This window comes from Lagenorhynchus albirostris, chromosome 15 (genome assembly GCF_949774975.1).
Source record: "Lagenorhynchus albirostris chromosome 15, mLagAlb1.1, whole genome shotgun sequence".
Taxonomy (NCBI): Eukaryota; Metazoa; Chordata; class Mammalia; order Artiodactyla; family Delphinidae; genus Lagenorhynchus; species Lagenorhynchus albirostris.
Window position 1 is genome coordinate 51,200,933 of NC_083109.1, and position 275,845 is coordinate 51,476,777.

General features: G+C 51.5%; 15 protein-coding genes and 1 long non-coding RNA gene across 64 annotated transcripts; 10 read left to right on the top strand and 6 right to left on the bottom strand.

Annotated features, from left to right (window-relative positions):
* The first annotated feature begins 4,825 nt into the window (after positions 1–4,825).
* Positions 4,826–8,897, top strand: MLST8 (MTOR associated protein, LST8 homolog). 3 transcript variants are annotated; one of them, XM_060125125.1, is made up of 9 exons: positions 4,826–4,875; positions 5,350–5,599; positions 5,725–5,776; positions 5,861–6,023; positions 6,470–6,545; positions 6,628–6,780; positions 7,704–7,828; positions 7,997–8,160; positions 8,254–8,897. In XM_060125125.1, the coding sequence occupies exons 2-9, from the start codon at positions 5,471–5,473 to the stop codon at positions 8,370–8,372; spliced, it is 981 nt and encodes a 326-aa protein (XP_059981108.1). In that variant the 5' UTR covers positions 4,826–4,875; positions 5,350–5,470; the 3' UTR covers positions 8,373–8,897. The 3 variants fall into 3 exon arrangements, with proteins under 3 accessions (XP_059981108.1, XP_059981109.1, XP_059981107.1); XM_060125126.1 differs by having other exon boundaries at positions 4,843–4,875; positions 5,526–5,599; XM_060125124.1 differs by lacking the exon at positions 4,826–4,875 and having other exon boundaries at positions 4,884–5,599.
* On the bottom strand, positions 8,762–10,822 carry BRICD5 (BRICHOS domain containing 5). Of its 4 annotated transcripts, XM_060125133.1 has the most exons (7): positions 10,448–10,822; positions 10,265–10,365; positions 9,972–10,121; positions 9,607–9,762; positions 9,429–9,530; positions 9,061–9,214; positions 8,762–8,956 (listed from the first exon to the last, which is right to left on the bottom strand). In XM_060125133.1, exons 2-7 carry the CDS (start codon positions 10,313–10,315, stop codon positions 8,862–8,864), a joined length of 708 nt encoding a protein of 235 aa, XP_059981116.1. In that variant the 5' UTR covers positions 10,316–10,365; positions 10,448–10,822; the 3' UTR covers positions 8,762–8,861. The 4 variants fall into 4 exon arrangements, with proteins under 4 accessions (XP_059981116.1, XP_059981115.1, XP_059981113.1 ...); XM_060125132.1 differs by having other exon boundaries at positions 8,762–9,214; positions 10,265–10,324; XM_060125130.1 differs by having other exon boundaries at positions 8,762–9,214.
* Positions 10,823–11,367: 545 nt separating this feature from the next.
* PGP (phosphoglycolate phosphatase) lies at positions 11,368–14,191 on the bottom strand. Its single transcript, XM_060125127.1, has 2 exons — positions 13,519–14,191; positions 11,368–13,419 (listed from the first exon to the last, which is right to left on the bottom strand). The coding sequence occupies exons 1-2, from the start codon at positions 14,156–14,158 to the stop codon at positions 13,094–13,096; spliced, it is 966 nt and encodes a 321-aa protein (XP_059981110.1). The 5' UTR covers positions 14,159–14,191; the 3' UTR covers positions 11,368–13,093.
* Positions 14,192–19,727: 5,536 nt separating this feature from the next.
* E4F1 (E4F transcription factor 1) lies at positions 19,728–29,720 on the top strand. Of its 22 annotated transcripts, none has more exons than XM_060125101.1 (14): positions 19,728–19,925; positions 22,351–22,991; positions 23,466–23,571; positions 26,039–26,232; positions 26,330–26,450; positions 26,624–26,776; positions 26,877–27,046; positions 27,396–27,605; positions 27,884–27,992; positions 28,152–28,369; positions 28,551–28,749; positions 28,823–28,965; positions 29,037–29,099; positions 29,181–29,720. In XM_060125101.1, the coding sequence occupies exons 1-14, from the start codon at positions 19,766–19,768 to the stop codon at positions 29,535–29,537; spliced, it is 2,844 nt and encodes a 947-aa protein (XP_059981084.1). In that variant the 5' UTR covers positions 19,728–19,765; the 3' UTR covers positions 29,538–29,720. The 22 variants fall into 22 exon arrangements, with proteins under 22 accessions (XP_059981084.1, XP_059981085.1, XP_059981099.1 ...); XM_060125102.1 differs by having other exon boundaries at positions 27,887–27,992; XM_060125116.1 differs by having other exon boundaries at positions 22,351–22,499.
* A 139-nt stretch (positions 29,721–29,859) lies between these two features.
* DNASE1L2 (deoxyribonuclease 1 like 2) lies at positions 29,860–34,517 on the top strand. The gene is given in 9 exon segments (XM_060125128.1): positions 29,860–30,582; positions 30,871–31,031; positions 31,126–31,214; positions 31,293–31,376; positions 31,458–31,572; positions 31,574–31,711; positions 31,714–31,749; positions 31,893–32,144; positions 32,512–34,517. Coding segments are annotated over 8 exon segments (912 nt in total). The 5' UTR covers positions 29,860–30,582; positions 30,871–30,887; the 3' UTR covers positions 32,566–34,517.
* ECI1 (enoyl-CoA delta isomerase 1) lies at positions 34,103–43,762 on the bottom strand. The gene is made up of 7 exons (XM_060125129.1): positions 43,639–43,762; positions 43,431–43,544; positions 40,611–40,738; positions 36,934–37,080; positions 36,024–36,145; positions 35,725–35,903; positions 34,103–34,363 (listed from the first exon to the last, which is right to left on the bottom strand). Exons 1-7 carry the CDS (start codon positions 43,688–43,690, stop codon positions 34,197–34,199), a joined length of 909 nt encoding a protein of 302 aa, XP_059981112.1. The 5' UTR covers positions 43,691–43,762; the 3' UTR covers positions 34,103–34,196.
* A 1,516-nt stretch (positions 43,763–45,278) lies between these two features.
* RNPS1 (RNA binding protein with serine rich domain 1) lies at positions 45,279–54,457 on the bottom strand. 5 transcript variants are annotated; one of them, XM_060125119.1, is made up of 9 exons: positions 54,321–54,457; positions 51,146–51,333; positions 50,761–50,916; positions 49,909–50,100; positions 49,617–49,719; positions 49,160–49,313; positions 47,139–47,258; positions 46,537–46,678; positions 45,279–45,939 (listed from the first exon to the last, which is right to left on the bottom strand). In XM_060125119.1, the coding sequence occupies exons 2-9, from the start codon at positions 51,214–51,216 to the stop codon at positions 45,840–45,842; spliced, it is 1,038 nt and encodes a 345-aa protein (XP_059981102.1). In that variant the 5' UTR covers positions 51,217–51,333; positions 54,321–54,457; the 3' UTR covers positions 45,279–45,839. The 5 variants fall into 5 exon arrangements, with proteins under 5 accessions (XP_059981102.1, XP_059981103.1, XP_059981104.1 ...); XM_060125120.1 differs by lacking the exon at positions 54,321–54,457 and adding an exon at positions 53,929–54,152; XM_060125121.1 differs by lacking the exon at positions 54,321–54,457 and adding an exon at positions 53,483–53,877.
* A 7,630-nt stretch (positions 54,458–62,087) lies between these two features.
* ABCA3 (ATP binding cassette subfamily A member 3) lies at positions 62,088–106,854 on the bottom strand. 3 transcript variants are annotated; one of them, XM_060122362.1, is made up of 31 exons: positions 106,685–106,810; positions 97,665–97,735; positions 97,247–97,511; positions 96,224–96,351; positions 95,361–95,526; positions 92,493–92,752; positions 90,444–90,560; positions 90,046–90,166; positions 85,751–85,924; positions 83,205–83,386; positions 81,334–81,477; positions 80,708–80,837; positions 80,103–80,257; positions 79,680–79,835; positions 79,383–79,593; positions 78,228–78,378; positions 75,877–75,975; positions 74,546–74,729; positions 73,470–73,773; positions 70,902–71,175; positions 69,009–69,213; positions 68,433–68,652; positions 68,004–68,162; positions 67,554–67,726; positions 66,819–66,947; positions 66,527–66,721; positions 64,597–64,784; positions 63,953–64,123; positions 63,513–63,703; positions 63,296–63,369; positions 62,088–62,921 (listed from the first exon to the last, which is right to left on the bottom strand). In XM_060122362.1, exons 2-31 carry the CDS (start codon positions 97,716–97,718, stop codon positions 62,790–62,792), a joined length of 5,112 nt encoding a protein of 1,703 aa, XP_059978345.1. In that variant the 5' UTR covers positions 97,719–97,735; positions 106,685–106,810; the 3' UTR covers positions 62,088–62,789. The 3 variants fall into 3 exon arrangements, with proteins under 3 accessions (XP_059978345.1, XP_059978346.1, XP_059978347.1); XM_060122363.1 differs by lacking the exons at positions 96,224–96,351; positions 97,665–97,735; positions 106,685–106,810 and having other exon boundaries at positions 97,247–97,373; XM_060122364.1 differs by lacking the exons at positions 62,088–62,921; positions 63,296–63,369; positions 64,597–64,784 and having other exon boundaries at positions 63,556–63,703; positions 106,685–106,854.
* Positions 106,855–107,002: 148 nt separating this feature from the next.
* Positions 107,003–126,404, top strand: LOC132505026 (uncharacterized). Its single transcript, XR_009535215.1, has 3 exons — positions 107,003–107,040; positions 124,740–124,821; positions 126,345–126,404. It is a non-coding gene; the product is annotated as an uncharacterized LOC132505026 (long non-coding RNA).
* A 64,228-nt stretch (positions 126,405–190,632) lies between these two features.
* CCNF (cyclin F) lies at positions 190,633–210,420 on the top strand. The gene is made up of 17 exons (XM_060124787.1): positions 190,633–190,781; positions 191,881–192,022; positions 193,067–193,173; positions 194,116–194,183; positions 195,531–195,724; positions 196,150–196,203; positions 196,860–196,964; positions 197,259–197,336; positions 199,707–199,858; positions 201,819–201,983; positions 203,884–204,007; positions 204,289–204,469; positions 204,824–204,911; positions 207,017–207,116; positions 207,199–207,326; positions 207,955–208,124; positions 208,780–210,420. Exons 1-17 carry the CDS (start codon positions 190,633–190,635, stop codon positions 209,253–209,255), a joined length of 2,481 nt encoding a protein of 826 aa, XP_059980770.1. The 3' UTR covers positions 209,256–210,420.
* Positions 210,421–210,624: 204 nt separating this feature from the next.
* Positions 210,625–213,266, bottom strand: LOC132505194 (coatomer subunit zeta-1-like). The gene has a single exon (XM_060123131.1). The coding sequence runs from the start codon at positions 212,692–212,694 to the stop codon at positions 212,161–212,163; it is 534 nt and encodes a 177-aa protein (XP_059979114.1). The 5' UTR covers positions 212,695–213,266; the 3' UTR covers positions 210,625–212,160.
* Positions 213,267–214,337: 1,071 nt separating this feature from the next.
* Positions 214,338–218,612, top strand: TEDC2 (tubulin epsilon and delta complex 2). 5 transcript variants are annotated; one of them, XM_060124040.1, is made up of 10 exons: positions 214,338–214,388; positions 214,474–214,572; positions 214,800–214,870; positions 214,968–215,376; positions 215,843–215,896; positions 216,536–216,629; positions 216,802–216,913; positions 217,005–217,106; positions 217,543–217,730; positions 218,037–218,612. In XM_060124040.1, exons 1-10 carry the CDS (start codon positions 214,348–214,350, stop codon positions 218,184–218,186), a joined length of 1,320 nt encoding a protein of 439 aa, XP_059980023.1. In that variant the 5' UTR covers positions 214,338–214,347; the 3' UTR covers positions 218,187–218,612. The 5 variants fall into 5 exon arrangements, with proteins under 5 accessions (XP_059980023.1, XP_059980027.1, XP_059980025.1 ...); XM_060124044.1 differs by having other exon boundaries at positions 217,655–217,730; positions 218,037–218,169; XM_060124042.1 differs by lacking the exon at positions 217,543–217,730.
* A 4,993-nt stretch (positions 218,613–223,605) lies between these two features.
* On the top strand, positions 223,606–226,413 carry NTN3 (netrin 3). Its single transcript, XM_060123304.1, has 6 exons — positions 223,606–224,845; positions 224,917–225,105; positions 225,196–225,345; positions 225,514–225,564; positions 225,693–225,767; positions 226,064–226,413. Exons 1-6 carry the CDS (start codon positions 223,918–223,920, stop codon positions 226,411–226,413), a joined length of 1,743 nt encoding a protein of 580 aa, XP_059979287.1. The 5' UTR covers positions 223,606–223,917.
* A 1,272-nt stretch (positions 226,414–227,685) lies between these two features.
* Positions 227,686–254,005, top strand: TBC1D24 (TBC1 domain family member 24). Of its 12 annotated transcripts, none has more exons than XM_060123643.1 (8): positions 227,686–227,739; positions 243,929–245,008; positions 246,070–246,228; positions 247,411–247,474; positions 248,531–248,626; positions 248,923–249,145; positions 249,593–249,763; positions 251,997–252,127. In XM_060123643.1, the coding sequence occupies exons 2-7, from the start codon at positions 244,044–244,046 to the stop codon at positions 249,745–249,747; spliced, it is 1,662 nt and encodes a 553-aa protein (XP_059979626.1). In that variant the 5' UTR covers positions 227,686–227,739; positions 243,929–244,043; the 3' UTR covers positions 249,748–249,763; positions 251,997–252,127. The 12 variants fall into 12 exon arrangements, with proteins under 12 accessions (XP_059979626.1, XP_059979625.1, XP_059979627.1 ...); XM_060123642.1 differs by lacking the exon at positions 251,997–252,127 and adding an exon at positions 250,478–251,430; XM_060123644.1 differs by lacking the exon at positions 251,997–252,127 and adding an exon at positions 250,478–251,430 and having other exon boundaries at positions 248,929–249,145.
* Positions 254,006–260,812: 6,807 nt separating this feature from the next.
* ATP6V0C (ATPase H+ transporting V0 subunit c) lies at positions 260,813–266,491 on the top strand. Its single transcript, XM_060122156.1, has 3 exons — positions 260,813–261,027; positions 265,396–265,579; positions 265,729–266,491. The coding sequence occupies exons 1-3, from the start codon at positions 260,949–260,951 to the stop codon at positions 265,931–265,933; spliced, it is 468 nt and encodes a 155-aa protein (XP_059978139.1). The 5' UTR covers positions 260,813–260,948; the 3' UTR covers positions 265,934–266,491.
* A 158-nt stretch (positions 266,492–266,649) lies between these two features.
* Positions 266,650–273,802, top strand: AMDHD2 (amidohydrolase domain containing 2). 2 transcript variants are annotated; one of them, XM_060122154.1, is made up of 12 exons: positions 266,650–266,826; positions 266,913–267,049; positions 267,130–267,269; positions 270,843–270,897; positions 271,073–271,285; positions 271,369–271,457; positions 271,537–271,681; positions 271,756–271,863; positions 272,029–272,097; positions 272,284–272,410; positions 273,100–273,201; positions 273,576–273,802. In XM_060122154.1, the coding sequence occupies exons 1-12, from the start codon at positions 266,744–266,746 to the stop codon at positions 273,592–273,594; spliced, it is 1,287 nt and encodes a 428-aa protein (XP_059978137.1). In that variant the 5' UTR covers positions 266,650–266,743; the 3' UTR covers positions 273,595–273,802. The 2 variants fall into 2 exon arrangements, with proteins under 2 accessions (XP_059978137.1, XP_059978138.1); XM_060122155.1 differs by lacking the exon at positions 272,284–272,410 and having other exon boundaries at positions 266,656–266,826.
* Positions 273,803–275,845: the final 2,043 nt, after the last annotated feature.

The following is a 275,845-nucleotide window of genomic DNA, read 5'->3' on the forward strand; positions in this document are numbered from 1 at the left end:
CCCCCAATCTCCCTATGGCCCAGGCCATCAAGCTGGTCCAGGAAGAAGGTGGCCAGAGTGTGGAGGAGGGCAAGCAGCAGGCACTGGGAGTCCCTGATCTGGACAACTGGTCAGTCCCCTCCGTGGACTCTTCTGTGAAATTTAGGGAGCAAGCCTATGCCTCCCACTGTGCTGGGCTCCCACAGGGGTCCCTAAACACAAGGGCCCTTCCCCCCACCCTTTATGGTGACCAATTCCTGGGCACCTGCTGGGTCAGGCACCATGCTGGTCACTTCATAGATGAGCTTGGACTTACTGTGCCCTTTTTACAAATGAAGAAAGTGAGGCTCAGAAAAGCCAAGTGACTCACCTGAGGTCCCAGAGTCTCCAGGTCATGAGTCTGAGATTTGAACCCACATCGGCCTCTTCATTTGTCCCAGATCTGCCTCTTACCAGGTTTGTTTTTCCAGTCACTTTGTCTTTCTGAGTCTCAGTTCCCCCTCCATAAAATGGGGGAATGATACCTCTCAGTAGATTATTTGAGGATTAACTGTGATGCTATTCATAAAGCACCTCACAGAACTTAGTAAGTTCTCAGCAAATAGCTTCTGTGGATATTGTAATATTCTTGGGCCTTCCTACCTGGGCCATCTGGGTAGCAGTTGCATTTTATTCATCTTCATGTTTGCAGAGCCAAGCAGTGTGCCTAGCACACAGGAAACACTACAAAAGAAAAAAAAAAGATAGTTATTATCCTTACCATTATTTTCATGTTTTGGCTAGCTAAGGCAAACCACTCTGGCCTGAGCCTAACATTTTCAGGGCTGGGGCAAGAGTACAAACAGAGGCCCACACACCAAATGTCTAAGTATTCAAATGTTATAAATCATGCTAATGACGTATTAAATAAAATATATTCTGTCATCCTACCTTGACAAATACACCTTCATCATGAACTGAAAGGCCAAGTTCTAGTTGCGAATTATCGCATAGCTCTGGGAAATGAATTGGCCCCTGCCTCCAGCTGCCTCACCTCCGTTCTCTGCCCACTTCCAGCTCCAGCTCCAACTCTACCCAACAAACAGGTAGCCCTTAGTCACTCCTCAGACCTAGGCTTGGGCAACTTGCTGTGTGGTCCACCTTCTGGAGGACAGACCTGGGAAGAAAGCTGTACAGAGTCTACTAGATTCATCCTGGTAAGTGAGGCTAACGCCCTAGGAGGAGTCAGGAATTCTAGATCCGCTACCCACCAGCCCAGTGAACCTGGGACAAGCTCCCTAAGCTCAGCTGCCTCATCTGGAAAATGGGTCAGCAGCTCTGCCTGCAGTCCAAGGCTGATGGGAGGGTCCATCTGGAAACAGAGATGTGAATCTTCCTGGGGTCCCCCCAGCCTGGGGACGGGGGCAGCACAGCAGGCCATCTACTCTGGCTGGGGGTATGAGGATGCAGAGGCGTGGGACTTGGGCAGCCCTCCAGGAAGTCAGACCTCCGAGGACGATCCCAGGAGGAGGGGCCGCTGAGCCAGCAGAATTGCTGAGGCTCAGCCTGGAGTAGAGCTGGCTGCTGCTTCACTGCAGCCTGGGCTGGCCCCCTTCCCAGCTGCACGGCAACCTCCCCCTTCCCCTGGCAGCAGCGCAACCCCTGCTCCTGTCCACCAGCTGTGCGCCCGCTCAGGGACTCCCTGGTACCCCTCCCAGCCCCCCAGAGCCCTGATGCCCAGCCCCTTAAGTATAAACTGGGGATGACGAATGTACCCTCCTCACGGGCTGCTGGGAGCATGAAGCATGATAGCTGCCAAGGTTTCCATCTTCTCAAAGATGTCACCTCTGTAAAGTGCTCAGCTGATGCTTGGTACATAAGAAGGGATCAACAACCATGGGTCCTATCTCCCCTTCCTGCCCAGCAGAGATGCTGGGGCTGCTCAGGCTGGGCATGGAGCCTGGCCTGGTCTCTCAGTTACCCATAGGCATGGGACATGTGCAGCCCTCCACCCAGAGTCCCCACAAAAAGGCAGACAGCTCAGGACTTGCCCCCCTGGGCCACAGATACCCCACAGACATCTGGCTGAGTCTTCCAGACCTCCTTTGCTCTCACCTCTCTCTCCCGCTCTCAGGCTCTCAGGGTTTATCCTGCTCCGGACATCCTTCAGGTGCTAGGGTTCACAGGGCTCTTCCTCTCCCAGGCTTCCAAGCCCACATATCCATCTGCCACTCCCCAGAGCTGCCTCTGAGCCTGGTGGAGCTGCCCTGGGGAGCTCCTCTACGTAGAGAGGAAGATGAAGAGGATGTATGAGGTGCGGAGGTTGCCTGGGAAGTAGTCACCTCAGCCAGAAGGGGGGAGATCAGGGGAGGGATGAGCCCAGCAGGATGGGTTCTGCCATGTTCTAGCCACGTGCCCTTGGATACATGACTCTACTTCTCTGAGCCTCAGTTTTCTCGCCTCCAAAATAGGGGGTGGTTCCTCCTTGGCAGGGTTATTGTGAGGACCCAATGCAGAATGTGAGTAAAACGCTCAGCATAGTTTGGCGGTTCCTCGAAAAGTTAAACATGGAATTACCACACGATGCAGCAATTCCACTCCTAGTATATACCCAAGAAAAATTAAAACGTGTACTCAAAGAGATACTTGTACAGAAAATTTCATTTGTAATAGCTAAGAAGTGGAAACAACTCAAGTTTCCATCAATGAACAGATGAATGGATAAATAAATGGATAAATAAAATGGGGTCCATCCACAAAATGGAATATTATTCAGCCATAAAAAGGAATGAAGTACTGACACAGGCTACAACCTGGATGAACCTTGTTATGCCCAGTGAAAAAAGCCAGACACAAAAGGTCTGTTGTAGGATTTCATTTATATGAAATGTCCAGAAGAGGTAAATCCATAGAGACAGAAAGCAGATTACTGGTTGCCAGGGGCTGAGGGGAGGTGGGGTGGGGGGATGGCGAGTGAGTGCTTAACTGGCGGTGGGGGAGCTGGGGTTCTTTGGGGATGATGGAAATGTTCTGAAACTAGATAGAAGTGGTGTTTGCACAACTGTGAAGGTACCAAGTGCCACTGAATTGTTCAGTTAAAAATGGTTACTTTCATGTAATGTGAATTTCACCTCAATTAAAACAAAACACCCAGTATAGCCCCCCACACAGAATAAGCTCTCAAAATGCTATGAGAAGTCCTGAAAAAAACAGTTCAGCAGTTGAAGAGGTAGAGGTGAAGCATCCTAGGTGTGGGCAAGCATTCAAAGAGAGGGTGTAGTGAATTCTGAGACTGTTGTTCACTCATGGCTTGTGTAGTGGAGAGAAGGAGAAGCCGCAGGGTTGGCAGGGGCTGGGCCCAGGAGTCTGGAGGGTAACGGGGGACCCCTGCAGGCTTCTAACAGGGGTCAGACTTAGGTTTTTAGAAGACCACTCTGTAATGTGAAGGACAGCCTGGAGGGGGCAGGAGTGGGTGTGGGGAGGCTGTTCCAGGAGAGGGAGTGGTGGCCCATCTTGCCTCACTGTCATACATGGGTGGGCACTGCACACAGAAGGGGAAGCCTTTGGGGGCAGGTCGATCATGAACTGTCTTGGCCGTGGAAAGTGGTGTCCATGGGGCCTTCAATGGAAAATGTCAAACAGGGAGCCGATGTGAGCTGGAGACAGGGTGGAAAGGCCCCGGACCAGGGATGGTACTGAAAGCCCTGAAGAGTGGGCAAGAGCCCCCAGGGATAGTGTGGAGACAGGAACTCTGGAGGCCACCAGCCTTTAGGGGAAGGCAGAGTAAGAGACTGAGTGCAGGGCAAGAAGCTGGGTGGCGGTCACGGGAGTTTTCTAGGAGCAGTGCTGTCAGCCACTGTGCAGACAGATGTGGCGAGATGCAGAAGGAAAAGTATCCACTGGGTCTGGCAATGTGAGATGGCCAGGGACCTCGTGAAATTTTCACTGGAGAGCTGGGAGTAAAAGACATGACAGGGTCAAGCAGTGAGTGAGAAGTGAGAACAGATCTTTGAAAGAGAGCAGGCTGGAAAGAGTTTTGAGTTGTTTTATGGTGTTGAAATGCTGAGGGGAAGGAAAGAGGGGAGGTGGGGAAGGTACAGGAAAGAAGGTTCCCGGGACCCAGGGCCTGGGTGGATAGGCAGGGGACATGGCCTTGATCAAGGGGCCTGAGGAAGGAAGGGGGGGTGGAGCTGCATTTTTAAGCATGGTGGGAAGAAACCATGGGAGAGCCTGTCTCAAGGACTCTTTCGAGGATGAGGCCACGTGTGTAGAGTGTGGGAAGGCTGGATGGAAAAAGCAGCAAGAGGGACCCCAGTTTTTGAGGGGTCACTGGGATTAGTGAGGGGACCCGAGGGTCAGACCCTGGCTGGACAGTCCTGAAAGGGACCAGAGTAGGGTTGCCTGATCTAGCAAATAAAACCACAGGACAACTAGCTACACTTGAATTTCACCTAGGCGACGAAGAACTTTTTAGTATAAGTATATCCCATGAAACATTTGGGATATACTTATACTTAGCAAAACAAAACATGTTGTTTATCCGAATTCAAATGCAACTGGATGTCCTGTAATTTACCTAGGAATCCTAGCCCCGCGTGGGAATCAGGGGATGGATGGGAGGGAGTCGATGGTGCAACCCGGCCTGGAGAATGGGTCTCAGAAGGGTGAGGTGCCCGAGTGGGGAGAAGGCTGGGGTCGCTGCTTCGTCCACCGGCGCCGCCCGATACCGCAGAGGCCCGTATTGAGGAGCCCCTGCCCCAGAACTCTAGTCTCGTCCCCCGTGCCTGCTCCCCTTACGCCCCTTGGTGTCGCCCTAATGGCCCATCGATAACTCTACGCTCAGCCTCGGCCTCTATCGACTTGCTCCGGCTCCGCTAGGCGTCCTGGACCGCGGCGGAACGCAGAGCAGCAAGTAAGGTACGGAGGCCGCGGGGCGAGGGCTGGAAAGCGGCTTTCAGTGGCCGGGAGAGCGCGCCCGGGGGAAGCTGGCTCAGCGGGACGGAGTCAGGGTGGTCGACGGAGCACCGGGAAGCTCGAGGGTCCAGCCAGAAAGCGCCCCCGCCCATCAGGTCCAGCCACCGGCCTGCTACGCATGCGCAGCCGTAGCATTCAGGCTTTTCCCTTCGGCCTGCCCGCTTCGCTGCGCATGCGCGGCCCGGCCCTGCGGCGGAGTGGCGCCCCGGACGTGACTGTCCCCTGCCGGCCGCGGGTAGGGTGGCATTCCGGCAGGGTTCTTGGGACGGGGAACGGAGCATGCGCCTTGGAGCTCGGCGCTGTCCTTCGCCGGGTGTCACGCGTATCCCTGAACCTCTCTGAGCCTCAGTTTCCCCACATCTAAAATGGGGATGATTTTATTTTTTAGCACCGAGTAATCTGTTGTAATCTGTTTAGGACATAGAGAGTATTCCCTAAACACTGCACTCCTCTCTCTTCTCCGGATGCTCTGATCTCTGACTCCTGCCGGTCAGAACTAGGGCCCTGTGTAGATCCGAGTCTTTCAAGCAGCCACACCATGAACACGTCTCCAGGTACGGTGGGCAGTGACCCCGTCATCTTGGCCACTGCAGGCTATGACCACACGGTGCGGTTCTGGCAGGCCCACAGCGGGATCTGTACGCGAACGGTGCAGCACCAGGACTCCGTATCCTCCACTGTGGAATTGGGGCAGGTGGTGCTGGGCAGGATGCCTGGTAGGGATAACAGTCTGGGCAAAGGCCTCCGGTGGGAAGGATGGGCTCTGTTTGTCATCTTCCTTAACAGACCTAGCAGGTGAACGCGCTGGAGATCACACCTGACCGCAGCATGATTGCTGCTGCAGGTACCTGTACTCTCGACCCCAACCCCTGATTTCTCATAGGTCCATCTAGGCGCAGCCACACTTCAGTTTGGCCTGTGCCCCTAGGTTACCAGCACATTCGCATGTATGATCTCAACTCCAATAACCCCAACCCCATCATCAGCTATGATGGGGTCAACAAGAACATCGCGTCTGTGGGCTTCCACGAGGACGGCCGCTGGATGTACACTGGTGGGGAGGACTGCACTGCCCGGATCTGGGACCTCAGGTGTGGGGTACTGGGCAGGAGGGGTCTGCTGCCTGGGTGTGTGGGGGTGAGGGCCAGGCTGGGAGACTGTCTTAGGTCAGGTCCCCTCCAAGCAGAGGCTGAGACGGGGTTTTCTGTGCAGGTGACTTACTGAGGGCCAAGTGAGGAAAGATAGGGCAGGGATGAAGACCCACAGAGACAAGCAGAGCCTCAGCTTGATCCAATAGGCAGCTCTGGAATGAACTGCATCAAACAATGAGCCCCGCCTTGAGGCAAGGGGCCACCCTTTATGCCCCTCTGAGTCAGTTATTGGCTTCAAGCTGCCCCTGGGGAGGGCCAAACCGCCCAAGTATTTCCTATGGGATAGCTCCCATCGTAGAGAGACAAGATAAGTAGCCAGGGAAAGGGCCTTTCGGTGGAGTACCAATGGCATCCACTATAGACAGAGTGTGTCCCCCACCTCGAAGGTCCCGGAACCTGCAGTGTCAGCGGATCTTCCAGGTGAATGCGCCCATTAACTGTGTGTGCCTGCACCCCAACCAGGTGAGGGGGAAGCACAGGGCTGGGCACCCTGGGGCTTTGGAGGGCAGGGGTCCTGCCCCACCTCACATCCCCTGCGCCTCAGGCAGAACTCATTGTGGGTGACCAGAGTGGCGCCATCCACATCTGGGACTTGAAAACTGACCACAACGAGCAGCTGATCCCGGAGCCTGAGGTCTCTATCACATCGGCCCACATCGACCCGGATGCTAGCTACATGGCCGCGGTCAATAGCACTGTGAGTCCCAGGGACGGGTGTGCAGCTCAGCTCCCAGCCCCTTACCTCCCTTATTCCCTGAAGGTGGGCTTATTCCCCAGATGTCCCTCTGGCCCCTCCCCTCCCCCCACAGTCCTGCTTCCCCGTCCTGGGCTTCAGCTCTGACCCAGCCACCAAAGCCAGAAACCTGGGTGTCACTCCTGATGCTACCTCTCGCTACCTGCCATAGCCCACCCAGCAGTCCAGTCACCTCCATCTCCAGAGTCTTTCCAGTTGTCCGTTTCTTTCTCCTCCCTGTCTCCTCCTGATCCAAGTTTCCCTCGTCTCTCCCGACAGTGATTGCAGCCTCTCTGACCTCCTTCCTTCCTCTGTGACCTCCCCCTGCCCCTAACCCATTTTCCCTCGACTGCCAGAGCATCCTTCAGCAGTACCAGCCTGACTGCATCCTTCCCTGGGTGAACTGCAAGATGCCCTAGGCTCCTTACCAGGGCCTCAGGACACTGTGATTTGACCCCTGGACGCCTATCCAGCCTCATTTTCTTCCTTTAACGTCCATTCAGTCTCAGCAAATCAGTTGTTCCCGACATCCCCAGACCGCCCACTTCCAAGCCTTTGCCCTGCTGTTCCCTCTATCTGGGTGCTCTCCTCTCATCTTGTTCTTCACATTCTTGTTGGCCAGCGGCATCCTTCAGGAAGGCCAGGCATGGCCTCCTGCCCTCAGCTCATCAGGTATGGATGGCCCTTGGTTGGGGCCAGGTCACCCAGGTGCTCCTTGCAGGCAGGGCCAGATGTGCCTGTCACATGTCCCCTGGCCCCCAGATCCTTGTGCACAGCCACAATGTTGGATGGCAGCCCCTGGATCTAGGTCTTGCTGCCAGGGCATCCTTCCCCACCTGTCAGACCGGAGGCTCCGGGCCTCCCGTGACTTCCCTCCTACACCACAGGGGAACTGCTATGTCTGGAACCTGACTGGGGGCATTGGTGACGAGGTGACACAGCTCATCCCCAAGACCAAGATCCCAGCACACACCCGCTACGCCCTGCAGTGCCGCTTCAGCCCAGACTCCACGTGTGTGCAGGGCCTGGGGGGCCGGGAGCCCTTGCATGGCTGCGGGGAGGAGGCAGTGTGCCTGGGGCTGAGGGCCTAATGCGTTGGGCCTGCTTGGAGGACGGCAAGGGGGTACAGGATGGGAGTGGCCGTTGATGACACCCCTGCCACGCTCACACCCACCCCCAGGCTCCTCGCCACCTGCTCGGCCGACCAGACATGCAAGATTTGGAGGACGTCCAACTTCTCCCTGATGACGGAGCTGAGCATCAAGAGCAGCAACCCTGGAGAGTCATCCCGAGGCTGGATGTGGGGCTGCGCCTTCTCGGGGGACTCCCAGTACATAGTCACCGGTGAGCCCCGCCTGCCTGCCTTGCCTCCCCGCGCCCGTTGGCCCGGCCTGGGGCTGCACTCTGAGCCGCCACCCACGCTCTCCCTCCCTGCAGCTTCCTCTGACAACCTGGCCCGGCTCTGGTGCGTGGAGACGGGAGAGATCAAGAGAGAGTACGGCGGCCACCAGAAAGCTGTTGTCTGCTTGGCCTTCAACGACAGTGTGCTGGGCTAACCTGTGTCCCCTCAGGATTGCAGGCAGCTGTCCAGGCGGCACCAGCTGGATGTGTCTGTCCAGCTGCCCAGATCAGAGTGACACCCCATGGCTGGTCTCTACCATCCTAGGCTCGCTGGACCTGACTGACCTACCCTGGTCCCTGGCCAGACTAGACTGGCCAGGCTGGTCCATCCTGGGACTCTCTCAGCCCCGGCTGCTTACATGGATGTGAGGAGGCTCAGGAGGCCCACCCTAGGCAGCTTGCATTCCCTTCAGAAATTCTGGACCCACAGGGCCTAGAGCCGCTGAGGGGGATCCGAGGCTGGTGCCCATCCCCAAGCCAGTGCCTCCTCCTTCCCCTCCCTGCCACTGTTTCGTGTCCCGAGGCCACAGAGGACACCGTCATGGCCAGGTGGAGTTGTTTATTAGCCCCGCCAGCGGCTACCCTCCATGGACTGGTGATCGCGCCAGCCAGCTGGCTGGCCTGAGGGGCTGTGCTGCAAGGGCTTAGTCCGGGAGGTAATAAAAGCAGACGGACATGCAGATGTTGCTTGGGAAGCAGATGTCGATGCATAGGTAGATCAGCCGCTGCCTCTGGGGCCCTGGGGGGAGGGGCCTCCATGATCCCTAAAGGACTCCTTCCCCACCCCGCCACCGACTGTCCTGCGGGAGCCCAGGCCCCTCCGCACAGCCTGCCCCAACTCACTCTCTGCTCGTCGGGCCCAGTAAATGGGGGTCTTTGCACAAAGGTTCCGCACAGAAGCCCCCACCTGGGCAGGGTCCACCTCACGGCTCCCAAGCACTGCCAGCAGCTCCTGGGCATAGTGGGTGTCCTGGCTGGGGCTGCGAGTCCCTTGGGGCTGCAGAGAAGGACACTCACACTGCCCCTGGCTGGGTTGGGCCCACATGTCCCTGGACATGCTGGCATTGTGCCAGCCCTGCCCTGGCTCTTGTCAGCAGCCTCAACCAAAGGAAGATAGAGCTTCTGTTCCCCTGAAACTGGAGCCCCATCCTGCCCCGGGCCCAGACCACACACAGGGCCCTTTGTCTGGCCCCTGGCTGGAGGCTCCTTACCCAAGAGGTGTTCACCAGCAGCTGCAGGGTCTCGCGGTCTCGGGGTTCCATCAGGCGGAGGAAGCAGGCCTGGTGCTCTGAGGGGCGGTAACAGACACAACCCTGGGAAGGCAGGCAGGTGAGGCAGGGCCACCTGAACATCCACCCCCGCCCCCACCCCCCTCCCCAGGCCACTCACGCTCTGCCCGTCGAACAGCACTGCCCAGCTGCGGTTGCTCTGAGCTGGAGTCACCCTGATGGTTGCCACGTTCTGGGCCACGTCCACCTGTTCGGTTTGGTTGGACCAGGGTACCCTGGGGCTCGGGAGGGTCAGACGGAGCGTCTGCAGCAGTGGCTAAGAGTGGGAAGCAGGAGCTCAGCTGGCCAGGCTGGAGCAGACCCCAACACTCCCCCAGCCCTGCTGCGAGGCTTCTAACCCCGCCACCCCTCTGGTCCTCCTGCTGTCTGCTCCGAGCCCTGGCTCCACTGGAAGTGTGGGCTATGCTGGTCTCTCCTCCTCCTCCCCACTGTCTGTGCCCTGCCCGGGTCCTGAGGGGGCCTCACCTTGAGAGGGCTGTGAGCGAAGCCAAGAAGCCCTCCAGCCACAGCCCCAGCGGTGGCCAGTGCCAGCAGCAGCAGTAGGAGGCCAGGAGCTCTCCAGCCCCCGTGGCAGGGCTTGGTCTTCATGTGGAAGCACATTGCAGTCAGTGGGGCCTGGAGTAGAGACCAGGCAACAGGCTGGCTCAGGGAAGGAAGGGGCTGAGGAGGTATGGGAGGTGGACGCTTCTCCTGCCCCTGCAGGACAGGCCCTGGGTCTTTGTCCAAGGAGAGGGCACCGAGTGGTGGGAGGCACTCACCCCGACAGGTCCAGACCCGGGTCTCTCGGCCCGGCAGCTCCCCTGCTCCATGATGCAGCCCTGGTGACAATGTGCTGATTGTCTGCTGCAGCCCGGGAAACCTCAGGACACCTCCGATGAGTCAAACAATCGACCTGGCCCCTTCCCCTCCTGACCCCCCTGCCTCCTCCCCAGCCCAGCTACCTGATATCCGGGTCAGAGACAGGTCACCTGGGGAGGCTGCTCGTCACTGTGCCTGGCTCTCCCAACACCTGGCCTGTGCAGACCAGAGCACACATGGTCACGGGAGGTCATGAGAGCGTGGCCACTGTGGAAGTCAGGACCCAGCGGCTGGCACAGAGAGCAGCTGAGGCCTGGCCGACTTTATATAGGGAGTCTAGTTGGGGGCAGATTTAATTTTTCCTAAAGAAGCCTGTTTCTAGTCTCTCGGGTTACCTCTACACTCCCAGGACTGGGTACAGGGCCTGGCACGCAGCAGACCATTAACAAGTGCCTGTTTCATGAATGACAGGCATGGGACTCTGTGCCACTTCCCTTTCCTCCCCATGCACCCCAGCTGCTCCCAGCTGCTTCCCAACCCCCACCAACACAGGGCACCCCCCCAGGTAGGTGCCTGCCTGAGACCAGGATGGCTTCCAGGAGGCTCCACTGCGGTGAGGACAGCTTCCTGAAATCTCCTGCACGGCCCAGGATGGTTAGGTCAGCCTCATGTCCACTGACCCCTGCCCTGCCCAGCGTGGCTTTCTCTGACTGGTGCCGCGCATTTCTAGCTGCTTGATGCTGTGGATCCCAACAGTTACTGGCCCTCAGCACTGGCAGCTTTCAGGAAGTGCATTCCTTAACCGGCTTCACCCCATGGCCCTTTCATACTTTCTTTGTCCCTTGTTTTTCCTGATTCTTCAGAACCTGACTCCCTGCAGTGGGCCTGAAATGGGGTGGAGTTGCTGTGGTCAGTGTCCCAACTCTGGAATTGGAATCCCAGAATGGCCTTGTACTGAATGTACCCGGCCCTGCTGCCCTTTCCACTGCCCAGCTGTGGTGAGACAGCTGCACCCTGTGTGAAGGCTGCTGTCTAGGCGAGAGCGAGGAACACCAGAGTCAGCTGGGGTTTGAGAGTTTAATATACCTTTGGGTTCACACAGTGCAATGGGGTGTAGACATGATGCACAGGGCTCCCGGGCCGCCGCCCAGCAGAAAAGGGAGGTGTTGCTGGCTGCTGCACCTGCCGCGTGTTCCTGGTGTGGGTGACAACGCCCTGACAGGCCTGCTCAATATCCTGACCCACCTTGAGCCGACCTCGCAGAGCCAACGTCAGCACCACCAACCTCACAGGCGCCCGCTGCCCTCGTGTTGCCCACGGCAGAGTCCGAACCCCAGACACCCAGGTCTGGGGGGAGCTGGAGGCTCAGGACACCCTTTATTGCTCTGAGCACTCTTACGAGAGTTAATGAAGGAGCACTGTGACCCTGGGGCTAGGAGAAAAGTCACAGGATCTGGGCAGATGCCACTGGGTGCAGGGCGAGGCGCCAGGAAGGAGTCGGCCAAAAGGAACAGCTTCCCAGGCCCTACCCTACAAGTGCGGCCAGAGAGTCTGCTTATCAGGCCTATTCTCAACGGTCAGCAACTTAGGGAACAGGCAGAAAAAGCACGGCCCCCTGCCAAAAACCCTTGGCTAGCCAGTGGACCCTTCCAGTCCTCCAGATGGCAACTGACAAGGGACTCCAGGGTCAAAATAGGTGGCCTCATGGACCATTGACATATGACACCCATCCCAACCAAGACAGGAAAAGACTGGATGCTCTGTAAAACGACTTCCTGTTTTGAGGGACACCTCTTTCCTCCTCTACCCAGAGGGAGCCTTGGGTGACAAGCATTCCTTAGCCAGCACATGCCTTTGGCCATACTGCTGGCTGCGGGGCACGGAGACTTCTTCAGTGGGATTTTCCCTACAAGACAGAGCACAGCTATTAATCGACACGCTTACGGTTCAATTCCACCACCTGACAAAGTTGTTCAAAAGTTAAAAAAACTTTTGGTACCAATGCTGCTCTGAGCTCCCTGCACGGCAGCCCAGAGTTCAACGAAGGCATTCATACCCTCCTGGCGCTCAGCAAACAATATGCTCAGTCCAAGTCACCTGGGTTTATATGCACATTTGGAAAAGATGAGGTTTAGCCAGGCTGAGTTTACAGAACTGCACAATCGTGCATGAGGAGTTGCAGCCCTGGGTATCTAAAACGGAACATACACTCAATTGTGACATCAGAGTGGTTTTTAAGGAAGTGTGGGGTGGTGGTGAGGGCAGCACCCACACCCCATGGACAGGGAGACACCACCTGAGACCAGCCCTTTCCTCCACTCCCAACCTGCAGGTGAGGGGCTGAGGCAGCAGTAGCCTCCTCTGCTGATGACCACACAGACGGGGCCCTGGGTTTCTCACAACAGTCAAAATAATCAGCCCCTCCTCCCCAAGATCCCTGAAATTTTCAATAAAATACATGACACCCCTAGACCCACCTCAGTCCCATTAGCAGGCCCCAAGGTTACCTGAATCCTAGACATATGCTGAACCCAACTGCAAGACCAATTGGCACCTAAGGCCCAGGACCCCCACAATGCCCTCCAAGCTTAAAAGTGCATCTTAAAATATAAGCATTTGTAAAAATCCAACCCCCCAAACATTTACTTACAAGGTTAACAACTAGTACCTTTGCTTAACTCCAAGTAAGCAAACTTGAAGCCACCTAGCTGAGTGATGCTTAAGCCCCACCTATTAATTTGGGTGATTTTCAATTTTTTTTTATTCTGGAGATTAAAGACACTAAATCTTTAACCTTGAAGGGCAGGCAAAAGGTCGGCTATGCTGTCAACATAGAAGTCAGGGACCATTTTCTTCTTAGACAGGCAGTCACTTTCCTGATTACTCTTCACATCCCGCAGAGTGGAGACCCCAGTGAGGGTCAGGATGGTCTTCAGACCACAAGTGACGCCCAGGAGGATGTCTGTGTCCAGGCGATCACCCACCATGATGGTGCGCTCCGGGTTGATGCCATATTCCTGGGACACGCAGTCGAAGATGAAGCGGCTGGGCTTCCCTATGACGTCGGCTTGGCGCTGCGCGGCCATCTCCACGGCTCGGACCAGACAGCCGGTACCTGCGGGGCGGAGAAGGAAAGGAGGAGAGTGCCGGGGGTCAGAGGCCGGGAGGGACCCGTCGCTCGCCCTCCAGCCTCCCTCCCCCGGGGCGCACGGACCCGCGATGAAGCGGCCGTTCTCGAGTGGGAGCCGGTTGTCCATGTTGGTGCCCACGAGCAGGCAGCCGGGCTGCTGCAGGTAGCGCACAGCCTTCGTGAGCTTCATGTAGCTGAAGTGTGGGTCGAAGCCCACCACGACGGCGCGCACATCAGGCTCCAGGGGCTCATCCAGCCAGGCGCTGGGGCCGTCGCCGTGCAGCGGCTCGGGCCCCACGCCCACGCAGGAGACGCCCACGGCCTCCAGCTCGGTGGCCAGGGCCACGCTGCCCAGCACGTAGGCCTTGGGGGTCGGTAGACCGGTCAGGCGCTGGCGCAGGTAGAGCGCGGTACAGTAGGCCGTGCCGAAGACCTCGCTGCCGGCGCCGGGCCCCGTCGGGCCGCCGAAGCCCAGGCGCCGCAGCTTCTCGGCGTAGGCCTCGCGGGTCTTGCTGCTGTTGTTGGTGATGAAGCCGAGGCGCTTGCCGCGGGCCCGCAGCGCCGTCAGGGTCTCGGGCGCGCCGGAGACCGCCGTCTCACCGCGCCACAGCACGCCGTCGCAGTCGAACAGCACCGTGTCCACGTCGGCCAGCAGCTCCTGGGCCCGCTTGGCATTCAGCCGCACGCAGCGGCCCCCGTCGCCGCCGGCCTCCACCTCCGCCATGGCCCGCCGCCGCCGCCGCCGCCGCCTCCACCGCCACCGACCGCCAGCTCTTCCTCGCAGCCGCCCGCCACCGCCCCCGCCCCGCCCCCGGCTCACTCATTGGCCACGCGCCTCGCACTTGCCGCCCATTGGACACCGCCTGCGCCAATCCGCCCCCGCCTCCCGCGGGCTGCAGGAGCGCAGCGCCAACCTTCACGGTCCGGCGCGGGCAGGCAGGCAGCCATTGGCTGCCAGGCCCTAGGCGCCCCGGTGACTGGCTGGCAGGGAGCCAACCGGCATTCTGCGTGGGACGCTCACTGCGGAAATTCAGCGGAGGAGCTGGAGAGTCGGCGCAGGACGTAAGCCTGCCGTTCATTGGCTGCCGCGGGGCAGCTCGCCCATTGGAGGCTCTTGGTCAGCTTAGGTGACGGAGGCCCTTAATCCAGTGACCCCCCCCCAACCGGCCGAGCCGGCTGCTGATTGGCTGGTTTATCTCCGATCTTGCCGGCGGGGCTCACCGTAGCACCGCGGCAGAAGGCGGGGCCGCGGTCCCCTTTTAGGCCGGAGTCACGTCCGCACCTTTGCCAGGGCGGGGCTGGGCTGTGCCCTCCGCCGTGGACACAGTCCGGACAGTGTCTGCGCGTGGGCCGACTACGGCCATTCCTGAGAGCCAGCCGCAGGCTCCTTCCCAACAAGCGTCACGTTCTCATTTCCAGTCGTTCGCAAAAACGCTTTCCTTGTGCCTTGGTGGTCATGTGGACGAGTAATTACAAGACAGTGGCTTTAGGGTCTAAGAGAAGGGCAGTAGTGCCTAGAACAAGCACTCAACAATTGGTCGCTATTATCATCATTATTAGGTATTATTAACTTTTATGGAGGCGTAACATACAGTAAATTGCATAAATTTTAAGTGTGCAGCTTGATGGAATTTTTACATCCCTGTTATGCATGTGTAAACATAGCCCAGGACTTCCCTGGTGGCTCAGCGGTTAAGAATCCACCTGCCAATGCAGGGGACACGGGTTCGAGCCCTAGTCCGGGAAGATCCCACATGCCGCAGAGCAACTAAGCCCGTGCGCCACAACTACTGAGCCTGCGCTCTACAGCCTGTGTGCCACAGCTACTGGAGCCTGCGTGCCTAGAGCCTGTGCTCTGCAACAAGAGAAGCCACCGCAATGAGAAGCCCACGCACCGCAATGAAGAGTAGCCCCTGCTCGACACAACTAGAGAAAGCCCCCACGCAGTAACCAAGACCCAACGCAGCCAACAATAAATAAATTTATATATGTATATAAAAACATACCCTAGATCAAGGTATAGAATATTTCCATCACTCCAGAAAGTTCCCTCAAGTCACAATCCAGTCCATAGCGGTACCCCTCCCCGAACTGCTTTTCTGACTTCTGTCACCATAGAGTGAGTCATAGCCTCCTTTGCCTGTTCTAGACCGTCTTACAGGAGCTTACCCTGTGTACTCCTCTGAGTCTTGCTTCTTTTGGATCAACATAATATCTGTGAAATCCATTCTTCTGTTGTTTTTTTTTTAATTGCCACATGGGTCATTGTAAGAATATACTCCCCTGATTTTTCTCCAGGTGATGGACATTTGGGTCGTTTCCAGTTTGGAGCTATTGTAAATAATGTCCCTATGAAGGTTCTTGTTCCTATACACTCATTTGTTGATGTGGGCCCTCATTTCTCTTGGGTATATACCTAGGAGTGGAATTCCCAGTTCATAGAGTAGGTGTATGTTTCTCCTTATTACTTTCACTAGGGCCACGTGACAGAATAGCAGGCCCCAGCTTCCTGAGCGCTTACCCTGTGACAGGCGATCCAGGCCTCCAACTCCTAGCGTGTCAAATCCCTGCTCCTCTCTTGGGCCCCAAATCTCCATAATGTCTACTCTGGACACCCCTCACCCCCAAACCCATGAGGTAAAGCCAGTAACCTCAGTAACCTTAAGGCCCTGATTGTTTACCTTCAGCCTGTTCTTTGGTCTTGGCTGGCCTGGGAACACCTGGAGGGCAGGGGCCATGGCCCACGAGGGCAGGATATGCAGTGTTCCTGCCTGGCGCACCCACTAGCCAGGAGGGGAGCAGCACCTTCCTCCCTGTGTCTTCCCACTCAGTTTTGTTGGTGGAGCCGACTGACACTGGGAAGAACTGGATTTCACAGAAGATCACAAATCCTGCTTTACCACCCGGAAACATTCAGTGTATGTGGTTCACTGGCCAGAATGAGAAAACACTGCTCTGTTCAGCCGTAGGCTGCCTGGTGCAATACTTGCCCGGTTGCCTTGGTTTACTGGGCACTCAGTAAGCATCTAGGCACTGAGTGCTGCTTCTTACCTGCATTACCTTGTCAGAATCACAGGACAACCCTGAGAGGCAGAGACAATTAGTGTCCCCATTTACAGATGAGGAAACTGAGCCACAGAGAGTCACCAGCTGAACAATGCAGAGTTGGGATTAAACTCAGCTGACCCCAAAGCTGAGCTCTGTTTGGTTTAACATCCCCTGTAGGTTGTAGAGTCTGAGCTGGCATAGTGGGAGAGATGGAACGGCCAGTATCAAGAGAGGGGATGGCTGTGGACAAGGTCCTGAAGGAGGTTGGAAAGGACGGTGCCCTTTATTGGGGAGGACTGTCCTTGGACAAGGTGCCATGCATCTGGATGGGAGAGGAGCACAGCATGATCAATCGCTTTGTGTCCCTGACACACAGTAGGTGCTCATTATATACCTGCGAATGGACGGCACCAGGGTCCTCCCAAGTGAGGAAGCTGGACCACAGGTGGAGTGGGGTGTGGACTTAGGTGGTACAAGGACACTAATCTTCATAGCACTGCATGGATTTGAATTGTATTAGAAAATACCAATAGCCACTGAAAATGTTTTCACAGATGTTATCACTTCCAATGAGCTAAGCAAAAAAGGGTGTCATTGAAAAAGGACTGAAGGGAATTCCCTGGCAGTCCAGTGGTTAGGACTCCGAGGTTTCACTGCCGAAGGTGTGGGTTCGATCCCTGGTTGGGGAACCAAGATCCCGCAAGCCGCACGGCGCAGCCAAAACAAAACAAAACAACAACAACAAACCCTTAAAAAAAAAAGAAAGGAAAAAGGACTGAAGTGGCAAAAAAAAAAATTGGAAGCAACCTAAATAATCTTCAACATGGGATTGGTTGAATAGATTTAAGTACATCCAAGGAAGGGAGATTGAGTAGCCATCATAAAGGATAATGGAGTTCCTGTCAGGCTCTGACCACAGAGAAGCCATTATTGACTATCAAACACACAGTGTGCAGGTGGAGCCCACGCCGAGGGCAGGGTGGGAAAGGAGGCCATCTGGAGGAAGGAGGACTTTGGGGAAGGGAGAAGGCCTGCCCCTGGCCACTCCGCCTTCCAGTGACCTCAGGCCCACTCCTGTTGCCGCTGGTCTGCCTGGGCTTCAGCTGAGGTGGGGCCTAGAGCTCACTGGGTCAGGATTCCCTTTTCTGACCCCCAGGGAATAACCAGGCAGGAGCCCTGGCCCGTCCCTGACAACTCTGTCCTACAGGCTCTGGAGCATGGAGCAGGGCAGGTTGTCTGTCTCCCCGGGGCCAGCTCCTCCTCATGTCCATCCACAGCCAGGCTGTGCTCTGTCTTTGAAATCCACCCCCACTCCATTCCTCTAGTGGTCTTCCTCTTCCTCTCTGATGCTGGCTTTCCCATCACTCCCCCACACATCCTCAAGTGAGGTGTCCTCCTGGTCCTCTCTTCCCAGGTGCCCCCTAGATCCCTCCTGCTCCATAAGTACCCACCTGCTCCTCCGCCTGTTTGTCCCTCTCAGAGACTGTCCATCCTAGATCTTCCTTTCCTGCACCACAGTCAGGAGGATCCTTCTGAAACACTGTCACTCTCTGTTTAAATGCCTGCAATGGTGAGCAAGCCCCCTGCAGAAAGCAGCCCCATTTTTACCCCAGCCTGACTTCTGGTGATCCAATCTGTGCCTCACACATCCCAGCTCCTGACAGGCTAAGGGTCCTCAGTTCCTTAGCTGGGCAGCCCCAGCATGCAGACAATCTCTGCTGGTGTCCTTCCCAGGGCAGAGCTGCCCACTCTCTGTCTGGGCCCTTGTGTCCGTGCTTGGTCTTTCCCGGAGATTGGCCTTCCTGGAGGGAACTGGGTCTGATTCACCTGAGTCTTTGGAATCTAGCACTGGGCTGAGCCACAGAGAATAACCAAGCTGGGAGAGCACGACCTGTGGGTTTCTAGCCCATGACTCTGGACAGACCTGGGTTAGATCTTTGGTCTGCCCTTGGGCAAGTGTTCCATCAGTTCTGTGCCTCAGTTTCTTCTTCAAAATGGGGATGATTGGTATCTTCAATGAGAAAATCCTAGAACACACTTAGCTTCAAAGAACTAATGCTACCTTAAAAAGAATAAAAAGAATCTGTATGCACATGTTCATAGCAGCACTATTTACAATTGTAGATTAGGTGGAAACAACCCAGACGTGAAAAATGAAAATCAGTCTATTCATATAATGGAATATTATTCAGCCAGAAAAAGGAATGAAGTACTGCTGCATGCTACAACCTGGATAAACCTCAAAAACATCATACTAAAGTGAAAAAAACCAGATGAAAAAGACCACGCGTGTAATTCTGTTTATATGAAATGTCCAAAAAAAGCAAATCCACAGAGAAAGAAAGTGGTTTGCTAGGGGCTGGGGGGAGGGGAGAATGGGGAGTGACTGCTAATGCGTACAGGTTTCCTTTTGGAATGATGACAACGTTCTCTAACTACATGTTGGTGATAGTTGCACAACATTGTGAATGTACTGTTACTAACGGTAATTTTTATGTGTACTTACCTGCTATCTAGAGCTCGTGTGCCACAACTACTGAAGCCGGCACGCCTAGAGCCCGCGCTCCACAACAAGAGAAGCCACTGCAGTGAGAAGCCCGCGCACCGCAATGAAGAGCAGCCCCTGCCCACCGCAACCAGAGAAAGCCCGCACACAGCAACGAAGACCCAACGCAGCCAAAAATAAAAATAAAAAATAAATAAAATAAAAAATAAATAAAGAATGAAAGGGTTAGTGAAGCTACCCGTGAGCCATCCCCAACTCGGGTTTTCCCCTGTGGCTGGGTCAACCATCAAGGGAGGTTCTGCCACCCGAGGGGGTCGGGGGCGGGCAGCGAGCACCACTCTACTGGTCCGAGCTGGGGCGGCGTCTCGGCAGCCGCCCACTCGAGCTCGGATCGCGGCTGGGCACCTGCGGCGGCAGCACCGGCTCAGGGCCGGTCAGTTGGCGCCGCCGGTTCGCTAGAGCCTTGAAGGAGCTGCCGGAACCCAGCACCAGCCACGCCCAGCGGGCCCTCCCAGGCCCCGATCCTCCTCCTGTCAGTCCGCTCCACCGTAACTACACCACTCCCAGTAGTCCCGCCCCGTCTCTTCTCTCCCTGAGCTTGGCCCCGCCTCTGCGGTTCCAGGCCACACCCTTCGGACTCCGCCCCGCCTCCTGCCAATCAAACCCATCCTGGCTCCGCCCCATCGCCCTCCTCCCGTCTTCTCGCTAGCCTTGGCGCGGCCCGTTGTTATGACGACACGGTCGTAAATCCGCCATCTTCCTGCGGCGCGTTGCGACATGGAGGGCGCGATGGCAGTGCGGGTAACAGCCGCGCATACGGCAGAAGCCCGGGCCGAAGCCGGGCAGGAAGCGGGCGAGGGCGGGGTCGCGGCGGCGGCGGCGGCGGCCTTGGCCCCCGGTGGCTTCCTTGGCCTCCCGGCGCCCTTTAGCGAGGAAGGTAACAGGGCCGGACGGGGCCGGGAGCGGCCAGGGTGGGGACGGCTCAGCTTGGCTGGTGGAGGCCCCGAGGGCCTGAGCTGATGGCGCGACAGACCCTCCCAGGCCCGGTTCCTTGCAGACCTCACAGGTCCCCACGGCACCCCTCATAGCCTTCCACGAGCCCCCTGGTTTCCTCAGATCCTCAGGCCTAACCCTGGAGGGGCGCCCATCACCCCCGTGGGCTCCAGTGCCCACCCGCGGATACTCACCTGTGTCCAAGCCACCGGGGCTGTCAGTGTAGACCTCGGCGATCGCCTCCACTGCCTGCCCCGCCCTCAGGCCAGCGGCCCGGCCCCCCTCTGCCTCCCAGTCTTGACAGGGCCCTGCCCTCCTCCGCGCCCCCTCCCACTTCACCTGATGGGCCACTTGGCCCTGGCCGGGGTGTGACTGGAGGCTCCGGGAGGGCGGGGCCTCGGGTCTTTCCAGCACCCGGGGGGAGGCAGCAGAGCCCAGTGCTGGAAAGCTGCAGCCAGCTCTGTCCCAGACCTGCCACTTTCTAGCTGTTTGATCCTGGGCAGGTAACCACATACCTCTCTGAGCCTCCATTACCCCTTACAGAATAGGGATGCTACTGTTGAGGATAATGTATCGAGTACTTTCCATGCATCAGCATTTTTCATTCTCAAGCCAGCCCTAGATGCCATTATTATTATTACTATTATTATTCCCATTTTGTGGATGAGGAAAATTGAGGTTCAAAGATGTGAAAGTGACCAGGTCACCCAGCTAGTAAGTACCAAGGAGTTGTTGGATACCAGGATTGTGTGACTCCTCAACCCACTCCCTTAACTTCTGGGTTCTGCTGCCTCATAGGATGGTGGTGAGAATCAAAATAGAGGATGTATGTGAATCTCTGAGAACAGGTCTGGGGACACACAGGGGCACTGATAGCTTTTGGAGACAGAATTCTGGTCTCTACCCTCTGAGCTTGTCCCAGGAAGCTTTAGACTGGGCCAGGCAGGAGGGGGTTGGTGGTGATATCGGAGTGGTGGTCTTTGTCCCCACAGGATTTGTAATTCTCAGTACATCATTTCTTGCTCCTTATTCCAGCTTGGGTAGGTAGCTTGGCATGGGGGGCAGTGCTACCCGCAGAGGGGTCTCTTTGGAGGTTGCTGTGCCCTGCTGGGCTTACCCAGGGCCTTATCTCACTCAGTGTTACAGGGGCCGGGTGTGTCCCCTTCTGTGGTGGGGATTCCTTCAATGGCAACACGCTGGTGCTGAGTCAGACTTGGGGAGTGGGGTGGGAGGGTTAGGAGGGTACAGTCACCTCAGTGCTTGGCTTGTGACTGTGAACCATCTGGAGGGGACCGTCCTCTGTCAGGTGGCCTTCTGTGAGTCTTGGCTGTGGTTTGGCCCTTTGCTCATTAATCCAGTAGACATCAACTGGGCTCCTTCTGTCCTCCAGGCCTGGGTTTGACCTTGATGTGGGACTGCAGTGAGGTGGTGGGAACTGGCAGACGTTTATGAAAGCAGAAGGAGCATCCCCCTATCCCTTGGGGTAAACAGCAGAGTGTCTGGGGTAGATCCTCAAGTTCAGGTTCTGGCCCCAACACGCACCAGCTGGGTGGCCTTGAATCTCAAGTTGTTTTTCTAGAGAGGGAATAGTCACTTCTGTTTCCTCAGGGTGCTGGCCGGATTTGCTGTTGGCCCCAGTAAGATGCCCAGCACATAGTAGGGGACTCAGTGAGCCGGAAGTCTCTCCTGCAGGACCTGGGGCAGGCACTGGCTGGTCAGCCCAGATGGTGAGGGGCTCAGGTGCGGTGGCCCATGGCCCTGGGGTGTGGAACCCCTCTGGGAAGTCCCACCCTGCGCGTCTTCACCAGAGTACGGAGGTGCCGCCTGTTTGGAACCAGTGAAGCAGAAGTCAGAGTGAGAAAAGAGTGGTCATGGGTTGAGGGTGCCCTACCTCTCCCATGTTTGCTGAGGACTGGCCTCTCAGCTAGAACCTGTACACACACACTGAGTCAGCCCATTTTACAGATGAAGAAACAGACCCAGACCTGGTCACTGAGGTGCCCAAGGGCACATGCAAACCCCAACCAGTCTTAAACCCTGGTCCTCCACTGTCCCCAAACCAGCTTGGCTGAATCCCTCTGCCTCCCAGCTGCTCCCTGGGCCTCTCTCCCCTTATCTGTGAAGTAGGGGCTTTGGATCCCTACAGCCTAAGTGCATGGTCAGGGTTATCCCCTGCTGGATGCTGCTCTTCCTAGGGTGGGCACTGCTGTAGACCCCCGGAGAAGGCCTGGCACCCTGGGCTCCCAAGAGTGTTCTCAGCCCCTTTGGGAGGGCTGGGGAAGGCGTCTCTGGTTCTGATGCCACCCTTGGGTGCATCTGCCTGGGGCTGGAATCCCTCCCAAGCCCCACTGACCGCAGGCTCGTTGCAGATGAGGATGACGTGCACCGATGTGGCCGCTGCCAGGCGGAGTTCACCGCCTTGGAGGACTTTGTTCAGCACAAGCTCCAGAAGGTCTGCCAGCGGGTGCCCCAGGAGGCCCTGCCTGCCACCAATGCTACTGCGCTGCTGGGTCAGGAGGTAGCATCCCCCTACTGCCATTGCACACGTGCGTGCCCTCCACCCTGCCCCTCGGCGGACAGCAGGATGAGGAGGTGGAGGCATGTCGAGACGGACCTGTGCCACCGGGGTGGGCAGAGGGCAGGCATCCGGCTGTGGGTGGGTGACTCCCGGCGGTGCTCTGGGCTTTCCCGGATGGCCTGGGATGTGGGCCCTCTCAGCAGCCTCTGGTTGAAGCCTGCACAGTTGGGGCCTGGGGTCCCTCCTTTTTTGAAGCCTGAGGGCCTGCCCTGGCTTAGGGATATCATGGTGGCTTTTGTCCTTTTGTCTCCTGTCCTGTACATATGGTTCCTGGGGATCCCACAGCTCTGTCATAAAAATGGCCAACTTTGTTGCACTCGGTGTGTACTCGGGCTGTATACGCACAGTCTACTGAGGCCCATGGCACCCCTGTGGGCGCTCTTGTCATCCTCATCCTATGGAAGTGGGAAAGGAGACTCCAAGAGAAGTCAGGTGCCTCTGGTCACCCCGGGAATGGCCCAGAGGAGTGGGCCCAGAATTGTCTCACTCTGACTCTGTGCTCTTTTCCTGCCCCTCCCAGAGGTGTCCTCTCCTCCAGAAGGCCCCCGGCCCCACATCCCTGGGGGGCCTTTGCCCCGATCACCTGTCTGGGCTGTAGGTGGAGGTGCTCACCTTCATCTCTGCAGAGCCAGCTGAGCCTCAAGCTGGAGCTTCTAGTCACTTCATCCTGGAGTCCTCCCTGAGGGTGCTCAGGGCTCCCCATGGGGCCCTTGGTGGCTGGAGGCATTAGAGTGATGGGGCCGACCCCTGGGCCTGGGGTGGAGGGTTCAGGCTGGGAGTCAGGCTCAGAGCAGTGGTCCGTTGGGGGAGATGAGAGGCCCCACCCCAGCCATCCTGCATGGACATAAACCTGAGCTCTGGAGCCCTGGAGACGAGTCTCCTCTGTCCCCTGTCACCCAATGGCAGGTGGAGCCAGCAGCAGCAGGCTCAGAGGAGCCCATCACCGTGGCCCACATCGTGGTGGAGGCAGCCACTCTTACGGCAGACATCAGCCACACTCCTGACATTGTCGGTAAGCTGGTTTGGCCCCACCATGGCTGTTCACGTGTGGCTTTCTCAGTGCTGAGGCATTGCTGACCTGTTAGTCATCCACGGTCAAGGCTGGAAGCTGGGGACCTCTGCTGCCTGTGCCCCTCTGCTGTCCCGAGAGCAAAGCCTGGCTGAGGAGGGGCTGAGACCTTGTGTGCACCTTCCCCAGGGCAGGGCCTGCAGCAAGAGCAGGCATTGGCCACCAGGCCCTGCCCTGCCCAGAAAGCGGAAGCCCAGAACCTGGGCAGCCCTGGGGGACACCTGGGCCTCGGGGAGTCTTCACTTTGTGCATAAATCATCAGCTGGCTGCTCTCTCCTGCTGCTGCCCCGGACTGTCTCTGCCCTGGTTCTTCTGGAATCTTCCCTACTTTTTTGCCACCCTCCAACCCCAACCCTGGTTCCTACTTCCCACCCCACAGTTGGCTCTGGAGGGTCAGGCTGGGGTGTGCGTGGGGTGCACCTGCTGCTCCAGCTCTGCCCTGACCTGCTGCCCGACCTTGGCCTTCACCTCCCCAGTGCTCACTCCCTCCGGCGTGGGGGTGGCGATTCCTATCCTGATTCTCACATGGCCTTTAAGAGCATACAACGCCAAGTCAGGCTCTTTGATGGCTTTTTTAAAGTGCAGTAGGGCAGGGAGTGTTGGGGTGTTGAGCGGTCTGGATTGGGTCACGTGCTGCTTAATAGGAGGCAGGTGAGCGTGCAGCTGGGACATTCAAAGGGCAGCCCGAGGGAGCCGGGGGCTGGGTGTGAGTGTGGCAATGCAGGGAGGCTGGACTGGGCCTGATGGCACGGGAGGTTGGGAAGGGAATGGGCAGGGGCCTTGGCAGGGACGTGAGTAGGTGACTGGACAGGAAACAGGTTTGGGCAACAGGTAGAACTTGGCCTTGGGAAGCCCTTGGGACCAGCTGGAGTAGGAAGAGGTGGGGAGGCGACCTGGGGGAGGGGAACCTCAGAGCAGGCCGTTCTGCCAAGGTCCCATCCCAGGGAAGCTACAGGACCTGTCCCTGTCTCCACACTGTCTTTCCCCCGACATTCCTGTGGACGAGGACGGTTGCCTGTTGCTCCTCTGGGATAAGAGGGCTGACGTGGGAGGTGGGGCCATGCCCAGCCCTGGTGTGGAGTTTGGCTTCTTGGGTGGTGGTGTCATATGGGAAAACAGGTTCCCTGGGTTCAGGCAGCATCTCCAGGCTCTGGCCCCCTGGCTAGCCAGGCCCTGCCTACCATCCAGCCTCCAGCTGGCCCAAGCCCGCGGCTGGGCAGCTCCTTGTGCTCCAGGGGCTCCTCTCTGGGCACCCGCAGCCTCTCTTGCACCCTTGGGAGTTTCCCCTTTGGGAATTTCCCCTTTGCAGGCATCCTGGGTACCCCAAATGTCCCTTTGGCGTCAGCTGCTCAGCGATCTGGAGCCCAGGCCAGAGTCCTAAACCACCAGCTGCTGGCATCACAGGGCTGGGGGTTCTCAGTCCTTGCTGGGCTGGGGGGTGCAGTTCCCAGGGACTGCACAGGGGGCTGGATACCCACTGCAGGCTCTCCTGCCTCTTCCCTGGAAACAAATATGCATTCTGTCTCTGGACTCGGGGCAGCCACGTTCCCCCCTTCTCTGATCCCTCTGTCTGCTGTGCCACACTCAAACTCAAGTCCTAGCCTGGCAGAAATCCCTGTTCTTTTGGAAATTCACTCCTGAGGGGGAGGAAAAATAAAGCTTCAAGCATGTCAGCTAGGGCAGGAGGGAGAGGTGCCCTTAATTGTTTGAGTCACGGCACTTCTGTTTTGGGAAAATGGCTTGTCAAAACACGACGCCAGCCTGATTGAGATGGTTTCTAAGAAGCGGCTTCACAACCGATTGCCACGTGTTGTTTTCATGAGCAGAAATTGTGAAGTGTGTTTACAGCTTAGCTTTGCACAGTGTCAGATTTCTTCAACCCCCATGAGAGCTGCAAAAGCACAGCCTTCCTTCCTCAGACTGTCCTAGGCGTGTCGAGCGCTCCCTCTCCCAAGCTGGGTCTCTTGCCTGCCTGTCTTGAAACCGATGCTGGTGGGTGATCCCCAGAGGCATTTCCTCCTCACGTTAGCCGGAGCTGGAGCAGCGAGGAGGCCGATGGTGGCGAGTTGGCCTGTCCGCTGCCTCTGTGCCGGAACTCTGCTGCCCTTGGACACGGCGGGACCCCTGTGCACATCTAGTCGTGCATGCCTCTTGGCTGAGGGAAGGGGGCATCCGTGCTCGTGGGTTTCCCTGCTGAACACATTCTGGAGGCCTGGAACTCCTCTAGGCAGCTCCATGGAGTCAGAGCACAGTACCTCCCACCCTTTCAGGCTGAGCAGGCGCCATGTGCTGGGGCTGGGGGTTGGTCAAGACAACTCCACTGTGCCACAGCAGTGTCCTCAGGCTGGGATCCGAGGAAGCAGCAGGGCCCATGGCATCCCAAGGCTCAGGCTCATCTGCCTCTCCTCAGGTGGTGGACACATCAAAGAGGTCATCGTGGCCTCTGAGGCGGAGCCGGGGGACAGCGGGATGGCAGAGGCCCAGGGCAGCCCCAACTGTCAGGGGCCTGGGCTCTCTGGGGAGGGTGAGCAGGCCCAGGTCAAGCTGCTGGTGAACAAGGACGGCCGCTACGTGTGCATGCTGTGCCACAAGACCTTCAAGACGGTGAGGCCCTGGGGCCGCGGGCGCACTGGCTGTGGGAGCCAGGCCTTCCCGCTCCTGACCAGGGAGGTGCCTGAGCCTCGCCGCCCCTCCCCCACAGGGCAGCATCCTTAAGGCCCACATGGTCACCCACAGTAGCCGAAAGGACCACGAGTGCAAACTGTGTGGGGCCTCCTTTCGCACCAAAGGCTCACTCATCCGGCACCACCGGCGGCACACAGGTGAGCCGGCCTCGGGCCTGGGGCCGGGAGCTGCACAGCACGCTGCCGCTGGCCCTGGGGGTGCCCCGGCTCCTAGGCTTCGTGGCCCCTTCCTCCTGGTGGTACTCCAGGCCTGCCTTCCCCTCAGAACCAAGTCAGCGTCCCGCCCGAGGCTGACGCCATTCTCTCTGCAGATGAGCGTCCCTATAAGTGTGCCAAGTGTGGAAAGAGCTTCCGCGAGTCGGGTGCGCTGACCCGGCACCTCAAGTCTCTCACCCCGTGCACAGAAAAAATCCGCTTCAGCATGAGCAAAGATGTGGTTGTTGGCAAAGAGGACACTCCCACAGGTCAGTGTGGTCAGGGGCTCCCTGCCCCGGCCCTGCCTGCTCTCTGAGTGCCACCCTGGTTGGGTGTTTCTTCATGGATTCTCTTGGTTCTGCCTTAAAGGGCCTGGTGCCTCCACTGTGGGGACTGTTACATCATCGGCAATGACAGGTGGGCCCATGGAAACTTCACCTGTGATTCACCTGGTGACAGATGCCAAGGGCACTGTCATCCACGAAGTCCACGTCCAGATGCAAGAGCTTCCCCTGGGCATGAAAGCCCTCACCCCAGAGGTGGGGATAGGTCAGGGGAGGCCTTTGTCTGCTCAGCACCAGGCTCTGTTCTGGACACTGGCTCCATTGGGAACAGGACTGACATGGGCCTGCCTTCCTGCTGCTCAGTCTGGTTGCTGGGTGGGGAAATGGGAGACCCAGGTCATGGCAGGGAGGGGCAACGGAGAGTGAGCTGGGGATGAGGTGGGGCAGGGGAAGGCAGGTGGAGTGGGCTGTGGGGCTCCCAGGGGCATTCCTGAGTGAAGATGCCAGGTATGCACGGGGGCCCCTGGGGCTGCCCTGTGCGGTGGTGGGGGGTGGGTGCTGCGTGCCGGGCTGCCTGGCCAGCCTCCCTTTGCCTCCCCTGCAGCCCCCCGGCCCTGAGGAGCTTCCCTGTTCCAGCGAGGGCAGCCGTGAGAACCTGCTGCACCAGGCCATGCAGAACTCCGGCATTGTCCTTGAGCGGGTCCCTGGGGAGGAGGGAGCCCTGGAGCCAGCCCCTCCCACTGTGTCCAGTCCCCAGCCCCTGGGAGATGGTCCCCCAGAACTGCCGCTGCTGGAGGTGGAACAGGTGGAGACAGTAGGTGCCTGCGCTGCCAGCGTGCCCCTTCTGGGGGGCTGGACCTTGGGTACAAAGTCACCATGCTATCCTGGCCGCCACCAGCCTCCTTGCTGTGCTTGCTCCCTGAGGTGGAAAGTTGCATCACTGTCTGCAGTGACTTTGTCCCCTGATCTGTTTATCGCCTTCCTTGGGCCCATTATGGAGCCTCCCAGGGTCAGGGTGCCTCGGTCTGGCCTCCACGGTGCTGCTTGGGCCCAGCCCGCAATGGGTACTAGAGGTGTGCTGTGGTCCCCCAGCAGGTGGCCAGTGAGGCCTCAGCTGTGCCCAGGACCCACCCGTGCCCTCAGTGCAGTGAGACCTTCCCAACGGCGGCCACCCTGGAGGCCCACAAAAGAGGCCACGCAGGTGGGTGGCAGGATGGTGGGGGTACTGGGCAGTGGACGGCCGTGGGTAGCCAGGAGGGGCTCTCGGGTGTGCCGTGGATGGTCAGGGTTGCCTGTGGGCAGGTGGCTAGGGTGGCGCCCTCGGGTGGTGGTCCCGGCCTGACACGGAGTGTGGCCCCAGGGCCGAGGCCATTCACATGCCCGCAGTGTGGCAAGGCCTTCCCCAAGGCCTACCTGCTCAAGAAGCACCAGGAGGTGCACGTGCACGAGCGCCGTTTCCGCTGTGGGGACTGCGGGAAGCTCTACAAGACCATCGCCCACGTCCGCGGCCACCGGCGTGTCCATTCAGATGAGAGGCCCTACCCCTGTCCCGAGTGTGGCAAGTGCTACAAGACCAAGGTGGGCCCCTGATCCCCCATCTGTGGGCTCCCTGCTCCCTAAGCCAGATTTGTCCCTTGTTCCGTGCCCCCAGACCTCCCTCCTCACCCCTCACCTGACAGCCTGCTCAGTCCTAACCGGGGCCCTCAGAGGGGGCTGGGAGAGCCAAGGCCAGGCTGGCCCTGATGGTGGGTCTCCACAGAATGCCCAGCAGGTGCACTTCCGGACACACCTGGAGGAGAAGCCGCACGTGTGCCCGTTCTGCAGCCGAGGCTTCCGGGAGAAGGGCTCGCTGGTGCGGCACGTGCGGCACCACACGGGCGAGAAGCCCTTCAAGTGCTACAAGTGTGGCCGCGGCTTTGCCGAGCATGGCACACTCAACCGGCACCTGCGCACCAAAGGTAGGGCCGGGAGGTGGCAGGGACGGGGTGGGGGGCCGCGGCCGTCCAGCACTGACCGAGCTCCCTGCCACAGGGGGCTGCCTGCTGGAGGTAGAGGAGTTGCTGGTGTCCGAGGAGAGCCCTGCAGCAGCCGCCGCCGTCCTCGCCGACGACCCGCACACCGTGTTGGTCGAGTTCTCATCCGTGGTAGCCGACACCCAGGAGTACATCATCGAGGTGGGTATGGGGCCACCAGAGTTCGGATGGGGCCTGGGGCGGGCAAGGCTGACTTCTGATCCTCCGTCCAGGCCACTGCGGATGATGCAGAGACCAGCGAAGCCACGGAGATCATCGAGGGCACCCAGACAGAGGTGAGGGGCTGGGGGATGGGCGGGGTGGGGTGGCCTGGCACCCTCAGCAGACTCATGGGCTGAGCCTTGAGCCACCCACAGGTGGACAGTCACATCATGAAGGTAGTGCAGCAGATCGTGCACCAGGCCAGCGCCGGGCACCAGATCATCGTGCAGAATGTGACCATGGACCAGGAGGCAGGGCTGGGCACAGAGGCAGCTGCTGCTGACACCATCACTATCGCCACCCCCGAGAGCCTGACGGAGCAGGTGGCCATGACGCTGGCCTCGGCCATCAGCGAGGGCACTGTGCTCACAGCCCGCTCGGGTACAAATGGCGCCGAGCAAGCCACTGTGACCATGGTTTCATCAGAGGACATTGAGATCCTGGAGCATGCGGGAGAGCTGGTCATCGCCTCGCCGGAGGGCCAGCTTGAGGTGCAGACAGTCATCGTCTAACACGGGCGCCTGCAGGGTCCCAGGGGGCTGGGCTGGGGCAGGGGGTGAGGACCCCGAGTGCCCTGCCCTTGCCTGCCTGGCCGAGTACAGAGAAGATGGGCATAGAACTCAGGCGTTCAGAGGAGATGTGGAAGTGTAAATACACAGAGTTTTTGGTTGCTTTACAATAAAACATGAAAACCCGCCGCTTGTGATGTTGCGGCAGTGGCAGCCTCAGGGGCTGGTGCCACTGCCCTGGCAGGTTCCTCTGTGGCAGCCCCTGCCCGCCCAGGGATCCCAACAGGGCTGGCGGCACCTTGGCAGTGTGTGGGTGTCATTGGTATGTGGACAGGCAGCCTCCTGCTGCTGCCTTGCCCAGCTGGAGCTGTGACCCCAGCTTCCTGAGGCCCATAGAGGTGGGTGGGAGGGGATGCTGCTTCCTAGCCTCCAACCCTGGGGCCTCCCTGAGGCCGGGGAATGAGACTGGGAGACCCAGGAGTCTCGGCTTTTTACCTTGAGGTGACAGCACGTGGAGAAGCAGCAGGAGATGCTGGGCCACAAATGGGGCCGGTCTTTCCTGATTGTGTTGACTTAGTTTCCCTGAAGAGATGCAGCTTGAGGGAGATTCTGGGTGACCGAGTTTCTCGGGGGCAGGGACAGGAGCAAGACCTGGACCGTGGGCATGTCTGGTCCTCTTTCCCAGTCCTGATGTAGCTCTTGGGCTGGCAGGGCCTTCTGAGTCCCTGTTCTAACAGGCTTGGGGGCACCACAGCAGTCTCAAGGTGGATCCCCTGCCGCCTTGCCCTGCGGGGGTGGGGGTGGTCTCTGTGGGAATGGGAGCTAGGAGTTACAGTGTCCAATTCGTGGAGGGGGCGGGACCCAGTGCAGTCCCGGCCCCTCCCTGGAGCAGAGTTTCAAATACTCACGGAGCTGGGGCGCCAGAGCTGCTGCTAGACCAAGCCCTTGCAGTCTGTCCTGTGCTGCAGACACACCCCCAGCTGGGACCTCTGACTTCTACTGGGACCCAGATCCTAAGCCTCTGACACAGCCAATCCACATCCCTCAGGTGAGTCTGGGGGGGGGCGGGGTACTGAGCCGGGGGCTGGATGTGAATGGAGTCTCAATATTTGGGCCTCCGTTTCCCCACGGAGGAGAACGGCCACGGCCGTAAGCCCAGCCCACCACTTTGGGGAGACCTGGAGAGTGGCAGGGGGAGGATATGCCTTCCTGCCAGCCACCAAAGGGTGGCAGAACCTGCCCAGCCCCCGCGTCCCAGCAGCCGGGACTGAGAAGGGTGGCCTGGTGTGTCCGATTCCACGTCCGCGCTCACGCGGGCTGTGTCTGTCCCTCTAAGCCCGCCAGCTTTGCGCCATGGGCAGGCCCCTGGCCTTATTGGCTGCGCTCTGGGCGCTAGGGGCTGCAGGAGACGCGGCGCTGCGCATCGGAGCTTTCAACATCCGGAGCTTCGGCGACAGCAAAGTGTCAGACCCGGCCTGCAGCGGCATCATCGCGCAAGTGAGGCTGGGGACCCTGGGCGGGGTTGTAGCTGGGCTCCGCGGGCTAATTTGCCGCGCACACGTGACCCCGCACCTGCCGGCCCCTCCCCCAGATCCTGGCTGGCTATGACATCACGCTGGTGCAGGAGGTGCGGGACTCCGACCTGAGCGCCGTATCCGCGCTCATGGAGCTGATCAACAGGTATGGCGGGCAGGGCCCAACGTGGGCCCAGGTCTCCGAGCGATGCCTTGACCCCGGGCTTGGCCGGTGTCTCCGCAGCGTGTCCAGGCACGAGTACAGCTTCGTGAGCAGTAAGCCCCTGGGTCGGGACCAGTATAAGGAAACGTACCTGTTCGTCTACAGGTGAGGGGCGGGGATGCGGGGGAGGGGTGCGCAGGGCAGGAGGGGGCCCACTTGGGGCGCCCACCCACCCTCTACACCCAGGAAGGACACGGTGTCGGTCGTGGACACGTACCAGTACCTGGACCCGGAGGACGCCTTCAGTCGTGAACCTTTCGTGGTCAAGTTCTCGGCACCCGGGTCAGGTGAGGCCCCGCCCGTCCCGCAGGCCCCGCCCGTCCCGCAGGCCCCGTCCCAGCCCCTGACATCTACCTCCTGCAGCTGCCGAGGAGTTAGTGTTGATTCCGCTGCACGCGGCACCGCACCAAGCTGTAGCCGAGATCGACGCGCTCTACGATGTGTGTACCTGGACGTGATAGACAAGTGGGGCACCTACGTAAGCCCCTATGTCCGTGCGGCCCCGCCCTGCCCCACGGCCCAGGGTCCCGGAGGTGCGCCCTGGGGGTCGGCCACAGGCGTGAGGCTCTGCGCGCGCGGCCCCTCCCGCAGCCTCAGACCCAGTTCCGCGGTGCCCCACAGGACATGCTGTTTCTGGGCGACTTCAACGCCGACTGCAGCTACGTGCAGGCTCAGGACTGGCCGGCCATCCGCCTGCGCAGCAGCGAGGTCTTCAAGTGGCTCATCCCGGACAGCGCCGACACCACGGTGGGCAAGTCAGACTGTGCTTACGACCGCATCGTGGTCTGTGGTGCCCGCCTGCTCAGCAGTCTGAAGCCCCAGTCGGCCGCCGTATACGACTTCCAGGAGGAATTTGGCCTGTACCAGGCTCAGGCGAGTGCTGGGCCCAGTAGGAGCAAGGCCCAACCTCAGTACACCTGGCGCTCCCCTCCCTGCACTGTTTCTAGAAAAGGCCCTTAGAGGTTCAGTTCTGGCTGAATGGAACAAATCTGGGATGGCAGTACAGGAAGCTCTTTACCTCCCCAGAGTGGGGTCCCGAGGCCATGCTCCCACCGAACCCGCACAGCTGGGATGGATAGCCCAGGCCTCGCTGGTCTGTTCCCCCACCCCCAGATGCAGTGGTTTGTGGACACCCAGTGGGCCCCTTCCTGAGGGGAGATGGGGCAGTTTTCTGGGGGTGGAGCCTGAGGGAGGACTGGCTGCTCAGCAGGGCCTCAGAGTTGGCCCCTTCTCCCTTCAGGCCCTGGCCATCAGTGACCATTTTCCTGTGGAGGTGACCCTCAAGTCCTACTGACAGCCCTGAACCCTGGCCAGAGCAGGCTGCCTGCAGACTCTGGCCACAAGGAGGAAGCCCCACAGGGCTGCAGGGTAGGGTCAGCTGGGCCTGGACAAGTGATGGGACTACTCCGAGCCTGTTTCCCCATCGTGAAATGGGCCGCCACCACTATCTCATAAAGTTGTGAGAAGCACCTCGTAGAGCACTGGGCATACAGCTGAGCTCAATAAACAGCGAACCCTCAGCCAGGACCACACACACGTGTTGGCTCCGAAGCCTTCATGTCCTTTCTTAGGACTCAGCTCTTCTGGGGCACAAACCTTCGTCTTGCAGCCAAGCAGGTCCCCAGTCCCAACCCATTTAGGGGACAGGGACAGCCTGGCCTGCCCATTCCACATCCTGCTGGGAACTGACCACCTCCAGACCAGGCTGGCTCCAGAAGGCAGCTCCTGTGCTCACTGGCTAAAGCTCCCTGCTCGCTCTTTGTGCAAACTAAATGCTTTGAAGCACCTGTACTGAGTGCAGCTGGGGTAAGTGCTCACACAGGGTGTAGGGTGGATGTGCGAGGCCAACCTCCCAGTCTTCAGTGTTCCTCCTATGGCCCCGGTTCCCAGGCCTGCAGGCCACTCACAGGCACTTGTGTATGAGGGTCCTTTCCTACCCAGCACTGCAGTTGGCGGGGGGGAGGTCAAGAAGGCTGGCCCCCTGCAACCAGCCGGCTGGCGGCGCTGGGACATGTGGAGAGCCTCCTCAGTGGTGAGCAGGCAGGTTGGGTTAAGGTCCTGTCCACAGAACCTGAACAGCTCACAGTGGTTACAGCCCCTTCAAAGGTGCCTTCCTGGTAGCTTCTTCCTCAGGAGCCCTGGGCTGGGCAAGGACTCAGCAGGGAGGACAGTGGCCTGCACCCTGAGTAAACCCATCACCTGAGGATTGGGAACAAGTAGAACTGGGGTACACAGTGTAAATGACAGGGGCCTGATGAGGTTTCTGGTTTTCGAAGCGTCTCACCTTCGGCAGGATTTAACTGGCCTGAATTGTATGGGAGAGAAAAACCTTTGTTTCAAGAATCTGAACAAGCTTTTCTTGTTAGATCTTTCTAAAGTCAGATTTAGGACACCTGTGATGTAAAATGCCTCCCTCCTCCCTCTCCAAGTCACCCAATTTCTCTGAAATTTATACAGGCTTTCCATCCAAACAAAAAACCATGGCAGCCCAAGGGCTTTTCCCTTTTCCTTTTCTTGTGTGGCTTGCCAGGGCCCACAACTACCTGGCCTTATGCCTCCAGCAGTCAGGCATCCCACCAGCCAGGGATGGGAAACTCAAGGGCTTTATTCTGCTCTGGGAGAGGAGACACTCAACAGTGACATCGCTGAGGTCCAGAAGGGTGCCATCTACCACTTTATGATTCCCAAATCAAGACACTGCTTGCCAGCTGTGCCCATCTGCCCACCCGCCAGGCACAAAGGGTACTCGTGAGTGGTAACAGGCCTTAGGACTATGGCTACAAGGAACAGGCCTTTTAGGGAGATGAGCAAAACAAAGAGCTAAAAGTACGTTTAAATTGGAAAACACCTTCTTTAAATCCCTTGGAACCATAGGGCCCCCAGAAAGGTGCAAACGGCTAAAAACCCTGCATGGCAGCCCAGCCCTTAGCCTTTCTTTTGTTTGAGCTTTTCTAAGTACATCTGCAGGGACTTCTGGATGGAGTCTCTGGAGATGAAACTGACAAAGTTCTGGATGTCCGCGTCGCGCTGCTTCACCAGGCGATCTACCGTGGTCTTTCGCATCATGTTCTTGGTCAGCTGTCGAGCGTGATCTAAAGAAGATGGGTCCCACCTGTGAAAACCCATGCTCTTCTCTGGGACAGTGGTATTCCCAAGCTTTCCAAGGGAGTTCCAACTGAAACTCCGGTAGAAAACTTAGAAAATTCAATGAGCAAAGAGAAGAAAATGAAAGCCACCTGTTCCCTACTGTCCATGGATTTCCTTTAAAATCATACAGGATGATATTGTGAAAGTTGCCTTTTTAACCTGTTATTTTCCCTCAACTATATTGTCGGCAATATTTTCCATGTCACTACATACTCTTTTACAACATAATTAATGGCTGCACGGTATTCAGGCATTTGTCTGTGTCAGGCATCGGCAAACCTGGCCCCCCAGAGCTCAAGAGCCAAGAATGGTATTTACATTTTTATATAGATGGAAAAAATTTTAAAAGGGTAATATTTTGTGATACGTGAAAATTACATGAAATTCAGAATTCGGTGGCCTGGTTTTATTGGAACACAGACACGCTTGTTAGTTCACGTGCTCTAAGTCCGCCCTCCTGCTCTGGCGTTATGGCAGAGACCATGTGACCAACAAAGCCGAAAATCTCCCTGGCTCTTTACAGACAGCCTGCTGATCCCTGGTTTCTACCATAGTTGATATAAGCAGCCCTATTTCTTTTTTGGCCACATTGCATGTGGGATCTTAGTTCCCTGACCAGGGATCGAACCTGCACCCCCTGCAGTGGAAGCAGGCAGTCTTAACCACTGGACCACCAGAGAAGTCCCAAGCAGCCCTATTTCTATACACAGACACACAAGCTGTTTCCAGTTGTCTGTGTAGTGGGTTGAACAGTGGACCCCAAAAAAGTATCTGCAAGAGACCTTACTTGGAAAAAGGTCTTTGCAGGTGTAACTGAGATCATCTTGGATTCAGGGTGGGCCCTAAATCCAGGGACAGGTGTCCGTAAAAGGAGAGGGAGCTCTGAGATATAGAGACACACTGTGGGAGAAGGTCATGTGAAGACACAGCAGGGATGGGAGTGACGCAGCCACAGCCAAGGACACCTGGAGCCCCCAAAACTGAAAGAGGCAGGAAGGAGCCTCCCCCAGAGCCTCTGGCAGGAGCGAGGGCCTGCCCACACCGATTTTAGACTTCTGGCCTCCAGACTGAGAGAGAATGCATTTCCCTTGTTTTAAGCACCCCCCTGCCCCGCAACTCCCCCTCTTGTGGTAATTTGTTACATCAGCCTCAGGACACTAGGTCAGTCTGCTATTGTGAATGGCTCATTTGTGAATTGCTTGAGAACCTCCTGTATCACCAGAAGCTCCAGGCTGGGGAGGGGACGGGGCTCTCTACTTGCCCACTGGTACCCACAGCTGTTGCCCCCCCCCGCCACGCCCCTCACCTGGAATGGCCATCCACCGGGCCATCACCGAGAGCGCTGTGCTCAGCACCTGGTCCTCAGGCACCACCTGGTCCACCAGGCCCACCTGGAGGGCCTCTGCTGGCAGAAAGAGCAACCCCAGCTGCAGGGCCTGCTCTGAGGCACGATGCCCAATGGTGTTCACAAGGGTGTCTTTGAACCTGGAAGCAGACACCCACTCACGGTGGGCTCAGGGCTCCCGGGGAATGGGGGTCGGGGCGGGGGCGGTGGTGGGCTCAGCCCCGGGTCTGGTGGAGTGTGGGTGCAGCCCCCGGTCTTACCAGAAGGGGGCGACGATGCCCAGCAGGGTCTCGTTCAGCCCAATGAGGTACTTGGGGTTGTCAGCCAGGATCCGGTAGTCGCAGGTGAGGGAGATAAGGCAGCCTCCGGCCGGGCAGGCTCCCTACAGGGGAAGCAGGACCAACGGGCTCTGGGTGCTGCTGTGGCTGGTTCCGGTCATCTTCCAGAGACCCAGGGTCCCAAGGAAGGGCCTCAGGTGGCCGTGAGCTCTTGGGTGCTTCCAGCCCCCAGGATGCTGTACCAACACTGGGGGTGTGCGCACAAGGGGCTCCGGCTTGCCCATCAGCCTGAGGCCGCGGGCACTGGCAAGGTGGCCAGCGCTCAGGCCCAGAACACCCCCTCTTTTCTCACGCACATGTCAGGGCAGCAAGCGGCCTCTCCTCTCCTCCAGCAGGAGGTCCTCCGAGGTCCGACCTCACCCTGCCCTCATCTCATACATCCACTGCCCCAAACAGAGGCTGTCAGCGGCCACCACACCCCATGGAGTCTTCCTGACTCTGGCCATCCTTCCTCTCCACCCAGCTCAGGCCCTCCTGGCACCTCTCTGGCCTTAGCCCCACCCCTGCCTTCCCTAGGTTAGGCCAAAGTGATATTCCCAAAATGTACATCTGATCCCACTTGCCCCCACCCTCATAACCCTCCTGCTGGACCACGTTGACCATGGGCCCTGGTTCCTGCCCCCACACTCACCCCCACCTCAGTGAGCAAGTCCCCCCCAGCCCCACCCCTTCACCTGGTCTGTAATGGCAAGCTGACCTGTGCACCTCTGAGGGTCTCCCGACTGCCCCCTGCCTCTCTGAGGGCTTTTTGAGGGCAGGGCCACATCCACACCCACCCTAAGGGCTGGCCCGCAGCGAGCCATGGAGGCCCCTCGGGAGCGGGGACACTCACATTGATGGCGGCGATCAGCACCAGGTTGGATAGGTACAGCCGCAGCCACAGCTCCTGCACCGCCTTCCAATACTCGGCGTAGTGGGCCGGGTTCTTCCCGCACATCTCTGTCAGGTCCAGGCCTGCGGAGAAGACCCTGGGGCAGTCCTGGGGAGGTGGGGGTGGGTGGGCAGGGGCCCCGTCAGAGTCTGCCCCACAGTGCCAACACAGCCCCAGGGCCCAGGGAGCCCACAGGTGCTCAAGAGACAAGGGAACTGAGGTCATGCTTGGGCAGCAGGATGCTGCCTCCAGGAGCCCAGAGCTGGGGGCTCCAGGGAGGCAGCCTGGACCTCCCTTGGACTCTGTTCCTTCTGCATCCTGGGATATTCTTCCCTTTCCAGCTTCAAACTGGAAGAAAAGGCAGCAGGGCCAGGTGCTCCCCCAGGGACATAAACACACCGGACTCTGTGCATACCTCTGTACTCATCCTGGGCAGAGGAACTCAGGGGCGGGGGAGGACTCCTGACAGTCGGAGGGGACACACGTTCTGATGTACCCCAAAAGCAAACTGCAGACTCCGGTGCAGGCCAGAAGGAGCTGTCAGGACCCGGCCAGGGAAGGAGGGAGTGGTGAGCAGTCAAGAAGACAGACCTCGGGACTCCCCTGGTGGTCCAGTGGTTAAGAATCTGCCTTCCAGTGCAGGGGATGTGGGTTCGATCCCTGTCGGGGAACTAAGATCCCACAGGCCGCAGGCAACTAAGCCCGTGAACCACAATGAAAGATCCCGCGTGCTGCAACTAAGACTCGACACAGCCAAAAGTAAATAAATAAAATAAAATGGTTTCTGTTTAAAAAAAAAAAAAAAAAGATGGACCAACTTATGTCATGGCTGCAGTCTGGTCATCATGCAGTTAGCTTTTTTTTAAAAAAAAGAAGACACACCTCTGCCCTGGGCTGTCACACGTGAGACATAAGCCTGGGGAAGGATCTGTAAGGCACGTGTGTCCTGTGTGGATGCCCCAGGCCCCAACACAGCCGCTGAAGTGGGGGTGGGGAGCGCAGACCAAGGCAGAAGGTGCTTCTGGGCATGGGCACCAGGTTCTGGGTGCTCTGTCAAGAATGCAGGCCAGGGGAGGGGCAGCTCCCCCGCCCTCACCCGAGAACACCGCACCTGGGGTTGCTGATCACTAACCAGCACTGGCCGCGGTCACCATGTGCTGCTGCAGCAACGACCGAACCCCCTCCCCTGCCTGCAGTGTCTGTGAGGAGGGGCAGCCACACTCGAAGTCCTCTACATCCTTATATTAAGCGACAAAAGCAAGTTGCAGTGCAGGGCATAGATGCAGCCCCGTGTTTCTCATATACACACGTGCCTGTGTGTGCACTGATACCAGCAGGCTGGCCTTTTGTTTACGTGGAACGTGTTCCACTCCTGTCACTAAAAAGGCCCCACAGGGATGGAAAGACTGGCGGTCGGTACACCACGTCCTGCTGTCTCACAGGTCGAGCAGGGACCCGTGAGCCAGCGCCTGTTGGGGGTGGGACAGCAGGGGGATGGAGCTGCTCCTGCTCTGAAGATGTGGCAGGACTGATGTTCAGCTTTTCAGCCTTCCTCCTTAATCTCTTCCCACCATGAGCTCCTGGCTCCCCCCTCCTCACTGCCTCCCCAATTCATTTTCTCAGCACAGAAGCTGGAGGGGCTGACAGCACTTGCCCACAGTCCTGGCGCTGGAGGGAAGCAAAGGCAAAGAACTCTATTCTGGATGCGAGAGAAGCGAACACATTAATCCCAGCTGGGGATGGCCTCTGCCAGACAGATGAAAATGGATGTGGGTTGGCCTATTTCCGTGATTTCTGTGATTCAGCAACGTATCTGTAGTGGGCCGAACTGTGTCACCGAAGAAGACAAGGTCAAGTCCTCACCCCAGTACCTGAGAATGTGACCTTATTCAGAAATAGCATCTTTGCAGATGAGATCAAGTTAAGATGAGGCCGTACCGGAGTATGGGGGTCCTAAATCCTTTGACTGGTGTCCTTCTGAGGAGGATTCAGACACAGAGATAGGGCAGACAGCCACGTGGAGACAAGTACAGGAACCCAGGGGCCCCCCGAAGCTGGCAGAAGCAAAGGATTCTCCCCCATGGCCTCTAGATGTGATTGGCCCTGTTGACACCTTGATTTTGAACCTGTGGCCTCCAGACCGTGAGGGAATACATTTCTGTTGTTCTGCCCCACTGCTACCCGTTGGTGGTCCTTCGTTAAGGTGGCCCCAACTAACACAAGTCCTTCCAAAACATTTGCTGAGGACCCACTTTGGGCCAGGCCTTGTGCTACGTACACAGGAGGAACTTGATACAGAACACGAGGCGCAGACACATTGCTGGAGGGGAGGACACTGTCACAAGGAGAACGCAGGCTCCGGAGGGACAAATGCTGGCTCCCTGTCCCCAGAGCACAGGGGCTGGGGGCCTGGACAAGCGACAGGTCTTCCCCTCTTTCGTTCTAAAGGTCCTATCTCTGGTGACACGCAATTCTCTCATTTTCAGAGCATAATAAAGAAAACGTCAGGCTATGAAATGACACCTTAAATGGAGTATTTTCAGGAATTATCCAGGGTGAAAAGTTCCTAGGCAATTTCAGCATCTCTAGGCAGGTTAGAAAGTTCCCTCAAATGATCTACACCCAGTATAAGTCCTACCCTTGGAGCAATAAGGTCATCTCACTCCCATGGGATGGGGCAAGGCTTGGCTCTGCAAACCCCAGCTTCACGGGACGCACTGGGTGCGTGCATCAGGCCAGCCCCTGAGGGTTCCCTGCTGGTCCGTGCCTCCAGCACAGTGATGGGTCCCCTCGTCAGAGGCAGCCAGGCTCTCCAGAGCTGCAACTCCAGGCCACCCCAGGACAACCTGAGGGTTTAAGGAAGCAGGTGCGAGCCCACAGTGGACCTTCCAAACCTTGGCCTAAAAGGTGCAGGAAGCAGGCTGTGACCGTCTGCTTCCTGCACCTTTAATGACGGCAGGGCCAAGGTGTTCCCATTGGTCTCTAGTATCGTGGCACTTAGCTTTGGGGGACGCTTATGCTGTCTGTGGCTCCTTCTAACTTGAAAGGTGACCCCAGTGCTCTTCCTGACCCAACAAAGTCCTGTTGTTACCAGCATTTGCTGGCTTGTAGGGGAAATGCTGCCGTTCCCATTCCCCTCGAGAATTCAGAAGGGAAAAGCCTGCCCTCTGAGACCTCAACTCTAGGACCTGCCCAGATGGAAATGGAGGGCACAGCTTTTGGGATGAGCACCGTCACTGGGGCTGGCCTGGGTAGGTCCCCAGGAAGCTGTTGCCAAGTTTGCACAGGGTCCACCCTTCGTGAGGTCGAATGGCCTCAAGGGTATCCTGCAGAAATGTCACCTGCCCTCACCTACATCCTGGCCCTGGGTGTGGAGGGCCGAGGCTTGCCCCAGGTCTGGCTCCACAACCGCATGACCTGGGAACTAAGGATCAGCCTCCTGCGGGAGAACCAGCTGCCCATGGCACGGCCCCCTCGAGCCCCCACACCCAGGACTACAACCCCTGGAAGCCCTTTGTGGTGGCACCCACACCTGGGCCGCCTGGGTTTTCTCCACCATGTGAAGTGTGTAGGAGGGCTCCTGAGTCTGGACTTCGACCTGAGAACTTGGGGCCTTGGGGGAGCTAAGGAGCACCCACCGAAGTCAGGATGACGCCTCGGAAGGTCTTGTCATTCTCCAGCTTCTCCAGGCTGATAATGAACTCTGTCAGCAGCTCTAGGCTGAGGCTGTTCACTGGGGGGTTCTTGAACTTCATCACGGCGACCCCTAGTTTGAAAATGAAAAGGACAAAACTCATACCCAACATGGGAAAGGTACCCCCAACTACCCTGCACCCTCAACCAGGCCATGGGAAGCTACACAGATTTTGGGTTTTTTAAATTGAGGTGAGATTCATATACCTTATAAGAAAGGGAACCCTGTACCCATCAGCAGTTACCATTCTTCCTGTTCCAGCCCCTGGCAATCAGTAATCTCTTTCCTGTTCCTATGGATTTGCCAGTTGTGGACATTTCATATAAGTGGAATCATATGTGACCTTTTGTGTCTGTCTTCACTGTTTTCAAGGTTTATTTATGTAGTAGCATGTGTCAGTGCTTCATTCCTTCTTAAGATCAAATAACGTTCCATTAACTGTGTACAGCATGTTTTGCTTATCCAGTCACCTGCTGATGGACACTTGGGTTAGTTCCACCTTTTGGCCATTGTAATACTGCTGTGAACATTCATGTACAAATTTTTGTTGATCTTTTTCTCCCAGATGTAAGTCCTACATCCTCAGGGGAGTAAGAAATGGCCTTAGTTTCTTGAGTAAGTGAGCAAACACTAAACCAGATGTGCAAGGAGGAACGCCAGTGGGGGCCTCTGGTTCATGCTTGTTTAAGGATTGAGAGTAAGAATATCAGGGGTCAGATGTTCTTAAACACTCCATCTATTCATTTATACTGCCAGCAGCAGGGAAAGCAGGAGTGGTAGGGCCTGCCCTTGTGGACAGTGCAGCTGCTGGCCTGGGCCGGCTGGGGCCATCTGTTCTCACTGCCTGGCCCAAGAGCAGACCCCAAGGGCTTTAGAAATGCCACCGTTCACTTAGGGTACATCTCCCTGGTCAAGGCCTTGGAAATCTCTGGATAGTCAACACAAACCATTCTCTAGGAATGAGAATTAAGTCCTGAAGGCAAGGAGACTCTTTTGAGACCTATGATTTATGAGGAAAGGTAATTATTAACTGGCTACAGGTATGTACATGTAAAAATAAGAAGCAATCAAAACTTTCAGAAGTGAGCTCCCCAAACTTGGTTCGGAGGTAAGTTTCTTTTTTCTTTTTTTAAAATTTATTTATTTATTTTATTTTTGGCAGCATTGGGTCTTTGTTGCTGTGCGCAAGCTCTTCTCTAGTTGTGGCGAGCAGGGGCTACTCTTTGTTGCGGTGTGTCGGCTTCTCACTGCGGTGGCTTCTCTTGTTGCGGAGCATGGGCTCTAGACACATGGGCTTCAGTAGTTGTGGCACGTGGGCTCTAGAGCACAGGCTCAGAGTAGTTGTGGCACACAGGTTTAGTTGCTCCACAGCATGTGGGATCTTCCCAGACCAGGGATTGAACCCGTGTCCCCAGCATTGGCAGGCAAATGCTTAACCACTGAGTCACCAGGGAAGTCTCAAATGAAAACATTTAAAAAAGTACTTTTATTCCATTAATTCCTCCAAGCCTCAAGATGCCTGAAGGTTACCCAGGTCTGGCAGTGAGGACAGAACCAAGCCTGGCTTTCTGACCTCAAACTCAACCTTCTACCACGATAAGCCGGTGAAGCTAGCGAGTTCTTCCATGGTGGGGTGGGAAAGCACTTTGGTAAAAAATTGTCTCACTGATAATTTTTTTCTTACTTGTTTACATAAAAGAAAGTCTACCATTCAAACCATTTTTAAGTGTACAACTAAGTGGTATTAAGTATATTCACAATCTTGTGCAACCACCACCACGTACTTCAATACTTTAAAAATGTGTTTTACTCAAGTTCTGATATATATTCAAATCTGTCACAGAAACAATCCTTTCAGAAACTCAGGTTTTTGTTGGACTCGTAGTTGGGCCCCTCATCACCTGGCTCGGGCAGCCCCCAACCCAGAGAGGAGCTAAACTAGAGAACTGAACCAAGGAACACGGTGGGTGCCCTGACAGCAGTCCAGGCACAGGCAGCGATGCACAACCTGTGCGTGTCTGGGGGGCTCTGGGGGGCTGAAACTGTAGCCCCTTTTGGGGAGGAGCTTGGCTCCCTGCCAAGCCAGAGTGGACTGGGGATGGGAGGCATCTTGAAAGGCTGAGGCCAGGAGCTGGGAGGTCATGAGACAGCTTGTCCTAAAATCTGACACTGCACGTCTCCGATGTCAAGCCTGCTCAGGACCCAGCTCTGAAGTGCCCTCTGGTAGAGAAAGCACTGGTTTCTCTTTCAAAAGTGCTTTTTCTATCTTTTTAAAATCCTCCTTGGAGACTTTTAGGAGGTGTTCTGATGGGAGTGGGTAGGAGTGACTTCACTTGTGGCTCCTGGCTTTAATTAAAAAAATATCTGCTGGGTTCTGTGCCACTTGGGAGTATTAAGAAAAATTAAAATATTTTATTCTGAAATACTTCCAATTATTTTAGTTCCCAATTTAACAGCTAAGGAGCACATGCCCCAAACTTTAAAAACTGAAATATTTTTATCTTCATAATGAACTGGGGGGAGAAAACACCTAGACTGATGACCCTTAAGCTTTGAACTCAACAGAAACTGCCTTTAAAATTGGGCTTTATCCCGTGGCCTTTAGAAATTCGAGCGTTCTCCCGAGTCTGGATTCCAGGTCTGGGCCTGGAGCTGGGGGAGATCAAACGCACTGCCCAGTGAAGCCCGCTCTGCTGCCAGCGCCCCCCTCTTTCCCCACAGCCGGGCGGCCGGGCGCTCGGGCGACCGCGCTCCGGGCGCTTACCTGCGGCTGCGTCCGGCTCCACCAGCACCCGCTGGGTCCCGAAACGCCGCGCGCTGTCCCCGCTGCCGGCCGTCGGCTCCGTCCGCCTGATGGTCGCGCCCCGGAGCAAGGCCCCTGCGGAGGGCAGCGCGAGGCCCGTTAGCCTGCCGCGCCCCTGCCCCCCTCCCCAGGCCCTTGCCCAACCCGGCCGCCGCCCCCAGTCACACACACGGGCAGAGCAGGGCACGCGACAAGACGCGCGCTCCAGCCGCCAGCGCCATCTTGACCGCACGGGGTCGGGGTCGCGGCGCCGGGGTGTGGCCTTGCCGCCCGCCCCGCCCCCAGGGCCTAGGCCTCTCCTCCGGGAGGCGGGGGCTACTGCACCCGGCCAAGGCCGCGGTCGGAGGCCCGAGCGGGCGGAGCCTCGGGCTTAGCTGAGCAGGACGCTGGGGCTGTGGGGTGAAGGGTCGCCGATAGGGAAAACCGGACAGGCCAGACGCCGCACTCCCCACGACCTCCCCACGACTCGCAGCTGCGCCACCACGCAAAGATCGAGCCGCCCAGGCCCGGGACCACACGTAAGTCACGGAGTGTGCGAGTCCCGGAGAGGGTTGTGAACCGAGTGGTAGTCAGGGACTGTGGGGACCCCGGCAGCTTGCGGCCCCGCAGAGCCGTCAGCAGAGCTGTGGGCACTGGAAAGGATGCTAGAGGGGATGCTGATGGGGGCCAGTGTGAACTCCGCCTCCTGCCTGTGGGGGGGACCAGGAATCTCAGCTGGTGGTTTAGCCACAGGCGTGGGGCAGCATAGCCTGGTGACTAAGAACTGACCCTTCACTTTCCCCAAGGGGTGAGGTGCTCTCACACCACTGTGGGACTGCAGTGCTCCCCACAAGGAAGGGGAAGGAGACATCTCGTGTTTGTATTTACTTGATCCTGCCTGAACACTGTTCTGACCATTCAGTTTGAACACTGGACACAGTAAGGGCCAAGGGTCAAGTACGGGGGGGGGGGGAACTGAGACTTGTTTTTGTAACATCTTAAGTGTTTTCAATTGTTCCTTGTGAAACAAACCAGTTTTTGAGGTGGAAAATAGCTTTTCCATGGCCACCTAAAATAGCAGCAGCAAATGAAATCCACATTTCTGGTCAGGCAGAATTCAAAGCTCCTGTAATATAAAGGTGATAAAACACCTCTTTCTGGGACTTCCCTGGTGGTCCAGTGGTTAAAGACTCAGCACTCCCAGTGCAGGGGGCGGAGGTTTGATCCCTGATTAGGGAACTAAGATTCTGCATGCTGCATGGTGTGGCCAATGAAGAAAAACAAAAAACACCTCTTTCTAAAATGTGTCTAGCCAAGGAGCAGCCCAACACTCATAAACACTTCCAGTGTTTTTCTGGTTGAGAGGTTTTGGAGCTGTGACTTTGGGAATGAAACCAAAACATTTTTTAGACAATCATGTTTAATTACCTCACAACTGAAGCTGCCTTTGGGGCCAAGGGACAGGAAGGAGGCAGCGAACCCAACACTCGAGCTGCACTCTAATCCTAGGTTTATTCAACACAATTCTTTTCTCTACACGACAAAGTACAAACACAATATTATCTAAAATGCTACAAAGTTACAAAACTCAAAACAGAAAATGTATAGTACTGACTGTACAATAAAAGCCAAAAAAGCAATGTACACGTTGCCAAAGTAACCTGCACGACCACCATGAATACCAACACAACGGGGGGTTCTGTGATGACCGGACAGAGCTGGCTCTCAACTTACAAGTTTCAGAGAGAAAGGGAGACATGGGTTTGTCTGTGTGTGTGTGTGTGTGTGTGTGTGTGTGTGTGTGTGTGTGTGTGTGTGTGTGTGTGTGTGTGTGTGTGTGTGTGTGTGTGTGTGTGTACGCACATGAGTACACGTGAAAAGAACCATTTTGGGTATTTGGCCCTAGAGGTCAGAAGAGGACTCAAGCAGGGGAGCAGGGCCAGGCTAACAGGAATGGCAGCTGCGTAAAAGCACACCCTTTCCTGTGGGACCCTGCAGGCCAACAGGTTAGGGCACGACCAGCCCACCAGATGGACCCCACGTCATCTGTGGAATGGGAAAACATGCTCCCAGGCTGGGGCTGTACCACCGCCTGGAGCCCCCTGCTCATCCCTGCTGGCTTTGCCACTAAACTGACTCTCAGGAACTAGAAATGTGGAAGCTTTCTAGCCAGAAAACTGGAGGGCATCATTATAAGCACGACCCCAAACCAACAACACTCCTGCAGCCGGAACTCTGCCGCCAGGGGAAATGTAGCAATTACTGCCTTCACCTTTGAAGCCTGCCCCTGAGTGAGGGATTTCTTTCCTACCGATCCTCCTTCTGCTAGAAAAGTGACAAAAGTGAGTTGGATGGTATACAAGTCACAGGGCAGAGCTTCGGTGGCCCTGCTTATCGGGAGGAGTTGGAGCTGGAGCGGCTCCTGTGGCGGCGGCGGCCAGGGGAGCGGGATCGCCGGCGCACGGGGGACCTGCGCCGAGGGGAACGTGACCTGCGGGAAGAGGAGAAACCACATCAGACACGAAACCCACGCCCCGGGAGCAGCTCCGCATCTGGAATCACAGGGGTAAAGCTGCCTTCTTTCGGGAACAATTCTACACAGCTTCACACTCCAACACTCCAGTCAGGACAGCTCCCTTTGGATGTCCCTGACGCAGAACCCTTGGGAGACACACAAATGTTCTGGAGACCAAGGGCATGACCCCAGGCACTCTCTTCTTCGAGGGCTGTGCAAAGTGCACCTTGACACCGCTAGCAGAGGACAGCCTGACACTGGCCTCTGCCAAGGGTGTTGTTAGCCTCTCCCCTACTCCTCTGACCCTTCCGGTTTTCTCATGGAGGGAGGGGAGGGGTCACACCTCCCGAGGGTCCCTCAATCAGGCAGCTCTTCCTTTCCCCAGCTGGAAAGAACACGATGAGCTCTGAAGACTGCCTATGCCAATGCTGCTTTCCCACCCCCATCATGAGGCACAGAGGACAGGCAGGGCTGGACAAAGTCCCAAAGTCATCATCCTAACTTTATGTTTGTAAATAAGATAAACGGAAACTGGCCCTAACCAGTCCCCTGTGAGACCCCGAAGTGATTCACCTTCTCCTCATCCGTGGGGGTGACCTGCGCCACATGGGAGGTGGTGGCAGCATTCTCCTGGGAGGGCTGAATCGCCTGGGGGGTGGCCGAGGCCAGGGGGCCAGCACAGCAGTGGCAGTGATCTCCTGGCCATCGATTTGTCCTGTTGAAAAAAGGATAAAGTCACAAAATATCTAACAAGCACCTACCCTGGGCCAGGCCCAATGCCAGCTATGGGCATACCATGGTGAGTGAGACAGAGAGGAGCCTGGGGGGACAAGGACAAACTACTCTGGTCACAGAAAGAACCTCATAATTACTGTTATTGGAGGTTTCATAAAGAAAACTACCAGGAAGCAGGGAACCTAATCTTAGTGCATTGGGATAGCCTTCCACGGGAAGCACCATCCAAGTCAACACCTAAAGAACAGCCTGGAATTTGCTAAGTGAGGGGAAGAGCTATGCTCCCGCCCTGAGCTGGAAGGTGGTGTTGCACTTGAACTTCCTTCTTAAGAGCAATGTGAAGGGGGCACTGCAGTGAGGAGACCTGGCAGGGGGCTTTGGCAGGACTGAGATGGGGGTGAAACATAAGAACTCAAGGGATAACGGGGAGGTATAATCACCGGAGCTTGGTGATGGATCAGGTGAGCAAGCCCAGGGGTGGGGTGAAGGATGATCAGCACCAGGGTTTTGGATGATCTGTGATCTCCTGAGAGGTGGGGCCCGAGAGGAAGAAGGGACTTCTGGGGTGGGGAACAAAATAAAAGGATGTTCAGGAGTTGTCAAGTCTGTCTAAAGAGTTTGAAAAAAGTGCTTCAGGGAGGTGAGTCCACGTGCAGCAAGTACTAAAACCACGTGTGAATGAAATCGTAGAACGGCAAGGGGAGGCAGCTCAGAATGGAGGCACAAGGAAACTGCAGGACCTCAGGGAAAGAAAGAGCAAAGGACACTGAGGCACAGACCCAAGAATCCCAGGGGATAAGGCACCCGGATCCAGTCCAGGGACTGCTCAGGGGACCAAGCACAGCCCGTGTACCCCCAAAGAGTGGAGGGTCTTCTATCTTCTCAGCTCCTACTTTCAAGGGAACTTCTGAGGTATTAAGGTGACTCAGGAATTTGGTTCTATGTTCGCAACATACTTGAAAGGCTCAATTTAAGTAAACACGGCTTAAGGTGGCCCTGGCCTATGGCCAAAAGCCAGTCCAAGTCAGGGATTTCACAGGCACTGACTATGTAACAACAGAGGCAAAGTCATCCTCTGGCTAGCTACCAGTAAAGGCAAAGCCCCCCCCCCCGCTTTCTTTCTGGAGACAGTGTGGAGCTGTTCCATTCAGTGGTGCACAGCACAATACACACAGGAAAGTCCTACCAGAATCTTAAGAAAACGTGGAATATTTATAATCACACACATCCTGAACGTGCCCAAGTCTCCCAAATTTTTAGTAAGTGCTCAGACTCTATCAAATACACAAGATCAAAACAAAGGTGTGACTCAACAAAGCCAAGAGCTGAAGTGTGCAGAGGGATGGATCATAGTTTATGCTTAACTCATAAAACACTCCAGAGGGATTTAAGTAGATTGAAAGAGTTGTACCTCAGTACCAAGGAAAATTTTGTAGTATACAAACTCTACCAGAGCTCAAGGGCCAAAGACCTGTGAGGCTATTTATCAAATGTGTAAGAGGGCCTCCAAGGATGTCAAGATTGTAAGGGGTTCAGAATCTCCTTCCCACTTGGCCTGGCAGCCCACACAGTGCTGTGGGCAGTCCCGGCTCAGCTCCAGCTGCCTAGAGTACAGCAGCAGTGAACTGGGGCACAGACAAATCCCATATTCCTTCAAATGCAGACTATTCGAAATTTGAAGCTATTCACAAGCGTTCAAAGGTTGACAAATCATTCTACCGAATAAAAAGTGGCTATGGGAAATGGGTAAAATTTGTGAATTCAGCGAAGTTATCCTAAAAATGCTGAAATGTTAGCAAAAGACAAAATGATTCAGGACTTCCCTAGCAGCGCAGTGGTTAAGAATCCGCCTGCCAATGCAGGGGACATGGGTTTGAGCCTTGGTCCAGGAAGATCCCACATGCCGCAGAGCAACTAAGCCCATGTGCCACAACTACTGAGCCTGCGAGTCACCACTACTGAGCCCGTGCTCCGCAACAAGAGAAGCCAACGCAATGAGAAGCCCGTGCACAGCAACGAAGACCCAATGCAGCCAAATAAAAAGAGAGAGAGAGAGAGAGGGAGAGAGAGGGAGAGAGAGGGAGAGAGAGGGAGAGAGAGAGGGAGAGAGAGAGAGAATGACTCAGAGAGGATTAAAGAAAACATTTCCATATAAAAATGATGCTTCGTTATATTCATAATATACTCCTTGGGGGGGGAAAACCGTTCATTTGATCCTTAAACTTTGATTGATATTCATATTTGATGAATTTTTTTCAAGAACCATGCTCCACGAAACATGTTTTTGGTAAACACCCACCCACTGAGTAAGAACTGGAATCTTGAAAGAGCTCCAGGGAGATTCTTACATGCAGCCAGGTTGAAAGTCGGTTTTAAACACACTATGCGTGGTGGGTAGCTGGTCGTGGACAGGGGACAAAGAAACAGGGGTTCAGAGGGGAGCTGGCAGGGCTTAACTCACCTCCGTCCATGTGCTTCAGCGCCTTCTCGGCCTCATCTGGATTCTCAAACTCCACATATGCATAGCCTTTAGACAGATGGGGGTGCATCCTTTCTACAGGCATGTCAATCATTTTAATTTTCCCATAGGTGGAGAATATCTCCATGATATGATCCTAGGGAGAAAGAAGAGTCACTAATGCTCACCCACTAATCACTTGTGTAAGAGTCAGAGAACCCACTACACAATGACTACAACCTTGGCACCTGGGGGTAAATCTAAACACATACATATAATATATTCCATTAAAATGAATTAACCAGTGCTCTACTTGGTCATGCACCACCAAGTCAGCCCTCCGAAATGCTACATTCTAAGTTCACCTTCTGGCAGAGGCTTGCTTCTCCAGCTTTCCACTTTGAAAATTTGCAAAACAGACACACCCCACTGTCCACTGGACAGAAACAGGATTCCTCACCTTGGTCACATTCCTGGTGAGCCTTCCAATGTGCACTTTGGTGGGTTTAGGGGAAGGGCTCCGCCTTTTCCTTTCCTTTTCATCTCTTTTGGGTGGTTTGGATCTGATTGAAAAAACAAAAAATCCTATTAAGACAGTAAAACTCCTTTTTTGGTCTACTTTTATAATAACTACGGTGACTTTACAGCCCCCCGTTTGTTAATTTAGGTCCCCAGGTAATTCACAGGTTTTGGGGGAGAGCCCTCAAGCCAATTACTCCCGGGTGGAGAAGGGGTGCTGGAAGGGAGCTCACTTCGAGCGGGAACGCCGCCTGTTGTCATGTCTGCGCCGAGAAGGACTCGGTGAGCCAGAGGAGCTGCTGGAGCTGGAGCTGCGGGATGTGCTGGAACTTCCTGAGCGGCTTGATGCTGAAGATGAGCTGGATCCGCTGCTGGAGCCTGTGCTGGTGCTGGAGCCTGAGCTGGAGGTAGAGCTGGACCGAGACCTGAGGGGCAAGAGGGAGGGGGTCACAGACAAGTGGTGGGAGCAGCATTTCTTCACTGAACAGGCAAGCCTGCACATGTTCCCAAGATGAACCGCTGGCCTCGTATTTTCAAAACCCACTGCTTTCCCCAGCGGGGCAAACACTGACATCCTCCGATCCCTGCCCTAAGCCAAAGCCCTTGGTAGGGACAGAAAACAGCATACATATTGTGCAGTGATAGGGAAGGAAGAATGAGCTGCTTCCAACCTACACAGAAGCCTTGCCTACTGGGAGGTAAAGGAGGAGCCTGGCAAGTCAGAGCCACTAACTCAGCTTGGAAGGCAGCTACTGACTAACACAGGCTGGTTTTCAACAGAAGGAAAAGGAAGCTCCAGGCTAGGGCAATCCAAGCACAACTCCAAATCAAAAGCACTTGACAGAAAAGCATACCCCAAGATGTCCCATTCCTTAACATCTCCAGAAAAGAAAGAATCCCAACACCATCCTCTGTATATAATGAGAGCAAACCCCAAACCAGTTTGCCATAAATTAGAGTCTCTATTAAAAATCTGAGTGTGTTCCTTTATAAGAAGACAGAGCACTCTGCAGCCTCTTGGGGAAGGAAGAGGGACACGGCTGTGGACGCGAGGCCCTGGCAATGCTCTAACCCGTCAGCCCCACCTGGTGCTGCTGCTACCACTGGAAGCGCTGCGTCTCTTTCGAGTTTTATCCCTGCCACGATCCTTCTCGCTTGACTCCTTGGTGGCGCCCTTATCTTTAGAGCGATCCTTGGACTTCTCATCAGAGCGGTCTTTGCGTTTGGTAGGAGAAGGAGCCCTGGATAGTGAGGAAGAGTATGAGATTACATGCCCCTTTGAATGAACCCTGAAACAACAGCACAACCCCAAAGGGCTACACAAATCCCAGGCAATCACAGGGCAAAATATCTGTGGCTTAGGACACTTTCACTGTAAAATTCAAGACATTTCCAATTTTCCCCTTTCTGAGGGTCCCTAGCAATGAGCACCCCCAAAGTAGCACTAGAAAAATCTAACAGAAGGATTACCTAGTGCTGGACTTTTTATTATTTTCTTTGACTCCTAGCAAGCTCTTCTTTTTCACTCCTGATAAATCCATTCTCCCCTTCTGAGGTGTTCAAAGCAGCAATGGCGGCCTCACTTATCTGAACTCTCACTTCTAACTTGAGTCTGAGAAACGATCCCTAATCGATTGCAATTTACGCCAAAGTGCAGCCTAATAACAAGATAAAAGGATTTACAGAGTAAATTGGCAAGGCAACATATCTACTTTGCAATCAAAAGCTGAGCACAGGAGAAGGCAGCAAGGAACACAGTAAGCAGCAAGCATCCACAAAGCCAGGAACACACGGGGGATGAGCACTGTTTCCTCAGGGGGGGAATCCCGCCCCCACAGGAGGCACAGGTAGAACCATCACCTCAGCTTGTCTTTTTCTTAAGGAACGGTGTGGATGGTGGTGTCCTGTTATTTTACAGGCGGTACAATACCCGTTTTTCATTCTTAAGTTTGATGATGAGCCCTCCACAGTCCTTTAGAAATACTACAGCACCACATTTGCATGCAGAACAGAGAAAAACCCAACTGATAGGATTAGATTTCTTGTTTCATTGCTGTAATCTTTGTAGGATACATTGAATATATGATATGACTGGAAGCAAAAACCATTTCAAAAGTGACTGGTACCGGCATCAAAACATTTAATACCCAAACACAAACAAATGAAACGTTCCCCATGAACACTTAAAAAGCAGTAAAATAAGCCGTTGAAGAATAGTCATTGTAAACACTGACTAATGTTAATGATATGCATATGAGTTAGGGGGGGAAGTATACCAAAGTCTGCAACTTACTTTGAAATGCAAGAAAAAATAAGATTGATGGGTGGCTAGATATAAATAAAGCAAAAGTTAACAGAAATGTATCATGTAGAATCTAGGTGGTGGTGACGTGTCTATTCACTGCACAAAATTTTTTCAGCTTTTCTGTATGTTCACATTTTTTCAAAAATAAAATGTTGGAGGGAAAAAAGTAGACATTGGAATTGGATGAGGTACCACATGTAAGGGTTTAGCCAAGTGCCTGGACTGCCATGTACTCAGTGAACTAGCAATAGTAAATATTACTCAAGAACAAACAATTAATTATGTGCCCTGTTTCCTCAGGACTGTTGTCTTTAGTATTTCCACTGAGGTTTTGTACAATCTGCTTGAGTTGCAAGCAAAGATCTCGGGATGTCAGCCTCAACTACCTCTAGCTCACCTTCCTGTAAGTAACTTGGACACGGCACACCAATCGGGATCCTGTCTCCACGTGAATAGTGCTGCCAAAATGCTGGATAAACATTCTGACTGAAGAAAAGAGTACCCAGCTTTGGACATGCAAGTGAAGTACAAAAGAGAATGTCACTTTTGCTGCTCTTTTCCAGGACTATAAAATTTTTAAAGATGTTTTGTTTTAAAATAATAAGGTACTATAGACACCCAGCAGGCAACATTGGATAAGGTTAGTGTCCTTGGACAATCAGTGAGTATAATTCAATGGTTAAGAGTCTGGAGTCAGCCTGCCTGGGTTTGATTCAAAGCTCTGTTGTGTGACCTTGGACAAATCACTTAACCTTTCTGAGCCTCAAGTTCTCATCAGCAGTACAGTGACACAGACAGTTCCTACACCTCATAGTTATCAGGGACATAAACCAAATTAACCCATAAAGGAGTTAATTTGGCACCTAGTTAAGGCTCAATAAACGGTAGCTAATGTTAGAAGAGAGGCTCTGGAGGCTCTTCTCCCACATAAATTCTTGACTCTAAAGTCACACACAGTCTCTGAATGCTCAACAGGGGTCCCTGGATTGCCCCTATTAGGGTCACCAAGAGCAGCACTGTCCAATAGAAGGAGTGCCAGCTACAAGAGTACTCTAAAATTTTCTAGTAGCTGCATTACAAAAAATCTTGGTTAACAGATAAAGTTAACTATTAGTAATATATTTATTTGACATGCTACACACCAAGTATTATCTTTTCACCAATCAGTATACAAATTCATTAATAAAACATCTACACCTCCCCATACTAAGTCTTTGAAACACCTCAATTTGAACTAGGTATATTTCAAGTACTCAATAGCCACGTGTGGCCAATGGCTACCTTATTGTTTAACTGTCCCAGAATGCAGATTCCTGGACCCCACCGCCGTCCTAAAGATCTGCCCTAATGTACTTTGTGAAAACAAGCACCACCGGTTATTCTTAAAACACTAAAAATTAAGAACCACAGGGTAAGTGAACGCTTTGCTGGGCGTGGCCTGAGTACTAGAAAGCAAAGGTTGAGGTTCTCTGTTTACACAAGTTCAGGTAACAGCACAGGACCTTGATTACCTCCCCCATCCTCCGGAAAGGTGCGCGTCCAACAGCCAGAGAGAGGAGAGAACAATTAGTTAAATCTCGAGTAGATGGCGTTTCAGCTCACATCTTCAGAGCACCTTCCCCATTTAAAAGTACATTTTAGGCACAATTCATGCGAAATAACAAAGAGAAAAAGCCATGCCTCTCCTCCATCGATTTTAACCTTCCCGTATCCTCCCTCCTGGGGTTACCCGTCAAACTGAGCTCCAAGACGTTAGGGGCCTATCCCCAAGGACTAGCACCGAGAACGGCACACAGGAACCCGGCAGACGTTCGTGGAGTCGATGTTTGAATTAACGGCTTCGAAGGGAGGGTCAGTCGGTCACCCAGGGCATCCCACAAAGCAACTCCGCACCCACCGGCACCGGCCCCACACGCGATCTCGCCGCCCACCGTCCGCGTTCACTCACAACTCCCCAGTCCAGGCGCCGGGCCGCGAGCACTTCCAGGGTAGGGCCCGGCGTTGAGGGCCTGGGTCTCCAGCCCGGCGAGAAGGCCCCGAGGGCGGAGGCCGAGCTCCCGGCTGCTCCGAATTCCGGGGGCCTCACTGGGCCCGCCGCAGAGCGGACGAAGCGAGGTCGCCCTTCCGCCCGCCGCGGCCCCGACCACTTCCGGGCCGCGGCCTCGGCGCCTCCCACTCAGCCCGCCCCGGGCCACACTCTTTATTCTCAAACACTGTACCGCGCCGCTAGGCCGCCGTTGTCACCGCGTGGCCGGGGAGCAGGCCGGCTCCACGATGCGCCCCGCCGAGCCTGGCGGGCGGCCCCTGAAGCTTGGATGGGGTCGGATTCCCCCTACTTACATCTTCCCGCCGCCACGACCTCCGCTCGCTCTCCTCAGCCTCTGACGCGGGCGCCGCTCTGGCGTCAGGATTAGGGAGCGGGAAGGCACCCTCGTCCGGCGCGCAGCGATGACGTAGACCGCCTCAGCCAATGAGTGCGAGCGAGGAGAGGGTTAAAGGGCCAAGGCCTTTTTGGGGAGAGAGGAGTCGGGGCGCTTATACTCTGTCTCCCTCTCTGGAGGGGCGACTGGGGCTGTCCCGGGCTAGCTGCACCCCTCATGGGGTCGGCAAGCTGGCAGCTCTCTGGGGCTGGGAGGACTGCGCTGTGTGGGTAGCTCGCGGGCCGGCGCGGAGCGGGTTAAGGGGGCCGTGGCCCCGCCCCTATCCGTGCGCGTGCGCACCGGGCTCGCGGAGTGCCTCCCGGCTTGCCTAGGCGCTTGTCTCCAGATCCCGCAGCTTCGCGCTGGGAGAGGCCGGGCGGCGGGGTTAGGGGAGGGGTGTGCAGGTGCTGCGGCCTTTGGCGGCAGGCCGTGGGGACCCGCATGGCAGAGGCGGCTCAGCGGGCCGGGCCCATTGCGGGGATGGGTTCTTGCGATTACCACTAGTGGTGTGAGGGGTTACCGTGTAGACTCAGCTTCTGCGCCGGCGGAATTCGGCCTGGTGGGCAAGACGGGGTTGTGCAGCCAGAACACACGGGCGGCAAACTGCAGGGTAGAAGATAATGTGCAGAAAGGGAGGCGCTTCCGAGGAGGTGTCACTGCAGCTGAGACCCGAGTGGAAGGGCGCGCCCGGCAGAGGGAACAGCTGGTGCGAATGCGCGGAGGCTCGCTGGAAGAAGCCGCGGCTAGGAAGGTGGAGTTTAGCGTTGGACAGAACGGGGAAGATGTGCAATATACGGCGCCATGGCGTCATCCCCTGGCCGGTGGACGGTGCAGGCGGGGAGGCACTGTCAGAGCCTTCTGGCGAAGGCAGGAGGGTGAGGGTTAGAGGCCCAGGACCAGGCAGGAGGCTGTCGGAGTAAAACCGGCGCTGAGTGCATCAGGGCTTGCAGGTTTGTTTACCGCTATGTCCCTCTTCCTCCCGCGCTGTGCCTGGTAAGCAGTCAAAACTGCGTGACTGTTAGTTGGGGGCAGGGAAGGTGCATCCCCGTCCCAGACGCCGTGTGAACAGGTGGGTGTCCCAAGGAAGAGAGGGGAACAGATCCAAGGTGCTGATTTGGGGGGGGGGGAGGAACCAGTGAGGCTTGGAGATGGATGAAATGTCAGGGGAAAGGACAGGAGAGTCCAGGATGAGCCTTAGTGGCCCCGATGGATGGGTATACCTATGTTTGTAGTCTGCAGGTCATTGCTTTCTGCTCCATGTGGTTTTCCCAGCCAGTGGATAGTGACTCCTTTCCTTCATCCAGTTCCTCTGGCCCTGTCCAGTGTGTCAAGTGTGCCCCTAACACCTCACCCTGGGCCGAGGAGTGTCTGAGAAGTTGGGGACAAAAGAGAGTCCTGGAGGAGCAGCCTGCCTTTTGAATCCTCTCTGCCTAGGCACCAACACACTCCTGGGGGTGGGGGTTGGCAGGCAGAGTCAGTGTGGGTCTGGTTCTCCCTTTGCATTTAGATTTGGGGAGGAGGGGGCCTTTATCTCTGCATCACTGTCACATCTGCCATGGCCACTAATGGAGGCATAAGTGGAACAGAAGGGTATCCCTGGCCGTGCATCAGTGAAGAGACCCAGAGGGTCGGTGTTGGGGATGGTGTGGCCTTGATGAGCCAGGCCTGCAGCACACAGAAGTCTGTGAGGAGGCCACGGCAGCACATTGGAGACCCACATATTCAGGGCCACGTCAATGTGTGCCCGAAAGGCCCCAAATCCAGAGCCTTTGCCCAGGGACACAGTGACACCCTAGGTGGGGGTGGGGCAAGCCCATGATCCCCACTGTGGCAAAAGGAGGATGGGGACACAGCCAGCTGGGCGGATAGCCCCTTCTGGTTTTGGTTTTTTGGCTGCTGCCACACAGCATGCAGGATCCTTAGTTCCCTGACCAGGAATCGAACCCGTGCCCCCTGCAGTGGAAGCATGGAGTCTTAAACACTGGACCACCAGGGAAGTCCCCCCTTCAGTTTTTTTGTTGTTGTTAACGCTCTAAAGTAGTAGAATTTGGCACGCATATAAATTTTAACACATTTCGTATTAAATTTAAAAGCATGATTTATTCATTTATGAATTTAATCAAATTTGTTTCTAAATATTATTGATTTTATTATCGTGTGTTATCAGCTGTTGAGCTTTAATATTTGAGCATCTTGGCTTTTGCCATTTTGAGAATCAGCAGAATGTGTTTGGAAGGAACATGAGAAAATAAAACTCTGGAGGGCCCCCGACCCCAGCCTTCCAGGAGTCCTGGGTTTCTCCCCTCCCAACCCCCAGTGCTAACCTGCTGAGGCCATGGGAATTGAGGGCCAGGGAGCTGTGGTCTTCGGGGACCTCAGGAGGTCTTTGGCCCAGGTTTGATGGAGGGGGTGGGGCAGGGCTCCTTGGGACAGGGCACTGGGCAAACAAGCCCCAGGCCTGGAGCTTTACACCACAAGCATCCTGTGGGCTCTGGCCAGTGTCTTGAGCCCCCCTCCCTTTCCTCCAGGGCCAAGGGCCACCTGCTGACGATGTGGGGCTGCACTCAGTTTGAGAATATACCCACATCAAGGCAGAATATCCCCCTGCCTTTATTCTCTATGGGCCTGGAGGCCTCCGCAGTGCCTGCCCTTGGAGGCTAGTAACCTGGCACACTGAAAGGGCCAGGGATGGCCTGGGTTGTGTTGGAGGTCACAGTGGGCCACACAGGAGCTTTGAGCAGGCATTGCATCTACTTGCAAACCATGTCAAGGAAGCACTTCTACCCATTGCTGACAGGCTCTGTGCCAAGGGCAGGCATGGTCTGGCCAAGTGGAAGAAAGGGGTTTGGGTGGGGTCAAGGCAGTTGTGATGTCTAGGTGACCCTGGAGGAGGCATCAGAAGAGGGGCGGGTCAAGAGGCCTGGCTTCTGTCTGTGGGGGTGAATGCCTGCAGCCCCTGAAGGAGCCCAGAAGGAGGCACCCAGGAGGAGGCACTGGCCTGTCCTTCTGGGTGGTCAGGCTGGATATGAAAGGGCCAGCCAGCCAATGAGGGTCTGGAGTTGTGGTGAGGCCTCCCTGGCTCTGCGTCTCCAAGGTGTGGGGGCGTCAGATCCTGGGGCCCCATGGGCGGAACAGGCTGCCCGCTGGAGGGGCTACAGGGCCTAGGGCTGCTGAGCGGTGGGCTTGGGAGCTTGTGCTGGTTTTCATGCCCTAAACCCCATGTCCATTTCTGCCCTAAGGAGGTCAAGGATAGTGATATCTGAGCTGCCCACCTTGGGGCTGTCACAGGGGACAGGGAGGGGCCCGGCCAGAGAAGGGGAGCAGGTGTGCTGGGTTCTGGGTGAGCTGCTCAGGCCTGGCCCATGCCTACTCTGGCCTCCACAGCCAGTGGATTTGGGGCTTCTCCGACCTTGGAGGCATCTAATGCTGGCATCTTTGGCGTGTGGGCCGGGCCCCAGGAGCGGGGCCTGGGCGGCCCTGTGTGTTGAAGAAGGAAGGCAGGGCCCCCGCTCCCTGGGCCCGACCCCCAGCTTCAGCCCCTCTTCCAGCCTGCTTGAAGCCCAGGCCACGTGTGCCCATCATGTGTGCATGAGACTCCAGGGCCCAGTGCTGTGCTGCCTCCTGGCTGTCTCTCCTGGGGGGCCTGTGGGGACCTGGACTGCCGTCTTGGTGCCCTTTCTCAAGCAGTCTCCAGGCCCACCTTTACCCTGAAACCCCCTTAGGGTGCCCTGCCCTCCAGTGGGGATGGGAGAGGGGCTGCAGGAGCTTGCACATTCCAGGGTTTGGGGTCAGACCTGAGCTAAGGTTCAGGGAATGGGGCCTTGTGTCTGGAGGGGTGATGTTGCACACTCGGCCTGCTGGCCTCAGCTGTGGGCTTGGGTGAGCAGCCTAACCCTGACTTTGGTGTTGGAGGTACCTCATGGAACCCCTGTGGGTCTTTTCCTTGATGGAGTGGGTGTTTAGCCCCTCTGGACCCAGGTGGGCCCAGGCTGTCTACCCAGGAGTGTCCCTGTCTGCAGGTATGGCTCTGGCCCTTAGCACAGCCAGCAGGGTCTGGATGAGCATGGGTGGTGCTCACCTTCACACTGACAGATCTGTGTGGGAGTGAGGGTCCTACAGGGCCTTGCTAGCTTATGCCATGAGCATTGCACTGGTACCCGGAGGTGAGCTGAACAGCAGCTGGCGCAGGTGTCACTCAGATGGAGCAGCAGGAATCGGCTGCCCTGGCTGGCAGTCTAGCCCCGGGCTAGCCTTTTGGAAACCTTTCCCCCTCATTCCCAGGCTCTGGCCCCACAGGTGTCAATTTGACTCCCCTGGGGCATGGGCCGTCATCGCCTCTGTGTTCAAGGAATGGCCTGAGTTCAAGCCGGGCTGGGGGTGTGTGAGTCCAGGCCAGGCAGACAGGGCCAGCTCCTCCTCCACCTGGTGGGTGTGGTCATCCCCAGACGGTTTGTGGCCACCCCCGGACCTTCCTTCCAGCCTGCCCTCCAGGTGCTGGCCTTGGCTCACTCCTCCATTTTGCTGGGCTCTCTGCCTCACTCTTGCCTGCTGCTTTGTGAGACTGGGTCAGGGGTCCCAGGGACTTGGGTGACCTTGGCTTCCCCTCAAGTTCTAGGCTAAAGATCTGGGATTGGAATTTTCCCAGAAAGAAACTGTCCAGTTTGTTTTGCTTTTCTGAGCCCCTGCAGCCAAAGGGCTAGGGCACTCTGTTGGCAGGGTGGTGGATGGGGAAATGGACCCTGGGGTAGGGCCACAGAGCGGCCATACCCAGGTCTTCCTGGCTGAAGTGGGGTCTCACTAGCTAAGGTGGACAAGGAAGGCATGCATGGGGGGACCAATTTCTTGAGGAAGCCAGCCTGCCTTCTACAATCACGGTTGAGACTGCAGTTGTGTCCTGGTATTGGGGTTTTTCTTGCGGGGGGGGGGTGCCCGGGTAAATATAAGACTGCATGTCCTAGCGCCCTCGTCTGGTGCAGCCATGTGTCTGCATTCTGGACGATGACAAAGACGCAAAACCACGTTGACGGCCAGCTGTGCCCTCCCGCTCCTCACCCTGTTTCCTGCTCACTCCATCTGGAAGTCTCGCTGGCACCTTGGCCCTGAAAGGTGACCTTGAGGAGGGAGGCCTGCACCTGGATGGAGCAGGCAGATGGAGTCTGGCTCCCTGAGACCTTGACCACTGGTAATGGAATGCCTAGATTGCCTTCTCTGGAATTCGTACTTGGCAGAGAAATAAACTCTTGTCTTTTGTAAACCACCGCGGTGTAGTTTTCTGATGTGTGCAGTAAGGCCACTGCAGAGTCTTTGTTCCACAGGAGCTGTTCCTGTAACCTGCTGCCCGGCAGCCCTTTCCCATGGTGAAGGCAGAGGAGGTGCTCCCCTCCTCCCCGCAAGGCTGCCCTCCTCCTTCCTCAGGGCCCTCGGTTCTGGGTGCAGCTGTCAGGCTGTAGGACAGCCCATGTGTCCACTGACTGTCTCAGCTGAGCCACCGTGGGGCCCGGCAGGACTTTTCCACAGGCCTCGCTCTCAGCCCTGATGTGGTCTCTAGACCTCCGGAGCCCCGGACCAGACTGTGCAGGGCAGGGAAGGCAGGACCTTGGCCCTGGCAGATGTGGCAGCTGTTTGGGGCCAGCATCTCTAGGGACCATCTGGGCCTGGAGATCTGAGTAAAGTGGAATAGGCATGGAGCAGGAGGTGGCGGGGTGTGGGTAGGCCGACTCTCCTGTTAGGGAGCTGGTGGGTCCTGCCCTGCCCCTGGGCTTGGAGGTGCCACAGCTCAAACCAAACCACCAGGGCTGCGGGCATCTAAGGCCCCAATCCTGGCTCTTTGAGGACACTTGGGCCCAATGGTGGGTTCCAGCAGACCTGCAGATGACCTGGGGGTGCTGCGTGGACCCTAACAGCGGCACCTGTCTGCTGCTCCTGGGGTCCTTCCTAACTGTCTCTCCTGCAACTGCCCAAGCTCCACGCGTGGATACAGTCATGGGCTCCTCTCCCCTGACTGCCGTATGCCTCTCATTTTGTCCCCACTGCTGCAGCCTTGGCTGTGACTCCATCATCCTCTCCACAGCTGCTGACTTGTCTTCCAAAAGGGGTTTCCGATCACGACAGCCCCTGCTTCCATCCTGCCAGTCTCTCCACCTCATCTCCCGTCAACAAACCCACCTCTCCCTGGACCCTTGCAATCTGATCTCATGCGTGTGCCTCAGATATGCTGTTCCTTCAGTCCTGAGCACCTTTCCTCACACCCTGTTTTGTGACATTGAAGGGAAAAATGTCAAATTTCTAAATCTTTAACACATAGGCTGAAAAACAAGGCCAGGATGCCCTGCAGGAGGACACGTGGCCAGGCCATGCTGGCCTCTGCCCTCCTCCATTGACCAGCAAACCTACAGCTGCCACACACCTGCAGACAAGTCACAGCCCACCTCTCAGAAGATGCTTGCTGCTGGGCAACGATTAGGACCACAACCACCCCTAAGTTGTTGTTGTTGTTATTTTTTAATAATATGGAACTAAATGATGATGGTTGGAAGAATCTTAAAGGGAATAAAAGAGCTACAAGAAACTATTTGCAACGTTCATAAACTTTGAGAGAATGATAAAAATGCAAATTTGAAACTACCAAATGAACCAGAGTGATGAAAACAAGTCTTTTCTAAACCTATGAATTCTAAGGTAATGTAAAAGGCACAGAGATTCAAATCACGGAAATTTAGAAAGCCATAAGAGGACTTCCCTGGTGGCACAGTGGTTAAGAATCCTCCTGCCAATGCAGGGGGCATGGGTTCGATCCCTAGTCCGGGAAGATCCAACATGCCACAGAGCAACTAAGCCCCTGAGCCATAACTACTGAGCCTGCTCTCTAGAGCTCACAAACCACAACTACTGAAGCCCGTGCGCCTAGAGCCCGTGCTCCGCAACAAGAGAAGCCACCGCAATGAGCAGCTCGCGTACTGCAATGAAAAGAAGCTCGTGCTCGCCACAACTACAGAAAGCCCGTGCACAGCAATGAAGACCCAATACAGCTAAATAAATAAATAAATAAACAAACAAATAAAAATTGCCGTCTCTCAAACCACTAAAAAAAAGGTTAAAAAGAAAGCCATTGGGCTTCCCTGGTGGTGCAGTGAGTCCGCCTGCCGATGCAGGGGACACGGGTTCGTGCCCCGGGCCGGGAAGATCCCACATGCCACGGAGCGGCTGGGCCCGTAAGCCATGGCCACTGAGCCTCTGCGTCCGAAGCCTATGCTCCGCAACGGGAGAGGCCACAACAGTGAGGGACCTGCGTACCGCAAAAAAAAAAAAAAAAAAAAGCCATAAGAAATGAGTGCGTCTTATTAATAAAAGGGAGCTGATGCTGAAGAAAACTCTCCTGGAAAATGGTGTAAAGCCAAGTGGCCCTGGAGCCAAAGGCCTCCTGCCTACCCAGCTCCACACCCTCCTCTGCCAACCCTACATGCCTCTTTCCTCACCCTGGATGAAGGGTCTTCCAGGTGGCCATTTAGCTACCCTGATTGTGCACTTGCATTTTTGGCTTATTCCACAGCAGCAAGTTCTGTAAATTGACTACGTATTGGGAAAAACGAGCACTTGTTTTTGTCTGGAACTTGATACAGGAGGCTCGTGCTGGGACTGCGCTGGGTGACGGGGCCCACAGGCCCACCTCGTGACTCACAGACCACGGTTATGTTCCCTCCCAGCCTTTATTTTGCGGACAGTCACCACACACTAGGTGTGCCCTCCATGGGTGGCCGCTCAGCCCCATGGTGGTCCCCAACTGGCCTCCCGGCCTGTGGCTCACCCCTCCCCTCACTGGTCACTCTGGAAGATGCTGGTGGGATGACACCGGGCTCAAGGCCGGCTCTGTCTGGTGCAGTGTCCACCCTCTCAGGAGAGGGACTCCAGGACACCCAGCTGCACTGGAAACCAAGACCTCAGTGCCTAATTCAGCTGCATCTCCCCTGAGGACAGCGACAGGCATCTTTCTGTCCATCCTGGGCAGCCTGGTGAGCCCAATGCCCACTGTCCTGCAGGCCTCCCCTGGGAAGCTCCGTGCCAAGTGTGAATGCAGGGATATGGCTGGGTACTCTTGACCCCTGGGTCAGTGAGGCCCCTTCCGGGACAGCTCTCCGCCCAGACCCCGCAGCCTGCCCGCACAGACTGCCCAACACGCTCTTGGTGGGGATCTTGAGTTTTGGACAGCGGGCTTCAGAATGCCTGAGACGTGGACATTCCCATGCTGCTTCCCGGCATGAGGGCGCGACACACCCGGTCCATACTGTGCCTTGATTCTTGAATCCATTGTAGAAAACAGTGATCAGAAATAAAGGTGCAGGATGAGGTGAACTCGGAGCGAGAGAGGATGCCCATCTGTGAGCCCGGCTCCTCACGGCCCCTCGTCCTCAACAGGTGGCTGCAGGTGGGCGAAGCTTAGGAAGACCTGCTCCAGCGAGATCTGGCTCACAGAGTAGTCATCCATGCCATACTTCTCCTTGGCCTTCTCCAGAACACCAAACACCTTTGGAAGCAGAAAAGCCACTGTTAACAAGGCAGGGCCTGGCTCCTCAGCTGGTCTGGGACTCCTCTGGCCATAGGGGATGGTAAGGTCACCAGAGATCCTACCCCTGCACGGGGTGAGCAGGCCCCAGCACCAGGCTTCCTCCTGACTCTTCCCAGCTCAGAGTATGACCTTTGGGCAAGATGTGTTACCTCTCTGGGCCAGTCTCCTTTTTTGCACCATTTTTTTTCCAACTCAGATATCTGAGGTATAAACCCCCAAACCTAGCAAATATTAGGGTGAGTGTTAGAGGAGAAACTGGAAGTGATTCCTCCTTGGAAACAGCTGGCTGGAGAAGGAGCAACTGCTGGAGGTCCAGTGGGGCCCAAGCTCACCTTCGCCCAGCTGAGGTCATTGCCAGGCAGGTGGTAATGGACCATCCCTTGGTGCTCATCTTCCAGGACGCTGCCTGCACAAAGGAGAGACCATGTCCCCCTGAGGGCTGGGCTGGATGGCCAGGGGAGGGCGGCCCAGGCCCTTGGAATTGTAGCCCTTGTCCCAGGGGTCAGGGATGGACAGACGCACAGATGACCTCTGCACAGCAGCACATACCTGGGAAGGTCAGGTCCACGAATGCCTTGAACTCTTCCAGGGCCTCCTGCTGCCTGTCACTCCGGATCTTGGCCCGTAGGGAGTAGCCACTGCCAAACTTGCTCTTGAGGTGCTGTGGGCTGCCCAGGCACTTGAACTGACCCTGCACCATGATGGCCAGCCGGGTGCACAAGGCCTCACACTCCTCCATGCTGGGGAGAGGGAGTGGAGGCCTGATATAGCACTGGGGAATGCTGATGCCCACCCTCCACATCAAAAGCTGTGCACATGGGAAAGTACTGATGCCCAGATCAGGCTGTTCCTGATTCCCATACTCAGGATGTGGCCCACATGGTAGAGCCTAGGGATTCTCCTCAGACTCTTCACCAGATGCTGACAGGTCTTCTGTCCATCCAGCCCCTCCCGGCCCACCCCTCCTACAGCCCCGGTCCTGGCTTTACCTGTGGGAGGTGATGACGATGGCCTTTCCAGACTCGCGGGCCCTTGCCACGGTGTCCCAGAGCAGGCGCCGGGCCACGGGGTCCATGCCAGTGGACGGCTCGTCCAGGAAGATGACTGCTGGCTCTCCAAGAAGGGCAATGCCGGTGCTGAGCTTCCGCTTGTTGCCGCCGCTAGGGCAGAGAGGGTGCAGAGGAAGGCAAGGCGGATGATTAGCGTGGGCTCCCCGGGTCCCAGCAAAGGACCGGGCCCAGTGATGGCAGAGTGTCTCAGGTGAAGAAGAATGAGGTGAGCATGCCTGGAAAGCCCACTTCATAGAGTAGGAAGCCCTAGAGAGAGCTGTGCCCAGGGGGTCGGTCCACAGCCCCACACAGAGCAGTAACACCACCTGTCTGCATCTAAGGGGGCCTGACAGGGGGTCCTGGCTGTGCCTCCAGGTAGCAGGAACCTGAGGGGCAGCCCCTCTCATCTGGACCTGCCTGGGCCATGCTGCCAAATCCTCACTGATCCTGGAATGATGGGTGGGAGCTCCAGCCCCTGACCCGAGTGCCCCTGGCTCTATGGTAATGGAGAGCCTGACTCCACCCTGGGAAGGCCTGAGGTCACTGAGGCGGGGGGCAGGGCAGGGGCTGGGACGCAGGCGCACCTATACGTCCTGACCAGCTTGTTGGCATGCGGCTCCAGGAGCAAGCCCCGCAGCGTGTTCTCCACGCAGGCACCGATGTAGCACTCGGGGACACCCCGGAGCCGGGCGTACATGACCAGTGTCTCCCGGCCCGTCATGTGGTCCAGCAGGGCATCAAACTGGGGGCAGTAGCCAATCCGCTGCCGCATCTGGGGTTGGAGCACAGCCAGGAGACAGCAGGTCAGAGGGTTTCTCTCAGGCGATCTGTCTAGGGTGGTCCCTCAGTTGGTGCACAGGCCCTGGCGGCCTCCCACTGCCAAAGTTTGCCGAGCAGCACTTTGTTGGGGTTGCTGGAGGGGCTCGGCTGGCTCAGTGGCCGGGTAGGCACCGGGACCCAGACTGCCCCCCACCCAGGGGTCAGAGACAGGCCAGAGACCAGTCTACCCCGGGCAGCACAGGGGCAGACGGGTGCAAGAATGCATTGATTATACAAAGTGACCGTATCCATGCAATGCTTTACAGCTGACAGATACCCGTTCATTAGACGCTTGACAAACATCTAATGTGTGCTGGGACCTTTCTTTTTCCTCCTCTGTTAAGAGATGTTTGCTGGCAACACCTTTGGGGTGGGGTGTCACCTGGGCAGATGGCATGGTAGCTGGTCTTGGAGCAAGTGGCTACGTTCAGCACAGCCAGGATGCTGCGTGGCAGGCCTCCACCTCCAGCCACATTCGGCAGCTGGTGGGGACAGGCAAGCCTGGTTTCTGTGGATTCCAGAGATGTGGTTTCTTTTTTTTTAACCTCTTTGGGGTTCTTAGACTTCCGGAATCTGTTCTTAATTGGTCTGGGAAAGTTCTTGGCCATGACCATGGCAGTTACTACCTTTCCCCCCATTCTCTCCTTTCTTGCGGGAACCAGATTAAACGTATTTCAGGCTTCTCACCTTGCCTCCATTTCCTAGATCACATTTACCATTTCCTCTTCCTTGCATATAATTTCAATCTTGTCTGTTTCTTTGAACATAGTAACACAGTTGTTTTATAATCTGGGTCTGGTAATGGCAAATCCAAAGTGGTGGGCTTGTCCTGCTGTGGAGCCCTTGTGTCTGTGGCTCCAGCCACAGCACCCTGTCTGCTTTGTTTGCTTTGCTTGTGCACTGCTCACAGGCCTTAAAGCACTATGTGAGGGGCTCTTGGAGGCCTAGGATGAAAGCCTTCCTGCAGAGAGGGTGTGAGCTGCAGTGTGGGGGCAGAGCCACCTGGAAGCCCCTGCTGCCAGTTCAGGAGATGCAGTCATTCCCAGGCACAGGCATCTTTGTTCCTTCCCCTGCCCTGCTCAGCACACGGGAAACCGTCCATGCAATCCCCGGGGGGTAGGGAGAGCAGGAGGGTAGCCTGCTTCATCCTAACCTACAGGGGTGGCCCTTTGTTTCTGCCCCATACACTCGATAAGGTCCCTAAACCAAGTCACTGGGACCACAGCGCCCTCTGTGCAGGGGCGCTCCGGTGGAGCCTCTTGGGGCTTGCAGATTGTGGAGGTTTTCACCATGCCTCGGGCTCTTAGATGCTCTTAACCATGTGGTTTGTCATTAACATTTTATCCTGCTTTTGGTTCTCGGTGGAACGCCTAGTTTGAATAGCCCAGAACACCATTATTATAAATCTACGCGCACAGACTAGAGTTCTTTCCAGCGGGCAGAGTTCTGTGGGTGCCACTCTGTGCCCAGGTCCAGAGAAGCCGCTTCTCTGGGAGGGACCCGGTCTCGGCCCGCCTGCCAGGCCTGGTCCCTTCTGGCCGAGGGGGCTGTAATCTCCTCAGTCTTCTCCTCATCACTTGCTTACCTTTGGCCGTGGTCACTGCCTTGTCCTGCTGTCCATGAACCATGAGCCAGAGACAAGCCCCATCCCTACCTCCCGGGTGCCCTTCCTCTTGCCTCCCTGGCTGTACCCACCTTCCCGATGTCAGAGCTAATGCTGTAGCCCCCAACAAAGGCGTCCCCAGAAGTAATGGTCTCCTCCCCGGTCAGCATTTTGAAAGTCGTGGTTTTGCCGGCTCCATTGAAACCCAGCAGGCCGAAGCACTCCCCTTTCTGGACTGCGAGGGAGACCTTGTCCACGGCGAGGAGGGGTGCTCGCTGCTCATACACCTGCACAGTGCCCGGGAGAAAACACAGCTGTGGGGAGGCCTGAGGACAGCCGGGAGCCGGCTGGGGGGTAGACCCGCGGAGGGAGGGCCTGCCTCACCTTGGAGAGCTCCTTGATAATCAGAGGCGTGTCCAGCAGGGAGTCCAGGCTGGGGGCCAGGATGCGGTTCCTCTCATCCACCACATCCTGGTCTTCAGGAAGCGCCGACGTCCGGGTGTACACTTCTGTCTGTTCCAGAGAAAGACCACCAGGGTGAGCTCCCACCAGAGCGGTCCTTCCCCATGGGAGGAAGGGCTAAACTACTCACCCCAGCTCAGCCCCACGTGTGCCAACTCAGACCTCCCACAAGGAGAGCTGGGCAGCTGTAAGGGCTAACATTTGCCTTGAGGAGACACAAACTACCTGAGGGACAAGGACGGTGCAGGACTCATGGAGAAAACCACGAAACCCCTTTTCTTAGAAAAGTCATAATACCTTAGCCCCAATTAGCCCTGTCCATCCAATGTTGTTTCAACAGGTTTTGTTTGTTTAGGGAGAGAATGTATGTGACAAACATGAGAGCACCCCAGTCCACACGTCTCCACTGAGACCGTGGTCCCTGAGGCCCCAGGCTCCCTCGACTCCATGGCTTCAGGGTCTTGGGACAGAGAGCCCCTGGGGACGGTGAGGCCGCAGCCCCTCCCAGGCTGTGAGCGCTGCCGGTGGACGCGCAGCCAGGCTGTGGCCAGTGCTGAGGCCCTCCCTGTGTGGTGGCCTCAAGGAAGCCCAACCTCGGTTGGAGGGCGCCCAATGCAGAGCAGCCAGAGGCCAGACGGGGGCCCCAGAACCACTCACCAGCGCCCGCCTCCTCTGGAAGGCACACAGGCAGGCCTTCAGCCTCCACAGCAGATCGGTCTCAATGAGGAAGAGCAGGGTGAGGTAGGCAAACCCTGAGGTAGCCATGGAGGTCACGAACCTGCCAACCCCCGGAGTGCTCCATGCATAGAAGTTCTCCTGGTACTGGATGTCTATGCAAGCAAGGGACAGGGTGCTGTGCCCATGCCCTGAGCACCCCTCCCCTCCGGGGTCCCAGCCCACGACCCTCTCTCTGGGACCGTGAGGTGCCTGCGCTCAGCCCCCAGGGTGGAGGATGCGCTGGCGCGGGGCCCACTGGGCTTCCGAGGGTGTGTCACTGCCACACGGGGGCCCCAAGCATCTCCTGCGTTTTGGTGGCTTCACCATGCGAGGTGGCCCTTGTGCCTGTAATGGGGGACAGGCTGTCCCAAGAGAGGCCTGGACACTCACTGTGTTTCTGGCAGTAGTGGGCTGCCACTTCAGAGGAGGTGCAGTACCTCCTTGTCTCGTAGTTCTCGTAGAAGCTGCTGACCGCCATCCCCAAACAGTGGTTGGGCAGCACCAGGAACACGCGGTCCAGGGTTCTGGAAAGTTCTTCTAACTTGACCGCTGTGGGGAGGAGGCACAGACAAGTCAGCGCTGGAGGACACACCACACCTGCCTCCAAGAACAGAGCAATCGGGAAGGGCAGGTTTCCGGATTCCCTGCATAGCCAGCTGTGCCTCCCCCAGGGATCAGGCACCAGACCTCCGGGGCAGCACCTCTGGCAGGCGGCCCCACCAGCCTGCCCGGTGCCCCCATCTGGGCCTCCCCCATCGGGCTGAGCGGCTCTGTGGGTGCAGGGATGGGAGTGCAGGGAGGTGGTCTCCTGGCTCCCACCTGGGATGCGCATGATGGTGACCACGAGGAAAGTGGCGATGCCCGACAAGATGTTGAATATGGTCAGCCTCGTGTAGGCAGTGGCCGCCCCCGAGAAAAAGAAGCTCATCAGGTACATGAGGGGGATGATGGCCCAGCCATAGAGCATGAGCAGCAGCAGGGCGTCGGCCACGTGGCCGTCCTGCGTGAAGGCGTGCACGTCGAAGGCTTTGAACACCACCTGCAGCAGCACAGACAGGTGGCCGGCGTGCCCTCAGGGGGCGCATGAGCCCAGGCCCATCAGCCCCTCTGGCCTTGTCTGCCCCCCACCCACCTCCAAGGCTCTCCTGGCATCCTCCCTGAGGAAATAGGGAGCTGTCCACCAGGGCACCTGCTCCAGGGACCTACCTACCGAAGTGGGGCAGAGGCTGGGGGTGTGCAGACAGGCGAGGGGGGCTGCCAGGGCATTCCCAATCTCCTCCCACAACGGGGGCTGAGCTGCCAGCATGGACCCCAGGCTGGTTTCAGTCCACGCAGGGTCCCCAAGGCAAGCCCCCTGGACACGTGGGTGAAGGGCCCCAGCACCATGCAGCTCACCAGCAGCAGCAGACTGGGGACGAGGAAGGACATGAGGTCCCACAGCAGAGCCGAGAGCCAGAAAGTAGCCACGTGGACTCCGCTCACAAACTGCATGTGCTTGGCCTGGACGGCCCTCTCGCTGACCGCCAGGATGGAGAACGTGCTGGACAAGAACGCCATGGCGAAGAGCAAGTTGAGGGCGATGTCGAATCCCTTCCGGCCCCTGTGGGGGTGAGGAGGGGGCGCACCGACAGGTCAGGGACAGAGCACAGCATGTCCGGGAAGGTGGGGGTATCAAGTGCTGGGTCACTACTGTCCAAAGCAGGTGATGCAGTGGCCCAGCCACTAAAGGGTTTAAGGGAGAACATGAGAGCCTCAGGGTCTCTGCACCAGGAAAATTCCATCCCCCTGAGAACAGCTCCTCCTCTAGACATCCTATCCCCAATGATGGCAGTGCCACTCTCCCAGTTGCCTTCAATCTGTCCCCGTGCCACCCACTCCCACAGACCCTCAGGTATGGATCTGAGACCTCCACCTCGCTCTCTCTGGCTGCCCCAGTCAGACCCGCTGTCGGGCACAGCATCAGGGTGGTGGCCGTCTCCCCGCTCTTGAGTGGGCAGGACCCTCAGGTGCCAGCAACATGTTCCAGAAACCAGCGCTGACAGCATTATTCTTCTGTAGCTTAAAACATCCCACACCATGAAAGGTTCAACAAATGGTGCTGGGACAAATGGATGCTAGGTACTGAGTGAAGTGCTAACACAACGTGGATGAGGCTCGAGAGTGAAAGAAGCCAGTCATGAAAGGCCACACACGTGGTATCTGATTCCATCTACATGAAATGTCCAGGACAGGCAAATCCATGGAGACAGAAAGCAGACTCCTGGCTGCTTAGAGTTGGAGGAAAGAGGAATGGGGAGTGACTACCAGTGGTCCCGGGGTTTCTTTCAGGGATAATGAAAACGTTCAATAAAATTATATTGTGGTGATGTCTCCACGACTCTGAATACACTAGAAACTATTCAGTTGTACACCGTGAACAGGTGAATTGTATGGCAGGTGGATTATATCTCCTAGAGCTGTTGCAACAAAACAAAAACTCCTGTTCCTTGTCCACTGTCACCCTACTAAGCCCAACTCAGCCTGATCCCCAGCATGGCGAGAACAGAGGACCGCCGCTGTGTCTCTGCTTCCGTGGTGGGGACGGGAGGGAGCAGAGGGGAAGGGAGACACTAGAGGGCCAGGGCACAGTCTAAAATGGGAAGTGGGGATGAAGCCGCCCCCCACTGATTAACTGCCCTGAGGTGGGATGATTGTTCTGAAATTCATTGATTTTTCCGGCTTCCTCTGGACGGTCCCCAGAGGTCTGGGGACTCTGCAACGAGGAAGAGGGAGAGTCCCACACACATGATGGTGTGACAGGCCTAAGGACAGAGATGCCCAATGGGCTCCCTGACTCGAGGCCACCGAGGGGCAGCAACACACACAACAGCTGCGTGCTGCAGCTTGGACAGGAGCAGACACTCGGATCCCCCAGGGGCAGTGGCCAGCAAGAGCTGGGTGCAGATTTGGGAAGAGGGCACGGCCCTCCAAATCCTCAGGAGTCTCCCGTGGGGCCTGGGTGTATGGGGGCTGTGGTCTCACCAGCTTATCTGCTGTCCAAGGGAAGGCTGAGTGTGGAAGGCCGAGAAGGATGTGGGGCAGGAGTCCCCAGCCAAGAACTGGGAGATTCCTGAGGGCAGAAACAATGTTGTTTTTACCGCCATGGCCCTTGGGGGTCCCTGGCAGTGCCCGAGGTGGTCAGGCCTGGTGCGGGGTCCCGACCTGATGGGAGCAGGGTCCTGACTGGGCTAGGCCAGGTCCTGACCATGCGGGGATGGGGTCCTGAGGGGGGGGGGACAGTGCACATACTCGTTGAACTGATCCTTGGCGGCCTGCAGGGCACTCCGGGGCTGAGGGTAGTTGGAGACCATGATGGAGGCCTGAGGGCCGCACAGCAGCTTGAACAGAAGGTTGTCCACGATGGCCAGTGCGGTGGCCGGTGAGTGGTACGCCTGGTTGTTGAACAGGGCAGTGACCACCGTGCGCTTGCCCACGTCTCTGAAGGATGCCGCCACCAGGCACCGCTCGTTAAAGCCGCCCCCCTCCACCGAGGCCCTGAAAATCAGGAACTCCTCCAGGTCACCTGGGGGTGGGCAATGGCAGAGTCAGCAGCGTCCTGCGTCCCCCTCTGAGGCCCTGCTCTGTGGGGCTCTGAAGGGCTGGAGGAACAGCAGAAAGGATGCATCACCTTCCACCCGCACACTGTCCACGGACCATGGGGCCACGTGGTGGGAGCAGCAGGACCTAGGGCTGCAGGCCTCGGGGGGGACACCCCCATAGCCACAGGAGCTGAGTGGCAGGGCAGGCTCTTCCTTCTCCCCCACAAACCCCCTGTTCACACACATACACACACTAAAGGGCCTCTCAGAGATACAGGCCCGGACCTGGGCCAGGGTCAACGTGGCAGGAAGAGGCTGGATCAGGAGGAGGTGAGGATCCAGAAGTCAGAGCTGTGGAAACCTCTGAGCGGCCTGAAGGGCGAAGCTCCCAGTCAGGTGCAGGGAGGGGTGGCCCTAGGTGGGCTTGGACCAGCCCTCAGGACCACGGGGGTGGGTGAGGGGCTACCTCCAAGGGTGCAATTACACTGGACTGTCCCTCTATGTCTCTGTTTTTCCAGTTTTCATAGAAGGAATAAGTACCCTTTTTTTTTTTTTTTTTTTCCCTTTTTTTGCTGTACGCAGGCCTCTCACTGTCGTGGCCTCTCCAGTTGCGGAGCACAGGCTCCGGACGCGCAGGCTCAGCGGCCATGGCTCACGGGCCCAGCCGCTCCACGGCATGTGGGATCTTCCCGGACCAGGGCACGAACCTGTGTCCCCTGCATCGGCAGGCGGACTCTCAACCACTGCGCCACCAGGGAAGCCCGTAAGTACCCTTTTATAATCATAAAAAAAAAAAAAAAAGAGTTTTTAAAAAGAGTGGCCTGAGGGAGAAGGCCCTGGGAGAAGGAGCTGTTCTCTTGGCACACGAATGAGCTCCAGCGAATCTCCACTTCACATCAGATTCTCTAGGCAGTTGGGTTCTGGGCAGCCCATATGCCTGGCATTCTCCTGCAACCCAAGGGCAGCAACAGAATCCTAATCATGCCAGGCCCGTCACTTTGCTCCTTAGCTGTGGCACAGAGCAAGTGGGGGTTCTGATGGGGGTGAGGTCAGCTGCCCACCCACGAGTGACCTTGGGGGCATTCAGTTCCACTAGCTCACGAGCACACACTGCCCAGCCCAGAGCTGGCCGCGCGGCTGCAGGGAACCAGCATCTCACACATACTCATTGTTCCCACCTTGCCTCTCACTCAGCTGTCGCCTGGGGACAGCAATGACACCCACACTGTGGGACCCCAGTGTCAGCAAGGGGACAGGGACCCGTTGGTGAATCCTAATGGAGACAGTTATAGAGGCTCCTGGCAAGGTTTGCTGTGGCTCTTGGCACACAAGGAAAAGGGTCAGATGCGTTAGGTGCAGCGTAATTCACCCACAGTAAGGTGCTCAGGACTGAAAGTCCCCACGCTCCATGAGGGAGCAGGCAGTCTGGCCTTCCACACCCTCTCAGGCCCGGGCATCTACGGTACTGTTCTAAATCCCTGGAGCCACCACGCACCATGACAGCCCTGAAATCTTCACACCAGGCTGAGTGACAGCCAGAAAACAAGATGGGATGGAATGGGGGTGACAAACAAGGTGCCCACCACTGTCAGTAGGGCTACTCAGGGCCCTGATCGCTGGCAGGCCAAGCAGGGACTCCGGCTGCAACAGCTCCTTCTGGCAGCGGTGCCCCTGGCAGTGCCGGCCTGCTCTAGGCCGTTGATACGGTCGACATTTTCCTAAAAAGGAACCTGACTCCTGCCAAGATTTTGGAACCATCAGCGTGCTGAACCTCAAAGCTGCTGGCCAGGAAGTGGGAGGGGAGCAGAAAAACGTGAAAAACTTCAAGCATATTCCATTTAACTAGAGTGCGATGCCTGCTCTAAAGCCAGGGCAGTGTCCAACTGCCACTGCCAGGGACACGAGATAGTTTCAGTTTTAGGATGTGGTAAGAAAACACCATGTCACATAAGGCATATCGTGACCGTCCTCTCAAACAAAAAAAGGTAACGTAAACATTGCTGAGGTTTTACATTTCATTTGTAAATGGTCCTGAAGAATCTGACTTCTGTAAATGACTGCCTGGACATAGTTTAGCCCTAGAGACGTGGACTTTTGTCTTCCTTTGACTCAGGGCAAAGATTTTCTCCCCCAGGGGACACCTGGCAATGTCTGGAGTGGGGTGATGCCAGGAATGCTGCTAAGCAAAGAACCACCCCAAATGTCCACAATGCCTTGGTTGAGAGGCAGGCTCTGACAGCACAACTTGGGCCCCAAGCCGCCTGGGGACACCCCTTACCCAGCACCTCTCGAGGTTCCTGGTCCTCAGCCTGCAGCATGTCTTTCAAATGCTCTGACAGCTGCTGATCCAGCCGAGAGGTCCCGGGAACCGAGAAGGGCACGATGGTTCTGCCATACTCGGCCAAGGTCAGCTTCAGGAGGGGGTCATCGAAGATCTCGGAGGAGTAGTTGATGGCCAGGAGGGCCAGGGTGATGCATGTCAGAGGGACCAAGACCTGGGCCGTTACCATCTTCCACTCCCGCCAGCTGTATGCGGCCTTCTTCAGGAACATGGCCCAGAACTGCTGGCAGTGGAGGGCCAACTGCGACAGAGGGGATGAGGGTGATACAACCGCCACCACAGAGCCAGTGCCTGACCCCGCCCTCCAGCAGCAGGCACGGTCTGCACATGAGCCAGGGCTTCTCCTGGGGCCCAGTCGATGACATGGAAGACCCACAAGAACACATCCCCATAGGTCCCAAATGGGCCCTGGGGGTCTCACACCAGCTGTGGCGGCAAGGCAGGCACTATTCCACCATGGAAGGAGGTTAAGGGACCCTCTGCTATCCCAGAGGGGAGCTGAGGCCTCTGCTTTCCCCATGCTCCTGGTCAGAGGACTCTGGCCAACCTCACAGCAGAGGAAATGGACAAACCTCCCCCCACTGCCTATATTCCCCACGCTCAGCCCTTCACTGTCCTCTAAGTGCAGGTCAGGCCGGCAGGGACCAGAGCCCAGCTCCGCCATGTGCTGCCCATTCGACCTTGGCCCAGGCCTCAGCTTCCTGTCTGTAAAATGGGACCGGTGCTGCCCTCTGTCTCACTGGGTGCCGGGCACATAGCAAGCTCTAAGCTCTCGGTACACGGGGTACTGTTAGCCTTATAAGCAGTGTTCACTCTTATTTGTGAGTGGTCAGGTTAGAACAACGAGAAACGACAGGTACTCGACTAAAATGTTCCAGGTTTTCCTTCTGCCTGCCAGCCCATGGGAGCACGAGCTGTAATCTGCCCTCTTCCCAGAGTGCTGACCCTCCCTATGCTCACATCTGCCCCCGCGGCCTCTAACTCATGCAGTGCTCGAGGTCGCGCAGTCTCACCCCGGTGTTGAGCCTGACGGCAGTGTTCTCCTCAATCAGGGTGCCGACGCCGTCAGTCGGGTCCATCATCCCGCACAGGTGGCTGTCCACGGCCCAGTCACTCGCCCGCCTCTCGTGCTGGTACTGCAGGGCAGGGAGCTGGATGGCTTGGATGTCCATGCTGGTGTCCACCAGCTTACCGACCCTGGTCGAGACATGGAGGCCCAGTCACAACTCAGCTCCTCGGGGAGGGAGAGGGGCAGCAAAGGCGGGCGACTGTCAGGGGCACTAAAGCAGAGCGCCATCTGCTCCATCAGCTGGGACTTCATTTGTTCATTCACTCATTCATCGATAAGTATCTCCAGGACACCAGCTATGGCAGCCAAGCAAAGTCCAGGAGAGAGACAACTAGACAGGGCCCTGCCCATGAGGGCCTCCTGGTCTGCCAGGGAGACTGATCCAAGTCAGCATTTATAACCTGGGCTTTCCAGAGGGACAGGATGGGGCTTGAGGCACGATGGCAGCACAAGGAGGGCTTGTCACAATACAGGACACCGTGGCTCGGGGTGCTCACTGTCACTTTGAGACCAGGGAGCAGAAGAGTGTGTTCCAGAAGGGGCAACACTGGGACAGGTGCGACAGAGACGGGTGCATGGAGGGCGGGTGGGTGGTAAGGCTGCCAGGCCTTGTGGCGGAGCCTGGTGTTGGCGCCGCACCGAAGCCAGGGAGCCACCCGACTCAAACGGCACTGTACTTATATTCACTTATCCTGTTGCCTCCTGTAGGGTATGCGATCCTAAAGGAAAAACATCTATCTCACAGTTTTTGTATTTCTTGTTCTTAGCACTATATCTGCTAAATAAAGCATTCAAGCAATGTTTGACCAATGTATTAACCGTCTGGAGCTCACCCCGTAGTTCTGAGGGGTGAAGGCTAAATTTCACATCTTCATCAAAGATGGAAACACACTCCGGGATCATTACCTAGACCTGAGAGGAGCTTGGCCAGCCTGATGCTGCTGAGGTGCTCCCGGGAGGGGCCCCAGGGAAGATGCCAACACACTCACAACGTGGGAGTGGAGTTTCCAGTGATCAGAGCTCGGCTGCTCTGCTGTCTGAGTCACTGCGCGTGTCAGGAACCTGGCTGAGTCTGTGCAAGTGTTAATATATAGGGCTGTGATGTGAACTCGGGTCCTGACAGCCGGCCCACTGCCCTGCTGCCCACCCCCCCGGGCTGTAGGTCCACCTCAGATGGGTGTTCCAGATGACTATCAAGGGGATTGCTTTATTATCACACTTCAGAAAAATCATCAAGGCTGAGCCCTAGACAGATGCAGACGCACGTTTACTTACCGCAGGAAGACTTCCTCCATGGTGGTGACAGAGGCCCCAAAGCTGGCGATGCCCAGCTCCTTCTGCTTCTTCTCCAGTTTAGCAAAAAGACTTTCAAACCTGAAGAAAAAGACCGAGTGATGAGTCACTTCTCAGTGACTTTCTAGATAATTTGTTTCTAAATAATCACCTCTGTGCTGTACGGGGGAGGAGCAAAGGAAGGTTAGCTCCTTGAGATGCCTTCTCAAAAAAAAAAAAAGAAGTTAGGCTTTGTTCTTCCCCTGCACACCCTTTCTCCCCCCATGTAACATTTCTTTTTTAATAATCTTTTTTTTTTTTGGCCATGCCGCACAGCTAGCAGGATCTCAGTTCCCCGACCAGGGATTGAACCCAGGCCACAGCAGGGAAAGTGATGAATCCTAACCACGAGACCACCAAGGAATTCCCACACATAACATTTTTGGAGTATGTTGGCCTATAAGGCACTCTTCGATACCTATACACCTACATGAAATCACAAAGCAAACCAAAAGAAATTGATGAATATTCTTTTACTTATTGGGTAGGGAAGTACTTTCTAAGAAGAAATAACAAAGGAAAAGATATAACCCATTAATCCCATCTGCAGGGGGAAAAAAATCCCACAAAATTAAAAGGCAGCAACAAATCAGAAAATGTTGCGACACAAATGGTTGATGTTAATACATAAGCCGTGAACATGCAACACGCAGAAGAAGCGACGCTTATAGCCCAATAAGCATGGGAAGCGGTCAACCTCCCGCCAGCAGGAATGGAAGAAATACAAAATGCCAATTACGTGTGTGTGTGCCACTTTCACCCATTAGATACACAAATATTAATAAGAAATTTTACTCAAAGTTGGCAACTGTGGAGTAAATGGACACTCCCCTATGCTGCTGCTGGGGAAGTCAAACACATCACCTTTCCAGAAGTGAATCTGGTAAAATTTACCCCACTATTGGGAATCTATTCTAAGGGGTCATTGGAGATGTTGACAAAGATTTTTCTAAAAGGATGTGCATTAGCACATTTGTGTGTGTGTGATAACAGAGTAGGTGTAAAACAAATGATACTATATCTAAGTCAGAGAGGACTCCCCTGGTGGAGCAGTGGTTAAGAATCCGTCTGCTGGGCTTCCCTCGTGGCTCAGTGGTTAAGAATCTGCCTGCCAATGCAGGAGACACGGGTTCGAGCCCTGGTCTGGGAAGATCCCACATGCCGCGGAGCAACTAAGCCCGTGCACCGTAACTACTGAGCCTGTGCTCTAGAGCCCGCAAGCTACAACTATTGAAGCCCATGCGCCTAGAGCCCATGCTCCACAAGAAGAGAAGTCACCGCAATGAGAAGCCCATGCACCGCAATGAAGAGTAGCCCCAGCTCACCGCAACTAGAGAAAGCCCGCACATAGGAACGAAGACCCAACGCAGCCAAAAAAAAAAAAAAAAAATCTGCCTGCCAATGCAGGGGACTGGGTTCGAGCCCTGGTCCAGGAGGATCCCACATGCCACAGAGCAACTAAGCTTGTGCACCACAACTACTGAGCCTGCTCTCTAGAGCCCGCGAACCACAAATACTGAGCCTGCAAGCCACAACTACTGAAGCCCGCATGCCTAGAGCCCATGCCCCGCAAGAAGAGAAGCCGCTGCAATGAGAAGCCCGTGCACCGCAACTAAGAATATCCCTTGCTAGCTGCAACTAGAGAAAGCCCGTGCACAACAAAGACCCAACACAGCCAAAAATAAATAAATTAATTAATTAAAAAAAAATGAGTCAGAGAACACTGTCGTGATTAAAACAACATTTCTCAATCCAGATTGCAGCAAGATTAATGTACTTTTAAGTCTTCTATTCCGAAGTTTCTGAATGTGACTTAAAGAGTTTGTTTTTCACCTCCCCACACCGGGAGTCTGCTCTGTTTATGAGGCCTGTGTTCATGACTCAGATTCTGAGACCAAGAAGACACACGAGTTCACAGCTGCACACTAACCCTGAGTGGCTGCAGTGTGAGGAGTGAGCCTCGTGCCGAGTGTGGATGGCACCAGGGCACTGAGTACCCTGTGATGAGCCACTCTTCTCCCTCTCGGGTACAGCCCTGATGCACAGGGAGGCCTGGCACCCTGGGCCCAGCAAGCAGATTCACTGGATACCGACCATCACAGGCCCAGGAACTAAGAGGTGCCCCTGGCCAAGCCACACAGGTGCAGGGCGGGTGACTCTACACACGGAGCCCTTAAGGCCCCCTGAACCTCCTTCTCAGATCTGTACCTGTGAGTGCTCTGGGACACACACATGCCTGTGCTTGGTCTCTCTAGGATGTGTACCTGTCCGTGCTCTCTGGGACATGTATGTACCTGTGTGTGCTCTCCTTGGGAAGAATGAACGACAGCTCTGCTCCGGCACTGCTCTCCAGGGTGGCGTTGGGGACATGGTGGTGGACCAGCCGGGAGATGCCCTCGGGGTTGCAGTGAGGCTCCTTCACCAGCGTCATGTGGTAGCCTGCGCCTGGTACACCCAGGAGCCCAGTGAGGCTGCATCCCACTCTCCTCCTGGCCCACCCAGGGCCCCGGGCTCCTGCAGGTCAGGCTCCTGGGAAAGGGGCTGCAGAGCTGGGGCAAGTGAACTGGAATTGATGCATCTCAGGGCACCTCAATACTGCCCTGAGGGTCTCACCACCCCACCTCCACCCGCTGGGGAGAGATGCTGGAGGACCTGGGTTGCTGAGCATGATAAGGAGGTGAAACCAGAGCTGGACTTCAGATGTCAAGTCTCAGATACTGGGGTACAAATTGTCCCCAAAACCCCTTCTCCCTGCTTTCTCAGTAGCAGAACCTAAGGGCAAAGGCCACTCTCTTACAGCCTCCCCCCAGCCTGATGGTGACCATACTAGGTCACCTTCTGCTTTCAGGGCTGTGTGCTGGTCAGAGGAAGCTGCAGATATGAGGGGTGCAAATCCTGGGGTGTCCTGGGGGTGGGGTGCTGGTCTTCTGTATTGGCTCCTTCTGCTGGCGGGACATGGATGTGACCTGGCATGCCAGGACCATGTTAGACCATGAGTTGTCCTCGAGATGGGAAGCCATGCTCATACAGCAAAGATGGGGCTGACTCCACGCGCTGCCCACCAGCCCTAGACAGTGCCGTGGGCCCCTCACTTGTTTGGGAGCTGCAAGGCTGGAGAGCGGGCTTGGTCTCTGCAATGGCACCCCTGCTCTTGGTGGCCCTGGCACTTGACTGCTAGTCCACTGCTCAAAGCTGAATGATGCTCCAAATCAAGACTACCTGCTTTATTCCTTCTTCATTCTCCCAGGCCCCTCTGCCTGGGGCCTCAGGTCTCTACCCACAGGTAGCAGAACAGGATGTCTAGAGAAGGCCTCTCTCTGCTTGATCTCAGGGGTCCTTCGGGAACGTTACCAGTGGATACTTTCTCCAGCACACTGGGCCAGCAACGCTGACCCCACACAGAATGGAGTTTCGGCTGCCTGCCCCATTGCTTGCCTGTGGCCGCTCACCATATTTCTGCTTCAGGAACAGAGATGACCCGCAGCACTGCAGCTCCCCCTTGGCCATGATGGCGATGCGGTCCCCCAGCAGGTCGGCCTCATCCATGAAGTGGGTGGTCAGCAGGATGGTGTGGTCACTTTTGTGCTGCTGAAGAAGGTCCCAGATGGCCCTCCTGGAGATGGCGTCCATGCCTGAGGTGGGCTCGTCCAGCATCAGCACCTGGAGGGCAGAGGAAAGGGCTTGTGATGACGGCAGAGCCACGTCCTAGGCCCAGGCTGCTGTGCTGCAGGCCCCGCCGCCCCTACCTTGGAGCCTGCGATAAGGGCAATGCCGATGGAGAGCTTGCGCCTCATCCCCCCGCTCAGGAACCTGCTCCGGGAGTCCCCCTTGTCCTCCAGACTGAGGATGTGCAGCATGCGTTTGACTTCTTCAGGGCACTTCTGGCGCGACAAGCCTTTCAGCTGACACAGGAGGGGACAGAGATCTGGCAGCGGCTTCTGATGGGAGGCCAGCCCGTCCAGCTGGCACTGGAATGGTGCTGTCTCCGTCCCTCCCCAGGCTGGATCTCGTGTCCTGACACCCACCCACCCCACAATTCACGAACGCCTCCTCGGAGCAGGTTCAGTTTGCTGGGAGGCTAAGGGCTCACATGGCTGCCCTGGGGACCCGAGCATGTAGGTGATGGAATAACCACGACGACCCATGAATCCTGTCACCTGCCAGCTCACCTGAGCATAGAAATACAGGTGTTCTGCGACAGTCAGGTTGTCAAACAAGACGTCATGCTGCGGGCACAGGCCCAAGCTCTTCCGGATCTGAGCCATATCTTGGGAGATTTCATACCCACTGATATATGCCCGTCCACTGGTCGGGGGAAAGAGACCTAGGGCCGAGCAGAAGACCCCGGGGCTCAAGTTCAGCGCGAACATCCTCCAGTAGCACGAGGAGTGCTGAGCTTCCCTGGTTCACACGGTGTGCACCCTGCCGTGTGGGTCTCCGGAGACAGAGGAGGGTGGGGGATGCCCACTGCCAGGATGTGTGGCTTGTAAGGAATGAGAGAGGCGCATCCCCCACGCTCTCCGAGCCCAGGCTGGCTCATTCAGGACGACTTTCTAGGAGAGTGGGCTCGGGACTAAATCAGCGTGGGTGGGGCCGCCTCTGTGTGGCCTGAGAGGCTCCCACCCTGTTCCCAGAGCCCCTGGGGCTCCACTAGCTATCAGCACAGCAGGGGGAGGACAAGAGCCACCTGAGGGCACAAGGCCGGGGCAGCTTGAGGTGGCCTTGAAGGAAGGGCCTGGAGGTCAGGGTAGGGCATGAAGGCTGGGCCCCTCACCAGTGAGCATGGAGAGGGTGGTAGTCTTCCCCGCGCCGTTGTGGCCCAGCAGAACAGTGATCTGGCCTTCATACAGGTTCAGGTTCAGGTCTCTGACAGCTGCCTTGCCCTTGTTCCCCACTCTGAACACCTGCAGGAAAGGCAGAGGGTGGCCCCAGACTTCAGGAGCCCCTCACTGCAAAGGGCCCCTTCTACTCCCCTCTGGAATGCCCATCCAAGCGTCTGGGGAGGAGACCACGCCCAGTACCACCAACCAGCGCACAGAGGCAGGAAGAGGACTGAGAGGAGGCCCCGCTGCTTCCTGCTGCTCTCCGCCCCACCCCAGGTCCACAGCACCCAGGTGTTTTGGTGTCTCGGCAGGACTAGAAGGCCCATGACGCCCAGGCATCATATACGGCGAGCTCAGAGAGCGTCCACTGCAAAGCTGGTCAGAGGTTAAGTGGGGCAGCACAGGTTGCTGACTTGACCCTGAGCCTCCACACTGGGCCCTGGGGACACAGCCTGAGGGATGGCTGGTGCCCAGGAGAGCCGGTCAGAGGGCAGCCACAGGAATCCAGGAGAAACAAGGCCCAGAGGATGGTCTCCGCCCCATGACCCTGCGGTCCCCATCCCCATAGGTATGGCACCTTGGACACATGCTTGATCTTGATCCCGGCTACCAGGTCCTCTGGCTCAGCTTCAAAGTACTCAGTCCTAAGCACTTTCTCAGGATCATCGTCTTCCTCCTCTTTCCCTAGAACTGTCCTCGGGTGTCCGCACCAATATGAGGGCTAGGATGGAAATCAGAAGCTCTCAAACAGCCAATTCACGTCAGTTCATTTTGTTTGCGACAACCAACTGACAAGCTAGAGCAGACAGTAGCCGCCCTTAGACTCCCCTGCAGGGAAGACGCTGCTTAGAGTTCAGAGTTGGGGTGAGACCCAGCGCAGTTCTGCACCCAGCTGCCCTGGGAAGCTCTGAGACTGTTTCCTATTCCGCTGAAGGGGCTTACTATGCACGTCAACTCAGAGGTGATACAGGGAAAGTTAACAATGGAATTTAATACAAAAACAGGTCATTAAGTCCAGCCCAGAGCCATGTGGGGCGAGCCCCCAGCTGCATCCTCACTCAGCCACGCAGGCGCTCGTGAAATAAGCAGGAGAAGCCCAAGGGCCAGCCTCCCTCTGCTGGGAGGAGGCCTCCCCTTCTACAGTCTGGCCCCAGCAGTGCAGGTGTCACTTGAGGGTGGCACACTGATGGCACAGTGGCTGGGCAGGGTCACAAGAGCAGTGAGCACAGGGCCCTGGAAAAATGCCCACACCCCGGAGGGAAGCCCTGCGGGGGGAGAACATCTCACCCACAGCTCTAGCCCCCACGTACCCCACAGCCTGGGGTGGTTCCTCATATCACAGTCTGTTGGTTTTAGGGGACACATGTCTCAAGTTTTAAGTGACTGAAATCAGAATGTGTCTTACAAATCACAGAAATGCCATAGTTTTAACTGTCAGTATCTTTCTTTCTTAGTGATGAAGTAACGGTGCCTCTAAGAATCAGGGTCATCTTAGATTTTTTTTAAATGTATTTATAGCTTTATTTTATTTTTATTTATTTGGCTGCACCACACGGCTTGTGGGATCTTAGTTACCTGATCAGGGATCTGAACCCTACCCTGGCAGTGAAAGCCCAAGTCCTAACATAACCACTGGACCGCCACAGAATTCCCCAAGGGCCATCTTAGATTTGATGAAATACAGTAAATGGATGCTTGATAAATATTTGTTGAATCAAAGAACGAACAATGAAGTGGCACCTGGCTAACCTAGCTCACCAATAGGGAATTAAGTTAACGATACAGTGGTACATCCATGGAATACTGTGTAGTCATTAAAAAGTGAAGTTGGTTGATAAAATCACATATGTTTAAATAGAAATATATTTATACATAAAATTTAAAAATTTATAAACATATGTAGATAAAAATCTAAAAACATATTTGTAAATAGACCACATGTATATGTACTTAAGATATCTAAGCTGTACTGTTACGTTAAAAAAAAAAAAGCAAGTTTCAAGCATTTTTACAATATAATCCCCCCATCTAAAAACAAGCGTATATATGTTATAGCTGCACATGCATAGAAAATCATCTGAAGAGCTACACCTCAAAGTGTCAGCGATGTTCATCTCTGGGTGGTGGGAGTGTGCTGTGCACTCCAGCACGTGATCGTTCTTACACAAAGCTCTATTACTTTGTAGGCAGAAAACCCAACAAGATGTTTTTTGAGAAAGACGGCTGGGAGGGGGCCTTGTACTGGCCCTGTGGCAGGCCAGCCAGCGCCAGCTCCTCCTCTCAGACCTTGGAGCGCAGGGATAACCTCGGGCGTGGGTGTCTCGGGGTCCCTAGGACACATGGCTCATGACAGCGCACAGGGCATGCATTGCATGTCAGGGACTAGAGGTGCCTGGGGTGGGTGCTGGGCCCACCTCTACCCCCACAGAGGTGGCTGTCAGAACTTACCAGGATGAAGAAATACCAGGGCTGGGGCACACCGAACTGGCCTGGGAAGATGGCCTCCACATACCAGGTCACCAGGCTGTAGAGGACGGAGTCCAGCAATAGCATGCCGAGCACTTGCCCAAAGGAGAAGTCGTCGTCCACGTTGACAGGACTCAGGAGGTCTCGCCACTGGACACCTGTGCCTGGAAGACATGCCAGGAAACAGGCCTGAAGCGGACCCGTGGTCACCAATGTACACGTGTGCGCAGCAGTGCAAAGTCAGTGTGACGCTTCCCTGCCTACAGCAAACCTGACAACTTTCTTCAGGCCTTTAGACAAGAGCAAGTCACCAAATCGGTGTCATAGAACTAACAAAAGCTTGTGAACTGACGAGAGGGGCTCATGTTTGATTTATGACATATACACACATAAACACATATCCATCTACATAACATACCTGTACATATACACGGATGCACATACACGTGTACATACACATACACACGTACACGTATGTGATCTGGGTAAGGCCAACACTGGAAGAGGCTGCATTTAATATAAGTCTTTTCAAAAAAAAAGGAAACACTCCCGGCATAAATAAAGCTCTGTTTAGTGGTGCTCGTGGTGTTCTGTCCTCTCTCTGGTTTGCAACATCACAGTCCAAATGATGCTTGGGGATTCTGTGCGGCTGGACCACCTGGGTTGGCTCGAGAGCCCGTGATGGAAATGGCTGCTCTCCAGCCTTGGTCACTGTTCACTTTCAAACAACTAGAAGTTTGTCTATTTTAAGAAAATTCAGGGACTTCCCTGGTGGTGCAATGGTTAAGAATCTGCTTGCCAATGCAGGGAACACGGGTTTGATCCCTGGTCCGGGAAGATCTCACACACCGTGGAGCAACGAAGCCCATGTGCCACAACTACTAAGCCTGCACTCTAGAGCCTGCATGCCACTACTGAAGCCCACAGGCCTAGAGCCTGTGCTCCGCAACAAAGAGTAGGCCCTGCTTGCCACAACTAAAGAAAGCCCGCGTGCAGCAACAAAGACCCAACACAGCCAAAAGATAAAAAATAAAAAACAGGAGAAAATTTTAAAAAAAAAGAAGAAAATTCAGTATAGAATTTTGAAAACCAAGAGGTGCCATGTAGTTAGACTCCTCTTTATAAATGGCTTTTTAAAAAGCATTTGAACCCTGGAAGGGACTATGCCTTTAAAAAATCTACATTTTATCACACACTACTGAACATGGAGAACCACGTATATTTAAAAGCACCAATGTCATAGGACTTTTGCCAACTGAAGAAAAAAATTCTAATTAAGGATAAAGCCACACTAAAGGTTCCCGTGGCCACCCACCTCCCTCCCTCCTTAGACCCACAACTAGGAAGCTACAACTAGGCATTGCATGACTGGAAGAAACCAGAGCATTCAGCCTGATAGAGAACATCTGGGTGGGGCGGGGTGAAACCATCTCAAAATGCACTCAGGTCAGTCACTCAGAAGCGAGGTTGTATTTCACCTCCTGCTAGCAGAGCCAGAGCAACACCAGGAGCTCCCGGGAGACGGACACCGACACAACACCAGCCACGCATAAACTCATCCTGTCCCTTCTGTCTCCGCTTGGAACCAAGGCAAGTGAGACAGAGGCAGGGCCAGGTCTGGGTCCACTTGCCTCTTCAAGGCCCTTCTGTGAGGTGGTCTGAGTGATCCAGAAATGAATGGGGCCTTCTCCTAAGAGGTGAGCACTCCATCTCTGGAGATTTCCCACTAGATGTGGGGTTAAGGGTTAAACTAGGCGTCCTCTCAACCCTTTAGAGGAGCAGCCTTGACTCTACCATGTGAAATCTGAGCATCTCCTGCAGGGTTTGCAAAATGGGAGCCCACAGGCCAACGTCAGCCCTAGAGGTGTTTATTTGACACCCATGACATTTTAAAAATCAGGAAATTTCACAAAACTCAAGAAAGCAATGTCCTGGTCTGTGACTTGTTCCTCTCTCAGGCCTTCCTGCCGTCATCACCAATTACTGCAGGAGGTATCAGGGAAACAGGAGGAGGGGAGATGCTAGTTCTACAAGTTCACCAAGAGCTGGGAACCCTTCGAACCCTGCAGACTGAGACCTCTGGCCTAGGAATCCTAAAGCCTCGAGAGGCAGGCAGAGACTCAGAGGCGACCAACTTGAATCCCACCATTGGCAGATGCAGACGCTCACGGCCAGCGTTTTCCTGAAGTAACGGCCAGTTCCAGGCAGGGCTTCGAGGGGAGCTCAGAGCCGGGACCGCAATGGCCAGGTGGTGGCCAACATTGCATTGGACACCTCAACTCTCTGTCCTGTTAACCACGTGTCTCTGACCTACCTCTCCTGTGGCTCTGGTCACTCCTCCCCGTCTGCCCTGGGCGTGAGCCTCCCCCTCGCCGAGGACCTGCCTTCCAAATGCACTGTTCGTTTAGCTGTGCTGATGTGTCTGATTATCGTTGGAGCGAGAGTCTTGAGTCTGGAGGCCCCTCTGCTTAGACCCTCTGGGGGTAACTGAATCAGCAAGGACAGCCCATGTAAAGGAAAATACTCACCTTTTGCTTCAAATTTTCCTATGAGCTGGGCTCCCATTGCCATGGCAACATTGGACAGGAGGCAGGAGAACAGCTTCTGGCTAAGCGTCATCCAGTTGTATCGAGGGGCAACGAAGAAGTAAGGGATGTACGTGAAGAAGTAGAGGAAGCCCCCGATGGCTGCTGCCACATTGGCTATGGGCGGAGAGAGGAAGACAAGTGTGCCAGAACCAGGCGAGGGCATCTGCACTGATGGGCTCCATCCGTGGCACAAAGGACGCCTCTCTTGGGCGAGCTGCCCAACCCCAGCCTGGCAGGAGCCGGGGACACGGGGACACAAGCCTCAGTGCTGGGGGGGGGGGCGCTCCATGCTCGGCTCTCAGCCTCTGCCCTTGTTGGCGTGCCTGTGCCCACCCCAGGAACCCCAAGGGGATTTCTCCACCCTCTCCTGCAGACCTACCTCCAGCTATCTGGGCATCGCACACCTGACACGACTAACACGGAGCATGTGATCCCCCGCCTGGTCCTGCCCCATCTTGTTCACTCGTGCATCCCACAGATACTCGCTGGGCACCTGCTCTGTGCCAGGCCCTGTTCCAGGCACCAGGAAACAGAACAGACAAAGCCCTCCACTCGGGGAGCTTAGGATCCAGTGTGGACACAGCCAGTAGACAAGAAGGTAAGTAAAGCAGATGGTGCTGGGTGGGTACAGCCCTGTGAAGAGCAACAAGCCACAGACCTGGGACAAGACACTCCCTAGGCTGAGGGTTGCAACTATAACCAGGCGGCCAAGGAAGGCTTTGATGAGGAGGTGAATGTGGAAAAGACCTGAAAGAGGTAAGGATGGGGTGGTGGAGGTGTGGGGAGACAGCGTGGCTTCAGTCGACGCAGTGCCCTTACACCCTTTGGTCTTAAGACTCCTTTAGCTGTAAACAGTTGTTGAGGATGTCAAAGAACTTTGTTTATGTGGGATACAAACATTATATATATGTCAACATTCCACTGTGTCAGAGATGAATACTAAGAAAATGTTAAGATATTTAAGAATAACAATAATAAACCCATTACAAGTTAACATAAGTATTTTTATGAACAACACCTGTATTTTCCACAATTTAGTGGGAAGAGTAGCCTTGTGAAACATTCTTGCAAACCTCTGTAAAGATTTAACCAATTACAGCTGGATTCTCATATCTGCTTCTGCATTCACTCTGATGTATTGCCTTGTTTTAGGTGAAGTGAATGAAGAAAATGAGCTTCACAGAGATCAGCAGTTGGAAAAGGGACAGGAATTTTAATAGCCTTTTTAGGTATTTTGGATATTCTTTGCTACCACACCACCACTTAACAAGGGGTGGTTTCTTAAAGGTGAGGTGCCACGTGGAATCAACCTGAACAATGAACTTTTTATACTCTGTTATGTGAAAATCTATTGGTCCATCTTGTACCTGGAATGGGTTATTTACTATTCTTGCATGATTTTTTAACATGATGCATGGCCATTTGGAAAATATTGCTCGTTGGGCAAAGAACATCTTCCAAATGTTGACACATTTTATTACACCACATAAAAAAAATCACACTGGGTAATATTATCACTAATTTCATAAAAAAGTAAGTAAGTACTGGGAGGCTGTAAAGCTCATGGTGGTAGATTAAAGTTTGCAAAATTCTATTTTTGTTGCCTGAAAGCCTGAATTTTGTAATTGACATCAGATATTGTCAGTTGTTTTCCTCAAAAAGGCAGCTCACACTTGAGAAAATGCTTACCAAATACCAGCAAGTGAATGACAGTGTGATGGTCATTGCTTCAAGCAAAAATGGTGTTCCGTGAAAAAAGTGGCTAGTTCAGCTGACAACTCGAACACCTGTACACATGCTGTTCCTCAAGAGAATCATTATACTACAATACTCAGGAAGCACTTTCTGTGGACATCTCATTCAGTCATGCAGAATATTAGAAAAGTATACTTGAGAGTCAAAGGTTAACAAAATTAACATTTTTTACTGTTCCGTCAAGGACATTTTTGAGTGAAACTGGCATTTTTGTTTGTTTGTTTACGAGAGTGTGTGGTGTGAAGAACACGCCACTGTCAAGTGCAGTTTGGAGCCTGTCTTGATCGTGCACAGGGCCGGCAGTTTTACCACTTTTGCTTCTGCACCATCAGTGCACATGTCAACATGGTAGAAAAGGCAAATGACATTCTGATATTATCACAAAAAGTTCTGATTTTGTGAACCTCTAAAGGTCCCAGGAGCCCGTGGACCACACTGGAGAACCTCTGACCTGGGCAGAAACTGAAGAGGGGCAGGGGCAGAACCAGGAAGGCCAGTTATGGGGCTACCGCTGTCAACCAGGCTGGAGATGACAGTGGCTTGGGCCAGGGCAGGGCTGTGGGGGAGGTGGGAGATGGCTGGAGTTCAGGGGTACCTTGTGGTACAGTGGACAGGATTTGACTGGACTGGGGCAGGATGCTAGAGGAAGAGGAGTCGAGGGCATTCCCAGGTTTTTAGTGTGAGCACATGGCAGAGATGGGGAAATGGGGTTTTGAGGACACCATCAGTAGTTCAGGACACGTCTGACTGAGACACATGTTAAACATCTAATGGGAGTTGCTGGGCATGAGTCTGAATCTGGGAATTATCCCCATGTTTAAAGCTCTCCAAAGGAGTAAGTTTGAGTAGGAAAGAGATAGACTTCAAAACAAGAATATCAAGGACTTAAGGAGGAAATGAAGAAATGCTTCCATTGATAAAAGGAGGATTTTTCCCCACAAAAATGGATGAAGAAACAAGAATAAGTGGATATGTACAACAATCAACTGGATAGTTGGTAAAGGATAAATATAGTCATAGAAATAAAATCTCAAAGATGAGACACAGTCTAGAACATACACAGTCAAAGAGAGAATTAGGGAATTAGAAGACAACTCTAAGGAATTCATATAGAGCTCAGCACAAAGAGATTTTTTTAAGCTATGAAAAAGCAGTTAAGAGACATAAAGAACAGACTGAGAGATATACTTACACCCAAGAGGGGTCTACTATAAAAAAAAGCAAATATAACAAGTATTGGTGAGGATGTGGAGAGATTGAAACACTTTTGCACTGTTGGTGGGAATATAAAACGGTTCAGCTGCTGTAGAAACAGTATGGCAGTTCCTCAAAAAATTAAAAATAGAATTACTAAAATAGTAAATTCTAAAAATAGAATCCAGTGGTTCTGCCTCTGGGTATACACTCAAATGAACTGAAAGCAGGGTCTCAAAGAGATCTTTGTACACCCATGTGCATAGCACCATTATTCACAATAGCCACAAACGTGGAAGCAACCCAAATATCCATTGATGAATGAATGGATATGCAAAATGTGGTCTATACATATGATGAAATATTACTCAGCCTTACAAAGGAAGGGAGCTCTGACACAAGCTGCAACAGGGATAAACCTTGAAGACATTATGCTAAATGAAGTAAGCCAGTCACAGAAAGACAAACGCTCCATGATTTCCACTTACGCGAGGTCCCGAGTAGTCAAATTCATAGAGACAGAAAGTGTAATGGTGGTTTCCAGGGTTGTGGGAACGGGGTAGGGAGTTAGTGTTTAACGGGGGCAGAGATTCAGTTTTGCAAGATGAAAAGATTTCTGGGGATGGATGTTGGTGACAGTTGCATGACAATGTGAATGTACTTAATGTCACTGAACTTTACACTTAAATGGTTAAGGTGGTAAATTTATGTCATATGTATTTTACCACATTAATAAAAAAAAAGTTACGAGACATGAAGGACAGACTGAGAGGCTTCAACTTAGGTCTAATAGAAGAGAAGGGGGATTAACAGGGAGCAAAGTCTGATTGATGACAAACGGAAATGCAGAACTGAAAAGACTTGAGTCCTCAGATCCAAACATCCATACAGAAAAATCAGACCTAGACTGTCAGCTGACTTCTTCCCAGCAATAATGGAAATCCGGTGGCAATAAGGTAATGTTATCAAAGCGCCAAGGAGAATTTTATACGCAGCTAAGACAGTATTCAGGAGTGAGGGCAAAACAGAGACATCTTCAGATACACAAAGTCAATGAGAATTAACCACTCGCTGAGCTTCACTGAAAGGACTGTTCAGGGATGTACTCTGACACCCAAAAAACTGAATCCAAAGGAAGGCACAGAGTAAAGAAAACCTCAGTCTCCGGGTTATTTCTGCTCAGGTGCCCTTGGACCCCTTGACCTTACTCATCCCAAGAGAAACTGCCGGTCTTCTGAGCTGTGCATCACCCACAGACCTCCACTCTCAGGGGCAGGACAACTCACCTTTGCTGAAGAAAGTGCTGACCATGAAGCTGAAGGAGATGGAGGAGATAGCAAAGCAGGCCAGAAAGACTAGCACCAGCGAGGGGTCACTGTGCGCGAGCACTGCCACATTCTTCTTCACCTGTGCAGCCATCCCGTTGGCAGGTGGGGGCAGGTCGGGGCAGGGTAGGGGAGACAAAACCAGGAAGAGTCTCAAACTTTCCCAGCCCCAAATGGAGCTGGTAAGGGTGGGAGAAGGGCTACACCAGTCCTCTCTACCAAAAGGGCAGACTCCCCAACCAAAGCCGTAAATGCGGAGTCTTGGGGTCTCCCTGGTGGTGCCACAGCTGTCTCTGGCCCTCCCACCAACTCCAACGCCTTGCTTTTCATGTGAGACCCCCTTCTGAAGCCACACTCACCTTGATGCAGAAGAGCAGGGTCATGAAGGAGACGGTGACGAGGAGGAAGATGAAGAACAGGAGGAACCATGCGGTCCAGTGCAGCCAGCTGCTGAGCCCCATCATGCGCATGTATTCCTGGGGGAGGGGCACATGTGCTGCTCCACACGCCCCACCGCCTGCCACCCCTGCCACACCAGACCCCAGGAGCCTCCCTCACACTAAACCTGCACCATCCAATACAGCGGCCTGAGGCCACACGTAGCTATTTTGGCTGAAATTACTTAAGATTAAAAAGCCAGCTCCTCAGCCGCGCCAGGCACAAGTGCCCAGTGGGGCCGTAGAGGACAGCAGACCCAGGCCTGTCTGTTACCATGGACAACACTGGTCTGGGGGAGGGGACCAGGGCTGATTAAGTGTCTCTTGTGTACCAGGCACTAAGGTAGGCTGATTTTCCAACTTCTTCTCATGGACAATTTCAAACCACCAGAAAAATAGGAAGATTGGAACGGTGGCCACTCACATACCACTTGGGCTCAGTGATCATTCAACATCCCGCCACACTGTTTTCATCTATGTACCTGGAGGCGCGTGCACGCACAAACATTTTTTCCTGAACCATTTCCTTGTCCACTGCTAACCACCTCAGTGTCGCACCATTTTATTAAAGTTATTTAGGCACCGAAGTGGACAGGACCCACCTCATTAGTTCTCCCAGCCCCTCATTTACAACAATTTAAAAGCGCCAACAGGGACTTCCCTGGTGGTCCAGTGGTTAAGACTTCGAGCTTCCAATGTAAGGGGCACGGGTTCAATCCCTCGTCGGGGAACTAGTAAGATGCCACATGCCACACGGTGTGGCAAAAAAAAAAAAAAAATCTCCAATAATCACAGAGTTGGCACCACTGAGAATACTCTAAACGTCCTTCCACTGGCACTGCAGACATTGCCAAAGGAAGAACTTCACATAAATTCTGGGTAATTCTGGCAGCGTCAGAGGTGAGAGCTTACAGAGGACACTATTCATCCAGATGTACATGGTTATGTCAGTGAGATGCCTGTGGAGCACACCTCACACACTTCCACACACTTCTCCATCCCCCACGACACTGCCTGACAGCTGGGCACCACAGCTGTCCTTGATCACATGCAAAGTTCGCTTCCTGCTCTCCATGTATGTGAACATTTGTCTTGTGTTGACCTACTGTTTCAACAGAAACAGAATTCAACCCGCATACGTAATTCAGAATTTCAGTAGCCACATCAAAAAAATTTAAAGGGGGACTTCCCTGGCGGTCCAGTGGTTAGGATTCCGCGCTTTCACTGCCGAGGGCGCGAGTTCCATCCCTGGTCGGGGAGCGAAGATCCTGCAAGTCGTGTGGCGTGGCCAAAAAAAAAAAGTTTAGGGACTACCCTGGTGGCACAGTGGTTAAGAATCCGCCTGCCAATGCAGGGGACACGGGTTCGAGCCCTGGTCTGGGAAGATACCACATGCCACGGAACAACTAAGCCTGTGCGCCACAGCTACTGAGCCTGTGCTCTACAGCCCGCGAGCCACAACTACTGAGCCTGCAAGCCACAACTACTGAAGCCCACATGCCTAGAGCCCATGCTCCGCAATAAGAGAAGCTACTGCAAAGAGAAGCCCACGCACCACAACGAAGAGTAGCCCCTGCTCACCACAACTAGAGAAAGCCCGCGCACAGCAACAAAGACCCACCCAATGCAGCCAAAAGAGTTTAAAGGAACAAATGAAATTAGTTTCAACAATGTATTTTACTTTACCTAATGTATCCAAAACACTGTCTTTTCAATGTTCAGTCCTTAACATACAGCACATGAACTACAGCGCTTTATCAGGGTTTTAAAAATCTGGACAGAACAGGCTTGATTTCAAAGAAGCCTGAGATGGGCTGAGCCATGTGGGCACTAGCCCCACGCCCAGCTGCCCTGGTGCCCCCAGTGCCCAGGAGCTGCCCCCACCTGATGACAGGACTCAGGACACGACAGCCCATGGCCACACTGTGCCCGGACTCAGGATCTCTCAAAGCCAAACGCAAACAGGGTTACCTTCAGTTTCCTCTCTTTCTCTTGCACGACAGCCCGGATGATGCTGAGTGAGGTGTAAGTGAAGCTCAGCATGAGCAGCAGGGGAAGCTGGTACTGGATGGCGACGAGGAAGGGGTCCGAGATAAAAGGCGGGTAAGGGAACCTCTTGGCGATCACGGTGAGCTTCTCAAACAGCTGGTGCGTGGAGGCGTTGGCGTGGTACTGCATGACAGCCCTGTCCACGGCATGCTGCACGGCCAGGAAGCCCTCACGGATATACCCTGAGTGCAGGAGCAGAGGACGTTCCGGCATGTGGGGTCGATACATGTGGGAGAAGCCAGGTCCTGGGTGCTGGTGCTCAGAGCGCTGAGGGCACTGAGCTGGTGAAGTGGCCTGGGGTTTCCTGCAGGCCTCCAGTTTGCAGGGGCCACCCTCGCTCTTTGGCTCGAGGCCCCTCCTTCCACCTTCCAAACCATCCAGGCAACATCTCTCTGACTGGCTTCCGTGTCATCACATCTTTCTCTGACTCTCTCTTCTGCCTCCCTTGCCCACTTTTAAGGACCTACTGGGATAATCGACAAGTCTTGTTCCCTTGAGACCAGCTGATCAGCAACTTTCATTCCATCCACCCTTAAGTTACCATCTCAAAGGGAGGCAGGAACCACAGACCAAAGGCCACCACTACACGACCTTTGTGTGCTTTGTGGTCCCTCCCTGCTGGCCCTTTCTGACTCCCCACATTTTTAAAGTGATAAGGGCCAGGGGGATACGATATTCCAGTCCACAGTGAGGCTTGTGAGAGGCTGAGCCTATGGAAGGAGTGGGGCATAGCCTCAGGAGAGAGAAAGGCAGCCTGGATTCCTGATGTCTGAGCCCAGGGGACAGAGAGGGGACATGGGGTGCAGGTCTGGGTGGCGTGGGCACCCTCATTCCTAAAACAGTGACATTTAGAACACCTAACATCCTCCAACACAGAACTGTCAGCTGCCTGAGTTCAAGCTTCTAGAAAAAAGAAAAGCAATTTTATGCCCACCCCACCCCCAGCACGAGGTCACCACATCTGTGCACTTCTACCACCTCCCTTGAGTAAGTAGTTTTATATGGCTGCAGAAATAGCAGGTGCTCAGTGAAATCTTACCGCTCGTTGTGCTGGGTGGGGGTTTAGTTCTCATCTTCACTGTGACCCTGCAGAGTAGTGAACGACATCTTCATTGGACAAACGGGGCCACTGAGGCCCAGGGCGTTGAGCCACACAAAGGGGGAGGGGACAAAGCTGAGACGGGACCCCGGTCTCTTAGCTTCAAAGCCAGTGTCTTTCTCACGTCACAACGCCTCCCCCAGGAAACGTCCTGCCGGCCTCCTGCTCCCTAGTTGTTCTTCCATGAGGTTCTGCATGCTGCCATGGGGTCTTCACCACCACAACCTCTGCAGCTGCTCAGCACTGAGGCAAAGCCACCCTCTGTGATCAATCATGTCCCACTACTGAAGTTTTTATGATCATAAACAATGCTGTGGGGAACATCTTTTGTGCCTCTGCATTTTCTCCTTCTTTCAGACTATTCCAGGGGCTCAATTTTTATCAGGGGTCTAAGGTATGGACATTCGGGGGTGGGCTTGGGGGGAACACTGGCCTAATTCTTGGAGGGCCTGCTGTGTGCCAGGTTCACATCCTTTCCACATCTCTTGGGGTCTTTGTGTTTTTTTTAAACTGATTTGGACTAAGGAATCATTTATAAAACAGAAGGTATTTACCCTTTGTCATCTGCTGGAATGTTTTCCCCAATCTCTTATTTGCTTTCAAAATTGGTGTTATGTCTTTTTCTCTTTTAGCAAATTTCAAGTTTGTACGTAGTGAAATCTGTCAGTCTTTTCCTTGGAGAACTTTTGCCTCTATCGCTTCCAAGCTTAGGAAATTGTCCCCACAAACAGGACGGACAGCCCCGCCCCAGGTCACACAGCCAGTGTCTCCTGCTGCTGGCCACAGGCAGTGGGCGTGGCAGCTGATGTGGCTTCTCCTCCTCTCCAGTTGGTGACCTGTCCAGGGCTTCATTCTGGGGCCTTGCACACTTCACCTTGCCTTGCTCGTCGTCTTAGCTCCTCTTTTGGATTTAAAATCTTTTCCTGGAACATTAGCCTGGTGATAGGGTCCTGGCACCAGAAATAAATCTAAATGCTGGCTGCCTCCTGCCTTCCTGGTGCTCTATTTAGGGCATTCCTGGGTCTTTTCATCAAAATCTCTAACAAGTTCTGCCTCTTGCAGACCTGGGAATTAATTCTGTGTTCTTTGCAACACCCAGGATGCCTCCTGGAGCCTGTAGCTGGGCCTCAGCTTGAGGGCATAGTCTAGTCCTGGGCCCCAGTTACTTGGTTCTAAGATGGAACCTTGGTCAGAGAAGACAAACAAGCCAACTACCTTCCAGAGTAACAGCGAACAGACCGCCACACCCTCTGGCAATACAGTGAGCTGAGATCCGACTTCTGCAAACATTCCACTGACTCAATGAAACCACGGACAATTACACAAGGACAACAGAGCGTACAATGCCTATACAACTGTACAGAGAGAGGGGCAAGGAGAGAAGGGAAATGGAAAACCAAGCCCAAAAGACCCAATGCAAACTGAAGCTCCTTAAAAACTGAAATATAAATGTTTCATTCAACAGCACGTTTGCTGGGAAATAGGGAGACAGCCTTTGCTGTTTTCAAAGATTATTTTGCTTTTCAGAAGCCAGTTTTACTGGATGTTTTCTTCCTTCTCCTACAAAGAAGAAGGTCAAATAATCATAAAAAATCTTCCTCCAGAGAAATGCAAGATGGGTTCCCCCGACGTGATGATCATGAGCCAGCACCCCGGGGGAGGGAAGGAGACCCCCTAAAAGTGTTCCTCACCAGGTTCTCCGCCATCAGGGGATGTGGGTTCCCTTGGTCCTGGGCTGGGGAAGAGTGGAAAAAGGGAAGTGGTGTGCCAGCCTTCTGTCTCTCTCAGGAAAAAGGAGCCTGTCTGGGTCCACATGTAATTTCTTCGCGTGTAACTGAACCGTAAGTGATATTTCACCTACGGAAACAAAGAGAAAACCAAGTGCTCTAAGGGATCCAGCCAGAGGAGCAAATGTCTGCATCCAGTGGGAGGGCTGGGGGACCCTCATTACCGTGACCTCACCACTGCCCCAGCCCCCGCCAGTGTCTGGATCTCAGGAGGTCAGAGTGAGCGGTCCTGCCAGGGCACAGAGAGCCCAGGGGCACCTCTGCAGTGCTCTTCACCACCCTCTTCTGCCATTACCAATGGGAACTCCATGCATGACTCGTCACTGCTAACCAGTGCAGGGCCACCAGCGTGATGCTGAGGGACCTGACGGTTTCCCAGTCTTATTGCCACTGGGGCAACCAAAAAACCTTTCTTTTTGTTTGTTTGTTTAAATATGTAACAGAAATTCTAATGCCATATGGCGCTATGTCCCGAGTATCTGCTACTTTCCTACTTGTCCTGTTTGACTCTGTCAAAGGAGACCTGTAATGCCTTTCACAAAACGAGAGGACAAAGAGGGGCCACAGCAATGGTCTAAGGCCACTTTCTTCAGACACGTGAGGTTTCTAAACCGCTCTGGCCTGATGGGTCAAACTCCATCAGGGCCCCTCAGTGGGCTGAGAGGTGATTCTGGACCCAAGGGGAAAGTCGCATTTGCTCCCAGGCAGGCAGAGCGTCTCTGGCTCCTGGGGGAGGAAGCTTGGCTCCGTGGGGCTGGGGTCCTCACCGCCAGTGGCAGGGGATCCCTGCTGTGGTTGAAGGCATGCTCGAACACCACGGCGGCCAGCACGTTGGCAGAGCGGTTGTCGTACCTGACGTAGTCCTCAAAGTCCTTTTCGGAGGGGAAGCCGCGAGCTGTGGGGAGGAGGGGGGCCCAGAGTTGCCCAATCGTCCACTCTGCTTGAGAAAGCTGGACCTTCAGATAAAGGACTAAAGCTTACAAGTTTCTCTAGGGCTTTGTAAACCTTTCCTAAGACTCGAGGAGGCTTTTGTTTTGGGCAGAGACGGGCTACGGTGAAGACTGGCAGAACCTCACCATCGAAGCCGGCCCTGGGCATCTAGAAGCTGAGAGCTGGAGCAGGGCCCCTCCATGTGGGCAGCTGCCCTGCCCTGAGCTCTGCAGCCAGCATCAGTTTCTCTCATAACCATAATGGTGGGCTTTAAAAATTCAAGTGGACACTAATGTATAGTCTGTTCAACGACCTCTCTCACCCAGACCCCATTTCACATAAAGGGTTTGACTATAATCACATAGTGAGGGACCAGGGATCTTCCCCTAAGTGTTTGCTACACTGAATTAAACAGGCCACAGTGCCAAAATCAAGAGGGAGAGGAAAAGGGATAATACTTTCTATTCTGAAAGCAAAGACCTAGCGAGGGTGACTGGCACATTTCCTGGGAATGGCCCTCAGCAGGCTTCTTGATGACCTTTATCAGAGCTGTCCTCCCAAAACCATATCCCAGAAGAGATTCCTGGCACCGGGGCCTTGCCCTCATAATTAAACAGCTTTGTGGGGTATGTGGACGCCATCCCCACTCTGAATAGCCAGGGGCTGTAAACTGTCACACACACTGCTTCCCACAGCCGTCATAACCCTGGTCCCTGTTGCAATGAGACATGACACAGGGATTTGCGGGCCGTGCGGCCACTACAGGGCAGACTGCATTGCCTGCTGCCCGGCTCCCCGCCTGGCCAGTCCCTGCCCCAAAGCCCAAGTCCCGCAGCACTACTGAGTCCCCGACAACTCACCTCTCATGTTGATCACCAGCATCCTCCTCACTGTCTCCACAACGGTCCTCACGGCGTCACTCTGGGATGGGATGTAGGCGAGCTCCCAGGCGGCTCCCGGTGGCGGGAAGCTGAAGAACAGTGGCAGCTCTCGGATGGACTGGCCGGGGTAGAGGGTGGCATTGGGCACGTTCTCTGACTGGATCTTCAGGCGAAGCCAAATCAGGATCCCAGAAAACAGCAAGGGCAGGAAGAGCTCCAAGATGGTCACCAGGACCTTCCGCTTCTAAAGAGCAATGGAAACCGAGGGCTGAGGAGTGCGAGGTGGAGGCGAGGGGCTCCTGGAGCCCCTCCCACTGATGCCCCCTCTTGCTGACACCCCCTCTGCCAGGCCCCTCTCGCCCTTCCCCCTGCAGCATGCCCCCAGGGCCGGACCCACCTGCAAAGTGTAGTTCTTCCAGAGCAGGAGCGCCAGCTGCCTGAGCACCGCCATCCTTGCCAGAAGGGCCGCTAGTTGTGGACCAAAGACAAAAAGGGTGTTGGTTCAGGTTTGCGAATTGTGTTTGGGGAAGGCAGGGAGAGTGGGGGAGAGTCAGTCCTGAGACACAGACCCTCCACTTCTCCTCACCTTCTTTTGTCCCAGCCTAACTCAGAACAGCTCCCCAGAGGGAGAGGCCAGTTCTACTCTGTTCAAGGAACACACGCCCTTTTAGGAAGCTGACTTTGTTTCTTCTGGAAACAGGAGATGAACGGCAGGGCTGGTAGATGCAACGTGGCCAATGGAATGGCAATCATTCGATGAATGCTATTCAGATGTTCTCTGTGGTTCGTATGAATGTGCTATTTCTTAGCAAAAACTCAGGCTGATGGAATTCCCCTCCCTGACTGCTTTATTCTCCACCATCACAGAACAGTAAAAGGAAACTCAGCCCAGTATCCTGGCTGCGGGCTGATTTCTAAGACCTGGAGAGGGCTGTGGGGGAGCAGGGGAGGAGCCTGGGGTGAGGGCCCTCAGTGGCCTTAACCCAGGGGCAGACACAGCAGGCGAGGCGGACGCGTGGGCGGCAGGATGGCATGTACTCTCCCACCTTGAACCCTAAGAACCAGTTTTTCCTGCTTTAACTGTGAGCAGTGGTCTGTGAGCCTCCACACGACACTGGTCATTTTCCTCCAGAGAAAATCTACTCTATGTCAGGTATGAATGTTATATTTAAATCTGGCACGTATGGCTGGGAAAATCTGCTGAGACTAATTATCAAACACAGTGACAGCAGAAACAAGAACAGAGCTTTATAAAGGTCTTCCTCAATTTAGGGAAATCTATGTCATGAGACTGCAGTGTGAGAAGCAGAGACACGGAGCCACACTAACCTCTAGAGAAGGAGGGAGTTGGAGTTAGCTCAGGAAGACCCCAGGACGCTCATGACTAGAAGCACCTAGTTCTGTAAGCTGCGGGCATGAATGCCGAGGCTGGACCTGAGGTGGGCAGCGAGGGCGGCAGAGGAGGGGAGGCCCTGGAGAGCTCCTGGTCACCGTCTGCGCCAAGTATGCAGATGGAGCGGAGAGGGGCCCTCCACAGCTCACGGTCCTTCAGGTGGGGAGAAGCATCTGTGACTCACAGGGAAGAGTCCTGAGTGCAGTGAGCCGGCTCCACACTCAGGTCGATACTAACCCAACACCATCCATTAGGCGCGTCAGGACGGCACGGACAAATGGCTGGTAAATCCTTCATTAGTTAACCTGCTCTAACACTATGGCCCAAAGAACCCATCTCGAGGCCCAGTGCGCATGGAGCGAGAGATTGTTTTTTTTTTTTGAAACAGCCAGTTTTGCTTTTGACTTCAGTTAGCTGAAAAATCATTTCCATTAAAGCTCATTTTTAAATTAAACTCTCGCTTTTAAAAAAAAGATGTAGCTGTCCGTATCTGCCTAAAAGTAGTTCCTCAAAATTTAAGCTTTAAAGGGCACTCAATAAATATTAGTAGAAAACACAACTGCAAGAAGTTATTCACAAATTAACTTAAAATATGGCTTTTATTTAACCATATGGTTAAAATATGGAGAGATTAAAGCTAAAATAGTAATGAAGGGCTATTAAGTGGCAACTTAATAAATTATCCAAATTCTTTTAAAATTAATAAGGTGGAAAAACCTGTCTTAAAATCAGTCGTAGACAGTTAATAAAAGAGCAGTAGTGTAATGTTACCCACGAAGGCCTACGGCCTATGAACAGTTTCAAGAAGTGGTTTAGGCTAAGAGGGGAAAGCAGTGCCTCCAACGGAGCTGATCATCCCCACAGCAGGCTGATGGGTGCCTGTCTTGGCAGAGATGAAGGTTCTTTCTCTACCAAGAGGGGAATGTGAAAAGGTCACAGTTCAAAGAAGTCTTCTGGTCAGAGAAGTCGATGACTTCCTTTTCCGGAAAAGTCTGGTCAAGAAAGGACACGTCCCCACGCTTAATCCCACCTCTCTAGGCCCAGAGGGGTGGGCAGGGCAGGGAGACAGACCGTCCGCCTTCCCACTAGGACAACACCAGACAGCAACACCGGGGAACTGACCTGAGTCCTGACAGAGGCTTCTGGCTGAGGCTTTCCTCTGGGGCTATGGGAGGTCTGGCTGGGAGAAAGCGGCCCTGCACAGAGGGCTCTGGGGTGGGGCCGGTAGGCCTCTGGAGTGCGGTGGGCTGACCTTGGAGCTCGGGAGCACTGACGCCTCACAGGATATCAGGAAGGGCCTGGGGCTCGTTGGCATGACGCTCCGGCCACCTTTGGGCAAATGGAGGGTGCCAGAGCATAATTTAAAAAATAATCATAGGGCTTCCCTGGTGGCGCAGTGGTTAAGAGTCCGCCTGCCGATGCAGGGGACACGGGTTCGTGCCCCGGTCCGGGAAGATCCCACGTGCCGGGGAACGGCTGGGCCCGTGAGCCATGGCCGCTGAGCCTGCGCGTCCAAAGCCTGTGCTCCACAACGGGAGAGGCCACAACAGTGTGAGGCCCGCGTACCGCAAAAAAAAAAAAAAAAATCATAAAACGCCTCTCACCGAGGTAGGAAATCGAAGTGCAAAATACACTGCAAGCATGTTACTTAAGCAAAGCCAAGTCCAATATCAAAGAAAAATGGATTTCGGGAATCAGAGAACTCTGGGGTGGCTTTTGTTCTCTCCTGGTACAATAAACTGTAAGAAGCTTTTATTTTATATACTTTTATATTTATAGAGCCTCCTAATCCAGCCCTAACTTCTGGTACCATCACCCTTTCAAAACTAAGAAACTAGGAGGAAGTGCCTGACCCAGGATCACACAGGAAGCAAGGCACACACCCAGGATCTGAGCTTCCTAGTTTGTGTTTTTAACCACTGCACCCCTACAGTCTGTGTATCCTAAAAGCAGCAAACATCTTTATAAAGTCTTTATGTATTTCTCCCAGAACCTAACATTAGAAATCAAAAAGAAAAAATATCCCTTGAGCCCCACCGCCTTAACAGACATCATACGTGTTTCTGTCTCCCCAAGGCACCCAGCTCTTTGCTCTGTGCCTGCCATGCTCTATCTGAAGTCTCACTAAATGCCATACTCGTGTCTGTTCAGTTTGAGCAGAAAAGGAATTTAAAGGAGGAGATTCCCAGAATTACAAAATCTGGGAAGCTTTCTGGTTGCGACAGCAAATGTACACGAGGAAAGGAAGTTAAAGTTCCTCAAAACACTTAAGACCGCGGCACTCAGAGTCCCTCAGAAGTGGCGGGGGTTGCGATCCAGAACCAGCCCAGGCGGGTCCACTCCAAAGCAACCGCTCGCAAAGCCCCACAAGAACGTCTGAGGACTTCTCCCAAGGCTCACTTCACTCCTCCCAGGACAGAGCCGGGAAGGGAAGGGAAAGCTCTTTTTACCACGGAAAGGCGTGTTTGCTTACCGTTAAAATATTAAACATTACACAAATCATTGAGTATTTCAATGTTTGGTTTTCAGGTGAGCAGTGGAGCTGGTCCAGAGTGAGTGCCTATTGTGGGCTGCTAACTTCTGAGAACTCTTTTTTTTTAAAATATTTATTTTTTTGGCCACACCAGGTCTTAGTCGTGGCATGTGGGATCTAGCTCCCTGACCAGGGATCGAACCTGGGCCCCCTGCATTGGGAGCATGGAGTCTTAACCACTGGACTAGCAAGGAAGTCCCTAAGAACTCTCTTGATGTCACACGGGATTCCTCTGAAAATGGCTGTCCCGGTTTGGGAAATGGTTGTCCTAGTTTGGGAGCACTGTGCTGGGTGCTTGCCACTGCGTGTTGAGTCCCGACAGCTCTGCTTCCTGATTTGGGTTTTTTTTTTCATTATGGGCTTGAATATGTCCTCCAGTTTCTATGTGCCCAAGCAAAAGAAGCTTTTATTTCTGCATATACAGAACAGAATGGTGGTAACGCTTCTGGAAAGATCACTACTGAGTGGGCCTCAAGGCCAGCAAGCAGAAGTGGACGGAGCCCCGAGGCCAGGCACATGCTGTTATGTCACGTGTCCTGTCGTATCCCGAGCTCGGTGCCTTTCCTTCCACGGAAGCCGTCAGCACAGGCCTGGGGGAAGTCATGGCTGGGAGGGAGGGGGTCTCAGTAAGGTCAAGGCAGACATCTTGCTGTCACACAGACAGCAGACAACCAGGGCTCTGCCCTCTTGACCACACATGTGGAACAGAGAGATGCCCTTGTTGGTGGTGCTCGCTGGGACTCGGCACTTTTCCTGAAGACTGAGGTGGGTGAGGACCCATTTCAGCTAGGAAAGCATTTCCTTCTCACACGGGGAGCCCACAACAGTCAGCGGTGTTAAGTCTACGTGTGTACACGCTGCAGAAGGCATGATAGGTACTTCACGTTTGCTGGTAGAATCTGTGGTTTTTTAGGATACACAAAACAAAAAAGCATCTACTCATCCAACTAACATTTGCCAAGTACTTACTGTGTGATAGGCACTTATACCAGGCACTAAAGATCTGGAAATGAAAATCACAGTGTTCTTAATCCAAGGAGTTCACAGTCTGCACATGCTTGCATGTACTGTAATCACTATAACTGAAGCCAAATGAAGCATCATGAGATTCTGGAGATCAGGATTCTGTGTGTATGTGTAAGACAGGGTGAGCTCTGGGAAGGCTCCCAGAAACAGGTGACAAAGGAGACCAGTCTCGGGTTTCTTGTTAGTTGAGGTAGGGAGGGCATTATAGGATCATGAAGAAATGAAAGAGTGTGTGGGGGGAACAGCAAGTAATTCTGAGTGGCTGGGGAGGAGCACCAGGGACGGAGCCAGAAGGGGAAGCCGACCAAGGCCTTGGATGCCGTGCCAAGAAGGGAGCAGGGGTAGGGGTGGGATGGGGGCTGGGGAGGGGATCCAAAAGTGCAGTAATTCTGCTCGAGGGTGTTCTGTTTTGCTTATAATCTTTTACCCAGTACATGATCTTTTAAATTGTGAAAATATCTAATTCAGTGGATTCTGCAGGTGAATGTCCAAATACCAATAAGCACTGTAAAAAACAGGCTGAAAATAGCAGGCACATTTATAGAGGGTGGTTCCCACCAGTGAACCCCACTATTGGTCTTCAAGTGGGATGAGCAAGACAATCTGCTAGAGTAAAGGAATAGCAAGAAATTCTACTTTAAAAATGAGGAAAAATTGGTTTTACTAATATTTAACACATGAATGCACCCTGGCACTCTTGCTGGCCTGTGTGTCAGCAGCCACAGCATCCTGACAGAGGAGGGGCTCTGTGACACGTGGGTGATGACTGGCCCTCGCCCGCTAGTTTACTTTAAGTCTCTCAGGTGTGTTGGAGTTTACATGCTTTGGGATATCATGGTTGTGGTCAATTAAAAAAAAAAAAGACTCAAATAGCTAAAGCTTTACAATACTTTGCAGTGATCTGGGGAGTTGTGAATACCTGGTTATCTTGTGACTTAGAACTTAAGGAGGAAATACATATTTTCTTTCATGAGAAGTGTCAAACCTGGAAACCTTTTTCTTTTTTTATTCAATGACAAATGAGCGCAGCAGCGTGTGAGCTAGCTTACTGGTTTTAAGCCAATGCACTCAAATCTGTCCCTTCCAGGAAAAGGTGACAATGCATGAGTTACAGCTTTTCAAAATAATCTGTGCCAAGAACAGAGCATTTATGAAAACAGACGTTTGGCGATGTTTCCACAGGTGTGTGACTGTATTGCCAAGGATGTGGCAAGTGCGCCATCCACATGAACACTGACACCTGCACAGCAAAAGCTTTGGGAACCAGGACTTTCACCTCCCCTGATAGCCCCTGAACACTTAGCAGCCCAGATTCATCAAGAGCCCTCAAATGACTGGCAGGTGGGATTGAAAAACAAGTACCAGACGCACAGCAAGTCTGCATGCCTCCCTGAGGTTCACTGTGCTTACCTGTGAACCCCTCAAGAACCAGGAACTGAAATAAACAGAACTCAGAACCACACCTTCAAATGCTGGACTCAGGTTTCACCGAGTTTACAAATAGGATGTAGACTTGATCACATGGCTTTCTTTTAAAAACAGCACACATTTGTATAATAGATTATGTACTATTGATACACTGAAAAATTTAATCGTGTTCACTTCGCCTCTCATCCACTTAATAGGTCTTTATTTGTATGTGTTTCTATGTCCATGATATTCAAGACAGTAGTATATGGCTTTCTTTTATAATAAATAAATAAAACGTATGGTGGTGCATGCTCAAATTCTTTTACATATAGCAGTGAACAGGAAAAAAGCTTGTGGACAACTTATTTACAGAAATGACCCTTGTGTGGTTAAGGTGGGAACAAATGCCACAAGCCGCAGTCATTGTCCAAGAGCCCCATGAGGCCAGGTTCAAGGCCATGGTCATTTGCATTGGGAGGCCCAGATGGAGACCTAGTTTACAGGTCTCACACTCAATGCCACCACCTGTGCTGTCCTGGGTCAGGGCGGCGGGCTCCTCAGAATCATGTGGCTCTGAGTTTACACTGGAGCTCCTGGCAGGGAGTGGTGGGGTATATTTTTGAGCCAAAGGTGTGGCCCAGAGGAGGCTATCAGGAGAGAGTTCTACAAAATCTGTGCCACTGCCTGCTCTCCTAACCCCTGCTGCAGCCTCGGGCCCATTCCCCGTCCTGCTAGCCTTCTGCCTCTCTAGGTGTAGGAAAGGAGGTAAGGAGGCAATTGAGAATCCCCAGAGAGAGGTAACCATGGATCTTCTGCAACAAGCAAGGCAGCAAGCTCATTACTCAGCTCCTGCAACCACACTTATCTGCCCGTTGACTCTAAATCTCTCCAAATGTGGCGAACGACTCAGCCAGTCGGAGCGACAGGCACTGTCCAAGTCTCCCAGGACAGGGACTGCCACACCTTACACTTTCCCGGGAGTGTGTGGGCCTTCTGTGGTTTTGTCGGCTTGGAGTATCACCCACCATTCCCATCTCTACTTTCTGAAATCCTTCCTATCATTTCCCAGTCCAGGTCTGGCTCCTCTGTGAAGCCGCCACCGACAACCCTGACTGGTTCAGGGGTTCTTTGTCTTGGCTTCACAATGGAATCTTCTGGGATAATTTAAGACAGAAACTGATGCTGGAGGCCCACCCCTGGAGATTCTGGGCTGTGGCCTGGGCATGGGACTCTTTCCCGGGTGATTCTAACATGCAGTCAGGGTTGAAACCTTCTGCTCTTGTCGAAAGCCATCCCTCCACCTTTGCATACTTGAGGCAGCTTTTCTGGATGTCTCATGTAGCACTTATCTCTTTCTGTCTTAGGTCAGTTACTTGTGAATAAATCATCTCTTTAGCTCCATCCTAAGGTCCCCGATCGTGCACAGAGCCTTGCCCATCATTCTCCCCAGAGTTCTAGAATGCTCCCCGCCCCGTAACAGACTCAATAGCAGAGGAGTCTACTGCTGTTTCAGGAAGCAGGGCTGGAAAAGAAACTGTCAACTAGGGAGTCTTACCTGGGCTTTCCCAGTTGAGACTAAGTTAAAACAGGTTCCCATGGACTGCCTGGCATATGCACTGTGGAAAGCTAGTAACTCAGAAAAAAAAAAAAAACCAACAGCTTTAGCTCCCTCTCTTGTTCCAAAAGGCTGTTTCAACAGAATGATGATAGATCACCTTAAAGAAGGAAAGATGTCATCCTGTTTGTCAAATATAGTAAGCAAGTGTTCAATTAAAAAAACCAAACAAACCTCTGAGAAGTTAAAAAGGTGTGGGGATTCCCATGGCATCCATTTTTACCTGTTTTCCCTTTCTTTTACTTTTCCAATGATGTTAACTTTCTAAAGGAAAACATCCTTAACCTTTTCACATTTACAAAAGGCAGCATCAAAATGTTCTGAATCAAATGATATAGCTGCTCAGGAGAAAAGAGCATAACTCTTCCACTTGCGCCTTGCCTGGATTTCCACACTGCTACAGGGTGTCATCCACTTCTTCAGCAAGCGTTCCTTCAGTGCCTCTCATGTGCCAGGTGCTGGCTATGTGCTAGAAGTGCAAGCCCCACAAGAGACAATCTGTGCCTTCAGGGAGCTCACAGATCAGGAGGCAAAGGGGCAAACAGAAACAACCCTATCAGGTAACAGGCTTTAATTAGGCAACGTCCAAGGAAGTGAGGAGGGGCATTCATGCATGCGACAAATATGCACTAAGCATGTGTCCTAAGCACTCATTTAGGAGATAGTCCCTGCCCTCATGAAGCTTATAGTCTAGTTCAGGAAGGAGCCAACACCTATGCAAACACAAATTCATACCAAGTACAGACTGACCATGGGCACCAGGGCTGTTGCAGGCCCTTCTGCCTAGACCAGGAGGTCCCTTTCCTTCTGTCCCCCACACAACTCCCACCACTAACAGTGGACCACTGGACCCCCATTCTGAGGCTCATGAGAAGGCGGGTTTGGGAGCAGGGCGGACTCCGTTACGGGGATGCATTCCCACCCACACTGGGAATCTCTGCACCGAGAGATGAGCCAGCAGCATCCTTGGCGGGCCTGCCTCAGCTCCCCAGCCTGTGATGCCGCCTGGCTTTAGCAGGCAAGTGCTCAAACTGTCTGCCGGGTGAAGGCCAGCGGGTCTTAGCGTGGTAAATGTCTGTCCACCCTCCTCGCCTCGGCACAAAGGATTCCACAACGATTCTAGCTCCGGGAAGGTAACGTTTCCCCAAGGGGGGGCCGGCTTTGGGGAAATGCCTGAGGGGATGAGGACACGCCCAGAGGCTCGCGCCGAGGGGAAGCCTGAGTCAGGGCGGCCTTGCACTGATGGGAGATGCACCTGCTGCGCCGCCGGAGGAGACCGCGGGCAGGGCGGGGGCCGGGCAGGGCCGCGGGAGGGGCCGGGTGCCCGGCCGGGGAGGGCGGCAGCCCGCGGTGGGGAGGGGGCCCCGGGCGGGGAAGCGGCCCCCGAATCTCGAGCCTTGGGAGCCAGCGCGCGCGAGCGGCGGGTTCTGGGACACTCACCGACCCTTAGCGCCCGGGCGGCAGCGGCCGGGGCGCTGCCCTCTCGCGGGGTCCCCTCCCTCGGCTCCCGGCTCTGTTCTGGCCTCGCGGCGGCGGCGACCGCTGCTGACAACTGCTAGGCCGCCACGGCGGGGAGGGGGCGCCTGAGACCCGCGACTGGCAGAGGACCGGGCCGCTCGGGGTCCTGCAGGAGACGCCCCTCGGCCGGCCCGCGCATGCGCAGTGTGCCGCCCTGCGGGTGCCAGCCCCGCCCCGGGACGCCCCGCCCCTGATCGCGCGTGCATAGGGCTCAGCGCGCCCGCTACAAGGCCGGCAGGAGGGGCGACACGCGGGAGTCTGGGCGAGGGCTGGATCCGGTAGGAGAATCGCGTGGTCCGTAGGGACTTACAGGCGGCTGAAGTAGTCTTCGCCCGAACCTCTGCCTTCCCTGGCCATCCTCCATTTGCCCTCCAGCACTGTCTTTCTGTTGGGCGCCGTACACCTCACGGAGGGAGGGCGCTTTGCTGCCTCAGGCCTGGCACGAACGCTGCTGGGCGGAAGAGGCCCTGGGGGTGGACCTTCCTAGGAAATTTCTAGAAAACGACCCTGGGGTGGGCAGGACGGCCCAGCGTCCCTGAGTGTGGCCGCGGTCCTGGGGCGCAGTTCAGAGGGGCAGGGAGGCCTCGGGGTCACCTCAGGCAGGAGGGTCGAGAGTCAGGGTCAGGGTTACCTCAGGAGGGTCACGGGTCGGGTCGGGTCGGGGTCCCCTGAAGCAGGGAGAGTTGTGAGGCTGGGTTGGGGGTCACCTTGGACGGGAGGGTCCCGAGGCCCGACAGGGATCACCGGGGGCGGAGGGTCTCGAGGCGTGGGCGGCGCGTGGCTAACAGTCCACGCGGGCTGGCCCCTCGGCTCCCGACTGCCCAGGTCGTGAGCGCCGCCAGCGGCCCATCATTTCCGAGGATCCTCCCGCGGCCCGACGTGCACCTGCCGGCTGGCTGCCCAACTGCCCTGCTTCCCTCTGCCCAGCCTCTGGCGGCTCCTGGTTGAGGTGGCGGCTCCTGGTTGAGGTCGCCGTCCCAGGACACCGCCTGCTGACCAGCCAGGCCCCGCCCCCGCTCCAAGCGCGCCTCTGGAATGAGGACAAGACTGACTGAATCGTAAAGTAATGACCCAATTCGGGAGGCAGACCTCTGCCCCCCAAGACTGTTTATGGATTAGTGATAAGAGTGTCTCAGTGCTCCATTTGTTTACTTAACATCTTTTATTATCTGAAGTAGTGTTATTTACTTGTTTGTTTATTTTTTTCTGTCTCTCACCAGAAGATGGGCTCCATGAGTAAAGGGACTTTGTCTAGTTCATGGCTACATCCCAGGGTCCTAGCATGTCTGGCACAGAGGAGGCATTTGATAGATATTTGTTGAATGAAAGGGTCACAAAGACCTGGCTTCAAATCTTGACCCTATCCCCTAACTAGTGCAGGCATGGCATTTAAACTTCCTGAACCTCAATTTCCTATCCCTGAAATTAAAATAATACCAAACTCAAAGGTAATTAGTATTTCAAAGTGAAATGAGAAAAAAACATAAGTGCTTATCGCAATACCTGGCACATAAATGCCAAATAAATGGTAGTATAATGGAAATATAACTAGAGACTTATATAGTCTGGTCTCTGTAATGAGGATTCAGAAAAAAAAATTGAAGGCAATTACTGGATAGGTAGAAGAGTGGATTATTAGTATGTGACAAACATCTTAAAAACCGTCTCTCCCCATTATTCCTCACAGACTGCACCCCTTCCCTCCCAACAAAAGTGCTGGGAAAAACTCTGTGAACCTGGCTGACTCGTCCTTCTCTTCACCCTGCTTCTCTTAATCTTTTTTAATTTCAGGAACCCATCCTTTCCATTTCTAACTTACATTGGTTACACCTTGCAATTTTTTTTCAAACCCCTTCTAAACCTGATCCCAGTTTTGCATAACCAAATCCAGAAACAGAACTGGCTGACTCAGAATTTCCCTTATATGGAAAGTGAGGGTAGGGGCACAGGAAAAAGAATGACCATGCAGATCAAGACAGACATCTGGGGACTTCCCTGGTGGCGCAATGGTTAAGAATCCGCCTGCCAATGCAGGGGACACGGGTTCGAGCCCTGGTCCAGGAAGATCCCACATGCTGCGGAGCAACTAAGCCCGTGTGCCACAACTACTGAGCCTGTGCTCTAGAGCCTGGGAGGCACAACTACTGAGCCCACGTGCCACAACTGTTGAAGCTTGAGCGCCTAGAGCCCATGCTCTGCAGCAAGAGAAGCCACCACAATGAGAAGCCTGCGCACTGTAACAGAGTGGGCCCCGCTCGCCGCAACTAGAGAAAGCCCGTGTGCAGCAACAAAGACCCAACACAGCCAAAAATAAATAAATAAATAAATTTATTAAGAAAAAAAAAACAACTGCAAAGAATTCTATATCTTTGTTCTTAATCATGTTAGGGTGCCTGCTATTGTAATTATTATCAATTATCATAATCATGAACGGGAGGGTGTGAAGGTCACTGGCAAAGGCAGATGGTCACATGCAAAGATTCCAGGCTCTAGACTCCTGTTCAAAAACAACTGCCCACAGTGGGCTGGATGCTTTTCAACAATCAACTGAAAAATCTTCTTCTGATGCTTTTCAACAATCACTGAAAAATCCACCAATGTTCTGCTCAAGGCCCACTACTGAAAAAAACAGAACAAACCTAGATGCTCCATCTAGTCTTCTCCTTCCATCGGGAGGCCCACATAATGGTCATAATTTTGTTCAAAGTACACAGTAGAGATGAGACCGGAACCCAGGTGTTCAGGTTTGTGAGCTCTTTAATGTTCTCTGGTACGTGAATTACTCACATTTATATACCATGAATATATGCATAGAAATTACATGGTATACTTATTGGGATTCACATGGCTCAGACATTTCTCAAAGATTGATGGCAAATGTTAAAGTCGATGGTGTCACTCATAAACAAATGTTATGGCTTTACAAAAGGCAGTAAACTTAGTCATTATAATAGTTGGCCGACATACATAATAATATACCTATATATACTATATGCATTTTTAAAATGAAACCAATATTTTAGCACCTGTTTCTTTTGAGAGGCACAAATACTATCTAGCTATACCTACATATGCTTATATATGTATTTTTTTTGTATGGTAGTTACTGATATTCAATGCAGAATTAATTTAATTTAATTTAATTACTTGGTTGCTCTGGATCTTAGTTGTGGCAGGCGGCCTCCTTAGTTGCAGCATGCAAACTCTGAGTTGTTTCATGCGTGTGGGATCTAGTTCCCCTACCAGGGATCGAACCCGGGCCTCCTGCATTGGGAGCACAGAGTCTTACCCACTGCACCACCAGGGAAGTCCCCAATGCAGAATTTTAGAATGGGGCTTTTCCAGTTGCTTCCATAGGACTATGTTATAATTGGGGGATGCCTTCTAAACTAAGGGCTGTACACATACTCCTTCATTCAGTGATTAAGAGGCATTATATTGCAGTGGTTAAAACTGGTTATGGACTCTGGCCACACAGCCTCAAATTGAATCCCAGATCTTAATGTCTTAACTTTCTGTGCCTTGGTTTCCTTGTGTAAAATGGGGATTGTATAGTACCCACTTCATAGGATTGTTGTGAGTATTCGATGTATCAAAACATATAAATCCATGGTATATTTCTCCATCTGTTTGTATCATCTTTAATTTCTTTCATCAGTGTCTTATAGTTTTCTGCATACAGGTCTTTTGTCTCCTTGGGTAGGTTTATGCCTAGGTATTTTATTCTTTTTGTTGCAGTGGTAAATGGGAGTGTTTCCTTAATTTCTCTTTCAGATTTTTCACCATTAGTGTATAGGAATGCAAGAGATTTCTATGCATTAATTTTGTATCCTGCTACTCTACCAAATTCATTGATTAGCTCTAGTAGTTTTCTGGTAGCATCTTTAGGATTCTCTATGTATAATGTCATGTCATCTGCAAACAGTGACAGTTTTACTTCTTTCCTGATTTGGATTCCTTTTACTTCTTTTTCTTCTCTGATTTCTGTGGCTAAAACTTCCAAAACTATGTTGAATAAGAGTGGTGAGAGTGGGCAACCTTGTCTTGTTCCTGATCATAGTGGAAATTGTTTCAGTTTTTCACCATTAAGAACAATGTTGGCTGTGGGTTTGTCATATATGGCCTTTATTATGTTGAGGTAGGTTCCCTCTATGCCCACTTTCTGGAGAGTTTTTTATCATAAATGGGAGTTGAATTTTGTCAAAAGCTTTTTCTGCATCTATTGAGATGATCATATGGTTTTTATCCTTCAATTTGTTAATATGGTGTATCACATTGATTAATTTGTGTATATTGAAGAATCCTTGCATTCCTGGAATAAACCCCACTTGATCATGGTGTATGATCCTTTTAATGTGCTGTTGGATTCTGTTTCCTAGTATTTTGTTGAGGATTTTTACATCTATGTTTATCAGAGATATTGGGCTGTAGTTTTCTTTTTTTGTGACATCTTCATCTGGTTTTAGTATCAGGGTGATGGTGGCCTTTTAGAATGAGTTTGGGAGTGTTCCTCCCTCTGCTATATTTTGGAAGAGTTTGAGAAGGATAGGTGTTAGCTCTTCTCTAAATGTTTGATAGAATTCGCCTGTGAAGCCATCTGGTCCTGGGCTTTTGTTTGTTGGAAGATTTTTTTTTTTTTTTTTTTTTTTTTGGTGGTACGCGGGCCTCTCACTGTTGTGGCCTCTCCCGTTGCGGAGCACAGGCTCCGGATGCACAGACCCAGTGGCCATGGCTCACAGGCCTAGTTGCTCCGCGGCATGTGGGATCTTCCCGGACCAGGGCACGAACCCGTGTCCCCTGCATCAGCAGGGGGACTCAACCACTGCGCCACCAGGGAAGCCCTGTTGGAAGAGTTTTAATCACAGTTTCAGTGCTTGTGATTGGTCTGTTTATATTTTCTATTGCTTCCTGGTTCAGTCTCAGAAGGTTGTGCTTTTCTAAGAATTTGTCCATTTCTTCCAGATTGTTCGTTTTATTGGCATATAGTTGCTTGTAGTAATCTGTCATGATCCTTTGTATTTCTGCAGTGTCAGTTGTGACGTTTCCTTTTTCATTTCTAATTCTGTTGATTTGAGTCTTCTCCCTTTTTTTCTTGATGAGTCTGGCTAATGGTTTATCAATTTTGTTTATCTTCTCAAAGAACCAGCTTTTAGTTTTATTGATCTTTGCTATTGTTTCCTTCATTTCTTTTTCATTGATTTCTGATCTGATCTTTATGATTTCTTTCCTTATGCTAACTTTGGGGATTTTTTTGTTCTTCTTTCTCTAATTGCTTTAGGTGTAAGGTTAGGTTGTTTATTTGAGATGTTTCTTGTTTCTTGAGGTAGGATTGTATTGCTATAAACTTCCCTCTTAGAACTGCTTTTGCTGCATCCCATAGGTTTTGGGTCATCGTGTTTTCATTGTGATTTGTTTCTAGGTATTTTTTGATTTCCTCTTTGATTTCTTCAGTGATCTCTTGGTTATCTACTAGTGTATTGTTTAGCCTCCATGTGTTTGTATTTTTTACAGCTTTTTTCCTGTAATTCATATCTAGTCTCATAGCATTGTGGTCAGAAAAGATACTTGATACGATTTCAATTTTCTTAAATTTACCAAGGCTTGATTTATGACCCAAGATACACTCTATCCTGGAGAATGTTCCTTGAGTACTTGAGAAGAATGTGTATTCTGTTGTTTTTGGATGGAATGCCCTATAAATATCAATTAAGTCCATCTCGTTTAATGTGTCATTTAAAGGTTGTGTTTCCTTATTTATTTTCATTTTGGATGATCTGTCCATTGGTGAAAGTGGGATGTTAAAGTCCCCTACTATTATTGTGTTACTATCGATTTCCCCTTTTATGGCTGTTAGCATTTGCCTTATGTATTGAGATGCTCCTATGTTGGGCGCATAAATATTTACAATTGTTATATCTTCTTTGAATTGATCCCTTGATCATTATGTAGTGTCCTTCTTTGTCTCTTGTAATAGTCTTTATTTTAAAGTCCATTTTGTCTGGTATGAGAATTGCTACTCCAGCTTTCTTTTGATTTCCATTTGCATGGAATATCTTTTTCCACCCCCTCACTTTCCGTCTGTATGTGTCCCTAGGTCTGAAGTGGGTCTCTTGTAGACAGCATAGGTATGGGTCTTGTTTTTGTATCCATTCAGCCAGTCTGTGTCTTTTGGTGGGAGCATTTAATCCATTTACATTGAAGGTAGTTATCGATATGTATGTTCCTATTACCATTTTCTTAATTGTTTTGAGCTTGTTATTGTAGGTCTTTTCCTTCTCTTGTGTTTCCTGCCTAGAGAAGTTCCTTTAGCATTTGTTGTAAAGCTGGTTTGGTGGTGCTGAATTCTCTTAACTTTTGCTTATCTGTAAAGGTTTTAATTTCTCCATTGAATCTGAATGAGATCCTTGCTCCGTAGAGTAATCTTGGTTGTAGGTTTTTCCCTTTCATCACTTTAAATATGTCCTGCCACCCCCTTCTGGCTTGCAGAGTTTCTGCTGAAGATCAGCTGTTAACCTTATGGAGATTCCCTTGTATGTTATTTGTTGCTTTTCCCTTGCTGCTTTTAATATTTTTTCTTTGTATTTAATTTTTGATAGTTTGATTAATATGTGTCTCGGCGTGTTTCTCTTTGGGTTTATCCTGTATGGTACTCTCTGTGCTTCCTGGACTTGATTAAGTATTTCCTTTCCCATGTTAGGGAAGTTTTCAACTATAATCTCTTCAAATATTTTCTCAGACCCTTTCTTTTTCCCTTCTTCTTCTGGGACTCCTATAATTCAAATGATGTTGGGCTTCCCTGGTGGCGCAGTGGTTGAGAGTCCGCCTGCCGATGCGGGGGGGGGACGTGGGTTTGTGCCTGGTCCGGGAGGATCCAACGTGCTGTGGAGTGGCTGGGCCCGTGAGCCATGGCCACTGAGCTTGCACGTCTGGAGCCTGTGCTCCGCAATGGGAGAGGCCACAACGGTGAGAGGCCTGCATAACGCAAAAAAAAAAAAAAAAAAAAAAGGTGTTGTGTTTAATGTTGTCCCAGAGGTCTCTGAGACTGTCCTCAATTCTTTTCATTCTTTTTTCTTTATTCTGCTCCCTGGCAGTTATTCCCACCGTTTTATCTTCCAGCTCACTTATCCGTTCTTCTGCCTCAGTTATTCTGCTATTGATTCCTTCTAGAGTATTTTTAATTTCAGTAATTGTGTTGTTCATCACTGTTTGTTTGCTCTTTAGTTCTTCTAGATCCTTGTTAAATGATTCTTGTATTTTCTCCATTCTGTTTCCGAGATTTTGGATCATCTTTACTATCATTACTCTGAATTCTTTTTCAGGTAGTTTGCCTATTTCGTCTTCCTTTCCAATTTGGATTCCTTTCATTTCTTTTTCTTGTCTGATTGCTATGGCTAGGACTTTCAATACTACGTTGAATGAAAGTGGCAAGAGTGGACATCCTTGTCTTATTCCTGATCTTAGAGGAAATGCTTTCAGCTTTTCACTGTTGAGTATTATGTTAGCTGTGGGCTTATCATATATGGCCCTATTAGGTTGTGGAATGGTCCCTCTATACCCACTTTGTGGAGAGTTTTTATCATAAATTGATGTTAAATTTTGTTAAAAGCTTTTTTTTGCATCTATTGAGAAATCATATGGTTTTTATTCTTCAGTATGTTAATGTGGTATATCATATGGATTGATATGTGGATATTGAGCCACCTTTGCATCCTTGGGATATATCCCACCTGATCATGGTGTATGATCCTTTTAATGTGTTGTTGAATTTGGTTTGCTAATATTTTGTTGAGAATTTTTGCATCTATGTTCACCAGTGATATTGGCCTGTAATTTACTTTTTTTGTGTGATATTTTTGTCTGGTTTTGTTATCAGGGTGATGCTGGCCTCATAGAATGAGTTTGGAAGCATTCCTTCCTTTGCAACTTTTTGGAATAGTTTAGAAGGATAAATCTTAACTCCCTTTTTTATTCTTAATTAATATGTCAGTGTGTTGGCTCCCTTTTTGTGTTGACTTGGTGTGCTAGTGGATTATTTATTTTAGGGGTTTTATTTCCCAACTGTCAATCCTTCTTTTCTCTTTTTAAATTTAAACTCTCTGCTATGAAACAATATCTTGTGTTTCTAAGAAATTTAGAATTAAGAAAACACATTACATAAACAATTCTTTCAATTGGAAAGGGTTGTTATACACTAGAGATAGTCATACGTACTATAACAGTGATCCTCTTCTTGCCAGAATCTCAACTATCATATTTTAAAAATACCTTTCAAGTTATAACTACATAAACGGAACATTTGATTACATCTATATTTTGTTTAAGAAGGACTGCCTTTCTTTCCTCTCATCAACAACACTTTCATTAAGCTAAAGCATCATACACATCCTTAGTATCCCTAACAGTGGGTGATAAAGATGTTAATGACCTATAAGAAGCTCTTGCAGCTGTGTAACTGCACAGACCTAGTTCCTTGAATCAGTTTAAGGAACTGTATGGTCCGTGTAATAAAAAATTACACACATTCCCAATTAATTGATTTTTAATTTAATTTGTATGACTTTTAAAATTTTCTAATTTAATAGTGAAGGGGTTTAGGATTATGAATTTTCCTGTTGATACAATTTTGCATCGGTATAGTTTTTTAAATAGAGTTTATTTTTTAGAGCAGTTTTAGGTTCACAGCAAGATTTAGAGGAAGATACAGAGATTTTCCATATACTCCTTGTCCCCTTACAGACACAGCCTCTTCCATTATAAACATCATTATTCCCCAAAGTCCATAGTTTACAGTAGGGTTCACTCTTGGTGTTGTACATTCTATGGGTCTTGACAAATGTATAATGACATGTATCCACCATTATAGTATCATACACAATAATTTCACTGCCCTAAAAATCCTCTGTGGGTCACCAATTCATCCCTCCCTCCCCAACAACCCCAGGCAACCACTGATCCTTTCACTGTCTCCATAGTTTTGCCTTTTCCAGAATGTCATATCATTGAAATCTTACAGTGTGTAGGCTTTTCAGATTGGCTTCTCTCACTTAGTAATATGCATTTAAGTTTTCTCCATGTCTTTCATGGTTGATAGTTCATTTTTTTTAGCACTGAATAATATTTCATTGTCTATGTGTACCACAGGTTGTTTTCCATTCACCTACTGAAGAACATCTTGGTTGTTTCCAAGTTTGGGCAATTGTGAGTAAAATTGCTATAAACATCTGTGTGCCGATTTTTGTATGGACATAGTTTTTCATCTCATTTGGGTAAATGCCAAGGAGCACATTTGCTGAATTGTATGGTAAGAATATGTGTACTTTTGTAGGAAACTGCAAAACTGTCTTCCAAAGTGGCTGTTCCATCTTGTATTCCTACCATTAATGAATGAGACTTCCTGTTGTTCCATGTCCTAGCCAGCATTTGATATTGTCAGTATTTTGGATTTTGGCCCTTCTAATAGGTGTGTAGTGGTATCTCATTGTTGTTTTAATTTGCAATTCACTATGATGAATGATGTTGAGCCTCTTTTTATGTACTTATTTGTCATTTCCTTAGTTCAGGTCTTTTGCTCATTAAATTTTTTTTCATTTTTTAAATCTGATTGTTCATTTTCTTACTATTGAGTTATATGAGTTCTTTTTATATTTTGGATAACAATCCTTTATGACATATGTCTTCTGTAAATGTTTTCTGCCAGTCTATGGCCTATAGAGTCTCATTTTCCTGGTCTATGTAGTGTTTTGTGGTTTAGGAGAGAGTTTTTAATTTTCAAAGGTTTGCAGTGTTTTTTTTTTTGTTTTTTTGTTTGTTTTTCCTGTGCTTAGTACTTTTATTTTATTAATATTTACTTTCAGTGCATTTTGGTCTAGGAATATGGTCAGCATTATTCAACTTTTTAGAATCTGACATTTTCTTTATGGTTGACACAACTCTGTCTTCATGAATAGTCCATGGATGTGTATGAACTTTTCTGACCCACTTATATTGACCCCTTTTTCATATGGTGGACGTTTTGACCCCAAAGATGATTTGAATGCCCACTTTAAGTCAGAATTACACCAGCAATGATGAATTTTCATTTAGAAAGTATTTTCAACAAGAACTCCACTAAGCTAATTTCAGTGAACCACATCAATATCTCAGTCCTTTTGGAGTCAGGGGTCAAGTCTTCTAGAAGTAGTAAACTGAGAACCTGAGAGACCTTATCTGTAGAAAGAGACAGAACTCCATGGCTGCCATCCAAACTCAAGTCCTGTGGTTGGACAGAGTATCTGGTTTTAGTTCCTAGCTTAAGGAGCCAACATAATGTAAATTGACTGGCAACTGACTGATATTTTACTGGAGTTTTATTTCTGGGGCATGGGGGGAATGTTTAATAAGCAAAATTCTGTGATTGTTCAACCCCTAAGTTAGTCTCTAGGTGTTTCTCAAAATCACACCAGTAAGAAGTGGGCTACTAAGGTTCTGCAGCTGCTCAGAAGGGAAATTGCCTCCTATTCCCTACTTACGAAAGGCCATGAAGTATGGCAAATACAACCAGTTTTCCCTCTTTCAGTGTATGTTGGATGACTTGGGTCTTTTAGCCCAAACTACCATAGCCCAGGGAGTCACATGTAGACCAGGACCAGAGAAATGCGCATTGCCCAGACAGCCTAGCCTTGATCTTGGATACAGAAACTGCACAAAACCTAGCAGATCTTTTGAAGAGGGAGCAAGTGTGTTTTATGTTGCACATAGTTGGTTTATTATATTAGGCTGAGAAGTTTGGAAATTTTGTATGTAGGAAGGATTTCTGTTTTGTGGAGAGCAAAGGAGGTATGCTTTGTGCACACACACCCCATTTCTGCTGGTAATAGAAACCTTCTTTGGTGTGTGTATGTGTGTGTGGGGTAACTATTCCATATAGTTCAGGAGGTGCTGACCTCTTCTCCCCCATTTTCCATACCCTCCTTCCACCTGCCACTCTGCTGGGACCCAAGCTAACCCAATAAGCGTCCTCCTAGGAACTACCAGGAAGGAGACACTCTTCTCTCTGGGATTTTGATATAAGCCTAGAGCTCCTGGGGGCCATCTCCGCCCCCCACCCCACCATGTATTTAGAGACTGCCTGACAAGAAGATACACAAAGGAAAGTAGAATGAAGAGAGAGAGAGAGACAAACTTTGATTACATTATTTGAATACTTGGATTCAGCTGTGTTCTGTAGTTTATTCCACTTTGGACTGGAAAGTAATGTGAGTAATGAATCCTTTTCGGGGGGAGGGCGGGTGCTTAAGCTAGGTTGAATTGGACTTCTGATACTTGTAACTGAAACAAGAAAAGAAGTGGATGACATTGAGATATCTTTCAGAGACAGAACCATCAGGACTTACTGATGGATTTGATATGAGAGGTGAGGGAAAGAGATTAAGGTTAAAACCTAAATTTTTGGCTTAAGCAGCTGGTATAGACTTACCATTTACTGAGGTGGATAGTAGAAAAGGCAGAGAGGATAAAATCAAGAGTACCTTTGTGGACACTTCAAGTTTGAGATGCGCATTAAATTCAGTGCCCACTACAAGTACTTTCTTGTGAAAGCTGCCCCATTTCTGAGTTATTTGGAATCATTTGAGCACTGATTGCATTTCATCCTCAATTTTTTTCAAGGGTGTTTATGGGTCCATCGATGTTTGCGAGCTTGAAAATGTCTGCCTGTTAACTTAGTTGATTATAACATCTTAGAATTGTACTCTTTTAATTTTTATTTATTTATATTTTTTGCGGTACGCGGGCCTCTCACTGCTGTGTCCTTTCCCATTGCGGAGCACAGGCTCCGGACGCACAGGCTCAGCGGCCATGGCTCACGGGCCCAGCCGCTCGGCGGCATGTGGGATCCTCCTGGACCGGGGCACGAACCCGCGTCCCCTGCATCGGCAGGCGGACTCTCAACCACTGCACCACCAGGGAAGCCCCAGAATTGTACTCTTTTGCCTCCATCCTCTGAGGATATTCCTGTACTGTCTGCTGACAGTCTCTGGGGAGAGGACTGAGAGAGGGTGGACTGATTTTCTCCCTTCTGGTCAGTGATTTGAGTTGGTATTTTGGGGGTTTTTTTTTGCCTGGATGCTTGTAGGAGTCTTTCTTTATCCTTGAAGTTCAGTGATTCACCAGGATGGTCTCTATTTTTACAGTTCTATTTAGGTTTTTATTGGAACATGAGGATCTTTAAAACACTTTTTTTTTTCTGATTTAGCTATTCCTTCATTTGACACATTTTCTCCTAATACACACGTATTTAAATATATATATATATTTCTGTTCTAATTATGCCATTTGCCATGGATTGAATTGTATTCCCCTAAAATTCATATGTTGAAGCCCGAACTCCCAATGGGACTCATCTGGAGATAGAGTTTTTAGGTAATTGAGGTTAAATGAGGCCATAAGAGTAGGGCCCTAATCTGATAGGACTGGTCCTATAAGAAGAGGAAAAGAGAGGGAAGTCTTTCTCCATCATGGGTGGACACGGTGAGAAGGTGGCCATCTGTAAGCCAAGAAGTAAGCTCTCACTGGGACCTGATTATGCTGGCACCCTGATCTCAGTCTTCTAGCCCCCAGAACTGTAAGAAAATAAATTTCTGTTGTTTAAGCCATCGAGTCTATGGTATTTGTTATGGCAGCCCAAGAAGACCAACACAGCATTCTCTATTTCAGGAATATTAATTATCTGCATCTTGCATATCTTTTAATCTTTTCTATCTATAATCTTATTTCTATTTTTTTGTGTCTATTCTTTTTCTCATATATTTTCTCACATTTATTATAAATAAGAAAATATATTTTCTCACATATATCTTGCAGATCCCAGATTTCTGCTAGTACATAGAGCTCTTCCTTTTTTTTCAAGATTGCACATTACTTCATTGTTAGATAAATAATAGTTTTTATAACTAATCCCCTATTGATGAATACTGGGCTGTTTACAATTCTTTGCTGTCATGAACACTGCTGCAATGAATAACCTTGTACATATGTCATTTCATACTTGTGCAAGTATGTCTGTAGAGTAGATTCCTAGAAGTGGGATTGGTGGGTCAAAGGGTAGTAATATGTTCTTGTAGAAATTCTGAATAGTTGCTGTGTTGCTTATTTTAAGCCCATTTTTTCTTTTTCTATCTCAGTCATCTGTTTTCCCAAATATAGCATAAATGGACTTTCCTTAATCCCCTTCCTACTTATCTGGGGCCTGTTTGAATCCTGTCCTCATAATTGAGCTTGAGGCTGATAATTCATCATAGTTTGTGTTTGGTTGTGATGTTGTGATCCTGCAGAAATGACTGAGGCCTTTATTCTGACTGCATTGCAGCCTGGCTTCTCTCTGCCCAGGCCTGCTTCCTTTACTCTCCAAAGCACTGATTTTGAGAGTGCTCTCCAGTAAACTTCCTGTGCAGAAATCTCCATCTCAGTGTCAGCTCTTGGTTTTAAAATGCATTTCCCTGATGACCAGATAGGTTGAACACTTTTTCATGTTTATTAGCCATTTGGTATTCTATTTTGGAAGTCATCTGTTCAAATCTCTTGCCTATTTTTCTACTGGGATGTCTGTCTTTTTCTTAGTGACTTATAGGAGCTCTTTAAATATTCTGTATACCAGTTGTTTGTCAGATGTATGTATTATAGATGTTGTAGATGTCTTTCATGGAACAAAGATACTTAACTTTGATATAATTCCATTTAGCGTTTTTTCTTTATATTTAGTGGTTTGCAGCTAACCCAATGAAGTAGGTTTACCTACTTCAAGGTCATGAATATGTTCTATTTTTTTTTCCTTAAAAACTTCATTGTTTTACCTTTCACATTGCGATCTCTATTTCCCCTGAAGTGCTGTTCTGTGTGCGGTGGAGGCAGGAGTCAATATACATTGTTTTCCATGTGGACAGCCAATTGACTCTGAGCCATTTGTTGAAGACTGTTTCCCTGTGTTCTGCAGTGTCAGCTTTGTTATAAATCAAGTGACCTTATACCTGTGAGGTCTTGCTAGACTTTTATTCTGTTTCATTTGTCCTTAAGTTTGCTTATCCTTAAGTGCATCTCTTTTGATTCTCACTTTACTTGTGCTATAATGTTTTCCTTTGTATATATTATTTTCCTTTACTAGGCTTATTTTCCACTGCTGGGTTCCATGAAAATGAGCTCCATTACTGGTCTTTTTATGATATCATTTTGCTCAGACACAGTGCCTTCAAAACATAATTGCTTTAATGCATAATTGCCAGTTATTGTACATTACAAGCATCTAAATAAACTTTTAAAAAAAATTAATTTATTTATGGCTGTGTTGGGTCTTCGTTGCTGCGTGCAGGCTTTCTCTAGTTGCATCTAGTTGCAGCGAGCGAGGGCTACTCTTCGTGGCAGTGTGCGGGCTTCTCATTGCGGTGACTTCTGTTTGTTGCGGAGCATGGGCTCTAGGTGTGCGGGCTTCAGTAGTTGTGGCACATGGGCTCTAGAGCACAGGCTCAGTAGTTGTGGCGCACAGGCTTAGTTGCTCCGTGGCATGTGGGATCTTCCTGGACCAGGGCTCGAACCTGTGTCCCCTGAATTGACAGGTGGATTCTTAACCACTGCGCCACCAGGGAAGCCCAATAAACGTTCTTTTAAAAGAAACAGTCTACCTGTATTATCACAAACTTTAAAAAGATATGAAAACCTCTACCTGCTCTTATTTTTTTCCTGTCCATTGAACTGTAAATGTGGTTGGAGAAAACCGTGTATTCTCATTGTCCCTGGCTGTTACTTTTTATTTGTGTTGCACCAGTAATGAGCCAAAATACTTCCTCATCTACATGGTGAGGGTTAGGGTTGGCAAATTCTAACACCGACTTTTAAAGAATTAAATGCTGAATGTTTTGGGATTCTTTTTTTTTTTTTTTTTTTTGCGGTACGCGGGCCTCTCACTGTTGTGGCCTCTCCCGTTGCGGAGCACAGGCTCCAAACGCACAGGCTCAGCAGCCATGGCTCACGGGCCTAGCCTCTCCGCGGCATGTGGGATCTTCCCGGACCGGGGCATGAACCTGTGTCCCCTGCATCGGCAGGCAGACTCTCAACCACTGCGCCACCAGGGAAGCCCTGAATGTTTTGGTAGGTGGATATTGTTCCTGGTTCTTCACTCTTTCCTTGTATGAAATTTTACATCTGTGCCCTTTACCATGTGATGCTGCAGTGCCCCCCACTAGAGTAGTCAGAGTTTCTTTCCCTGTTGTGCTAATACCGGGCTTGGCTCTGGGGTTTGCTCTGGCCAGTGGAATGCTTAGCAAGTGTTGTATGAGCAGAAGCTTTCAGCATATCTGTGTGGTTTGGCTTGGCCTCTTGCTATTAGAACAACATGCTCCAGCTGGAAGCTGGTCTGAGGAGACACATAGAGCAAATCTGTATTAGTTTGCTAGGGCTGCTATAACACAATACCACAGATAAGGTGACTTAAAGAACAGAAATTTATTTTCTCACAGTTTTGGAGCCTAGAAGTCCAAGATCTAGGTGTCAGCAGGTTTGCGCTCTTCTGAGACTTTTTTCTTCGACTTGCAGGTGGCTGTCTTCTTGCTGTGTCCTCACATGGTCTTTCCTCTGTGCCCATGCATCCCTGGCTCCTCTTTGTGCATCCAGATTTCCTCCTCTTCTAAGAACACCAGTCAGATTGGATTAGGGCCCACCCTAACAACCTCATTTAAACTGAATCACCTCTTTAAAGGCCCTAACTCCAAATGCAGTCACATTCTGAGGTACTGAGGGTTAGGACTTCAACATGTGAATTTGGTGGGGGAGAAACAATTGAGCCCATGACAGGCCTGAAGATAAGACCAGGCAATCCCAGGAGGCCAGTACAGCCACAACTTTCCAGCAGACCCATAAGCAGGAAATAAATGCCTGTTGTTGTAGGCCACTGAGTTCTGGTGTGGTGTTTGCCATATACGTTTATGGCAGCAATAGCTGACTAAATAAGTGTATCACTACATTCACTACTTTTGTTCATCGAGGGGAAATTCACATAACACATAATTAGCCATTTTAAATTGTACAATTCAGTGATATTTCATGTACTATTCATAATGCTGTTTCTTTAATTTCTTTCTTTTTTTTTTTTTGGCCGCGTGGTGCGGCGTGCGAGATCTTAGTTCCACAACCAGAGATCGAACCTGTGCCCCCTGCATTGGGAGCATGGATTCATAACCACTGGACTTCCAGGGAAGTCCCAGTTTCTTTAATTTCTAATGCACAATGTCAGAGATACTTTAACTGGAGGAAAAGTATGCATATTTCCTCAATGGAAAAATGTTTTTCTGAAAAAGAAAAGCTCATTGTGGTAGTATCTAAAAATTAAAGCATATGTTACACTTGGGAAACAAAGACTGAAAAGGGAAGTAACTTGGTGCTATCCAAAGTGTTTTTCTTTCCTCACAATCACGTCTGTTCCAACCACATGCCTACAAAAATTGCCTACCCTTTAATTAATTAATTCATTCATTCAGTATTGCTGAATGACTACCACATACTGGCCCTACTCTTGTGTCTGTGGATTCAATGGTGAAGAAAAAAAAAAAGACAAAAAAATTCCCTGCCTTCATGGAGCATGTGAATTCTAGTAGGGAAATCATATTAAATCGATAAATATGTTAAATAAATACCACGTTAAATAGTTTAAAAGTGCTAAGAAGCAAAAATAACAGGGAAGATTGATACAAAATGTTTAGTGGTTTTGAAATTTTATATAGGATGATCAGGAAAGGCCTCATTGAGAAAGTGACTTTTAAATAAAGATCTGAAAGAAGTAGGAGAGCTAGCTATGTCAACACATGAGGGAAGTGTGTGCTGGGCAGAGGAAATAGCAAATGCAAAGGTTTGAGGCAGAACTGTGGTTTCTCTGTTCTAGGTCTGTGATACAGGAGCGGGAGAAGGAGGGAAAGTAGACCAGGAAATGAAGTGAGAAGAGATGAGCGAGGTAACGGGGTGTATCCCCTAGAGCTTTGTAGCTCATCATAAAGGCTAGGCTCTTTCTTGGAGCGAAATGCAAGCCATTAGAGAGTTTTGAGCAAAGGAGTGGGTGTGACCTGACTTGAACAGGATCACTCTTGCTACTGCAGGGAGAATGGATCACAGGGTGGCAGGAGCAGACACATTGATACCACTGAGGAGGCTCTTGCAGAAATCCAGGCAAGAGATGAGGTGGTGTTGGACCAGGGTGATAAGAGAAGGGGTGGTGAAAAGAGATTGAATTCTGGGTATATTTTTTAAGTACAGTCAGTAACCCTGTGTAACTCAAAGAGTGGAACTGACATTCATTGAGATGAGGAAGACTGTAGGATGATCTGTTTTAGAAGAAATATGAGTAGCCCCGTTTTGACGGGTTAAGTGGAGATGGCAAGCAGGCAGTTGGGCATTTGGGTCTAGAGTTAGAGGCAAGGTCAAGGCTGGAAATATAAATTTAAAAGTCATCATGTAGGGCTTCCCTGGTGGTGCAGTGGTTGAGAGTTCGCCTGCCGATGCAGGGGACACGGGTTCGTGCCCCGGTCCGGGAAGATCCCACATGCTGCGGAGCGGCTGGGCCCGTGAGCCATGGCCGCTGAGCCTGCGCGTCCAGAGCCTGTGCTCCGCAACGGGAGAGGCCACAACAGTGAGAGGCCCACGTACCACAAAAAAAAAAAGTATAAAAGTCATCATGTAGATGGATTTAAACCCAAAATAGTGAGTGAGAGCACCTTCAGAGTGAGTGCCGCTGGAAAAGAGATGAGTCCACAGATGGAGCCCTGGAGCACATTAATATTTAGAGGGTGGGGAAGGGAGGAGGAGTCACCAAAAAAGAGAAGGAACTGCTAGAAAGGAAGGAGGAAAAGTAGTCCAGAACGATGTTCTGAAAGCCTAAGAGAAGAAAGCTTTTCAAGGATGAAAGAGTAATTCAACATTTTTATGTTACGCATAATATTTGCCCCATTTGTTTCCCAACTAGTGATGATCCCTCCTCTTCAGCTAGAAAAATGACGATGTTCAGGAACTTAAAACTTCTTCTCTGGAAGAATTTCATTTTAAAGGTAGGTATGGTTATCTGTAGGGAAAATGTGAGTCTCCTTGGGAGGAACTGAAAGATTTAGTTAAATTCGTTTCTAATAATGGAGTAAAGAAAAAATTAAGAACTTTACTTGTAAAGGGGCCCTTTTCTGCAAATGAGCCATGTTTTCACAGTAGTTCTGTTAGCCCTAATTATTGAAGGTAGCATCATTGTTACTGATTTCTAGCCATTGTTATAGAAAAAATAAAAGGAGATGTTTCTAGCTAATTCTCATTGTTTTTTTCTTTGTCATGTGTTGTACAGGGAGGCTGGAAGAAATGAACGCATTCTTTTATTTATATATATAATATATATTTTAGTGAAGTAAAGTTGATTGAAAACATTCTTAATGGAAGAACATTTGCCACGTAGCCATTTAATGCTTGTGTTCTATTTTGGATTAACATACGGCTTTTGTTTTTATTTTAGAAACCAAAGACTCTGGTAACAGTCCTTGAAATCTTGATGCCATTACTATTTTCTGCAATTGTAATGTGTCTTCATTTTGGTAGTTTGCCAGGAAATAGACCTCCTGTCAACTACTGTGCAATTGATATCACTTCACTGCCAGAATTCTTCATTCAATATCCTCTGAAAAATAGATTTCAACTAGTTTATATCCCTTCCAAAAGTGAAACTTTGAAGAGTATCACTGAAAGTGTGGAAAAAACCTTTGGTGTTGAGTTTGAAGGTTAGACATAAAGATGCGGGAAGGATAGAGAGGACATTTTTATAAAGTATAGTTTGAAGTTTTTTCCTGTGAGTTCTTACAATACTGATTCCAAATCTGGGGTCTCCGAATTCTGAACAGTCTGCAAAGGTGGTAGTTGGGGGAAACCAGTTCACAAAGTATAGTTACTATTTCACACAATGCACAAGAGACTTGTATATTTATGTCACAAGGCTTCAAGGCTAGTTAAAATGTTAAGTATTTGTTTTTAATTTACTGTAGCGACACTGGTTATCTCATATTAATCCTGGTTTGCAGTCATAATATGTCTCTGACTAATAAAAGACAGGAAACATTCAGAGTTTCTGAATTAGCCTTTTAACTGGTCTCTTCCCTCGTCTTCTTGTCCCATTCTCATCCAGTCTCTACGTGGAGCCAAAAAGATCTTTAAAAGATCTGTGGGATCTGGCCAGTCTCCCGATTCAGCCCCTTCAGTGACTTCCGTTGCACTGGCAGTCAACCAGACCCTTCCCCAGTCTTGCTGGCTTCCTCTCTTCCTTGGGCTCCCATACTGGTGGTGTTGCCACCTTTCAATTCCCGGAATCTGTGAGTCTTTCCTTCCTTCTGACAAAATGTTTTGCTCTTCCTGTGGGTTGCTCCTTTTTATCATTAAGGTTTCAGCTAAAATGGCACTTAGGAATGTAGGTTTTAGGTTTCCCATCTCTGCCTTTTTCTCTCTCACAGAATCCCATTGGATATGTTCATAGCATTTTGATAAATGTTTAATTACATTGCCACTCACTGCTTCTTGTGCACTGTCTGCCTTTCCTTGCTAGGTTCCACCTCCGTGAAGGCAGAAGACTATGTGTGTTTTGTTCATACACTGTGCCTGGCACACAGTAGGTACTCAATACATATTTATTGAATGAATGCAGTTAGGTAGATAAAATTTTTCAAAATATGGAGTAACTTTTCAAAGTTCCTATAATTGTAATATATGTTTTTATAAGGTATTCTAATAATATATAAGGTAGAACATGGAAAGAAAGAGCTCTCCTCTCTCAGCATTGAGTGCCACTCAATGAAGACAATTCTTTTAAAGGACCTCAGTGGTATAATGTGTGGGAACTACTGTTTTGAAAGTTGTGCTTTATGTTTGCCTAGTATTCTAAAATATTATTCTAATTCAGTTACCTTTTATAAGTATGAGATTACAAAATTAAAAGAAAAAAAACCCAGAATTCCTCCGTGGTGAGGTGATAAGTTAGATAAAACATGATGATAAAGAACAAGCCATAGGAAATAGGAGGGTGGTGTGTTTCAGGAGTCAGGGGCTATCCAGGCAGGGGCACAGCGAGTAGCCAGGCCCTGAGGTGTTTGAGGATCTGAAAGTCATCAAGGGAAGCTGAAGTAAGTTGAGAGAGTTAGATGAGGTTTGAAATGTCTGTAGGAGCCACATAATGCAGAGCTTTGCAGACCTTGTTAGAGTGTTAGGGTTTTCTTCTACATGCAGAAGGAGCCATTGAAGGGGTTTTAAGAAGACAGGTTATGCTGCAATGTAATTTGTCTTAAAAAGGTTTATCTGGTTATTCTCTGGAAGAGTGATTGGAAGGGACTAGAATTTGCAGACATCAGGAAGGGAAAGATGCCTTGCTAATTGCCAAATCCAGTGCTTTCTTTCCCATCTTCTTTTCTTTGTCCTCATTGTGACAGGGATGCTTTCATCCATCTCTTTGGAATTCTCTACTGCTTTGAATGCTGTGATACTGTAATCTTCATCTATTTTTACCTCCCTGCCATTTCCATTGGAGTCTTCCTTGCTCACTTTTTGTCCTCAAACAGTTTAATGCCTTCTTTTCCTCCCTCTCTCCTTATTACAGAATGATACATGACACAATGCAGTGTTTAATGTAAAAAGTTAAAGTTCCCATCCCTAATCCCACTTCCCAGAATTCTTTGTTAACTGTTAGGGATGTATTTTTCTGGAATTAAAAAAATTTTTTAAAGCATCTTAAAATTTACAATAAATACAAGAACTCCTTGCACTGAAAATTTCAAACAGTATAAAAAGATAATAAAAGTTAAACTCCCCTCTTCATGCCATTCCCCTAAGCAAATCCTCCACCCTAGAAGTAAGGACAAACAATAGTTTGACGATCCCTTCCAAACTGTGGTAGACTTCTGGGTTTTTTTCTTCACAGCATCTATCGACCCTTTTGATATATGCACAGCCTATTTCTCCCTGGAGGCCTGATCCCTCTCCCACTCTGAGCCCATGATGACTCCACCCTGGGCTCAGGATGAGTCATGTAACCTCTGTCTACACCAGTCTGCACTTGGCAGTCCCCTTGCTATAGGGATTCGTCCAGGGAAGACACATAACTCAGTAAGACTCAAGGAAACACTTAGATTTTTTCCTGGGAATTTCTGGGAAAAAGATTATTGCTGTTCTGCTTCTGGTAACACAGCAGACTAGGTTATTTGGACCAACCCTCTTTCTGAAAAACAGATGCTGGATAAATATTTAAATATGTTCTTAAAAGTATTAAAGAACTAAATAGACAGTAAGGAACCATCAAGACAAACAGCATTGGGTAAAAATATTTTATTTCTTGATCCAAGGGGTAATTACTTAGATTTTAATTTTATAATTGTTCATTAAACTGAACATTTGTGTTTCATATGCCTTCCTGTATGTATGCTATTTTGTGCAATTTAACCAAATATGTGTGTATGTATATGTGTGTGTTTAAAAAGAAACCTAAATAAGGCTAAGGAAACAAAAGAACAACAACAACAACAAAAACCATATATAGGATAAAAGGAAAATTTACTCATAATTCTATCACCCAGATACAAGTGCTGTTTAAAACCTCACATACACCCTTCCTGCCCTTTTTCTAACAAAAATAGGATCATTTTGTATGAACTCTTTGTAACCTACTTTTTATTTACTGTATTGTTAAAATATTTCCATATTCTTAGATATTTTTCTTAAGAAGGAAAGAACCCAGAGAGGTCAGTGGAGTCCTCAAACTGCTTCTTATGAAAACTGCATCATATGAGGGGGAACTGAGATGTAGTTTCAAGCCTTGTAAGGCACAGAGGGAAAGAAGAAAAAGTCAAGGCTCATTCAGGAGGGACGTCTCACAGGAGACCATCTCCCCATAGAGCTGGGATCCCAAATGCCTGTACTCTTAGTGTAAGGTTGAGCCAGAAGAAAACACACCTCATTCCCACTCCACTTAAAATAGCATCCAAAATAAAATACCTAGGAATACATCTGACCACTAAGATGAAATACTTGTACACTGAAAACTACAAAGCATTGCTAAAATAAATCAAAGAAGTCTTAAATCGATGAAAAGACATCCTATGTTCATCGATTGGAAGACAATATTAAGATAGCAATACTCCCCAAATTGATCTACAGATTCAATTCAATCTCTATTAAAATCCCAACTGCCTTTTTCTCAGAAATAGACAAATTTCATATGAAATTGCAAGGGGCCTCAAAATGCCAAAACAATTTTGGAAAGAGTTAGAGGACTCACACTTCATGATTTCAAACTTACTACCAAGCTATAGAGATCAAAACAGTGTGGTACCTGCATAAAGATAGACATACAGACCAATGGAATAGAATTGAGAGTCTAGAAACCCATACATCTCATTACCAAATGATTTTTGACAAGGATGCCAAGACCATTCTATGAAGAAAGAATAGTCTCTTCAACAAATGGCACCAGGACAATGGGATAGCCACTTGGACTTCTTCCTCACTTCATTCTTTATGATGGCTGAGTAATACTCCCCACATTTTGTTTATCTATTCATCTGTTGATGAACATTGGGTTGTTTCTACCTTTTGACTGTTGTGAATAATTCTGTTATGAACATTCATGTACAAGTATCTGTTTGAGTCCCTGTTTTCAGTTCCTTTGGGTATACACCAAGGAGTGTAATTGCTGAGTCATATGGTCATTCTATTTAACTTTTTGAGGCATCATCCAACTGTTGTTTTCCACAGAAGCTGCACCATTTTACATTCCCGTCAGCAATACACAAGGGTTCCAATTTCTTTGTAGAAATATCTATTCAAGTCCTTTGCTCATGTTTTACTTGCATTGTTTGTTTTTTTGACATTGAGTTGTAGGAATTCTTTATGTATTTTGGATATCAATTCCTTAATAGGTATATGGCTTGCAAATATTTTGTTCCATTCTGTGAGTAGTCTTTTTACTCTCTTGATAGTATCTTTTTTTTTTTTTTTTTTTTTTTTGCGGTACGCAGACCTCTCACTGTTGTGGCCTCTCCCGTTGCGGAGCACAGGCTCCGGATGCGCAGGCTCAGCGGCCATGGCTCATGGGCCTAGCCGCTCTGCGGCATGTGGGATCTTCCCAGACTGGGGCACGAACCCGTGTCCCCTGCATCAGCAGGCGGACTCTCAACCACTGTGCCACCAGGGAAGCCCTGATAGTGTCTTTTGATGCATAAAACCTTTTAAATTGTTGAAGTTCAATTTATCTATTTTTTTCTTTTGTTGTCTGTGTTTTTGGTGTCATACGTAAGAAACTATTGCCAAATCCAAGGTTATGAAGATTTTCCACTAAGTTTTCTTCTAAGAGTTTTATGGTTTTTAGCTTTATGTTTAGATCTTTGATCCATTTTGAATTAATTTTTGCATATGGTGTAAGGTAAGGGTTCCACTTCATTCTTCTGAATGGCGATATCCAGTTTTCCCAGCACCATTTTTTGAAAGACTGTCCATTGAATAGTCTTGGCACCCAAGTTAATTATATTTGTGAGGGTTTATTTCTGGGCTCTCTAATGTATTCCATTGGTCTTTATATCTAGAGTTTGAGAAAGATTGGTGTTAACTCATCTTTAAATGTTTGATAGAATTCACCAGAGAAGGCATCTAGTCCTGGGCTTTTCTTTGTTAGAACAGAACCTGAGAGACCTGTGGGACACCATCAAACACCAGCATACACATCATAGGAGTCCCAGAATGACAAGAGAGAGAGAAAAGAAGCAGAAAAAATATTTGAAGAAATAATGGCTGAAAACTCCTCCTAATTTGATGAAATACATGAATCTACAAACCCAAGAAGCTCAATTAACTCCAAGCAAGATAAACTCAAAGAGATCCCCAGTAAAAGTCTAAAATTCCAGTTGTCAAAACTCAAAGACAAAGAGAGCATTTTGAAAGCAGCAAGAGAGAAGAGACTCCCTACATACTCAATAAGATTAACAGCTGATTTCTCTAGAGAAACCATGGAGTCTAGAAGGTAGTGAGATGACATTCTAAATCTTGAAAGGAAAAAAAAACTTTTAACCAAGAATTTTCTATCTGGCAAAACTATCCCTCAAGAATGATGGAGAAATTAAGACATTTTTGGATAAACAAAAGCTGAGAGAGTTTATTACCAATAGTCCTTCCTTTCCCTGCTAAAGGGAGTTCTTCAGGCTGAAATGAAAAGTTACTAGACAATAACTCGAAGCCATAAGAAGAAATAAAGACCCCTGGTAAAGGTAACTAAAGCCAATGGCTAATGGGCATATGAAAAGATGCTCAACATTGCTAATTATTAGAGAAATGCAAATCAAAACTGCAATGAGGTATCACCTCACATTGGTCAGAATGGCCATTATCAAAAAGTCTAGAAATAATAAATGCTGGAGAGGGTATGGGGAAAAGGGAACCCCTGTTGGTGGGAATGTAAATTAGTGCAACCACCTTGGAAAACAGTCTGGAGGCTCCTTAAAAAACTAAAAATAGAATTACCATATGATCCAGCAATCCCACTCCTGGGCATATATCTGGAAAAGGCAAAAACTATAATTCGAAAAGATACATGCACCCCCAATGTCCATAGCAGCATTATTTGCAATGGCCAAGACATGGAAGCACCATGTGTCCATCAACAGATGAATGGATAAAGACGATGCAGTGTATATATAATGGAATATCACTCAGACATAAAAAAGAATGAAATAATGCCATTTGCAGCAACATGGATAGACCTAGAGATAATCATACAAAGCGAAGTAAGTCAGACAGAGAAAGACAAATATCATATAGTATCACTTACATGTGGAATCTAAAAAAAATGATACAAATGAACTTATTTACAAAATGGAAACAGACTCACAGACATAGAAAACAAATTTATGGTTACCAAAGGGAAAGGGGAGAGAATAAATTTGGACTATGGAATTGAGAGATACACACTACTGTATATCAAGTAGATAAACAAGAAGGATTTACTTGTTACAACAAGGTCAGAAGCTCTTGCTCCAGCCTCAGAGTGCTGTATTTATATCTCGGTGTGGATCCTGACCTTGAGCAGGTCAATAGATTCTGTATCCATTTCCCCTTATGTGAAACTGGAAAATGATAGCACTTATCTCATAACTTAGTTATGAGGATTAAATGGGATGTAAAATGCTGAGAATAATACTTGGTATATAGTAAGAACTTAGTACATGTTAGCAATTATTATCACGTTTTACAAAAGAAGAAGCAAAGTCAGAGAAGTTATAGAAGACCCAGGGTCAGCCATAGTTCATGTAGTCAGGGTCAGTGAAGGGCTGCCTGATGCCTTAACTGTGGCTCTTTCTGTTATATATGCAATCCTTACATTTTCGATCTGTATTCTCTTAACTTCCTGGAAGGCAAATGTTTGCATTTATTTTGCGTTTTTCTCCCAGACTTCAGTTTGATTGGTTTATCTCCAAATCTGGAGCCACTATACTTAGAGCCTGGGAAACCTTGAATCCTTGACCCATCATTTACTAGTTCCATGACATTGAGCAAATTTATTTAATGTGGCTAAGCCTCAGTTTCTTCATCTGAAAAACAGAGAGGTTATGAAGATTAAATAAGATACTGTATATAAAGTGCTTACCCAGTGCCAGGCAATGCTCCATAGATGCTATGTAATCTACCGCTTATCTTTGAAGAAGATGGTTTTTATTGTAGGAGATATTATTAATGCAGTATTAGGGGAAGTTTTAGGCAATTAAATGTTTGTGCTTTTTTGTAAGGATTGATTAATTTCTTAAGTGCAACAAATCCTCTTAGTCTTTTGATGGTGAAAGTGCAAGTATAAAAGGTTTCTATCAAAATTTCTTAAAAGACTGCTTCCCTTCTGAAATGCTGAGACAAATGCAGAGATGCTTTCCTTACCATGGCAGGGAAAAGAGACTTGCATTATACTTCTTTGTGCATTATTTTTTTAAAAAATTATTTTATTGAAATATAGTTGATTTACAATGTTGTATTAATTTATGCTGTACAGCAAAGTGATTCAGTTATACGTATATATACATTCTTTTTTTAATATTTTCATTTTATTGGAGTATAGTTGATTTACAATGTTGTGTTAGTTTCAGGTGTACAGCAAAGTGATGCAGTTATACATATACATATATTCATTCTCTCTTAGATTGTTTTCTCATATAGGTTCTTTGTGCATTTTAAAAAATTTATTTATTTATTTATTTATTTTTGGCTGTGTTGAGTCTTTGTTGCTGCATGCAGGCTTTCTCTAGTTGCGGCGAGCGGGGGCTACTCTTCGTTGTGGTGTGCGGGCTTCTCATTGTTGTGGCTTCTCTTGTTGCAGAGCACGGGCTCTAGGCACGTGGGCTTCAGTAGTTGTGGCACGTGGGCTCAGTAGTTGTGGCTCACGGGCTGTAGAGCACAGGCTCAGTAGTTGTGGTGCATAGTCTTAGTTGCTCTGCGGCATGTGGGATCCTCCCAAACCAGGGCTTGAACCCGTGTCCCCTGCATTGGCAGGTGGACTCTTAACCACTGCGCCACCAGGGAAGTCCCTCTTGGTGCATTATTGATGAAACTCTTCATTTTTCCCCTCTGAATTTGCAGCTCATGTTGCAACTGCCTCCAGAGGCATCATCTTCTTCTTCACCTACCTCCCATACCTGTACCTCGCTTTCAGCTACAACCAAAGGAGTCACTTCCAAAAGATTGCCTTTTGTCTCCTCTCCAGTGTTGCCATGGCACTGGGAGTCCGATTAATCTCCACATATAAGACAAAAGGTGAACCTTACCTTTCTCAAGGTAAACTGCCTTGATGTTTTGCCATTTGCTGACAGGCAGAGTTGACCTTCATTGCCAAATAAACATAACTGGCTCATTTTATTCAGTGTTCTGAGCATTTACAGTATACTTACATCTATGGTAGGTACTGTAAGAAACACTTAAGAAATGTAGAATGATGTTTACACCATGCAGCTTACAATGTAGTTTGGGAGAAAAACTAAAGCATGTAAATGATTATACACCTATATAGTTGTATAGATCTAAAATGTATAGATTTATGATTAGAAGTTCAAATAACACTTTAGAACTTTACAGATAATGTAGTGCTATTACAGATACCATATTTTATTCTCATAGGCTTCAGAGTTAGTCTTCTTTCACAAGTTGGTCTAGGGGGCCTTCCATCAGAGATGTTACAACTTCCACACTTTGGAGTTGAAAGTACAATGTGAAGTTTTCATTTGTCTCATGTTTCTGGAGTTTGAAGAATTCCCCACAACATCTACAGTCATTGCAGAAGATTGCAGCCAACATGTCAATCAAAATGTAGGATGCTGGGACTTCCCTGGTGGCACAGTGGTTAAGAATCCACCACCAAGGCAGGGGACACAGGATCAAGCCCTGGTCTGGGAAGATCCCACATGCCACGGAGCAACTAAGCCCCTGCACCACAACTACTGAGCCCGTGAGCCACAACTACTGAGCCCACATGCCACAACTACTGAAGCCCACATGCCTAGAGCCCGTGCTCTGCAAGAAGAGAAGTCACTGAATGAGAAGCCCGCACACTGCAATGAAGAGTAGCCCCTGCTCGCCGCAACTAGAGAAAGCCCATGCGCAGCAACGAAGACCCAACACAGCCGTAAACAAACAAACAAGTAAATAAATAAAATGTAGGACCCTGAGGTCTGTGGGGTTACAGTACTTCTGAATGGAACAGTTTCCCATTTCGGTGGTACTAAGATAATCTGCTCTGAACACTCTAACAAGTGCCTTCATTGCTCAATGTTAGCTTTTATCACCAGAGTCCAGGTCCCAAATGATAAAGCTTGGTTTAGCAGCAGATAACAGGGATAGGAGTTATAAGTTGGGTCGAGTTTGTGGGTCCCCTTACTGCAATTGGGATAATCTCCAATGTCCTGGTTAGAGGCATCACCTACCAATGAATTTCTTTATTAAGTTTGGATGGTCTAAATGGGTTAAGGGTGCTTAAAATTTAATAAAGGATGTTAAGTTGACCAGAATTTATTGAAAGTGAGTGGTTTTCTTTAACAAAGCAATGTTGAGACCATGATTTACAAATACTTATGGAGGAAAAGTATATTTGAAATGGTATATCTGATTCCTTACATGTTAGTGAATGAACGTAGATGCTTTATGGAGCCTATCTGTTGAAATTGAGGGAATTTAGGTAGGTGGTTGGACTGGATGAACGGTGTGTTATGTTCAGTGTTCATTCCTGAAAGACACAGGATAGCCCATAAATGGTGTCTAGTGTTACAGCTGAAGGAAATACAAATGCATATGATCATAAGCAGGTAGGAATCTCTAAGAATATAATTGATGAAATGTTAGAAATCCGAGGATAATATTTCTTATTTAGAATCCTCATACTTTCACTGGATTAGGCTTTCCTATTCATTTGACCTATCTGCTCAAATCAGATAGCATGCCTTCTAGTGAGTGAATAAATAAAATTACTATGGGGCTTCCCTGGTGGCACAGTGGTTGAGAGTCTGACTGCCGATGCAGGGGACGCCGGTTCGTGCCCCAGTCTGGGAAGATCCCACATGCCGCAGAACGGCTAGGCCCGTGAGCCATGGCCGCTGAGCCTGCGCGTCTGGAGCCTGTACTCCGCGATGGGAGAGGCCACAACAGTGAGAGGCCTGCGTACCGCAGGAAAAAAAAAAAAATTACTCTGTACATTTTCTCAGTAAGTCTAGTGCAGTGCTTTCGGTTTTAATCTTGAGCAGGAATCACTATATACAACATGAATCAGGCCTCTGGTTGTATGGCAGAAACATTTTGCCCTCTTAAAATCAGAACCTGCATGCTTGTGGAGCAACTGGGTTTGTCACTTGAAATTTCCATTTATTGATTTGTTAATTTATTATTTACTAGATTGATTTTAGTTTTTAAGAGGCCCAGTAAATAGCACCCTTCTCCCCTCCTTAGTTTCTGAACCAGTTGAGAAACAATACAGAGATGTCATCTTATTAATACCCAAATATCTTTTTATAACTAATAAAAAACTTAGTGGATGGGTTATTATAGTTGCTCAGATGGGCCTTTTTATCTCAGCTCCTCAAGCTTGTCAGTGCTGTCTTGTAGCCCTGACTAATCTTGTTTCAATCTCTTCCCTTCCACAGGTATTGATCTCAAGGGTATTCCTTAATAAACATCTTGCATACTAAACTCCATTTCAGGGTCTGTGTCACAAGGAACCCAACCTGTGACTATTGAATTTATCTCTGGGACCCCTATTAATGTGAGAGAGGTCTCCTATTTTGCTCTCCACCTGGGTGGGACGCTGGGCCTTGTTGTTTAGCTCCCTTGCCTTGAAAGGCCATCCGAATGGAAGCCCAAAGTTTTCTTGTTAGTAAATGACCTCTGAGCAAAAGAGTTCCAGTAGGAAAAGAGAGAATAGGGCAGAGAAATACATTTGAAAAGATGGTGGCCAAACCTGTTCCAAAACTGGATTTCAGGAAGACCAGCAAATCCCAAACAAGATTACAATAAGAAATCTACATTAGACATACCAACATAAAATTGAGCACACCAGAGGTCAAGAGAAAAATCTTAAAAGTAGCTGGAGGGGAAAAAAAAAAGACATTGCTTTTCAAAGGAGCCAAGAGTGGGAGCCTGAAGATAGTGGCTTTATACGTTGTATACAATAATAATGATGATGATAATGATGATGTCTTTAGGATTTTTTTAAAAAGATAGAATTAAAATACATAAAAGGGTTTTTGAGGAGATAAAGTCAGAAATTAGTGGGGGTAAATACTTTTTGGAAGGGGAGTAAAGATATTGATTAACTTTAGACTTTGCAGCAATGTACCAGGTAATTCACTACTGAGCCAACCAGGAAAAGGCTAGGAACAATGTATAACTTTCAAACTTAATAGAGAGAAAATGGAATAATCAAAAGATTGGTTGAGTCAAAAAGAAGTGGTGTGGGAGAGGAATTATGTCACATGGCCTCTTCTACTGCAAAGGGGGATGAGAAGTCAGGGAAGAACAATCATGATCAAAGAGATGTGAGGGCAGGTGAACTTTGCCAGATTCCTTTCAGCAGCAACCTGCTCTCAAACACAAATAAATAAATTGTGGAAAGAAGTAACAGCTAACTCCTACCCAATCCAAACTCCAGCAGTATTTTTGTTTTGTTTTGTTTTTTAAATAGAACTCGATGAGCTGATTCTCAAATGTACATGGGAGTATAAAGGACCAAGAATAGCCAAGAACTCTTGAGGAAGAACAAAACAGCAAAACTTGTTTTACCGGATTTCATGATTTATCATAAAGCAATGGTAATTAAGATTATGGTTGACAAATAGACTAATAGAACAGAAAAGAAGGGAGAGATAAATGCATTGTTAAATATCAGAGATGATACTTCAGAGCAGTGGGATTTAATAAATGGTGCTGGAGCAACTAAAGAACCTTATGGAAAAAATTGAAATTGGACTTTGAATTCACACCATATGCAGATATCAATTCCAATGTAAAAAAACTATAAAGTGGGGCTTCCCTGGTGGCGCAGTGGTTGAGAATCTGCCTGCTAATGCAGGGGACACGGGTTCGAGCCCTGGAAGGTCCCACATGCCCCGGAGCAACTAGGCCCGTGAGCCACAACTACTGAGCCTGCGCGTCTGGAGCCTGTGCTCCACAACAAGAGAGGCCGCGATAATGAGAGGCCCTCGCACCGCGATGAAGAGTGGCCCCCGCTTGCCACAACTAGAGAAAGCCCTTGCACAGAAACGAAGGCCCAACACAGCCAAAAATAAATAAATTTTTTAAAAAAGTAACAAATATTAAGTACAATTGGTGTCTTTAAAAAAAAAACTATAAACTTTTTTGGAGATGATATAGGAGAGTACATTCATGTACTTGAAGTAGGAAAGATTTCTTAAACAAGACACAAAAATAACTAACCATCAGGAAAAGACTGATAAATAATGACATTAAAATTAAGACACCATGAAGAGAATGAAAGGAGAAGCTACAGAGTGGGAGAGGATGCTCGATACATTTAACCTGCAAAAGGCTTGTATCCAGAATATTTAAAGAATTCATAAAATCAATTATATATCATACTTTATAGTAAAGAAAAAAACAGGCAAAAATAGGTACCTCATGAAAAGACATTTCCAAATAGCCAATAAACATATGCAAGCTAGAAGAAAATGAAGTGACATATTTAAAGAAAGTACTGAAAGAAAAACCTTGTCAACTCAGTGTTCTATATCCAGGGGAAAATTAGGGAGAAATGAAGACTCTCTCAAACCAAAGTGACAGAATCAATTGCTGGGAGACATGACGAGAAATGTTGAGTTCTTCAAGCAAAAACAATATCATATCAGACAGAAGCTTGGATCTGCACAAAGAAATTAAGAGCACTGAAAATGGAAGATACAATTTATTTTGTCTTTTGTGGAGGTTTCTGGCTCTAAAAGAGAACTGACTGTCTAAAGCAAAAGTGGTAACAATGTATTGTGTTTATAGCTTATGTGAAAATGAAATGTATGACAACAGTAGCAAAGGGTGGGAGGGAAGAACTGGAAACTGGAAACTGTTGTAAGATCCTTATGCTACACATGAAGTAGTATAATATTATTTGAAGATAGACTAAAGATGATTTTAAACCCTAGAACAACACTAAAAAAATTTTTAGAGGTATAAGTAATAAATCGATAGTAGAAATAAAATGGAATGATTAAAAAAAAGTCCCCATTAATGCAACAAAAAGAGGAAAAAAGAAACAAAGAAAAGTTTGGACCAAATAGAAAAGAGCTGGCAAAGTGGTAGATTTTAATCCAACCAATAATCACATTAAATGTGAATAATCTAAACGTACCAATTAAAAAGAGTCAGTTTAGATAAAAAGGCAAAACCCAACTAGATGCTGCCTACAGACAAAGATGATGGTGAAGTTGTAAAGGGGGTATGCACATTTGGGGTTTTGGGGGTTATTGATTTGGGTGGTAGTTGTACAAAGTACTTCCTGTGTAATTGCTTGTTAAACTCCATTTTATATACTTGATATGTATATTCCCAATAAATAAATAAAGTTAACTGGCAATCAAATGTCTGCTGAGGTAGGGAAGGAGCCTTGTCTCTTTCTTCTTTTCGGACACTGCAGACTTACACTGAACAAGGATGCACCTGGCTTTCACAAACTAAGTGTGCTGACTGTTTATGGCAGCTGAGGTTTGCGAGACCTGTCTGTAAGCCATGGTGAAAGGCAAGGCTCTCGATTGGCACAAAGACAGACACAAGTCATAGAATCTCATCTCAGGAAGGGCATCAGAGGTTTCCTGGCCCCTCGCCCCTCACAGCGTGGCCTGTGCACCAGCAGCATCAGAACCCTCAGAGAGCTTGTTAGGAATGCAGACTCCCAGGCCCATCCAGACGCACTTAATCAGAACAAAATCCCCAGGTGATTAGTAAGCACGGGAAAGTTTGAGGAGCACCGTTCTAGCCCATCTGTCTGCTCATCAGTATTTGAATGTCTCCTCTGGTGTTGCTAGTTACCACCTCCTCAATCCTGCCGTGTGGCAACAGATGCAGGGTATCTTGGATGCTTTACATGAGAAGCTTAGTCAGCTTGCATTCAGATTAGACACTTGGCATCACAAAGGATACTTATCTTTATACTCACCCAGGAATTGGTCCCAAGCCCATCCTCAGCACTCCTTTCTTCATGGCATATGTATGTATTGAGCAGCTGCTGCATATGAGGTCCTGGGTCAGATGTTGGAGATACTGAGATAAGCTGACAGTCCCTGGCCCCAAGCTGGGGTTGGCAATAAGTGAGCAGTTTCACAGTGCGGAGTGAGACCTTCAATCCTCACAATTAGCGCAGGGTGCCCCAGATGCACGTGGGTTAGACATATAACCCAAGAGAGTGAGTATACATGCTTGCTGGGGAAGGAGATACCTGTGCTGACCTACCAAGTAAGAATTAACCAAGCAAAGAAGGTGGGGAGGAGTAGGAAGGGCTTACCTGACAGCATGTGCAAGAGTGTGAAGATGTGTCTCAGATGACCAAATTTCCACTTCTTGGTGCCAAAGAATCATTTTGGCAATAATAAGAATGTTTTATTGGGAATTCCCTGTCAGCCCAGTGGTTAGGACTCAGTGCTTTCACGGCTGGGCCCAAGTTCAGTCCCTGGTTGGGGAACTAATATCCCACAAGCTGTGTGGCATGGTCAAAAAAACCAAAAAACAAAAAAAAGTTTTACCTTCTTTGAGAAACCGACAGCTAGCTTTTCTTTTCCTGTGCCTAACTTTTGTCCCTTAATACCCCAGACATGAATAGTCCAGTCTTCTCATTGGCTTGTTCTCCAACTGTTTGATTGGAAAGTTCTGGTAACTTTTCTCTGTCTTCGATGTGGTGACTGTTTTCCTTCCTTTGGAATAGGCACAGGCATCCAATGGAGGAACATGGGCAGTATAGGAGGAGAGTTTAACTTCACTCAGGTGCTGCTGATGCTACTGCTGGACTCTTAAATGGCTTGGTGGCCTGGTATGTGGAGTCTGTCTTCCCAGGGGCTGTATGGTACACCCAAACCTTGGTACTTCTTTCTCATGGTGAGTACTGATGCTGCTGTTTTATAGATTGACATTAGAATTTTTATAGCTCGTCATCAATATTCCTATCCCTCTTTGTGGTGTTGGTTACAACCTCAAACTCCTGGAAATCTAAGTGCAGTTCTCTAACCTGGATTCACCCCAAACCTATCAACTTGTGGTTGCCAAGGGAGCATAATTAATGAGTCTGACTCTTGCCGCACTGCTGATACCCTGTGCAGAGTCCCCTTAAGAGTGCCTGTGGCTGTCTCACATGTGCCCACTTGAGTGGCAGGCCCTGCATTCTCTCACAGAATGCCACCCCAACAAGCTAGAGCCCTCAGGACTCCTTGGCCTCTTTCCTCTTTGGGCTGGTGGCAAGGCCCTGAAGATCTTTGAGACCTCTGTGACCTGGGGGCACGGGCATGGGGCACAGCTTTCGTTGACAACCCCATGAAGCTCTCCAAATCTTTTCTGTCCTATGGTGAGTAAATTTTCCTACAAAGTTGAACCCATCATGCCTGATTCAGTCCTCTTGCAGATTCAGTCTGATCTCATCTGAATTGCACAGGTACTCACTTCAGGCCTCGGCAAAGGCTGCCATGTTTGCCCTTCTTGGTCTGTGGGAAGTGGGTAGATTGTTAACGCCAGTATTTCTCCAGGCCTCAGCCCACAGGGGTGCTGATTGCCAACACAACAGCTTCCCCAGTACACCAGGAGTGTGGATATGAGGCATCATTTTTAGCTCCATCCTCCAGACGGTTGTAGGTTGAAATGCAGTTTATTAGTAGTAAGTCTGTGAGCAAATTCTTGACTTCTTCAGGCACCATTAAGTTCGATACCAGGAAGCTCCGGTGGGTGAGGCTGGGGTGGGGGTTGGGGGAGGGAAGTGTGAGAATTTAATTTACCAAAATATTTATCTTCCAGAAGAAGAAAGCCAATTCACCTACATGTATTAATGTAAGTTGACTTCCTCTCTAGCCCTCCTACTGGTGTGGAGAACCTATATCCTTTACGAATTCAGTGCTGGAGTTGGGGGATCCTCAGAAAGCTCTGAAAAGCAAGTTCATTCAGATAGAGCCTACTGATTTGATAAAAGGAATTGAAATCCAACATCTATACAAGGTAACAGCTCACAAATCTTCTTCCAAGGACTTGAGAAATAGTGCATAGAGGCTTCTGTTTTATTCTGCCAGTGGTTACAAGGTACATTTTGTGATGGATTTTTAATTCCCTTCTGTAATGTTATCCTCAAAATTAGGAGTATAATGTAAAATATCCTGTTTTCTGTCATAAAGTTAAGTGACTGGATGGAGGATCTAGATGATCTTTCTTGAAACAGTCTTGCAAAAGCCAAACACCTCTTGTTGGGGACACCCTGGAACTCAGTCATTTGATGGCTGACTTTGATCCACCAGTGTTTTTACATAACCAAATCAAATAGTAAACCAGATTTCACTGCTGGCTTCCAGATGCAGAAGTGTTTGTTCTTTCACCAGTGTCTGCTGAGTCCTGCATTGACTAAGGACTCCCCTGACAGGATGACTGGATATAAGCTCTGTACCCTGGTGTGTCCTCCAGAGCATTATTTTTTTGTTTGGAATCTTCCATTCTTCAAATATGATGAGCTTAAGGAGAGGCAGTGTCCTCTGTATGACTGATACAAGGTCACAGTCAAGGTGCTAGCTCAATACTTTGTGTTGCCTTCCTTGGCCTATGGGATCAAGTGCATCACATGCTGGCCCAGGGGCTCCACAGCATGGGGGATCATCCCAGCTCCTTTACATACTGTGGTAGCAGCTTGGAATGCTCCAGTCTTCACCCAATTTATTGTAGCTTCAATAAGCAGGGATTTCGTTTCCTTTTTTCACAGAACAAGCAGTCTGCAGGCACATGGTTCTGGCATGATTTCAGCTGCTCAGCAAAGCTGTCCCAGACCCCTGCTCTTTCTGCTCACTTGCTTTCATTTATTTTCCCTGGGCCAGTGGAAGCATATAGCTCTCATCTGCGTGCTTGTCATTTCCCGGTTGCAAGATGGCTGCTGTAGCTCATCTATAGGGAAAGATAAGAGCGAGGGGCTTTCTTTTGGGAGGACTTCTTCCTTCCTTCCTTCTTTCCTTCCTTCCTCCCTCCCTCCCTCCCTTCCTTCCTTCCTTCTTTTCTGCCCTTCAGTAGATCACCCCTTATTCTTATTGCCCAGAATTCTGCCACATGTCCACCTCAACTGCAAAAGGGAGACTGAGAAGTTAGGGAAGAGGACCATCACACTTGATTCAAATTAATCATACCAGATGGATGTGGGGGCAGGAGAAGTGTGCCAAATTCCTTTCCGCAGCACCCTGCTTCCAAACACAGTTAGATAAATGGTGGGAAGAAGTGACGTCTAAGTCTCACCCAACTATAATGTCTGCACTCCAAACCCCAAGTCCAGCCCAGATGCAATTAGACAGGACAGAAATCAGGCACAGTTTCAGGCACTAGGAATTCAGCATGAACAAGACAGACCAAGTCTAAGACTGGGAAAACAGTAAAGATAGAAGCCTCTCAAAAGGAGTGCGCCTGGTATGTGTGAGGAATGGCACACAGCTGAAATGTGATGAAGTGTGATGTATCTCTGCAAGTGGCATTGTGGGTGATTTTATTTTCTTCCTTATACTCATATGTGAATTACTTGTATAATAAGAAAAAAATAAATGGTATTTAAAATACTGGAGGGCTTCCCTGGTGGCGCAGTGGTTGAGAGTCCACCTGCTAATGCAGGGGACACGGGTTCGTGCCCCGGTCCGGGAAGATCCCACATGCCCCGGAGCGGCTGGGCCCGTGAGCCATGGCCGCTGAGCCTACGCGTCCGGAGCCTGCGCTCTGCAACGGGAGAGGCCACAACAGTGAGAGGCCCGCGTACCGCAAAAAAAATAAAAAAATAAATAAAATAAAATAAAATACTGGAGACATTTGATTTAGAAAACAGGACAGACTGTCTGGTGTTCTCTCCCTAGATCAACACCGCCCACAAAAGAGGCAGGGTGCCCTTTCTCAGGGGATTAGCCAGGCAGTGCAGAGCAAGGTGTGGCTCGAGAAGCAGAGAGAAGTTCTCGTTCAAGCTCAGAGCCCTTCGTCCTTGAGCTCTGGCCTCTGTGGTTCAGCTGCTCTACCACCAGGCTCCAGAGGCCAGGGAAACCCCCCTGGTGTTGCTCCCCATCATGGTCCTCAGTAGCTCCAGGCAGCTAAACTCTGAAAGAAGGAGCTCCCTTATGGATTTCCACTTGGAGTCCCACTGATGAACTTTCGGAGGAAGTTGGTGTGGGTGCTCAGCCTGTCACAGGTTCTTCAGAAATGCCACATGCGTGTGCATATTACACTGTCAGTCAGAGTTGGCTTTTCAACAGGTGTTCTACAAGGGAAAGGATGAACACATGGCAGTCAAAGATCTGACCATAAACTTGTACCGAGGGCAGATCACTGTTCTCCTGGGGCACAATAGAGCAGGCAAAACCACCACCTGCGGCATGCTCACAGATATGTGTGTGGGGTCAACCCTCCTGAGGAAGTGCTGAAGAAATTGTTGATCCAGATCTAGATGTTTTGGCTCCATCTCCCCTCATCAGATTTCACTGGCATCTTTGTTTGTTGTTTGTTTTTTTACTATCTACGTAGTAGTGCCTGGTTGTTCACATTACTCTGTAGCAGGAAAAGGGAATCTTTGACTCTTTTGGTCAATCTGAGGAACTTAGTTTCAAACACTATCAGGAAGCTGTGAACACTGCTTAGCATGTTTCCTTCCAGGTAGAACTTTCCGGTACAGTGAGGCACCACTAATCTCTCAACCAAACATTTCATCCACTTACTTTTGATTGCCAGGGGCACTTTTAGAATGATACCTGGTGAATTATTCTAAAATTATCTGTTTCAGAATAGTTTTTATGCCTAAATAATTCTTTCACATTCCATTAACTAAAATAATATCTGTGATATTTGAAAACTCATTCATTCAAGAAACATATATTTATTGAAGGCTTAACCTATGTAAAGCTCTGTATAAAACCAGTGAGATGCATTTCTAAATTTTGAGGCACTCTGAAAGCCCACCAGTTCTTCTGTGTTACATACAGAACACCAAACGGCTGGGAAGATATGAGCACTTCAAAGTCAAGCTGCCACAATTCTCCTCACAGGTTGCTGATGCACCTTCCACTGAAGGCATTTGAAGAGCAGCAATATTGTGAAGTTTGGTCTGAGGTGCCTTTGGTACTGGGACTTTAAAAACCAAGTTTCAGCCCAGCAGATACATGCTGGATGGGCTCTGGATGCATCAGGACGGGGGTGCAGTAATGTCTCCAGACAGGTGGTCCTCTCTCAGATACAGGCATTGCTACTTCTGGCAGCATGATCATTTAGGGAAGGCCTCCCCTTCTATGTAGACTTGTGAGGTCCTCAGTACTTGAAGGGTGATCCAGCTAGACAACAGGCTAAGTGATCAAGGAGGCAAGTCAGGTACAAACATTGTTTAAGAAGGCCGACTGATAGAAACACTCCATAGACTCTCCCCTATTGCATTCCCTTATATTCTGTTCCTAGTATTCATCACAGCCTGTGCTCATCTGGTTTGTGTATACATATATATGTGTGTGTGTGTGTGTGTGTGTGTGTGTGTGTGTGTGTGTGTGTTATTTCTCTGTCTCCCCCATCCCTCTCCCGAGAAAGCTTGTTCTGTTCACTTCTGGATCCACAGTGCCTGGAACCGCGCTTGGCAAAGGATAGGCACTCAACAAATATCATTGAATGAATGACTGAATTAATTAATTAATGTAATTGCAAATTCTGCCAAAATGCAGACCATGAATGATAAATAAATAATGATAAATAAATAAATAATACATACATCTGTCCACTCTAGAGCCATAAATAAATAAATAAATAAATAAAATTTAAAAATAAAAAGCATTGCATAGGATTCCCACCTATGTTTCGTTCTAAGAGTTTCAAACATTAGTTCTTTTTAAAATAAATTTATTTATTTTATTTTATTATTTATTTTTGGCTGCGTTGGGTCTTCGTTGCTGCGTGCGGGCTTTCTCTAGTTGTGGCGAGCGGGGGCTACTCTTCGTTGTGGTGCGCGGGCTTCTCATTGCAGTGGCTTCTCTTGTTGGGGAGCACGGGCTCTAGGCTCGCAGGCTTCAGTAGTTGCGGCACATGGGCCCAGTAGTTGTGGCTCTCGGGCTCTAGAGCATAGGCTTAGTAGTTCTGCCACATAGGCTCAGTTGCTCTGCAGCGTGTGGGATCTTCCTGGACCAGGGCTCAAACCCGTGCCCCCTGCATTGGCAGGCGGATTCTTAACCACTGCACAACCAGGGAAGTCCCATACATTAGTTCTTACATTTAGGTCTTTGATTCATTTTGAGCTAATTTTTATATGGTATGAGGTAGGTGTCAAATTCATTCTTTTGCATGTGGATATCCAGTTGTCCAGTTGAAAAGACTGTTTTTTTCCCCATTGAATGGTCTTTGCACCTTTGTCAAAAATCAATTGACCAGGGGACTTCCCTGGTGGCAGAGTGGTTCAGAATCCACCTGCCAATGCAGGGGACATGGGTTCGATCCCTGGTCAGGGAATTAGATCCTGCATGCCACAACTAAGAGCTTACATGCCACAACTAAATAAAAAGATCCCGCATGCTGCAATGAAGATCCCTCGTGCCACAACTAAGACCTGGCGCAGCCAAATAAATAAATAAATATTTAAAAAAAGAATCAGGACCAGCCAAAAGAAGAGACATATAGGGTGATGTCTGGGAGGGTCCCAAATGAAAAGCTTCCATGTCTTCAGAATGTGTCACCCTCCTGGCACATTGCTATATAGAGGGTAGCTCACCTAAGCTTCAAGTGTCTAGTTTTTACTGGGGTTTCATTACATGGGCGTGAATGATTGAATCATGGACCTCGTGACTGAGCTCAGTCTGCAGTCTTTCCCTCCCAGCAGATTGGGAGGTCAGATTGATATCATGGCTCAAAGCCCCAACCATCAAATCACATGGTTTGTCTTTTTGGTATGACCAGCCCAGATCTTGACCACCTCATTAGCATAAACTCAGGTGTGGCCTGAGGGTACTACCAGGAATAGCAAAGACACCCCTATACTCCAAGGATTTAGAGGCCCCTCCCAGTAACTGGGGACAGAGGCCATCCAGATTCTTTATTATACAACACTTACATTGATTTTTAATATGCTGAACCTTCCTTGCATTCCTGGGATAAATCCCACTTGGTCATGGTGTATAATCCTTTTAATATACTGCGGTACTTAGTATTAATAAGTCATATATTTAAATGGTTCCAGATGCAAAAGCCGGGAATTCCCTGGCAGTCCAATGGTTAAGGCTCCACATTTTCACTGCCAAGGGCCTGGGTTCAATCCCTGGTCAGGGAACTAAGATCCCACAAGCCTCATGGTGTGGGCAAAAAAAAAAAAAAAAAAAAAGATACAAAAGTCTTTTGTTTATCCCTTTCCCTGAAGGTAGTAAGTTTATTGTGTGTCTTTCTTATGTACAGTTTATGTATATACAATAGTCCCGGCTTATTTGCAGGGGATTTGTTCCAAGACCACCAGTGGATGCCTGAAACCTCAGATAGTACCGAAGTCTATATATACTATGCTTTTTCCTATACATACATACCTATGACAAAGTTTAATTTGTAAGTTAGGCACAGTAAGACATTAAACCAATAGCTAGTGGGAAGCAGCTGCATAGCACAGGGAGATCAACTCAGTGCTTTGTGACCACCTAGAGGGGTGGGATAGGGAGGGTGGGAGGGAGGGAGACGCAAGAGGGAAGAGATATGGGGATTCACTTTGTCATAAAGCAGAAACTAAAACACCATTGTAAAGCCATTATATTCCAATAAAGATGTTAAAAAATAAAAAAAATTTTAAAAACCAAAACAATAACTAATAATAAAATAGAACAATTATAGCAATATACTGTAATTAAAGTTATGTGAATGTGGTCTCGCTTTCTCTCTCTCTAAGAATATCTTATTGTACTGTACTTACCTTTCTTGTGATTTGAGATGATACAATGCCCATGTGATGAGATGAAGTCAGGTGAATGATATAAGCATTGTGACACAGCATTAGGCTATTGACCTAGTGACAATACATCAGAGGAGAATCATCTGCTCCAGGTGATCCTGGATCATCAAGTCATGACAACGTCGACGGTTGGATGTCAAGGGCAGACGATATCGATGGTTGGGGATCCCGAGCAGGACAGAGCCGGATGGCACAGGATTTCAGAGTTCAGGATACTCAGAACGGTGCACAATTTAAAACTATGAGTTGTTTATTTCTATAATTTTTAAATACTTATTTATTTATTTATGTATTTTTTGGCTTCTTCATTGGGTCTTCATTGCTGTGCGCGGGCTTTCTCTAGTTGCGGTGAGCGGGGACTACTCTTCGTTGCGGTGCACGGGCTTCTCACTGCGGTGGCTTCTCTTGTAGAGCACTGACTCTACATGCACGGGCTTCAGTAATTGTGGCATGCAGGCTCAGTAGTTGTGGCTCGAGGGCTCTAGAGCACAGGCTCAGTAGTTGTGGCGCACGGGCTCAGTTGCTCCATGGCATGTGGGATCTTCCTGGACCAGGGCTCAAACCCGTGTCCCCTGCATTGGCAGGCGGAGTCTTAACCACTGCGCCACCAGGAAAGTCCCCTATTTCTGTAATTTTTCATTTAATATTTTCAAACCATAGTTGACTGTGGGTAGTGGGTAACTAAAACTGTGGAAACCGAAACCTCAGATAAGGGGGGACTGCTGTTCAAGCAAAATGCTTGTTGGACAAGCCAGCCTCCCGTCAGAAGCTGCTGCCAGATCTCTGTCCTCTGCTATTTCAGCTGAAAGACTTGTTGCGCCAGAAGTGCCCTGAAGAAATCAATTGTGTGCTGCACATCCTCAGTCTGGAGGACAAACGGGACTCCCGGAGCAGGTTCCTGAGTGGGGGAATGAGGCACAAGCTCTCCATTGGCATCGCCCTCATCGGCATCACCCTCATCGCAGGCTCCAAGGTAGGGGGCGGCAGGGCCTGGCTTCCTTAAAGACACAGGTCAGGGCCCCCACATGCAGTAGACAAACACGTTGGGTCAGCAGGGCCCAGAAGTATCACTTTATAGTTCCCACTTGGCCTGGGCTGGCTGCAGGCCCTTCAGCCATGGCCCAGGCACCTCAGCTCTGGACACCCTGGATGGGCAGTCTCGTGTGGGTGGTACTGCTGAATCTTCATTGACCTCCAGTCACATAGGGCCTGCAGTGCAGCCAGCCGGGGCCTGGGACGTGACTCTGCCGTCATCACAAGGTCATTCCTCTGCCCTTCAGGTGCTGATGCTGGATGAGCCAACCTCAGGCGTTGACGCCATCTCCAGGAGGGCCATCTGGGACCTTCCTCAGCAGCACAAAAGTGACCGCACCATCCTGCTGACCACCCACTTCATGGATGAGGCCAACCTGCTGGGGGACCGCATCGCCATCATGGCCAAGGGGGAGCTGCAGTGCTGCGGGTCATCTCTGTTCCTGAAGCAGAAATATGGTGAGCGGCCACAGGCAAGCAACGGGGCAGGCAGCCGAAACTCCATTCTGTGTGGGGTCAGCGTTGCTGGCCCAGTGTGCTGGAGAAAGTATCCATTGGTAACGTTCCTGAAGGGCCCCTGAGATCAGGCAGGGAGAGGCCTTCTCTAGACATCCTGTTCTGCTACCTGTGGGTAGAGACCTGAGGCCCCAGGCAGAGGGGCTTGTGAGAACGAAGAAGGAATGAAGCAGAAAAAATCTCTGAGACTTGGAGTTAGAAGGCCTGTGTTTGAGTTCCACTCTGGTAGTTTACTCCCTCTTCATCCTTTCTACCAAGTTAGTTCATCCTTTTTTGGCCTTAGTTTTCTGATCTATAAAACGGAGATTAAGATACCATGTTCCTCAAAGTGGGAGCTAGTGCATGCAAAAGTGCGAGTTGTTATTTCCACAACTGGGTGTGCTCCTCATCAGCATTCCACCACAAACATCCTCCCCTTGTTTTCCTGGACCCCCAGCCCTCTGTGTTCCCCTCTTATGTCTCTGAATGCTCCTTTGCATCACTTCTACTTCTAAACATGGAAATGCCTTGGTTGCTTTACTTTTCTTCCTCTGCCCACTGACTTAGTGATCTCATCCAGTGTCCTGACTTTAAATACTTACCTGGCTGAAAAACGTATGTATCTCTGGCTGGACCTCTCAACTGAACTCCAGATTTGTGTATTTAACTGCCTACTCCACACATCCACATAGACGGTGAACAGACCTGAAAGACTTGTCCAAAACCTGTGCAGAGCTGAGCTCCAGCTCTTTACTGCCAAACCATCTCCCCCACAGTAAAGGCAGCTCCATTCTTTTTTTTCTGTTTTTTTTTTTTGCTATATGTGGGCCTCTCACTGTTGTGGCCTCTCCCATTGCGGAGCACAGGCTCTGGACACACAGGTTCAGCGGCCATGGCTCACGGGCATAGCTGCCCCGCGGCATGTGGGATCTTCCTGGACCGGGGCACGAACCCGTGTCCCCTGCATCGGCAAGAGGACTCTCAACCACTGCGCCACCAGGGAAGCCCGGCAGCTCCATTCTTCTAGGTGCTTGGCCAGAACCTTGGGGGCTCCCTGATCCTCTGTCTCTCATAGCCCATAACTGATCCACCTGCAAACTCTAGTGAACTTGCTTTCCTCCCACCTCTACCACTTGTTAGCGTCCTGGTCCAGGCTGCCGTCCCTCTACCTGCATTATTGCAGTTGCTTCTAACCCACCCCTGGCCTCTGCCCATTTGTCAGAATGAGTGTGTCACTCTTCTGCTCAGTCCACCAATGACTTCCTGTCCCACCGAAAGGAAAAGGCAGAGTCTTGGGAGTGGCCCAAAGGCCTTGCTTTGCCTGGTCCTATTACCCCGACCACATTTCCTAAAGTTCTTCAGCTGCTTTGCTCTGCTCCTGCCTCATGGCCCCCTTTCTTATCCAGCATACTGGGCCTGCTCCTTCCTCCGGGCCACATATTGTCATGCCTTCTCCTCTTCCTTAGGTCTTCAGTCCTTTTACAGATGTCACATTTTCAGTAAGGCCTTCCTTGTGACCCTGTTTAAAGTCACAATCCCCAGTACTCTGTATCCCCTCCCCTGTTCATCTTTCGCCTTAGCACTTGTCACTAATATACTCTAAATTTTACTTATTTATCTTATTATCTGTCTCACATCCCTTTAATGAAAGCCCCTTGAGAGTAGGGATCTTTGACTATTTGGTCCACTGCTATGTGCTCAGTACCTAGAAGAGTGCCTGTCACATCATAAGAGCTCAGTGAATGTTTGTTGAATGAGTGCATTGCAAGCAGTGTAGTAACAAGTGTTACTAGTAATTTCTGAAAGAATGTTTAGAATACCATAAGGTATGTATCCTCAAAAACATAATTTAATTATGATAGAGGTATACTTGTTCTTAACCTTAATGTCCAAGACCCCTACCTACTAAGTTTTCACTTCCCCACATTAGTTATCACTTAAAGAGAGTGTTGCCCTTAATACAACCCTCCTTTATTTTGCCTAGCATTGCTAAATGTGCTATTATCACCTCCCAACTATGGAGTAGAAGGTAAGACTCAAGAGTAGCATTATAGACCTTCAAAGGCAAGTTCACTGTGGTTTAAATTCAAGTCTGCAGGGCTCACCAGCTTCCCTGTCCTGTGGAGCTATCCTGTTCTAGGATATAGAATGCTAAATGTGACTGAAAAGGGTAAAACTGTTTCATGATCTTTTAAATGTTGTTTCAGGTGCAGGATATTATATGACTTTAGTGAAAAAACCTCACTGTAACACGGAGAAGATTTCTCATCTGATTTATCAACACACACCAAATGCAATTTTCCAGTCTAGCACTGGAGAAGAAATAACATTTATACTTCCTAAAGAGAGCGTGCACAAGTATGCCATACCTGAGACGTCTGGAGTAATTGTTTGCATGTACTGAGTGTACAGTTGTCTCTCCTATCCCTGTCCTCACCAAGGGCACTCGAAGCTGTAATGGTCTGGATCCCTAGGCCTTTGGTATTTCCTAGAAAGACACCACACCCCAGCCAGAGTGCACTTGAAAATACAGGACTCTGATCATGTTTCCTTCTCCTTAAAAACCCTTGATGGTTCCCAGTTGCCTTCAGGTTAAAATCAAATTCTTTGAGATGGCTTTAGAGGGGCCCTTGATTGTGTGAACTCTAATTACATGCACCCAAGTAACTGAGCTCAGATGAAGATTTTACTTGATTTTCCTTTAAATTACAGTTGACCCTTGAACCACACAGGTTTGAACTGCGTGGGTCCACTTATACACAGATTTTTTCAATAAATAGGTTACTATGGTACTACACTATCCCCATTTGGTTAAATCTGTGGATGTGGAACATTTGGATATGGAAGGCTGACTATAAAGTTATAAGTGGATTTCTGATGTGGGGTGGGAGCAGAAGTCAGCCCTGTAATTATCTTAGACCTCAAATTGGTTCCCAACACTTCCCTCTCTCCCTCTCCTCAGTCCTCATGTTGCTTTCAGAGAGGAATCTTACCTTATACTTCATTGAGAAAATAAACACCATCCAACAAGAACTCTATTTTATCCCTGTCACAAACCTACAAACTTGCTTGCTTCAACACCAGCTCAAGTACCAACCCACCTCACCTTCTCAAGTGTTCACTTGTTTGATAATTTCCTCTCTCATCTACGTCACCAACTTCTCTCTCTTTGGGTCATTTCCATGAACATATTAGTGTGATCTGGAAAAACACTCTCTTGAGCCTACCTGTCTTTCCAGCCACCACTCCATGCCCTGCAACCCTGCACAATCAAAACTCTCTTAAAATGGGCTAAGCATGTTGCCTGCTTTATCTCATCACCCATGCATTACTTAGTCTGCTTCACAGTGGCTTTCACACCCTTCCATCCAAACTGGAAAAATGCCTATTCAGATCTTCTGCTCATTTTAAAATCAGGTTGTTTTTTCTTTGATATTGAGTTGAATGAGCTGTTTATATATTTTGGATATTAACCCCTTATCAGTCATATACTATTTGCAAATATTTTTTCCCATTCAGTAGTTTATCTTTTTGTTTGTCAATAGTTTCCTTTGCTGTGCAAAAGCTTTTAAGTTTAATTAGGTCCCATTTGTTTATTTTTGCTTTTGTTTCCTTTGCCTTAGGAGACAGATCCAAAAATATATTGTTACGATTTATGTCAAAAAGTGTCCTGCCTATGTTTTCTTCTAGGAGTTTTATGACTTCTGGTCTTACATTTAGATCATTAATCTATTTTGAGTTTACTTTTGTATATGATGTGAGAAAATGTTCTAATTTCACTCTTTTACATGTAGTTGTCCAGTTTTCCCAGCACAACTTAATTAAGAGACTGTGTTTTCCCCATTGCCTATTCTTGCCTCCTTTGTTGTAAATTAATTGACCATAGGTGCATAGGTTTATTTCTGGGTTCTGTATTCTGTTTCATTGGTTTATTTGTCTGTTTTTGTGCCAGTACCATATTGTTTTGATTACTGTAGCTTTGCATGATACCTCCAGCTCTAGACTTCTTTCTAAAGATTGCTTTGGCTATTTGGGGCCTTTTGTGTTTCCGTACAAATTTTAGACTTATTTGTTCTAGTTCTGTCAAAAATGTCATTGGTATTTTGATAGAGATTGCATTGAATCTGTAGATTGCCTTGGGTAGTATGGTCATTTTAATAATAATAATTCTTCCAATCCATGAACACAGTATATCCACCACTTTGTGTTATCTTGAATTTCTTTCATCAGTGTCTCATAGTTTTCCAAGTACAGGTCTTTTATCTCCCTAGGTAGGTTTATTCTTAGGTATTGTGTTCTTTTTTATGTGACAGTAAACGGGATTGTTTCCTTCATTTCTCTTTCTGATAATTTGTTGTAAGTGTATAGAAACACAATAGATTTCTGTCTATTAATTTTGTATCCTGCAACTTTTACCAAATTCATTGATGAGTAGTTTTTTTTGTGGCATCTTGAGGATTTTCTATGTATAGTCATTTTCACAATATTGATTCTGCCTATCCAAGAACATGGTATATTTTTCCATCTGTTTGTGTCACCTTCGAATTCTTTCATCAGCATCTTATAGTTTTCTTAGTACAGGTCTTTTGACTCCTTAGGTAGGTTTATCCCCAAGTATTTTATTCTTTTGATGTGATGGTAAATGGGATTGTTTCTTTAATTTCTCTTTCAGATCTTTCGTTGTTAGTGTATAGAAATGCAACAGATTTCTGTGTATTAATTTTGTATCCTGCAACTTTACCAAATTCATTGATGAACTCTAGTAGTTTTCTGGTAGCATCTTTCGAATTTTTATGTATAGTATCATGTCATCTGCAAACAGTGACAGTTTTACTTCTTCCTTTCCAGTTTGGATTCCTTTTATTTCTTTTTCTTGTCTGATTGCTGTGGCCAGCACTTCTAATATTATGTTGAATGAAAGTGGTGAGAGTGGGCATCCTTGTCTTACTCCTGATCTGAGAGGAAGTGCTTTCAGCTTTTCGCTGTCAAGTATGATGTCAGCTGTGGGCTTATCATATATGGCCCTATTATGTTGATGAATGGTCCCTCTATATCCACGCTGTGGAGAGTTTTTATCATAAATGGATGTTGAATTTTGTCCAAAAGCTTTTTCTGCATCTATTGAGATGATCATATGGTTTTCTTCTCTAGTTTGTTAATGTGGTGCATCACATTGATTGATTTGCCGATATTGAACCAACCTTGCATCCCTGGGATAAATCCCACTTGATCATGGTGTATGAACCTTTTAATGTGTTGTTGAATTCAGTTTGCTAATATTTTGTTGAGGATTTTTGCATCTATGTTCATTAGTGATATTGGCCTGTAATTTTCTTTTTTTGTGCTGTATCTTTGTCTGGTTTTGGTATCAGGGCCTTGTAGATAGAGTTTGGAAGCATTACTTCCTCTGCAATTTTTTGGAACAGTTTGAGAAGGATTTTTCTTCTCTAAATGTTTGGTAGAATTCACCTGTGAAGACATCTGGTCCTGGACTTTTGTTTGTTGGGAGGTTTGTTTTGTTTTGTTTTGTTTTGTTTTTATTGATTCAATTTCATTACTGGTAATTGGTCTGTTCATATTTTCTATTTCTTCCTGTTTCAGTCTTGGGAGATTGTACATTTCTGTGAATTTGTCCATTTCTTCTAGGTTGTCCATGTTATTGGTGTATAACTGTTCATAGTAATGTCTTATATTCCTTTGTGTTTCTGTGGTGTCCATTGTAACTTCTCCTTTTTCATTTCTGATTTTATTGATTTGGGCCCTCTCTCTTATTTTCTTGATGAGTCTGGCTAAAGGCTTATCAATTTTTTTATCTTTTCAAAGAAACTGTTCTTAGTTTTATTGATTATTTTCTATTTTTTGTCTTTATTTCATTTATTTCTGCTCTAATATTTATGATTTATTTTCTTCTACTGACTTTGGGTTTGTTTATTTTTCTTCTTCTGGTTCCTTTAGGTGTAAGTTTAGATTGTTTATTTGAGATTTTTCTTGTTTCCTGAGGTAGGCTTGTATCACTATAAACTTCCCTCTAGAACTACCTTTGCTGTATCATGTACATTTTGGATTATTGTGTTTTCATTTTCATTTGTCTCCAGGTATTTTTTAATTTCTTCTTTGATTTCTTCAGTGACTCATTCGTTGTTTAGTAGCATATTGTTTAGCCTCCAGGTGTTTGTGGTTTTTGCAGTTTTTTTCGTGTAGTTGATTTCTAGTCTCATAGTGTTTTGGTCAGAAAAGATGCTTGATATGATTTCAGTTTTCTTAAACTTACCGAGACTTGTTTTTTGGCCTGGCATTTGATCTATCCTGGAGAATATTCCATGTGAACTTGAAAAGAATGTGTACTCTGCTTCTTTTGGATGGAATGTTCCATATATATATATATATATATATATATATATATATATATATACACACACACACAGAGAAAGAGAGTCCATCTGGTGTAATGTGTCATTTAAGCCCAGAGTTTCCTTATTGATTTTCTGTCTGGATGGTCTGTTCATTGATGTAAGTGGGGAGTTAGAGTCCCCTAGTATTATTGTGTTACTATCAATGTCTCCCTTTATGTCTGTCAATATTTGCTTTATGTATTTAGGTGATCCTATATTGGGTGCATATATATTTACAATTGTTATATCTTCTTCTTGGATTGATCCCTTCATCATTATATAATGTACTTCTTTGTCTCTTGTTACTGTCTTCATTTTAAAGTCTATTTTGTCTGATATAAGTATTGCTACCCTGGCTTTCTTTTTATTTCCATTAGCATGGAATACCTTTTTCCATCCCCTCATTTTTAGTCTGTGTGTGTATTTAGATCTGAAGTCTCTAGTAGGCAACGTATAAATGGGTCTTGTTTTTGTATCCATTCAACCACTCTGTCTTTTGATGGGAGTATTTAGACCATTTACATTGAAAGTAATTATTGATAGCTTTGTACTTATTGCCATTTGTTAATTGTTTGGGGGTTGTTTTGTAGTTCTTTTTTGTTTCTTTCTTCTTCTTTTGCTCTCTTTCCTTGTGATTTGATGACTATCTTTATTGTTCTATTTGGATTCCTTTCTCTTTTTTGTGAGTATATCTATTACAGATTTTAAGTTTGTGGTTACCATGAGGTTAATGTATAGCAAACTATATCTATATATCTATATCTATAATTTCAAGTTGCTGATCTCTTAAGTTGGAACGTATTTTAACAACCCTGCATTTTTACTTCCCCCCACCAATGTTTACTGTTTTTGACATCATATTTTACATCTTTTTGTTTTGTGTATCCCTTAACTACTTATTGTGGATATAGATGATTATACTACTTTTGTCTTTTAACCTTCCTAATAGCATTATAAGTGGTTGACTTAGTACCTTTACTGTATATTTGCCTTTACTAATGAGATTTTTCCTTTCATAATTTTCACATTTCTACTTGTGACCTTTTCTTTTTGCTTAGAGAAGTCCCTTTAACATTTCTTGTAAAGCTAGTTTTGTGGTGCTGAACTCTTTTAGCTTTTATTGTCTGTAACACTTTTGATCTCCCCGTTAAATCTGAATGACAGCCTTTCTGGGTAGAGTATTATTGGTTGTAGGTTTTTCCCTTTCATCATTTTAAAAATATTGTGCCACTCCCTTCTAGCCTGCAGAGGTTCTGCTGAAAGTCACCTGATAGCCTTATGGGAGTCCCCTTTTACATAATTTGTTGCTTTTCCCTTGCTGCTTTTAATATTTTCTCTTTGTCTTTAATTTTTGCCATATTAACTACAATGTGTTTTGGTGTGGTCTTCTTTGGGTTGGTCCTGTTTGGGACTCTCTTACTTCCTGAACCTGAATATCTGTTTCCCTTCCCAGGTTAGGGAAGTTTTCAGGTATTATGTCTTCAAATATGTCCTCAGTCCCTTTATCTCTCTCTCTTTTCCTTCTGGGACCCCTGTAATGTGAATGTTAGTACACTTGATATTGTCTAAGAAGTCTCTTAAACTGTCCTCATTTTAAAAAATTCTTGTTTCTATTCAGCTTGAGTGATTTCCATTACTCTGTCTTCCAGTTAGCTGATCCATTTTTCTGTATTGTTTAATCTACTGTTGATTCCTTCTAGTGTATTTTTTACTTCAATTATTGTATTCTTCAGCTCTGTTTGGTTCTTCTTCATATTTTCTAACCCCTTGTTAAACTTTTCACTGTGTTCACCCATATTTCTCCTGAGTTCTTTGAGCATCTTTAGGATAATTACCTTGAACTCTTTATCAGTTAAGCGACTTCACTTAGTTCTGTTTCTGGGGTTTTATCTTGTTCCTTCATTTGAAAAATATTCTTCTGTCACCTCATTTTGCCTAATTCCAGCTGTTTTTATTTTTACGTTTTTGATAGATTGGTTACATTTCCTGATCTTGGAGAAGTGGCCTTAGGTAGGGGACATCACATCCTATGCATCCCAGCAGTGCATTCCTGTCTGGTCACCAGTGCTCTATGCTCTACAGGTGTTTCCTATGTGAGCTATGTGTGCTCTTCTGTTGTGGCAGGCTGACTACTATGGGCAATCTAGTAGGTGTGGCTGACTTCCAGTCCAGTTGTTGCCAGGCTCCCACAGAAGTTATTTACCTTCTCAGCACTGTCCGCAGCGAGCTGTTGAGAGGATTCACAGAGTTAATAAATGGAAAAGGGCTTAGAATGGTCCCTGGCATTTCATAAGCACTCCAAAAATAGTACTTATTTCTTCTTGCTCAAAATAAAAGAGATTAATTAATATTTACTTTGTATCTGCAATGTGCTAGATGTATGTTTGATTTATCCTTACAGAAAGTTTTTTTTTTTTTTTTTTTTTTTGCTGTATGCGGGCCTCTCACTGTTGCGGCCTCTCCCATTGTGGAGTACAGGCTCCAGACACGCAGGCTCAATGGCCATGGCTCACGGGCCCAGCCGCTCTGCGGCATGTGGGATCCTCCCAGACCGGGGCACGAACCCGTGTCCCCTGCATCGGCAGGCAGACTCTCAACCACTGCGCCACCAGGGAAGCCCGTTACAGAAAGTTTTTGAAGTAAATGCTATTATGCTCATTGTTCAAGTTCAGAGTCATGAAGCTAGAGAGGGACCGAGTTGAGATTTGAACAAAAATATTCTAGACTCCATAGCCCATGCTTTTTCCTCTGTAGAAAGCCAATGGTGATAATGAGGGATTCACCTTCCACCTTTGAGGAATAAAACTGTTCTTCCATCCCAGGTTTGAATCTCTATTTACTGACTTGGAACTGAGGCAGGAAGAGCTGGGCATTGCCGGCTTTGGGGCCTCTGTCACCACTATGGAAGAAGTCGTCATTCGGTAAGCAAGTACAAAACTATAGACTCCAGGAATCTTAGGGTTGGAAGGGATCTTAAACATTGCCCTGTGCTTGAATCCTTTCTATAACATCCTCACTGAATGGTCTTCCAGCCTCTGACTAGTACTTCCAGTAATAGGGATATTGGTTAATGCAGAAAATATTGAATGTAATATCACCCAACAAACAAAATTTTAACATAAATTTCTAGGAATGAAAATCAAAAAAAATATTATACCAGTTGGGATACTTTTGATTGTAAGTTACAGATAACCCACACTCAGCTGGTTTATTAGGAAGGTTTATTATTTCATTTAAAAAGATTTCCCAAGTTAGGGCAGCTCTGAAATTGGCTGATTCATCCACCAAGCTATTTGAACGTAATGAAGCAGGGATGCTGGCTCAGTGCCAGGAAGGCTTTGAGGGAGCATTCCAGGTAAACTACCCAAGAGGCCACACTAGGCCATAAAGTGGCAAGAAGAACAGGTGAGTATTTTACCCAGTCTGGTAATATTTGTCTTCTAAATGGAATATGTAGGCTATTTACGAGTATTACTTATGATATATTAAAATTTATATCTATCATTTTATATTTTATACTAGTCCTGCTTAGTCTATATGGCTTATTCTCTTCCTTTTCTGGATTATATTTTCTCATTCTATATTTTCCTCCCTACCCCACATCAACTGGAAACTATATATTCTTATTTTAGTGGTAAGCCTAGATATTGAGATACACATATGTAATTTATCAAAGTGTCAGGTGAATTAGTATCTTTCCTCTGCTTCTGGAAAATACTAAGACCTTGGAACACTTGAATTTTATTCACACACATCCCACCATCACCAACTTATATACTATTATTATATATTTTAATTCTCTTTTTTAACTCCACAAAACATTATTGTTGTTTGGGGAAGACAATGGTCATTTAAATTCATGTACATAGTTAGCTCTTTCTGTTTTCTCCTCGTGCTTCTCCAGTAACTTTCCTTCTGCCTGCAGTACATTCTGTACTACGTCCTTTACTGTTTTTATGCTGGTGCCAAACACTGTCAGTTATTTTGGTCTGGAAATGATTTTATTTCTCCCTGATTTTTGAAGGATATTTTCCTTGTCCATCCTTTTGCATTTATTCTAACTGTAGCCATATATTTTAGGTGTATTTCTTATAAACAGAATATAGCTGAAGTTTAAAAAAACATTAATTTGTCTATCTTTACTTTTTAAATAGAAGCTTTGGTCCTTTACAACTAATAAAAATTCTAGTTCATTTGGTTTTGAATCTACCATGTTATTCAGTGTTTTCTATTTATCCCACCAATTCCATATTCTCTTATTTCCTTTCTGGTCTTTTGGATTGATTTAGTGGGTTTGTTTTTTTTTTTACTTTATATTTTCTCCTCTGTTAGTTTAGAATTTGTAAGTTATTTTGCTGTTCTCTTGGTGGTTATCCTAAGATTACAATGTGCATTTTTAACTTATTAAAGTTTACAATAAACTAGTACATTTACCACATTCCAGACAATGCAAGGTACATAGCACACTTAAATTCCATTTATTCTACTTACAGAGATATGTGCTATTTCGTTCAACTATTGCAATTCTGTGTATTTTTAAAAACCCATAATACATTATTGTTTTTTGTGCAATCGGTATTCATTTAAATTTAGCACATATTTATAATCTCGCTTATATGTGGAATCTAGAAAAATGATACAGATGAACTTATTTGCAAAGTAGAAATAGAGACACAGAAATAGAGAACAAACCTATGGATACCGGTGGGGGAGGGGGGGTGGGATGAATTGGGAGATTGGGATTGACATATATACACTATTGATACTATGTATAAAATAGATAACTAATGAGAACCTACTGTATAGCACAGGGAACTCTACTCAGTGCTCTGTGGTGACCTAAATGGGAAGGAAATCCAAAAAAGAAGGGATATATGTATATGTGTAGCTGATTCACTTTGCTGTACAGCAGAAACTAACACAGCATTGTAAAGCAGCTATACTCCAATAAAAATTAATTTAAAATAAATTTAGCACATATTTACCCTTTGCATTTTTCTTTAAACCTTCATTCACCCTTAAGCTTCCATCTAGAACTGTTTTCTTCCTGCCTAAACAATATCTTTAGCGCAGATTTTCTGGTGATAAAGTCTCAGAGTTTTTGTTTGCCTGAAAATATATTTTTGGCCTTCGTTTTTGAAGGAATTTTTCCTTGATATAGAATTTTACTTTAGCAGGGTTTTTTAAGCACTTCTACAATGTAATTCTATTGTCTTCTTTTTAAAACAGATTTACTGAGGTATAATTTACATACTGTAACATTAATCATTAATTCATACCATGAAGTTTGATGGCTTTTAGTAAATTTACAGAGTTGTGTGACCATAACCAAAATCCAATATTAGAACATTTTCATCACTCTGAAAAGATTTTTCATGTTCATTAGCAAACGTTCCTTGTTCCCATCTCTAGCCCAAGGCAACCACTAGTTTACTTTCTGTTTTTATATATTTACCTATTCTGGGCATTTCATAAGAATGGAATCATTTGGATTCATATGTAGAAAATCATATAGTATGTATTTTATGTCTGGCTTCTTTCACTTAGAAGAATTTTTGGAGGTTCATTCATGTTGTGGTGTTTATCATAAATACTTGTTCTTTTTTATTTCTGAATAGTACTCTATCATATGGATAGATCACTTTTGCTTATCCATTCCATTCTATTGTCTTCTGGCTTCCATTATGTCCACTGATATGTCAGCTGCCAGTATTATTATTATTCTTTTAATGCAATCTGTCCTTTACCTCTGGCTGCTTTTTTTTTTTTTTTTTTTTTGGCGGTACACGGGCCTCTCACTGCCGCGGCCTCTCCCACTGTGGAGCACAGTCTCCGGACGTGCAGGCCCAGCAGCCATGGCCCACGGGCCCAGCCGCTCCGCGGCATGTGGGATCCTCCTGGACCGGGGCACAAACCCGCGTCCCCTGCATCAGCAGGCGGACTCTCGACCACTGCACCACCAGGGAAGCCCTCTGGCTGCTTTTAATATTGTTTTTTCTTTGTTTTAGGTTTTCAACATTTTTACAGTGATGTGCCTTTGTGTGGTTTTCTTTGTGTTCCTCTGCTTAGGATTTTTACCACTTTTCACAATGTGTTTCCTGATATTGGTCAGTTTTGGAAAATTCTCAACCAATCTCTCTTCTGATCCTTCCTGTCTTTCCACTCCTCTTGGGACTACTACTTATGCATGATTTTTCCCTTTCAGGTGCTCATGTCTGTTATACTCTTTTTTTGGCTTGTATTCATTATCTATTGCTGCATAATAAATTACCCTAAAACTTAGCAGCCTTGAAACAACAAACATTTATTACCTCACAGTTTCTGTGGGTCAGGAGTCCAGGAGCTGGTAGATAGGTGGTTCTGGCTGAGGGTCTCCTGGGTGGTGGTTGTAGTCAAGCTGTTAGCCAGGGCTGCAGTCTCTAAAGGCTCAACTGGGGGAGGATCCACTTCCAAGTTCACTCCTGTTGTTGCTGGCTGACCTCAGTTCCTTGGTATCTATTGGCCTCAGTTCTTCACCATGTGGGCCTCTTCCCAGGTTGCTGGAGTGACCTTGTGATATGGCAACTGGCTTCCCCCACAGCGAGTGATCAGAGAAAGAGAGAAAACGTGACCAAGATGGAAGCTACATTCATTTTGTAACCTAATCTTGGAAGTGACATTTTTATCACTTTCGCTATATTCTGTTCATTAGAAGTTAGTCACTAGGTCCAGCTCACAATCAAAGGGAGGACATTAGCACAAGCAACAGAAGGAAAATAAACAGGTAGAACTACATCAAAATAAAAAAGCTCTGCACAGGGCTTCCCTGGTGGCGCAGTGGTTGAGAGTCCGCCTGCCGATGCAGGGGACACGGGTTCGTGCCCCCGTCCGGGAAGATCCCACATGCCGTGGAGCGGCTGGGCCCGTGAGCCATGGCTGCTGAGCCTGCACGTCCGGAGCCTGTGCTCCACAACGGGAGGGGCCACAGCAGTGAGAGGCCCGCGTACCGCAAAAAAAAAAAAAAAAAAAAAAAAAAAAAAAAAAAAAGCTCTGCACAGCAAACAAAATGATTCAACAAAATTAAAAGACAACCTACTGAATGGGAGAAAGTATTCGCAGACACTTATATGATAAGGGGTTTGTATCCAAAATATATAAAGAATTCATACAACTCAATAGCAAAAAAGAAAAAACAATCCAATTTTTAAATGGGCAAAGGGCCTGGATAGACTTTTTTTCCAAAGAATATATTCAGATGGCCAACAGATACATGAAAAGGTGTTCAACATCACTAATCATTAGGGAAATGCAAATCAAAACCACTATGAGATAACACCTCACACCTGTTAGAATGGCAGAGAGACTGGAGATAACAAGCTTTGGCCAGGATGTGGAGAAAAGGGAACCCTTGTGTTCTGTTGGTCGGAATGTAAAATGGTGCAGCCACTATAAACACTGATATTGAAGGTTCCTCAAAAAATTAAAAATAGAGGGACTTTCCTGGTGGCGCAGTGGTTAAGAATCCACCTGCCAATGCAGGGGACACAGGCTTGAGCCCTGGTCCAGGAAGATCCCACATGCCACGGAGCAACTAAGCCTGCACGCCACAACTACTGAGCCTGTGCTCTAGAGCCGATGAGCCACAACTACTGAGCCCACATGCCACAACTACTGAAGCCCATGTGCCTAGAGCCCATGCTCCACAACAAGAGAAGCCACCGCAATAAGAAGCCCACGCGCTGCAATGAAGAGTAGTCCCTGCTCGCCACAACTAGAGAAAGCCTGAGCGCAGCAACGAAGACCCAATGCAGCCAAAAATTAATTAATTAATTAATTAAAAAAAATAGAACTACCATATGATCCAACAATTCCAGTTATGGGTATATATCTGAAGGAAATATACTCACTACCTCAAAGAGATATCTGCACCCCCATGTTCATTGCAGCATTATTTATAACGGCCAAGTTGTAGAAACAACCTAAGTGTCCATCAGCAGGGGAATGGATAAAGAAAATGTGATTCATAAACACACACACACACACACTATTTGGCCATAAAAAAAAAAAAAAAAGAGGAATCCTGACACTTGCAACAACATGGATAGGCCTTGAGGGCATTATGCTCAGTGAAATAAGTCAGACACAGAAAGACAAACACTGTATGATCTTACTTATATGTGGAATCTTAAAAAAAAAACACCTCATAGAAACACAGAACAGATTTGTGGTTGCCAGAGGTTGGAGGTAGGGGTGGGGGAATTGGGTGAAGGTGGTCAAAAGTTCTAACCCTCTAATCACTTGTTTTTTTTTCCCATGGCAACCAACCCCCATCCTTTGGTGCTTTCCAAAAGTCATCCATTAACATAACAAAAGACACTTTTATGGCTCTCATCACTTAGAAATTTATAAGGATTTTAGGCGCTCTATTCCAGAACCAGGACAAAGATCAAATACATATTTCTTATTATCAATCACAATAATCACAAAAGGTAATAATAAAAGGTAATAATAAAAACTTCATTTCCTCATGATTTGGCCACATTTTACTATTATCAGTGCTCTTGAGGTTATTTTTACATCTACTTACATCTGTATGATGGAAATGTTATGTTGATAATTTGAAATCAATCATGGTGAGAGTATTTACAACATGGAAATTGATAAACACTATAAATTGGGGTTTAATTTATTGCTTTGATTGTCTAGATTAAAAAAGTAATGACTGAGAAAATGTTAATAGTGTGAATTAAGCTTAAAAGTATGTCATATCTGAAGCAATTTCATTAAGAATAGAATTTGAGGAAATACTCTTCCAGTATTAAAAAAATGTTACTCAATCCAACAAAAATGTTGCTCACCTCATGGATGAATGAGTGAAGTTCTGACATACATCTTTGTTGTTTCACTTTTATCTTAATCATTAATGTTACTTAAACCATCAACCAATGTTCTTGTCAGAACTACAGAGTACCACACACTACTGCCTTCCGCCCACAGCCACATAAGGGCACCACCCTGAGAGCTTACCCTCCTGCCCCAGTCCAGCCTTCAGACAACTGCAGCCTGGCCAATAGCTTGATTACAGCCTCAGGAGAGACCTTGAGACAGAACCACCCAGCTGAGCCACTCCTAAATTCCTGACCCTGCGTGAGATCATAAACGCTTACTATTGTTTTAAGATGCTAGGACCTCCCTGGTGGTCCAGTGGTCCAGTGGTTAAGACTCCATGCCCCCAGTGCAAGGGGAGTGGGTTCAATCTCTGGTCAGGGAACTAAGATTGCACAAGCTGTGTGGCAAGGCCAAAAGATTTTAAAATAAATAAATAAATAAATATGCTAAATTTTGGGATAATCTGTGTCACAGCAATAAATAACAATTAATTCACTGTCTTTTGCAGAACTGTACTAGAGGGAAAATGAGTCACCGGTTTACTGGATTATTTTGTTGTGACAAATTCCCAGCAGTAGAATAACTGGCCCAAAGACTATGAATAAAAATATGTTTCTTGACCTAACAGTTTGCTGCCAACAATGAATACATCTTTTTGCCTTGTTGTGTGTGTGTGGTGGGGGGGGTGGGGGGCAAACTTTTTCTTAAAGGGCCAGATAGTAAGTATTTCAGGCTATGTAGGTTTAGTGGCATAATCAAGTGTATTACGTAAGTCACTTAGATAACCATCTAAACATGTAACCATTTAAAAACGTAAAACCCTTTCTGAGCTGGATTTGGTCTACTGGCCATAGTTTACAAACCCCTGTCCTAGAGCGTCAGCAATGCTGCATTTTATAATTTATAGTTTTGCTCATAAAATAGATATTAGTGATATTTTTGTTTTAGTTTGTATGTGGTATCTTTTAAGGAAAATAATGAAATCTATTTATGCTAGTGTTGCCTCAGTTAATTCAGTTCTTATTTAGTGCCTATTTAAGAATTTTCTAGCCAGTATATACTTGCTAGCAGTATGGAATCTTGGTGCAGCTCTTTTTTCTCTCATTATTGTCCTAACTTATTTTTTTTATATCTTACACAACTTTCATTCTTTAAATCCAAACAAAATGAAATGTGTTGTGATTTTGAGAATTTTTATTTCTTTTTGTTTCTGGTTTGGTTTAGGGTTAGTAAGTTGGTAGATTCCAGTATAGATATGCAAATCATCAAGCTTCCCTCCTTCCATTCTCACCCTCTGGTTAGCAGAGTTCCTGTTAATAGAATTAAATGTCTTCATTCAAGGATTTTCTCAATACAGTCCAGCCTACCAATCCAACCAAACACTGGGGTGAGCAAATATTTCAAATGCATGCAAGAAAGCAGATTTTTATTTCAGTCTTGGAATCATGATATTATTCTGTCAAGAACTATATATCAACCTTTAATAGGGGCTTAAGAAAAAATGTGCAGATTTTAGGCCTAAAAGATTGGCTCTGCTGGGTTTCAGCAGTACCATGCTCTTTGCTCCACTTCAAAGTCAGAATGCTGGTGTTTTCTGACTAGGATCAACACAATGGAAGGGAGTATCAGAAAAGATCTAGAAAAAGTCGTGGCCATTCCTTTCACCAGGAAGAAGAAAGAATAAAAGCATTAAATCTACTGGCCAAAACCCATACTTAATCTTTCTTTTTAATTTTTCACTGTGAAACAGATCATGTATTGTACCACCTGGAATTTAAATTTTTAAAAATATATTCTTATGAAGTACATGGACATTCTTTTAATGCTTAAAAAAATAATATTGATATGCATTTTATATAGTGGTCTTGATTTAGCTATCTATAAGGTATGTTGCAAAATAATGAGACTGGTTTTCGTGGGTTAGTGAAGAGATTAATCTCACTGTTTCATAGTCTTAAATCACCTATTCAAGGGGAAGCTGCCATTCATGGAGCCTCCAAGTTGGAAAGGGTCTTGGGGGTCATCTAGGCCAGTGCCTGTCTTATACAGGAGGCTCTTCTCCAACCCCCAGGAAGGATCTATCCGGCCTCTACTTGGCCAGGCTTTGCTTTAGCAAACAGTTCTGGAACCTTCCCAGGAAGTATTTCTCAGAGCACCACCTCTGATGAGTTATTAGCAGTGCCTTTTAATGAATGTTTGAGGGGAAAGGAGCTTCCATCATGTCAAATGTGGGAAACTTGGGGGGTGCTTGGTAGAGACTTTCAGGGATTTTTTGGTATTTTGAGAACAAGGAACACTGGCACCTGAGGCTTGAAGGCCCCGCTGCCTGCCCCAGCTAGTGCAGCACTACAGACAAGTTGGGTGGGAGCATATGCAGTGCCCACCTCCACAGTCTGCTGCCTCTGGGCCCAGCACTGGATCTTGGGATCTCAGTGCACACGACTACACACTTTGACATTTACTGTCAATGCCACAGGGACATCTCTGTGCGTGTCCTGCATACTTACACAAGTATACCTGTAGGATACATTACTGGAAGTAAAATTTCTAGATTAAAGACTGTGTGAATATCAAATTAATTTTATTCATTCAGCTAATTTGTTTTCTAAAAAGAGTTATACCAAATTAAAATGCCAGCAATGGCATTTTCCTCATATCCTCATCAACTTAAAATTTTTGCCAATCTGGCAGGTAAAAAACAATTGTATCATATTTATATTTGTTATCTGTGTAGGCTACTCTTCCAGACTCTTTCCAATCTGTGCCTTCTTTTTCTGCCATTAAGTGTTAATCAAATAATTAAGTCAAAGAATTTTAATCTGAAGCAATTTTTAACATCATCAAAACGTTAGACACAATATGAGAGAATACAATTGGACGTGAGCCACGTAACTGCCTGCCAGCTTCTACCTGTGACTATGTTAATGTTGTTTCCCCCTTTTTTTAAATTGTAGTTCAGCCTTCTCTGCCAACAGTTCTATGCCATGTTCTTGAAAAGGGCTACATATTCTTGGTGCAACTCGATGATGATGCTGTCAATACAGATCCTGGTACCTCTGGTGATCCTTATGGTCAGCCTCTCATTCCTCAACTTCAGTACAAGCATGGAAAATGTCCCATTGGAGTTGACCCTAAAAAACATATGGTCAAACTATTGTTCCATTCTTTATTTCTCTGAAATCCAGGCTGGGTCCTCAGCTTTCAGAACATTTTACAGATATGCTCATGGCTGAAGAACAGATTCCTCTGCAGCTGCTAAGTAAGTACCAGGCCCAGGAAAACAGGGCAGGAAACAGGCCCATTGCTCCTTGTAGTGAAGCCATGTGCTTCCAGGCCACGTGATGCTCCCTGAAGTCAGAGTGAATAGCTAGAAGTCTCAGAAAAACATCTTTCAAAAACCAAACGACAGGAAAGGGAGAGTTCCTAGAAATGAGACCAAGTTGTGTCTTTCTAGGGACTAAAGCATGTCCAAAAATGAAACTGATAAATTTTCTGTTACATTTGAATGTATTAAGAAGAGATTTACACTCCCTCCCACAAAGGGAGTTTGTGGATGACTTAGTGATAGATGTAGAGAAAACTAAGCAAATGAGAAAAGGAGAACGTTATTAACTTCAGAGGGGGAAAGTTGTACAAAAAAAGAAACATGTCATAATATACTGCTTGGTTCAGCTGTGAATAATTTTTACTTTGTCATAGTAACATCAAAACTGACTATTGATTGAACCGAATTTATGATACAACTCTAGGGGGAGGAGAGGGGAGGGGAAGGCCATAGGGGGCAGGGATAGTCATAAAAGAACAAAGTCCTTGCATCCAAGATAGGATGTCAATAGAGAGATGGGCTATTTAGCAATCCAGAGAAACATGAACTAAAAGATTTCAAAGTGGTTGCCTCTGGTGAGCAGGTACCAGGGATGGTGATGGGTAGGCCATGGCACTGCCATTTCTCATTATAAGTTTTATATAATTATTTGATTTTAAAAATTATATTCATATGATATTTTAATTTAAAATAAAAATTTTAAGCATTTTTTTTACTAAAGTAAAGAGACCAAATGCAGAACATGATGTAGCAAAGTGGTTGGGATTACAGTGACCTACCTCTCCAAACCTTGGTTTCCTCTCCTGCAAAATGGAAAGAATAATAAACCTTGCCTCACATTGTCATCGGAGGATTCCATGAGAGAGTGCCTATCATGAGCTTTGCACACTGTTAACACTGGCACTCAGTAACCTTCAGCCACTGGTACAATTATCATTATTGTGGGTATTTTGGGTTTTTTTTTCAATTATCATTATTGTTGTTGCTGTGATTGAAGGTCCCTTCCAGCACTAAAAATTCCAGAATTCTAAGTGGGTCATATATTTCGCCTGGCACTGTGTGCTGGAAGTCCAGTGATGAACAGTATTATTACCAGCCCTTGATCAGCTTCTAGCCCAGAGATCATATGGATAAGTGACAGTAGTTACAATACAAAGGAACCGTAAGTGATGATCTCAGAGACATGTCTCAGCCTTGGAGGGCCAGAGGATGCTCCAGAGTTAGGAGCCTAAGGTGTGAATAGGTACTGATCCACAGCAGGGGAATGTAACCCAAAGAACATTCCAAACCATGAGAAGAGCATTTGTAAGCATGGGGAACGGTGAGTCCTTAGGCATGGCTAGAACTTCAAGACAGGAAGCGGAGTCTGGATAACAGCTGGGCACTGTAGGTCGTGTGCAGGAGGTTAGCTTTATCCCGAGAGCAGGGGGGAGTCACTTGAAATTGTTGGGTAGGGTGTGTGTGATCAGACATGTCCTTTCACATGAGACTGGAGGGACTGGATAGGAGGCAAGGAGCTCTGTTAGAGCCACACAGTCCAGGCAAAGGTGGTGGGGCCTGGGCTGCGTGAAGGCCGTGGGGAGGAGGGGAGTAGACAGAGCTGAGATTTAAAAGATGACTAGACAAGACTTTTTTATACTGCTCCAGTCAATGAAAGGAAAACTTTCTTGATGCCCTGGGGTCATGGGGCTTGGGCAGGAGGCAGCCCTGTGGGCAAAGGGGATCACTGGAATTCAGAGCACGGCCATGTCAGGAGGAGCCCACTTTCGGATGTGGGCGGGGGTTAGTGATGAGATAGATACCCAGGAGGAGCAGCGGTTGGGGGAGGCCAAAGGCGAATCCTCTCTGCCTCACTGGGCCTGGTGTGACGCTCTCGGATGGTCTGCTCTCTTCTACGTTCAGTAGAGCCATTCCTCCTGAAAAAGTTAGAGGAGGAGCCCGAGGTCTTTGATCAGAACTACCTAGTGGCAGCTTCCTTTGAAGACGTGGGGAACCACACCATAGTGACAGCGCTGTTCAACAACCAGGCATACCATTCCACTGCCCTGGCGCTGGCACTGGTGGACAATGTCCCCTTCAAGTTGCTTTCTGGTGCCAGGGCTTCAATAACGGTATTCAACCACCCTCAACCTCAGTCAAACAAGGAGACCTCTGAGAATATCTTGTACGAGTATGTACGACTTTCCTTCCCTCCTCAGTGCTTCTCCCTTTACCACCTACTTCTTCCTTTTTTTTATTTTGTTTTGTTTTAATCACAAATTGTTATTTTGGAGTATGGTTGCTGTGAGCAGTTCTACTTAAATGGCTACCTTTCTCCTTATATCCTGTCTTTTACAGGGGTCCTAAAGGACATTATCTTGTTATCAACTTACTTTTTGGAATGGCTTTCCTGTCTAGCTCTTTCTCCATCTTGACAGTCAAAGAGAGATGCATCAAGACCAAGCAGGTCCAGTTCATCAGTGGCGTTTATGTGACTACTTTCTGGCTCTCCGCTCTGCTGTGGGACCTCATCTCCTTTCTCATCCCCACTCTGCTGCTGCTGGTGAGCTGCATGGTGCTGAGGCCTTTCCCCTGCACATCACAGGGGGCTTGCCTTGGGGACCCTGTGAAGAACCAGAACCCTACCTGAAGTCCAGGCTGGCAGCTAAGCCCCTGATTGGCCACACAGGGTGTGAAAGCACCTTCATTGCTGACCCTCAGTAAAACATGATTTCAGTCCCAGTATCATAAGGAGCAGAGGGGCCAGCTCTAGGGTCTCTAATTTGTGGCTTCCCCACAACTGCTGCCTCAAGCTAGTAAATGACAGTGCCTTGGGGACAGAAATAGCTCACCAGGGCACTGAGGGTTGCAAGTCTTTGGTGGTGACTGGGTTGTGCAGCTTGAGGTTCCCTGGTCATTTGTGCAGAATGGATCACGTCCTCCTTTGTTCTGCCTCTGAGCCCCTGATCTCACTGCACTGATTTCCAGGGGCAGAGCCAGCTGTCTCTGCACTGCCGGATGAGTAAGGGGAGTTGCCGATGTAGTACTGCTAACACCTTATTTACTTTATTTTTAAAATTAAGATTATCATATCCTTTCTCTAATGCTTAGGACTGACTCTTAGTGACTTTTCCAAATTCTACCCCGCTTTCCAAAGGTGGTGTTTTTGTACTATGATGAAGAAGCTTTTACACACCCAGAAAACATCCCTGCTGTTGTCTTGATGCTAATGCTCTATGCCTCTATCATCCCCTTCATCTACCTGACCAGCTTCTGCTTTGACAATGCGGGTAGCTCCTGTGTTAAGCTCATCATCACGCTCACCTTTTTGAGCATCGACCCCCTTGTTCTCGTCTCAGTCACAAGTGAAAAAGGTGAGGACCGTTACGGCTACACATCACACATCTTTAACTTTCCCTCCAGCAGCCACAGAAGTTGTACCCATGAAAACGTGTGTCTGCCAGGGGCCTGTGTGAGGCTCTTCTCAGCAGCTGTCAATGGAAGAGCCCCAAACTGTCAACGTCCCAAACATGCATCTCCAGGAGAACAGTGACACACAGTGGTTATATTCATCAGCAGAGTATGCTCAGCAGCAAAGAGGGAATAGATGCTCACCACGTGCAGCAGTGCAAACAAACATCAAAACAGGGTGCTACGTGGAAGAGGCACACTCTGAGCCAGAAAAGCGTTTGGCTCAGAGCTGGGGGGAGGGGGTCCACCACATGGAGACCTTAGGGAACTTTCTGGAGTGTTGGAAACACTCTGTATATTGATCCAGGTGTTGGTTACATGGACATAAATATTTGTCAAAATTCATCAAACTGTCCACTTATATCATGCATTTCACTGAAATAAATTATTCCTCAGTTTAAAAGAAAGTAATAGGGCTTCCCTGGTGGTGCAGTGGTTGAGAGTCCACCTGCCGATGCAGGGGACACGGGCTCGTGCCCCGGTCTGGGAAGATCCCACATGCCGCGGAGCCGCTGGGCCCGTGAGCCATGGCCGCTGTGCCTGTGCGTCCAGAGACTGTGCTCCGCAACTGGAGAGGCCACAACAGTGAGAGGCCCGCGTACCACACACACACACACAAAAAAGGTAATAATAAGCCAGGGTTGGATGAAGGCTGCTTGGTGACGTGCAATTAGAGTCAAAGAAACTGAGGGGTGAGCCATCTTCACACCACATCCTTTAAAACCGACGTCTTCATGTCTGTGCTGCCGTCTCTCTCTGGGTCAGATATCCATGATCATATTTTACCTCTGTAAGGCTTTTTTTCATTTGTTTTTATGCTGACCACCTCCTTCAAATTGACTTTGGGGTTTTGTTCATTTCTTTCTTTTAATTTAAAAATATGTTAACAGCTTCTTCTGCTTTCATCTTGGGAGTCATTCTGTCTCTTAAAGGACGTGTGTGTATTCTCTATTTTGAATTTATTTTACTAGTTTAACTCTCAGAGTTTGTGGTGCCTTTTCCAGTTCTCATACATACCACCTGTGGAATTTCAGAGATGGAATTATTTTCATCTGAGAGGATCATAAAAGTGACAGTGTTTTGACTTTATGATTGAAATAGAACAAAAAGCACACTGCAGGCAGAGGAAAGGGGATACACAAAGGCCTGTCCTGAGGGAAGCCAAATCCAGCAGTTCTCAGCTGTAAACTCCATCTGAGATTCACTGATCAGCACTTAAAGACATCCTGCATGATTCCGACACAGGTGGTACAGGGAATCACTCTGAGAAATGTTTGCCCTAATCTCCAGGGAGAATCTAAGGATTCCTCCCTTTCTCCTCTTCTCTGTCGCTCAACCCACCCGAGAGGGACAAGCACCTGAAAGTCCAAGGACACTGAGGGCCCTGATGGGAGCAGAGCTTTTAGAGAAGATGACCAAGCTAGCACCTGACTCTCTGGACATTCTCTCTGGATCCTTTGGCCTTGCTGGGATCTGTTTCTTCTTAGATTCCTTCATACTATTTCTTCTCTTCCCTCCAATGCAGCAATACAGGGACCAAGGCACTTCTTCTGCTTAGCAGGAGGCAACTGCTAAAACTAACTGGAAATCGGGTGAGTCAAAGAGGAGGGAGGGGGCTTCCCTGGTGGCGCAGTGGTTGAGAGTCCGCCTGCCGATGCAGGGGACACTGGTTCGTGCCCTGGTCCGGGAGGATCCCACATGCCGCAGAGCGGCTCGGCCCACGAGCCGTGGCCGCTGAGCCTGTGTGTCCAGAGCCTGTTGCTCCGCAACGGGAGAGGCCACAACAGTGAGAGGCCCGCGTACCGCAAAAAATAATAATAATAAAATAAAAAAATAAAAAGAGGGAGGCTGGGACAAGGCAAGAAGCTTCACCTCTGGTCTGGGGAAAAGGATGCCAGTGCCTTCACAGGCTCCATCCCTACTCCCTGAGAAAGAAAACTATACATTAGAGGCTGGCCCTTGGCCCTTGTACACATGCCCTAGAGGCCTCATTAAGATGCTGTCACCATGGCAGTAGACAGAGAGTTATGAAAGCTAAATCTGAGCTCTTTTTCCTGAGACTCTACTAAAACGATAGCAAAGGAAATAAAAATGTATGAATTCACAATGAAGAAACATCTAAAGTGCATTCAGAGGGGAAAATGGCTGAGCAAGTATCTAATTTAGCAACACAGAATCCTCGAGAGGCTTGGGACCACAGAGAAAGGGAGTGAAACAGTCTGTTCCATCTCCACTGGCCCTACTACCACTCCCCACCCGGAAGCAGTCAGAGATCCCTCCTCTTGATGAATTGAAACTGCTTCCAAAAGAGACCTAAACATTATGGACTGGTCCCCTGCCTAATTGCCTTAAAATGTAGCCTGCCCCCTACCTCCATAAACAAAGCTAGCAAATCACCTCCTGGTGCCTCATTTGTCTCTCTGAATAGACAGACCAATCAAGGATCACTGATCACTTGAGGATGGCAGCCAAGAAAAGACTAAAACAAACCAACAAAAAGGAGACACAGGGGTAGGGCCATGCAGGAAACAAAACCAAACAAAACAAAGATTTTGGAAAAGATTGCATCTATTAAACAACAGAATTCCATGAAGAAGAAAAACTTTGAGGACAAGAAAGAGCTGATTGCCAAAATAAAAATTTAGCAGAAGTGTTGGAAGATAAAGTCAATTAACCTGCCAAAGTAGAGCAAAAAGATAAGAGAAATAGGAGAAGTTGAGAAAAAAGGCAGGTAACGTGAGAGTAAGTCCAGGAGATGCTATTATATTCAATTGATAAGCATTCCAGAAAGAGAAAACAGAGGAAATGAAGTTGAGGAAACTACCAAAGAAATAAAGCAAAAATATTTCCCAGAGTTGAAAAAACAAACTTCAAGATTGAAGGGATCCATCAAATATCCAACACTGAATGAAAAAAGACCCAGATGCTTCCTAGATGACAACGAGTTCTATACTGAATTCACTTGTCAGTCAGGTGTATGGACAGAACAAAGACAATTTCAAATGGGCAAACAGAAATTGAAGTCACCACGTCACTTTCTTGGAAAGTTAAGGATATAGGCCAGCAAAGTGAAGGAGTAAAGTAAAGGAGAAAGAAGACACAAGATCCAGAAAAGGATGAATCCCACCCAGGAATGTGGCAGAGAAAAGTCCTTCAGTTGGAGGGCTAGATATGGATGGTTTGTGACCTCTCCTCAGTCTTCAACAAGCTTTGGAGTAGGATCCGCAGAGAAGGAAGGAAGGAAGGAAAACAAGCAGAAGTTGTAAATATCTGTTCCTTTGATTACACGTATTGTTGGTGAACTGATTCTGGTTAGGGTGAGCTTGGGGCATGGGGTTGTCCCCTCTCAGATTTCAACAACTCGTCTCTTAGGGGCCCGAAGATTTTCGCTGAACAGGGGAAGGTCTGGGAGGAGACCGTGGCTGACTGTTCATTCCCAGTCTGGGCTCATGAGCTTTGCTTAGTGGTTAAGTCTTTCTCTCTACCCCACACAGGAGCTGCACTGCTGATGTTCTGGTAGTTTTCCCATCTCCCCTCTACCTCAGTCTCCAGGTTAGATTTCCAAATTTAGAATTCTAAAGAGAAAAAATGAGGAGGACGTGACCCACTGTGTCTCCTTCCCAGAGCCATGTCTGCCACCTTTGCAGCTGTACTGCTGAGGCATGGTCTCCTTGGATGCAGCTGTCTGGTCACCAGAGCCATGACTCTGGGGCCTCAGCGACAGTGTGGAGCCACGACTTCTGAGTTGTGCCCCAAACTGCACCTCCAGCCGCATGGGTGGACCCTGGCTCTGATGCTCAGTTTCTGAGTCCTGGCCCAGGAAATGTTGGTCTGGAGACATCATATCCAAGTTCACCTCACCATATATCACAGTAGCCTCCACTGACAGGAATTTCACAGATTGACACCCAAAAGCTGTACTACTCTCTAAATCCAAGCCCTGAGAGTAGAGTTCATTTTTTATATGAAGAGTTTATTCAGCCTCTCTTCAGGGAATCTGTAAGTCACACGTCCACAGGCTCTCTCCCTTGGACTACCCACTGGTTTAGAGCTGGTGGTGTGACTAGTCATGAAGTCTGAAATTAGAGCTCTAATCCCACCCAGTTATTTCCCCTTTTTGTTCGTGAGGATATTTTGTGGTTTGTGAAGGGTGGCGGCTAGTAGCACGTGTAGTTATCAGGGATAAGCACGAAGTGGCCTGTTGGGTGGGTGAGGGCTTGATTACATTTGTGGACTGTAAACATGGCCCCACTGCTGGCTCATGACCCAAGCAGCACATTATGAGTTAATCCTCTTACAAATTAATTAGCTTATGAGTAGCATATTTATTTTGCAGAGCAGTTGTGTTTATTTGTTGTAAATAAACATTTAAAATATTTTAAATATAACACAGTTTATTTATAACCCCGTTTGGCATTTCTTCACTTTTCAATATAACATGAACCTAAAAACTTGGCTTCTCAAACCTCTAAGAGACCCCAGTTTCTGTATATTTATTTTATAACCAGCCAGTTTACTGACCTCTCTTTTATTTCTTTTTTTTAAATGAAGTATAGTTGATTTACAATATTGTGTTAATTTCTGCTGTACAGCAATGTGATTCAGTTATACACATATATACATTCTTTTCCATTATGCTTTAGCATAGGATATTGAATAGAGTTCCCTGTGCTATACAGTAGGACCTTGTTGTTTATCTATCCTATGCGTAATAGCTTACAGCTGCTAATCCCAGCCTCCCACTCCACTCCATCCCTCCCCCAACCCCCTCCCCCTTGGCAACCACATGTCTGTTCTCTATGTCTGCGAGTCTATTCTGTTCTCTCTTTTTTTTTTGGCTGCAAGGCTTTTGGGATCTTAGTTCCCCGACCAGGGATCAAACCCGTGTCCCCTGCATTGGAAGTGTGGAGTCCTAACCACTGGACCACCAGGAAGTTCCCTCTCTTTTATTTCTAATAGCTCTTTGATTGATTCTTGTGGCTTTTCTAGGTACATGATAATGTACAGCATTTGCAAATAATGATGGTTTTGGCTTTACAAACTGTACAGGCAGGAACTGTGTTCTTACCTACCTGTAAGATGACACTCAAATAACTCCAAAGCTGGCCCACCAGACCCTCCTGTCTGGCCCTAACTCATTTGTAAACCTCCAGCCTTCAAATCCACTGCTTCCACAGGTGCATCCCATTCTGCAGCCACGTTCTTGCTGGTTTTCTCAAACACACCAAGCTCTTTCTGATTTGTCTGCATAAACAATAGGAATAGAAGTAAAATGACAGGTTCAGGAAGTACTGCAAAAGAAAAATACTTATGGCTTGGAGGTTGAATGACTACAGGGGAAGAGGGAACACTGGGAGTCAGGGAGAACCTGATTCTGGTCTTGGGCCTGGCAGTGTGACGTGCAGAGACAGATATAGCAACAGATAGAGATAACAGATCCTTTATACAGGATAAAAGGCACAGTGGGTTCAGAGAGTTGCTAGGGGATGTTCCCTTTTCTTCCTGAAAGAAGAGTTAATATTTTCTATTCCCCTCACAGATCTAGGCTACACAAAAGTCTCAGAGTCTTTGGATCACACATTTCTACCGCTTCCAGGCCACTGCCTGGGGATGGCTTTCTCCAACTTATATTACAACTTTGAACTACAGAAGTTTTGCAATGCCAAGAGCCTGAACCAGACTGAGTGCAATCAAGTTTGTGAGTATTGCAAACAGAATTTGTTAATTACATTTTTTATTGAGATATAATTCATAGAAAATTCACCCTTTTAAAGTATACAATTCATTGGCTTTTGGTATATTCACAAGGTTGTACAACCATCATCACCATCTAATTCTAGAACATTTTCGTCACCTGAAAAAAAGAAATACCCCATCCATTAACAGTCACTTCCCATTCCCTTTTCCCCCAAGCATCTGACAACCAATAATCTACTTTCTGTCTCTATGGATTTGCCTGTTCTGGACATTTCATGTAAATGGAATCATATACTGTGTGACCTTCTGTATCAGGCTTCTTTCACTTACAACAATGTTTTTGAGGTTCATCCAGGTTTTGGTGTGCGTCGCTACTTTGTTCCTTCTTATGGCTGAATGATATTCCATTGCATAGATAGACTACAATTTGTTTATCCATTCATCAGTTGATGGACATTTTGGCTATTATGAATAATGCTGCTGTGAACATTCACATACAAATTTCTGTTTGAACATGTTTTCAGTTATCTTGAGTATATACCTAGGAGGGGGTTTGCTGGGTCTTATGGTGACTCTATTTAGCTTTTTCAGGAACCACCAAACTATTTTCACAGTGGCTGCACCATTTTACATTTCACTAGCAATGTATGAGGGTTCCAATTTATCCACATCCTTTCAACACCTTTTAAAATTAATTATTTTCTTAAATTGTGGAAAAATATATACGAAGTTTACCATTTTAACCATTTTTACATGTACAGTTCGGTGGCATTAAGTACATTCACATTGTTGTGCAACCATCATAAACATTATCTCCAGAACTTTTTTCAACTTGCAAAACTGAAACTCTGAATCCATGAAACACTAACTCCCCATCTCCCTCCCCCCAGCCCCTGGCAGCTATCATTCCACTTTCCATCTCTATGAGTTTGACTACTCTAGGTACCTCATATGAAACATTTTAATTCCTTTCTCATTTCCTTTTGGGTATATTCTATAGCTATTTTCTTTGTGGTTACCATGGGAATTACATTTAACATCCTAAAGTTATAACATTCTAATTTGAATTTATATCAGTTTAACTTCAAAAACATATAAAAACTGCTCCTATACAGCCCCTAAAAACCCCCTCCTGATATTTACACCCTTGAATAGTCCCCTCCCAGATTGTACCAGGGTTGGTCTGTGTGACTGACAGAATACTGTAGAAGAGATGGCATGTCACTTCTGAGATTGGGTTATGAAAGACACTGCAGCTTATGTTTTGAGTACACTCTCCCCTTCACATCACTCACTCTGGGGGAAGCTAGTGGCCATGTCATGAAGACAGGGGACTTCCCTGGTGGTCCAGTGGTTAAGAATCTGCCTTGTGCCACAACTACTGAGCCCATGCCACAACTATGGAGAGAAGCCTGCACACCGCAAGGAAAGATCCCATGTGCTGCAACTAAGACCTGACACAGCCAAAAAAGAAAATAAATAAATATTTAAAGAAAAAAGAAGACACTCAGGCAGCCCTGAGGATTATAAAAAATAGTCAATAGAAGACAATAAGTGCGAGAGAAAAAGAAACAAAGAACACATGGGACAAGTAGGTAGCCCTAATAAGATGGTAGATTTAAATTCAAATATATTAATAATTGCATTATATATAAATGGACTAAAGACTCCAATTAAAAGATTAAGATTGTTAGAGAAGATAGGTTAAACACAGAGTTACCATATGACCCAGCAATTTCACTCCTAGGTATATATCCAAGAGAACTGAAAAGTTACATTCACACAAAAATTTGTACATGAATGTTTATAGCAGCATTTTTCACAGTAGCCAAAAGGTGGAATCAGCCCAAATGTCCACCAACAAACAGATGAATGGATAAAAAAAATGTGATCTATCCCTGCAATAGGATATTATTCAACCATAAAAAGGGGACTTCCCTGGTGGTGCAGTGGTTAAGAATCTGCCTGCCAATGCAGGGGACACGGGTTCGAGCCCTGGTCCAGGAAGATCCCACATGCCGTGGAGCAACTAAGCCCCTGTGCCACAACTACTGAGCCTGCACTCTAGAGCCCACGAGCCACAACTACTGAGCCTGTGTGCCACAACTACTGAAGCCCGCATGCCTAGAGCCCGTGCTCCACAACAAGAGAAGCCACCACAATGAGAAGCCTGCACACCATAACAAAGAGTAGCCCCCACTTGCCACAGCTAGAGAAAGCTTGTGCGCAGCAATGAAGACTCAACACAGCCAAAAATAAATTAATTAATTTAAAAAAACATAAAAAGGAAAGCACTGACACACACTACAATATGGATGGACCTTAAATACATGATGCTAAGTGAAAGAAGCAAGTCACGAAAGGCCACAGATTGTGTGATTCTGTTTGTATGGAATATCCAGAACAGGAAATCTGTGGAGACAGTAAGTAGACTAGTGGGGAAAGTGGGCAGTAACTGTTCATGAATTTGAAGTTGCTCTGCGGAGGAGTGATGAAATGCTGTAAAGTTGATTGTGATCATGGACCACCACTGTGACTACATTAAAAACCATTGAACTGAACACATCTGATGGGTGATTGTGGTAAATGGATGAATTGTATGGTATGCTAATTATATCTCAATAAGCTGTTGTAAAAAAGAAAGAAGGAATGAACAAATGAACAAACAAAGGAATAAAAGACAAAACAAGACAGGTCAAGGGCAGATGGTCGTGGAGAGACCCTCCCATTGGCATAATTGTCATCAATCATCCATCCAACAGACATTTACTGAAGCTCACAGACAAGAAAGTATGAACCTACTCCATAAACTCAAATGATAAGAAGTGCTACGTTTCTTTGTATTATTTAAAATCAAGTGGCATCTGCCTATAAGACCTTCATCCTGCCTGGCTGGCAAGAAATTGGATTTCAGTCTCCCTGGAACCCATCTGCACATCACCTCCTGGCAATTTGTGAAAATTCATAGTTGGAAATATAGAATTTAAATACAGTTAAACCTGCTCCTCCACTTCTCCATTTTCTCCTAGAAATCTCACATGGATTAATCTCATCAGCAAACTCTAACAGAGCTATATCCTTGCTCTCTTCCTTTGTGAGCCTTCTGCTTACCACCCTTTATCTGTACAAATATTTTTTAATTTTATTTATTTATTTTTTTTGCGGTACATGGGCCTCTCACTGTTGTGGCCTCTCCCGTTGCAGAGCACAGGCTCCGGACGCGCAGGCTCAGCGGCCATGGCTCATGGGCCCAGCCGCTCCGCGGCATGTGGGATCTTCCTGGACCGGGGCACGAACCCGCGTCCCCTGCATCAGCAGGCGGACTCTCAACCACTGCGCCACCAGGGAAGCCCCTGTACAAATATTTTTAAGCATTCTTTCACATTTCCTAAAATACATTCTTACCAGAATCTGCTAGTATTCTAAAAATCAGCAGTGACTTCTGAGAGTCCACATGCGTTTCTGTCAGAGTTACTCACTCAGAATCATTCGGCTCCACTGTGGGATTGTCATTGGTCCATGGTGCCACCATGCTCTGAGCAGGGCTCCTTGGCCATCCCAGATGAGCCACCATGGCAACAGGCTTACTGCAAACTCAGGTGTGTAAGAAACATCACATTTCTTCATTTTCTTTGCATCAAATGATAACATTTTCAAGCCTTCTATCCCAAAATTTGTTCATGAAATAGAAAGCCTATATAGACCAAAACTGGAGGTAAAATTGAAATAATGATTAAAGATCTACCCCTTCTTAAAAGAGTCTAGGCTAAAAGGGATTGATGGGCAAGTATACCAACCACCACCAAACAGTTATTTCCTTCTTGTATAACCGCTTCAGAAGCATAGGCGAGAAGACAGAGCGCTACCCAATCTTAAGCGAAAAACCAAAGACAGTATCCAACATGAGCCATAGGCCAATTTCATACAGGAACATAAATACCCTAAATAAGATATTAACAATACAAATTCAGCAGTATATTGAAAGAATAAAAATTACAATCATCAGGTTTATTCCAGAAATGTAAGTAAGGTTTAACAGTAGGAAATCCACCAATGTAAAGCACTACCTTCACAGATGAAAGGAGAAAAATATTTATCAATAGAAGCTGAAAAAGCATTTAATAAAAACTCAGTACCCACTCATGATTTTTTTTTTTTTTTTTTTTGTGGTACGCGGGCCTCTCAGTTGTGGCCTCTCCCGTTGCAGAGCACAGGCTCCGGACATGCAGGCTCGGCGGCCATGGCTCACGGGCTTAGTTGCTCCACGGCATGTGGGATCTTCCCAGACCAGGGCACGAACCCGTTTCCCCTGCATCGGCAGGCAGACTCTCAACCACTGGGCCACCAGGGAAGCCCTGATTTTTTTTTAACTTTTAGCAAACTGTCTTGAGAAAAAAGAACAGAGCTGGAGATATCATGTTCCCTGTCTTCAGACTATACTACAAAGCTCCAATAATCAAAACTGTATGGTACTGGCATAAAAACAGACACATAGATCAATGGAACAGAATAGAGAGCCCAGAAATAAACCCATGCGCTTATGGTCAACTAATCTACAACAAAGGAGGCAAGAATACATAACAGAGAAAAAACAGTCTCTTCAATAAGGTGCTGGAAAAACTGTAAAAGAATGTGTAAAAGAGTGAAATTAGAACATTTTCAGATACAAACTACTATATATAAAATAGATAAATAACAATGTCCTACTGTATAGCATAGGAAACTATATTCAACATCTTATAATAAACCACAATGGAAAAGAAGATGAAAAAGAATATATATGTATAACTGAATCACTTTGCTGTATACCAGAAACTAACACAAGATTGTAAATCAACTATACTTCAGTAAAAAACTAAAAAAGAAATTAGAACACCATGGTTTTCTCACACCATTTACAAAAATAAACTCAAAATGGATTAAAGATAAAATGTAAGAGCAGAAACCATAAAACTCCTAGAAGAGAACATAGAACACTCTTTGACATAAATCATAGCAGTATCTTTTTTGAATCTGTCTCCTACGGCAAGGGAAACAAAAGGAAAAATAAACAAATGGGACCTGATTAAACTCAAAAACTTTTGCTCAGCAGAGGAAGCCATCAATAAAATGAAAAGGCAACCTACTGAATGGGAGAAAATATTTGCAAGTGTTATGACTGATAAGGAGTTAATATCCAAAATATATAAAGAGCTCATACAACTCAATATCAAAAAAAGAAACAACCTGATTAAAAAATGGGCAGAAGGGAATTCCCTGGATGTCGAGTGGTTAGGACTCCGCGTTTTCACTGCCAAGGACGCAGGTTCAATCCCTGGTTGGGGAAGTAAGATACCACAAGCCATGCAGTACAGCCAAAAAAAAAAAAAAAAAAATAGTGGGCAGAAGACCTGAATAAGCATTTTTCCAAAGAAGACACGCAGATGGCCAACAGGCACATGAGAAGATACTCAACATCACTAGGCATCAGAGATATGCATATCAAAACCACAATGAGCTATCTCCTCACACCTGTCAGAATGGCTATCATCAAAAAGTCTACAAATAACAGATGATAGTGAGGATGTGGAGAAAAGGAAACCGTCACCTACTGTTGGTGGGAATGTAAATTGGTGCAGCCACTGTGGAAAACGGTAAGGAGGTTCCTCAAAAAACTAAAAACAGAACTACCATATGATCCAGCAATTCCACGTCTGGGTATATATCCAAAGAAAACTAAAACACTAATTCTAAAAGATACATGCTCCCCAATGTTCATAGTAGCATTGTTTACAATAGCCAAGATATGGAGGCAACCTAAGTGTCCATCAACAGATGAATGGATAAGGAAGATGTGGTATGTATGTGTGTGTGTATATATATATATAAACAAAGCAATATTACTCAGCCATAAAAAAGAATGAAATTCTGCCATTTGCAACAACATGGATGGACCTAGAAAGTATTATGCTTAGTGAAATAAGTCAGACACAGAAAGACAAACACTGTATGTTATCACTTATATGTGGAATCTAAAAAATAAAACGAATGTATATAACAAAACAGAAACAGACTCACAGACGTAGAGAACAAATTAGTGGTTACCAGTGGGGAGGGGCAAGATGGGGGGGATTAAGAGATACAAACGACCATGTATAAAATAAATAAGCAACAAGCATATATTGTACAGCACAGGGAAATACAGCCTTTTTTGGTAATAAATGGAGGAGAATCTATAAAACTATTGAATCACTATGTTGTATACCTGAAACTAATATTATAAATCAACTATACTTCAATAAAAAAAATTTTTTAGCACAGTAGAAATAGAAGAAACATTAGGTTAAAATCAGTTGATAAAGGCAAGCAGAAATCTTTATATTTAATACTGAAATATTTGAAGCATCTTCATTCAAGTCATCTGCGTTTTTCTTCTCAGCAGTTCCCTCCAGACTAGTGACATCTGTCTTCAGGGGAAGCCCCAGTCTGGGAATCCAAAGCCCTGTCTTGGGCTTCCCTGGTGGCGCAGTGGTTGAGAGTCCGCCTGCCAATGCAGGGGACATGGGTTTGTGCCCCGGTCCGGGAAGATCCCACATGCCGCGGAGCAGCTGGGCCCATGAGCCATGGCCGTTGAGCCTGCGCGTCCGGAGCCTGTGCTCTGCAACGGGAGAGGCCACAACAGTGAGAGGCCCGCGTACCGCAAAAAAAAAAAAAAAAAAAAAGCCCTGTCTTTAGTTGGGTGATGCAAATGTTCTTCCCTAAGCAGACATTCCAGGTGATTTTCTGGTTTGCACCCCGTCTTGGTCTCCCCACACGCCACCCCCAGATGGCAGAGCCCAGAGCTGTCCAGCTGCTTTAAAGGGAGGAGGAAAGGAGAAGGAAGAACACTGATTATCTTTCAAAAATGGTATCATACTATTGTCATCTTCTATTCCAGGGGAGCTCTTGAACATGGGCACAAATCAGGGTGGTTTGCTGCAAGTTCATAATGGCAAAAACTTGGAAATATCACATATGTGCCTGAATCTTTTATAAACAGCCAACTCAAATCTAGAAATGTTTCCTGGATGACTAAGTAGCAGTTAAACTGAGCTGGAGTAGGTTTGTATTTACTGACCAAGGAAGATCTTTAAGACGTAATGGCGAGTTAAAAAAGCAAGTTGCAGAATGGTAGATAAAGGATGATACTGTTTGCAACACAGTTGGTCCCCTATGGGGAGCACCCAGCCGTGCAAAAGTTTGGAAGTGCACCCCCATGTGACTGCACTGCCCGGGGCGTGCCCTGCCAAGAGACTCCAGCAGCCTTACAAAGAAAATCTATTCGTGGGTTACATGTCTAATAGAAAATGTGTTTAAAGGGGAAATAATAAAGCGTCTTCTGCTGACCATATACTTGGAAGGTGACAAGAGGTAGGGAGCACTGGGCACTGAGGTTTCCTGCCAGGCAGGCAGGAAATAAGCACTCCAGCCCCACATGCACCCTCCAGAATTGGGGTTCACGCCACCAGCAAGTGCTGCATCCAGACTCCTGAACATCACTGTTGGACCTTGGCACCCCATGGCACATATCTGTTCATGTGGCACACATGGGGGTGCACAGGACAGAGGCAGGGTCCAGGCCCCTGCCCAATTGGCAGCTTTCCTTCTGACACGCCTACCCCTTGGGCTGTGTTCCAACCCCAGGTGAGGCAGTGGATCGGCTACTCTCCCCAGTTTGATGTCCTGCTGGACCACATGACGGACAAGGAGACACTGGTCATGTACGCCCAGCTCCGGGGCATCCCCAAGCTCCACATCAGTGCCTGTGTGGACCAAATTCTTGATGATTTACTCATGTACACGTACGCCGACAACCTGGTGAAGACCTACAGGTGAGACTTGGGGCTCCCTCGGCCCTTCCCCCTCCGGTAATAAGATGTGTTGTGGTTCTTCTCAGTGCTGAGGGGTAGGGCAAGGCGTGTCAGCTCCGTGCTTGGGGTAGTTTTGTGGTCCATGCCACTGCGTGGATTTTTGGGAAGATGGCCTCCCTCCCCTGTAAGAATGGGTCAATGGCCTGGGCTGCCCCAAGGCACAGCTTCCTCTTGGCCCCAGGCAGTTATGTGGCTGAGGACGGGCTGATGCACCATTGGTATTATTCTTCCTGTCGCTTCACAAAGGGCTTCTGATTTCTGGTAGACTTGCATTTCAAGCACACACTACCTTATCCCGCTCTGTATGAGGCATCTGAGCTGTTGTTCTGCTGAGAAGCCTGGGGGATTCCTCAGTCTTATGTTGCCAATGATCCTAACCCAACTCCAGTTAGCTTAAACAAAGCAAGGCCACACATGTCCGGAATCCCAGGCCACCCCTCGAGTTGTGCACAGCGCCCCTGCAGGCTGGCAGCAGTACCCCACCCCCGGGACAGGGAAGTCAGAGGCGGTTAGATGATGTTGCTCTGTCTCTTTCTTCTGTTGACTTCGGTTTCAAGCATGTTTTTGTGTTTCCTTGCATCTTCTGATGATTAAATGAGTTAACACCTGGGATGTTTAGAACAGTGCCTTGTACATTGTAAATGCTATGTGTTCATTAAATAAAGTTAGCTAAAACGGCCGTATGGGGCTTCCCTGGTGGCGCAGTGGTTGAGAGTCCGCCTGCTGATGCAGGGGACATGGGTTCGTGCCCCGGTCCGGGAAGATCCCACATGCCGCGGAGCGGCTCGGCCCGTGAGCCATGGCCGCTGAGCCTGCGCGTCCGGAGCCTGTGCTCCGCAATGGGAGAGGCCACAACAGTGAGAGGCCCACGTACCGCAAAAAAAAAAAAAAAAAAAAAAGGCCCTATGCTCTTATCCCCCTAACATCCATAGAGACCCTCAAATGAGATTCATGGACCATGTGCTCACCCTGGACCTATCCCTGTGTCCAGGGAAATGGTTTAGATGCTGAGTGGACAGCCAAGTCACAGTGCACCCCTGAGGGAGGGTGGTGGGCCATATTACTGAATGCCCCACTGTGGGGCGTGAGCACTTTCTTAATAGAGAAGAAAAAAGGGGGGAGGATTGTACTACTGGAAACTTAAGATTGCCAATCACCCAACTTCTCCCCCTCTGCCCCAGTGGCAACAAGCGGAAGCTGAGCACCGGCACTGCCTTGCTTGGAGAGCCCACAGTCATCTTCCTGGACGAGCCGTCCACTGGCATGGACCCCGTGGTCCGGAGCTTGCTCTGGGGCACCGTTGCGAGGGCCTGCAAGTCTGGCAAGGCCATTGTCATCACCTCCCACAGGTAAAGCCAGGACCGGGGCTGAGGGAGGGGTGGGCCGGGTGGGGCTGGGTGGAGAGAAGACCTGTCAGCATCTGGTAAGAGTCTGTGAGGAGAGTCCCCAGGCTCTACCATGTGGGCTACACCCTGAGCATGGGAATCAGGAACAGCCTGATCTGGGCATCAACACCTTCCTATCTGCACAAGCCTTTGACGTGGATGGTGGGCATCAGCATCTCCCAGCCGTTTGTCAGGCCTCCACTCCCTCTCCCCAGCATGGAGGACTGTGAGGCCTTGTGCACCTGGCTGGCCATCATGGTGCAGGGTCAGTTCAAGTGCCTGGGCAGCCCACAGCACCTCAAGAGCAAGTTTGGCAGTGGCTACTCCCTACGGGCCAAGATCTGGAGCGACAGGCAGCAGGAGGCCCTGGAAGAGTTCAAGGCATTCATGGACCTGACCTTCCCAGGTATGTGCTGCTGTGCAGAGGTCATCTGTGCATCTGTCCATCCCTGACCCCTGGGACGAGGGCCACGATTCCAGGGGCCTGGGCCGCCCTCCCCTGGCCATCCAGCCCGGCCCTCAGGGGGACACTGTGCAGGCAGTGTCCTGGAAGATGAGCACCAAGGGATGGTCCATTACTACCTGCCTGGCAATGACCTCAGCTGGGTGAAGGTGAGCACATACCTGGGCATCAGAGGGAGCACACCTCTGATGTCACCCACTTTCTGGTGTTCTCTCTTTCGGGTGGAAGTCTTATTCAGTGCTGCTGCAACATTCACATGGATTTCATAGAAAATAAGAATGTTTGAGTTGGAAGGGACCTCGGATGTCAGCTCCCCACGCCCCCTCATTTCACAGAGAGGTGAGCGGACCCAGAGAGGGGACACCATATGCCCAGGGTCACACAGCAATCCAGGGACCCAGCTGGGGCCTCTGCCTTCTGGCACCACTCACAGCCAGGGTCCCTTTCCCTAAAATCACAGAGAGCTCAATTCTGTAGGACTGACTTCTTGAGAGGTGGTCTGGGAGCAGCTGAGAGAGGGATGGGCCTTTGGGGGGCTTTGTAACAACCCCAAAGACCCTTCCTCTCCCCTTCCCTGTGCCCATCATCTATAGCGGCTTCCTCGTTTCCCACAGGTGTTTGGCATTTTGGAGCAAGCCAAGAAAAAGTACATGTTGGAAGACTACTCAGTCAACCAGATCTCTCTGGAGGACATCTTCCTGAGCTTCACCTGCCCTGTGCCCCCCAACCAAGGGGAAAACAAACAAGCGAAGGCAGAACCTGCAGGCCCCTTGTTACCCTTTCCACCTCTCTCTCCACCTTCTTCCCAGCCTCCCTCCCTGCCTCCCTCCCAACCTCCCTCCCAGCCTCCCTCTCCACCTCTCACTCCACCTCCCACTCCATCTTCCTCCCAGCCTTTCTCCCAGCTTTCCTCCCAGCCTCCCTCCTGGCCTCCCACTCCACCTCCCTTCAGGTCTTCCTCCTGGTCTTCCTCCTGGCCTCCCTCCCAGCCTCCCTCACCACTTCCCTCAAAGGCTGTCTTGCTGTAATAAAGAGCTCCCAGTGCCAGGTTAGCCCAGGTGCATACAGCCTGCCATGGGCTGCAAGGGTTACAGAGGCAACTTGAGGACCCAGTGAGCTCAGCTTGAGGGTGGAGGGGTGGGGGCAGCTCTCTACCAGATTTAGGCCACTCACCTTAGAGGCCTGATGGAGGACCCAGGTGCATTTCTGTGGAAAAGGATCCCCTCAAGTCCCACCTGGGTGGCTTTCAGCCTCACTGAGACCTGGCCATAGAAGCAGCCTCAGAGGAACAACACCTGCCATGTCCTGTCAGGAGTATGGAGGCCTGGGGGTGACCATGGTTGTAATGATGCCGTACTTCTGAAGGTAGGAGGAGAGAAGAGATTGACAAGTTTGCAAACTTAAAGCACCATTTTTCAATATTTGGATTTGTGGGGCTCCATTTGTTCTCTGCCCTGGCCCACACGAATGTTAGGGGTGAGCCTGTATATGGCCCTCCGTCAACCCATGACGTGGACATGATTATTATCCCATTGCCCAGAAGAGTAAGCTGAGACTTAAGAGATATCCGGCAACTTTCCATGGTCAACAGATGGTAGAGCCAGGATTCAACTCAGGCAGAAGTTCTCAAAGTGGAGTCCGACCAGAAGCATCCACATCATCCAGAAACTTGTTAGAAATGCAGATTCTTAGGCCCCACCCCAAACCCATTGAATCAGAAGTCTGGGGGGTGAGGACCAGCAATCTGTGTTAACAGGTGCTTCTGATGCAGCTCAGGCATGAGAAGAACTAAGCTAAGCCTGTGAGCTCAGACCATCCGGCCTGAGTGCAGATGGGTGTGGCCGTGTACCTTTGTCACGAGGGCTCTCCTCCGAGAAGTGCCCTGCCCAATAGCCTTTCTCCCTGCAGCATGGTCACACCCGCCCCTCTACAAAGCCCCATTCAGCTTCTCCTTTGCAGGTAGTTCTCTCCCTCCCTTCTCAGCTCAGCTCTGGGAAAGTGGTGTCTACCATCCCTGCCCACACTCCCTACCTCCCCTCACCACTCACCAAAAGTACAGCGTTGTCACATGCCTGGCTGCCACACCCACTCCATCCATTTTTCCTGTGACTTCTCTGAGGCATCTCAGTGTCCCCTGCCCCCTTCTCCCCACTGCACCAGGCCCCCCATGGCCCCTCATCTGCCTCCTCTGTAGGCTCCTCTTCCTTTCTCTCCGAGTGGGGGATGCCTCAGGCTCCCAGCCTGCTTCACTTTTCCTTACTCTCCCCTCTCTGCACCCTGCTACCCTTGAGTTTCTTTCTCATTCACCCCAGGCCTTCAACTGCCATCTTATTCCAGTCAGGAACTTGCCTGAGCTCCCAAAAATCTACTCTTCCAGTGAGTTCTCTCACCTTCCTGAAGTCCAATGGGAAATGGGCTCTTCTCACACCTTCTGGGAGTGGCTCATCACCCGTCTGAGCCCAGGGGCTCTTACTGCCAGGGCAGTGGGTGGGGGTGACGGATGGCATGGCTGCAGCAGAGCCAAGAGAAGAACGCCTATTTCCTGATAAACAAGAAAACTTTACCTCTGAATAAATAGAGTGGTAAGGACATAGGAGCAAGATAGAGGACAACTGAGAGACTGGTCAGGGTGCCACTTGGACTCCACAGACACGCAGCGTCACAGGGGAGCGAGAGCGTGACTTACTCACTCACTGGTGAAGCCAATGCCACCAAAATCTTACACAGAGAGTGTACCTCTGCCCTGGGGAGACCAGCAACAAAGAAAGTAACTGTGCAGGGGGAGGACAACAAAGTACCAAATTGGGAAACAGTAACCAATGGAAACAAAGGTGAGGTGAAGAAGACTGAAAACCCTTAGGGGTCCTGTGGATTCTCCTGTCCTCTGGTGTGGGAACGTGGGGCATCTGGGGAGCAAGTTCCAAGCTTGCTCTGCTCTACCCAATCCTCTTCCCATGAACATCACCCCTGCCCCTCCTCCACCCCCAGCTTCCAAGGCCTCATATCCCATGCTGTGGTCATCCGTTCGTCTCCTGCTCCAGACTGGCATGGAGCCTTGGCACCATGGCTCCTCTGTGTGTTCGGCTGCTGAGCACAGACCAAGTACCCTGAAGGGGTTCAGCGAGTATAAGTGGTAGCGGGACAGAGTGCTGTCTGAGGCTGTGGGGAAATGGGGGAGGAGAGTCTTGACCCAGATTCCCCGGCTTCTCCAGGAAAAGCCACTCTGTCCTCTTCCATCAAACACTTCTCCCAGGAGACTGCATTTCTTTCCTTGTCCGAAGGTCTCATGAAAGAGGTGGGATGTGAGCTGGTTGCAGAAAGACAGACTGGGTGGGCACTGCCTAATACCTGAGTAAACAGAACGCTCAGCTGTGGCTGAAAGCAGCCAGTAAAGCAAGCAGGTGTGCACTTCTATTTTAGTTGGGCTCCCAGGTGACCACGAGGAGACATTGGGGACTGACAGGGGACGATATCTAGTCCAAGTGAGAAGGTGAGGGCTTGCCCTGGGCAGGGATGGAGGAGGGGTCCAGGGTGAGCCACGTTTCAAGGGAGGAAGGAGTCAAACGTGTTGGATGAGTCAATGAAGATTTCGAGCACCAGGTCTCTGGACTCCACTTTCTGCATTACGATCTATGCCAACAGCGACTCGGCCACCGAACCAGGGGTCTCCTCGCCTGAAGCAAGGGCTGGAAGAAGGGCGTGCGGCCTCGGGGTGCGGGTCGGAAAGGTCAGGGCCAGCCTCGGTGAGGCGCAGCCCGCGGGTGCCAGCTAGCCTGCGTCCCCGCAGGTAGAAGACCACGTCGGGGTCCCCGCTCCGAGACCCCGGGCTCGGAGGCGCGGCCGGTCCGCTCAGACCTTCACTGACAAACCATTGCACGCCGTGGCCTCCGGTCGCCAGGACCTCTTGCCGCCGAGTCAACCACAAGGCCTAAGCCCAGAACAGGCCAGGTCCACGCGGGCCGGAGCGGATTCAGAGACACTGCTGCAGCCAGGCCCGGAGCCACGCTCCTTAGGGACACCCGCCAGGGCCGGGGAGGCGGGGCGGCCGCGCAAGCTCTACCAATCAACAGCCGGCGTTCGAATTCGCATCCTGGCGCGGCCAATCGCGAGCGTCCGAGCCCGAGTGGGGGGGAGGGGGCGGGGCCCGGCCGAACAGTGGCGCGCGCCCCCCGGGCGGGCCAATGAGAGCGCCTGGTGCATTTGAAAACTCCGGCGGGCGGCGGGCGGGTCTGCGCCTGCGTGGGGAGTCGCGCTCTGGGCCGGCAGGCGGCACTGGCAGAGATACCGGCGACGGCAGCGACGGCAGCCACGGTTATGGGGAGCGGAGGCGGTGAGCGCTGGGCGCGGGGCGCGGCGGGGCGGCCTCGAGACTGAGCAGGGCTGGCTCGAGCCCTTCGGCCCGGGGTGCGTGTCTTCCCGGCGGCGCCCGCTCGGCGCGTGGTTTAAATGCCCGGGAGCGCCCTGCTCCGCGTGAAAGCGGTGAAAGCGGCGCGCGGGGTCTGCCACCTGTCGAGGGCCGTGAGCGCAGCTCAGGTTTCCGTGGTTATTATCGTGGCTGTCCTAGAGCAAGGGGATGAGGAAAATGCGGTAAAACGCAGGGATCGGACGCCCTGCGTGTACGCTTGGCTTTCGCAGCATGTTAATTGATGATGGGAAGACCCAGGTGAAGAGCGAGGGGAGGGGGGCAGGAAGAAGCCCTGAGGAGGGAGTCGTGCGGGTGGGAGAGCAGCCACCTCCTGTCGGGACTGGAGGAAGGAACGGGTGGGAAACCAGGTGAATTGTAGGTGATGGGCTCCTCCTGCCTCAAGCTTCTCTGTCGTCTGCTTAGAGTCAGCAAAGACTTGCTGAAGTTGAAGTTAGAAGGACCTCCTGTGGGGAGAGAGGACACTGAGACTGGCTGGGCAGCTCTGACATCCGCAGAGCTGGGACAGGCCTGGCCTCCAAGTCCACCTTTGGCTTCTCTGCAGGGTGGACCCTCCTAGTTTGGACTTGAAAACCAGACTGTTCAAGTCCATAGATCCTTATTAACATTATGCATTTTAGTCCTGTGTGCAGATAGAAGCAAAGAGATCAGTAAGGGTCAAGGCGCCTCCCTGAGAGTGAAATGCAAGGCTAACCATCATCAGCGTTGGCTGCTTTTTCCCCCTTCCTGGTTGTCATCTGTGCTCTGGATCAGAAGGTTTCCCAATAGCCAGGTTACATGATTACTACTCACCATCAATGTTTATTGAATATTTGAATGAATGATGATGTTTTCTGTACCACTACTGCTCCTTTATTTAATATTTGTTTAAGACTGTAAATATGGCTGGGGCAGAGGACAGTAACTGTTAAATCATGTTCAGATGTAACTTTTCATATCAGCACAACTCGTTTCCAACACATCACTTAGACCATTCTGATTTTTTTTCTTAAGTGATTCACTGTAGGTGTGCCAAGTGTTTCTGTTATCCTACAAAGCGGAGAATAAGAAGGAGACCCCGAAACCTAACGATCTTGAGTCTCCCTGAAGATGTGCTCTTTCATATCCTGAAATGGCTTTCTGTTGGAGACATCCTCGCTGTCCGAGCTGTAAGTTGTCAGATGAAAATAGTGTCAGGCTTGGTATCATTGGTTATATTGTACCATGAAGCCTTCGTGTGTTAAATGTCAGAACAAAAACTTTGGCTACAAATGAAGGTAGAGGAAACAATGGTGATATTGGTAATAGATGCCTAAGGTTGTTCTGATTGCAGGAAAGCTAAAACATAGGACAGCAAGGTTGGAGTCTGCTCATTGTAATGTTTATTTTGACAGAGAAAATACCCTTTTATGGCAGTGAAATTTGCCTCCCTCAAGAAATAAGATAGCATTAAGAAGAAAAATAGTATGTTCTTGAGGACCAAGCCCATGTAATATTCAGCACTGAAAGAGACTCTGGGAGTTATTTTGCAGATTTCGGAACTGAAGCCTCACTTTGAGGGATTTAACCAAAGGCATACAGCAAATTAGTGGGGGAACACCAGTAAGAACCCACTTCTCTGACTCCCAAACCTGCCTCCATTGCGTTCATAATATCCATGGGTGCTGAATTTCCAATGGCAGTGGAAGCTTTAGCACTTAAAATGCTCACCTGTGCTCAGGGCCCCCTGCCTGGGTACTTCCTGCTATCACCCAGGACAGAAGTCCTACCTGAGGCTGCTGTCATGTGTTTCAGTCTCTTCTGAGAGCCCCTATTGACCTGCAGGCCCCAGCTTTGCTCCCATTAGCAAGACCCTAAGTAAAGGAGCTCAAAACAGATTTCTGACCTACCTGTTCCCATTAGAGTTGATTTCCCTGATCCTTGCAGATATTATAGCATTATATCCCCTTTCTCAGCCTAGGTGCTTATTCCCCCTTCCAGGACCACTGTCCCCATCTTTAGAGCCACAGAGAAAGTTGTTTCTGGGCTCTTTTCTCTATTCAAAGCAATTGTTAGTTACTTTGATACACAGAGGCTGGGCCTTTACTGCTAGGGTGGGGAGGGAAACAGGTGACCCTACATCTGTCTACACCCTGTCTTCAAGAGCTCCAGAAGCAGGGCTTCTGGGAGGTCCCTTGATTAACCACCACTCCCCCTCTTCCATTGTTCTTCAGGTGCACTCCCACCTGAAGTACCTGGTGGATAACCATGCCAGCGTGTGGGCATGTGCCAGCTTCCAGGAGCTGTGGCCTTCTCCAAAGAACCTGAAGCTCTTTGAAAGGTATCTCTGCACCCTGAGAAGAGCGTGGCTTTCTCCTACCTTTGGGCCTCCCTGCTATGCCAGTCTGTGTCTCAAGGCCTGACCTGGGAATGATTTTCCTCTTGCTTGTTGCTCCCGCCAACACCTTATCCCCCAGGGAGTGACTGAGGGCTGTCGACCTTACCCATCGAGTCACACAACTTCCAGCGCAGTCATGGGTCATCCACACCACCAGCACGGGCCTGACTCTCATTAGTCACAGCAGTGCTTCTGAAGGGTCCACTTGAGCTGTGACCCATTTTGTGTGACTCAGATGCAGGTCACCTGCATGTGGAAACTTTCCTCAGCCCTCTTCTTTTGGTCAGAACAATGCGATTTGAATCCTATTACATTATACTCATTGGCTGATCCCACCTCCCCGGCCGGGGTTGGGACCTAGAGGAAGGGCCGGAGGGGCTGCAAGCTGCAGTATGCCAGTGGTCACAGGCAGGCTGCCTGAGACATAGTCCACCAACCACACAATTTACCCTTTTAAAGAGTACAACTCAATGGTTTTTAGTATGCTCACAGAGTTGTGCAATCATCAACACTATCTAACTTTAGGACATTCTCATGACCCCCAAATGAAGCCCCATAACCATTAGCAGTCACTCCCTATTTTCCCTATAGTAACACAGACCCTATGCAGCCACTAATCTGCTTTCTGTCTCTATGGATTTGCCTTTTCTGGACATTTCATATGAGTGGAATCATACAACATGTGGCCTTTTGTGTCTGTCTTCTTTCACAAGTGTGTTTTCCAGGCTCATCCATGTTGTAGCATGTCGTGGATAATTGATATTTAGCTGCATTGCCAAAAATATTTTCTGTTCAGAAAATAAGTACTGTAGTTTTAAGTGCTGTGGTGGAACATAACCTTTATGGAATAAAATCATGTGATATTTCATGTTCTTAATGTTCTAGGGCTGCCGAAAAAGGGAATTTTGAAGCTGCTGTGAAGCTGGGCATAGCCTACCTCTACAATGAAGGCCGTAAGTCCTCGAGGGGCTGGTGCTGGGGCTGGCCTCACCCCACTTGGTACTGACATTTTAGAACAAGCACGAGGGACTTCCCTGGTGGTCCAGTGGTTAAGACTCTGTGCTTCCACTGCAGGGGGCGCAGGTTAGATCCCTGGTTGGAGAACTAAGATCCCGCATGCTGTGTGGTGTAGCCAAAAACAAAAAACCTAATAGAACAAGCATGAGCTCTTGCCCGTGTCAGCAGTTTAGTCGCTGTTCTTGCTGTGTCTGGCTGTGTACCGTCCCCACTGGGGAGCTTGTGCCAGAGGTGTCCTGCTCAGGGACCCATGGATGAAGTTTGATTTTGTAGTTTGGGGGAGTTGCCTCTTTGTTTAATGAACCATTAATTTCGGTCGACAACGAGTGACTCTGAGCAGAGACTCAGAATGGGGGCTACTCAGGCAAGCCAGCCCTCCCTGGCTGCCTAGTTAACACCACAGCCCATGCGTAGACCCCAGCTTCTCTCCTTGGCCACAGCTCATCTGAGGAACCTGAGGCAGTGGTCAAAGCATGCCTGATGCCAAGTGTCAGTAACACAGGGAGCCAAGGCTCCAAGTGGGAGGCAAGTACAAACAGGTCAAAGCCAGCCTGGTACCTAGATTCCTTCACCCCTAAGGGGCAGGTGCTCCTCGAAAGAACCTGGTGCGGCCCTCTCTCCCAATTCCTGCCTGTCTGCTGAGCACACTAAGGAGCGAGCCTGCAGTTCATCCTGTCCCACCTCCCAAGATGCATAAAGACTTGGGTATAGTCGCCATTTTTCTGCTTCTAAAAGATCTGGCGTCTTACTGAGAGGTCACCCTGGTCACAGCTGGTTGACAGGACTGTTGGACCTGCAGACGATGAGCAATCCTGCGCCCACCCTCCTGTCAGATGGCTTTGCCCAGACAAGATTCACACACCACTCAGCTCACCTGTCTAATGTATACAGTCCAGTGGTTTGGGTATCTTCACAGAGTCGTGCAGCCATCACCACTCAATTTGGAGCCATCATCTCATTACCCCACAAAGAAAACCCCTACCCGTTAACAGGGGTCTGAGCAGCAGTTCCCCACAGGAGGGAGGGTGGGCATCTGATGCCTCCACGTGGGGGGGACCTTCCCAGATCTTCGGAATCCAGGCCGCTGGGAGGGGCCGCAGGGCACTTGGTTCATAAAACATGGGAAGAAAAGGGAGGAGCCCCCATCCCAGCTCTTCTGTCCTAAGACACCAGCAACTTCACGTTGTAGCGGCTTAAGGCTTTAAACTTTCCAAAAAGACTGGGGAACTTCCTACACCCCTCCTCCAGAGACATCCCGGGCTGTGTTCTGTCCGTCTCTTCAGTGTCTGTGTCTGATGAGGCCCGGGCGGAAGTGAACGGGCTGAAGGCCTCTCGCTTCTTCAGTCTCACGGAGCGCCTGAATGTGGGCGCCGCGCCCTTCATCTGGCTCTTCATCCGCCCACCTTGGTCGGTGTCCGGAAGCTGCTGCAAGGCCGTGGTTCACGAGAGCCTCAGGATGGAGTGCCAGCTGCAGAAAGTGAGTCCTGGCAAGGGGTGCAAGTAGGGCAGGCCGTGCTGGGCGGGCTGAGCCCCGTAGGGTCCCAGGAGGTGAGAAAACTTTGAGGGGAGATGCTGTGGACCATGTAAAGTCAGGGACCCGAGAGCAGTGGAGGCATAGAAAACAGTGTGGATGTGGGAGCATCTGCTAATGACTAGCAGGAGAGGAGGCCTCGGAGCCAGGGTCAGGGGAATCAGGTGAGGGGCTGGGCTGCAGACGGGTCAACTGCTGGAAAGGCAGGACTGAGACTCTGTGAAGCAGTTGGCGGAGGCCTGGAATCAGGGAGCGGTCCTCTGCACAGAGGGGCTGGGCAGGGAGCAAGGAGGACCCGCACACGGAGGGACAGTCCCCGGGAAGTTCTGTCCGCTGACAGTCACCCCTCCTCCTCCACCTCCTTTCTCTAGACTCACAGAGCGTCCATACTGCACTGCTTGGGGAGAGTGCTGAGTCTTTTTGAGGTGAGTCCCCTCCACCATCCCACGGGGCCCTGTGTTGTTTGGCGTCCTGGCCCGGGTGAGCACACAGGGCACAGCGGGTCTGCATTTTTGTGCTGCTCGCCTTTCTGGCAGCTTCAAGCACCAAGAATCAGGAACTGCGTGAAAGGCAGCAGAAGGGGGCTTCCGGGGTTCAAAGCCAAGATGAGCCCTGTCTGTGAGGCTGTGTGGAGCCAGGAAGAGTGTCTGAGCGGGACAGGACCCCGGGTCTATTTGTCTCACGGCTCTGCTACTGGCGGCTCCCTGCCACTACTCACGCAGACTTCTCTACTTAGTGAGCCTTGTGATTCGGGAACCCCGTCTGCAGCAGTCTTGGGGGAGGTGGTGGCTCCTGGCGCTAGGTGCTCTGACAGCAGCAGGGAGGGACACTTAGTATGAGCGAGGAGCTGGAAGACCTTGGGAAACCCTCCCCCATCACCGTCCGGGCAGTGCCGGGAGCCGAGTCCAGCACAAACCTCGTGCAGGAGGAAGCAGGGCCTGAGGGCAGAACTCATGGGCTTGCCTTCACGAGTTGGTTGTCAAATCATGTATCTTCAGAGTTGTTTTTACTCTAATGTAGTTAACTCATTTTATTAAAGATGAGAACAGTATATGTGGTTACTTAGAGGTACTTATTCTAGGATGAAGAGAAACAGAAGCAGGCCCGGGACCTGTTTGAAGAGTCTGCTAATCAGGGGTGTTTGACCAGCTCGTACCTCCTCTGGGAAAGTGACAGAAAGATGGATGTGAGTGGGCCTAGGTCTGGGGAAAGAATGGATTATGTTGGCCAAAGGCACAATCTCCAGAGTAGCCCGTGGACAAGGTTCTGCCACCGCAGCCGGGGTTGCTGCTGGTCATGGGGCTGCTTTCAGCACTGCCCCTGAAACGACCACCACCATTTGGGGGATAAAGGGCTGGGAAGAAAGCACAGCTGGGGACCCTCTGGAGGTGTCAGGGGGAACATTTAAGAAGACTATGGGTTGGTTGAGTTTCTCCAGAGATATGGCCATGTAAGGGCATGGTGACTCTCCCATTGACAGATGTCAGATCCCGGACGATGCCTCCACAGCTTCCGGAAACTCAGGGACTTTGCTGCCAAAGGCTGCTGGGAAGCACAGGTGAGCTGGGAGCTGGCCTTTGTCCTGACGCCTCCTCTCGTGGGGACCGTGGGGGCAACACTGCCAGGTTCCCACCCAGGACGAAGTAAGAGTGGCCCAGGGTTTGGAACTGAATCTAAGGGAGTTCAGCTCTAGGGTGTGTGGGGAGGAGAGCCCAGAAGCGCTTTCCTCACCTCTGCCAGTTCCATCTAAGACAGCCAGCCACTTAATTTCTAAGTGCTGTGGACTACATCTGCATCAAAATTTATACAGCTCCCTAAAGTTGGCCTGTAGGGAAAGCATCTTGGCTACAGAACTTAGAGCTCCTTAGAGCAGATGGGTGTGTGGAATGCTGTCCTCTTCTCATTATCTGACCTGCTCACCAGGTTGTCCAGTGTTGGAACCAGGACATCAGGGGTCTGTAGTTGGCGTTCTCCAGACACTCTCCCTGTGCAGCTGTAAAGAAGTCATTATTTTAAGATAAATCAAAGAAAGTCCCCCTTTGCCAAGCTGGTAGACACTTGCTCTTGTCACCCCACCAAGTTGGGGGTTGAGAGTCATCTGCCCTTAAAAGCTAGGGAAGAAATCACAGAGGGATGGCCCGCCTGACACATCACAGGACGTTGTAATGTTTATGTCCAAAAAGGCACTTAACAAGTTTACAAGAAATACAACAATGAACAATGTGGTTCTAGTTCAAGCTCAGGCTAATCAATAAGAATAGTAAGGCCCTGTAGAAGTTCACAGAGCCTCAGGGTACTCAAAAAAGAGGAAATAAATACAAGCAGTCAAAATACGGAGCAGGTTTGACCTCTCTGCTAGTCAAAAAGGCACACGTTTAAAGAGATCGTGCCTGATCACACTAGCAAATCATATACACGTAGTCTTTGTGTTTTTGAGTGGATAGCTAGGAACTTCTGAAAATACAGTTCGGCTTTTTTTTATTTTTTATTTTTTTGGCTGTGTTGGGTCTTTGTTGCTGGGCACAGGCTTTCTCTAGTTGAGGCAAGCGGGGGCTACTCTTTGTTGCGGTGCGCGGGCTTCTCAGTGTCGTGGCTTCTCTTGTTGCAGAACACACACTCTAGAGTGCAGGCTCAGTAGTTGTGGCACACAGGCTTAGTTGCTCCACGGCATGTGGGATCTTCCCAGGCCAGGGATCGAACCCGTTTCCCGTGCATTGGCAGGCGGATTCTTAACCACTGCACCACCAGGGAAGCCCTGAAAATATACATTTTTAATGATAGCAGTTTTTGCCGGCAAACATGTGATAAAATAGTGTTCCTAAAAAAACAAAAAGTACAGGAAAGGGCTTCCCTTGTGGCGCAGTGGTTGAGAGTTCGCCTGCCGATGCAGGGGACGCGGGGTCGTGTCCTGGTCCGGGAAGATCCCACATGCTGCGGAGCAGCTGGGCCCGTGAGCCGTGGCCGCTGAGCCTGCGCGTTCGGAGCCTGTGCTTCGCAACGGGAGAGGCCACAACAGTGAGAGGCCCGCGTACCGCAAAAAAAAAAAAATAGTGTTCCTATTAGTGTGTGTGAAAATGCGCGCAGGAATTTCAGAAAGCCCCTGGGCACAGGTAGCGCCTGTGGGTCGACTGCGTGAGCAAAAGGTGCACAAGACTGCACAAAGGTGACCCTCAATGTGACAAAACCAACAGAAACCCCCTCAAAGGAAGAACAAGGAAAACACGCTTACAGAAGTCTCCTATCGCAAAGAACCACGTTAATCGTTAGGCAGGCAAAGAAAAGGTAACGTGTGTTCCGTGATCACAAATGCACATGCACACTGCTACAAGTGCATAGAAAACTCTGGAAGGAAATACGTAGAGATGGTCAACAGTAACCACTGAGGGCTTGGAGGGCCCCGGCGGGTCCTGAGCAAGGTGCTCGTGCATCTCATTCAATCCTCACAGCATCTGCCGAAGCAGCTGCTGTTGTGCCATTTGGTGAAAAGGGAAACTGAGGTGCAGTGAAGCCTCCAGTTCGCCTGTGGTCACACATAGACCCAGGTCTTAAAGCCGGGTCATTCGAGCCCCCAGCCAGCTTTCAGCCACTGTGCTACGTGGCCTCCCCCAGAGCATCAGCTTTCACTAGGGAGTGGTGAGCAGAAACAAACTTAATTTAAAAGAAAATGCTGGCAGAAGACTGGAATTGGCCGTGGAGCTGTGCCGGGCAGGAAGTCAACTGATATCCCATTATGCACCTTTTGTACCTTTTAAAATGTTCTATCGTGATATATTATTTATTTCCAAAAGATTAAAATCTTGGCCCTCCTGGTTTCAGAAGGCTTAGAAGGTTTAAGTGGGCCAGTGTATGTACAGGCAGAATCCTCCTCGCGTTCAGAAGCAGGAACCTCAAAACCCCTTGCTCATCCCTCGAGTCTTTTCATCCTCAGCTGTCTCTAGCCAAAGCCTGTGCACACGGAAACCAGCTCGGACTGGAAGCGAAAGCCTCCAACGAGATAGTCTGCCAGCTGTTCCAGGCCTCCCACGCTGTCAGTAAGCAGAGGGTCTTCTCTGTGCAGAAGGGACTCAATGACACAATGAGGTGAGGGGTCCGGGGCAGAGCGACAGCCGTCTCCGCATGACAGGGTCTGTCTGTTGTTTCAGCTGAGCCTCCTGTCACAGGGCCCCTGCGTCATCAACCCCACTGGGATCCACGTGTGTGTGTGTGTGTGTGTGTGTGTGTGTGTGTGTGTGTGTGTGTTTTCTAAAACCAGTTATGCCTAAGTTATCCAGGGCTTTGAAAAGAAAAATTTCCCACATAAATGTCTGCTCTCTCCAGTTTTCCTTTTTAAGTCTCAGACTATATTAAACCGTACTAAACATCTTTCAAAAATGATGCCAGAAAACACCTTTTCTTTCCAACCCATCATCACGCGCATCAGCGTGCGGGAGTGTGGGAGGCAGCTGCCATGTGCCTGTAGCCTCAGAAACCCCACAAACTGCCTCTTCCTGCAGGTCCATTTTCCCTCGAGGTTTGGAGATAACACACTTTTACACTCAATCACAGAACTTGTTTAGAGAGTAAAATGGAAAATGTGAATAATTTTTTAAGCTTACACCAGAGATTTCAAATACATTTTAGATTTATAATGGGCAGGCTCTGGCTGTACTGCGGCAGACAAAGCCCAGCACCTGGTAAGCTCTCTTCCCTGGAGAGGCTCCGTCTTTACTCATAGCAGGGGGTGCAGTGTCCTTGGCTCCCACATTAAATGTCACCAAGCTGCTGTGATTTTGAGTCCTGTGCCTGTGCTGGGGGTGGTGCCCCCTGTCCCACGCCGTGCCCTCCCAGTCTGCCTTTCTTTTGGCGGCGGGAGCCAGGGACTGTTGCTATTCCTTTTGTGTGCTGGGGGTGGGGGTTAACATAAACTTAATCTTTCTTTTCTTTTCAAGAGCTAAAGTAGTTTTATTGCAATAATATCATTTCAATCCCCAAGTTGAGCATCTTTACATTTTCCTCTATGTAAAGCAACAGCTGACTTTTTCTTCCTTTTTTCTATTGAGTTATAATTGACATGTAACATTAGTTTCAGGTTTAACCATTTTAAAGTGTACAGTTCCGTTGGTCTGTTTTTATAAGTCAGATCATTGAGCTTGTCAAAGGTGTCTGCATAGGAAGCTTCCTCTTCTGCCCCTAACCCTCAAACACCTGGCCTTGTGTGTCTTCCTCCCCAGCCTGTTCCCCTTCATCCCTCCTCCTTCCTCCCCTCCCCAACTCGGCCCCAGCACTCCCTCCTTTCCTGTGCCTATGAAAGATGCTCCTGTTCAGGCTGACACCTGGAGCAGTCCCTCCTGTCTGCCTAGAATCACTCACCACCACGTTTCTTTTCTCTCTTGCTTCTCTTCTCCCCATCTCTTCTCCCTTGTGCAAAAAGGCTTTCACCATGCTTGGGCATCCTTGATGTTGCATGCAGTATCCCCTTGTGACGTCTGTGTCCCTGGCCCGGCTTTTAGCCCCGTCGAGGAGGGATCCTATGTCTGTTGGCTCTGCCGGCCCAAGTTCTCCATCATGGTTGCTGGGTGACTGAGAACTCCAGCACACAGGCTCAGGGAATCCTGCTTTAGATGCATTCCTGGCTCTTTGCTCCACTGCGGAGGGTTGTGATAAATGACCCCATGGGTGAGAGTTCCTCAGAGAGAAGACAGGTTTGCAGAACGATAAACTTTGACTTTTCTCCTGTCCTGTGACCCTGTCCCAGGTCCACAGAGCAGACCTGCTTTGCTCCCTTACAAGTAACGGTCCAGGCTTATCCAGTGCCTGGGGGTCCCGGGGTGGGGGAGGCAGAGTACACATATGTGCAGCCCACCTGCCTCCCAGGAACAAAGTCGGGAGTCATGGGGCCTCCCCCTTGGACAGGGTGTCTCAGCCTTGGACAGGTGCCTGGATAAGCCAGTGACGCCTAAAGTGATCGCTCACCCCTCGGGACAGATGGCCGGGCAGGAATGGGAGACGGGACACTCATGAAGGCTTGGCCTGGTTTTCAGGGATGGTGCTCTTCCCACAGGTACATTCTCATCGATTGGCTGGTAGAGGTTGCAACCATGAAGGACTTCTCGAGCCTGTGCCTTCACCTGACCGTGGAGTGCGTGGACCGGTACCTGCGGAGGCGGTTGGTGCCCCGGTACAGGCTCCAGCTGCTGGGCATCGCCTGCATGGTCATGTGCACCCGGTAAGAAACCCCCCAGGCTGGGCCCGCAGACGGAACACAGCATGCTGGCGCTGCCCAGTTCACAGGCTGGCTTTTCAGTGGAACAAGCCTTCAGCACCCCACCTCCTTATGACAGGGATTTTCATTTTAGGGGGTGCCCACGCCAAGTGGTCCTACCCACACGGGGGTGGCAAGGCTGACCCTTGGTGTGTGGGCAGCCGCTCATCCCAACATGCGGCCTCAGGACCCAGAACGTGGCCTCTGTTGGGCAGGCTCAGGCTGGAACCCTCTTCCCCTGGCCCCTGAGGGCAACACAGCGATGAGGGAGGGTCACAGGCGGCTGCCCTTGCCAGTCCGGTTCTCAACTCTGCGTCCAGAGACCTGCGTTTCATCAGTGTCATGTGCCCCCCACCCCCAACTCCCCACAGACCCCCTCCAACCACATGGGCAGGATGCGTCCTCAGAGAGGCAGCCTACCCCTGCAGCAGCTCTGACTTTTCAAATCAGACCATTTTAAGTTTTACCTAAATCCACCTTTCCACCCAGTTTTGCCTTTGGACACAATGTGGATGGCAGTTCCCAGCATACATTTTGCATTTTCTTGTTTTCCTAAAGCAGACTTCTCCTACGTGGTCTGCTATCTCCCCTGGGTGGTGCTTTCCAGACCAACATCATTATCTGTAAGGCTTTCGAGGGAGGAGCAGGCTCATTGCACACAGTGGTGTCAACTATGGAGAGACTGATTTGTCTTCTGCACAGTAACCCAGAGGCTTGTGTCACTGGGATGGTTTATCTGTTTCATGACGTCATGAAGGAGGCCCAGGTCCTGACTTGCTCTCTGCTACCTGCCATGACCCCTGAGGCCACCAGGTCCACCTTTGCAGTGAGCGCAGTCATGTGGCCACGACGGGAACTGGGAAGTGGGGTCTCTATGTGGCTGTGGAAGCAGGGTCCGTGGGCTCAGAGTCGGTGAGCAAATGCCACACGCTGTCCAGCACCTCTCGTGTGCTCTCGGAACCTGGCGTTCCAGGTCTTGTCACCAGAGAGGGCTGAACAGACAGGTCCCCAGCCTCCCTGGATCCAAATGGCGTAGTTATGTCCTTGCAATGAGAGACTGAGGTACTACCAGACCACAGGCTGCTGGCAATGAGATGATAATTGCTTTAAAAGATTTTTAGAAGCCGAGATGCCCCTACATCCACTCTCAAAGCAGCACCTGCCGCTGCTCTGAGCACAGGGCTTTCGCCCGCCCCATTCACATAACATCCCCCAGCACCTGCGGTCCCTACAACTCCTGTCCTCTCTCTTGGCCCAGGCAACAGCAAACACGGGAGCTGCAGAGTCCCCATGACAGAGCAGCCAAGGGCCCGGTCCCAGTCCACCCTTGTGTGGGGAGGTGTCCTCGGCAGGCCGCTGGACTAACGTGTTCCCTGATAGTTGGAACTGGTGGAGAGTAGAGAACAGCGTGACCACCTGCCTAAGGACAGTCCAGTTCCCATGGCCAGACCCCATGCTGGGTCCAGACCTTCAAACAACCTCTGTCTCTGGTTCTGCTGGCTCATCTGCCTTCTGGGTTAAAGCTGTTTATACTCACTCCATAGAAGCTGACACAAGGCAGGGTGAACCCTTATCCCTCAGGTCGTTAAGAGGATTGACCGATCATGTCATTCGTGGGTGCGTTTTGCAGAAACACCTGCATGCCTAGCAGGCCAGCAGCTCTCACTGCCACTGATCTGTGACACTAATCCCCCTTCCCTTCCAGCCCCCATGATAGGCTTATCTGACCTTTTCAGTTCCCCTCAGTGGCTAGGGGCAGCAGGGTCCACTCTTTGGACCCCCCCAACCCCATCACTGAAGCCTAAAGTGATCACCCCACTAAGGGGAGTGGGCTCAGTGCTCAGACCCCTTCTTAACACTCCAGGTTCATCAGCAAAGAGATCCTGACGATCCGGGAGGCTGTGTGGCTCACAGACAACACGTACAAATACGAGGACCTGGTGAGGATGATGGGAGAGATCATCTCTGCCTTGGAAGGGAAGATTCGAGTAAGTGACCACTTGCTTTTTCCTTTTGAATCAAAGTTGAGGTCACGTGAGGGCATGGAGGGGCAGAGGGTATCTGCATGGCTTTGAGCTTCCCTGCTCTGGGAAGCCCTCCTGGACCCAGAGGGCGCGAGGCCACAGCTGTTTGGCGTGCACAGCAGTCGGGCCAGATGCTGGGCTGACCACGCCGAGGGTGGTGTTTCTAAGGTCCAGCCTCCCCACCGAGTGGGTGGAGGGGCCCTCTGTGTGCTGAGACCCCACGTCTGCCTCCCCGTTCCCTCTAGGTCCCCACTGTGGTCGATTACAAGGACGTCCTGCTGACGCTGGTCCCCATGGCGCCAAGAACCCAGCACCTGTGCAGCTTCCTCTGTGAGCTCTCCCTGCTGCACACCAGCCTGGCCGCCTATGCCCCGGCCCACCTGGCTGCAGCCGCCCTGCTCCTGGCGAGGCTGACACATGGGCAGAGTAAGGAGCTGGTCCTCCCCACCAGCCACTCAGAACATGGGCTGAGCCAGTGGTCCGGGGGATTCCTGGAGTCAGGAGCCAGTGCTCAAATTCAAGGGGGTTGGAGGGAGAAAAAGAAGTGTGTTCATCTTCTGGAGAAGGAAACACCAGAATGGACTAAAAGCCATTGTCTGGGGGTGAGGTTAGAGACAGTTCTAGCTTAATATTTCCCACATTGTCGACAATGAGCACGCATGCTCTGTACCTGGGGCCTTTTCAACCCTGAGCCCTAGGAAACTCCATCCCAGAACCATCAGGGCTGTGGGGCATGAGTGGGCATCAGAACGGCCCCACTATTCCTGCTTTCCTCCCCAGCACAGCCCTGGACCACTCGGTTATGGGACCTCACTGGGTTCTCCTGTGAAGACCTCATCCCCTGTGTCTTAAGCCTTCATCAAAAGTGGTAAGCGTGGGCTTCCCTGGTGGCACAGTGGTTGAAAGTCCGCCTGCCGATGCAGGGGACACGGGTTCGTGCCCTGGTCCGGGAAGATCCCACATGCCGCGGAGCGGCTGTGCCCGTGAGCCATGGCCGCTGAGCCTGCGTGTCCAGAGCCGCAATGGGAGAGGCCACAACAGTGAGAGGCCCGTGTACCGAAAAAAAAAAAAGTGGTAAGCGTGTAAGGAAGCAATTCCCCCCACAACCCCCCGACTGTCCCCCCACACAGAGGATGTGTCCTTAATACCACAAGTCCAGGGGGAATTTGCTCTCACGTGAGGGCTGTCAAGACACTCAGACCTTACCCGCGTGAGCCGCGTATCTCAGGACTGACGTTTAGAAATTCCAGGGCCATGTTGCTTATTTCATACGTTTTTAACATTTGATGTGTGGGCAGCAGCTCCCCCCAACCCAAACCTAATTCCATGGGCAGTGGAACGTAAGAAAAAATGAGACTGTCTCCCTGACCAGCGGTAATTTCAGTCTAGGACAGGTTGGCCTCCAGCTCTGGAGTTGGCAGACCGCAGCCCCGGACACACACCTTGGCCCTTTCCCTCGCCTCCTGTCTCAGCTTGGCTGGCAGACTCGCTCCTCCCACTCCTCAGTCTCACGTTCACTCCCCACCGCATGCATATCTGCTAAAGCCCCCAGGGACCTCCTCCTTTCTCCGCCAGGCCACACTGCCTCAGAGTCCGCTTCCCTGACACGAGGGTCCGGGTAATTCTGCCTTTCTGCCTGTACCCAGACGCTCCCTGGGAGACTTAACCACTTCCAGGATTCAGAACACATCTAAAAGCCAACCTCTGACCCGAGCCACAGACCCCCCTGCCAGCTTGTCCACGCCAGGCCATTCCTCCTCATAGATTTCATTTGGTGCTTGGTGGACAAGGCCCCGGTCATCCTATCAGAGCCCTCAGGCCAGCCCATTTCTGCTTCTCTGTCCCTGCATCCCAGCGGCTCTCGGGGCCAATGCACTTTCTTCACCTGCCCATGGTCATTGCCCCAGCCGCCTCCTGGATTTCCACAGGGCAGCCTCTGAACACGACACTTCTGCTTACACCTTGGGGATGAGATCAGAACTTGGGCACGAGTCTAGAGATTCCTCTGACCAGCCCCTCTGGCCCATCGGCCACTTCTCCCCCTCCCCGCTAACACGGGGAGCCTGTCAGCACTTCCTGGGTTAGTGTGTGCAGCCCGTTTCTCCTGCAGGGCCCAGACCTCGTCGCTGGTGGACGGCAGCATGGGTGACGGTGGCAGGTCAACACGTGTCTGCCCCCGAGGCTGCTCAGACCAGTGCAGGGTCGGTGCCTGACCAGGCTGCCAAAAGCTGCTGCTTGGCTGCCTTCCTACACCCATCCCCCGCCCCCCACCGAGTTGTTTTGTTTTTTTTTTCCCAATCCAGATAAACTGGAAACATATTTATTTACCAACGAAACTTTTTGTTAAAGTGTACAATTCAACAGGCTCTTGGTATATTCAAAATTGTGCAGCCATCACCACAAACCACAATCTATTCGAGAACATCTTCCCCACCCTCAAAAGAAACCCCGCCCTTGCTACCTATTACCTTCACGTTTCCCCTCCCCACCAGCCCCCAGCAAATACTCATCTATTTCCTGGCTCTTTCTGTTCTGGATGTTTCACCAACATGGAATCGTACAACTTGGGGCCTTTTATGACCAGCCTCTCACCTACATAATGTTTCCACTGTACAAATAGCCCACTGGATGGAGGGACCACATCTTGTTTATTCAGTCGTGCACTGATGGACATTTGGGGTTTTTCTACCTTCCAGCTGTTGCGAATAGTGCCGCTGTGAACATATGTGTCCAGGTTTCTGTGTGGATCTCTGTTCCCCTTTCTCCTGGGGATGCACCTGGGGGTCATAGGTGACTCGAGGAACCGCCAGACTGCACAGCAGCGCTGGGCTTCACTCCCATTGCTGGGCTGGTTTTGAAAATGTCTTGTCCTCTCTCACTTCAGTGAGTGGAGGCTAAAGATGGGAGCTTTTGGGGTGGAGGTGCCAGCACCGTCTGCCCCCCACTACCCCTCATGTGTCCTTCTGTCGGCAGCTTCCATGACGATGCCCCCAAGGACTACAGGCAGGTCTCTCTCACTGCCGTGAAGCAGCGATTCGAGGACAAGCGATACGAAGAGATCAGCCAGGAAGAGGTGCTGGTGGGTGCTAGGGAGCGGGGGTCCCCGTGGGCCCCTTGGGGCTTCGGCCCTCCCTCTGACCCCGGCTTCCCCTCAGGTGCTGAGCTACGGCCAGTTGTGTGCAACTCTAGGGGTGAAACAAGAGAGCCCAGAACCCGCGTCTTTCCTCAGCACAGGGGACATTCACACCTTCCTCAGCTCTCCCTCTGGAAGGAGAACCAAGCGGTGAGTGAACCCTGCGGGCCAGGCCTGGGTTCCCTCGTGACCTGTGCAGCCATCGGGGCTCCTGAGGAGCAGCAGGGAGAGAGCAGATCCTCAGAAAACTCAAGCTGCGGTTGGTAGTCTCCACTGCCTACAGTACCGTCTCCTTTCCCCAGTGTGGCTCTCTGGCTCCAGCCTGGCTCCCTGTGAGGGATGGTGGTCTTGAGCACAGGTTGAGCCCGCTCAGGCTCTGGCCCTGCCCCACGCCCGGTGTGAGCCATACGGGACTGCTCTGCTCCACCACATTGTGGCACTCCCTGCACTCCAGCTGTGCCCTCATTGTGTGCATCCCTTTTATCCCTGTCTCTTCCATCTCAGTGTCCCAGCTGTACTGCCTGGAATAACCTCCCCCTCCACCTCACCCACCTAAAGAACTCCTATCCATCCTACAAAGTCCAGATGAGCAGGAACCTCGCCATGGTGCTGGCCCTGTCTCTGCAAATCTGCCCTGAGCTTCTGAGGGCAGTTCCTGGGTGGCTGTGTTGTCCCTGCTCACAGCACGTGGGGGCAGGGTCAGGCAGGTGCCAAGAACCAGACTGGGCCTCCCAACACTGCTGCCTATGACCCGGCTCCCGGCTCTCCCACCGCACAGGAAACGGGAGAACAGCCTCCAGGAGGACAGGGGCAGCTTCGTCACCACGCCGACCGCAGAGCTGTCCAGCCAGGAGGAGACACTGCTGGGCAGCTTCCTGGACTGGAGCCTGGACTACTGCTCCGGCTACGAGGGCGACCAAGAGAGCGAGGGCGAGAAGGAGGGCGATGGTGAGTGCCAGGGCTGGAGACCACCCGGTGCTGCCCCAGAGGGGACAGCGGGCAGGAGGGCCCCCAGCCTGAGCTGCAGGAGAGTGTGTCCGGACACAGGTAGACATGAGAGAGCAGAGCCCCTGGAATACCAGCCCACAGGGAGGATAGGATGTGGGCCCAACCTGCGCCCAGCTCCAGCTGGACCTGTGCTGGTGGAAGGACCTCACCAGGTCAGGGACAGAGAAATAGACCTTTCTAGAAGGTTGTGTGAGATGTGCCCCCTGCTGGGCTCTGTCCCTCAGGCACCCATCTAGGGCAGGCTGCAGGAGGCTCTGTCCCCATGTCTCATCAGCCATCTGCACAGGAAGCCCAGTTCGACAGCTTCTGTTGATTTTCCAACTGCTATTTTTGTGTCCACTCAGGGGATTAACTAAATTATTAGATGGCCAGTTTGTTGTCACTTCCTACTGTCCCCTAAGTCACATTGGGTATTACCCCAAGTTTGAAAGGAGACACTTCACCCCCAATTTCTTACGTAAAGGAAAGGGGACTGTCCAGCGAGGTTCAGGATGTGCGGCCGAGAGCTGGACCCTGGGCTCCCCTGGGTCCTGACCGAGCACGGAGTCACCCTGATGCTCAGGCTATGGCCTGACCTCTTCCCCATCTCCCATAGTGACAGCTCCCAGCGGTGTCCTCGATGTCACTGTGGTCTACCTGAACCCGGAACAGCACTGCTGCCAGGAATCAAGCGATGAGGAGGCCTGCCCGGAGGAGGAGGGGCGTCAGGACACACAGGCGTCAGCACCAGGCAGCCAGACACCTTGGACCCCAGGGCTCGAGCGCTCTCTGTGCAGCAGGAGGGGGGCAGGCAAGGACATAACGACCTCAGGGTACTCCTCTGTCAGCAGCACAAGTCCCACAAACTCCGCAGATGGCTTGGGGGGCCTTGCCCGATCTACCTCAGTACTGTCCCCGGGCAGCGACTTGAACACACAGCCTTGCCACCATCACGCGAGGAAGTCGTGTGTACAGTGTCGTCCCCCAAGCCCCCCGGAGAGCTGTGCTCCCCAGCAACAGGTGAAGAGGAAAAACCTGTCCGCCCACAATGAGGAGGAGGAGGACATGAACTTGGGCTTTTTGAAGCTGTGAGTGTGTCAGTGCGTTTGCTGCAGTGAATGTTGGCTGAAGTGAATGTTTGCTGAGGCAGGGCTGCTGTTGCACTAGCAAGGGGGAGGGGGGCGCTGGAGATGGATCCCTGTAGACTCCTGGTGGCAGTCACACGGAATAGAAAGGAGAACTTGGGGCAGTAAGTTTCTTTCTCTAGGGGAGCCCACTGTGAGCCATCAGAATGTCTAAATCACAACAAAAACTCAGTTCCTTCTCTCTGGAAAGTTTAGCCTCAAAGCAATCATGCCATACTGTGTGAAGCCTATTTCTCTGTCCCCTCCCATGTTTGTCCTGCTTTCTCTGGGAAACTTAAGCCCACGTCCTGAACTTCCCAGCCCCACGGAGCCCCAGGCACCGCGGGAGCTGAGAGCTTTCACAGCTGAGAACATGTGTGACCCAGGTATCCTGGCACAGCTCACCCCCTCCCACATTTATCTGGTTCGGGGTTCCACGGGGAGCCAATAGCTCTGAGCACACCATCCCTGCGCCCACATTGGCCTGGCCTGCCCTGCCCCAGGCAGCCGTTCCTTTCCTCACTGGGTGGTGGGTCCTATCGTGAGGGAACTCTGCCCCACGGATCGTTTCGGACTGCGTGTGAATACCGGGTGAGTGGGCCCTGACATTTTTGCAGGCCAGGGCCTTGATGTCTTGGTCACAGGCTCTCTTCCTCCCATATTCTCAGCTCATTTTAGAAATCTGCCCCTTCTCCTGTGATGGTTTGTCTGTGTCCCCAACAGATGATGTCCGTATGAACATCGGAATGTCTGGGCCATTTCTTTCCCTGTCTTTATTTCCATCCTCCATCCCTCTAAGATAAAAAACAAAAGAAAAATTAAAAATAGAAGATATGAGGGCTTCCCTGGTGGCGCAGTGGCTAAGAATCCACCTGCCAATGCAGGGGACACGGGTTCGAGCCCTGGTCCGGGAAGATCTCACGTGCCTCAGAGCAACTAAGCCCGTGCGCCGTAACTACTAAGCCTGCGCTCTAGAGCCCGCGAGTCACAACTACTGAAGCCTGCGGGCCTAGAGCCCGTGCTCCACAGCAAGAGAAGCCACCACATCAAGAAGCCCGCGCACCTCAAGGAAGGGTAGCCCCCGCTCGCCGCAACTAGAGAAGAGCCCGCGCACAGCAACAAAGACCCAGCACAGCCAAAAATAAAAAATAAAATAAATTTTTAAAAAAACATTAAATATATAAGGTATTAATTTTTTTTAATTCTCAACATTATTTAGGCTCAACTAAAAAAAAGAAAATTCGATTCAAACCCCTCAGTGCTATCCTGACACTGTATGCAAAACCAATTTTCCCAGAGAGGTTAGCCAGAAAAAAAATTAAATGTCATTTGTAACATCTGAGGTGACCAAGATACAGAAGAGCAAGATTCAGAGGACCTGTTTGTTGGGTGAGGGTAGATCTGCTGTGAGTGCCTGAGAACAATGACCACAGGGACTTGGGATCTGACGAAGACTGACCCTGACCTCTCTCCCCTGCTGACACACTCACCCTGCTGATAGCTTTTTTTTTTTTTTTGGAAAAAAATGTTTTATTCCTCTTTGCGCAGAACAGTATATGAAGGTGGCTATCATGCTGACTCCGCACACCTCTTACACAAAAATGCTCCCTCCAGGATGCCCAGTTACCCGCCCCACTTGGAGAACTGGCAGTTAGTGGGTGGGGACAGGATGCTAAGTCTCAGGAAGGTTTCTTGCGACATTTTTGTGGGAAGTTTTGGGTCAAGGGGAGAGATGACCCAACAGTGGGTGTCCCATCCTCCGTCTTCCTGGGGAAAGCCAAATCCCAAAGGTCTTCTGAAGAAAGGCACCTCTCTCAGCGACCTAGGGAAGGGAGGCGCCCAGACCTACTGCCCGGATGTAAGGCTGAGGCAGAGGGAGGACAGGGTTAAGCAGCAGAGATCGCAGACCCAAGGCAGAGGAGTGAGGTGCATGTGGGAGAGAGAAGGGGACTGAGAGAGCCCAGAGGCCCAAGTCATAAATTCCACCCTATCCCCAGTTCTGAGCAGAAACTCTTCTTCCCAAGACTGGAATGGCATTTTAGATCAGGGACTGGCTTTGCTCCAGGGCACAGACAGGGCAAGCCAGGCAGAGCTCGCAGGGGTAGTGAAGGTGGAAAGTTAAGGTATCAGACGGAGAGACAGACACTCCCACACCGAACACTCACAGACCACAGCAGTTTTGAAGGTATAAGCCAGGATGAGGGTAAAAAATGCAGCTGTGTCTGAAATACAAAATTTTATAAGCTCTGTCCAATAATATTTAAATCACTGCTCCTTCCACTCTGTCCCCTGACTATGAGCTGTTCCCAATCTTTTTTCCAAGGCTGGAGGCCTGGGCAGTAAAAAGGAATGGGAGAAAATACCGAGTCCAGCAAGCGGGGCTGTGGCTGAGACTTCATATGCCTCTCCCCACCCGCACTCCTTCTATAGAAAAGAATTCTCTCTCTCTCCCCTTGCTGGACATATGGACTGTTGGGATGAAGGCCGGGTAAAGGCAAAGGGAGGAAAACACTCAGCACATTCTTTCTCCTGCTTTGATCTGAAGTGTAGCTGCAGCAAAGGGCACAGAAGTGGAGGAGAAAATATGGGGGATAGGAGAGCATGGGAGTATAATCCAGTCGAGCAAGGAAGAGGGTGCTTCCCCTGCCCTGTGTCCAAATCTGCTAAGAGCTTTACTCCCAGGACTGCAAAAAAGAGAAGGAACGGGAAGCGTATACGGGTTTGCGAGGGGGCAACCACAGAAAGGATGGAGATTTAAGGATCCCTGTTATCCCCGAGATGACCCTGAGAGCATCATTTGTGGGGCTGGATGAGAAGTTACAGCAGACATGTGGATTTTTTGAGGGAGTGAGGAGCCAGGAACAGTGGGGTCTTCACCAAAGGAGTGACCACTTGATCTGTTCTTTGGCTGACTGCAGCACCTGAGACACGGTCTGCTCTGTAAGGGGTACATCTTCTCCCCTTAATGCCACCCAGTGTATCACTTGCTGGGGATCGCTCTCCAGGATCACCCCTCCGTCTACGATTTCATCCACAGCCAAGAAGAGCCCCTCCATGTTCTCCAGCAGAGCTCGCTTTTCTACATTTTTTCTCAGCGTCTGGCTCAAGGAGTCAAAGAGGCAATTCAGAACAGCCATGAGCATCAGCTCATTTTCACAAGAGCTGCAGATCACATAGAAATAGAGATCGATGCTGCTTTTGTATACCACTGTCAGGCCTTCCAAGAGGGCAATTTCACTGTCAGTCCAGTGGGTCTTGTTGAAAATGTTCTTCTCAAAGGCCTTTTGCTCCTTGATACTGGGGTAGGTGTCGTAATAGTACTTGGCAAAAAGTCGATCTCCATCATTGTCCAGAATCAGGATGGCTTTGACAGTATACAGGGAAGGTTCCAAAATCAGCGCCTCCATTTTGCCCCGCAGCTGGTGCCGACGTGGAGCCCTGCTGATAGCTTTTGCTTCCTCTCGAAAATGTCAGAAAGAACCACTTAGCCAGGAGTGTCCCCCAAATGCTCTTGAACCAAAACGACAGGGACAGGGAGATGCTGATTCCGTGAGGCTTTTCTGGGTGTTGATTTCCCTGTAGGAGCTCTTTTTGCTACTGTAGTAGAATTCTGACCATCCTGGGTCAGGCATGGTTGAGTAAGGGAATCCCAGCATAGGGATTGCAGACCTCCCTGTTGACTGTGTGCCCCTAGGCATGTGTGAGCCTCAGTTTCCTCATCTGTAAGATGGGGCAATAATACCTACCTCACAGGGGTGTTGTGAGGACTAAATGTGATGAGGGTAGTAGCAGCCATGTGATGTGCATGACTGAACTGCCTTCTCCCACTCCAGTGGGGACCTAGTACCACCTGACCGTGGGGTGGGGTGGGGTCTCCCTGCATCTTCTAAGCACTGACTGAAGCCCTCTTCCCTCCCCTCCTACCTCACAGAGAATCTCATTTTAGTCAGAATGCTGTCAGCCTCCCCGCACTAGGCAAGAAAACAGGCCACTACCGATGGAGGGGCCCACCCTAAGGGCAGTCCCAGGGCTGCCTAGGTCCTCACCCCCTTCTCCTTCTCTGCCTGGCACCCTCAACTCCCCTCCTTTGTGTCTCTGTCCTCTGCTGCAGCACCTTCCTATCAGCACTGTGAAACGGACACCTCGCCAACTTGAAACAACCCCTCCCAGGTTTGTCACCTGTCCTGCTCTCCCCTGAGATTTCTTGGCCCCTGAGGGGTTGGCATTCATCTGTTTTTCCTGTTATCTCCAATTACAGTGGACCCTGCTGCCCGAACCACTCCTCCCAGCCAGCATCTGTCCCTACAATCCCTCCTCGCCAGGTGTCTCCTGATTCTCTGAAGGCCCCGTTCCCCCAACCCGCAGACATTCCCTCCTGGGATAGCCTCCTGTGGTTTCTGTGACACCAGGCTCTGCTGTCCCTCCACCTCTCTGGGCTCCAGCTCCCCCTCACCTGTCCCCATCCATGCACACCTTGGACCAGCTCGCCCAGGCCCATTGCTCCATGTGCCACATCCTTGGCTCCTGGGCTTCATTCGCCTCTGCCCAGGTGCCCACTGATGCCTCCCCTGGATGTCATCACCTCACCAACATATCCAAAAGTGAACACTCCCTCCTCCCTTGTCCCTGCTCCCAACACACATGTAATCCTCACTTCTATCGACTGCAGTAAATACCTACTGGGCCACTCCATGTGCCTTGCCCTGTGCTAGGTGGCCCGGGGTCAGCAAGGCAGCAGGGCCCTGCTTTAGAGCGCCTTCACTACAAAGACGAAGCCAACCGTTAAGCGATCACAGGTGCCACCATCTACCCGGTTATCCAACCCAGAAGCCTGCGCGTCACCCGAGGTCCTCACCCGCGTTCCCTCCGCTGCCCCCGGCCCGAGCTCAGAACCGGAGTCATGGCTTGGACCCCGGGGGAAATGGGGGGCCTTGAGGCGGGATCATCATCGGGTAGGGCGGGCCCTGAACTCTGGGCTCGGAATTGGGCAGTCCGGCCGGAAGGGGCGGTCTTCTAGGCCGGAAGGGGCGGGATTTGACGGCGGCGGCAGATCGCGAAGAATGGATACCGCCTTCACGTTGCTTGCCGGCAGCTCGCGCCGGTGGGTCCCGCGCCGCTGGAGGGGGCGGGAGGCTGCGCGGCCCGAGGCTGGCCAGGGTGCTGAGCCTCTGGTGCGTCCTTTCCAGGCTAGTGGCCGAGCTGCGTGACGCCCTGGACTCCTGCGCCGAGCGACAGCGGCAGCTGGAGCGGAGCCTGCGAGTCTCCCGGCGGCTGCTGCGTGCCTGGTACGCGGACCCCGGGACCACCCGGCTAGGCCTCCCTCGGGCCGTCAGAACCCCGCTTAGCGACCCCGGGCCGGGAGGCCCGGCCCAGCTCTCACTTCGGAGTTGCGGGTTGTCAGTGCTCCCCGCTTTTTCTGCAGGCTCTGAGACTGCGGGTCTGCTCCTAGGCCAGGCGGCCTTGGGGGCCTGTTGGGCCCTGGCCGTGCCACGGCTGCCTTGTGTCTTCACAGGGAACCAGCCGAGACCCTGGCTCCGGAGCCAACCCCAGGGCCAGAAACTAATGAAGAGGCCCCATCTGCAGGTAAACCTCAGCCATCTACCTTCTCCAGGTGCCACCTCTGGCCTGTCTTCAGACATGAAGTGGTGAGGGACCTCTACATGACTCTTGGTTTTTGCAGCATGCATACCCAGCCCGCAAGACCTCAAGGAGCTGGAGCTTCTGACCCAGGCACTGGAGAAGGCTGTACGGGTGCGAAAAGGCATATCAAAGGCTGGAGAAGGAAACAAGGCCCCCAGCCTGAAGTCTGGATCCATTGCCACTTCCCCTGCCACCAGAGCCTCTTACCCACCCAGCACCTCACACAGGGCTGGCAGCCGTGCATCAGAGACAAAACCTCCCAGGGGCATCCTCCAAACCAGGGTGCCTACCAAGGACCTCCCTGAGCGCAGGCTTCTGTCAGTGGGGGATCAGGCCTGTATGGGGCAAGGGGCTGGAGCCACCAAGCCTAAATCAGGCCTCAGGAACGAACAAATAGTCCTGTCGGCTGCTTCTCAGGCCCCAGAAGCTTTTACACTCAAGGATAAGGGGTAGGTTTCCCAGACCCTCACTAGAGGAACTACTGTCTCTACCTGATCAGATCCTGGGCAGCAGCAGGAGTCTGGGTTTGGGGTGACAGGGAGGGCAGGGCATTGAGCTGGATGTGGGCCAGGGGAACCCCAGGATGCCACCCCATGAGGGGTGGCAAGCCCAGAAGCTGGCAGAGTGGAACAGCTGGCTGTGAAGGTGCCATGTTTGATGCACTGGGGCGTGACCTGTGCCCTATCCACTTATCCACCCAGCCCCAGGGCTCCACATGAGCTCTCGAAGGCCTGGGCTCTGCTTTCTCTTCTCTCTGCCAGGTGGTACCTGGACTGGGCTGGCTCCTGTGGTCACCCTGGAAGCCCTGTCTGAGGGGTGGGTGAGCTTCATCTCTCACTGGGCTCTGAGTAGGGAGTGGGGCCTGCAGCCCCCAGAGTGAGACAGAGCTGCTCTGAGCACCGGCTTCCCTGACAGGATCCTGCTGGAGCTGCCTGAGGCCTTCAGGAAAGCGGCTTCCCGGAATTCCCGGTGAGGCTGAGTCTTGTGGCTGGGTGAAGGGGGAGGGGAGACCAGGGGAGTGTGGAGAGCAGGGAGGCTGAGGCTTCCCACTGGTAAGACTTCCCACGGGTCCCTTGGCTTTCTTTGCTGGGTGGTGACACTCCACATTAGGAGAGTCAGCCTCCCTAGGACGGCTGTAGTCACCTTAGACTCAGCCAGCAGCTTCTGAGGCCCCAAGGCACTTAGTGTCTCCAAGTCCCCATTTGTCTTCCTTGTGAAGATGACAATAATAGTACCAGCTTCTAGAGGTGTTGTAGGGGTTAAACGAGGTGGTGGCTTTTCGGGTGCTTGTGCTGTGCCTGGCACAGAGCCAGCATCCAAAGCTCTTACCAGACATTTTGGTCACCAGTCACTGCTGGCTCCTCTCCCCTTTTCCTTGAATTCTCTCCTAGCATTTCCCAGAGTGGGTCAGCTCTGTCCCCTTTTCATGGACAGTGTCCCCCTCGGTTCCCCAGGACACCCAAAGGCCCCTCCTGACATTCAGAAGAGCCAGACACCCCAGGCTGGGGCTGCTACCCTGGCCCTTGCCTACTTCTCGTGGCCCAGCCCAGCTGGCTGTAGTAACCACGTTGCTTTCTGGTTTGTGGGCTGTGCATGTGTGTATCCCAGCCTGTGGGCCCAGCTCAGCTCTACACAGACCAGTGATTCTGTGGATGCTGCTACCACCGCCAAAACGCAGTTCCTCCAGAAAATGCAGACAACTGTATCCTTGCGGGGCTTGGGGGAGTGAGGGGTGGGGGGCAGAGGTTCTGGCTCTAAACCTGGCGAGTCTGAGGAGGAACAACTCCAGGAAGGGCCAGAGCTACTCCAGGACCCAGCCCTTGGGGAAAGCGGAGGGGCCTGACCACAGGGGACTTTCCATGACCCTCATGCAGTCAGGCTGGCCTGGCCCCAGGCTCAGTGCCACCGAGGTGGAGGCAGAGGTGCGGCACCTGCAGAAGGCCTGCTTGCTGCTAAGACTTCGAATGGGGGAAGAGCTCACGGCAGGTTAGTGGGCCCTCAGTTGCGTCTCTGGTCAGGGTGGGGAAGGCTTCAGGACCGGCGTGGACCTGGCCTGCTCCCCCTGGCTCTCGTGTAGACCCCAAGGACTGGATGCAGGAGTACCGCTGCCTGCTCACCTTGGAGGAGCTGCAGGCCATCGTGGGGCAGTGTCTCCACAGGCTGCGGGAGCTATGCACAGGTGAGGCCTGCCCCGCCCGTGCTGAAGTCTGGGGTCAAAATCCTCTAGCCACGGGGTGGTGTTGGGACTTTAACAGCAGCTTGGGAACGGAGGCAGGCGGTCAGGACGGCCCTTCCCTGTGTCACCCCACTGCATTCTGAGTTCTCTGCAGTTGTGCTGTGGAGCTGGCCAGCACAGCACCCCTGCTCCAATTTCTCTCCCGACACACAGACCCCACCACTCCGAGTAGCTTACTTATTTATCCAGTTATTGAAAAAGTGCCTTGTGACAATCAGAGAGGTACTGGCAGATGCCTGGTATTGCAAGAGTTAGTTGTTTATGGACAATAGGGCTTCATACAGGAGGCAAGGGGAGACTTTGCACCCCCTTAAAGGGGCCTGGGGAGGAGGTGCCTGGCTTGTGCCCTGTGACGCCATATCCCCTGTCCTCGCAACAGTGGTGGAACAGCAGCTGGGGCCGTGGCCTGAGGGGAGGTTCCCCAGGGCCTCCTTGCCGTGTGGAGGAGGAGCAGACCCTATCTGGAGCCCCCAGTTGCTTCTCTACTCTAGTACCCAGGAGCTGCAGACCCTGGCGGCCCTCAGGCTGCGGGTGGCCATGCTGCACCAGCAGATCCACCTGGAAAAGGTACTTCTAGAGTAGGGAGTGGGTGACTGAGTGTCGGGGAGCCGTGGGCCCTGGGGAGGACTCTAGGTCTGGAGCCTCATGAGGGCTTGGCCTCAAGAGCCTATCTGTGCTCCTCCCACCAAGACCCACCAGGGAAGGGTGGGAGCTGCTGGGCCTGTGCCCCTGTGAGGGTGCTGGAGCTTCTGGAGGAGGGATGGGCTGGGGCATGGTGCCTCAAAGCCGGCCCTGGTTTGAGCCCTCCTCTGGGGGCCCTGGGCCAGCTGGGACAGGGCCCCCTTGAGACCTTGGTCCTGCACCACCCACCAGGTCCTGATGGCCGAACTCCTCCCCCTGGTGAGCAAGCAGGAGCCGCTGGGGCCACCATGGCTAGCGCTGTGCCGGGCTGTCCACAGCCTGCTCTGTGAGGGAGGCCAGCGCTTCCTCACCATCCTACGAGAAGATAAGCCTGCTGACTGAGCCCTTCCCATGGCCAGGCCCACCCCCAGTCCCCCAGAACCCTGCAGCAAAGGCAGGCTGGCTCTGCCTCTAGCCTGACTGTCGGTGAGAGCCCCCCTTCCCTAGGAGGAATCAAATGAATGGGCATTGAGGGGACTTTCACTGGTACAGTGAGCCAGGGGCCCAGAGATGCCTGTACCCCCTTAGGAAACCAGGTTTCCAAGGGGCGGGGACTGCCCCCTGGCTCTTCCTGAGGAACTTAGGGCCTTTCTAATGGCTGCTAAAGCTGCTGGTCAGGGCTCAGCTTGGCTTGGCTTTCCACAGGCTCAGGAGACCTGAGACTGGTGAGGGCTTTTCTTAGCTACTTCTGTTTTCTCTTGCTGTACACTTAAAAGCTACTTGTGTGACATTAAAACTACTTTAGAAAGTGTATATATTTAAATCATACCAAGGTGCGACTTGGTGCATGTTTGTTTTCTTCTTTGTGTTTATTATATACCAAGAATATATCAAGTATATTTACCAAGAATAGGCATATCCCTTGTGTACTGAAGGGAGGGGGCAAAGCCACTCAAGGTGGGCTGCCCTGGGGACTTGCCTCATGCACTGGCCCTAGCATACCTGAAACCTCTCCCCACAAGTGCCTACATTTGTACCGGGCTTATCAAAAGACAAAAAAGCCACAAGCCAGTATTACAGTGGACGTCCACTGTCTGCCCACAGCCATCTTTCCTGGCACCCATGCCCACCACCTGCTCCTGTGCCATTGCTGTGGCTTATGTGGGCCCCCCAGACTGAGTCCACCCCTCCCCTGCTCCACTGTCACTTCCAAGGCTCCTACCTCCCCTGTTGAAGGAGGCACTGTTTCTTGGAAGGCAAGAAAGTGTAGAGGTCAAGGTCACAGCCTCTGGGTTTACAGGTCACACATCTTGGGTTTACATCATGACTTGTTTGCTGCTCTGGGACTTCCAGCAAGATTCTTGAAGACTCTGAGCCTCAGTTCCCAGTGTTGTCCCCACTGTCATACTGGGGTAGTGGTTATTACCACTGGGCTGAAGATGAATAAGATGGTGTTAGATGCTTCACAGCTCTGCACCCTGGTGAGGGCTTTGAGGCAGCAGTGTCCCTTTCATGAGCCTTTAGTGAGTACCTGTGTGGACCAGGCACAACCCTCAGAGCTAGGGCAGTAGCCCTTTGTGTGGACAGTGATGTGAGACCAAATAACACCTGCTTCTGCCCTGAGAAGCCCAGGCCCAGGAGGCAGATGACTCCTGGAGAAGGCCAGGTTTTCTGCAAGCCTGATGAAGTGCTGCAGGTATGGGGGATGAACTGGGTGAAGTTGAAGCCGCCTCAGGGTAGCCCCACCCTGCAGGAGGCCCTACTTGTAAAGGGCCCCACAGTCCAACAGGCCAGAAACCTTGGACATGGAGTCCCAGGTCCTTGGAGCTGCTGGGGACCAGATGACAGACCAAAGTAGAAAATGAAAAATCAGGGCCCTCACTGCACTAAGGGGGCCTCCAGGGAGTGGAACTCCAGAGCAGGAAACCAGGGAAGGGGAAGAAAGAGAGGGAGGGAGCCTGGGATACAACCACCTCCTTCTGGCCACTCCACTGCTGCCTCCAGAGCTTATGTCCAGGTGCTGGGATCTGGAGGAACCCTTAATCTCCAGGGCAAATCCCACCACCCCCCTGTTACTGGCCACCCCAGAATCCGTAGCAGGTGGTCTTCACTGCAATTATTTCACCCACTGGTTGTCTTAGTTTATTGTGCACTTTATTGTCAGGGATGCTGTCCACCTGCATCTCTAGCTAAGCGCAGATGGGCACCCAGAGGTTGTTGACTCAATGACCCACCTGGCCAGTCCTGGGCACTGGTGGTGTCCTGCGGACCTCTGTGGGCACCTGGGCCTTCATGGGCAGGGAGGTGCCAGCAGATAACATGAGGGGAGAGATCTGGGTAGGTCCCAACACAAGGCACCCAAAGCAGAAAAGGGAGACCCCCTGCGAGTTAGCGCCCGCCCACCTCGATTCCACACCACGCCAGGAGGCTGCAGCGAAGAACTGTCCCCGTGGCGTCACTGCATCGCCGGCCAATCTGCTCCGACGTGGCGAGCAAGCGGGGTTGCAGGGGGTGCCCACACCCACCCGGAGCGCAGACCCCGCTTCGGTAGCATGAGCGCGGCCGAGCGCTCGCCCCCTGCGCCTGCCAAGGCCCCTGAGCCCCCCGGGGCCCTACGCTCGCTGCTCTTGGCCACCGGCGTCGCGGGGGGCTCTTGGCCGCGCTGCGTCCTGCCGTTCGGCGCCGTGGTTCTGCTTGCAGGCGCCGCTGCCACGGCCATCACCTTCTCGCTGCGCGGACCCCGCCTGGACCTGGCCCAGGGCTCGGCGCGGGCCTCGGGCTACTGGCCGCCGCCTTCCTGTGCTGGCGCGCATGGCGGCGGCGGCGGCAGAAGGCCGGGCGCGGGGGGCGGCGGGAGCCGGGGACGCCCTGAACCCACGCGCCAAGCCCTCTCCCCTGCGAGGTCACGGCGAGCCGGCGCCTCCTCCCTTCGGATCTCGCCTGGGCCCGGCTGGCGCAGTGCCAAGCGCGTGTGGCGGAAGCCTCCTCCCCAGACGCCGTCCCCAAACTGTTCTGAACCCTCAGGATGCCCAAGCTTTGGGCACTTCGAGCCATCTCCCTCCCCTCCCCCGACTCAGCTCTCCCGCTCTCGCACCCGCCTCCGCCCATGTTGCTTTTGAGCGTTTCGCTTGGCGCGCAGAGCCGTCCTGGCTGAGCGCGGGGCTGGCGGCAGTCTGCATGGCACGGGGGGCCTGCAGGGTATGCAGGGTCCTGGGCGGCGGCGGGCCGGGGACTTGACGTGGCTACCCTCCTCGGGGCGAGGCACAGTGGTCTGTGTCCTCCTCCCCTAGCTGTCCAAACCCCACTGGTTTGGAAGCCCCTCGAGGCAAAATAGGCGCTCAGTAAATGTTTGTGCTATATATGAACAAGTGGTGGCTTGCAAAAGTCTGGTGGGGACAGTAAGTCCTGGGCTAAGCCGGGAGTATTTTATCAGTTGGCCTTTTAAGAGAAAGACCCCAGCCCCCTGAGACATATCAGGACCCCCCTCGGTCCCTTTTCCCCCAGAGAGGTTCCTGGAGCCCCAGAGCTAGCAGCTGTCACTCTGAGTGGGGGCAGGGGAGGGGAGGCCTGCAGCAGCCTGAGGAGTTGCAGGTGGGGAACTAGAGGCTGAGCCTCTTCTAAGGTGCCAGGAAGGGGCAGGGCCAGCAGAGAGATGTGAGGTCTGAGAGGCCCTAGTCAAGGACTGGGGACAGATGGCTGAGTCCCAAGGAGCACTGAGCCTGGGTGGGGGGCTGTGAGGAAGGCCCTCCCTAACTCCCATCACACCATCTGCCAGGGCTGCCCCCGGGGCCAGAATAGAAAGCACACCTAGGGCCACTCCAGAAAAGAGCCTGGGCTGCCTGCAGCCACCTCCCTGGGGAGCTAGTGGGGCAACGACGCTCTGGGCCAGGTACCTGCCTGCTGACCCTGATGAACACTCTGCAGGATGAGCCCTGGGGGCCTTCACCCACACCAGAGGCCACCAGATGTTCTGCACACCCTACCCCCAACTCACGAGGAGGCTGTGCTGCACACAAAGTCTGCAAGGCTCGGGAGGGGGAGCTGCTCCCTGCTTTCCTCCTTCCCAGCAGGAGTCCTGAAGTCCAGACAGCCAAGGTTTCCCTGGTGTCTTGTCTCAGGCCCTGGGGAACCACTGGCTTGGGCCTGGGCATTTCTCCCCCCTGTGGCCACCTCCTTGCTTCTAACAGTCCGAGAAGGATCTATCGCACCTCCCTCTCTCCCACCAGAGCTCCCCCCATCCCAAGCATGTTTGAGGCTGATGATCAGAAGAACCTTGAAGAGAATGGTTGGGAAGGTGCTCTTTCTGAACTTGACCCATCCCAGAGCAGAACGGTGTTCCCCGCCAGCTACCTCATTCGTGCATGGCTGTTTGTTATAAGGGACACATTCTCTTTATTGGGAAGTTGAGGGACAGGCCCCAGTGGCACCTGCTTTGTGGGGTGAGGGGCACCCTCAGCCTTCCTGTTGCTGCCAGAGAAGAAGAGAGAGGCCAGCAGCCCCTCTGGCCCTCCTGGCTTAGTCTTTCCAAAGTCTCCTATTATCCCTTCAGTCCCTTCACCCCTCACCCCTGCATTTGTGCTGGTTAGGCCTGGTGAAGGGCCTGACCAGAGAGTGTCAGTCACTCCAGGTAGCCCATCAATCACCCTGTCTTCCTGCTGCTCCTTCTCCAAGGTCAAGCCCTCGTGTGTCCTCTTCTCCTTCAGTGTCCCCTGGGAGGCTTCTATGTCCTCCTGCTCCTCCTCTCCTAAATAGCACAAGGATTCTGCTTCTCTCCATCCTCTTCTTATCTGTCCTTGCAGTGTCTCTGGCCCAACCGAAGGTGGCAGCCCCGCCTACACAGACACACCCATGTGGTGTCCTCCACTGACAGCTGGGCTTGGCCTGGGATCAGCCTCCCATCTAGAACTTCAGGCCTCAGAGCTGCTCCCAGGTGGGATATATTCCCATGTTCCCTGCCCCCTTTGCATGGGGCTGACCCTTCCTGGGATGCTTTGCCTCCTCCATCAAGGAGAGACTCCAGTCTGTTGAGCTCCCTGGCTACATCCAATACCTATGTGGCTCATGAAATCCCAACAGCTTGGCAAAGTTGAATAATAGGCATCTGGCTGATGAGGAAACTGAAGCTTGGGCAGGTTGAGGAACTGAAACCACACAACTAGAAACTGAAGCAGCTTGGATTCAAAATCAGACCTGGCCCCAATCCTGGGTTCTTTTTACTACAGCAGACTGCTGCCCTGGGGACACCCCACAACCACCAGCCCAGCTTGGCTCCCTCTGTGCTGTGTGCCCTGTAGGGACCAATGGGAGCATGAGGGTCCCACCTTCAGATCCAGGGCCCAGCCTGCCTGATGGGCCTGAGGGAGGAGGCAGCCAGACCCCCACCCGGCACGTGGCACAACCCCAGGAGCAGTCAAAGCCTGGAGGCAGGCCGGGGGCCGGCTGGGTGGTCCCCCACGGGCTGCGTGGCTGAACCACCCCCTCCAGAGCCCTCCCGCCAGCACATTCCTGGCTCCCCGGCCCCTCCCCCGGCTCCAGGGCCTCCCAGCCCCCTCCCCCGCTGGCCCAGCCAGTGTCTGAATCTGCTTCTGATTCCGGCTCTGCCGACGAGGCCCCCTCCCCGGCCCCCTCCCCTCCCCTCCCTCCCTCCTTCCCGGCCCGAGCAGCCCCGCCCCCGGCTGCGCCCAGGCTTGCGCCTGCTGCGCCCCCCACCCTCTACTGGCACAGCTTGCCCGCCCTCGCTGCAGCCGGGAGGAGGCGGCGGCCGGGGCGCCCCAGGCCCCACCCGCCCTCGGCCAGTCCCGGGAGGCCGGGAGACCTGCTCGACCCGGCCCTCGGTGGGTGAGTGCGAGCGGCGGGCGGCGGGTGGGGCCTCTGCGGGCGGAGGCGCCGAGAGCGGGGGCGACGCCTGTCAACGCTCCAGGCCCAGCGGGAGGACGCGCCGACATCCCCGCTGCTCCGCTCGGCCCGGGGCGTAACGGCGGCTGCGCCCACCTCTGGGCCCTGACTGGAGCGGCCCGGGGCTCTGGTTGCTCGGCACCGCGGGCCAGCGGGCAGAGCCTCGGATCGGGCTCTCTCTCCCGAGGGCAGCGGCGTGGGCCCCCGGCCGGCTGGCTGACCCACGGCGGCTCCGGCCATGCCCGGCTGGCCCTGGGGGCTGCTGCTGGCTGCGGGCACAATCTCGGCCGCGCTGAGCCCGGGGCCGCCGGGGCCCGCCGACCCCTGCCATGACGAGGGGGGCGCGCCCCGCGGTTGCGTGCCCGGCCTGGTGAACGCGGCCTTGGGCCGCGAGGTGCTGGCGTCCAGCACGTGCGGGCGGCCGGCCACGCGGGCCTGCGACGCTTCGGACCCGCGGCGGGCACACCCTGCCACCCTCCTGACCTCCGCAGGGGGCACCACAAGCCCGGTGTGCTGGCGTTCGGACTCGCTGACGCAGGTGCCCCTCAACGTGACCCTCACAGTGCCCCTCGGCAAGGCTTTTGAGCTGGTGTTCGTGAGCCTGCGCTTCTGCTCTGCACCCCCCACTTCGGTGGCCCTGCTCAAGTCGCAGGACCATGGCCGAAGCTGGACCCCACTGGGCTTCTTCTCCTCCCGCTGTGGCCTGGACTATGGCCGCGTGCCTGCCCCTGCAGATGGCCCAGTTGGCCTGGGGCCCGAAGCCCTGTGCTTCCCTGAGCCCCAGGCCCAGCCTGATGGGGGTGGCCTTCTGGCCTTCAGCGTGCAGGACGGCAGCCCGCCAGGCCTGGATCTGGACAGCAGCCCGGTGCTCCAAGACTGGGTGACCGCCACAGACATTCAAGTAGTGCTCACAAGGCCTACCATGCTGGGGGACACGAGGGACGCCACGGCCATGGTCCCTTACTCTTACTCAGCCACTGAGCTCCAGGTGGGCGGGCGCTGCAAGTGCAATGGGCATGCCTCCAGGTGCCTGCTGGACACCCAGGGCCATTTGATCTGCGACTGCCGGCATGGCACCGAGGGCCCCGACTGCGGCCGCTGCAAGCCCTTCTACTGCGACAGGCCATGGCAGCGGGCCACAGCCCGGGAAGCCCACGCCTGCCTTGGTGAGGCCTTGGAGGGTGGCCTGGGGATCTGAGACCAGGCCAGCCTGTCCCTGACTCATCCCTCCCTGCAGCTTGCTCCTGCAATGGCCATGCCCGCCGCTGCCGCTTCAACATGGAGCTGTACCGACTGTCTGGCCGCCGCAGTGGAGGTGTCTGCCTCAACTGCCGGCATAATACTGCCGGCCGGCACTGCCACTACTGCCAGGAGGGCTTCTATCGAGACCCAGGCCGTGCCCTGAGTGACCGCCGCGCTTGTAGGGGTGAGCCTGCTGCCAGCTACCTGCACACCCTCACCTTCTGGTTTCCCACATCCCTAGATGGGCTTCTGACCATCCCACTTCTATCCTCAGCCTGTGACTGTCACCCTGTTGGTGCTGCTGGCAAAACGTGCAACCAGACCACAGGCCAGTGTCCCTGCAAGGATGGCGTCACTGGCCTCACCTGCAACCGCTGTGCCCCTGGCTTCCAGCAGAGCCGCTCTCCAGTGGCACCCTGCGTTAGTGAGTGATGCTGCCCTGCTTAGACCACCTCAGCCAAGGTCAACCCAGCTCCCTGCTGCTGCCTACCTGGGCCCCGCAGATCCCCCTGCCCCCCTCAACTGTCCCCTGAGCCCTGCAGATTCCCTTGGCTCCCTTCAAAGGAAGGCCTTTATCTCATCCTCTCCACAGAGACCCCTGTCCCTGGACCCACTGAGGAGAGCAGCCCTGTGGAGCCCCAGGGTGAGTGGAGGTTCCAGAGGGGGCATGTCCTTGGCTGGAGGGGGCTATGGATTTCAGGAGGGGAGGAGGAGAGGGTGGGAGAAGGAGGTGCAGATCGGTGCCAACCTCCTCCTGCGCCCTCCTCCCAGACTGCAACTTGCACTGCAAACCTGCCCGTGGCAGCTACCGCATCAGCTTGAAGAAGTTCTGCAGGAAGGACTACGGTAGGCCACCCTCAGGCCTCCTGCCCCCGTCCTCCTCACCTTGCCCTACTTTCTCTCCGTATACCCTGACCCTCGCTGGACCCCAAGGCCATCCCCTGGCCCTCAGGTCCTACGCTGTCGCCGGCCCCGCCCTGTCAGCCCCCGTGGCCTCTTCGTGCTCCCGCTGCGGCGTGTCCTCTTTGTGTTCCTCCTCCACCCCGCCTCCCACCCCCGCGGGCGCCGTGTCCTCCTCTGCGCGGCCCGCCCCCTCCGGGCCCCGCCCCGCCTGACCCCGCCCCCTCTCGCCTCCCCCGCAGCGGTGCAGGTGGCGGTGCGCGCGCGCGGCCAGGCGCGCGGCTCCTGGACGCGCTTCCCGGTGGCCGTGCTTGCCGTGTTCCGGAGCGGCGAGGAGCGCGCGCGGCGCGGGAGCAGCGCGCTGTGGGTGCCTGCGCGGGACGCCGCCTGCGGCTGCCCGCGCCTACTACCGGACCGCCGCTACCTGCTGCTGGGGGGCGGACCGGGGGCCGCGGCCGGGGGTCCCGAGGGCCGGGGGCCCGGGCTCAGCGCCGCCCGCGGGAGCCTCGTGTTGCCTTGGCGGGATGCGTGGACGAGGCGCCTTCGGAGGCTGCAGAGGCGCGAGCGGCGGGGGCGCTGCGGGGCGGCCTGAGCCCGCGGGCCGGGCGGGGGCCGGGCGGGGACCGGGCGGGGCGCTTCTCACACATCAAGGCACACGTTCATCCAGTGCATCCGCCTCACGAGAAGTCTTTGCTCGCGTCGCGCGCGTCGCCATCTGAGCCCCCTGCCCCGACACTGCCCTGCGCCTCCTTCGGTGCCTCGAGCTCCTGCCCAGGAGGGGTGTGACGGACGCAGGGACACCCCCGCCCCAACAGAGGGATGTGATAGCCCCAGAGAGCTGCTTTGAGGCCCCCTGGAGCACCTGTCATCCAAAGGACCCCTTGGCCCCCCTACCCTCAAGCTATCTGCCTTCTCAAAGGGACACCACGATACCACCAGAGGGCTGTGAACTCCCTGTGGGGCCGAATACTTAGAGGCTCTGCGAACACCTCAAGGGCCTCTGTGACACAGCCCCCCGTGATGTCGTGGTCCCTCAGCGTTCCCACCTTCCTGAAAGGCACTGACACCCCCCTCAAATAGTTATGAACCCCCTTCTGATGCCAGGACGCATAGAGATCTGCGAATACCCCAAGGGCCGTTGAGACTCCACCCGCCCCCGGACTCTGTGATCCGCCAGAGAGCGCCCTGACTCCCCAAGAGGCACTGTGGCTACCACAGACGCCTGTGGACCCCCATGGAGCTCGGTGACACTGGCTCCCCCGCCCCCTGTCAGGACACGCAGAGGGCGCTATGACTCCTCCCCCAACGAGGACGGCGGCCTCTGGTTCCCGTCTGTCCCGTAGGTCACCTCTGCCTGTCCTGTCTCTGCCGGCTGGGCGTCCGTGTCCCTGCCCCCCGCTGTGTTCAGCCTCTTTTTTGCCCCCTTGTGTCCCTGTCTCTTGTCTCCGTCTGGCTGTCTATCTCGGCCTCGGCCTGAAGACTCCTCCACCCAGGTCCCACCCGGAGGTCCCCCCATGCACTCCTCCGCCCGCTCGGGACCAGACGTCGTGCCCACGCGGGCGCGCGTTCCCAGGTCTACGCGTAACCCGGCAGCGACTCCGGCGGGCACCCCTGCCGACCCCCGATACCCCAGCCTTGCCCACAGCTGGGCCTGACAGCCACCCGCCCACTCGCGCGCGCCCCTCGCCTCTCATCGGGACCCGTGCTGAGCCGGCGCATGCTCCTGCCGCCTCGCCTCGGGGCGTCAGCGCGCATGCCCGGAGCCCGCTGCCCCAGAGACCCGCGGGCGCCGCGGGTGGGCAGCCGGCGGCGCGTCTCGGCGGGGGCGGGGCCGCGTGCGCGCGTGCGCAGAAAGGCCGACGCTCGGGAGCTCAGCTAGCTGAGGAGAAAGCGGCGCGGTGCGGCGCGGCGCCGGGAGGTGGGTTCTCGGCCAGCGCGGCGGGCGGTGGTAGGTGCGCAACGGGGTGGGCGGGGGCGTGACGGTCCGGCGCGGGGGCCGCGGGGTCGGGTTTCCGACTGTCACCGCGTCCCGGGCGTGCTGACGGAGGGGGCGTGCTGACGGAGGGGGCGTGGGGGCCTGGCTGCCGGGCCTCCGTCCGAGCGGGGCGCGGGGACCGGCCGCGGTGCGGGTGGCGGTTTCGCAGCCCGCGCGCCCTGGGCCCGCGACCGCCCGCCGGGCCGCCGCCGCCGGCTCTGCCCCGCGGCCCGAGCGCCGGGCAGGGCGCGACGTGGGTCCGGAGCCGACCTCGGACCCGCGGGACACCGACCCCGGGGGTCGCGCCGGCGCCCCTCACCAGGCGCTGTCGGCTCTCCGGCCGGCTCCGGGCGAGGCGGCGGTGGGAAGAGCTGGCTCTGTGTCACTCCTTCCTCGGGCGCTTTCGGTCTCTGCGGGGTAGGAAATCCTCTTCTAGACTCGAAATTGCAACAGATTCTCTGATAACGTTCTGTCTTCGAAGACCTGCAGCTGCTCCCGTCCTGGTCCTACGCTTGCCCCAGGATTACACGCTGCCCACCTGCCGCCTAGGTATCTACCCAGCCTCTGAGTCCTGTCCGGCGGGTGCCTCCTGGGGTGGCCGCTGTGCCAGGCGGCAGCTGTCCGCCAGGCTGTGCTGGGGACGAAAGCGTTTCCACAGGGCCCCTGGGCGCTGTGCTCTCTGAGCCTTGAGTAAGCACAGCTGGAGGTCGGGGGCCCCTGGGCGCTGTGCTCTCTGAGCCTTGAGTAAGCACAGCTGGAGGTCGGGGATGGGCTGCACTCGGTCAAGGTCCTCTTCTGGCAAGGGCGCTGGTGGCCTGATGGCCTTACTCTGTAGGGAACAGACGAGCGGTGGGCTTCCTGGATTACCACTTGCTGGGCTGACACTTAAGGCCAGAGGCTGAAGACCACCTGGGCAGTGCGGAGGCGCGGGTCAGCTGTTAAGATAGCGATGTGCCTGGGAGGCACAGACCTGGTGGCCGATGTGGCTGTGGTTGTGATGCTTGTGTTGAGGTCTTTACCTAGCTGCTTATTCCTGGTGAGGAGTTTGCCTGCCTTTCCAGGGCCAGTAGAAGGACTTGAAGGTGGTTTTCCTTAGTTCTGTGTGTGTTTTCTCCGAGGTCTGCAGGAACATCTAGGCAATTACAGGGGGGAAAAAATCCCATTATTCATCAGATACAGCGGTTTATTCCACTTGAGGCAAGGGCTCCGCTCCATCTTCACTTTCTAGCCCCAGTACACAGTAGCTACCTGTAAACATTTACTTAATTGCCTTGAAGACAGATGTGCTGGTTTTTTCTTTTTAAGGGATACAGGGTTGGAGAAACAAACCCAGGTAAGAAAAGATCAAGAAAACTCGCAGAGGTTTTACAGTTTCCATTTCTAGCCAGTGGTACAACCCCCACATACGCATCCTTTTATCCTGAAGGTTGGTCCTCGTTTAGTCTTCTCAGGTAAAGCCTGTATGAGAAGTACTTATCCAGTAGCGAGTGCTCTGTTCAGAAGCTCATCTCTCCCTATGGACAGGGCTGGAGCCACGTCGCATTCATCTTTGCTCCCCCATTGCCTCATATGGAATGGGCCAGGGGTTCTCCCTGAATGGTTGTTGAAATGAACCAAGGTGCTAAAACTAATGCAGTGGTTTTCATCTGGATGAAGGGTGACCTTCAGAGGATGTAGAAGTAATCTAGTAATCTTGGCAGGTTTTTCATAATAACAAAATTCACACCCTGAATTTGCAAGTTCACCTGCTGGTGAGCCATGCTAGCTGTCGCTGACCACACCTGCCAGGACTGTCAGCAGGCCAAGTGACCTTGGGCATGCAGTGTTGCGCCTAATTCTCATTACAGTCTCAGCCAATCTCAGAAGACATATTTAAGTGTTTGCTTTTAGATTGTTGCTGGTTTGAAGTACATAAGGACAATGAAGCAGGTTATAAAAAAGCACTTAATATTTACCCTGTTCAATGTTTTACCTGTTTGAGCATAGCTTCTCTGTTATGACAACTCTGTGCAGGGAAGAAAAAAAGCCTTTTCAACTTGAAGCAGCAGTTTCAGTGGCTGTTTCAAGTGTCACTTTCCAAATGGAGATAATATCAGAGAAACAACACCTTGGGCTTTTCACTAAGGACCAACCTAAATTCATTATTTGATGATTTTTGTTGTTCTTTCAGTGCAGGTTTATCCAAATCATAATTCACATGATGAGGACTTGTGCCCGGTATTCTGTGGCTACAAAGTTGAGTGAGCCTGTGCCCTTGAAGAGCTTAGGGTACAGTGAGGAGACGGGCCAGTGAACTGTGGCACTGCAGTCGGCGCTCTCACAGAGGCAGACGGAGCTTGCTATGGGCACAGAGGGATGGAGTCCAGCTGGCCTTTAGTGGGGGCTCCTGAGAAGGGCTCGAATTAAATTTTGAAGAACGGGGAGTTCCCTGGCGGTCCAGTGGTTAAGGCTCCATGCTCTCATTGCCGAGGGCATGGGTTCAATCCCTAGTCAGGGAACTAAGATCCCACAAGCCTCGCGGTGTGGTAAAAAAAAAAAAAAAAAATTTTTTTTTTTTTAAAAACGAATGGGAGTGGCAGGGCCACATGAGGGAATGAGACTTCTAGGCCAAGGCACAGTGTGTGAAGTACAGGAATACAGCTCCCACCCACCGGCTGTTGGGAGAAGGGCAGTGGGTAGCTCCGGTGGTTGGGGTGAGGAGAGGGAGATTAAGTTAAGGAGCTAGGCTGGTGGCAGTCAGGAGAGGCCTTGAGTACCAGTCCCGAGTTTGCATTTTACCCTGAGAGTGGTGGGGAGCCGCTAAGGGATCTCGGGTTTGTGAGTGACTGGTCAGATTGTGCCCTCATGGGTGACCAGGCAGTGGTGGCCAGGGTGGGTTGGTGAAGTCCTGCACTGAGGGCGGTTAACAGAACACGGGGATATACCTGGCGGGACAAAAGGCCCAGCACCAAGGAAGGGCAGTGGGGACAGAAAAGAGAGCAAGACCTTGAGACAAGTGGCTGCAGGGATGAGAAGGACCAGGGATAAAGGAGGACTTAGGGAACATTCCAAGGTTAGGTGACTGGCAGCTGGTAAGGCTGTGCCACACAGAGTGTGCTGGAAGGGACAGGCCTGGGAGTGGGTGATGACTTGCGGTGTGGAGATGTTGAGCTGAGGGTCGGTAAGAATTCCTGGATAGAGATTGGTCTGGAGCCAAGGAGAGCAAACACAAAAGTGTCCTGGGTACTACTTCCTGTGTGGCACTGAAGCCAGGGAGTGGGGTGGTGTGGAATGAGAAAAAGAAGACTGAACCTTGGAGATGCCTGATGTTTCATGTCTGTAGAGCAGAGTAGATAAGGTAACAAAAATCTGATTAATGATCTCTTGCCTTTTGGGGAGATGGGGGCAGGATAGTGGGCTTTTTATTTCTGTCGTAGAGCCCCTGTTTGTTGGTTAAACAGCAAAATGTAAGATACTAAAGGTGCAAAATCACATGATTGATTCCCGGGGCTTCCTGTCACATGTGTGTTTATTTGCCTTTTGGGAAACTTCCAGATTGTCACTCATCTCAAAGGACCTCATTCCCCTCCAGCCCGACAGTTGGTCCTCTCAGGGCGTTCTCACAATTAGATCTCTGAAAACAGGCCTTCTCAGACACAGAGATAGATCCAAGGTCGCAGAATTCTCTGGGTCCTGTCGCTCTTCTTCCAGGACCCCAGTTTCTGTGTAGTGCATCAGCATTAGCAGCAGGTGGGACTTTGGAAAGACTCTTGAAGATACAGAGGCCAAGTGTATAGTGCCCCCTCCGTAATCTTTCCCCCATGCTGAGGGGCCACACGGGAGAGGGTGAGGAAAGGCAAAAGGAGTTCCTCTTTACCCAAAGGAGGCGCATGGCCCCCAGGGCTGTCCCGGCCTCTGGATAAGTGCTGTTAGCAGTTATCTTCGTCTCTTAGGGAACCTGCTCAGTTAGGGGTATGTGCAACAAGCTCTCCTTCTATCTTGTGCAGTTATGGTCCCCTGCCTGACTGTGGGACCTTATCCATCTCCCCTGGGTATTGCCCAAGGAGCTGCTGGCAGAGGTCACGTGCGCGCGGTCATGGTTTCTCCCTCCATCCTGCCCAGCCTGCACTCTCCTCTTACAGGCCATTGAGAAGCCACTACACATGGCTTGGCCTGTTTCGCATAACCTGAAACTGTGTGTCCGCCTAATTGTTACACAATTTTAATTGGGTACCAATTGATTACCGATGGGTGATTCTGTTACCAATAAAAGCCCTTCCACTGTGTAGCATTCTAAATGTAGCTCATTACCTGTGTCCCACCAAAAGCTTCCCTGGCTTCTGTCCCTTCAGCCTTTCCTTGAGTCAGTTTGTCCTCATTCCCTAATTATCATCTGTAATTCATTTTTCAGCAAGGGTCATTCCCGCCTTCCTATCTTCCTAAACCTGTGGGCCTTCAAAGGATCCAGGGGTATACGTTAACTCCACTTGCCTCTGGTTTCTTTCCCTGCCTTCCTGGGCCATCCCATCCCCACCTCCCAGCACACAGAAGCACTGTCCTTCCTCGGCAGCCTGGTGAACCCCAGGCCTCTGTCTTGGGCCCTTTGGCCTCTTAGAGCCCATGAAGCTGGGCTGTAGACTGTCTTTGAATCTGAGCCATGAATGACACTCACTGGCCCTAAACAGCTATGCTCTCCAAGGCCCTGTCCTGTTCGCATGCTGTTTCTGCTGCTTCCTGGCCGAAGGCCTCCTCAGCCTTCAGGTTCTAGGCCAGGCAGGTGCTGGCTAGGGAATCCTTCCAGACCCCTCTTTTCTTGTAGGCTGGGGGCCCAGACACCCTGTGCTTTTCTCTCATAGCATCTGCTCCTGAGTTGGCATGGTCAATACACCATGTCCTCACATCCAGAAGCTCATTGAGAGCTAGGACTGGGCCTTGCATCTTCATATTCCAGCACTTGATACACTGGTGTTCAGGAAGTGTCTTGAATGCCTACTAAAATGATTAAACCTGCAAGATTCCCTCCCAGCCCAGCTCTGTTGTCAGGCCTAAAGATACTTGCTGAGAGCCTGCCATGTGCCCAGCCTTCCGAGGCACACCTATCACAGGCACCTTGCTTAGAATTCAGACCAGTCAAAATTCTAGCTTCTGACAGCTGGGTTTTCTCTCTCTGCTTCTCATTCTGTGTAGCTAGTTGGTTTCTCCTATGCCCTTGGGGGCTGTTGTTGGGAGGACCTTTTGAACTCAGAAGGTAAAGACCTTGAATTAGCAGAGCCCCCTTGCAACCCCAGTCCCTGCTTGTGGGTGGACCAAACCAGCAGTGAGCGGGGGTTGCTCCTTATTGTGGTGCGCAGGCTTCTCATTGCAGTGGTTTCTCTTTGTTGCAGAGCACAGGCTCTAGGCACGGGCTTCAGTATTTGCAGCGCTCGGGCCCTAGAGCGCGCGGGCTTCAGTAGTTGCAGTGCATGGGCTCAGTAGTTGTGGCGCACAGGCTTAGCTGCTCTGTGGCATGTGGGACCTTCCCGGACCAAGGATTGAACCTGTGTCCCCAGTCCGCGTTGGCAGGCAGATTCTTACCCACTGCGCCACCAGGGAAGTCCCAGCGCCAAGTCTTAACCACTAGACCGCCAGGGAAGTCCCCGAGTCCCTGCAGGAAACCTTTCGAGTGGCTAATACGGTTAGGACTCTGCCCTGCTCGGGTCCCATCCATAGGCTCAGTTGCCACTGGTAAGACCTGCATTTGAACTTCTGACCAGCGGCAGCAGATGGGCCAGCCAACTGGCCTACGGTGCTGTGACTAATGCCTCCTTAATGGTTACGCCCCTTTATACCTGGCACGTGCCCTCCATTATGTGCCATCAGCAAAGGGCCCACTATCAGGTTCCGGGTAACTGGCAGCCTGGCAGTCACTGTGGAATGCCAGTTTCCATTAGCATTTGAAAAATCCCAGTGCTGCTTCAGGGCTGAGGCGGAGCCCAGTCTGCCTTCTCATCATGTGAAGATGTCTGCTGGGAAGGACACACGCCTAGAACAAACAAGTTGGCAAATGGCCCCTGTTATTTAGAGTTAAATTTCCCTCTTGGGCCCAAGTGGTTTGGGATTTTCCCGAGTCTCCATCTGTTTCCTTCTCTTGCTTCCTCCTTCCTGGGTACACTGAGTATATGGTGTGAGACACCTGGGCTCAAAGTCACAGTAGAGTAGAAGAGCTTGATTCATAAGCAGCTCATCACAGAGGCCTGCCAAGTTCAAACAGACTTGGACAAGGAGGGGTGGAGTGTGGGGAGGTTGCCCTCAGTCCTGCCTGTGAGGTCAGGAGTCTAGAAAGGCTGGTGAAGGAGGGGGCATTGGGCCGAGGCTTGAAGCAGACTGGCCCGAGAGGAGGAAGAAGAACAAGTGTGTCCTGCCTTTCCCCCTTCCCACTGTCAAGACTCCTGAAGCTGCCCTACGTGGAGGGCAGGTAGGGCCAAATCCTGAAAGGAGGGGGGGTGGGGCGGTGGGCGGGAAAGGGTTTCAGGTGGAGAGCTGGGGCAGAGCGGGTTGGGAGTCAGAGCTGAGCTACGTTGGAGTCACATGAAGTGTGTGAAGGTGGGGAGACTTCAGGAAAGCAGTTGGAGGTATGGGACCTGAGAATTCTTGGCTGAAAAGATGGATTTCTGCAAAAGGGACATTTGAGGGACAGGGACAGGAGCAGCAGCAGCCAGAGAGGCAAGGAGACAGACAGAAGGGGTTTCTGGAGGCCTGGGGAGAGGAGAGCTGAGAGCAGTTGGGTCAGCTCTGTGTGATTCAGGGAGATAAGGGCTCAAAGGTGTCTGTTAGGTCTGGCAGCCAGGCGTGAAGGGCGAGGGGGGAGACATACAGCCTGCTCTCCCCGGGAGCTTGACTGGGAAGGAAAGAAAGAGGAAAGGCTTAGCTCAAGGGGAGTGTTGGGTGCTGGGGTTGGGGGCCTATCTAACAGATCCAGGACCAAGGGTGGGGGTGCATATCAAGGGCCAAGGTCAGACAGGAGAGGATGCTTCTTGCGTGACACTGGGTTCTCAAGGAGAGTGGTAGATGTGAAGCTGTTGGCTAGTGTGGGGACCAGGGGCGGGTGCCACGAGGCATGCTGAGGGCTGCCAGGTGGCTCCAAGGGCCACGAGCAGGGCAGTGTGATTTTCTCTCTATAGTTGGTCAGGCTGGCCTCTCGTGGGGCTTCTGGGTAGCTGAGACAGGAGCATGGAAGTGGTGGAGCTGAGGCTTGGAGGGTCAGGTCTAGGCTGAGCAGACAAGGAAGTAAAGTCACAAAGGATTGGCGGTGCGGGGAGATAGAGTTATGGCGAGTGGGAGGAGGGCAGTGAAGAGCTTCAGGACAGTTACAAGAGAGTGGGGTGTTTGTGATATGCGCTCACTGAGTGGAGGAGTTTCTGGGGCTGACCTGGGTGTAGATGAAGCATCAGAGATGTAAAGGTTTCTAAAGTTGGGGAGCTTTGGGCTTCCCTGGTGGCGCAGTGGTTGAGAGTCCGCCTGCCGATGCAGGGGACACAGGTTCGTGCCCCGGTCCTGGAAGATCCCACATGCCGCAGAGCAGCTGGGCCCGTGAGCCATGGCCACTGAGCCTGCGCGTCCGGAGTCTGTGCTCCACAACGGGAGAAGCCACAGCAGTGAGAGGCCTGCGTACCGCAAAAAAAAAAAAAAAAAAAAAACCCAAAAAGTTGGGGAGCTTTGAACCAGGTCTGCCTGCTTGACCCTCGAATGCCCTGCAATGAGGGCAGCTGAGAGGAGGAGGCCAAGAACTGGAATGAAGTGTGTGGCACGTCCTGGGGAGACCCTGGACAGAGGGGTGTCAGAACCCTGGGGAGACCCTGGAGAGAAGGGGCAGGGTCCCAGGGAGAGCCCCCTGCTTTCTGGCCTGGAGGAAGGGTGCATTAGGGGAGAGGATGAGGAGGTGGGGGATTGTTTGCTACAAGCCAAGTTCCAGAGCAAGAAGAGATTTGGGAGTTGGGAGTGAGGTCAGTAAAAAGCAAGGCAGCAAAGGAAGCGAATGTGGGGGATCGGTGACCGTAGTCACCCCAATCAATGACACTGTCACCACCAGTCATCCGCAGAATTGGGAATCATCCTATTGCTGAGGCCTTGGGCAGGGAGATGAGTATCCTCGACCTAGGACTCCAGACAGAGTCTTGAAGCTGTGTCTCCGAGGCCTCCAGCAGATCCTTGGGAGTGGGGTTGGGCATTTCCCTGGCCTCTCCCTGGCCTCGTCCTATGGACGGGAGCACTGGGCCTCTCCTAAGGAAGTCAGACTTGGACTTGAGAGGAAGGTCCCAGCCTGAGGAGAGGGTGGAATGCATCCTGCTCCAGGCCCCACCCACCCTGCCCCTTCTGGGTGTGCTAGGTGGATGGCCTCAGGAATAACTCCCACCCCCCACCTCCATCCACCTTCTCTGCCTCAGAGCTCCACCTGCCATACCCTACTCACCAGCCCAGATTCCCTTCCAGGCTGTCCCACCTGCCCTGCTCCTCTACCCAAATACCCTACAAGCAGAGCCACAGGCAGGAGGTCATCTGCTCTTCCCTGTCCTGCTGCCACATTCTGTGCCTGGCACCCTGAGATCTTATCAGACAGTGACCATGTCCTGTAATTGCTGTGTCTTTCTCATCCCCAGACCTCACATACCCTGAGGGCTAGAGTGGGGCCACTAGTTGTTTGAAGGATTCGTCATTCTGCTGCGTCCTGGCTGGGGACCAATGGTCTCTGAGGGTGAGGGGCTCCCTAGAGAGCGCGTGCTCTGAATTCCACCCTGGGGAAACTGCCTGAGAGGAGCATACGTTTCTTGGTCACGTGGAACTCCTCAGGCCCAGGACCTAGCGCCTCTCACTGCCCCTCCTTCCCATCTGTCGCCCCGTTCTTGGCTGGTCGGCAGGGCTGGAACCAGCCTCCTTCCTCTTCTTTCTTTGTTTCCTGATCTCACTCTCAGGAAACAGATGTGGGATTGCTCAGAGTGAAGGGGAAGAACTGAGACACAACTGTGCAGCACCCTGTCCTGTGGTGCAGTGACTAAGGCCCGGCCAGGCTGAGCCCCGGTTGCTTGGGCTATGAGCTATTCCTGCAGCCAAGGGGGAGGGTGGGGAGTGGTCAGGCTGGGCTGGGCAGAGGTCAGTAGGAGTGGGTAGGCTTCCTGGGGAGCACCAGGCTCCCTCTGCACAGGGCTGACTTTTTCCACCTGGGCCACAGTTGGCTCTTTGGTGGCCTCTGGGTATGTGGAGGGGCCATCTGTGAAGCCCACTGGGTGATAGAGGAGTCCAGGAGCCAGTGTAGGTGTCAGGGCTGAGGGGTGGGTGTCTGGGCAGGATCTCAGCACAGCAGCCCAGGGTTCTGCCTCACCTAACCTGCTCTGGCATTTGCCTGAGAGGCATCTGTGTCATAACAGGCACTTTAAAATGGAGCACTTCCTCTGCCCCACCAAAACCCCACCCCTGGGCCAGAATTCTCTGTTCTTTGCTTGGGTCTTTGCCCCCCACCCCGAACAGGTCACCTCATCTGGTGGAATCCACCCCATCTTCTGCATCCTCCCTGGCCAGCTCAGCCCAACCCTCCTCCTGCCTCCGCTTCTGGACTCTGCCCTCCTTCCTCCTTGGCCGCCAGGGGTTTTTTCTAAAATGCAGATATGATATGTCACCTTCTGCTTCGGCTCTTCTCCTCCTGCTCCCTCTTGTGTGGGGGTGATGTCTGGTCTTCTAGTGCAGCTGGCACAGAAGGCCATCAGCCCCTCCTATCCCACCTCCGGTCACTCCCTACCATCTCTCTGAGGCTCCCCAGTTTGCCGTGCTCTCCCTCATGCATTTGTCCCCACTCCCGTCTTTGTACACTCAGGTACTATTGTCCCCTCTGTGGCACTCACACCGAGTCAACGCCTGCCTTGGTGGTCTGCCAGTGCCCCGCCTGGGCTCTCGTAGTCTCACTGTGGATGCCGTGACCACTGGTCTCCTCGAGAGCTGTCTTTTACCCTCGTATCCCCGGTGCCCTGCCCAGAAAAGGAACTTCGTAGAAGTTTGTCAAATGAATGAAAGTTTGAGTCAAGGGGAGGCATGATGGGGTGCTGGGCCCTCTGGGAGAGGCAGCCTGTAAGGAAGGCATAGTGCCGAGTGTTGTCGGGTGGTTAAGATGGAATCACCCAGGCTTAAGGGGGGTGGGGGCGGTCTGTCACATGCAAGTGAGTTTTTTTTCAAATCCAGTTGTTTGGGAAAATCATGTTCCCCACTAAAAAGGTGAGAAAGGCAGAGGTCTTGTGACTATCAGACCATGGGTAGTGCTTTGGGATAGCAGTGTGGCATTAAGAAGCCAGCCCTCAACTGGCTGAGGAGGGAGTGCAGTGGGGCTGGCCCTCCTGGGTGACCTGCGCTCCTGAGATGGGAGAGGGGTCGAAGACACTTGTGGGGTCACTCTGGAGGCAGAAGTGGCGGGTATGGGGTGGGAGGGCTTCTCCCACCCCACTGGCCGCCTTCCTCTTCCTGTGGGCACACTTTGGGGGTTCACCAAGGAGAGCAGAGTTCGAGTTTATTTGACCTCCCATGGGTTGTTCCCAGCCAAAGCGTCATGTCACAGGAACTCCCCTCCTCAGAAAAGCTTCCTGGCCCAGGGTCCATGGGACTGCAGTCCTAGAGCTGCTGAAGGGGCCCCCTAACACCCCTAAATAGAGGTCACTTAGTTCCACTTAACGTTTTTATTTTTTCTTTTTAAGGAATACTTGCTTTCCATTAGGTAGCTTGAACTCTCAAAACAGGTATAGTATTTGTGAGTAAAGGGACATGACGGTGACTGGAAGGGGCTTCCGGGTGGGGAAGCAGTAGCACAGGCAGGGAAGGGGAAGAAGGGCCCTCGAAGAGGCCATTCGAAGGGACCATCCCAAAGAGAGCAGGGGCCTTCTCGGGCCCGTGGGAGAACCTTGGCAGCAGCCTCCTGTGGCTGCACTGCCCCCTTAAGGAGGGGCACGGTTCAGCTTCACCACAGGACTGATCGGGCATTAGCATTGACCTGCCTGACCCCATCACTCCCCAGACGTCCCTGAGCCAGTGCCAGACCAGCAGAGCCCAAGGAGCAGTAACGACGAGAGGCCCTCGGGACTTCTGAGCTGCCCTGGTGAGCCAGGCCGGGCTGAGTGCCTTCTATAAACAGGCTCAGTTAATCCTCACAGCAGTCAGCTTTTAAACCCGTCTGTTGGATCACATACCTTCCCTGCTTCCCACTGCACTTAAAGTCCAGGCTCCTCCCCGTGCACGATCCAACCCATGGATGTCTCCGCTCTTCTTTCTCACTGTGCCCTGGCTGTACTGGATGCTTTTCCCTTTCTGGAGCAGGCCTCTTGCTGCCTCGGGGCCTTTGCACGCGGTCTTCTCGTGGTCCAGAGTGACCTCTCCTCAGCTCTTCTGGCAGCTTCCCTCTCATCACTTCAGCTCGGCAGGGAAGCGGTCCTCCTGACAACCCTAGCTGAAGTAGCCGCCACCCTCCAGACACACGGCGTGGTGTCCCAACTATCTGAAATGGTCACTGTGTGCAGTTCTTGTGAGTCTAACAGGATGCTGAGCAGAATTTTTCCTGTTTTCCCAGAATTGCAGGTTAGGCCCAAAGCTAAGGACAGAAAGCACAAAGTTCTTTCCTACATTCTAAATTCAGGGAGCTGTGGGCAGCTGGGGCCAGCCTCCTCCCACAGGGCTGATGGAGAGGTGCCACCCCAGAGCCAGCCCTGCCCCCACCCTCTTCTTCTGCAGTGAACTTGAGACTGGGGGGGGCGGTGCTTAAGGTGAGTGCAGTGTTTGAGATTAGAATTCACTCCCTCCCTCCCCTTCCTGAGGCTGAGGGAAAGTGGTTTCCTAGTGCACCTGCCGCCAGGGCCCCGCTGGCAGAGAAGAGTGGCTGTTTGCCCTGGGCTGCCACAGGGCAAGGGGGAGTGGAAGAGAATGGGATGTGCCTGTGTGTGGGGTGTCACCCACACCCCAGCCAGTGAGCCCAGAGTAAGAGCTTAACCCACAGGTGCTGTGTGGGGATTAATGTCTGTCCAGTGGCTTATATTCATTGGCTCCATTTTAGAGACGGGCACCAGCTGTTCGGGGAGGAGGCATGGCTTATCTGAGGTTCAGCCCAACAAGCGGCAGAACTGGACTCTGAGCCCGGCCTGTCTGACTTTAAACTGGCTCGCTTCCCGAGTAAACTGCTTCCCTTCTCTACCACTGGCTGCCAGGCATGGACCAGGGAGCACAGCCTCCTTCCTGGGCCTGGCGCCTCAGTCAGGAGCTGGGGGACTGTGGGGAGCCGGTGAGGCCTTGTTTCTGAGTGGGAGCTGGAGGTGTGGACAGTGTTGCAGGATGGCTGCAAGCTGCAGGTGGGACAGCTCGGGGAGGGTGTACCTTCACCTCCACACGGTGAGTGAGGGTCCAGCCCAGCGACTTTGTGTTTTTGATCCGTTTCCCATCTCCTGACTTCCCCTTCCCAATAGCCAGCTTAAACTATCTAACTGGGTTGTGGATGCGTGTGCACGTAAATGAAAGAAAAAGGTTTTGAAGGACATGCACTTAGATGTGAACAGTGATTACCTTAGGTAGAAGAGGGAGTAGGATTGAGGGGGTAACTTAAACAGGACTTTACATTTTTACTGTATAATTTTGTATTACTGGATGTTTTCATGATTATGTGTTTATGTAAAAAACAAACCAAACAAAAACCTGCCCTGAGACCTGGCTTTATAGATGCCTAAGGAGGTCATCATAAGCCTTGTTTGCCCTGCTCCACAAACACCATGCTGTCTTTTCAGGTGGGAGGAGGCCTGCAGGGATCCAGGACCTCCTTCAGGGTCTTCTGCACCTGTCTTTGCCTCGGAGTCCCCAGGCTGCAACAACTTGCTACAACAAATAAAACAGTGGGGGACTTCCCTGGCGGTCCAGTGGTTAGGACTCTGTGCTTCCACTGCAGGGGGCGTGGGTTTGATCCCTGATCAGGGAACTAAGATCCCACGTGCCCTGCGGCACAGCCACAAAAGAACAAACAAAAAGTGGGTCTTGGGCTTCCCTGATGGCGCAGTGGTTGAGAGTCTGCCTGCCGATGCAGGGGACGTGGGTTCGTGCCCCGGTCCGGGAAGATCCCACATGCCCCAGAGCAGCTGGGCCCGTGAGCCATGGCCGCTGAACCTGCGCGTCTGGAATCTGTGCTCCACAACGGGAGAGGCCACAACAGTGAGAGGCCCGCGTACCGCAAAAAAAAAAAAAAAAGTGGGTCTGCTTCTCCCTGAAGGTCCTTTCTGAAGGAATTTGCAAGGTGCAATAACCGTTTTTGGAGTTTCCAGTTTAATGTTCAACCTGAATCTGAGGCCACTTGAGCAAGATTTGGCACTGTCCTGCCTAGCTCTTATCCTGTTTATAAACACTTTTTTTTTTTTTTTTTTTGCGGTACGCAGGCCTCTCACTGCTGCGGCCTCTTCCATTGCGGAGCACAGGCTCTGGACGCGCAGGCTCAGCGGCCATGGCTCACGGGCCCAGCCACTCCGCGGCATGTGGGATCTTCCCAGACCGGGGCATGAACCCCTGTCCCCTGCATCGGCAGGCGGACTCTCAACCACTGCGCCACCAGGGAAGCCCATATTCTGTTTATAAACATGTTTATTGCCCTGACAAGGAGTGGATTCTATTCGAGAAAAGAGGATAGGCCTGGGGTCCCTCCAGAGGCTAGTGGGCTCAGAGCCTAGAACGAAAGATGTAAACTGTACAGGTAATTCACAACCTGGGGAAATGGGAGAGCCTTAACTGCCATCCCTCCCAGGATAGAGCAAACAGACCAACTGCCATTTGGGATTCTTTTCTGGGGAAGAAGTTTCCAGCACTGGCAGCGCCTGGTCCTGCTGTGGGTAAGGTTTTTCCAGTGGGATGTGTTAAATAGATGTTGTCACAAAACCTTATTTCTGTGGGAAAGTCCCTATAAAAACAGTATCAATGGATATATATCCAGGGACTTGAACAGATACTTGTACCGCTGTGTTCACAGCAGAATTATTCACAACAGCCAAAAGGTAGAAACAACCCAAATGTCCATCGACAGATGAATAGATAAACAAAATGTGTTCTGTCCATACAATGGAACATTAGCCATAAAGAGGAATGAAATTCTGATGTTGCAGGGAGCAAGGATGAATACGTGGAGCACAGGATTTTTAGGGCAGTGAAAATACATTTTATGATACTATAATAAGGGTACATGCCATTTTATATTTGTCCAAACTCATGTACAACACCAAGAATGAATCCTCATTGATCTATAGATTTGCGTGATGTGTCAGTTTAAGCTCATCAGTTGTAACAAATGTACCATCTAGTGGGGAAGGTTGATAACCGGGAGGCTGTGCATGCGTGGGGGCAGAGGGTATGTGGGAAATCTCTGTACCATCCTCTCTAGCTGTGAACCTAAAACTGCTCTAAATAATAGTCTTAAATTCAAAAAATATATTCTCATACATGCTATAAACATAAATGAACCTTGAGGACATAATCAGTGAAATAAGCCAGACACGAAAGGGCAAATATTGTATGATTCCACTAATATGAGGTCCCTAGAGTGGTCAAATTCATAGGAAGTAGAATGGTGGATAACAGGCTGGGGGCCAGGGAATGAGGAGGTCGTGTTTAAAGGATGCAGAGTTTCTATTTGGGAAGATGAAAAAGTTCCAGAGATGGATGGTGGTAATGGTTGCACAGCATTGTGAATGTACTGAATGCGACTGAACTGTATACTTATAAATGGTTAAAATGGTAAATTTTGTTAGGTATATTTTAACACAATAAAAAAACCCACCGTATCAAGGTGATTTCTCAAGACATCTTCTTGAATATAACAGGTTTTACATTACAATTCTTTCCACTCAATATTTTTAAAATGTTACTTTTAATATTTTCAGATAAATGTTCTTGATGCAAGCAGAACCAGAATGATCTGGTCATTTACCAAAACTCACTGAAGCAAACCCTTGTGATAACTCTGGACAGTGTACCATCCCAGGTGGAAAGGTTAGTCAAAGGTGCATGGGCAGACTATTGTACTTTAGTGTTTAGGACAGTAGCCTTTGGCAAAACAAATGTCAGATTGCGGTATTCTGAACGGTAGACTTCTGTCTTGCTGTCCACATGCAGCCAGAGACTCTCAAATAGCACATTTTATCCTTTTTTTTTTTTTAAATGTCTGCACGAATCTCAATAGTTGCCCAAATCCCCCAATACTTCTGGTTCATTTGGTTCCAGAAATGTCTAATTTTGAAGCTGTGACACCTTCCATTTATTTCTCAGCCCTCATGTCTACTCCCCACCACTGAGTCTTCTCGGAATACCTGCCCGAAACTTAGCTGTTATTTTTAGAGAATTAAGAGCTGGCCTCCAGGTTGCAAGCCAGGGGTCTTGGGGCAGAAACGCAGCATCTGTTGACTTCATGGAGTCTTCTTGACTAGCTGCTCCTTTTACAAGGCCTGCAGGGTGAAGCGTGGGGGCCCGGTGGGCCACCCACCCCTGAGCAGAGAGTTGTTTACAGTAGAGTCAGCCTCTCGAAGCCCTTTCTCATGACCCAGAATCTATGTGACCTCTTCCAGTATCTTCATAAGCCCCAAGGAAAGAAGTTATGCTCCAGAGTTCGTAGTGAATTCTCAGAGTATCCACTTATCTTAAATGGAAGCCCTACTGATACTTTATAGAAGGACTAAAACAGGACTTCCCTGGTGGTGCAGTGGTTAAGAATCCGCCTGTCAATGCAGGGTACATGGGTTCGAGCCCTCTTCCGGGAAGATCCCACATGCCGCGGAGCAACTAAGCCCGTGCACCACACTACTGAGCCTGCACTCTAGAGCCCGCGAGCCACAGCTACTGAGCCCACATGCCACAATTACTGAAGCCCGCGTGCCTAGAGCCCGTGCTCCACAACAAGAGAAGCCACCACAATGAGAAGCCCCCGCACCGCAACGAAGAGTAGCCCGTTTGCCGCAACTAGACAAAGCCCGCGCGCAGCAACAAAGACCCAAAACAGCCAAAAATAAAAATTCATTAATTTTAAAATAAAGTATACAATTCAATTAAAAAAAAGACTAAAACAAAAACATGTGTTTTTTAAATGTAAACCTTTATACACGCATACTAAGCATGGTTTTTAATCCTGTAGGATATGGGATGGCAAACAGGTTAGCAGAGAAGCCTCGGACAGAGTGCTGGTGGATTTAGCTGCTCTTCGCCCCCTCCTGGCAGCCCTGGGCCTCCTCCTGGGCACGCCCTGCGCTATGGACTCCCCGGGCTACAACTGCTTTGTGGACAGGGATAAGATGGATGCCACCATCCAGGACCTGGGGCCCAAGGAGCTGAGCTGCACCGAGCTGCAGGAGCTGAAGCAGCTGGCGCGCCAGGGCTACTGGGCCCGCAGCTACACCCTGCGGGGAAAGGTGTACCAGCGCCTGATCCGGGATATCCCCTGCCGCACGGTCACACCAGACGCCAGCGTGTACAGTGACATCGTCGGCAAGATCGTGGGCAAGCACAGCAGTGGAAGCCTGCCCTTGCCCGAGTTTGTAGACAACACGCAGGTGCCCAGCTACTGCCTGAACACACGGGGCGAGGGCGCCGTGCGTAAGATCCTGCTGTGCATCGCCAACCAGTTCCCTGATGTCTCCTTCTGCCCCGCGCTGCCTGCGGTCGTGGCCCTGCTGCTCCACTACAGCATCGACGAGGCCGAGTGCTTCGAGAAGGCCTGCCGCATCCTGGCCTGCAACGACCCCAGCAAGAAGCTAATCGACCAGAGCTTCCTGGCCTTCGAGTCTTCCTGCATGACGTTCGGGGACCTGGTGAACAAGTACTGCCAGGCAGCCCACAAGCTGATGGTGGCCATTTCAGAGGACGTCCTGCAGGTCTATGCGGACTGGCAGCGGTGGCTGTTTGGGGAGCTGCCCCTCAACTACTTTGCTCGCGTCTTTGACGTCTTCCTGGTGGAAGGTTACAAGGTGCTGTACCGCGTGGCGCTGGCAATCCTCAAATTCTTCCACAAGGTGAGAGCTGGGCAGCCGCTGGAGTCAGACAACGTGAAGCAGGATATCCGCACCTTTGTCAAGGACATCGCCAAGACTGTGTCTCCCGAGAAGCTGCTGGAGAAAGCGTTTGCCATCCGCCTCTTTTCTCGGAAGGAGATTCAGCTCCTACAGATGGCCAATGAGAAAGCTCTGAAGCAGAAGGGCATCACTGTCAAGCAGAAGAGGTAGGCAGGGGCTACCATCAGGGCCCAAGTGGGGTGGGGCTTTGGGGGAATGCATTCTGGGTGCTTGGGGCCTGAGCTTGTCCAGCCAGCCATCCGTGTGTGGATAGAAAGCCACGGGAAAGGAGAAAGGGCCTTCCTGGCTACAGCCACAGGCTGCTGAGGCAACTGTGGGTGCAGAAGGCATAGGGTCCTGTTCCCGGGTACAGGGGCCATGGCTGAGATGGAAGCTGGATGCTGACCATGGCCCCAGCAGGTCCAGCAGTGAGCCAGGCTGTCCTCCTTGGGTCATTTTAGAGCAGCTTCTGCTCCACCACTCTAGCTCTGGGCTCCCTTGCCGGCCATTCTCGTGGCTGCTGAGCGTGGCCCCCTGCCCTGAGCACAGACCCCTGGGGAACAGGCGTGGCAAGGGCCCATGGTGTCCTGAGACCTCGGCGGCAGACGCTGTGAGTGTACTCTAGGTGTGGAGGCCTTTCTTGCAGGCCAAAGGCAGGCGTATCCTGGGCATCAGTACTTGCAACTAACCTCTCCTTGTCTGTTTTATTTTTCTTCCTCTTCTCCACGTCTGTTGCTTCCTCCTGTTTTTCAGTGTTTCACTTGCTAAAAGGTAGGTCTGGAAACCATGTCTCCACGCCTGGCTTCCCTCTGTCTTCCAGCCTGGCTGCTTGCTCTGGCTCTCGGCGCTGGCTTCAGCAGTGCTGCCTCAGAGCCTGTCCGAAGTTCAGGCCCTGTCTGTCTGCCTGCCTGTCGGTGCTTGGCTGGCCAGGAAGCATTGTCTTTCAGAGCTGACTCACTCTCTATCCCCATTAGAGAAAAGGTGCTTTTGTCCCCACCCAGGCTGGGCGCTCTCCCCTCTGTGTAGCGGGGTGGGAGCAGGACTCCAGGGGGACAGCTCCACCCCGTTTCTTCCTGAGGGCCCCTAGAACCAGGCTCTGACCTGGCTGAACAGGTGAGACGTTTCCTCCAGGCTGAGCTCACACAAGAGGCTCTGCACACCTCCAGGGTGGGGGGCGTGGCCAGGGCTGGGGTCGCAGCTGTGCTCTGACCTCTTCCCACTCCCCCAGGCAGTTTGTGCACCTGGCTGTTCATGCAGAGAACTTCCACTCAGAGATTGTTGGCGTGAAGGAGATGAGAGACATCTGGTCATGGGTCCCTGAGCGGTTCGCCCTCTGCCAGCCCCTCCTGCTCTTCTCTTCGCTGCAGCACGGGTACAGCCTGACCAGGTAATGCCCAGGAGGCTGGGGAATACTGGGCCTACCCTCCCAAGGCCCCAAGGTATGGACTTCAAGGGCCAGACAGTGCAGAAGGGGTGGAGTGAGCTGTGGAGTTGCCCAGCTTCTTCGTCCTGTCCCCACTTCCGGGAGGTCATGGTGGGCCTGGAAATGAGCCTTCAAACATGAGCACCTGGGCAAGGCCCTGTCTCTTCCTGGGGGGCCCTAGAATTGGGAGCCCCTTTTCTGGGCATCTCTCTCTCACTCCAAGGCCACCCAAACATCAGATGTCATTACAGTACACGCCGTAGCTCCAGGCCCCCACGTAGGCGTTGTGATGACACGGGAGGCAGAGTTTCCCTCCTGGGAGCTTACAGAACTGTCAGGACAACTTGAGGCGGCCGGCCTTGGTTCACTACTCCTCCACCCCACTTCATCAATCCACACACCAGGTCCATGTTGGCCCTGTGGGCTGTGCCGGGCCCTGTACAGGCTTCCCCCAGGGCACACTGTCTCCCAGGGTCACTCTGCCAGGCGTGGCCACCCCCCTAGAGCCTCAGATGGCAGGTAGCTTCTGACCCAAGGTCTGGCTTGGGTCATAGGTGATGCAGTCGGGGCTGGCCCAGCCACACAGCAGGCACCAGAGCTGTGCTGACCTGGCCCCCACCTCTGTGCAGTGTGGGAGGCCTGCTGAGGGACGGCTAAGCAGGGCCACCAGGGGTGCCAGCCAACCCCTGGGCACCTGGTGCTGGCACAGCGGCAGCCTCAGTCCTCCTCACATGCTTCTCAGTGCTGCCTAGCTTCCGAGGACGTTCCGAGCTTTCCCAGAGCAGGGACCTGTTCCTCTGGTTCTTGCTTCCCTGAAGCATCTGGCACGTGGCTCTGTCTGCTGGGGGCCCTCTGCCATGCAGCTTCTCCTCTGTGTCACACCAGGGCAGAGAGTCCTGGGACCTTTGACCGCTTGGCCTGCGGACCTCCTGGCCAGGGCTCCATCTTGTCTGAGAAAAGTGCCTGGGCCAAGGTGTTACCATCCAAGCCACTGTGCCTGGTCCCTGGGAGAGGAGGACAAGCAGTTTCCAGGTCCATCCACCCCCAGACAGCCTGGGGCAACAGAGGCTGGCTGAAGTGGCACAGGGAAGGGGTGCAGGTGTGATTGTTACTGTCAGGACTGGCATGTGTGGTCTCTGCCCCCAGGTTCTATTTCCAGTGTGAAGGACACGAGCCCACCCTCCTGCTCATCAAGACCACGCAAAAGGAGGTGAGGAGGGACCAGAGGGAGCTTGGGGTCCTGGCCTCTGATGAGCTCTGGGGGAGTCTGTGCCCCAGAGAGGATGGGTGTTCCCTGATAGCCCCTACCCAGGCTCCCTGGGCTTAGGGGTGCAGAGCAGGGCCAGCCCTCTACAGAGAGGTGAATCTAGCCTCCCCTAGGACCCCCTAAGTACCCAGAGCCTCCCTGTTTCCCCTTGGGGTCCAGGCCCCAAGCCTGACACAGCCTGGCAGTTTAGAGGAGCTTTGCAGGAATGCCTAGTGAGTGAGGCCTCACCTCCTCCTGTAGTAGTTGGCTAGCACCAGGTGAGTTGTCTGCCTTCACCTGCCTCCAGCCCCCGACAGGTAGTTCTCAGGGCCTTGTTCTCTGCAGTGCTGTCATCTGGAAAGTATCTAAGATGTCTAGAATAAAGTCAGAGCTCACGCGCCCCAGTCCTGGGGGTGTCTGCATGAGATAGAGGCTCCTCGTTCAGTGGCTCCCAAACCTGCACCTGTGGGAGTTTCAGTTTCTTCACCCTGTTGCAGAGTCTGCGTCTGGCTCTCCAGGAGAAGCCCAGGCATCTATGTTATAGCAGATGGCTCTGATTGTCAGATACTTTGGGCAAATCCTGTAGCGACTCAAAGGAGTGACTCTTTAATGGTGAAATCAACCACTTTGCTGGCTGATGGGAGGGTTGGAAAACGTTTCTTGAGCAGGGGTGCTTCCTGGAAGCTTCCATCTGAGGGGCCTCCCTGGCACTGATGCCCACAATCAGAGTGTGGATATGGAGCTTATTCCCATGCTTTAGGGCCCAAGAGGGAAATGAAAATATCCCAACTAAGCTGATGGCAGCCGAGGCAGCCCCCGCGCATGGTCACTGCCAGCCCCATGCCCTCCAAACTCTGACTTTCCCATACTACTCTCCAGCCCTGGCCCTCAAGTGTGAGGGGGGCTGTGACCACAACACCCCCAGCTGTGACTGTACTGTGGCTTCTCAGCAGGTCCTGAGTGAGGGGACACTCCTGCAGGCAAGCAGGGCACAGCCTCACCCTGGGCCTTTCTCCCCAGGTGTGTGGAGCTTACCTGTCAACAGACTGGAGTGAGAGAAACAAGTTTGGAGGCAAGCTGGGCTTCTTTGGGACCGGAGAATGCTTTGTGTTTAGGGTGAGTGGGCCTCCCTGTGGGAGATCACCCCCACTCACGTGACCCTGTTTACTTCTATCAGAGCTGTTACCCTACAGGCTAACCTCGCCGTCTCTCTCTGGTTTGTGATCATTAGACCGTGAGCTCCGTGAGAGCGGGCAGGCCCTCATCTGCGCTGTGTGGCGCCATCTCCCAGCCCCCACTCAGGGCCTCACTCAAGGCACTGATGATGAATTGGGTGGGGTGGGGGGCGGGAAGCTGGCAGGGGCCCTGTGGGCGCCATGTGCCAACTCCTCATGCTGCCCTTTTGCCCTCAGCTGCAGCCCGAGGTCCAGCGCTACGAGTGGGTGGTCATCAAACACCCAGAGCTGACCAAGCCTGTGTCCTTGGAGTCTACCACCATTCTGTCCTCGCCCTGCCACTCTGTGTCCTCAGACCCTGCTGACCGCCTCTCGCCGTTCCTGGCTGCTCGACACTTCAACCTGCCCTCCAAGACGGAGTCCTTGTTCATGGCCGGGGGCAACGACTGCCTCATCATAGGTGGGCGCCTCCCTGCACCTCAGGCTGGGCTCCTGTCTGCCCTTGGTCACTTAGCCTGGGAGGAGGGTACGGGGTCGTGGGTGGCTGAAGCCCCAGGCCAGCTCTTGCTGAGCCAGGTGATAGGTACCTCACCTGAGGGACAGGCAGAGCCCCTGTGATGACGGAGGAAGGCAGTGGGATTGTTGGGGGTGGAGCATGCATGCGGGGCAGGCGTGGGGACCTGAGGCTGTGTGTGGGGAATTGAGCTCACTAGCAGGGTCTCACCAGGAGCCGGGGGACTTTACAGAGTGGAAAGCCAGCCCCGTGGTTTTAGAGAGGCCTCTGGCAGGGCTGCACAGGGACGGCTCCAAGACTTGCCCTGTACAAGTGGAGTTGCTCAGGAGCAGAAGGAGAGCCCCTTGGGGGCAGCGCTGGACAGCGGGCAGCCACTGACCAAGCATCCCACAGGTGGAGGGGGCGGCCAGGCACTCTACATCGACGGGGACCTGAACCGGGGCCGCACAGGCCACTGCGACACTTTCAACAACCAGCCCCTCTGCTCTGAGAACTTCCTCATCGCTGCTGTGGAGGCCTGGGGCTTCCAAGACCCTGACACCCAGTGACAGGCGTGATCTAACGGTGACCGAGCTGCTGCTGTAGGGTGGGGTGGTGGCTGGGCCCCTTCTTCAGGGAGGAGGCAGTGAATGAAGACCGCCCCCCCCCCCACGTGCGTGGGCACCATCAGGGTGCAGCTGGGCTCTGGTGCTGGGCTGGGGAGTGGTGCCAGCACCTCAGCTGGCCAGGCCTGTCCCTCCTGGCCCTTCTCAGACCTGCCCATACTTGCTACTGTCTCCACCTCGGACTCAGGCCCTGGCTGTTCTCTGTGCAGGCATCCTGTGCCCAAGACCGGAAGGGTTAAGTCTTGCAGCCCCTGAGCCTTGGTTCTGTGGGGTGAGAGGGGTGGGGGAGATGAGACTGGAAAGGCAGAGGGAGCCTGCCCCTCGAGTGTGGGTCCATGGCACCCCCTGCTGGTGCCTCTGAGCATGGCTCCCAAGCAGGCCCTGCGGCCTCCTGCCGGGCCTGCTGCTGGTGGTTCCCTAGGGGTGTGTTGGTCTTGGGAAGACAACAGGCATCCTGGGGACTATTCCTTAGCAGGAGCATCTGCCTGAAACTTCTGACTCAGTTCCCTCCTCCCTATACTGGCCTTCTGGGGGTGCCTCTCAGACAGGAACAGTAGGGTGAAGGCAGGGAGGGTAGGCTGTATGCAGGGCTCTGGGCCCCTCCCGAGGGAGGGCCAAGGGCCAGTAGGATGAAGGGCTGCAGGGGACAGTACGTGTCCTTGTGTTTCCACAGAGCCTGATGCTTCTGCTGGGCCTCAGTGTGTAGCCACGCCTAAAGAGGCTGACCAGGGAGGGGCCCTCCGTGACTGACCCCAAACCAACCAACATTTCAAGGGGCCTGCCTGGAGAAGCCTGGACCCCTGGAACCTTTTTCAGCCCTCCTCCTCTTCAGCTCGGGCCCTCCTTAGCTCCACTGCAGTCCTTGCGGCGGCCCCATTTCACTGCAGTGACGTGGCCCAGGATCCTGTCCAGACCCCTCAGCACGGAGTGCTGGCCTCGTCCAGGCCTACCCACCTCACCTTCATTGTGCTCCACACACCCTCCCCAGCTCCCTGCCCCCGAGCACCTTCCTGACACATCCCTCTGCATGGCATGAGTTCTGCGTCTCTCAGGGCTGTGTGAGCCCTGCAGGGAGTGGCCCTCCCACCCCATGACCTCCCTCAGCTGGTCCTGAGGGCCTGGGCACACCCCTGAGGAAAGAGGACAAGCGGACATCCAAGGGGCTGTGCTGAGGCCATGGCAGCCTGCGCCACAGATGCCAGGGGGTCCTGCCTCTCCATGTCCCCACATGCCACGCCTCTGTCCTCCACATCTTGCTTGCTCTTCGTGTGGGGTGCTCATCCTCCCCTGCCCACCTACTCAGATCCCCCCTGAGCCAGGCCAAAGTGATACAGAAGGAAGGACCGGGAACCCTGTGTGGCTTTGGGCAAGCTGATGAACCTGTCTGGAACTCAGTTTCCCCAACTGTAAAATGGGGCCAGTCATCCTGCTGTGCTGTACCCACAGGACTGCTGAGAGGCTCTGAGGGGCCAGTGTGAATCCCTGTAGAAGGGAGAGGTGTTGGGAGGTGGTGTCACAGCTTACCCCCCCCACCAGACCCTGCAGCCCTCGCTGCCCCCTGTCCTCGAGCCCCCACAGCCCTCACCTGTACTTTGGTGTTCATTAAACACAGTCTCGTTACGTGAACTCCAGGGATCCCGAGTCTGGTTTCTTCAATTAGGGGGACCTCCCGGGGCTACCCGCCTCTGGGCATGCCACCGAACAGGGTGCAGCCTCCTGCTTGTCAGTGTTCTATCACGGGAACGTCGAAGGCCTTTTAAAAGCACAGCCTTTCAGAAGCAGCTGAAGGCATACCTGAGCGCTATTTGCATGGCCTCCTCTGTAAACTTCCTGAACTGGGGTGTTCTTTTTCTGGAGAGTAAGTCCAGAGGATTCTCTGTGGCTGCCCCAAGGGCCCCCAGAGGTCTGCCAGGGAGGGTGACTGCTGATTAGTCACGATTTCTGTATCATGAGATCTTCATGTGTGCATGTAAAATATTCAGTTTCTTTGAATTTCACATCTTCTCCCTAACTTTTCTGCTAAACTAAAAGGTATGTGGTTATTATCTCTATTTTTTATTCTTATTATTGTCCTTGTTATCTGATATTAGGTGTTAATACTCTATTATTTCTTCCTGATTATTACTAGCATTTTATGTTAAAAATTAGCCAAAGTTTTATGGATTTGCATAATGAGTTATTTGTTTTTCTAGAAACATTTGAAAATTTATTTCAAAAACAAAAAATTAGGGACTTCCCTGGTGGCACAGTTGTTCAGAATCCACCTGCCAATGCAGGGGGCATGGGTTCGATCCCTGGTCCGGGAAGATCCCACATGCCGTGGAGCAACTAAGCCCGTGCGCCACAACTACTGAGCCTGCGCTATAGAGCTGCAAGCCACAACTACTGAGCCCGCAAGCCACAACTACTGAAGCCTGCGCACCTAGAGCCCGTGCTCCGCAACAAGAGAAGCCACCACAATGAGAAGCCCGTGCACTGCAACGAAGAGTAGCCCCTGCTCACCACAAGTGCAGAAAGCCCACGCGCAGCAACGAAGACCCAACGCAGCCAAAAATTAATTAATTTTTTAAATTTTTATAAATAAGAAAAGCAAAAAATTGAACATAGATTAAACCAATTCATTATCAAAGTGGACTATGCATTTAAGGCTTTAGAAAATCAGTTTTTAAAAAATAATTTGTAATACAAGAGTAAGTCATTTGTATTTTATGAGTTTTTCAGTTTTAATTATTGAATTAAAATAAGTATTTCAATTTTTCCTATTTTTATAAGTTCCATGCCTATTATTTTTTTCAGGATTTCAGGGCAACTTGTTTTAGAAAATTCTGAAGATTTCACAAGGGCTTCAAATTTCTTTTATCTATTTCCTGAAGCCACAGAGCCTTTATAATAGTCTCCTTACATATTTTATGTTTAGTAGATTCAGTTTTTGTCACTTTATTTTGAAATAATTTTAGATTTACAGAAGAGTTTCATGGATGGTATAGAGCTCCCACGACCCCTCCCTACCCTCCCCCAGTGTTAATAGTGCATGTTTATCAAACCTAAGAAATGACCATTAGTATGATGCTGGAAACTTAAACTACAGTCTGTATTCAGATTCCCTCAGTTTTTCTATAGTCGTTTTTGTTCCAGGAATAGATTTAATTTTTATAACTGTTTACTTCCTCATATTTTAGTTAAATCCTGAATGTCATTAAGTTCACATGACTAACACTGGTCAAAAAAAAATTGCCATAATTAGGCCGTACAGTGACTGTGTCAAATATGTATTCCTGTATCTCAACGGTCCTCCCCCAACTGTCGTGTTTACACAGAGAGGTCGCCAAATGAGGCAGGAGTGCCAGGCACACCTCGCAGGTGCTTCACCCTACGATGTCAAGTTAGAAAGAAAAGTGTTTGCATGTTTAAAAATAACCTGTCGTAAAAAAAAAAAGAATTTATGATCTTCGTTATATACATGTCAGACTGTGCTTGAAGTTAGGTGCAGTGTCATGTGACTCATGTCTGGAGCTGAAATGCCTCCCATGCGTGCAGACCCACTCATTTCACCCGACCGCGTGGAATTTATCAACACCGCACTTGGCGACCAAGGAAGCAAAGTTAGTGGGCACACTGTCACACAGACACTGACCCATGATGTGACATGGGACACACCAACTAACAAAAGCTTCCGCCTTAGACCGCTAAAGCCCAGGTGTGGCTGCTCAGTTAGGTTCCCCATTAGATGCGCCCCTGGTTGCAGGGAGCCTGCAGGTCTGATCTTGTCCAGTGATATGGTCGATAACGTGGTGAAGCTAGCTCAACCCAAGCTATCCCAGCCCCTGTTTTTATTTTCACACAAAGATACAGGAGCAAGCCCCTGTTCTATTTCACCCTGAAGTGCGTTGACTGGCAAAGGACACGTTTTGTCAAAAGTTTACAAGCTAAAGATCGAAGAGGAGAGCTGTGTGAATAATTTTACCTTCTTGTTCTTGTCTAGGATGGTTATTGGCTGAAAAATGGATTACTGGACTGACACTTTAGAGCATTTAAATGAATGTAAAAAAAATATTTTGAGGACCTTGTGGAAATACGTGTAGTGAGTGAATGTGTAACTTTGAAGCAAAATCTAACTTTGGAAAAATAAGTGATTTAGTGATATGTTTGGTCAGTGTTAATTTTGAGTCCTAAATAAAATGAATGAGAACATATGGATCAACATCACTGTGAAGTATTTGATTTGAAAATGTTTCAGTGGGATGGGAATTTCTGAAGGAACCACTGGACATGAATTTGAGGGACTGCATTAGCTGATCCTGATCAACGGGGAGGAGTTTCTTCATTCCAGAGATAGATCCTCTGCTGCCGCTGGTGCCAACCAAGTCTTCCCCTGATGGATTTTGTCTACTGTTCTTCACAGCACCCGGCGTGTGGACGTGCTCCGTAAACGTGAGGAATGGCCATCAGGAAATGTCGCCCAAACTTCTCTGTCCAGAATTGCAAGGATCCCTGTCTGTGTAAAACTCAGTGTCAAAAAGTCATGCTCATTCAAAATAAGCTTATTCTATCTGGAAGTTTATGGAAGTCACTATGAATGTCTTTTCTAATCCCTTGCATTTTAGTTGGGTGTACGTATACAACAAACACGTAAGACCTATTTTCTCTGCCACCTGCACACACCTGTCCTTCAGTTCCTCCCAGGGCTGGCGGATTGCCAGTGGCCCTCCCATCCTGCCGGCAGCCTTGGCGGCTCTGTCGCGCTCTTGCCTTCTGTTCCTCTTCCCCACACTGGCGGCTGGACACTCACTCCTGCTGCTCCCCCTTCCTTTGCCGTTGCCTTCCAAGACCTGCGTGTTCCCGTCATCCCTTTCCTCCTGCCACCTTCAGATGGCTTGGCCCAGGTCCCAGAAATCCTGGGCTGGTAGGGGAAGAGAGGCTTGGCCCCAGTGCTGCCAGCTCTCTGACACCAGCTGTTTCAGTTCCTCTTCTGAACGAAGAGACTGGGCCTCTGGACCATTTCCCATCCATCAGTGGGCTGCGTGCCCCTGCCCCAGTACCCCTCCCCTGTTGGCCTGTGAGAGCAGGAGCCCCCTGTGGTGCTGCCCATGCTGGTGTCCATCGGACAGTTCTGGATGGGGATGGCTGTGCACCTGTCTCATGTGTCAGTGTGTGTTCCTGGGGCCTGCGGTTGGGGATGCCCCAACATTCCCTGCAGTCCCTTCTTACTGTAAGTGGGCTTAGGCCCATCTTATGGTTGACATTAAGACACTGCGACCCTGGGACTTCCCTAGTGGCGCAGTGGTTAAGAACCTACCTGCCAGTGCAGGGGACATGGGTTCGAGCCCTGGTCCACGAAGATCCCACATGCCACAGAATAACTAAGCCCGTGAGCCACAACTACTGAGCCTGCACTCTAGAGCCCACGAGCCACAACTACTGAAGCCCACGCGCCTAGAGACCGTGCTCCGCAGCGAGAGAAGCCACCGCAATGAAGAGTAGCCCCCGCTCTCCGCAACTACAGAAAGCCTGCGCACAGTAACGAAGACCCAACACAGCGCCACCCCCCCAAAAAAAAGGACACTGTGACCCGGGCCAGAGTTGGGCAAGATGCGTTCCCTGGGTGGGGGGATGGAGAAGGCCCCCATAGGGGAGGTAGGGATGCAGGCCTATATCCTCCAACATTTTGGAGGCCTGCCTCCCTCAGGCTGGGCCAGCTGTGGTGGCCACGGTGTCTGCCCAGAGCTCCACCAGCCTGGGCTACCTCTCTCCTCCCAGCACCACCTCACGTGGGCCCCTTTTTGGGCCTGGTCCAGGGTAATCGTATCTCAGCTTGTGTTCCCATCTGTAGCCAGCCATGGAAATGCTTTGTTTTATTGTCCTTTTAAACATTCAAATGGTTAAATTCAAAGTGAGCAATGCAGTGGCCCTTAGTGCCATCACAGTGCTGTGCAACCACCACTGCTATCTAGTTCCATGACATTTTTATCACTCCATAAGAAACTCATTTAAGCACTTGCTCTGCATTTCTCCCTGTCTCTTGTTTTTTTTAAAGGTAAAATATGCACCTCGTAGAAAATCAGTACAGTACGGGAATATCCACAGGGGGAGGTCTCCCTCCCAGTCTGGTCTCGGGGACCCACCGCTGTCAGCAGGGTCTGTGCACTTCAGGTAACCCACCTGTGCACTCTCCCCACCCTGCTGCCTGTCACTTAACTGCATCTCAGGGGTCATCCACCTGCTTCCATCTCATCAACAGCTGCCCAACTTTCTGTGGTGTGGATGGTCTGTAATTTAAGCACAAACAGGATCCTGTCTCTCCCCTGCACAAACCCTCTTTATCTTTTGGGACTTCCCTGGTTGTCCAGCAGTTAAGACTCCATGCTCCCAATGTAGGGGTCCCGGGTTCGATCCCTGGTCAGGGAACTAGATCCCACATGCCACAAATAAAAGATTCCACATGCGGCAAAGAAGATCCCACATGCTGCAACTAAGACCTGGAGCAGCCAAAAAAATAAAAAATATATATTTTAAAACCCTCTTCATCTTTAAAAAATATATATTTATTTATTTAGTCTGTGCTAGGTCTTAGCTGCAGCACATGGGCTCTTTAGTTTTAGTTGCGGCATACAGAATTCCCTGACCAGGTATTGAACCTGGGCCCCCTGCATTGGGAGCGTGGTCTCAGCCACTGGAACACCAGGAAAGTCCCTCTCTTCATCTTTTAAGCCCTCATTTAGAGATCACCCGCTGGGGGCCATCTGAGCTTTCCAGGCTTCTCCCTCCTTTGTAGCTGATTTGGCACTGGGATGTCATTGTCCTTGAGTCCAGCCCTCCCAGGTAGGGTAGGAGCTGTCTTCCTCAATCTTGTATCCTCAGAGCCTAGCTCAGTGCCCGCACACGGTAGATGCTCAATTAAGTGCCAGACGAGTGGCTTAGAGTTGAAGGCTGACTGTTGGAGTGGAGGGAGGTCATACTGGCCTTCAGGGTGCTGAGCCCAGACCAGGGCTGATGGTGCCCACCAGGGCTGAGGATTCATCCAGCGCACTTTCTGAGAGCTTGCTCCCTGTGCCTGGCCCTGGTTTACTGTAAACCCATAGGATTCCCCCTTCCTTCCTCTGACTGGCCCAGGGAGAGTCACACACTGCCCCCTGGCTGTCGGGGCCAGCCCCTGGGCTTCCTGCCTGCTGCCAGTCTGGTTCTCAAAGAGTTTTAAGAATCAGTCAGGCTGGGAATTTCCTGACAGTCCAGTGGTAAAGCCTATGCGCTTCCACCGCAGGGGGCCTGGGTTTAATCCTTGGTCAGGGAACTAAGATCCCGCAAGCAGCTCTGCTTGGCCAAAAAAAGAGAGAGAGAGAATCAGTCAGGCCCTTTCTCATCAGCCCTCAGAGTTGGGGTCAGTGGGAAGTGGGGGGCTGCTCCATCTCTGGGATCACCCCAGTCCTCCACCTCTTGCCTCTGTCAGGGCCTGACATCCAGCTGGAGCCACTCAGGAAAACACAGTCTCCCCTGCAGGACTGGCTGCCCCGGCTGTGCCCCTGTCCTGCTTGTACATAGACATTTTTTATTCAAAAAAAAAACACCTTGTATCTTTTTGTAAGCTCCAATTATTTTAATTATACCAAAAAGTCATCTTTATGCATCCCGCCCCTTCCCCCTCTGATATCGCAACTATATTTTTTGTTCCATCTCCTCCCAGCCTTGCCTGGGCCACACTTAGCTCTTATCTATCAAGTCAAGAGAGCCTGGTGCCCTCTCTGAGCATCACACCCTATGGTATGTCTTCATGGCTACTCGGAAGAATGGGACTGTCCGCTGGGAGAAGACGCTCTGCTTGGACACCTTGTCTGCAGTTTCCTGATATTCTTGATAAGACTGCCATGTCAGGCTGCAGGACTCTCTCTTCTTTGAAATGGCTTCCTCAGGATTCTAATTCTAATCATTTGAGGCCCTTTGTCACTTTATTCGTGGTCTCCATCTCCCCAGCCATCTCCTCCTTCCCTGAGGTCTCTGCAAAGTGCCATTGGATTTCTCTTTCCCACCATCTTTCAGTCCAGACAATGGGCCTGTTCATCCCCGTTAGAACCCTCGGGGAAGTTGGGACCTCACCCCGCATCTCTCTATACTTCTCCCTATTGGGGTCTCTGGCTTGAGTTTCCCAAAGCCCCTCCTTCTTTATTCCTGGAAATTCCCACCTGCACAGTGACAGGCCAGGGGCTTTTGACACTGTGATTTCACTCCAGGGGCTGCACAACTGTGAGGGAGAAGGCAGAGGTGTGTGTCCCTGGCCATTCCCTTACACATCCCCTGGCCCACCCCATCCCCGGGCCCTGCCTGATGCTGGGAGGCCAAGGGGAAGGTGACCTGGGTCTCTTCTGTCCCTGTCACTGGTCACCAGACACTCCCTGAGCTCCTATGCAGGAAGCAGGAGGTGTAGTAAGCCGCACAGGCTAGGCTCAGCCTGTGGAGTTTGAGTTTCAATTCCACTACTCGCTAGCCGGCTAACCCTGGGCAAGGTACTAAACCTTCCTAGGCCTGTTTCATCCACAAAATGAGGGTAATGGTTATATCTTCCTCAAAGGATCATTATGAGGATTAGATAATGCCCCCAAATGCTTAGAGGGACATTGAAGGATTCCAGGACCAGAGTAACTGGTCAGATGTACCAGTTAGGAAGCTCCCATGGTGACAGGGTGAGGAAGACTGGACAGGCAGACCAGGTTGGAGGCTGTGAGAAGACCCAGGCCAGAAGTAAAGGCCTGCCTCAGGGGCAGCAGCAGCAGTGAGGCAGGGGCAGAGCTGAGAGCTGGGAAGCCACAGAATCTCAGGGCCTGGTGAGTAATGAAGAGGGAGCTGTGACTCGAAGGCTGCTGGTGTGGCAGTGGCTGATGGCTGTGCCTCTTGCCGGAAATGGAAACAACCAAGTGGAAGCTGGTGGTGATACGCTGGGAGATGAGTTCAGTTTGAGACATGCTGGTTTGAGGTGTCAGCACAGCCCCACTGGAGACCCGCTGTGACTTCTCACACCAGAACTTCGGCAGAAAACTAGAGGATGGTGAGCAAAGCCGACCTGCCCTCTGAGCCTGAGGGGGGAACTGTATCCCTGACCTCCCAGTCTCAGGACTTCAGCTATGCTGGGGTTTGTGCGCTTTGCCACCACTGTGCTTTTGGCTGTGCAGCTTCCCGAGGGGGGCTGTCCTGTATCTCCTTTCCTTAGTCTGAATTCTGCCCCTGCATGCAGCCTCCCTGCCCCCCAGCCAGTGACAGCTCCCTGGTCTGGGCTCCCCGGGCCCTGGACCCTGAGTGCCTGTAATTATGGGGACTGGGCCTGGGGCAGACACTTGGGCATTCACTTGCTCGGACAGCTTCAGGTCTGGAAAGGTGCAGGTGATCACCCAGGGTAGGGCAGGGCAGGGAGAGCCCTGGGAACACCCGGGACCTGCAGTGAAGCTGAGGCTTCAGGGCTTGGGTCCGTCCTTGCTCCTCCTTGTGACTCCAGGAAGGAATGAGGGCATCAGGGCAGATGGTGGTGAACTGGAGAGAGTGGGGTGTGGGGAAGTGGGCAGCAGGCCGCGGCAGCAGAGAGGCCCATTCAGAGAGCCTGACGAATGTTCCTCAGCTTAGAGAAATGGCGGTCACCAGCAACCTTGGCAAGGACAAGGAGCTGGGGAGGAGGTGGAGATGCTGAGTGAAGATTCCTCTTTCCAGAAGTTGGTCAGGTGGCAGAGGGTGGTGGGGAGGGCTCTAGCAGAATGGTGGCCTCCTCTCTTTTGAAACACGACAGACATGGCACTTTGAGGGCTGCAAGTTCAGAGGGGGGCAAACTCAGCCTCACTGAGAAGACGCTGTGAGGGAGGTTCCTGTCATAGAAGGTGGGTTTGAGAGTCCAGTGGGAGGGCCAGGCCAGGGGAGGTGACCCCACCACCCACATGGAGAAGGCTGATGACAGCTACCGCTCAGGCTGTTCAGGGAGAGTGCTTTAATGCTGGGACAAGGGCTTGGGGCTCAAGGGAGACCCAGGACCAGATGGCAGCCACCCAGGGCTCCTGAAATGCATGGGACAAAAAGGCAAAGGGAACCAGAGCTGGTGGGCAGAGATAAGGCAGCCAGTTGGGATGCCAGGATGGTCACATGGAATCATCAGGGTGGGGCCAGTCCCAGGCCAGGCTGCCTGCTGGGCTGAGAGGGAACCACTTACTGCTGCTCCAGAAATACGGGCAGCGCTGCATTTGCAGGGTTTGTGTGGGAACAGGGAGAACAGGAACACCAGAAGATGTAGAAATCCGGGGAAGCCTTCACAGGTTGCAACACTGACAGGTCTTCAGACCAGTCATGCTTACATTTTGAGGGGCAGAGACAACCCCTCCAACTGTAGTCTGGGTCCCTGATGCAAAGGAGGGAACAGATACGGGGGAGGGGGCTCCTCTTCTTCGGAAGCCAGGAGAGAAATCACCAATTGCTGGGTTGGGGCCTGGTGGGTCTGGAAGAGTCTGGGGACGGTTTCGGCGGGGTGGGGGTGGGGGGCAACGGGAGACACAGGATTTCGGCTCCGCCTGCTTGGACTCTCAGATCACCCCAGGAAGTATGAGGACGTTCGGGGTAGACGGTAGTCCTGGGTCCCTGCGGTCTGGGCCGTGAGAACTCCTCGGCCAGGCTGCACACTGAGAACGCAAACAGAAACGACGCTCGGAAGCGAACACCGAAGAGTGCCGCGCAGCCGCAGAGGAGGTGGGACACCTCGAGCCCCGCCCCATATGCTAATATGGCGCGCCACCGCCCCGCCCCGGCCCGGGGACCGGACGGGCCCAACGCCGCGGGGTTCGAGAGGCCGGCGGCGCCCGACAGCGCACCTGAGGAGGCCGAGGTGGGGCGGGGCGCAGGGGTCCAGGCCGGCAAGGCGACAACACAGTGCGTGGGCAGTCAGCGGGCCGCTAGGAGGCGTCCCGGGGCCATGACGCCCCCTACCGGCGCTAAGTGGTATGGCCCGCAGGGGCGGGGCCCGGGTCATGTGACGCGGCCACGGCCGCCATTTTGTTCTGCGGTGCTGGTATTTAGAGCGCGGCGGCTGACGGCCGGGATCGCTTTCCCAGCCGACTGATTGCTCGCTTCGTACAGCTCGGTGCTCGCAGCGCCCGGCCCGACCTCGCCCCCGCCTCACCGCAGACATGTCCGAGGCCAAGAGCGGCCCCGAGTACGCTTCCTTTTTCGCGGTCATGGGCGCCTCGGCCGCCATGGTCTTCAGCGGTGAGCGCCGTGGCAGGAGGGACCCGGGAGGCGGGGGGCGCGCGGGGCTCGTGCCTGCTGCTCTCCGGGGTTCGGCGTGTGACGTCACTCTGACGTAATTTTGAGCTGTTGGGGGTCCCGGGTCTCACGTGACTGCAGGCCTGGGCCGGGGCCCTGAGGGCTGCAGGGGGCCGTCGGGTGTCTGGAGGGCAGGGCATGCGGGCTAGGTCCCGGTGTGGGTCCCAGGGTCTCCCGGGGGTCCCCGGCTGGCCCGCGGCCAGCCGGTCGTGTCGGTGGGGGGGTGGGGCGGCGGCGCCGCTGCCATCTTAGCCCCTGGAGAGGCGGGAGCGAGGCTGGGGTGGGGGCTCGCGGTCCTGCGTCTGCTCCGCACCCGCCCCCCCCTATCCTGCGGGCAGGTGTGACATCACACCTCGGAAAGATCCCCCGACACAGGGCCGACCCTGTCCGTGGGCGGCGGAGGTGGGGAATCCGGCCCTGGCGCTCCCCGCCGTGGTCCACAGCCCTCGCCCTTGTGGCGGCCTGGCCCGTCGGCGGGGGTCAGGTGGGTCTGCACCTAGGCAGGTGCTTCCGGTTAGGGCTTGTCGGTGTTTCCCAATACCCCTGTAGGCGGTGTGGGTTGGTTAGAAAAACTGGGTTGAGAGGTTGGTCTTGAGAGCCGGCAGGGACCCAGAGGTGGGAGTGGAGTTGGGGGGTGGGGGTGGGTCAGACAGGCCGAGGGTGCAGTATGGATGTCTGGGAGACAGGCCACCCTCAGCACTGCGTTTGCAGACGCTTGTCGGGGTGAGCGAGGTAGCATGAAGCCTCAGTGTTGAGGGGATTGGTTTTTTTTCCATAGAAGGAAGTCTTCAGTTCAGGCCTGAATGAATGAATGACCTTTCTCCCTTTCCCTGAGGCCTGGAATTGGGAGGGGCTGCCCTAGGAATGGAGAAGGGGCCTTGCAAGGTTTTTGATGGCACCTTGGTTTTGAAGTTGGGTCTTATCAGTCCTGGGATGTAAAATTCAATGAAAATGGGCCCTTCTGGGAGAATAGCACTTGGGCCCGGCCAGGAATGTGGGACCCAGGGAGGTGAGTCCTGACCCAGCTGCAGCCCTTGTGGACTGGTCTGGCCTGGTCTGGTCTAGGCCTTCTGAGGTAGGTCTGGTTTTGGGCTTTGATGACTCGCCCTGCCCCACCCTGAGTGGTGGACTGGAGAGGCTCCCTATGCAGGTATGTGGAGGGATTGAACTCTAAACACTCTCTGCTGACTATAAACACTAGTGGGGTGGGGGCTTGGGGCCTCCCTCTGCCCAGGCGGGCCTGCCTGCTGGTCACAAGCTGCTGAGTGGGCCCTGCCCTTCCTGTCATGTGCGAGTAAGGGATCATTTGTGGTGGGAGAAGTGGCCTGTACTTCCCCTTTTGTCCTAGGCGATGCCTACTATTTCCACATCTTCCAGAGCTGCCTGCTCTCCCGTGCCTCCCAGCAGGCTGCTGTACCCTCTTTTCCCTCACCGTTTTCTGCTCTTTGCCTCCGGAATGCCTCCAGGGCCAGTGCCTGGCCACTTGTGGGTTGTTGATTGTCTGTCATTGACCATTCAGTAATTCTCCATTGAGCTCCTACTGTGTGCCAGGCACTGGGGGACATCGGTGAACAAAACAAGAACCCTGCTCATGTGGAACTTGAAATCTGGCAGAGTTTACACCCGAACCCTTTTTCCATATCCAGCTCCTGGCCTCCTTCTGGTCACCAGGTGCCTCTTTTCTTGTCCTTCTAGAACTTACTTGGTACTTTTGAATAGAGCCTGACCAGCAGGTCTTTGGAAGTTACTGAGACAGGGTATCACTGGTCCAGAGGTATTTTGCTTGCCCCAGGCTCCTGGGAATTGGGGCCACCCGTTCTGGTTGGCTCGTATGCAGCGTCCCTCCTGCTCTCCTCCCTACATGGGGCTTACTGTGGCCCTACAGTAGCTAGCTTCTTACTTGGTCAGTTGGGTCAGACTCTGACTTAATTTCTTTCTCTAGAACCTTTCTCCAGGGCCTGTCTTCGTCTACTTCCTTGTGCCTTCCTGAACAGTTCTCAGGCCTCAGGTGCTGCTGCTAGGGTGAGTGCAAGCTCTGTCCGCGGCTCCTGGCCCAGATTGCCACTGGCCTGCCTAGCACTTGGCTGACTGGGCTTCTTACGACTGAATGAGGTCCACTCCCTCTCCCAATCCCCATCACCCATTCCAGCTTCCCTTTTTTTCTTAACTTACGACCCAAGTCTTGTATATTTTTTCTTCATCATGTCTTCCATGGAGCCATCAGTTGCTCCTTTTCCATATCTTCTGTGACTTCCTCCCTACCAGTGAGCCACTGGTGTTTGGCGCTATGTTCACGGAACTGTGTCCTGATTCCTCTTTCTGTTCCCTGCTCCATCTGGAGCACCTTCAGGCTTGGACTCTGGAGCTGGCATCCAGGGTCTTCCCAGCCCAGCAGCCTGGGTCAGGCTGCTTTTCCCTCTTGATGGTCATCCTTGTTTCTTCCCTTTGTTCCTCTTGTGGCTTCCCCACCCCCAGGGGAAGCACAGCCACATGATCTCCATGCTGCACTCTACAGAGAAGGGCCCAGCTCACTTGCCAACTCTCACCCGCTCCAGCCTTGCAGCAGGGCCCACTGCCTGGGGCGCTGGCTTCCCTGTAATGGGGTCTCACCCAGTGCCACCTATCAGTCTGTGTCCTCGTCCTTGAGTAATGAGCGCTGGCGCTGGCCTGGTGTGGTGCTGGGCCCGTAGTAGGAGGCTGAAAAATGCACGGTTGCTCCAGGAGCAGCTTGGTGAAGATTGGCACCTGAAGGCTGGATGTCGGGGGTGTGGAGGGGAAGCAGTGAAGGTCCTGCTGCCCCCACCACTGCCTCCCTCCCTCTGCTCCCTATCTGGTATCTCTGCTCTGTGTGGTCTGGAATCTTCTTCCTCTTGCCTCGCCTTTCTGTGACTACCTACTCACTATCAGCCCTCCACTCAGTTGTCACCTCCCTTGTGAAACCTTTCCCCAGACCTCCCCACTCTTCCTGGAACATGTTACCATGCTTGGAGGGGCTGCGTCTATCTCTTCACCAGGCTCAGAGCCCTGGGAAGGCAGAGCCCCTCTGACCTCATCCCTGCTCTGCAATGAGCACAGATTAGTCATCTTTTGACAGCCCAAACAGGTGAGTCAAAGATGCACAGGAATGTCTGGGATTGTCCTGGCCCCTTCCACCTCTAACCCATGTCAGCATCTGCTCAAGCCGCACATTGGGAGCCTCGAGGGTGGCGACTGGAGTCAGAACAGCTGCCTGGGGCCCTGTGGTTGTCTGTTGTACTTGCAAACGTTTTTCCTAGGCTTGGAAGACAGGCCAGGAGAAGGGGGGCTTTCAGGAAGGCAGCCCACCCTGGGAAGAGGGAGGAGAGATAGTGGCAGGGGAGACAGGAGTCCTGCAGTGCCTAGAGCCTCCCCCCCACCCCAGTTACCAGAGGCCTCAACACAAGCTAGGCTTCTCACAGGTCTGCAGGGGCCTTGGGGTTGGCCTGGGTGATGGCTTCACAGCCCACTGTCTTTCCTGTACCCTGTCCTCTCTTTGACTTGCCCTTTCTCTGGTTGTTCAGAGAGGATTCTCCCTGAACTCAAGGGTCCTGGCCTGCTCTGTGGCTGAGGGTGCCGAGAGCTGCCTTTTCTGGCAGAGCATTCAGCCTGTTGACAGACACACTAGCCCTTGCTGCAGCGTGTCCCTGGGCTGGGAGTTGCGGGAAGTGTGGTGGGCAGGGTGGGGAGTGGGCGAACCTCTGGCCTGAGAGGACAAGAATTGCCAGGCCAGCTTCCCCTGACCCTGCACTGCAGTGGCTCTTCCAGCGTGTTGTCTCTGCACTTAGTCCCAGGGCTTGTGGGCTGACCCAGGCTCAACATCTGGGCTGTTGACATAGCTCGTGCTTTTCCAGGGCTTTCCTGACGTGGGAAAGTGCCTGGTGGGACAGAAGGTGCCCAGAATCTGCAAGGCTTCTGTGCCCAGCTGCCTGTTTCCCCACGTGACAGGGCAGCCTGTCACAGCTCCCCCTTTTAGGTCTGAGGCTCCATGGAAGCATGGGATCTATGTAGCAGGCATGGGGAGTGCTGTTGAGCCTGGGTTGGGATTTCACAGGAAAGCAGGAGCCCATATGGGCCAGACAGCCATGAGGGTATCTGGTGGAGGAACCCATACCGTGGGTTCCTTGAGTGCCCAGCTATGGCTGTTCCTCTGAAAGCCACCTGCTCCTGGCTGAGTGCCACTTTCATCTTGCCCCTTGCGGGTGATAACTTGCGTTGGCCTTCAAGTATGCCAAAAGCTGCCCCCAGGGTTCTGGCCACAGGTGCTCTGGGCTCACCTCATCTTCTCCCCCTCAGCCCTGGGTGCTGCCTATGGCACAGCCAAGAGTGGCACCGGCATCGCAGCCATGTCTGTCATGCGGCCGGAGCTGATCATGAAGTCCATCATCCCGGTGGTCATGGCCGGTATCATCGCAATCTATGGCCTGGTGGTGGCAGTCCTCATTGCCAACTCCCTGAATGATGGCATCAGTCTCTACAGGTGAGGCTTGGGTTGCTCTCCCTACACCCTGCCTGGGGTAAAGCCACTGTGCGGAGCCAGGAGGGGTCTTGGGTGGATGGCTGGTGACCCATGCCTAATGCCTTCCCTGGCTGTTGGCTAACATCCATCCTGTGTACTCTCTCCCCCAGGAGTTTCCTTCAACTGGGCGCTGGCCTGAGCGTGGGCCTGAGTGGGCTGGCAGCTGGCTTTGCCATCGGCATCGTGGGGGACGCCGGCGTGCGGGGCACTGCCCAGCAGCCCCGGCTATTCGTGGGCATGATCCTGATCCTCATCTTCGCCGAGGTGCTCGGCCTCTACGGTCTCATCGTCGCCCTCATCCTCTCCACAAAGTAGCCCCTCCGGGCCCACCAGCCACAGAATATGATGTAAAGACCACCCCCTCCTCATTCCAGAACGAACAGCCTGACACACACGCACGGGGCAGCTGCCTGCCAGTAGTTGGTCTTGTAAATGCGCAGTGTCCTAGTGCCCATTGTCTGTTGCCCCCAGCCTTGCCCCTGCCCGCCCCGTGCCGTGGACATCTGGGCCCACCACTCCCGGTCCAGGCCCCTGACCAGTGAGGATGCAGGCCTCTGGCCGCCCCCCACCCATCTGCCCTAGAGTGCTCTGTGTATAAGGATGAATTAGAGTTGTCATTTTCTCTTCACTGGATGTTTATTTATAAAGATTTGACCTGTTCATACGTCTGTGGAGCAGCCCTCTGTCTCCCAACTCTATAGTAATCTTAGGTAGACTGTTGCGTTGTGCGGTTACCGGTTACCGTTTGCCCTGAGACGCGTTGGATGGAACCACCTCCTGCAGCCCTGGCTGCCAGGGCCGTGGCGCAGTGTGTTGGGCCCATTGGGCCCTGGCGCCGAACCGTGTCCAATAAAGTTCTCGGATGTGACTGGATGCCTGGGTGTGGGTCGCTTGTTGGGTCCCGGGGCTCGCGGGTGGCAGGGCCGGGAGGGAGGGGCCGAGGGCCGAGGGCCGGGCCACCCGGGAAGACGTCACCGCGTCATTGTGTACTGCGCTGGTCACGTGGGTGCCCGAATCACGTGGGCACGCCTCAGCTGAGGGTCACGTGCGCCCGGCCAAGCTCTAGGCCGGAACTCGGCGCGGAATCCGGCGCCTGCCGGCGCCTGCCGCTTGGTTGGGCTCAGGATGCGCGGCGGGCAGGGCGCGGCGCGGGCCCCGGTGATCCAGTTCACCAACTGTCGCATCCTGCGGGGCCGGGCGCTGCTCAGGTGGGCGCGGGCCGGGGCCGGGGCCGGGGCTGCCCTGGTGGGCTCCGGGGCCGGTGATGCGAACCTCCGCCCCGCTCTGTGCGCAGGGAGGATCTGTGGGTGCGCGGGGGCCGCATTCTGGACCCGGAGAAGCTGTTCTTTGAGGAGCGGCGCGTGGCTGACGAGCAGAGGGACTGCGGGGGCTGCATCCTAGCGCCCGGCTTCATCGACGTGCAGATCAACGGTGTGGTCCGGAGCCCGCGGGGCGGGGACCCAGAAGAGGAGCTCTGAGCACCGTGTGATCCCCTCTTGTCTGTACCGCAGGTGGGTTTGGCGTTGACTTCTCTCAGGCCACAGAGGACGTGGGTTCGGGAGTCGCCCTGGTGGCCCGGAGGATCCTGCCGCACGGAGTCACCTCCTTCTGTCCCACGTTGGTCACCTCGCCACCGGAGGTTTATTGCAAGGTGAGGTCAGGCTCCCGGCCTCCAGTGAAGGAGGCCCCAGGAACACCCAGCCTCTTAATTTTCAAATCTGATCTCTTTCCCTCACGAACACCCCTTGGCCCTTGAGTCTGGCCTCACCTGCTGGCCTCCCTCCACCTGGGCTTGGGGGTCCCCTCCCCTGGGCTTTCTCATCCAGGTGTTCCTCCGCCTGGTGTGCCACTGCAGGTCTGACTGTCCCCATGGGCTTCCGCATTCGCTGCCTCAGCCACCTGCCATACGCCCTCCCCACCCTGCAGTCTGGCCGCCTCCAGGCACCTCCTTGACTATGGCTGCTGGGGACTCTGTGATTGCCACATCCTTAGTTGATCATGCCCCACCACCGATCTGTGGTATGCGGTGCCAGTGGACAGCTCTCCAGGAAGAAGCTCCATCGCCTGCCCCAGGCTTCCTCTGCTGGTCCCGCATGCACCACCACACTTCTTTCTCATCTGCAAGTCTTGGGATTCAGTTGTCCACAGTCCATTTTTTTTTAAGTTTTACTTTGTACGCAGGTTCTCCGGTTTTGCTCTTTGCCACGTTATGTTATTCGATCTTGTTTTCTCTGTTTGTATATTGTTCTGTTTCTCTGAATTTCTGAATTGTAGCTGGCACACAACATACGTGTTTGCTCCTTAGTATTTACCCTTTCCTTAAAAGCATGGGTATTCCTTTATTCGAGTACCATGGAGTCCTTGAGTTTTGGGAATTAACACGGTTTCCTTTTAATCTACCTTTTATGTTCTAGTTTTGTAGTTTTTCTCCAGACCAGGATCCATCCCAGGATCCTGGATTGTGTTGCCTGCTGTGGGGTCCCCTCCTGGGTGTGTGCACGCAGACTCAGAGTCTGGAGCTGGGGGAGGTTGGCTGTGGACCCGGGTTCGGTCCTGGCCCCCTGACTTCGTGTATCGTCTTGGAGACTCGGGACAACGTTATTTGTTTCTGAACCTCGGTTTTTTCAAGCCTTAAGTAAGAATAATAACAGAATGCATCTCTTAGGATTGGGCGCTCAGCACTATGCTTGGTTCATAGTATGCCCTTGGTAAATGTCAGCTATGGACATCTTTCCGGAAATTTCCCCGAGTCTCCCACGACAGTCAGGTGTCAAAAACCAATCTCATTTTCCTGCTGCAAACTGGCCCCTAGTTCTGTGTTTTCTCTTTCAGTCATCAGGCTGTAATTTCCCTGCCCAGGATCCAGGAACATGCCTACCCTCTTGCCCCCCCTTCTTTCTCCTCCCCTCTCCTGGTCCCCAACAGTGAGGCTTAGTGACTCCTAACCCAGTCTCCCAACTGCTCTCCCAGCCCTGGGTCCTGCCAGAGTGGCGTTTCCTAGGTGTCAGGCTCCGCACAACACTCATGTTTCCCCCAACCTCCTGCAGGGTTGACCAACCCTCCTGAGCATTCCTTCCCCACCTGCATTTCAGCCATTCGAGGCAGCTCCCTCTTCTGCCCCCAAGCTCTCCGCGTGGAAGGCCTCTGCCTCTCTCTCTCCGTCCTGTGTAGCTCCTCTGCTGCGCGCTGCCCATGCCGTGCTGTCACCCGCTGCCCTTGATTTCAAGCAGCACCTTCGAGCATCATGATATGAACTGTAGGGCTTCTTCCATAGGGGAAGGAATTTTGGGCCAGTAGGGCTTCTGTCTTATGTTTTCTTCCTGTCACCCTTCATAAATGCTTACAGGATGAAAGCCTTGGGAGGCATAGAGTAAACTGATTTATGGTGGAAATCGTGGAGGGCTTTGAATATGAAAACTTTGATACCAGTATCACGTTAGAAACCAGAGAACTGTTCACTTGGATGTCCCCACACACGCCCCTCCCTTCGTTCTGCCCCATCTCCCTCCAGGGATGTTTCACAGTGGGCGGAAACAGATTGCTACTTTGTCAGAAGTTCTTCAGGTCCACTGAGACCACCTGCTCTTTTTCTGGGGTCTCCTCCTCCAGTCTTGCCCTTTCCTACCCTTCCAGGAGGAGGGTCTGAGCGCGTTGTTCTCTGCTTCAGGTCCATTGTCTGCTGAGTCAACATCAGGCACCTCCTCAGGGTGGCAGCCAGGCCCTTTCCTCAGGCCCCAAACGCCCTCTACACTTTCACCTTTTCCACTGCTTTCCTGCCTTGAACGTGCCTCATTCCCTTCATCTCCAGACTGTTCTGTCTACTCAGTGCTTTCTAGCATTCCCTTTTAAAACTCTGTTCTAGAAAAACGCAGCCATTATTTCTTTTTTTAATTTTAATTTTTTTTGTTTGTTTGTTTTTTTTTTTGGCTGTGTTGCGTCTTCGTTTCTGTGCGAGGGCTTTCTCTAGTTGTGGCAAGCGGGGGCCACTCTTCATCGCGGTGCGCGGGCCTCTCACTGTCGTGGCCTCTCTTGTTGTGGAGCACAGGCTCTGGACGCGCAGGCTCAGTAGTTGTGGCTCACGGGCCCAGTTGCTCCGCAGCATGTGGGATCTTCCCAGACCAGGGCTCGAACCTGTGTCCCCTGCATTAGCAGGCAGATTCTCAACCACTGCGCCACCAGGGAAGCCCTAATTTTAATTTTTTAACCCTTTAGTGAACTTACGTGTATCACACGGCTTGTTAGGAAAAACAGCAGCCCTTTGTTCCCACCAGTTCCCACCTAGAGGTAATCACTTTCAACTCAGCTGACCCTTGGAATTTGCCCCCGTATCTCTAGAAAATGTGCTAGTACTCCTGTTCAACTTTTTGGTTTAGGGCAGCGTAAGTGTTGCTTTCCACCAGGAAAGATAAGAGTTAGCTTTCTGTTAGCCCTTTCAGGCCCATCTCCTGCCCTCCAGCCCCCCAATCTCCCCAGAGAGTCACACAAGTGACTTTGCCCCTGGTGTCCAGATCCGGGCACAGTGTGGCTGTGCCATCGGTGCCTGAGCTCTCTGGCCACCAAGCCCTGCTTCTGCCTCTTGCTCTGCCTGGACTGCGTGCCCTCCTCCTGCGCCAGCCCTGCTTCCTGGGCCTGCAGCTCAGCGAGGCCAGGCTGGTCATCCTGTCTAGGTCCAGACCCTTTGGTGCGCAGCCCGCTGCGTCCTAGCTTCTGTCTGACGGGGCCCTTGAGGGCCTTGGTGCCATGTGCCTGCCCCCTGCTTGGGAGCTGTCTCCCCGCCTCTAGGTCCTCTCAGGCAGGGCAGGTTTGCATCCCTGGGCACCTGTCATTTCTTTCTTTTTTTTTTTTTTTTTTTTGCGGTACGCGGGCCTCTCACTTTTGCGGCCTCTCCAGTTACTGAGCACAGGCTCCAGACGCGCAGGCTCAGCGGCCATGGCTCACGGGCCCAGCCGCTCGGCAGCATGTGGGATCTTCCCGGACCGGGACACGAACCCGTGTTCCCTGCATCGGCAGGCGGACTCTCAACCACTGCGCCACCAGGGAAGCCCACCTGTCATTTCTTGATGTGCTGTGCTTTCCCGTGGTTGGGGCCTTCGACCATCTTCTAACACCTGAGGGAAGGCCAACAGGGGCTGGGCTCTGAACTCTGACCTCTGACCTTGACTGGGCTGTGACCTCTGGGTGCTGGGCCGTGGGGGGCAGGGCTTTAACAGCTGGTTCCCCCCAGGTCCTTCCTCAGATCCCCGTGAAGAGTGGTGGTCCCCATGGGGCAGGGGTCCTCGGTGAGTGGCTGACCCCTCTCCCCACCCCTACCCTGGGAGGCTCCTTGGGGACCTGTTGGCAGCCCCTTGCCTTCCAGATGCCCAACTGGGGAGGGAGGGCGGGCAGGCAAGAGGGGCCAGGGTGGGGGCTGCAGGGCAGGGGGCCTGCTGGAATCATCCCCTCCCCTCCCCCCAGGGGTACACCTGGAGGGCCCATTCATCAGCCACGAGAAGCGGGGTGCACACCCCGAGGCCCACCTGCGTTCCTTTGAGGCCAACGCTTTCCAAGACTTGCTGGCCACCTATGGGGGCCTGGACAACGTCCGCATCGTGACACTGGCCCCCGAGTTGGGCCGCAGCCACGAGGTGATCCGGGCATTGACGGCCCTTGGCATCTGCGTGTCCCTAGGTAAGGGGGTGTGTCATCACCTTGGGGGCCAGCCCATCCGGGGTCCTGGGCTGGGTGCCGAGTCTGAGTCTGGGTCGCCGCAGGGCACTCAGTAGCTGACCTGGGCACTGCGGAGGAAGCCGTGCAGAGCGGGGCCACCTTCATCACCCACCTCTTCAACGCCATGCTGCCTGTGAGTGCCACCCCAGCTCCTGGCGGGAGGGTGCAGGGGTCCTGCTGTTGCTCAGCGCCCCCCGCCTGCCCCTGCCCAGTTCCACCACCGTGACCCAGGCATCGTGGGGCTCCTGACCAGTGATCGGCTGCCCCTGGGCCGCCACATCTTCTACGGGATGATTGCTGACGGCATACACACCAACCCTGCCGCCCTGCGCATCGCCCACCGGGCCCACCCCGAGGGTGAGCGGCCATACAGGGTGGGAGCCAGTAGGAAGACCAGGCTGGGCAGCTCCTGAGGCCCCTTCCCCTTGCAGGGCTGGTGCTGGTCACTGATGCTGTCCCTGCCCTGGGCTTGGGCAATGGCCGTCACACGCTGGGGCAGCAGGAGGTGGAGGTGGATGGCCTGACAGCCTATGTGGCAGGTGAGTGACCCCTGTCCCGAAGACTGCCGGAGTGAGGATAGCCTCTCAGCCCCTCTGGTGGGATATAAGAACCTGGGTGTCCCCTGCCGACCCATTGGGCCCTCGGGTGGCCCAGTGTGCCTGGTGCCCTTGGCCTCCCCAGAACCTGCCCTTTCTGCTCTCAAGGCACCAACACACTGAGTGGCAGCATAGCCCCAATGGATACCTGCGTCCGGCATTTCCTGCAGGCCACAGGTTAGTGAGGCTGGGGTGCGTGTGCCGCGTGTGTGTGTGCGTGTGTGTGTGTGTGTGTGTGTGCTGGGGCAGAGGCTACATCTGGGAGTAGCTGGAGGGAAGAGTGGGGACCACCAGGGCCTGTCTGTGTCTGGTGGGGTCCCCAGGGGATGGGCACTAGGAATGTGGCCAAGGTCCCGCCTGCAGGAGCTCATGGCAGAGGGAGAGGGCTGCGAGCAAGCGGATGGCTGGAACCCACAGTGACAGGCACTGAAGCCACAGCACCCGAGGGCAGGACCTTGGCCTGGGGCCTGTGGAACTGCAGGATTGGCAGGTGCAGAGCTGTGGAGGGCAGTGGGGTGGGGGCAGCACTCCAGGCTCCAGGGTTGGGCTGCTCGGGGGCCTCTCAATGGGGTTGGCATGTTTTTGGGGAGGTGAGGAGGGTGTGTCTGGCAGAGGCTGTGGTGGGCCAGGCCCTGTGGGGCTCTTGGCAGTGCCTTGGGGCTGGTATGTCATGCAGGGGGCCGGGGGTGGGGGGCACCGAGGTCCAAGGTGCTGTTTGGAGCCGCAGGGAGACGAATTGGGAGGCACAGACAGCTGTTGGCCTGGCTTGGGGGGTGAAGCAGGGGATGGAGAGAATTGGGGTACCCAGCAGTATCCTCAGGTTGGGGGGAGGGGAGGGCCTCATCACCCTGCTGCGGAGTCTTGGGGTGTGACCTTAGGATTTGGAGCTCTGGGGCTGGGGGGGGAACCCTGCTGGGTACCCTCTTCCTGCCACTCACCCATCCCAGCCCTGCAGGGACCTCACTGACAAAATGCTCTAGACCCAAATGTCTGCAGGCCCCTCCCCTTGGCTTCCAAGGAAAGCACCCCTCCAGAAAGGAGGACCCCAGGCATCATGAGGCCACCCAGGACTCGGTGCTCTGCCGCTGCACCCCCACCCCCGGCCCTGCCTGCCCTGAAGTCAAATGGCAGAGCCAGCCAGAGGTTGGGGGTAGTCACCCATTTGTGCTCCCTGAGCAGGCTGCAGCGTGGAGTCTGCCCTGGAGGCTGCGTCCCTGCATCCTGCACAGCTGCTGGGCCTGGAGAAGCACAAGGGGACCCTGGACTTTGGGGCCGATGCAGGTCAGCGCCCAATGAGGGGCAGCCTGGGAGTTCCTGGGAGGCCTGGGACAGAGCCAGGGAGGCAGGTGGGCAGGAGGTGGGCTCTTCCCTCACCTAGGTGGCTTTGCCTGGCCAGTGGCCTCGGTCCGGCCCCCCTTTCCCATCCGGTAGGCTAGGCCTTCTGGCATCTGAGATGGGCCAGGCAAGGGTCTGCGGGAACATTGTTGGCTGTTCTCTGCTGCCCGGAGTCTTGCTTCTGGGGCCTCAGTCTGTGATGGGCTGGGATGTCCTGCACAAGTCGTGTGCCGGGCCTTGGTTTCCTGCACCTGGGCCTTGGGGTGGGGACGGTGGCAGCCCTGCCCCTGCCTGCTTCTCACCACCCACCTCTGACCCAGACTTTGTGGTGCTCGATGACTCTCTCCACGTCCGGGCCACCTACATCTCGGGCGAGCTGGTGTGGCAGGCGGAAGAAGCCAGGCAGTGACTGAGGACCGCCGCTGGAGGGGATGCCCAACCCCAGCTGGACACTGTCGGCTGGGCCATCGAGGAACTGGTCTCCAGAGAGTGGTGGGGGCCTCGGCCCGGAGGCGGCTGGCTTGGATAAACATGTGCCCCGTCGGGACTCGCCTGGTCTCTGAGTTTTTTGCTTCAAAGTGGGGCTTTTGCTGTTTCTGTCCTCACCTTGGTGGCTGTTGGTGGTGGTGGTTGGGGCTGGTGTTTGTGGCTCAGGGTTGGGAGTGGCCGGATTCCAGCTTCACCCTGCCTGTGGGGTTTATGGGGCTCAGTGGGGGCAGCAGGTCCCCTCTCTGTTAGACAGATGTGTCTGAGGCCTGCAGACCCACAGGCAGATGAGCTAGCTGAAAATGAACAGAGGGCAGGAGGGGGAAGCCATGGACTACAGGCTGGAAATCCGGCAGGAAGGGGCTTGGGGAGTGATTGTTCAGCTTCAGCATTTTGCCTATGGGGCTGAGCTAAAGGGTAGGTGCACCTTGGAATGTTTAACAGGAAAGAATGGATCAATGGTCATGGAGACAAGTTAGGGAACAGGCTGGATGGAGCCGAAGACAGGAGGGGCCTCGGGTGGGCACTGCAAAGGGTTTGGGAGGCTGGTGTGTGCGGGTGTCCTGTGGGTAGTTCTCTGTACCCCTGAGTTGGGTGGGCCAAGTGGAGGCCCAAGGCCACAGCGCTGGACCTGGACACGGCACCGGGCACTCCTCTCCAACCTTCAAGAGGAATCTGCACTGGCCTTGGGGCCCCTGGGCTGACCCCGGTCAACTTGCCCAACCAGAGTTTCTACTGCCTTGAGCCCTTAGGATAATTGAGGCTCCATTTCTTTTGGCTTCTTTTCTGAACAGCTCTACTTCCTGACCCAGCTCTTGAGTGGGTAAAATGATCCGCTTGTGCCCTGGTGTTCACACAGCTGTGGGTGACCCTGCCTGGTGCTGGTAGGCAGCTTGGGGGTCCTCGGTGTGTATCCTGCACCCTGCCACTGTGTTTGTCCATTAGTGTCATCCTGCAGCCTCCGGTGTCCCCCCACATTGGGAGCACAGGCTCTTGGGCTCCCTGGGTAGGACAGCTTTTTTTTTTTAATCTCTGCATTTTAATTAATTTTACTTATTTTATTTTTGGCTGCACTGGGTCTTTGTTGCTGCATGCAGGCTTTTCTCTAGTTGCGGCAAGTGGGGGTTACTCTTCTTTGTGGTGCGTGGGCTTCTCACTGCGGTGGCTTCTGTTGTGGAGCACGGGCTCTAGGCACACAGGCTCAGTAGTTGTGGCTCTCAGGGTCTAGAGTGCAGGCTCAGTAGTTGTGGCGCACGGGCTTAGTTGCTCCACAGCATGTGGGATCTTCCTGGACTAGGGCTCGAACCCGTGTCCCCTGCATTGGCAGGCAGATTCTTAACCACTGCGCCACCAGGGAAGCCCAGTAGGACAGCTTTGAGGCAAGGCGGGTGGGCTGTAGGGGGCCTTGCTGGCTCTGAGGACAGCCACGACACAGGCGTTGGTGAGCCCCAGGTCTGGGGTTGTTGTCTTGACTTCCACCCATTTGGGTCCTGGGGTAGGCACCCCTCTCCCCCTTTCACACAGGAGCAGCCCTTGGTGCAGGAGGTCATGGGGCACCATTGTACGTGGCCGGGCCACTGCCCCTCCTGCCTCTGCCTCAGAGCCACTAAAGGAAGTGTCTCCAGGCCCAAGGTGACAAAAACGGTTGCAGGTCCCAGCTGTGTTTGATGGTGAATAGGCTGGGAAGAACAACCATGTGATGCAGGCCTGAGGGATGGCCTGGGGTGGGGGCCACCTGCAGGAGCCCAATAGGGAGGAGCTTTTACAGTACCCACCAGTGCCAGGCCTCCTAGTGCTCTAGCATGTACTAGTACTCCTTCCTTCTGTCCACAATCCAAAGGGGTTCCTGTTTGTCATCCTTATTTCTCAGCTGGGGAAACGGGGGCACCAAGTCCCAGAGCTGGTGAGCACTGGGGTGGGGACGTGGCCTGGCCTGCCCAGCTGCCGGGCCTCTGTTAACCCTGCTACCATGCTGCCTCTCTGGGTGGAGAATCACAGAGGGGCTAGTTGAGATGGTGGTCAGCAAGAGTGACACCAGGGAGAGTGGGAGTGAATGCTGGGCTGGAAGCGAAGGGAACTGCCCCACAAAGGCCCAGTGCACAGG

Excerpts from the sequence above, each read along its gene's own strand:
- MLST8 (XM_060125125.1), top strand. The coding sequence starts at position 5,471 with ATGAACACGTCTCCAGGTACGGTGGGCAGTGACCCCGTCATCTTGGCC. Across the intron at positions 5,777-5,860 it reads CAGCATGATTGCTGCTGCAG|GTTACCAGCACATTCGCATG; the intron begins GTACCTGTACTC and ends CTGTGCCCCTAG. Across the intron at positions 8,161-8,253 it reads CTCCCAGTACATAGTCACCG|CTTCCTCTGACAACCTGGCC; the intron begins GTGAGCCCCGCC and ends CCCTCCCTGCAG.
- BRICD5 (XM_060125132.1), bottom strand. The coding sequence starts at position 10,315 with ATGGAGCAGGGGAGCTGCCGGGCCGAGAGACCCGGGTCTGGACCTGTC. Across the intron at positions 10,122-10,264 it reads CCGGGTCTGGACCTGTCGGG|GCCCCACTGACTGCAATGTG; the intron begins GTGAGTGCCTCC and ends TCTCTACTCCAG. Across the intron at positions 9,531-9,606 it reads TGCTGTTCGACGGGCAGAGC|GGTTGTGTCTGTTACCGCCC; the intron begins GTGAGTGGCCTG and ends CTGCCTTCCCAG.
- PGP (XM_060125127.1), bottom strand. The coding sequence starts at position 14,158 with ATGGCGGAGGTGGAGGCCGGCGGCGACGGGGGCCGCTGCGTGCGGCTG. Across the intron at positions 13,420-13,518 it reads GAACGGCCGCTTCATCGCGG|GTACCGGCTGTCTGGTCCGA; the intron begins GTCCGTGCGCCC and ends TCCGCCCCGCAG.
- E4F1 (XM_060125096.1), top strand. The coding sequence starts at position 19,766 with ATGGAGGGCGCGATGGCAGTGCGGGTAACAGCCGCGCATACGGCAGAA. Across the intron at positions 26,777-26,876 it reads CAAAGAGGACACTCCCACAG|GGCCTGGTGCCTCCACTGTG; the intron begins GTCAGTGTGGTC and ends TCTGCCTTAAAG. Across the intron at positions 28,750-28,822 it reads CCGGCACCTGCGCACCAAAG|GGGGCTGCCTGCTGGAGGTA; the intron begins GTAGGGCCGGGA and ends TCCCTGCCACAG.
- ECI1 (XM_060125129.1), bottom strand. The coding sequence starts at position 43,690 with ATGGCGCTGGCGGCTGGAGCGCGCGTCTTGTCGCGTGCCCTGCTCTGC. Across the intron at positions 40,739-43,430 it reads GGAGCCGGACGCAGCCGCAG|GGGTCGCCGTGATGAAGTTC; the intron begins GTAAGCGCCCGG and ends TTTTCAAACTAG. Across the intron at positions 34,364-35,724 it reads CCGGTGGATGGCCATTCCAG|ATCACGCTCGACAGCTGACC; the intron begins GTGAGGGGCGTG and ends CATCTTCTTTAG.
- RNPS1 (XM_060125119.1), bottom strand. The coding sequence starts at position 51,216 with ATGGATTTATCAGGAGTGAAAAAGAAGAGCTTGCTAGGAGTCAAAGAA. Across the intron at positions 50,101-50,760 it reads AGTGGTAGCAGCAGCACCAG|GTCTCGGTCCAGCTCTACCT; the intron begins GTGGGGCTGACG and ends CTTGCCCCTCAG. Across the intron at positions 49,314-49,616 it reads TCACCAGGAATGTGACCAAG|GATCATATCATGGAGATATT; the intron begins GTGAGGAATCCT and ends CTTTCTCCCTAG.
- ABCA3 (XM_060122362.1), bottom strand. The coding sequence starts at position 97,718 with ATGGCGGTGCTCAGGCAGCTGGCGCTCCTGCTCTGGAAGAACTACACT. Across the intron at positions 96,352-97,246 it reads GCTGGTGATCAACATGAGAG|CTCGCGGCTTCCCCTCCGAA; the intron begins GTGAGTTGTCGG and ends TCCTCCCCACAG. Across the intron at positions 74,730-75,876 it reads ATGGAGGAAGTCTTCCTGCG|GGTCGGTAAGCTGGTGGACA; the intron begins GTAAGTAAACGT and ends TGTCTCGACCAG.
- CCNF (XM_060124787.1), top strand. The coding sequence starts at position 190,633 with ATGAGAGCGCCTGGTGCATTTGAAAACTCCGGCGGGCGGCGGGCGGGT. Across the intron at positions 204,008-204,288 it reads CCTTGGAAGGGAAGATTCGA|GTCCCCACTGTGGTCGATTA; the intron begins GTAAGTGACCAC and ends CGTTCCCTCTAG. Across the intron at positions 204,912-207,016 it reads TTAAGCCTTCATCAAAAGTG|CTTCCATGACGATGCCCCCA; the intron begins GTAAGCGTGGGC and ends TTCTGTCGGCAG.
- LOC132505194 (XM_060123131.1), bottom strand. The coding sequence starts at position 212,694 with ATGGAGGCGCTGATTTTGGAACCTTCCCTGTATACTGTCAAAGCCATC.
- TEDC2 (XM_060124040.1), top strand. The coding sequence starts at position 214,348 with ATGGATACCGCCTTCACGTTGCTTGCCGGCAGCTCGCGCCG. Across the intron at positions 214,871-214,967 it reads TGAAGAGGCCCCATCTGCAG|CATGCATACCCAGCCCGCAA; the intron begins GTAAACCTCAGC and ends TGGTTTTTGCAG. Across the intron at positions 216,630-216,801 it reads TCCAGAAAATGCAGACAACT|TCAGGCTGGCCTGGCCCCAG; the intron begins GTATCCTTGCGG and ends ACCCTCATGCAG.
- NTN3 (XM_060123304.1), top strand. The coding sequence starts at position 223,918 with ATGCCCGGCTGGCCCTGGGGGCTGCTGCTGGCTGCGGGCACAATCTCG. Across the intron at positions 225,346-225,513 it reads TCCAGTGGCACCCTGCGTTA|AGACCCCTGTCCCTGGACCC; the intron begins GTGAGTGATGCT and ends TCCTCTCCACAG. Across the intron at positions 225,768-226,063 it reads GTTCTGCAGGAAGGACTACG|CGGTGCAGGTGGCGGTGCGC; the intron begins GTAGGCCACCCT and ends CCTCCCCCGCAG.
- TBC1D24 (XM_060123638.1), top strand. The coding sequence starts at position 244,044 with ATGGACTCCCCGGGCTACAACTGCTTTGTGGACAGGGATAAGATGGAT. Across the intron at positions 246,229-247,410 it reads CACGGGTACAGCCTGACCAG|GTTCTATTTCCAGTGTGAAG; the intron begins GTAATGCCCAGG and ends CTCTGCCCCCAG. Across the intron at positions 247,475-248,530 it reads TCAAGACCACGCAAAAGGAG|GTGTGTGGAGCTTACCTGTC; the intron begins GTGAGGAGGGAC and ends CTTTCTCCCCAG.
- ATP6V0C (XM_060122156.1), top strand. The coding sequence starts at position 260,949 with ATGTCCGAGGCCAAGAGCGGCCCCGAGTACGCTTCCTTTTTCGCGGTC. Across the intron at positions 261,028-265,395 it reads GGCCGCCATGGTCTTCAGCG|CCCTGGGTGCTGCCTATGGC; the intron begins GTGAGCGCCGTG and ends TCTCCCCCTCAG. Across the intron at positions 265,580-265,728 it reads GATGGCATCAGTCTCTACAG|GAGTTTCCTTCAACTGGGCG; the intron begins GTGAGGCTTGGG and ends TCTCTCCCCCAG.
- AMDHD2 (XM_060122154.1), top strand. The coding sequence starts at position 266,744 with ATGCGCGGCGGGCAGGGCGCGGCGCGGGCCCCGGTGATCCAGTTCACC. Across the intron at positions 266,827-266,912 it reads CGGGGCCGGGCGCTGCTCAG|GGAGGATCTGTGGGTGCGCG; the intron begins GTGGGCGCGGGC and ends CTCTGTGCGCAG. Across the intron at positions 271,682-271,755 it reads CCACCGGGCCCACCCCGAGG|GGCTGGTGCTGGTCACTGAT; the intron begins GTGAGCGGCCAT and ends TTCCCCTTGCAG.